The sequence below is a fragment of the Emydura macquarii genome, unplaced genomic scaffold (genome assembly GCF_026122565.2).
Source record: "Emydura macquarii macquarii isolate MOO-44397 ecotype Brisbane River unplaced genomic scaffold, CSIRO-AGI_Emac_v2 contig_3122, whole genome shotgun sequence".
Classification (NCBI taxonomy): Eukaryota; Metazoa; Chordata; order Testudines; family Chelidae; genus Emydura; species Emydura macquarii.
Window position 1 is genome coordinate 1,082,097 of NW_027133259.1, and position 227,488 is coordinate 1,309,584.

General features: G+C 39.7%; 2 long non-coding RNA genes across 5 annotated transcripts; both read left to right on the top strand.

Annotated features, from left to right (window-relative positions):
- Positions 1-53,212: 53,212 nt before the first annotated feature.
- Positions 53,213-181,442, top strand: LOC137141902 (uncharacterized). 3 transcript variants are annotated; one of them, XR_010916771.1, is made up of 9 exons: positions 53,213-54,485; positions 54,581-54,663; positions 107,422-107,526; positions 128,142-128,293; positions 136,821-136,892; positions 161,531-161,641; positions 175,620-175,826; positions 176,035-176,107; positions 180,860-181,442. It is a non-coding gene; the product is annotated as an uncharacterized lncRNA (long non-coding RNA). The 3 variants fall into 3 exon arrangements; XR_010916770.1 differs by lacking the exons at positions 175,620-175,826; positions 176,035-176,107; positions 180,860-181,442 and adding an exon at positions 162,048-163,657; XR_010916772.1 differs by lacking the exons at positions 136,821-136,892; positions 175,620-175,826; positions 176,035-176,107; positions 180,860-181,442 and adding an exon at positions 162,048-163,657.
- A 4,583-nt stretch (positions 181,443-186,025) lies between these two features.
- LOC137141879 (uncharacterized) lies at positions 186,026-215,542 on the top strand. Of its 2 annotated transcripts, XR_010916758.1 has the most exons (4): positions 186,026-186,393; positions 191,657-191,788; positions 204,802-204,965; positions 215,423-215,542. It is a non-coding gene; the product is annotated as an uncharacterized lncRNA (long non-coding RNA). The 2 variants fall into 2 exon arrangements; XR_010916757.1 differs by lacking the exon at positions 215,423-215,542 and having other exon boundaries at positions 204,802-205,154.
- Positions 215,543-227,488: the final 11,946 nt, after the last annotated feature.

The following is a 227,488-nucleotide window of genomic DNA, read 5'->3' on the forward strand; positions in this document are numbered from 1 at the left end:
TTACCATTCTAACAGTAATTCACATTGCTATGTCTGTGACATCAAATGCAAATGAGGATGCTTGTTTAAAATGATTTTAGGGTATAATATAACCAATTGCTTTATCTTGAGAAAACTGCTGGTGGGCAGATATATCCAGCCCAAATGTAATAAAATAGCTTCTCCCAAAATGCAGTGTTTGTTTTTGTTTGTTTTTTTCACAGTGCTAGTTTTAAAGGATGTTTAGTCTTTAACAGAAGTGACAGTCTTATTTTTTATTTTTAATAAATGTGTCTTTTACACCCTGTAATTTGATTCCTTAGAAGCTGTGCCTTGGAATTGAAATGTATCATCGAACACGTTTTGAAGGAAAGGTCTCTCAAAGAGGCTGGCATCTAATAGCCAGGAAAGCTTAGGCTAAGTTACTGTATTTCCATTAGTTTGATTTTTAGATAATACGCATGTTGAGCTTATTGATTTCAGTTACAAAGGTTGTTCATCTGATCGCTGTATCTGGAGTTTCAAGATTTTTCTTACAGATGTATTAAAATGTGCCAAACCTGCTCTAAATGCTCTCATTTAAATGCAAACTGTATTTCTCTGTCTGTTTGAAAGAGGCTTTCTGCAAGATATAGACTGTTTTGAGGAAGAGGCTTCATAGACAAGGAAGGATAAATCTGTAAACTAGTGAGACTGTGGCTAAATCTCATTTTGATGCCTCCATTTGAAACAGCCAGGAAGACCCGTTTCCATCTGAGTGCGTGAATTGCTGCCAGGTTGGCGCTGTCTTTCATGTTTATAGATTTAAATTCAGCACATGGCTTTAACTCTTCAGCTGCACTAGCTGCAAACAATTACCTTCAAGTAAACGTTGAGGTATAATCAGTTCATTTTCTTGCCTATGCCAAGATGTATGGTAACCAGTTAGAAATATGATTGAGAGTATTCATTTAAAATGCTACAGTTAATGGAACCCATGCAAATAACATAACCATGTTTAAGATGGAAATTTGTACAGTTGTGTAAAATTGTGTGTAATAATATCAAGAGCTTTGTGTTAAAATCACATAACCCATTTATATGTAGACAGCTATATATAAAATAAAGACACCTAATATATGGATCAGTAAGAGCAAGCCACAGTAAAAAAATGCAATGAGCATGCCATAAAAATCCCCTCCTATATACATCCTTTGCTAAAATACAACTAACACACAGCGAGTGACATCTGTGAAGTAAAAAAGAAAACAACTGTAAATAGTTAAAAAAAAACTTGTATGAATGCAATGCACTGCTAAATTTTTAGTTTTTACCTTATGAAATAATTTCAATTCTGTCATAATTACATGTTTGTCTCAGATAAAAAACACTGGTCAGTTTTGGGCTGTTTTCCCCTTGTTGTCACATACAGGAACTCATTTCTAGAACGTAACCATGATTTTATTTTTAGAATATTTTTAACTGTTTGTATTTAAATCCTGAAAGGTGCATATTGCTCTTTTTGACTTTAACATGTAGTAAGGGAACTTTTAAAAGTTTAAACTTAAATGTAGTGATGCTCCAAACTCAAATTTAAGTCCTAGCTTCATCACTGGACGAATAAACATTTAATCCAGATATGTGAGTGACTAGAATCCAGTCACTGAGGCCTCATAGAAAGTGTGGATTGAGTCTCATTGGCCTCAGCTACTATTAAGGTTAAAATATGGACAGAGAGGCCTATGCTTTTAAAAATATATATCTGCAGGCCTTTTTCCAAATACTGATTTTTTTCTTATATTCACTAAATATTCCCATATTCCTATTTGTATACTTCATCCTTGTAAGGATCTCTGTTATTACATACTGTGATATGTAGATATTATTATTGTACCTTTGCTTGCAGCTATATTCAATCCCACTATAGTTACCATGACTGTAATAGTGCCTCTTCTTGTTATTACACTTAAAATGCTTGTTTTCCCCAACAAGGTACAGGGAGTAGAGTATTTTGAATATGGTAAAACAGTCATTTTATTTATTAATAATTTCATTTAGCATTTGTTTTAGTCATGTAAGTGATGAACTATCTATAAAGTGTTCACTGTAATTAAGATACACTTTCTGATTTATCAAAACATATCTGCACAGCCATATATCCTTTCTGTGGTTTTAAATATTTCCATAATCACGAGTGCAATTCAGGATGACTCCTTATAACTAGCTTTGGAAATGGCATGAGATCAAAAAGAAAAGAAATTCAAACTTCTCGCCAAACATAGAAATAAACTTCTCTCTGCTCATGTTAAAAAATTGCCTCTTATTCTTTACTGTCTTTAGAACCATGAGAAGGGCATCAATTGCTTTGGAAAGACTCTACATAAGCATATCATGTAAAATGATTGTAAATTATATTTTTGTCTTATGTCATTTTGTCTCTACTGTGCAACTTGTACGTTAGAAGTAGCTTTCTTTGGCAATTCTTTTACTCTCAAAATTCAAAATAATTCCTACTTAGTGCATCATATTTGCCAAGTTAATTACTTAGTATTATTCCTGTTTGTTTTTCTTAAAAGACACGTATATAACATGTTTGTGTATAAACTCCAGTGTTCTTAGAATTTTAAGGAAGCATTAAGCACACACAGTGAATAGTTTTATACCATGTAATGGCTCACTCATACAAAACGTGTGTTTTTTTTTTTTTAAGTACACACCATTTTCTGGACTTGATCTGAAAAATACTTAATTTTTTAAAGTGTCTATATTAGAAAAACGGCTCTTGTGTTTCTACCTCTTCAATCAGACAGGTTCGGACAGTTACACAACCCCTGGATTACTGCTAAGTGAAAGCTAAAATTGTAGGCAGACGCTGTCTGGACGTCTGAGTTGCAGCTGTGTGCCCTGGAATTAGCATATCATTCAGGGGTTGCCACTGATGCCAACACAGATTTTTTTAATGGGTTCACCCGTGAGTGGAAGAGGGAAAGAACAAAAGCTACTCATTATATTTCTTGTGCAGTAGAAAAGAGGCAAGAACAAAACTCTTAAACGTTTTAATATGTTTAGTTGAAATTGTATACCTTTAATGAAGTGTGTGTTTTAGAAGCATCAGGAGAGACTCCATAGTTAATGCTGTGTCACTGTTGAGCTTTTCGCTTTTGCAGAGAACAAAATTAAAAATCAGTCTTTTCCACCCCAACCATCTCTTTCTTCCTTGTCTCCCTCTAGCTAAACGACCAGATTCATTGTTAACTCCAGATTTCACACAGACACGCATTGTCATCACTTCTCAGAGATAGGCAACTTTTGAAATTTTATTGTTAAACAGAACAAAAGTTATTCCCTTTATTCATCACAATGTTTTTTCATAGGCATTAAAGAAAACCAATAGATATATCAGTAGTTGCCATGTATTTACATGCTCTGATGCTGCCAGCCTGTCTACCCAGCTCCGCTTCTCCCATATACCGCACTATCCCTGACCCAAGAGAGGCCGTGGTCCTAGCCTGTATGCATCTTGGCTCTCCATCCTAGTGTTCTGGCTCTCCTCAGCTCTGTTATGGAGCTGGGTCAGCCTTTCTTTCTCTGCCAGACTGGCTATTATAATTGCAGGTTGCTCATATAGGTAGTGACAGACCCATGCCAACTCTGATCCTTGGTCTTTTTGTCCCTTTTCCTTTGTGCTTCCCCAGGCCACCTAGTCTCCTGCAGACAATACACATCACCGATGGGAGTCCAGGATTGTTGCAGCAGGGGCGCCCCTGTAATGAGCATAGAGAGCCTCACAAGATAGAGAATGTGCTTCTACTGTGGAGATTTGAGCTGCGTTTGACAGGCAAATTTGCATGTGAGCCTCACCCTCTCCATGCCTCCACTGCTTTTGCTGGGATACGGTGGGAGACTTTCAGGCAAATTTGGCTGACAGACATAGCTTGCATCTCCCCATTGGAGTCACATCCGTCATCTGACAAATCAGTGATTCACCAGAGAAGGCCCTGGATCTGATGAACAAGAGCACACCTTGTTATATTTCCTGCTAAAACAATCAACTCCAGTCATCTTAGTGGGAAAATGTTTCAGAAAAGCACAGGTGCACACCTGCAGCTGGTAAATGTCAATATTTTAATAATGATCCCTGTATTGAAAAGGTTATATTCTCATTTGCGTGCATTTGGGCCTTGAACACAAAATTGTGCTGTGCATTTTACATGAGACTTCACCCATAGGCGTTTTGTCTGAATACTACCATATTCAAACATTACAAAATAAGAAGTGTACCTGAATGGTTTTTTAAAATTTAATTTAGATAGTGGGCTGGAAAGACTATCCCAGGTTTGTCTTGTGCAATCTTAATTTTAAAAGTTGTACTATGATTATGAAACAAAAATGCTGTTAAGAGAGAACCTTGTCTCAATTCTTTAGAGATCTAAAACCTGATTTTTCTTCATTTTTAAAGCATTTTCTACTTATTGACATGCAAAGAAATTCACAATTCAAGTCAAATGGTGAAATGCAGCTATGAAGCACATACTTCAAACAAAACAACATACATATATTTCACATCAAATCTGCATGAATATTCACAATTTGGTTATAAAAACTTGGTCCAGTATATATTCTGTACATTGGTATTGAATCAAAGCAAAAAGTTAAACATTGGGCCACTTTTTCAGAATCTGTTGTGGGGAACAGTTCTCTTCTGATTTGTTCTCTGTGTGAGACTGGATGGGCCAGCATTTTTTTTTTTTAAACCAATTTGATCCAGTCAAAGGATGATGTAGAATGATCTAGAAAAGGATATCTTAGGTCATTGTATTTATCTTCTACTAATGAAGAAAATACAGTAATAAGGAACAATGGATGGACTGGGTTGGTACCATTTTTCCCCAGGTATTCAACTTTTCCACTTAAGAAGTTCTACTGGAACTGTACTAACTGACGGAAGTTATTGTCTGCAATAAATTGCACCGTAATGCCTTCTGTGAAGTATTGGGTAATTAAGAACTATTTATCCAGAATAATGAACTTGGGATATGAGGGTGAGCCTAGTCCCTTAATTATATTGTATTGTGTAACACAGACACTCTGGGTTCAAAGCTTCAGTGATTTGGATGGAAGGCATTATTTTGTTAAAGAGCTTTGGTTGCTTCTTTTGAGTTGGAAACCACTTCTGGGGAATGAGTTTCATGCTTGCAGAGGGTCTAGGATTCTTCACTGTGGTGTAGAATGACTAGTTCTGTGACTTGGTTAGATATTGTTTATCATTATGGAAAGAATTGAAGGTAGGTGTGGAAAGATAGGGTAATGTGGCTTGTCAATGAATCATTGTTGAAAGCCTGTGACCCTCCTTCTTCCTTTTATTGCTGCTGATCCCCAGATCCTTGTTCACAACAAAAGTTTGCTGAAGTATCTGCGAAAGGACCCCATTTGTGGAAAGGTAAAAGCACAGAGGGAATCCGAACAGTAGATGTGTACGATAAGCGGGTGTAGTAGTAAGTGAGGGCACCATCAACCTCTAAGTTTAATGTTTTTAAATTTAGAAAGTAGCATTGCACTGATATTCCACTTGTTCTATCTTCGAGTGATTGCTCATATCCATTCCCATTTAGGTGTGTGCACGCTCCGTGCACAGTTTCCCGGAACTTTTTTGCCCTTAGCAGTCCCGGTAGAGTCGGCTCAGGTGCCCCCTGGAGTCCTGCGCCCATGCCGTGGTACAAAGGGCACTGCTGACCCCACCGGCCCCCAGTTCCTTCTTTCCGCCCGTTGACGGTTGTTGGAACTTTGCTTCTTGCTTGCAAGTCGCAAACCCTTAGCTCTTTTGTTATTCACATCGTTATACCAGTTAGTAGATAGTTTGGAAAACCCTCAGGGATTCTTTCTCTCCGTTGGACCATGCCTGGCTCAACAGGTTTCAAACAGTGCAATGTGCTAAGCCGGTCCCTGTGAGTGACCCTCACTCACGCTGCCTCGGGGAGCAGCACCGCAGGGACAGATGTAAAATCTGCAGGGCCTTCAAGCTGCGGATCCAGAAGGAGAGAGAGGCGCGGCTGAAGGCGATATTGATGGAGTCCGCTCTACGTCCGGACCCCCCAGCGTGGTCATCTGCGGCACCGAGCGTCTCCTCCCGATACTCCCGATACTTCTTGATCCCCAAGGCCAAAGGGGGCCTGAGACCCATTCTGGACCTCCGCCGTCTGAACAAGTTTATCAGACGCCAAAAATTCCGGATGGTCTCCCTGGCCTTTATCATTCCTACTCTAGATCCAGGGGATTGGTATGTGGCCCTCGATCTCAAGGACGCATATTTTCACATTTCTATCCTCCCAGGACACAGAAGGTTCCTAAGATTTATGGTAGCGGGTTCCCACTACCAATTTACAGCCCTGCCATTTGGTCTTTCGTCTGCCCCCAGAGTTTTTACGAAGAGTATGGCGGTAGTGGCAGCGCACCTGCGCCGCAGAGGGGTTCAAATACTCCCCTACCTGGACGACTGGCTGATCCGGGGCAAGTCCAGGGCTCATGTCAGGCACAGCCTGGAACTCACATGCACAGCTTGCACCGAGCTGGGTCTGCTCATCAACGAGCAGAAGTCCATTCTTACCCCGGTGCAACGCATAGAGTTCATTGGGGCCACGCTAGACGCCACTCAGGCCAGAGCCTTCCTTCCAAGACCCCGCTTCGAGGCGATGGCGGCCTTGATAGACGACCTTCACAGGTCCCCCACGACGACAGCCAGGCGGTGCCTGCAGCTGTTGGGACACATGGCAGCTTGCACGTACATGGTGCGGTTAGCTCGCCTCAGACTCAGACCCCTTCAAAGGTGGCTAGCCTCTGTGTACGCCCCAATCAGACATCCTCTCAACAGGATAGTCACCTTACCCACCCCGCTACTGACTTCCCTACTCTGGTGGAAGGACCCGAGGGAAGTGTTGAAGGGAGTTCCCTTCAGGGAGATGGTTCCGTCGGTAACTCTAATCACCGATGCCTCCGATGTGGGGTGGGGAGCGCACATCACGGGCAACCTCAGTACCCAAGGGCGCTGGTCCCCAAACGAGATATCCCTGCACATCAATGTCAGGGTACTCAGGGCAGTCCGCCTTGCTTGCAAGGTGTTCCTCCGGTTCCTACGGGGCAGGATAGTACAGGTCCTAACGGACAACACGGCAGCCATGTTCTATATGAACAGGCAGGGGGGAGCACACTCCTCGGCCCTGTGCCAGGAAGCCGAGTTGCTCTGGGAATTGGTGATAAGACACGACTTCCACATAGCTGCCTCTCACCTCCCGGGGGTCAGGAACGACGAGGCGGACCGCCTCAGCAGGTCGTTTCTTCCCCGACACGATTGGTCGTTACACCAGGAGGTGGTGGATTCTATCTTCCACAGGTGGGGAGTTCCCCATCTGGACCTCTTCACATCGGCCTGGAACAGGAAATGCCCACGGTTCTGCTCGCTCCGAGGGTGCGAACCAGGCTCCATTTCCGATGCGTTCCTGATAGAATGGACGGGGACCCTCATGTATGCCTTTCCCCCCATCCCCTTGCTATCCAGAGTCCTCTTGAAAATCAAGAGAGACAGGGCAGACATCATACTGATCGCCCCAGCCTGGCCGAGACAGCACTGGTTCAGCATATTGCTGGACCTGTCCATAGCCACGTCCTTACCGCTCCCGAGGCGGCACGACCTACTCTCCCAGGACCAGGGTCGCCTGCTCCACCCGGACCTGGACTCCCTCCACCTGACAGCATGGAGACTGTGGCTGACAGAGGGAGAGAGATCCTGCTCCATACAAGTGCAGCAGGTTTTACTTAACAGCAGGAAACCTTCCACACAGTTAGTATACAGGGCCAAGTGGAAGCGTTTTACAGTTTGGGCTCAGTCCTGGGGCATCTTACCGAGCTCCTCGCCAATTCAGGCGATTTTGGAGTACCTCCTTCACCTGAAATTACAGGGCTTAGCCCTGGCCTCTCTCAGGGTACACCTGGCGGCCATCTCGGCCTTCCACCAACCAATGGAGGGCAGATCCCTGTTCTCACACATGCCATCTAGGTTCCTCAAAGGTGTGGAGAGGCTATATCCCCAGGTCCGTGACCCGGTGCCCCCCTGGGATTTGAACCTGGTCCTCGCCATGTTGACAGGACCCCCCTTCGAGCCCTTGGCTACATGACCGCTGCTCGTTCTCTCATGGAAGGTGTCCTTCCTTGTGGCCATTACATCGGCCAGAAGGGTCTCTGAGATAAGGGCCTTGACCTCAGAACCTCCCTATACGGTTTTTTACAAAGATAAGGTCCGATTGAGACCCCACCCGGCCTTCCTGCCGAAGGTGGTGTCCCAGTTTCATTATAACCAGGATATCTTCCTCCCTGTGTTCTTTCCTAAACCATACGCTTCGGAGGAGGAGCGGAGATGGCACTCCCTGGATGTCAGACGAGCCTTGGCCTTTTACCTCGAGAGGACCAAGCCCTTCCGGAAGTCAACGCAGCTGTTCGTGGCAGTGGCGGACCGGATGAAAGGCTCACCTGTCTCCACCCAGTGCATCTCCACCTGGATCACCGCCTGCATCAGGACCTGTTACGAGCAGGCAAAGGTACCGCTTCCAGGGGCTGTAACGGCACACTCGACCAGGGCCCAGGCCTCATCTGCGGCCTTCCTGGGGAGAGTGCCCCTGCAGGATATCTGCAGAGCAGCGACCTGGTCGACGGTGCATACCTTCACATCCCACTACGCCATCGTCCAACAGGCGAGAGAGGACGCGGGGTTTGGCAGAGCCGTCCTTGCCAGGGCGGCGCAACGCTAACTCCTACCCACCTCCAGGTATGGCTATGTAGTCACCTAAATGGGAATGGATATGAGCAATCACTCGAAGATAGAAAACAAGGTTACTTACCAGTAACTGTTGTTCTTCGAGATGTGTTGCTCATATCCATTCCGCACCCACCCTCTGTCCCCACTGTCGGAGTCGGCAGAAAGAAGGGACTGGGGGCCGGTGGGGTCGGCAGTGCCCTATGTACCGCGGCATGGGCGCGGGACTCCAGGGGGCGCCTGAGCCGACCCTACCGGGACTGCTAAGGGCAAAAAAGTTCCAGGAAACTGTGCACGGAGCGCGCACACACCTATAACGGAATGGACATGAGCAACACATCTCGAAGAACAACAGTTACTGGTAAGTAACCTTGTTTTATTAGCAGAAGTGTGTATGCCAGATGCAGAATTGAATTAGATATTTTATGTGGTACCCTTGGGATTTTGTTTGACATATCCAAAGGATTTTCACTTCACAGGGAGATCTGGTCCGGCACATGGCCAGTTCTGATTTCTTTATGTAAATGTTGGGTGTTTGTGAGAGGGAAGACTTGATGCTTGGTGAAGGCTACCTCTGACACATACTGGAATGAGTATTTTTTATTCCATATGTTGGGTTAGGATGCTATTCCCGGAGGGAAATATCAATTTATCTGTTATCTGCTTAATCCTTTTAGCTGGAAGGCGATATTAGGTTAGGTTAATAATTACCACTAATGAATGATATTGGATTTTTAGTTACCTTGATAGCTATAGGTCTAAATTTTGCAGCCATTTCCTGTGTGTGTGCATGTGTATGTAATTTTAAATTGCACAAGAGAAGTGAGGTGAACTGATCCTTTAGCAGTGATTGTGAGGCTTCACTTCAAAATTATTCACTTTCAAGCCAAAAGACTAAAAATAAATTAATATGTTTTTTCAAAAAGGACATAAGTGTTTATATTAAATTTATATATAAATAATGTATGCTTATAGATATATAGATCTGTGTTATGTATATTTATATGGTATGAATTTATTATACACATACCTTCCTTGTCTAACAATATACATCATATATCTAGTTGAGATAGCCATGTGCTAAACTGAATTTATCATGCACCTTTGATCATCTTAATCTTTTCCTGTAGGACTATACTAATGCTCCAAACCTCTAACAGGGATTGAAGGTCTGATACCATTTTAGAGATAGAAATGGGAGGTTTTGTACCCTTGGAGGGGCAGCTTACCAGAAAGACACACAACATACTTGCTTCTAGCCTTTAAAAGTCCTAAAATATCAGATTATAAAATGGACATCTTGATGTATAAGAAGTGTTTTAGGTATTTTAGAAGGTTTTTAAAGTTATTTCTTGCTCTGATTCCTTGATGGTTTGAATTATGGTAACTAATGCACTGTATTTTACCAATGCAGAGACATAAGCATGCCAATAAAATGTTTATATGTAACACATTCCTAACATGTTTTTGGTAATATATTTGGCATATGCAGAATAGATGATGTTACGTTCCTTTTACCAGCTCTAATTTGGAGTGGCTTGCATAACTCTGTGTGTGTGTGTGCGTGTGCGCGCGCGCACTTATTTATGGAGAGCTTTTCAAAGACACAAGAAGGGATGAGGCTCCCATCCCCACTGTAGGTTAATTGTAGTATCGTAGCTATGTTGGTCTCTGGGTATTGAGAGAAAAGGTGAGTGAGGTAAGATCTTTTATTGTTCCACCTTCTGCTGGTGAAAGAGACAAGCGTTCGAGCTTACACATCATTCTTCTTTAGATCTTGAAGATTAACAAAAGTTAGTTGTTTCATGTCCTAATTGTGCCTTTGAAGCTCTTCCCTTTTAATGCATATGTGTATTATTTTTGGCTGGAGGAATAACTGTTAGCGATTGTGTGTGTGTTTGTGTCTGCAAAAAACTTCATCTGCATTTACAGCATGGGGTGTGATCTGATGCAGTGACTGATTGCAGCGGAGTTCCATATGATCGCATAGCATCAGCTGATGGTAGATGCTATTACATTTCATTGTGGCATGTCAGATGTCCAAACATTAGCCTAAGTAATATTGTTATCTTACTTTATTCATTTTTCAAAAGGATTTTAAAACAGAAAAAATGGTGTCATGTTGAATTGCTGTGGCCTCCTACTGTGTGTGCATGTGTTGTAGTCACTGGACCTTGGGAAGGATCACCAAAGACCCATCTGAGTGTGTTTAAACTATAACTCTTTATTAAAAGAAGTCAACAGTATGAGTGTACTGAGCCTGTGTTGGGTCTGAGTGCCTCCTTACTGTGTCCCTGCCTGGAGAGGGCTCTGTAGGCATGAGATACCTTAGTATTCTTGCATGTGTAATTTTAAAGATACAGCCCACAATAAACTAGATGTGGTGCTTGAAAATTAATACATTACGCTGCAAAATTAAAACAGTCTGACATATACTGTGCACAGAACCAATTCTCTGATAGCCTTCAAGAGAAAAATATATGTATATTCTTAAAATCCATTTTCTTCATTTCCACCCTTCTCCTAGTACGAGGTAGAGTGTTCATCAGAGAGACTCCACAATACCTATTCATAACACTATTTACTGGGAGAACTTGGTGGTTACTTCTCAAATAGCTAGCTCTTTAAAAGATGCACATTAATCGGAAATCTGGGCCTTGATGCTTGAATGTGGCCACTTTCTGCTGGACCAAGGACAAGCTGGGGAGATGATTGTATATCACCTTTGAATCTCAGAGCAGCCAGGGCTAGTTCAGCCCTTGTCATAAGTTAGAGAAGATTGAGTTATGAACAGCTCTTTTAAGCAAACATGAAAAAGAAATCTCTGTCAATGTCAATGTCTATATAGTTATTTTTTGTATTGCAGTAGAGCCTAGAGGCTAACAAAGAGTAACCCCCTTTGTGCTAGGCACTGCACAAATAGACAGTCCCTGAGGAGCTTACAGTCCGGTTAGAAAAGACAAACGTGGTAAGGAAAAAACATATTAAATACAGACAGAGTGAACAGATCGAACATGAAATTAAATGATCATTCCATCATGGATTTTCTGTTCATTGGAGGGTAAGTGGAATGAGGCTGAGGTGAAGAGATTGTAAAGGAGGTAGCAGGAGAGGAGTGGCGTGAACCAATCAGCACAGAGCAGAGAATATCCAGGGTAAAGATGTAGAGAAGAGTCTGATGACAGCATCAGCATCAGTAACAGTTTCAGTATCTGCTTCCGCTGGCTGGAGAGTTTCTTTGCCTCTGGGATTAGCTTCTCCCTGAGATTTCCTTCACTCACATACCCCCCCCCCCCCCCCGGCTGCCTTAGATGGCAGACACTACCAAAAGGGTCTAGTGACCCTGATGCGGAGAAAAGGGGTTGCCCTGGAGTGGTCTGGTATCTAGTGTATTTGTAGATCTGAGATTGGAATCTGCAAAACCTGAATCTTAGCATTGTTTTTCTCTGTGAAATGAGATGTTTAAAGAGCATTGCTGTGCCTAACTGACTTAGGAGGCTCTGTCTCGTTTTAAAAAATGACTTACTCATGTAAGCACTTTCAGGGACACTTAAGCTCCTAAGTCACTTTTGAAAATGAGAGAGACTCCAAGATCAGTTAGGCATGGTAACGCTGAGCAGAGCAACACCTCACATGGTAAGTTGAGCAGAGCAACGCCTCAGTACCTTTGAAATTCCGGGATGTTGTTCTTATACATTTGAGAGGTGCTGCTGGTGCATCATGAGTTTGTCTTCAAGGGGATTATTTAACATGGAGGACATTAAAATAGCTTTTGGAGGGTCATCTGCTCAAGGATTCCTGCTCCATCCATCAGGGTCTGCGCTGAGTCTCTGATATGTTTGCTTGCATCTAGAAGTAAAAATACTGCTTTCTAATGGCATGTGAATGAGTTCCTACCTCCTTTTACCTTCCAGAAAATCCTAATGAAAGGCAAGTTGTACAAGTACAGTGGTGACACAAGTTAAGTGGCCTGTTACTGCAAGCCATTGTTTCCATAGAAACTGAAGGTTACTGCCACACTGAGATGATGGTGTCACATGTGTCAGACGACAAAGATGTCGTGGGTGCATGTCACACACAGAGAGAAATGGTAAAAGTTCAGTACTTCGAAGTCAAGAAAACTGACTGAAGGAAACTGTGAAGGAAAAACACTGGGTTGCATTTATATTTTTACAAAGGCACTACTCAAAGAAGGGTGATAAGAAGACTTTCTTTCAAAGGAGGCATTTTTAGCTTCTCTTGGTCCCCCCCATACAAACCCAGTATAGAAGTATCCGTGATTAGAGATCTAGACATTTGCACAAGTCGACCTGACTCAATCAGGAAAGTAAAGGGGTTGGCTCCTGGGCAATGCTCAAAGTGCCATATGTCAAGCTTTCATGGCAAGTTTTGATATTAAATTATGAAGAAAACACTCTGTATTTTTTGGAAATGCTCTGGATTTGGGTATTTAGCAGAAATACATCTGCTTATCCCAGTTCCCCTCTTTTTTATTTTTTTTTAAATCCCAAGATCACAAACGGTTTATGGCCTGATTTTTATTTATACTATGACCCTGTTACACTGTTCTGGCAGTAAGCAGGAGCCTTAAAATAACTATAAATGTAATTTATCTCCATTGTGTGCTCGCTTTACACTAGTGGAGCAATGGGCTAGATTAAAAAGAATATTTTAATTTGTCGCCCTCTTCTTTCAGTTTCTCATTCTTTCTTATTTTGCCAGCTCAAAATCATTAAAACTGCAGAACCAAATAGCCCTTGTAAACCCTTTCTCCTTATTCAATTATTGCCACATTCCTATTTTGGGATGGTCATCATTAATCAAATAGGGGGCTCCCCTGATACCTACATTAAACATTGAAAAGATGACACTGCAAAACAGCTGCAGTAACATAGTGCAGGTAGATAATGAAAATACATTTAAAGCTATGTTCAAGGCTAATGCCAGCAGTACTAGCATTGCTGTGTCAATGCAAGGCAGCCAGTGGTCTTGCCCTTACCCCATGATCTGACCAGATTTGCACATAGGATATTCTGAGAGAGTTGACAAGAAAAACCATGACAACCTGTAAAGTGAGTTTGTTGCTAATGAAAGATGCTAAATTGATGGTACTGGATGATAGCCAAACTAATGATGTGCTTTACCCCACAGGAGCACTATCATATAGGCAGTTTGGCCACTGTAAGCTTTCCCAGATTGCCCCATACCAATGGGCCTGAATCCTGACCCTGAAGGACCATCCTTTGGGGTAAAGGCATAGTTCTTTCTCTGTACCAATTAATCTATGGGCTTCTGTACACTGAGGCTGCCAACACAGGGGCCAGTTGTGTTCGTTATTTTTGTGTGATGACTAAGAACTGTTCTGCGACTATCAGTGTCACAGCCTGGGAGGAGCAGCATGGTCTAGTGTAGAGGGCATTGCGCTGGGACTCAAGATACTTGGGTTCTGTTTCTGCCTTTGCCACTGACCTATTCTGTCATCTCGGCAAGTCATTTCACCTCTTTATGCCTCTGTTTCCCGTCCCCTCCTCTCTCTACATTATCATTCAGGGCAGGGCCTACCACAGTGATGCCCTAATATCAATCGGAGCCTTAAAGCATCACTGTACTGCTAATAATAATTAATAATAAACTACTGAATATTCAGCAGCGGGTAACAGTTAATTTACTGCCCACAAAATCCAGATTTGAACCAGTGACATAAAGGTGAAAAACACTATATACCAGCGGTGGCCAAACTTACTGACCTCCCGAGATTCCCTTCCCCGTTGGGCAGAATCCTCTATCCCCACCACCCTGCCATAGGGCAGAAGCTCTGAGCTCCCCACCTCAGTCTGACAGGTGGAGAATGGGGGAGGGGACGCATAGGGAGCGCCGCGAGCCGCACTTTAACTATAAAAGAGGTGCATGCAGCTATGAGCCACAGTGTCTTTAATAAGTGATGGATGTCTCTGAGTGGTACACATCCGAAAACCTGCCATTTTGTGTTGGATCCATCATTCAAAAAAAACACACACAGCAATTTTGCATTAAATATCAATGTTTCCTTTTTTTTAAATTTTGTTTAAGTATTTCATTTCTTCATTATTGCACTGTGCATCCACCTGCTGGGCAGGGAGCATTTATAAACATGTGTCAACTTGTATTCCTTAACCACAAACACTTGTTTTTGAACCAGATGGGTAACTGAACACATTTTGAATAGCAGTCTTAGCCCACATCCACAAAAAAGCACTAAAGTTGTCCGGGGCCAGGAGAAGTTTGTGGCACTAGGCAGAGGCAGCAGTGGGGTTATATAGGATATAGATATATAGTTGGCAGTTGCGTATATAAGACAAAGCCCCTAATATCTGGACATCTGGTCACCCTACTTGGGCACTGATTTCTGCATTCACACAAGCTCATATTTGGGTAGGTCTGAGTGCTACACCCCTGATTCTAACCAAAGCCTATCTCCAATGGACCTGCAGTGATTTTTGCCAGCTAAGGGTCTGACCCAGAGTACTGGAAAGGCATACTACAGAAAGCTGTTTTTTTATATACTTCTCTGATACTAATGGTGCTGCTTTCTCACTGCACTATCCATTGTCCTTTTCACATAAGTGCTCTAGTTTCATGGGGTGAAATCCTGGCCTCAGTGAAGTTAATGCATGTTTTGCCATTGATTTCAGTGTGGATCGGGATTTCAGCTGTGATCAGAGTTTATGAAGTTGTACATGGAGACATGTTACCTCAGTGTCAATTTTATATACCCCATCACATCCATAACCTCAGCCATCCTTAGAAGCCCTAGCAAATAGATAGTATTCGCAGTTAGCCCTAAGGTCAACAGATTCTGGATATTTCTGACCAAGTATTGAAGCAAGTTCCAGAGCCAGCAGCTCCCTCTCTTCTATACTGAGGGGACTCAAATTTTAGCATCCTCACTGAATACAGCTTTGGTAGAATGGCAGGTGGTGAGAAGCAGTGTCTCAGATAGACAGGTCTCAAACCATTTAGACCTACGATCAAAACCAATATTTAAACTCTACCCAGAAAACAGTAGGAAGCCAGTGCTTGTGAAGGTTCAGAGAAGAATTCTGCTGAAGTTTACAGTAGGAGGAAAATTACATGAGGCCCAGTGTGCATCATACAGAAATACAGACATCATTTACTCGAGGTTTTTCATATACTTTGCTGAGAAAGTAGGAGAGCGGAAAATGTTTTTTGAGTAATTTATTATTTTGTCTTTCATTTAATCTGCCTTTTCACCATATGTAACTTTCTCCTTTTTTGTAATAGAATACACTTGAAGAACAGATCAGATGAAAAAATGATTTCACCCTTTTGTAATGTTTAAACTATGCCTATTCCGTGAAACACATTTGAAATATTGGCAAAAAGCAGCCTGTTAAATTCAGGCTGCATGCATTCTTAAGGCCCCATTTTACTGAGATTTGAACCCACATTAGCACCTTTCTAGAGGCAGAGAAGATAGTTTTGCATCTGTTATATTCTTTGTCCGTAAGTGTGTTTAACTAAATACTGTTCCTTTGTGCTGAGTAACTGTCTGTTGTGAACTCCATTATGCAGAACTGTGTAAAAACCATTGCTGCTTCTATTATTTTGGCACTTCAGGAGAAAAACCTCCTTATATATTCAGCTTTAAGTCTTGATATTCCAAACATAACTTTAGTAATACCTTCCTAGGTTAAGTTGCCCCATGGTCAGTATGTTCCCTTGAAATAGGCAGTGGAAGCCCACAATTCTTGTTAATTCTCACTTACCGAGGTTTCATTATACAGCAATGTAACTAGACTTGGATAGGTATTTTTTGGATTTAAAAAAATGTATCTTAAAATAGTAAGAAAGGACATACAGAAGCGAAATTAGAAAAATCAATGAGACATTAATCATTCAGTAAAAATACAATCCAACAGAAGTGTATTATGGTAAAGATAAAGAAATCTTTAATGTATTGTTTTTCATTACCAGTTAGTTTTGCAAATATAAATTCAGCAAGTTATAGCTTTTGGAAACTGATTTTGATCTGCAAGATTTATATCTGCATGTGAGAGCGTTATTCAAAAGTATATTTAGATTGGGAGTAGACCAACACAGATTTATTTTACAACACACAGGATACCAGGGTCCCAGTGCAAGCTTGCCCATGAGGTCCTGACAGATATATCTGTATAAAAATAAGGCAGAATGTGTTTGACCACTTGTTTAAAGGTAAAAATAATGTTAAAAATGCTATTGAATTAACATTGATCTCATTACCTTCCCCTCCTTATCCATTATTTATTTTATTTTAAAATAATTTGGTAACAAATAACCACTCTGGTCTAAAACAAGTTTGAAAGAAAGCTTTGTACTGTCCCCACACATAACTATGTGTAAGAAACTAATGACATCTGACAAAATGCATAAACACTGCTTGTCAAGCAGTCCCATGTGAGAGGTAAATTTATAAACGTAAAGCCTTATTTCAATAACATTGAGATTGTGTTAAAAAGAAGCAAAAGTCAGGAAATACTACGTTAAAGCTGATGCTTCACCACACTGGTTTAGGCATTCTTTTTAAATAAAGGCGGGATCTTCCAGGGTCATGTGTTTTCTCCTTCTCCATTTCCACTAAGAGTCCCTTATTGGACCACCCTGTCTTCCCAACTAAGAATGGCTCAATGTCGCTTGCTCGAGAAGTGGTTTAAATGCTGCTGTTCGGTTGTTCAGATTAGAATAATCTGAGTTGTTTTCAGAGTCTATGTGCCATCTCTACAGTGCTCTGAGCCACTGTCCGATGGGAAGCAAGTGCAAGCCAGCTCATCACCATCTCCCCAAAACACACACGTGTTTGTTCATTTGCCTTCCCCGCACTTCCAAAAAAAAAAAAAAGTACGGTGTATATTGAGCACATAGTATCAGCTTTACCTGTGAGTTTCTCTTGCTTTCCTTGGTTGGTTCACTCATCAAATTTAATTTTCTTTTAATTACCAGGCTGCAGACTGATGAGCTGGTGTACCGTTTTCAAAAGAGCTGACTTTCAAAAATGAATAGTGCATCGTAAACATATTAAACTCCAGTAATTTAAAAAAAAGAGAAAGCGGGGGGGGGGGGGACGAGGAACGAGGGGGGAGCTGCTTTCACATGAAGATTTAAAAAAAGCTATTTTGTTCACTTGAAAGTTTTCAGAATCGCCAAATAGTCAACACTTCAGTTTAGTTTGGGTTCCTTGATTCTTTTGTCAGCTGAGTGTCGGAACCTAAAAATGTGATTCGAGTTTAGTTTTTCATGAGTGAATTTCCTTGGAGGTTTTACAGTCATTTTATAAAAAAAAATAAATAAATAAAATAAAATAAGGAAAAGAAAACTTGCAGGGAAGAGTGTAACCTGCTATTTGCCAAACAGCAGCACAGCTTCTTCACAGTTCCATTGTGGAGTTCTTCATATAGTTGAGTTAAATAATTTCTGGAGCTACTCTCCAGTAGACACATTTTTAGCATTGTGCAAATTTGCCTTTATCAAGGTTCATTCCAGGCGCTAGGACTGTACTGTTGAGGAACCTTGTTGAGGAAACATTGGTCAGCATTTTTAAAGCTAGCCCCTTAAAATTAGGCACCTAAATCCAGATTTAGACTCCTAAATAAAAGTGGCCTGATTTTCAGAGACGCTGAGTACCCTCAGCTGCAAAAGTTAGTGGGAGCTGCAGGTGCTTATCAGACCACTTTTTTTTTTAGGAACATAAATATGGATTTAGGTGCAAACTGTATGGAGCCATGTTTGAAAATTTGGGCCTGTGTCAGGACATCTCTAGTGCAGAATACTGGTTCTCAGATGGACATCTGCCACACCACTGAACCTGATTGAAAATTATTACCCAGCTCGCCACACCTTGATTTAAGATCCCTGCAGTATGCAACAGGATATTCTCATCTAATTTCTTACTCTCCCAAAGTCCCCAAACTATCCTTTGGGATTGAGGAGTCCCTTATGCAGGTGCCTCTGCCTGATTCCCTCTGCAGCTAGTTGTTGCAAAATCATTCTTCTGAAAATTCTTTTTCGGTTTTGGATTCGTCCACTTCCCTTCCTTCAGTTGTCCTGACATTTTGGATTCACTCCCTTATTAAATTTATTTTTGGGAGTAGATTAAAGCATTGTTATAATTTGAAACTCTCAAAGGTTACTGCAAAAAAGGACACTTTGGCATGGATGTCTGTTCTGACTTCTTTCAAGTATTGATCCCCAAGAGCTAGAGCTACTTTTCTAAACATAAAAAAAAATACCAAACAAACTACATCCCAACTAGAATATTATTTCTCTGAAATAATAACAAATCCTTAAACTGAAGCACCTCTGTTCCCTTCTTTAGGTCCCCTGCTCAAGAAAAGCTCAAGAAAACAGAGGAATTTTGCAGTATGCTCTGACAGTGCAATTCACTCCACTTGCCCAAAGTCCAAGTTCTGGGGCTCTTTGCAGGTACAGTGCGAGGAGTCTGGAAAGATGACATTCATCCTTCAGTCCAAGGTCAGAATGCAGGGCTGCTCCTCTAGGGATGCAGGAGCAATGCCTCCATGCTGTTGAGTGGGTCACTGGGGAGCTTTCCAGATTTGCTGTTGGGCCACCTCCAACTGAACCAGTCCCATTCATCCAACCCAAAGCATGGACAGCACATGTAGCAGCAGTACAAGCTTCTCCATGGTACCCTGCCAATGTACTTTAGTTCAGAAGCACCACCTGTAGGGTAGAAAGGAAGTTAGTGCATTCTCCCTGTTCTTTCCCTCTTTTCTCTCTGCTGAGATTGCCAGTAAAGTTGATAACAATTTGCCATAATAGTGTTATGGCACCACTATGTTGGGTTTCCTCCGAGACCTCTTCCACTCAGTTCCCCAAGAACTCAGTTCAACTCCAGTCTTGTCACTCAGGTTCCTTTATTTAGCACATGCTGAGTTAATCGGACTCAAGTGTAGGGGTGGGTATAGCAGGTACTGCACAGCCCAAGTTACAAGCAAATGTCCTTCTGTACATACATTTACACATTGCTTTGCATAACTGTACATTGCATCACACATTTTGGGATTGGTTTAGTTACTTTGTAGCAACCAATCGCTATACAGCCGGCTCTGTCCATGCATGACTTACTCTTTACCTCATCTTTATGTTTCCAACTTATCCTATCCATTGCTGTCTTGTTCTTTGTAAATGGTTCCTGGGGTGTTCCCCCTCTTCTCTTAGCTAGCTCAGACATTCTGCCTTTTGGCTTACTGACTTATTGACTTACCTTAGCACAAACATTCTTCTTTGAGTGCTTGCTCATGTCGTGTGTGTGCGCTGTGTGCACCATTGCCTGAAGGTTTTTCCCCTAGTGGTATCCATTGGGTTGGCTCTGGTGCCCCATGGCACTGTATTTAAGGCCCTGCTGACGCCCCACTTCTTCATTTCCTTCTTACCACCCATGATGGTTGCTGGAACACTGGTTCTCTCTTGCTTCTGCAAGTGCTTCACTAGTGGACTTCTTGTTTCTACCTGTAAATAGTTAAGAGTATTAGCATTAGTGTATATATATTAATATAGTAAATTGGAATAGTTAGGACCCCACTTATCAGGGTCACTCCCCTGTTTTCCCCGGAACCGGGGCATGCCTTGGTCTCCAGGGTTTAAACTGTGTGGGGTTGCCACAAACCTGTGCTTAGGAGCGACCCCCACACAACTTGCCTAAAGTGTCTGGGAGAATCCCATCAAAAGGATCGCTGCAAAATGTGCAGGGGTTCCATTTCAGGACAAAAAAAGAAGAGGAATCAAAAGCCGAAGTTCCTCCTGATGGAGGTAGCTCTTCACTCACATTCAGACCCAAGTCCAACTCACCCAGCATGTTGGCTTCAATGAGGGAGATCACGGCACCGAGAGAGGATTCTGTGGCCAGAGACTCCGGCACTGAAGGGCTCCTCTCACGCGGAGACATGATACTGCTCCCAATCACCGGTGCCCCACAAAAAATAAAGATAAATAGATAGGGGGCACTCGCCTATGCCGAGACCAGGAAGACGTAAGGCTCGAGTGGAGTGCAACCTGCGCCGGGCCACTCAAGCTCCATGCTACCCAGCGTGGTACCATTGACTCTGGCCCCACTGAGGGTTCCATCAAGTCCAGTACCACTGGACTCCGCTCCCAGGGAGAGCCACTGAGAGACACTAGAGTTTCCCTTCATGCTGGAGACATTTGAGATGGCTCGGGAGCTGATAGCCCTCATGGCACTACTGTTTCCCATGAGGCAGGAGCGGGCACCAGACTCCAGACCACCGGCAATGCAAGACACCCAGTGCCATCCAGAGGAAAGCTGGCCATGATACTGCACAGGTCGCCTTCTCTCCAGCACCATCCGGCATCATGCCGCCTTGGTCACGGCGGAGTGAGTCCTGGCCCCTTCATTTAGTTAAAACAAACTGTCAGATTAAAAGAGGATGAATTTAGGGAGGGAAAAGAATTATTTCAAATAAGTCCCTCCTGTCCCAAAGAACTTTCTAATATAGGACTAGCTTGTACAAATAGCCTGTAATAAGAGGTGCTTTGGAGGAGCATTTCCCCCAGAGAGATCACACAGAGCTATCTGTTGTGCTTAGGGAGTAAACATTGCTGCACTCCTTCCTGGGGTGTTGGATACTGTTTCCCGCTGCAGAGCTGGCCAGCTCTCCCTGCCCTCTATTGAAGCATTATGTGCTCCCAGCTGGTAGGAAGGGAGCAGTCCTGGTGCTCTTGGACTGACATTCAGTTCGGTTCTTATGTGGGTAGAACTGAGGGAGCCATGGAATCTGGCCCTTAGGCTTATTATTGCTCAATAATATCTCTGCTCCCAGGCCTCCCCTGTATTTAATGCTTTGCACTACTCCAACTCAGATCATGATTGTCTGGCAAGAGGGACATCCGTGAACACTCTGAACACCCATCCAGATGATGCAGGAGAGGTGTTGAAAGACCTCAGTGGCCCCGGAGCCTGATCCAGCCTAGCTCGACATAATGAAGGTTGACAGATAGAGTGGTGAGGAAATGAGAGAGGAAGATTCCCTCAACAGAGATTCCCTCCTTCCCACTCTTCACTCACGCAAAAAAGCAACCAAAGCACACTCCTGCTGCCACACATGTCAACACACATTTCTAAAGAAGGACCAGGCATGTTTTAAGTAAGTGGTATAAAAAAGGCTGTATGCTCTTTGACTGTCATGACAAACAGTACGTAATGCATTCTCCTGGCCTACCCAGTTGCAGTCTCTATTGCTTAGTCATCTCATCCCAGTCCTAGTCTTCTTGCCAGTTACAATTTGTCTCTACCACCGATCTCAGTCTCATCAAGCTCCTTGTCCCAATCTACTCCTCTCCCTCCCCACCAAGTTCAACTTTTGTTCTCTCTGAATTTGAAGCAGCCAGCTTCCTCCTCCACATTGCTTGGGCACCAGGCTCCCTCCTCCCAGTTTTGGTGCCAGCTCAAGAGAAGCTGGGATCAACCATTGCAAGGAAAATCCTGGAACCGTGGGCGAGTGCATGCTCAGTCACTCGGGAGATGGTATATACCTAATGCAAGCACACGTAGGAGCTGTGAGGGGATGCAACTATTCTGTCTGAAGTGGTGTCCTCGCTGTGTTGGTCTCAGGATATGAGTGAGACAGGGTAGGTGAGATAATATCTTTTATTGTTGGTGAGAGAGACAAGCTGAAGAAAATCTCTGTGTGAGCAGGAAAGCTTGTCTCTTTCACCAGCAGAAGTTGTCCAATAAAAGATACGACCTCGCCCACCTTGTCTGTCATGGAACATGCTGAAATTTTAGCCGGGCAGCTCTAGCAGTCTCTGAGTATCTGTGAACTAGTTTTTCAAAGGCTTATAGCTTGTCCAGATTTGGGCAGACGTTCACAGTGAAGTGAAAGGCCAGTTAGTGTAGGCTGGATACAACACAGAAAAGTTTGAAATTCCTTACACCATATATAAGGAATGGAAGAGAGAAATCGTAAAATGTGTAGTGGTTGATTTGTGCATTCTTAACACTGTCAAGGTATTTTTCATTATTTTAAAAGTATGTTATCACACAGTTTATTAAAAATAAAATTACAAACTTCAAATTAAAACCTCTTTCCTTACTGAATATGTTTTCTCTGTTTGCACTGGCGGGTTGATTATTATAGCTTGCTTGTGAGTGTAAGGTAGCTTGAGGGTTTGCAGAAGAGGCATTTACAATGAAACTTCACAATAAGGAACGCTCAGGAGGTGGTTGCAGTTTGTCATACATAAAGAAGTGTTTGTTCTAGCAACTACCCTTAGTACATTTCATGAGTGATAAAGGCAAGCTTTCTGTTAATTTGAACAAAGCATTTAGTTTATCACTATTCATTATTCATTCATTATTGCAATATTATAGTATATAAAATCACATGAATTCTGCAAACAAATATATATTGAAAAAGTAGATTACGTTTTGAGTCTGCCAGTCTTCATAAACCTTTTTGGGTGTGGGTCTGTATATTTTATTTATTTATTCAGATATCAAGGACAAATACAAAGTAGTTGGATGCAGCAAGTGGCACTTTGTATTGTATCATCACTTCTAATAAGTACAGATGTTGAATACTTACTTGATGTTTGTGAAGGCATGAATTGACGTCACCAATTTGCCCCAGGTAGCTGTATGTAAAAATACAACCAAAGCATGCATGACAAGATTGCCCCAAGCAGCAACTATTATATAATAGTAATACTTTGCATGTAAACATAGGAATTGCTGTGTCGGGTCAGGCCACAACTGCCTATTTATCCCATTTCATATTTCTGTCATTGGTCAGTTATCAAATGCTTCAGAGTATGGCTATGTCTACAGTACGAGGTAGAGCTGTGATTCCCATTCCTGTGTCCACATACTTGCGCTAAGATCCAAGTTGAGAACTGACCACATAAGGGAGATAGGCACCATAGGCCAAATTCAGACCTGATGGAAATGGGTATGTCAACATACACCAGGTCTGACTTGGACATTGCCTGTTTACTGCACAGATATTGCTTTTATTTATTGATTTAGAGTTTGTGTAACGGCTCTGTGTTCTATGGTATTTATCATCTTTATCTGTATGTTCAGTGGTCCATACATATCATCTGCCTAGCCAGTTATGACCAGAGTCCAGTCTCTGCAAATGGGTATTGCAATATTTTCTTCGCCCTGAAAAGAAGATGATTGGTATATGATATATAGTTTGGTATATATCCTGCCCGCTTTATATATTCCTCACTCTAAAGAAGGTGAGAACTAGTGTGATGTTTAGTGTAGAGCCAGAGACCCAAGAACTCTCCTTTCCCCTTGGAGCACCAGAACATACATATTTCCACTTGTTCTCCCAGAGCATATGGTAAAATGAATCCATAATGCAACCACATTTAGGACAAGTTGGGGGCCTATCCAGAAATATTTTGGCATATTTAGTTGGCGCTTCAGATGTCCTGTGCAAAAGGAATGCTTGTGATTCTGAATCTGACTGGAAAAGATACCTGCCTGTTGCCAGCTATGGCCAGTAACAATCACATTCAATGAAGGCATAGTTTGTGGGATGATGATGATGATTCAGTTGTTTTCACTTTCTATAGCTCTTTCCATCCTGGGATCTCAAAGCTCTTTACAAACTTTAACACCACACATGTGAAGTACTGTCATCATTGAGAGAGAGAGTTCAAGCTGTTTGCTCAAAGTGTCACAGTACGTTTGTGGTAGAGCTGACTGCCCTATTCTAGTACTCTAACTATTATGGTTTATTTTGTTTTCTCATTTTGGTCATAGTAAGTTCATTGATTGTAAACATCTGTTGTACTCCTAAAATGGATTCCTTCCTCCTGCCTGAAATAGAAATTGAGGGGAAAAAATAGAGGTGAACCCAAAGAACATTTCAATACAACACAACTCAGTGTAATGCATTTTCTACAGGGAGAGAGGGATAAATTAAGAGGGGTATAGACAAAAGAGAGAATGTGTTTTCAGATGAGATTTGAAAAGAGGTGGAAAGAGAGAGGCAGATTATTCCAGATGGCAGAAGTTGCAGAGGAGAAGACCCTCATGACAGCACTGATGGTGTGCTGGGTTAGAGGGGAAGCAAGTTCGGAATCAGTAAAGGGAGAAGTTCTAATTGCAAAATGGTTCCAGGATTTATAAACCCCATGGCTTCTGTGATATAATGATATATCTGCAGTAAAGAGACCAAGTCTCTCTGGAATCCTATGTAAAGTACCTGTTGGTATAGTTTATTCCAGCACAATCAAGGAGTGAGCTATATGGGGAACATCAGGCCTTTGGGCCTTCATACAGACAATTGAGGATACCATGTTAAAGTATGAATTCCAGATGGCTGTCAAATTTTACTCAGTGCCATAGCAGTTCACTAAGGCCTTGTCTACAATCTGATTTGCAATCATGTTTGAACAGATACAATTGTAAATTGTAGTGTAGACAAGGAACGGGTATTTGTTGCTAGTTGTTTTTAACTATAGGTTAATACGTGATTAAAAAATTGTAATGTTGATGAGGCTTAAGTGTATTCCTTAAGCCTGATCTAAAAGCTGTTTTAATCAATGGAACTCTTTTCCCATTGACCTCAGTAGATCTCAGATCAGGCCGTTTATAAGTATTCTTAATCTGTAACTATACCTGCTGTGTGACTTTCTAGGGAATTACTAAAATTTGGGATTTAGCTCTCCTCCCAAAAGCTATAATGGTTGATAAATTTACGTTGGTTATGAAATGTTGCTTCACACTGAAACATCTTATTTGGATCAGTTCTGATTTAGTGCACGGCATTCTATATCAATGCTGCCCAGTTATGGTATAGGATTTCATATATATATATATATATATATATATATATATATATATATATACAGATCTGCATTTTGTAGTAAATCCTGTAAGTAATGGGCATAGAAGGACTTGATCTTGGCAGACTTTGTCTAAAATAAATGATTTTTTGTCTCTTTATCCCTTTTCTCTTTCTAAACAAAGACAACGAGAGTTCTGTGGCACTTTAAAGACTAACAGATTTAATATTTGGAGACATAAGCTTTCGAGAGGCTAGCTCTCTTCTTCAGATGCAGTAATACAAAAATAGGTAATGTATTACTGCATGTGAAGAAGAGAGCTATTTTGTATTACTGCATCTGAAGAAGAGAGCTAGCCTCTCGAAAGCTTATGTCTCCAAATATTAAATCTGTTAGTCTTTAAAGTGCCACAGAACTCTCGTTGTCTTTGCTGTATACAGACTAACACGACTACCCCTCTGAATCTTTCTAAACAGTGCACAGTCACCGTGGTTTATATGTTTCCTTGTGCTCCGTCGTCATCTTACGAGTACTGTTCCTTTCTAAGGCCCTGATTTGGTTAAGCACATGTTTAAGTGCCAGTGAAGTCAATGGAACTAAAGCACATACTTAAGAGCTTGCCTGAAAAAGGATGGATTTAAGCATATGCTTAAGTGCTTTTCTGAGTGGGGCCAAAATCAGTCCTGGAGTAATTAAAGTTTTCACTTTTGCTGTACAGTACCATATATTGGTGAACAGTACTTCAATTGCATTAAGATGGAATGAATACACAAAAGCTCAGACTTGGATGAAATTCAGGAATATCTGGAAAAAATGTACTGTAGAAATAAAAGGGTTAAAATAGGAGCTTGTGATGGGCAGCTTGTGAAATTAATGCGGTAACAACAGTGAGCAGGCAGTGAGGAGAACTGAGGTTTTTTTTTCTTTCAATATGACTGCAAAATGCTGAATCACACATGTCATGTGACGAGTCTAAATCCAGCCACTGATGAGCTGTAATAGCCACGTGAGACATCTCATAAGATTCAACCATACCCTTCCCTTCTGTCTCCCCCGTTTTAATGGATGTGTTCCCAAATACTCTGATCTGAATGTGTTCTGATTACTATTCAGAAATGTTCAACTTCCTGTAGGGACGATATTCAAGAAATTGTATTCTGGAGGCATATACCCAGCTTTACCTCCAGGCACTGTGTCTGTAGAACCTTCTGAGAGACGGAGCTCATAACCTCTGGAACTCATTTGCCTCCCCTGTCCCAGCCTCGGCAAGCTGACCAGGGCTCCCTGGATTTCTCTCTCGGTAGTATTACAAAGTGCTGAATCAATCCAGTGCTTGAATGTTTTTGAATGAAATGTTACTTATAATTTCAGTGGTTGACTGGTACTGAGAAATATAGCCTTTCCCCCTAAACGTCTGTAGCAATTAAATCTAGAAATTGCATGCTTTTGGAGAAACAGAATAATCTGAAATCTACACTCTAATAAATTATTGTTAAATATTTTCACTACTGTATACGGTGTGTTTATTACATGCCTTAGCTTATATTTAACAAGACTCTGTAATGCACAAGTTAGTCACAGTGTTCCAGTATTAAATATTTTCATCATTTTAGAGCACTCAGATGAGTTTAAATTATGCATTTTACTGGATTTTAATAGCAGTATCTCTTTGTATAAAATAGTAAATATTCTTTTAACAACACTGTCTGAAAATACTATAATTTACAGTTTTGCTAAAATTTGTAATAATTTGTTTTTTCAAATAAAAAGATAATGAGAAGTGGACTGCAGTAAAGTCTTCACTAGTACATGGCTATTTAAAAACTTTGCAAAAGGACTTACACGTCTGCTTAACTGCTGAAAATAACATAATTAATATTCATTGAGTTTCCCATAAGCCAACCAGGGCAAAGGGTTCTGGCAAACTCTCTTGACATCCATGAATTTAGCAAACAAAGAGTTAAAGCAGGCAGTTGACTGGCAAGTCAGATTGGACAGAAAGCACAGGCCTCTCCTTTTTGCTTTTTTCTTCTTAATTAATCATACGCTGCTTCACAATTTAAATATGGAAATGGAAAGCCATCCGCAATTATTAATGAGCCTCCAGGCTGTCCTGTGGCGTTTCAAGACAAGCTGTGTCAGCCTGCAAAAAGCAGCATGGCATCTCCTTTCTGATGTGTGTGAAATTTATGTGCACAAAGGCTCCTCCTTATCTATGCGTGAACTAAATAAATAAATAAAGCTTTTGTTTGCCAGGCTACTTGCACATGACTGTTTTGACTAAACCACTCCATGTTATTTGTACTTTACAGTGCTTAGAGACAAGAAGAAGAATTTAAAAATCCCTAAACCCAGCTACCTGATTACGCTGCAATTAGTGGGAATCTGTACATCATTCTGATTGTTGCTGATGTTTTTGGAGACTTTCTTTTAAAAAACAAAAAACTTTGCCCTTCACTGACACCAGCCTTGCAACGGTAGGATTGGCATACCGCCAATTTCTCACCCGATAAGACAGGGCAGGAGGGTAGAAAAAAGCACTGACAACATGGCCGTTGTTTAGTCTACACTCCTAAGACCTTAACAGGAAGGAGCAATTCTCCAGTGTCGGAAGGGTTTGCCAGTTTGCATCTGCTGCAGTGGGAAAATTAAGGTGATGGCTCTCAGGATTAAAATTGCAGTGTCCCCTTTTTTGTTTTTATTTTGGTATGTGATCTACCCATTTAATACAGTGTGACTATATACAATAATATTAGTCAAGTAGTTTATATACATATGTTTTCAAGAACCTATTTTATCTGGAGATCTGAGGATTGGGGATGTGGGGGGTTAGGAAGGAAGGAAGACATGATCAATGGATGATAGAAAAAGGATAATAAAGAGTCAGGTGCAGTACTGTGTGTTCATAGTCAGTATTGTTTAGATTCTTTAAGGCTTCCGATGGAGGTTAAATTAAAAAAGAGGAAAAGATGCAAGCAACAGCCAGATTTCTTACTGCAGCTACAGGTTTTGAAAGACATGTATGTATTGTTCCCAAACCAGACTGTTTCTGTAGTGTGGATAAGAACAAACCATCCCATATATTAGGAGAGTAAAACATTTAAAGATATGCCTGACAATTTTTTCTTCCAGGTTAGTTTTCAGTTTCATTGTGTGAAGGTAAAATCCTTACAACACAGTTACAAGTTTGCCATGTTAGATAAAAGCATGACTTTGTCGTCTTGTAGTTTCAAAGTGAAACAGACTGGAGCAGGGGCAATGATTTAAGCTACAGTTCAGAAGAAAGGACAGGAAGATTGGAATATGATAAACAACATTGAAAAATGACAGGAGAATAATGTTTACGTTTGAATATGAGGCCTGCTGCCAGGTTGGTGCTGTTTTTTAGGTTAGCAGAGGTTGGAGGAAGGGCCAGTGTGAGGAGTGGCTAAATGCTGTCAAGGAAAAAAAAAGGTCTGCAAATTGCTGTTCTCAGCCTTCCCCCCCTCCCCCCCCCCCCCTTGAAAAAAAAGGCAGTGCTTCCTCTTAAGGCTATTAAAATTATGCAGAATTTTAACCATTTAGTGTACTGGATACTCTTGCCTGATATTGAGAATTCTAATTTTACAAGGGGAAAATGAAATGTTTTAAATGATAAAATGATTTTAAAGGTGTTTTAAAATGTAATAAGAACAATGGTTTTACATTTCATAAGAAGTTGTACAGTTTACTTTTGATGTGTTTGCATGTGGACTGAAGTTTAACAAAGTCAACTGAAAAATATATGTATTGTATTTCAAGCAGATAACTCTTCCACAAAAAATCAATGGGTTTTGCTGATTGAAAAAGAGAGGATGCAGGATAGTTCTAATAAAGCGGAATGTGATTCAGGCAAGATACAGTAATGAAGGCTGATAATAATTTTCATATTTTAATCCAGACATTTTTAGGAATTTGTATCTAACTTTAAGAATATAATGCATCCAGGACATAGCTGAAGCAGATCGTGAGGGAAAGTCATTTCATGCACTTGGGCTAGAATTGCTAGCAAGTTCTGTAGTGTCAGTAATAAAGGACACTGCCTGAGAAACCCTTTTGTTAACATGGCATCATTCGCTGCATTTATATCTTCCAGTTTATAGAGAAGAAAATATTTCTAAACAAAGCTGAAATCTGAAATGTGGTAGTCTTACATCCCACAAATTCTGTTAACCATTGAAGTTCTGCTAAATGCGAATAAAGGATAAAAATATCAGTAAGTCCAATAAGATTTGTAAATCTATATTTAGAGGAAGATAAGAAAATCAAAGGCAAAGTTAAAACGTCATATTAATTATTATTATTCTACTAAATATTTAATAACACTTTAATGGGTTCTTATACTTAAAATTATAAAGAAGCTCAGACTGTTATTACACTTTTGAGACATAGATATTTTGGAAACCCTTTAATAATTGTTTTCATGTTTTATCTGAAGATCTGTAAATAGTGTTTTTGAGATATTAATTGGTGATTTGTGTTTTGTTTTGTTTTGTTCCTGAGAACTCTCTATTTTCTTTACACAAGGAATCTACAATTTATAAATAAATATTAAGAAATACATTTTCTACATAAAACTAATTTAGGGACTCAGTCTGGCACTCCTCTTTTGTAAAACTTATATTGACTTCAAGCCTTGTAGGATTGTTCCTATAGGTGTTTCATTCAGTAGCTTAGGTTTCTTATGGCCCCAACTCATGCTTTAAAAATATTTTCTCATTTGTTGTCCATCACAGATGGGGAAAAATGCTACTTTTGGTCATGCAGAATTTGACATATATGTTAGATTGATAAAAAGTTGTTTATTGGACCACTGTTGTGTAGGGAAAATAGCCCTTTCCCCCCTTGCTTTTAAGTGCCATGTAGAACTGTACAATAAGTTTGCTTCAGAAAGTTCCAGGAGAAGCATAATGAGGCATTTAGTCACAGTTTGAATGTGTGTTAAGAGAAAACAGTACAGGAACAGTGGGCTTGATTTTTCAAGGGATAGTCCTTGTAACCCAAGGCTGCCTACATCCTTAACTGGTACCCAGGCAATACTTGGACACTAAATTCTGGGTTTTCTTTTTGTCAGGTTGTTTTCTTTTTCTTACAAGGTCTCCTGTCCTGTTTTTTCATTAACCCTTGGATTTCTTTGTCGGTTTCTTGCAGACCAATTTTGTCTATCTGAATGTAAACAGTATGTAGCAACAGTCCCATTATGACAGGGAATTTGAAAGCTAGGAAGTGGGGGTCAGGTAGGGGGTGAATGTAAACGTCATTGGTTAGGCAAAATACACAAAATACTGTCATTTCTCTCCTAATGTGTACCGTATTTATGTGTATCTGTAGTTTACATCTAGTCTCTCTCTCTCTCTCTCTCTCTCTCTCTCTCCATATATATGTAAATTATTTAAATTCTATAATAAGTAGAAGAGGGGGTCAGAGCAGAGCACTCTGGTATGCTGAAACCTATATGATATTTTTGAGTTTTAAACGAGAATGACTTTGACATTAAAGAAAAATATATATGTAAAAGAGTACAATATATGTAATGTTTGTAACGCAATTGTATTGTACAGTACGTGCCACATGAAATGTAGCTTATATAACCTATGTGGGTGCATGCTTCAAGATTGCAAATTTGTATGTCAGTAACCTTTCAGTATATAAAAATAGATAAAACCATGCACTCCACTATAAATACTGAAAGTGGGTATATAATAATTACTGTAGTTTTCTGTGGGGTATAGAAATATATAGGAGTAGCTAAATAATATGCAATAGGTGTTAAAATTATAGGACTCTTTAAATTTGCCATGTTTATACATATAATTATATTTAGTATATATCTGTGGACCATTTCTTCATAATATATATGATGATATATTCTTAACGTTTCTGTTGTATTGTCGAAGTGCATGCTCTTTTTTCAGCAATTAAACTAACACTGCAGGAAGCTGTATGTTTATATGTTTATATATGTTGTTCTAAATCCAAACAAACAAAAAGCAGGTTTTTTAATGTATTAATGTTCACTGGGGTAATGATAGTTGAATATTTGTAAATGTTTTTTTAAAGACAGTATGGATTTATCATTAAGTAACAGGAACTAAGATGGGTTAATTAACCCTAAGAATTGTAGGTTTGGTTTGTTATTGAAGATTTGAAGCTGGTCTTCAAAATATCTAGTTTACCTGAGAAATTTAATTATATTTATTTAATATTGATTAATATAATTAAATAAACATTAGATACAGTATAATTTAAAGAAGATAAGTTGTAGGGTAGACAGTATTTTATTTATTATAATATTTTAAAAATATATTGCATAATTTCTAATCTTCCAATTATATTTAATACATTATATTTAAATATGTAAAATATACACAGTGGGCCAAATCCTGTGCTAACTTGTACCAGAGGCATTATATGAGATGTTAGGTAGGGGAAGATTTGGCGCAATAACTTTGCTTGTATCAAGTATGAATTAAACAAATTCTGCCCTTATTTACATCTACACAATCCCATTGACTAAATGGATGAGTTATCATGTACCCTTATTAGTTATCTCTATTTGGTGTCTGGGCTTCGCAGATGTTCTCCTTGAAAGGTCTCTGGATTTATGAATTCTTTCAGTATCTATGGAATAGTGATAATTTTAAAATTAAATTATAAAAAATGAGAAAGGGCCTCATTCTTCTCTCACCACAGTGCAATTCCATTGCTTTCATGAAGTTACTCCTGATTTAAACACACACAAAAAGCAGTTTTGGAATGTATTAATGTTCACTGAGGTAATGATAGATGAATATTTCTGAATGTTGTTTTAAAGACAGTATGAATTCACCTTGTAGTTAAATCATTGACCCAAAATCTACGTACATTTTATGGCCTGGTTTTTAAAAGTGTTTATCATTCGTTGGGGGAAAGAACGGGATGCTGCTGCTGTTGCGGCTCTTGCCATTCATGTAGGTACCTACACGGTGTCTGAGCTCCTTTGACAATCTGACCCATGATCGTTACAAAATGAAAACCTGCTGTTCTTTCTGCTATAGATGAAGCAAAAACGCTTTTTTCCTAGAAACAAAGCAATATATGCAAATTCCTAATATTTCTTGGTGTAAATTTCTTAAAGATTGTCAATTGTTCTCCCTTGAGAGCGGCAGCTTCATTTGCATTTTGTTTTGCCTCTGATTTCTTAACTGTTTCACTAATTACAGATAAAAAAAATCAAAATAAGAATATTGCCAAGTTTTTTACACTGGTAAGGAAGTCGTTGTTTGTTGTATTTTTATCAATTAAGGGACCAATCCTGCAAACAATGACACACATAACTATCTTTACAAACATGCTTATTCTCATTTATTCCAGAACTGTTGCAGGATCGGGCCCTTTCATTAGCAAGTAACCAAAAAAACAAAAGAAAACACCCCATAAACAACCAAAACCTCCAATCACAATTAAAACCTTTAGCTCAGTATCTTCCTGAAATCAACTGCAGGAACATAAAAGTTGATGGACTGGACTGAAAGAGAATTACATTTAAAAAGAAGTATTTTTTTTTTTTGTTTAAAAAAAACAACAGATTTTTTTTCTCTTCATAATGGTTATTTTTTCAAGTTAGGGGATACATTTTAAAGCTATCTATCTGCAGTGGCATGACTTTTGCCCCCCTCACTTTCTTCTTCAGTACTACAAATGTTCAGGTAAAGCACTAATCCTGCAAACGTGTGCATGAGTAACTTTACTCAGACAAGTAGGCAAACTGAAGCTGATGAGACTCCTTCATTTGTATAGGTACTGACGTGTTTGTGGGTTCTGCCTCCCATTTCCCTTTTTATATTTGAAAACATCATCTGTTAGTTCTGTGTAGTTTTGTTCTGAGGAGAGCAACTGTATGTGTGTTGTGATCAGGTATTATCACAGCTCAGGTGAATTGTTAGACATAAGACTGAAAGCTAAATGCTGCACATCATCCTGGATGTGGCAATATTCCAGTATGTCACACACACCTAGAATCTCTTACTGTTGTTGTAAAATGTACCAGTGCAAATATTGTTGGGGGGAAATTAACAACAACAAAATGACAACAACAATAATAATAAATTAATGTATTGTTCAATTAGAAACCACGTCATCATAGTTTAAATTAATTCTGTTTTTTCCTGTTTTATTTAAATGCAAAATAAATTAAGAAAACATTTGATTTTTGTTAAATTCAAGTATAGAATCAATAGAGCATTGTCTGAAGAATCATCTGCCAGGGATGTATAAACTTCAATTACAGAAAAGGGATTCAGTGACTTAAAGGATCTTTCACTTTTCTTTAATTACCATGTGCCGTATAAAACATTAAAATATAGGAATTACTGCACTGGATGAGGTCAGTGGTCCATCTAGTCCCATACCCTCTCTCTCTGACAATGCTACCACCAAATGCATCAGAAGAAGGAGCAAGAAACCTCAAGATGGACAGCTTTTGGAATAACTTATCCATATGGGAAATTTCTTCCTACCCCCTGTTAGTCAATGGTTGTATTATGCCCCGATGCAAAAATAAGTATACTGTCTAACTTAACTGTGGATAATCTCATGATTCATTTAAATGTCTAATGCTTTTTTAATCCGGCTGAACTTCCCAATGACATACTGGGGAAATGAATTGCACAGGTTAATTATGTGCTTTGTTAAAAAAAAAAACACTGTATAAGTTTTTTTTTAGTTTATTTCCTTAATTTAATTGAATGTCCCATTGTTCTTGGAGAAGAATATAGGAACAATGTATTTACCTTTTCTATCCCAGTGGAATAATTTGTACATCTCTATTATGTTCCTTTTTATCCATCTCCTTTTTAAACTAACAGTTTCAGTTTTTCTCCTCTCTCATATGGATATCTGTTGATGCCTCTAAATCATTTTTGTTGCCTGTCTCTACACTGCTGTTATGCTTTTTTTGAGACTGGGGACAAGAACTAAAAACCTGTTTTTGATCAAGGTACACCATTGATTATATATAATGGAATTCAAACATTTTCAGTATTACTTGCTATCCTATTCCTATTGCCTAAAGCTCTGAGTTTGAACCATTTCTGCACGCTGAAAGAGGTTTTCATTGAGCTGCCCAGGTCTTTTTCTTGAATGGTCTTGCTTAGTTTAGATCCCAGCAATGGGAATTACTTTGCATTTGTCTACACTGAAATTCATTATGCCATCGTGCCGCATATTCATTTAGCTTTGAAGATCCTCAAAGTCCTGAGTAACCTAAATAAATCCAAGTCATTTGAAAATTTTACTACTTCTTTTACCCACTTTTGCAGACTACCAGTTAATATTTTATAGCCTGAGCTGAGTACAGATTCTTACAGTGGACACCCTTAAACGTTTGCCCTATTGAAAATTGACCTTTTATTCTTACTGTTTGCTTATGGTGTGTTAGCCAGTTTCTAATTCATGACAGTACTTTAACTTTCAGCCATGACCATTCTTTTTCCTTTGCAGCCTGTTATGAAGCACCTTGTCAACATCTTTTTGAAAGTCCATAAATAATGTCGTATTCTTTGGTTGACCTGGTAAAAGAAATCTAGTAGATAAGAGGCACGTTTTTCCTTTTTCTAAGCCAGGCTGCTTTCCCCTGACAATATAATCTTCATTTACATTTAAAAGTTATAATACTTTATAAAATAACCTTTACCTGGGAGTAGAGTAAAGGTCACTGGCATGTAATTCTCCAGATCATCCCTAGTCATTTTGAAGGATAGGTGCAACATCTGCTACACTTTGATATAGTCAGTGATATAAGAGACTATATATTTACGTCAGAAACTCACTCTTTATTCTTGAGCATCTTCAGAACTCTTCTATATATAGCATCTAGTCCTGGTGGCTTCTTACTCTTTAACTTTTCAGTTTTCTTCTTCTAGCACTACCTCTTTTGGCACCTTCTGCCAGAATCTCCCTTTATTACCTGAAAAAAATAGGCTAATCGTGTTTAAGGCCAGAAGGACCAAAAGATCATCTAGTCTGACTTCCTGTATATCACAGGCCAGTTATATCTGTATTGAATCTGGTAACTTGTGTTTGGTTGAAGCATACTTTCCAGAAAGGTATTCAGGTCTCACCCCATTATCTTCTGTGATGGGGAATGAGTCAAAGAATTTTTTACAGCAAGATTAAACCATTAGGCTCAGCCCAGAGTAAGAGGTGGTGTGGAAACCTCTCCATCTCAAGAACAGCTTGAGCAAGAATTATGTCTCATATACAGTCCTATTTCTTTCCCGGGTTTTTCTTGATCTGGCGAAGGAGGAGTAGTTTCCTTCACTGTTCTTTGGGATGCAGCTTAACTCCCCTTCCCCATCTTACATCTAGCCAGCTCTGCTGGCCAGTGTGAAGATGGGGAAGGACTGAAAGCCAGAACTCCACCCACTCCACTCACACTTGCCTGCAAGAAGGAGCATCAGGAGAGCAGCTCCTGGAGCGTGGGTAAGAAGCCAAGCTAATATGGTCATGGAGGAGTGTGAGAGGGGGTGTGCTTACTCCTCTGTGTGATCAAATGGTTCAAGGTCATAATCAGTATTTTGTGCAATGCTTTTTATCCTCCTTATTCACTCCCTTTGTTTCCTAGTAGACCCACCAATTCCTGCTTCTTGTATTCATCAATATTTTTTTTTGTCTTTGGTTTTTTAATCCTCATATTCCCTCTTTATGCTCATAATTTTCATCTGAAATTTTACCCATTTGGGTTCATATGCCTTTCTAACTGTTTCACTGGACTGCACTTTAGTTTTTGGAAGAGGATACCTTGTTGCTTCAAATAATCTCGTGTATCATGCTTTTTCACCATCTGTATTTTCTCTTTGCCTTCCTGCTTCTCTTTTAAGGTCTGAGTACTTTGGATTTACTTATAAGCAGAATTCTTCTTTTAATTGAGGGAGTTCTGATTAATAATCAATAGCTCAGTATGGCACTGTGATTCTGCGTCAGTTATTGTAAACTATTTGATGCATATGTACCTTTCTGCTTTTTCCCTAGCTGACTGTTCTGCTCTAGCTAGCAACATCAGAACCTCTTCCTACAAGCCTGTAGCCTATAAAGGGTTTCCACCTCCACTCCTTTCTTCCTGCCTCCCTCCATAATAAAAAGCTCATTATTTTTATATCGGATTTGAAAAACTGAATCACTGGGAGCTGTGGGCCTCGAGATTCAGTTGTGCCGGGGGAAGGTGCTAGTCTTTCATCCACCCAGAGTGGGAAGTAAAAACACATGGCTTGGAGGTTTCTCCTTCTACACTACCACTCTGGAGCCTGCTTAGAGCCATCTGGAGGCTGAAGTCTGTGCCTCTTAGTTCCCAATAGCCAAGTGAACTGAGGGTGCTCTTCTCATTAAATTTTCCTGATGGCAATGCATCTTATTGCTCTAACAGGAAGAGAGAGAAGAGACTACAGGTGGAGATGGAGGGCCTTAAGGCAGGGGCTGTAGATGAAAGAGGGAACAGCTGTCATTATCTAGAACGATATATATGAGAAACGTAAATGTGATTTCATTTTAAATAGGTCCTCTATTTTTATTTATGTATTTTAATATTATTTTGGAGTATCATGAAATGCATGGGAACCTCCTGTGGAAAACTTTGTGAAAGGGAAAAACTTATTTGTGAAGCATCTGGAGGTAAAGTGCAAGGCCTCTTCCTAACATCCTCCCGCTATTGCATGGGGAGAGTAGTCTTATGGAAAAAGCAGGGGCAGGCCTTGTAATGTGCAGGTTCGGGTTACACCAGAAACTCTGGCCCCAACTTTGAGTTGGTACCAAACAGATGTATGGAGCAGGTACTGTGAATTTTGGGCTTTTTTCACATCTAGCAGTGTGACTAGCTCCTGTATTGGTCCTGCCAGTAGCTCACTCTCTCTGGAGCTGGACGCTCCAAACCCCCTTCATGGGCACCTTGCATAACTAATGCTAACAGTAGCCAAAATTAACTCTGGGGTTTTTGCTGTTGTTTTACTCACTGTTCTAGGCTCTTTATTAGTACAGGTCCACTGCCTGGCTTTGAAACCTGTATTACTCAGTAATACAGATTACTTAGAAGTGCTTCTGCGCAGTCGTGGAGAGGTAGGAGTATATTGTGTAGGCACTGCTCCCCTCCATAAAGTGTTCTCACTTTTTCCTTCATACGTTGGCTCCTCTCTGTGCTGTGTAATTAATTGATGGGAGCATCTGGATCATGATGAACAATATCACTATAAAATGCATTTTAGTGCAAGACAGGATGGCCCCAGGTTTCTTAATGAACAATGTTAAGACATTCACAATATATTTAATTGTAAAAATTCAGTGCCAGTATAGGGCCCGAGTCTGCTGGCTTTATTTACCCTGCATAGTATCTTACTGCACAAGTAATCCATTGATTTCAGTGAAACTACTTGCAAAGCAAGGTCCTATATAACTTGAGGGCAGAAATAGGCCCACTGAAATTTAAATATGGAGTAGTAAGTAATAATAATAATACTTAGCGTTTTTCACCTATAGATGTCAGAACAAAAGCTCTATAAAGGAGGTATTGTTATCCTCATTTTGCAGATTGAGAAACTGAGCACAAAGGAAGGAATTGACTTGCCGAAGGCTACCTTGTAAGTCAGTGGTAGAACCAGGCATGGAACCTAGGCCACCCTAGCTCTTGATCCAGTGCTTTTTCCACTAGTCCACACCACCGCCCATAAACAATAAATACAATACAGTCAGTCACTGACACCATGGTGTAATAAGACATCATCAATAATGGCATTTACAAGTAATGTTATAAATCAACATTCACTTTTTGTGAAGTTTAATACTAAAAATTACAGTAATTAATGTAGTCTGCTTAAGCCATACTAGCCAGATGTATATAGTTGTATTTGTCCTTTAAAAATGGAACATTTTATATTAAATGTCTAGGTACCAAAGTGATGGGCACTTTAAACAGACATAAGATGTATACATTTATATGATACCAAGCCAAAAAGTTTTCAATTACTTCAATTATTTTCTAATATATGTTCACAATTTTACAAATCAACTCAGAACCTATCAAAAAATAATGGAGGAAAATTATATTTTTATTTAAAATACTTTTGGCATCTTTTAAAATAAAAAATTGGATCTCCTAACAGTGCATATTTAAAAGGAGATTCTTTTTTAGATTTTTTTTTTAATTATTTGTTTAAAAAATTATATCTCATTGAATCTTAAGTGAATAAGGTATTCTTGTATTGAAAAAAAAAATGTTAAATGATTTGGTGATTAAAGAGAGTTGCCACTTGCCTGAGCTACATCCCTAGGGATATGACCTTTTTAATCCTCTTCAGTTAATGTATTGGTGATCTTTACTTAGGCAAAGTAAATAGTGCTGTTCTGAACAAAGAGGAGGTCATGCTTCCTGCATTACACTCTGACCCAGGGGTCATGGCCTTTGTTCACTTCTCAATAGGAATTGCTCTCAAAGGGCCACCACAAAATGGAGAACTAATTTAGGCACGTGCTGGCATGGAATGGCAGAGTATCACATTTACTTCATGTAAAACTCTTGAATATTTATGCTTATACAAAACAATAAAATAAAATTTAAAAAAAATGTATTAATTCTTTACTTTACCAGAGTTTGCATGATTACTTGTGTTTCATTGTTGTTAGCTTTGTCCTGGCAAAAATACATTGTTAAATTAATCCCAGTGTAATATCTGCAAGTGCTTGATTTCTCTGATTTGAAAATCTTACAGTAGTTCACATGTTTAACTGACAGAAAAGAATTTGCAATTATTTTATCATTATTTTCCTAATCTGTTAGTCTTAATTTTCTAATCAGAACATTATTAATTAGTGAAAATTATTGAATTTGTCTAAAAAGTTAAACCTAACACATGGTAGTAGCTGAGATACTAAAGCTGGGCATTTTGGGGCAAAGACATTATCTCAAAATATGCACTGTTTTTCAACTTGCAAAGAAATGTGACAGCACACTCCATCAGAAGATTTTATCACCTATACCCATGACATCCTTAACATGTTCGGGATATACCATGCAAACATAGTGTCCTTACTTTGTCAAAACACCCATTGAACTCCCTAAATAGTGAAGGATGATGTGAAATAAATTGATCGTGATATAAAATGTAAAGGTGTGTAAGTGGACTAGATTCTTCTCTCACTTGCATTGGCTTTACACCAACAGGACTCCGTTGACTTCAGAAGGTTACTCTTGATTTACTCCCAGCTTGACTGAAAACAGAACCTGATGCCTCATTTTTAGTTGCTTAATGTGATCGGTGATCATTGTGAAATTTATCTCAGCTACTTATTTATAGAACTAACACTTCCTTCAGAAACATTATTTCATACATTTGAAAGATGTATATTATGTTATCAGCATCCATCTGTTTTTTCTGTATGATAGTCTCCATTCATCAATGAGATCTATGAAATAAAACAATAAATGATCAAGTAACTACTCAAACAGTGAACACATATATCTTGAATAAAAATATGATCTTGCAAATTTTTCTTTCTTTCCAAAAAAAGCCATTAATCTCTGATGACTTAACCAAGTTGCCTAACACACAGCAGGATTAAAACTGAGCACAAAGGAATCCAACAAAAACGTATTATGTTTCATTAATAAAAATAAGTAACATCGCAATAATAACGTTTAATGACCTCTGATCCTGTGTGGAAGAGTAGCTCAGGGTTAAAATATTTATTCAAATAATTATTTACCCTCCAACTTTGATAGATCTAGTGTTACTAATTTGATTCTTCATCCCATTATGCCACTTTTTACACCAGTGTAACTCCCTTGAAGACAATGGAGTATGCTGGTATAACTGGTGTAATGGAGTGGAGAATTGTGTCCATTATGTTACTGTTGGCTAAAGGTCTGAGTCTGCCAACACTAGCTGCTGTAGTGTGTGCTACTTGTATTTCTACTGACTTCAATTGGACCGCTCCAGTAATAAGCACTACACCTTATACCGGGTGCTTGTATGCCTGTGCTATTGGCATGCTGTAGGCAAATCTTGCTTGCATCTGTTCATGCCACCGTGTGTGTGTGGGGGGGGGAGATTAGGACCTGGACCACAGTGGATCAGGTGCTGTACTGCTGCAGGAGTAGGGAGGAGGATATGGAGAACCTGTGCAGAAGATCTAGACCTCTGATGTACTGTAGAGCACAGTTATGCTGGGACTTCCAAAAAGCCACTGAATAAGTGAGGGCCTTATGGCAGGGGTTGACAGAGATGTTGGAGCATGCTAATGGATTTTCAACATAAATTTTCCAATTGTGCAGGACTCTTACCAGTTACAAGGGCTGGTTTCCTTCAGGAGCTGCAGACCTCACCAACATGCTCCATGTGACTGGGCTATAGTAAGTATTTGCCCTCTTTGAACAAAGGAAAATTCAGCCTTGAAAATATAACTCTTCTACAAGACTGCAAATAATTTATCATTTATTATTGGCTGTTCCTTTGTTCTCTCATTTTTAAATTTTCTTTTCTTGGATTCTATCAATCTCAAATAAAAAATTAAGTTTCTTGTCTTTCAAAGTAAAGAACATATTTTAGGAATTGTATGTATTTAAATAGAGACTATCAACTACTTTAACGTCCAAAATTTGGATTGAATAATAAAACAAAAGAAAATAAGGTGATTTAAACAAAGCCTACTGTAAATAGACGGTTTGGTTTTTTTTGTTTAATGTTAATGAAAACAGGTCAGCTATAGAACCAAGCAAGCACAGAATGGTACTGGTACATGAAAACCAGAAAGTAAAACTGACTATATGCAACACTGAAACTGGACAATATATTTTCTTTATCCAAGTGAAAAAAATAAAATATTTTTAAATCATGAAATGTAAACTAGATTTTAAAAATCTTTCAGTTTCACAACCTCAGGTTTTCATATAAATTAGAATTTTTTACAAATGTGGAGTACAGCCATTTTAAATTTTGCCTAACAGAGAGAACATGGTCAGGTCAGAAATCATACATATATTCCTTCCCTTTAACAAGTTACATTTAAAATATTGAATATTGAAATTACCTTTCACCATTTGCATATAGGCGATAATATTGTTTCTCTTTGTGCTGTATATTAGCTTGGAGAGTGAAAATAGATGTGTCCATTTAGTGATTTTTCTCTTTTTGGTTCTAATGCACTAGTATAGTGATGCAGTGTTTGGGTTGCAGACACTATAGGGGAATGTTTAAATCTGAACAAAACAACTTCTAGAATTGGAATTTTTAGAAAAATGAAGGAAATATTTCTGTCAATCTTAGGTTTTGTAAATGCGCCTTTCTCTTTAAAAACTAAATTGGGATCCTCAGTTGATCAGACAATGTCACTTTAAGATTAGGGACTGACTTTCTGTTAGAAAACAAGTTTTTCTTTTAGTAAGATCTGTTATGCAATTAACTTCAATTTCCCCAGTAAATAATCTATGCAGTATAATTTTGTATTAAGGTTTTTTTAGTATATACTGAAAGTTGCCACTTATTAAATCATAAAACGGAGTGGGGCATTTTGGAGGTTTTCTTACTGAGATGCCTTCTGTACTTTTAACATGCTCGCTTGGTAGTTGATTTAAAGGTTGTTTTCACTCCTTTAAAAAGAACATTATCTCTGGCATTGCATGAAATGAAGAGACAAAATGACAAACACGTCAACACAAGTGTTAAGTTGATTCTGTAGCATTAGCATCACTGTTAATGATTTAATTATCCCATATATATTGCAGGTCTCGGTAGTAAGGTTGGTTTTCCTTCAAAATAGTCTGACATTTAATTGCCACTACAGAGATAGATAGTGTTATACAAATTACAGAAATAAATATTCATAGCACTTTAGTAACATTATTGTGTCAGAATTATTTCCAAACCATGATCTATACAGTGAAACCTATGCAAGAGCCAGTCTTGTTAAGCAACCTCATCAGTTGAGACACCCTCCCCGAACAATCCCCAAATGTATTGAGTTCACTCTTGTTCCACCTTTATTTTGACGGCCAGTTCTATTATGCAACTGACCTTTGTTGGTCCCTGGAGTGGTTACTTTTACTGTAGTTGACGTGGAGAAAAAGGAGGGAAAAAATTACTATTAGCATGGGGTTTGGCAAGGTTTTGGATTTAATATGAAAACTGCTGAGTCTATTTTTCATTTTTCTGTTAGGGAGGTGAGGAATTTCCTTAACACTAAACTGCCTGGGATACATTTAGGTCTCTTATAACTGGGCACAAATCAGTTTAAATTAATGGAAATGTGTCCACTTACGCCAGGGTGGAATTTGATCCTTTGACTTTTTTCGTTTGAATTATTTGAATTAAAATGCTACATGTGTACATATAGCTCCATATGCTATGTTTGTGCCATTGCATCTCTGAAAATAAAATAGTATTCTGTACAAGTGCTGTCAATTCTGTTTCTTCTGCAGTAGAAGAATCACATTCTTGTATTTTCCACAGCAGAGATTCACCCTAAACAGGTCTATTTTGTTGAGAAAAATGGTGTATGCTACTCAAATGGCATTCTCTGCCAGGATAAGCCAAAAAACAATGTTACCACCAGGGCCTATATATTCAAAGGCCCAGCATAGTGATTTAAACACAGAATAATCTTTTTTGAGACACTGACCTAAATTCTTGCCCACTAATTGACTGCACTCAGAATGAGTACCGAGAGGGTCAAACTGACGTGGGTTAGGTTAATTTTCCTATAAAAATCTTTCTGTGTATAAATAATACACACACACACACCTTTGTGTGTGTCAGTGTCTGTAAAAGTACAATACGAATAAAATGTATGTTTTGAGGATCCACGCAATTAATCTCAAAGATGATATTCTGGTCTCTTTACACATGCAGAAAACGCCCAGTGTTGCCAGTGGAAGTTCTGTGCTCAAAAGGAGAACAGAACATTGTCGTTGAGCTTTGTTGTGTGGAACTGAGAATAAAATTTTGTTCTGAATGTGTAGGAGTGCACTGTGCAGTATTCCTTTAGACAAAAATGTCTGATTTTATTACAACTGCCTTAATTGTCTTAGTGATGCAGATTCTATGAGATCTGAAGTGCCATTAATTTAATAGCTAAGTGTACATATACTAAGGATCTAATAATGAATGGGTTAAACTAGTGTTCAGGGGTTAAAAGATTACTGATGTGTATAATCTGTTATTTTGTGATGACATTTGTTGTTAGCTTTTGAGAATAGTGCATGTATTAATTTAGGTGCCATGTTTATATAAAAAAAAATTACACTCTTTATTTGAAATTACCTATGCTTATTATAGGTTGAAAACATTCCTGAAAGCTACATGGTAATATTCAGGTTTTTTAAATTAAGTTTTTAGTGTAGTAAGAAAAAAAAAGTGAGGTATAATTAGGACTAAAAAAAGGGCACATTTGTATTTGTATTTTGACAACAAAATTGTAAATTGTTAGTAATTTTTGGCATATTAGTAAAATACTGTAATTTATATTAAGCAGGGTTATATACACTGGACATGATACTGCAGGCCTTACACTAGGAAATGGCTAAAAAATGTGTAGACATATATATATATATAAAAAATAGTGTGTTAATGTGCATATTTAATCGGTTAATTGCTGCATGTGTGTAAATATATATATATGAGTACACATATATAGGATATATAGTGTGTGTGTGCATGTGTGTAAACACACACACACGCATTATAGAAAAAAGTATCAGTGTGGTGCTTTGTTAAAGCAGTTTATGGTAAATTTCTTGAGGTTCCTCTGACAGAATTGATAGTGGTGTTAAAGGACAATTTTGATACTAGTATTAGCATAAAAAGCTCTCCAAAAAGCAGAGATGTTTATAAATGAGTCAGAGAGAATTCTACTTTTCTATGAGAAGTACTCACTGCCTTGTTGCCAAGAGACAAAAGGTGTTTTTGTAATTATGCAAGATTACTTTTTTACGTTGCTCATTTTCACTAGCTAACTGACAGTATAGTTAGTTGTCTTGAAACTTGTTTGGCGGACTAATAAAATAATTGGATACCATTGCTATAGGTAAAATAAATATGTTAAAAAGTGCAGTTCTGAATTTACCTTTTCTTCATTTAAAATCTATCTTATTGCAATTTAAGAGACGGATTATGTGTAGCAAAAAATGGTTAATTTTTAAACCTGAAAGTTTGCATTGCATTGGTCACTAATATCCATTGAGGGCTTTCAGTATGCTGAAAAGGAATTATTTTGAAACAACTGAAATAACTGTTGACTGAATAAATCACAGGTATTCATGACTTTTTTTATTGTTGATTCTACTTCATAATACATTTTATCAATTTATGCAGTGTAGCAAAAGTTTGTGGCAGATTTTCCTTATAATAGATATTCTGTTAGCTTTGTTTTGATTTTATGCTGGAGTAACCTTTATTAAAATATCAAATACATTTAAAATTACATAGATCCTGATTAATTTTCATTAAAACTAAAATAAGAATAAATAGGACACAAAATTCTTTGCAATGCAGTTAAGGTTTGCTGCAATATCACAGAAGAGTGAAAATTCTGTCTTCTGCTATTGTTGTTGTAGCACATTAAAAAACAAAACAAATTCATATACAACATTGATCTGTGTAATTGACACTTCTTCTTATAGGACCATACATGTTGCAGTTCCAAAGTATAATAAGTTGAGTTAGGCCTTTTGGCTAACTCTGCTCTCCGTCACACTGATGTAAATCCATCAGTAGAGTTAGTATCAACTGAGCTCCTCCAAATTTATGCCAGTGTAACTGAGATCAGAATTTGATCAATTATTCACATTTCTTTTCTTTTCTGGGTTTTTTTTTTTGGGGGGGATAATTTGTTACCAGTTCTTACTGCTCTTTATATATTTTCTACCATATCTGCTGTATATGAAATGTGTGTGTACATTTATTAGAGATGGTATACATTTTTCTGTGTGGATACACCTTTAAAAAAAATCTGATCGTGTATGTGTACAGTATCTTACTTATTGAGCCTTATCTCATACAGTATGAAGTCGATAAACTTTAATTGATATATCCCTTACTAAGTGTAAGGGTTATGATGATGGCTGAAATGGCTAATGTGCAATAACGTTGATATGTATAACATGACTAAGGAGAAAAATAAATTCCCACTGTGATAACGTAATAGAAGACAAATTATAAAAATGTTTTAATTAATATGGTGATCTTTGATCAACATCTATCTTTCATAATTGCTGTCTGTCTTGGAAACTAAACACAGCCTTTTAAAATTTGAAAAGGTTCATGGTTATTTTAAAGCATTATTTAAGCAGGTAAAATGTTTAATGGGATTATCTTTTCTCTTGGGATGAGGCTTTACTGTTTTGACAATATTGTGTCAACATAGTACTTCTTAGGAGATTCTCTTTTGAGAACAAGTATTTGATTCCACCACTACTAAATATCTTTTTCTTCACAATTTCAAATTCAAGTTGCAACATTTTATACACCAAAGCTAGCTAGATAAAGTTAAAATGCATCTTGTGTATCATTTACTATAGTATAAATTGGCTAAAGAGAAATATATGTTTAACTGAGCTTGGGAAACTAAAGTTGGACATATACTATATAAAAATAGAAATAATCAATTTGCAACTGGATAACATGTTAAATCATGTTTATAGAATCTTGCATAAATATACATATCTGTAAATAAATGAAGTTGTTATTGTTTAATGTATGTTTTATTGTAATGCACATCCTTTTTTGTTTCCCAGTACTATATGCTGAAAAGCAAATCTCATGTTACTGAAGTTTTCATGTTAAAAGCCATTTATAGTAATTGATACTGTATCTTATCTTCTCATTTATCATTACAATTACCTTTGTTGAAAATTTTACTACTCTCCTTATAATTTAAAGATGTGAACTCTAGCATGTTGCCACTTTATTCTTAGAGAATTTGCTACCTTATTTGAAAATGTACAGTAGTTTGTAGTATAAAACTATTTTAATCCTGTTTTTGTTGACTTCTTTATTAAAAATTAAAGCATATATATTTGCTAACCTGTTGCAGCTTGTTATGCATTCTTTAAATGACCTTTTTTTCTTCAGAATTTGTTTCTGTAGGCTAGCTAAAACGCCATAACATTTTAAGCAGAACTCCCTGTTTAAATCAGAGGAGAGTTCTGCTTAAAAATCAATCACTTACTGTGGCCCTATGCTCACCAATGAACATTTCAGTAGAAATATTGCCATAGACGTTAGAATAGAACCAAAGATACATAGCACAAAACCTAGGTAATATCATTCAGCAGTGTAGGTGTAAAAGTATTATTGTACAGTATAATAGTGATCTCTTCACATTTGTAGGATATTAAACTTGGTGCATAAAATATGACATTCAGTAGTTGTCAAGATTTTTTTTACAGGTGGTCTTTGCAGCATTTATTTAATCTCCTTTACATTTGTGTTGATTGCAGGGGGGCTACTCTCAGTAAGGTGCTACTGAACCAGAATGAGGGTGCAGAATTTGGCCCTTTGATATTGTTTTAGAAAAACGCAAACTGTCTGCTCTATTTCTTATATTTAAAAATCATGACAAAAAACCTATATAAAACAAGCAATGCCCCTTCAACAGTCACATGCTTTGAAAGGAGAAAAAGTGACTACTACAAGAGTCACCTGCAAAATACATTTTAACAACTAGTAATGTCATATTTTATGCATGAAGTATAGTATCCTGGAACTTGTAATAGATCTCTATTGTTCTGTATAATAATACAGAGATGCCTTTACTGGTGATAGAAGTTGCTAATTTACTGTTAATCCAAATATCAATGATAATTTTTATTGTTTAGCTAAACCAATTGCAACTAAAATCTCAAAAATAAGTAAACAGATTTTCTTGTGTAGATTGACTTTTAATATTTTTTAAATGTTCATTGTTTCAAAGGGACACCTTGCACTACTCAAACCAGTGTGAGGGTGGTGGAATTGGACTTTTAGCAAACTTAAGAGCAGACATGTATGTTTTATATATATTAGATAGAAATTAACATACATTTTATAATAAGATGCTTTCTATTAAAAGATATTTAAGGGGATGACTTAGACTATCAAAAAGCCAATGATGATAATCCATACTGTAAAAATATATACACTAATTTCTGCATTAAAAATAAATTATAGCCCATCAGACCATGAATTTATTCTAATGTAATTATGAAAAGCCATAATAAGTTTCAAATATGTACTGTGCAGTTAATGATTTAAATTTTAGAAAAATAAAACGTGTCATATGCTGTAAGTTTGAGGTGTTCCCTCGTCCTCTGAAAATAAAAAATACACTACTTTATATAGTTTCTCAGTATAAAGATTAGCCCTCCATCACAAATATACAGTGCAATGAAATTAGCAAATGAAAACTTTGCAGCATATTTATGGCAACTAAATAGAAGCCAATAGGCAACATTTAATCTTGTGTTTTGATTCTATGCTTGTGGTGTGAGAATTCATCAATACGGTACACAGGACAAAAGGCTGATACTATCAGTTTTAAGCACACGGCTGTGTACATTTAAAAATAGTTACAACAGAACCAAAAATGTGTTGGTTAGCACACTTTTTAAAATTGCTAATGCACTGTTTAATGCTTTCTTTCTGGAAAAAAAATTGTCCTCTTGCCAGTTTCATTTCTGTTGATACCATTTTAATGCCAAGTTTTCTATAAAACATTCCTGTTAAAATACAGTGTAATGAATGAAATGTTTTTGCAAAATACTTTATTATGTTTTGAAGGAAAAGATCTTTTTATTCAAGCCACCTTTACACATTCAGAAACACTTACTTAAAAATTGTCTTTATTTAGTGTATAGATATTTAGGGGTCTTTTCTCCCCAGGACTAATGTGCCACTCTTCCATTGACATTAAAGGGAATTATACAACACTAGGTCAGAATCTTATTAAAACAGGACAGTGCAATATGTAAACACTGTGCAGATTGTAAAACATACAGTAATTTTGATTTTGTATGTCACCTTAGGTCCCAAAAGGACAATTGGCAAGACTGCTTTTCTTTTTTTTTTATTCATTTTTAACTTTTGGGAAGAATCTTTAAAAAGAAAAACTTTCTGTTACATAGAAAGCATTTTCAGCGTTGTCAGTTTTGACAAAAATGAATATTTTTGGACATTATTATAATGTGTTTGTAAGATATGCAATTAAACCTTTCCACAGAGACTTCTGTAGAAAAATAAGTTGCTTGATTACGTCAGTTTTCTTCAATTTATATGCATACTCATTTTAATTTAATATATATCAGAGGTAATTAGACGCTACCAAATACTAAAAGTCAATTTTTGTGTTCAAGAAAAGAAAAAATTGTACTGTTTCTTTAAATCTGAATTTAGTTTTGGTACCTGTAGTACACTGAACCAAGGTCAAATCTTTGTTTTAGGTAAGCAGAGATCCTGTGAATGAAAAATATAAGCATATATAAACAGACGGGGAAAAAAGAGGAGGTTTGATTTTCCTGTAGAGTGGTCTTGTGATAAATGGGAAGAAAAGGTTATAAAAATACATAATAATGTGAACAGTCTTTCATATCAAAATATGACTTTCATGTTACTATTTACATTTTTTTAAACTAATTAATAGATAATGGATCTTAAAATAATGTTTTCCCTTTTTGGAATCCTTGCTCCATTAAGAACAGTGTACAGAAATAAATTGTGTTTGTTCTTATCTCTTCTAAAGCTTTATTTTTCTGCTCAGTGATCTAAAATTTGGTTACTTTCACTCTTATTTTAGAGTTATGGTAACAGATGTAAGTGCCGAGATCATTCAAAAGAATGTTAAGCTATTCATTTGTATTTCTTACTGAATGAATTTGCAGCCATAATTGCATAATGTAGATTCATTTTAGTCTCCCTCTCCTCCGTCCCCCAAAAGTTCTCCCAGTTCAGATATAGAAAAAAGATGTGTTTAATTGTCTTCAGTTTCATACTTCACCAAAAATTGGAAGATAGAGAAGAGGGTGATCTTTATCGTGACATTGAATGGATAGCCACTAATAAGGAATTAATAAGAAGATGTTGAGAAACAAAAACAAAGATGCATTTAGAAAATCGGCTCAAATGAACGTAAGTGAATGCAAATATCTTAAGATAATTTAGTCCAACCATTAAAAAAAATCTGAAATCATATTGTGTTTGTGTCCAACAATACAAAAGTTGTTGGATACACAGTGGAATATAATTTGCTTTCTTTTGAGTACGGTTTATAATTTTTGCCTGTATGTGCTGACAAATGCGTGCCACAATAAATGTCATGATATCTTCCACTGTTTAACATTAGCAGTAAGAAATTGGACAAAAATAGTTCTAATGTCCAAATAGGCCTAGTGTCCTAAGTTTATTTTTCTTTCAGTTTTTAACTGTCAGGAAGTTGTCTGAATTGATGGCACATATGTCTGCATGTATGTACTCTGTATGCAATAGACATATCATATATATATATATACACACACTACAGGCTTGGCTCATGATTCTTTATCATGATCTTCAGCAAAAAGAGGGATAGAAGAGAGTATTTGGATGTTTCGTCATCCTGTGTTGTGATAGTCACACAAATATTTTTGTATTGTGATGGCCGAAAAACAAATATTAAAAACATTTTGTGGTTTCACACTGTTAAAAAAAATTGGTGAGGGTAGACCATAAAGCATATATTTGGCTTAATGAAAGAAATATTTATGCTGTTTAAAATGTTAGTGGTTGAGATCTTTCTCAAGATTTTGAGGTTGTATGAAAAAGTTGGATATAATCGAGTCTTTAAATATTTCAGAAATCATTGAGGATGCAGCACAGCTCATTTTGTAGAAAAAGACGTACTGCACTATACTTTCTGGAGTTGGCTGATGCATTTCTTAAATATGTGAAATGCGATGAAAGTTATGTTTGAAAAAAAGAAGATGATTTTCAGTATACTGTGTTATATGTAGCAGGAAAGTATGCACTGTCAAATACAGTATAAGCTGTGGCTTTAATTAGTGAAATATGGGTTCTGAGCAGGATGGCTTTTGCTAGCCAGCAGCCAGGCAGAGTACGTACTAGGAGTTTGAATGGTAGTATCAGAAGCTAAGCTGCTTTTAAACAGTGTTAAGTGTAAAATATCTTGAACTATCTTTGTAAGTGACAGTAGGTCAGACCATTGAAATACTGAATGTTTGAATTCTTGAGTTTATGAAAAATGAAAATGGGGTTGCTGTTTGGAAAAGCTATGGCTTGAAATACCTTTACTCCATTTTGCAGGACCGTGAGTTTTTCAAAGAAGGCTGGAGAGAAGCTCTTGGGAGGGAATTTGAATGTTGCAATGAAATAAAATGTTGCATCTCTGCTTTCTTTCTTTCTTTCTTTTTTTCCCCCATCATATTTCTTTTCCTGCCACTATTTCCTAATCCATATTTTAAGGAACAAAACTTCATTAAATATTTTTATCAGGAGTATTTCATCAGGCCATTGAAACATATTGTATAGACTTCAAATTACACGAAACCATATAGCTGGTTAAGGGTACAGTAATGAAAGATGATGGCATAAGCAGAATAAATATTAAATCAGAGAGACAACTATGACTTTCCTTAACTAATCACCTAATCACTTTTTTGTAATGGTAAAATACTTTCCAGAGGAGACCCTCAGATTGAATAGTGTCAGATCCCCTTTTTTTCATGGTAGGGCATATTGAACATTTGACAGCATTTTTGTAAGGAAAGCATGTAAAACAATTTTTGAATATACCAATAACAGAAAAAGTATGTATATATATATAATATATATATATAAAAAACTACAACAGGGAGATTTCATTGGTTGACTGATATGGCGAGATGTGACGCAAAAGGACACTTGGATGGGTAGAAATGCTGATGTATGCCAAAGCAGGCGTACCAAGAAATGCTGTTGCTATGAGAGAAACAGAGAGAGAGATCATGAGAGAACAAGTTGTGGAGGCCTTAGTTTTTACCTTTTGGTTACACCAGAGAGACTGCAAACATCTCTAGTTTTTAGCAGGAAGAGAGAGGCTTTGGATGGGTATTTTAATTAGGATAAATTGAGGGGTGGGGAGAGAGACGTGACAGATACAGATTAGTTTAGAGTATAAAAGCAGATGAAAAGTAGAGGGGGGGGGTGCATATACTAAGCCAGGGATCTGTGTTAAGATACATATACACATTAAATATAGCAGATGAAGCAGCTTAGTATATTCTGATGTTGTTAACTTACAATTTAAAATAAAATTGTTAAAAATATATATAACCCCACCTTTTAAATTTATGAATTATCCAGCTGGTTACGGATGTCTCTTTTGTAACATTCTTAAGGGAGCTGCAATCTTACGAATCCATTAGCAAAAAAGAGTGAAAAATAATTAGCAAGGATTTTTTTGTCTTGCTTCTTCGGCAAGAGGGAAAAAAGTTTGTGCTCTGAACTTAGCCTAGCAGCTTCTGGAACTTGAGCCAAAAGGGGCAGGAAGTTGTTTTACAATAGAGTTACAGTGATCTGCCACAAATGGAAAAAGCCAAATGTTGGGCTCTGGGAAGAAGAAAAAATAGTCTCCCCCTTCCCACTCCCTAACCCCTTCTTTTGTCTCTCCCCCTCTCCCCCCAATAAAAAGGAAAGTTCAGCTGAAAGTTTTTTAATTGCTTTCTCTAAGTAATGGAAAGATTATCTCACTTGCATAGTCCACAGCAAGCATGAGGGAAAGAAGTATCAAAGGGACGTTTAAAAAAATGCACTTGGTAACTAGCAACGGGACTTTTGGCATGATTCCTCGAGTTTGCTTGAGGTTATGGAGGGGGATGGGAAGAAGAAAAGCAAATCTATGTAGCACGTTTACTTAAAAAAAAAAAAAGGAAAAACCTCATAATACTTATAACGTTTTAAAGGAAATGTGTGTTGATCCTCTAAAGCTGGATCCTCAGGCATTGGTAGCTCGTCTTTGCCGTCCGATGTGGTTTTGTGTGTGTGTGTGTGTGTGTGTGTGTGTGTGTAAGCGCTCTCAATCAAACAGCAATCATGGCAGCTGTTTTTCTTCCAGCACAGCAGTTGAGCTGTCTCGCCCAAATGCTTATCAGCTTTTGACTCTGTGCCAAGATAGTTATAAGGGCCAAGCAGCCTCAGCTCGGCTGTGCAGCTGGTTTGGAGTCAGGGCATGAGAAAACAACACCACGAAGGTTTTGTCACATCCACTATTTACTTTTCCAATCCCCACTTGCTGCACTGCTGTGTCTGCTGCGGTGGGTTCGTGGCTGCGCCTCATGTCACCGCACTGACCTGCACTCTGCATTGGGCATCCCTGCAGATACCTTCTGCTGGGGAAGGTGAACTGGAAAGTCTGATTTGCTGAACTGCCTCTTTAAACGTATTGTCATGTCGTGCATGCACTGAAATGCCTTCACCGTGTCTCCCCGCCTCTCCCCCCCCCCGAAATACAAGCCTGCATTGTGTGACAGGGAAACAGCTTTGCTGGAGTCGGAGGCAAATGCAGGAGAGCTGAAGCAAGTGTTACTGTGTGGAGGGGGCGCTTGATTCATTGTTGTGTGCCCGCTTGCAGTGTGTGTGTGTGTGTGTGTGTGTGTACGTGCGTGCGTGTGTCTGCGCATGATGAAAACGAGCTCGCTCGCGCAGGGCCATGCCTCCGTTTCATCATCAGCTGCAGTCCGCTCCGCTTTGCCGCTCCGGCACTCCTCTCCCGGAGCCGGATTGCGCGAGTCGCTCAGCAGGGGGAGATCGGACTGTGGGCAGGCTGGGGCTGCCGCTGCCGCCTGCCTTCCTGCTGCAAGGGCCTCCTCTGCCAGAGCAGAACTTTTCAAATGCTACAGCCAGGAGCTGCTTTCCCTGCTTCAGCGACCCTTCTCCGCTCTTAAAGCCGGATGCCTTTTCTTGCTGGCTGGGCTGGGCTGTGCAGCATCTCGCAGGGTTGAGGTTAAAGCTTCAAGTCATTCTACCAGTCCCCCCGCTGATCCATTTTTTTCCCCATCTTGCTTAAAGAAATTGATGTCTTGATTGAGCGATGAACCAGGATTTGCTACTTGGTGTGCTGTGCGAATGATGGCTTTCATTTGGGGTTTTTCCTGAGTGCCCATGCCCAGTGCTGCTCCTGGAACCAGCTCCTCTCTCTATGTATTTTTAAAAATTGCTGTACATATCTGCCACATGAGAAAGGATGGATGCTGGCCCTCCAACCCTTCTGTAATCTGACCATGGCTGAAATGGATATACTGCGGGCTTTTTTTGTCTTTGCAAGGTCCCTCCCCTCCCTTTCTTTCACAGTTTAGGAGGGAAAAGGGGTGTGCAGTAAAATGCTGTCTCTGGGACAGGTGCCAGCTCCAAGACAAAAGGAATAAAATAGGCGGCAAACGGGGAAAATTAATAGCTAACAAAAATAGGAATTGGAAATGTCTAAGAGGCAACCTTAGTGAAAGTATCGTCAGCTACCTGGCCTTTCTGTTGACTTGTATCTAGAGATATAGGCTAAAAGGAGAAAGTTAGGCATACTTTTTATTCCTCCTCTCTGTAGGCATTTGAAAGGATCAGGCTGCCTTTTTTTTTTTTTTTTTTTTTTTTTGTTTTTTGGTCTACTGTATTATTCATAGTGTCAGTGGTGAAGCCAGGACCATTAGCATGCATCAGACATGCTGTTTGTCTGTTTGCTAACATTCTTCATTCAAGACTTGTTAACTACCAGACAAGCTTAACACGCTTCTCTTTTCCCCCTCCACTTCTCTCTCTCTCTCTCTCCCCTTCCTTTCATGCCACCCCTTTAGTCTCCTATTGTTGTTGCTGGGAGCTGGCAGCCGGGGTAGTTGTGGCAGGGAAAGCATATGGACTGAGAAGCTGGAACCCGTTGCTAGGTAAGGACCGCCTTCCCTTCTTCCAGGCCTGCATGCACTTGCACAATCAAGAAATACCATGGAGCTCACTCAGTGTCTTCCATCTGCTTTCACAGGAGACTGCAGAACTGCAAGGTGAACACCTTGGCATCCTCTCTCGGTATCTCGTCCCTGAGGCTTGTTTCCCACCCTTCACAGGGTAAGATTCTTTCCCATCACTTAGATGCATCTGATTGACATGAGGTAACATTTCACATTTGTTTTCCTCCACAATGGAATGAGCAGCTGGAGTAATAACCAAGTAGGAAAATTAAGTTTCAGAAACTCTTAGTGGCTATCAGGAGATTGACTTTTAACTATGTATTTATTTTTATTAATTTATTTTTAACCTGCAATACATCTTGGTCCATCAAGGTTTAGATGAATGTAAAATGGTCACTTGCAGATTATTAAGGATGCAGTACTGTTGTTAATTTTTGCGGGTTCATTCTCCCTCCCTCTCAGGTCTACTCCTTCCTTTGCCAGTCTGTTTAAGACCAGACAAAGGTCGATCACAGCATTTATTTCTGAATGCAAATGTTCTAGGACTTGTGCCAGTCTTGCCTTCATTGATTACACTGTAGCTTCTTTGTTGAATGGCACTTTTTAATTTTCCCCCTTAGGTAATTCTTTTTTTAACAGAAGGAAGCTCAAACCTGAAAAGAAACAAAACAAAGTTGTGTGGTGCAAATTCAGATTTTTAGTTTAATTACTAAACATTTAAGTTTGGAGCAATTATAAAAACAGCTAATCTTTAGTTACATTAGTCTTTGTCATTTCTGTGTGTGTGTGTGTGTGTGTGTGTGTGTGTGTGTGTTTGCGGGTGTGCTTATGTGCATTTATTAACTGATAATTTTGAATGTTACTTGATGACCATTGTTAATTGCATCCCACTACAATTCAGTTTTCCTGATTGTTTTAGCAATGTGCATTTTGGCATACTTTTTTCCTGCTCCCATATGTATTGTTTCTGAATGCTCAGAATTATCCTACTTATAATTAGCAATTTTTATAACAAAGTTTCAAAATCACTTTAGTAATCTCTTAAAGCACCATAAATCAGTCTTTCTCTCTCTTTCTCACTCTCACACACACACACACACACACACACACACACACACACACACACACACACAATTAATGAAGGAATTTATGTAAGTATAATACTTGTATAATGTAATGCCATTTATAGATCAAAACAGCATGTGGATGTAGATGTTCTTGTCATAACCCTGAAGCTCTCAGTCAATTTGGCAAACTCTACACACTTAAGATATATTAGTACTATGAAAAGGCTGATATCATATTTAGTTTGCATTCATGCAGCCAAGTAAAATGTACATGTGCAAATACAGGAGAATAGATCATTGTTCTGCTGGAAAGAAATATACCTTAAAAGACATTTTGTGTGAAGCTTATTCCTTCTGTATGTTTGTAACAGAAAATGCTTTCCTTTACACTGCAAAATATGGAGGCTTAGTCAAATATTTTAAAGTTACTCATTTTTATTTTATTTGTGTCAGTATATTTAAAATTAAAAAACAACTCTAAACCTAAACTGATTTATTTTTCAAACAAAAATAATTAGAACATACTGCCTAACTTGTGCAAAGCTATTTTAAAATTTAGGCCACTGACAGTACTGGATCAAAATAATCTACATAATAGCATTGTATTTGGGCTCTTTTATGGCAACATAAAACAAAACAACAACTAATAACTTTTAGTAGTAAAGCTGATTAAACTCAGAACCAGGCAGAGTATGTACTGGTGAGCTGCAGAGATCAAGACAGGAGTTCAGGAATGTATGACACGGTAGCAAAACTAAAATTAAATTCTTCCAAGTATTATTTTAGAGCCTGTGTAAAGTCCATAGAACAATACACATAAAATAAGAGTTGGGAAATTTTAAGCTATAATATTTGTAGTAGTTATGAAATCAGAAAATTATAGTTAATTTTATTTTAACACCAAGGGAAATTCAGACTGCTTCATGATACAGACCCTAATAGTTCTATAGCTGTAGGCAGTTTTTTTTCTCACTAGCTTGTAATACTGTTGTCGTTCTATTGTTGATTAGTATTTTTAAAAGAAACATAAAATGATTTACAGTAAATTAGCTTGCATTGTTATTTTCTAGATGATTCACTATAAATTGTATATATGAAAAAGGTAATAAAAGCAGAACTGATACATTATTGGTTTATTTCATCGTGAAAATATTCTTGAGCATACTACAAATTGACTTAGTAAGGCATAAAAATCGTGCATTTTGTACATTAATTGAAGGAAGGAGATGAAAATTAATTCATTAGGTGGATTGATTTCATCCAAGTTTTTAAGTTTAAAATTATTTTGGACTAATAGTTGGAATAAAACCAGTGATAAAGAAATCAGTAAAACCCTCAGATTAGTGCCATATTAGGAATTATGACAATGAACTAAAATTTTTAATTTATTAAAGAATTTTATACTGGACTGCGAAGTATTATTCTGCAGTTTGTGACATATGGATGTAAAATGCAAGTATGGGTAATACCCTCCATAATTAAAATATATCTTTATTGATAACAGTCAAGTGCATTTTTATATAATAGTGTCAGTTAAACTTTTTTGTTATTAAAAAAAAAAGGGGGGGGGGGTAATGCTGCTGTCTGTAACAGGTTACAAAATCACACACATCCCGTTGCAAAGTATTTTTTTTACCAAATACTGTTGATATATGCCGCGCAGGAAATGCAACAGCTGAAGGTAAATCTGTTTTAGGATTGTGAGTAATGTGAAGTGCTGAACTGAAAGCAGATATTATGTAAAAGATCACGGGTAGACTGCAATACAACAAAATGAACAAAGTACACAATACTTTATCCAAATGAATGGATTATGATGGGGTAATTATTTTAAAAGGTAATACATTGGACTTGAATTATTGAGAGCCAAACCGTGGTGACCTTGCTCAGGCAAAACTCCCTTTGAAATTATTGGAATTTTGCGAGGGTGAGTCCTGAAGGATTCGGGCTACTATGAATTTAGGAGGGGTGGGTTTGTTTGTTGTTTGTTGGTTTATTTAGAAGCATCTCTCCCAATGATCTTTTTGTTTGTTTGTTTTGAGGCATCTCTCTGAACGATATTTATAGTTCCTTGTTCTTGTCCATATTACATAAATGATGTGATACAAACCATGGTTTATTTCATATGGACATGGACATAGACAGAGACATAGAGCCCTGGCCTCTTCTAACACATGCCAAATATTATTAAATATTCTTTAGAGACTAAAAGATATTATTTCTGGGCTCCTTTTTCATTTTTTATTTCATCCAGATTTCTTTTGAAGAGATTTGCATATAAAAATAGTGGTGTGCTTTCAGTGAGTTCCTCACAAATAGAATGACTTAACTGTAATCAGCCTTCATTCCATGTGACACTTGCTCTTGTGACATAATAAAGCTGTGGTGTCTAGAAGGCTGAACAGCAAGGTTCAAGGTCCCTTGTGCACATGGTTGCTTAAGGTGTGGGCATGTCTGTGATTGTGACACCTTCTCTTCAGAAATGTGAAATGTGTTCTAATGAAGCATTTTGCTTCTTAACTGCATTGCTTGCTGTCAGCTCAAAACAGGTGCAGATAATCATCCTTCTTTGCTAATCTGGCTGTTCTGATGGAGGTATAACAATGCAATACCATGTCACAATTTTAATTTTGATTTGTATAGTTTGTTGGCAAAAAACACATTTTAATGAGAAACACAGTTACATGTTTAATTCGTCAAACAGTGCATGCTGTACTACTAAAGATGAAGAAATATGTTCCGTGTGTGTTGATTCGGTATATGTTGTATTTGATTTGTGCAAAGGTATGCATTCAATTATTCTGTATGCATGCAGCTCGATAAACTATTGATTGCAGCATGAACATCTAGACAGTGGTAGTAGTACTTCTACACAGAACCGCTGTGTCAGGCACCCTCAGCGTGCATAGGTAGGTAGGTGCTGGTAAATAGGTAGATCTAAAAGAGCAGGGCTAGATTTTTTTAAGTTGTACGTGCACTTTTGCAAGCTTGCATTAGCACAAATTCTAATGCATGTGTAAACCTCTGTTCTCACATGCCTGTAATTATGGGCCTGATCTAAAGTCTACTGACATCAATAGGGTCCTTCCATTGGCTTTAATGGGATTTGGATCAGGCCCTATGTGCACAAACATCAGGATTTAGTGCATTGGCGTGTGCATGCCTGCAAGTCAGTAGGCACAATAAAACACTTTGGGGGCACTTTTGTAAATCTCACCTATATATCGGCATTGGTGAATAAATCCATTTATGATTTTCTAAAGAAAGAAACCCATGTAAACTCCACAGCTACTCCTTCCTCCATGTAAGTCAGTAACAAAACTACCAGTGACTTCAGTGGGATCAGGATCTTGATAAAGTAAGACAGAACAAAACTCTGAGTTTGATCTCCTCTTCTGATGGCCTTTCTCATGAGACTGCAGACTTGAATAAGAGCTGCAGAATCGGGCCTTTTCACAGTTTAATCTCTTTTAAAGTATGTGGGTTAAATCTAAATCCTCATTATTTTGGGTAGTCCTTATAAGAACCATTATTTCCTGAAGCTTAGTGTTACTAATTATTTAATACTTCTACATTATTGTCTGTTCAATAAATTTGAAACGTGTTATGTTCGACCTCTGGAAACAAAGGGTCTGATCCAAAGCTCATAGGAATCAGTGGAAGTTTTTCCATTAACTTCAGTGGGTTTTGGATCAAGCCTGTATACGTAGCAGTTTTAAATTCTGGTGCAACAATTAGAGTGACTTTCTCTTCCCTCTCACGGTTCTCAGGAGTCTGATGGAAATTATTCAGGAAAGTCATTCCCAAATATTTCTTAAAAGACATTATGTGTGTGGGTGGGGAGGGTTCCAAAGATGATACAGGATGATCCAAGCAGCTTCATGAGCCTGGTGCAGTAAACGAGAGTTTTTGGAAGAAGCGGGAGAGGCATTAGGTTCTCATTAGGAACATAATTAAAGCTGTGGCTTCCTAAAAAGAAATACTTCTTATAAATTAGAGGAGTTTTTTTGGAATTATCCTAAATATTAATGACACCTTTGAATTACTGTTTATTGAATTTTGGCTCGGTATAAGACTACAATGACCTCAACCTTCATGTCTGGTTATCTGCCGGGAGAAACATTCAGCTTCTGCATGCTCTTTTTGAAATATTCAAATGACATGTGTTTTTCAGACTTGTGTTTAAAAAAAAAAATAGAAAAATAAATTGCCTCACACACTGATTATAATTTTTGTAAAAGAAAATATTAAATATTTATTATTTAATATCTGACTATATTATATATAATAATTCATTATTAATAGGCCTTTATTAAATATTAATTTAGAAAGTCTTCATTTTCTATAGCTCTTGATTGATTATATATACATTGCTGCAGCATTGTTTTAGCTCTCTAAAGTCTTGTGTGTATTTAGCATGTTGTACATGCATATTTTCTTGCACATGTGTGGTCAACATGGTATCTTTTCATATAGTGCAAAAAGACATGAATTTCTCACCATATTTCTTGGAAAAATCAAGAAGAGGAAATACCTCCTTATTTTTAGTGATCAAAAATCTCATATGCTTTCTGTTTACATTTTTGAGAGAAAATGCGAGCTACAGTGCATAACTACTACTACAACTCTGCTTAGGTGCTAGGATTAGAAAAATACTTGTCATATGTGGCCTTGTTTTCTTTATAGTTCCTTATTTTATTTTTTCCTTATTTCTGCTAATTTAAACAAAAAGAAAAAAATACTGGAAACAACTGGATGAAAAGTTAAAAAGAAACTTCAAACAGTTTGATTTTGTGTCATTTTATTTACTTATTGGGGCAGGGAGCTGAGTAGGTTAGAAAAATATTTGGTAGTATTTTCGTGTTTTGCGATCATGGTAGGCCATGTCACTTTGCGTTCATAAGTCAAATCAGTATATGTCCTGAGTTAGGATGTTGTTGGGTTTTGTTTTTGTTTGGTTTTTGTTTAAGACTATACAGCTGTTAAAGTTTTTCAACACAAAGTATATTAGGTTTCTGCTTAAAACTTAAGTTTTCACCTACCTGGTATAATCAACATGAAAAATTACAAATATTTGTAGTATTTTGAATTGATAATTAATTACTAATTTCAGTCCAGTAGGTGCTTTCTCGATACACAACAGCCTGAATGCATTGGAAGTCCTTTGGTATTTTGTCTTGTTTTTAATTGTAACTCGGTTAATGTGCAAAAGGGTAGGGAACACTATTTGATTGTGTTCAAGAACTCTTGGTCAGTATCTTTGTTTCTACATTCATACACAAAGGATTCTTATTTTAGAATTGCTATATTCTTCCTACTGTATATCGCATCTCATTTTTAAAAGTCTTGTTTTAATAATATAGCTCATGTTCTCTGTTGGTTGTAATTTACCATCTTTTTTTAATTCTGATCAGAGTTTTTCTGTCGACATTTGTCGCACGCAACAGTTTATATTTATTGTCTTGTTCGTTTGTAGAAAAATTGTTTCCAGTCTTTTAGGGCCTGATCCGAAGCCCATTGAAGTCAGTGGAAAATCTCCATGAATGTCAATGAGTTTGGATCAGGACCTTGAAGTAGAGTAATACTTATTTAAATTTAAATGAATGATACAGGAAACCTAAACTTAAATATAGAGAGAGAGAGCATTAAAGTGATTCTAACTAATACTAAGTGCTGTCTAGACTTACGCAGTGCATATTGTGTTTGTATGATTTGGACTGATTTAAACAAAGGAGTGCCAGAATGCAGCTCTCTTGTTTTAGAGGACATGGCATCCATATTCCTTTGATGGTCATCTCTGTGTTGCCAGGTTCATCCATGGGATATTTATGCACCAAAAGTGGATGAAAACTACTTTAAAAGGCCAGAGGAAGACCTAAGGCTCCAAAGACCCAAGGGTCATATATTCTCATTATAAACTTCGTTGCAACTTTTTTTAATGCTGTGTGAAAGTTAAAACTTTTCCATCTCTCAGTTACATAAACAGCGTGTTTAGATTTTTTTAAATGTAATTTTAGATGTCAAAGTATATTTTTAAATATATAATTTGAGTTTATATAATCAAATGTTAAAAAGTTAATGACTGATTTTTTCCCCCCAAAAGGATACAAATTTCTTATTTTAATAAATTCTATATTCAAATTATATAGAAGGAGGAATTAAGCTGAAATGGTCACCTGTAAATTTTGTTTCTTAAATTGAGATTTACGATGACAGATTTAAGATCTTGATTTACCTTTTAAATTATAAATAAAATGATTACTTATACTGAAATTTCAATTCCATTTGAATGTCTTACATTTTATTTGAATTAATACTAAGTTACCCCACTAGACTGTGTCCTCTACCTGTTTGTGTGTGTGGGCATCTTTGCAGTCACATACACACGTATTTATCTACATAGATCCACATGTATATGGACACACACACTTTAATTCGGTGTAAATTGAATTGAATTTGAATGTTCTATATATATAAAATAGGTGTGCACACATACACATGTAAAATCATATTGAATATGTAAAATATTTATTTAAAATGGTAAGTCTTTGATTTACCTCTGGATACCTCATAAACATTCTGTTTTTTCCAGTTTAACAAGTTAAAAATATCAAGTGTCATATATTTGTAGTTTTGGCCCCCAAAATAGGTTTTATAAGTCATAACTTACAATGTTGGTTAAGCTAAAAGGCAAGGAATAGTTTACTGAACCACAGCCTGGTAGAGTGACCTCAACCAACATGGTTTATACATCCCTTCCTTGAATCTACAAAAAGAGGACTAGTTTGGTGACAGCTGGTAAGCAGGAAGTTGTATCTGGTGTGGGAGAACAGGCCATGCTGGAAGCAGGGTAGCACATCCAGTCGAGGTTTTGCTACTTGCTTTGCTTTACTTAACTGTGAAAAAGGGATTACTCTACTATGACTTCTGTAACATATGAAGGATGTCCTCACACTTGCTGATGACATTGTACATCTCAATATTCCATAATTAATGAGTCAGCAGTATTTCATACCACATTCCATATACCAGTATATGCAGCTCTGGCGTGTGAAAAAGAACTTCAAGAATTAAATAGAAATACATTCTCTTCCCAAAGTAGGTATTCTCTTCTTGTAAGATAGGGCCAGATTGCATACATTTAAAGCCTATGACCATTTACAAAATTCCTTGTTAGATACATGACATCAAAATTCCATCCTATGTTGTTGGCATAGCCTTTGTGTTTCTGTCATCTGCCTAACAGAATACAGTGAAGAGTACACACTTGGAAAAAGAGGATACGTGATTAAGTGTTAAATTCCAAAATAGAGTAAGAAATGTGTAGTTTTCTGTGGTCATATGGATATTCCTCAGCAGAAGTAATCAAATCCAAAATAAAACCTTCAATAAAGAGCAGCTAACACGCTTCTCTGGAGAGGAATTCATGAAAAATTCAACATTTTCTAATTCTGAACACTACTTTAAAATTGCTTATAAAGAACAGACAAAAACTCTTAAAATCATCCTTACATTTAGAGATGAACTTTGAAAGCTAGTTGGACAGTGAATTGTACAGTTGGTTGCAGTTCCTCACTAGTTCATGTAATGCATTTTCATCAACACAAAAATCTTCTGGTGACTTTTGGAAGATGTTTTTCTTAGATACATTTCACAGCATTTTCTAATGTTACAAATTCTGAGCACTAGTATAAACAATGAAAGGCCATTAGTTATTGTGCTACTGTTACTCTAGTAGAGGGAAATTCACCCATTTTGCAGAGGGCCAGCTCCAGATCTGTACATCTTTTAAGTCTCACTAAAGCCAAGTTATGTAGTGCATAGGCCATACTCTGGCCCTCTGCACAGGGGAGAATTTCTTCTTTAGGACCCAAACATGTAAATACTTATTACTGGGTGAAGTGCTTTCTACTGTGAGTAATCTCTCTGTCCCATTGGCTTCAGTGGGGCTGGCTACTCGCAGTAGTAGTATACCCAGTAATAAGGGGTTGTCTGATAGGGCCAATAAACAGATTGTGGTGCTACTTTGAAAAACAATGAGATTTATTCTTCTCTATTCCAACTTTCATAAACCAAGTGGGGCGCACTAGTTAGGACCTGGCCATAATTTTAACATATATGGGTGTGTTTTGGTGCCCGTGGTCTGGAGGCATGAGCAAAGGGTTGGGAGTTGGGAAATCCTAAATTCTAAACCCAGCTCTAGTACTGATTGTAGCCGTGATCAAGTCATTGCACCTCTCTGCCTCAGTTTCCCCACCTGTAAAGCGGGGATAATAATCTTTACTTTTTGCATAGGAGTGTTGTGTTGTAGTTATTGGTTGAACATTCAGAGCATGATATAAATGCTAAGTTTTATATCTTAGAGTGTGTGGATTTTATTTGTTTATTTAGTTGGGGGGTAAGATGTTTTGAAATGTGTGAGGGCAAATAATGCTTATGAAACTGAGGGACTAACAACATCACTTTGCACAAATCTGCTAATGTATGTCAACCTCCACCTCTACTGCACCTGCTATTCTACTTCTTGGTTTATTTTGGGTAGGCACTTCCAATCATATCACACTATGTGATGGTTGTGTGATAGGGTCTAAAAGAACATTCCTCCTCCCAAAATTCAGCGTTAGTCATGGTCTAAAGTGGAATATGAAACCAAACTTTCATAGGCAGAAGATTAGTTGGTGCCCTTCCTAACCTACCATGTTTCCACTCCCCACCACCATCTTGTAAAGTTACTCTGTTTTGTCCATACATAAGCAAGTAAATGTGCTTACCAGGAAGTTGGCATTCTTCACACAAGTACCTGAAATAAAAAATCTAAACCTAAATCAGAAAAGCTGGAGATAGAAGAGATCTGTTAAATCACCAAATCCATTCCCATTTCAGTGTAGGATATTTCCTTACAAACCATTAAAATACAGTATGTGGTTAACATTCTATTAAAGCATATGGAAATGAATAGATAATTGATTACTAAAATTTCCTTTGCAGAATGCATTTCAAATGTTTCCTCTAGTATAGCCATCTGGGAAAAAACTTGTTTAAAAAAAAAAAAAAAAGTGATGTCCTCTGACATATTTAAGTGGTTTGTTTGCTGAATTTTTTCCTGATAACTCCATTCTCTTCTGCCTAGTATTTTCTGTCTCAGGTGTAGTTTGTTTTTTTCCTTTTGTGACCCATCCTATGTTTCCTGTTAGAAACTGAACTCCTTAGTACTAGTAGAACTAGTGAGAGTGCCTGGTCATTACATTATTGACATCCTGTAGCAAATTACAGTCAGCTGAAATGAACAGGCTTCCTCTATCACCCTGTCTCCAGCTTTTTTTTTTTTTCTCTCTCTCTCATCAGGGGCACAGCTACACTGAAGAACACCCCCTGACACACATGTGATGCATATAATTAAGAAACAGATTTATCCTGCTTAAAATTTTACCAAGTGAAGGGAGCACCACTTATTCCTCAGTGTGTTCAGCTTCAAGTCATCAAAATCTATAACATTTTTAAGTTATTGCATAAGGCTAACTGTATTTTTAATAACTGTTTTAAAAACTAATTAATTTTTCTACCTTTTTATTGAGTACATTACTTACATCCAAATGCTGCAGACACTTATGCATGTGATGCGGCTTTGCACACGTCAGCAGTCCCATCAAATCCAAAAAAAAAAAAATCCCGTGACGTCTACAGGATTAGCCCTTTACTTCAATAACTGGGGTGTTTTCAGTGAATAGATAGAGATCTGTGTGGAGAATAGTGCTTCTTGTATTTATAATCAACAATATGGAAAGCCTATAGCCAGAATTTTCAGAAGTGTTCACTTATTTGTGGGTACTGCACTTGAGATATCTAGTGCCTGATTACCAGAGATCTTTAAAATCTTCATCTGGGAGTTTTGGGTTCTTAGCACCTCTGAGCCTCAGCACCTATGTGTCTCAGATTGGACACACAAAATTCTGAAAATTTGACTGAAGATTATAATTATTTGTCTGCATTGTTGTACCAGCTACAGTCCCCATTATATTAAGAATTGTATAATGCTCAAGTAGACACAGTCCCTGCCCCTTAGAGCTTAAAGTCTAATTTGAGACCAGATGGAATAATTGAGTGTGATAAACCTAAGGAAGGAAAGAAGAGGGAGGATAAAACTATAGTTTGGACTATTCCTTTGGACAGATTTTCTGACTATCTCAAGGCAACATGCTTTGCCTTTTTTTTTTTTTTTTTTTTTTGGTCCTGTTTGCACATTTGTCCTAAACTCTTGTATTTTTTTTAAATTGGTTTTGTACCACTTTTTCTTTCTTTACTCCTCATCTCAGAACACCCACAGGTATATTTCCAGAATTATTGCCAGGCAAGACTATGGTTTTAGCTCATGCACCTCCTATATAATCAGTGCTTGTCTGTGACTGCTGCTCAAATCAAAAAAGAAGACAAAGCTGTATTTCCCCCCTCCTTCAGTTAGATGGGTGGTCATTCAAAATTATCAGCTTGCTCCACCATGCTTTGAACTGGAGACCTGGAAACTCACTGCAATAGTATACTGCTTCAGAGGCTGATTGGCAGATTTGGAATTCGAACGTTATACTCTCAAAAAACAGAGATACTGAGCACACCAGGAGTTCAGTCCAGTGATGAATAGATATTTCAGTTCAAGTCTGTCACTGAATTAGAAATCCAATCAAAAGAACCAGTAGATAAGAAATCTATAGATCTATAGCCATGGTGACTAGTTTACCTATTTTACTTCAATCTAATCAGCAAAGCAAAACGCTACTGTATGCTGCTACTGACACACATAGTATGGGAATGGTAATTCAGTAACTTTCAAGATCAATATCAATATGAGATGAGGCAAAAACATAAAATAACCCCCCCACCCCCCTTTTAATCCTTTTATTCTGTTTTAACAGTGCATATTCTATTTTCTGTTATGTCCAGTATGGGCTTTTTATTAAAAAACAAAAGTCAATAGTTTTTTGTGGATGAGGTATTTAGATACATATTTATCCTAACTACATACATCCAGTGCATTGTTGTCACTACTTTTTTAGTGTTGTTGTTTAAATAATATGTCTTTTTGTGATTCTCTTTAAATGAGAAATCCATTGGACACTAATTTTCATGTTCATATCAAATGTTATTTTTAAGTTACACTTAAAAAAAGAAAACACACAGCAACTCAGTTCAGATGCATTCAGTGAAAAGCCTTGATCCTTCATCCATTCCTGTTAAGGGCAAAACTCACTACATTCAATGGGTGTAGGATCAGGCCCTAAATAACTGTCCAGTGGTATTGTGTCAGCTCAAGCGTTGTCACATCTGTACTTTTCAACAAGCAACTGTTGATTTTAGAGGAGAAAATAAGTCCATAAATAACTTTGATAGATTACATAGTTAGTCAGAATTTTATTTTTGGAGTCATGTACAGACTATTGTAGTACAATGCTATTGTGTTATACTAAATTGTTTGCAATACTATGCTGTTATAGTATAACTTATTTAATTTGCCTCATCTGCGATACAGTCTATATTAAAGAGTTGAAGTTTTAGATTAAAATGTAGTTTTCAGGCAGAAAGAAACTGCAGTAAAAGTACTTGGACTACTAGTTCTTCTAATGATTAATAGCAAGACTTGCTTGGAACTTAGTCTTTGATTTCCTCTGTTTAATTGTAGCCCTAAGTGAAATAGGGTTTTGATTTACAGAAAATGTAGAATTGGGTACAGAAAGTTTTAAATTTCAGTAACAATAAAATTTCCCACAATAATCATCTCATATTGTTTCAATTCAAAAGAGCTAAGGGTTGATTTGTGTGGGGGGAAAAACTAGAGCAGCCAAGTTTAAAACTTCTTTTGACTAGTATAAAAATTGATTTTCTTCTTGTAATAAATGTAGCAAACACATACACACAAGTATACGCCATCTACCTTAAATTTAGGAATAATGTGCATACTGATTAATTTTAAACCATTTACAAGTTTCACAAAACTACTTACTTACTCAGACAATCAGTATGTTAAATTAACTAGAAAATTGTAACGACATAAATTAGAACAATGGTGGAAAAAATAGTAGGAGCTACAGGAAAAACAGCATCCTGTAAGTATGGCTTGAAAATTTATTTCAACAGCTTTTCATATGATATTTACATAGGTATACAGAGAATGGTATATACAATATGTTACTGAGGATTTAATAGTAATTCGGGCCTGTTCTTTAATTCATTTTGGGGAGTTTTGCATGACTGGACCCTGGAGAACAAATTCTTGCTTCAGTCTGCTTTTGTTTTTTTTCTCATTATACTGTAATCAAGAACAATGGATAAAGTACTCATCCTAAGCTTTAGAATTCTAGATAGTTTAAATATATAGACAAATGTTCAACCTATTAAGGGAAAATTAAATTAACCTTAAGAACCCCACGCAAATTCTGCTCTATTTATTTGGATAAATTCAGAAGAATGCCACTGACTTAAGTGCAGCTATTTCAGATTCATGCTACTATAACTGAGAACTGAACTGGGCCTTTCTGTTTAATTATATATCTGACAAAATTCAGTTAAAAAGGTTTATAAAAGAATAACTGTAATTGTTTGTGCCCATCGCTTGGGTTTTAAAGTGCTGCAGCACAATCTTTCCATGTAGACATTTTTGTTTGACTTTTACAATTTGAATAGTATCTTCTGTAAAATGACTTGCTGTGTCTATGCCATTTGAATAGTACCATTTGCATAACCAAAATTTAAAATAAAAACATAAAATACAGAATCAGAAGACTTAAAAAATATGGTGTACCATATTTCTTGGATAATTTAATGTAATGACTTTTTAAAATCAGGTAAGCTCTGCATTTGTGCCACAGTCTGACAGTTTAATCAAGATACAAATTCAGAAACAAATCAGCACTGTCTTTTATATAGTGCTTCTAAATCCAACATAATTGGTACCAGACCTTAGTAGAGGAAAAGATTGCCATTTTCATCCTACTGGTACCAGTGGGTGTTGCTCCACAGCTGCACCACATAAAAAGAGAAGATACAAGAGAAATTGAAGGTCCAGAATACGCATTCCTTTACAACATGCGTTTTCATCAGTATATGAGGTTGATGAAAAAATCCATTTAACTCAGTATGACAGTGTATTGTAAATAATGCAGTTTACTTTGCATTCTTTATCCTTCCTTTCTGGTGATGATAGAGAATTTTAGACAAGCTCCCCTTACTTTTAAGGATTAAATATACAATCAGAAATAGATAGCACCATTATTGTATTCTTCTCTATGGTGATAAGAACATTGTAATTAGCAAAAATATTTTTAATTGATGCTTTTGTTATGTTAAAACATATACCTCATTTCCAGCTACAATATAGGTTGTACAGTGTATGTTTCCAACTGCATATTTTTAAAAGAAAGTATAAAAGCATGTATTTATATTTATAGGAACATATATAAGCTATAGACTGAAATTGTACATTCTAACAGCACAGATGGAGTATTCCGTCATTAGAACTGTTTGTTGCTTGTTGGAACACGGAGCATATTTCTATCATGGCATCAACAATTTCTAAGAAATGAGGTCAAAATAAACAGGTTGCACTTGGATACAAGAACAATCTGGAAAATAACCTCAGATCCCTGCTTCAGCATAAATATATATTTAGACAGACACATTTTTTATAACAAGGTATTGCCTTTTCTGTTATTTGGTAGAGAATATGTGCAGTGCATTTTAGATGTACAGGTGTATATGTACACTACCTGGTCTTTAAGAGCTAAACTAAATTTATATGCGACACCCTTGCAATCTTTCTCTAAGCATGTGTTTTATAAGTACAGCTGTGGTGATGTCATGGTAGATGCAAAGCATTTTTAAATAATCATGTTGAAAATGATTCCTTTGGTGGAGGTCTGATCTTGCAAACCGGCACATCAGTAACGTCACTTACACACGTGATCACGTCACAGTCAAGAGGACCTCTTTCATGGGTAAAGTTGATTACAGGCGTGTTTGCAGGATCAGGCTATGCATAAACTCCTATTCTGAGTGAGATCCTGGCCCCTTTGTGTTCTGTTGTTGACCTCGGTGATGCCAAAATTTCATCCCTCGTGCTTAAAAAAGCCAACCCAGTTACATACAATGGGACAAATACTCTAAAAATTTTGGCTTGAGTAGGGACAAAAGTTTCTATAACCACATTCATCCGTAGCTAGCTACTAATATTTGCTTAGTCATGGTACAGTCGTGTTTCTTTTGTTGGCTTTTAAAAAAATCATAAGTATCTCTTTTGATTATTATTCTGTGACTCTACACATTGTTTTAGCATGCATGAGCGTACACACACTCTCTCTCTCTCTCTCTCTCTGTCCTTTACAACAGAATTGGTTTTCCCTGTCTCCTCCACAGAATAATCTGATTTATATGCACTTAAACAGCTATTACTGCAGGTTAACTCTCTCTCTCTCTCCCTCCATTTCTGTGCAGTACAAATGCTGTGAGAGCGTTGAGAATTTATAAAACTAATATAGCAGACTAGCTTTATTTATTTAAAAGAAAAAACACCTTTCTGAATTCTCCATTGTTATCAGCTTCTTGTGTTTGCCTCTAAGGTAACTTTTGGTGCAGGCAAGATTTCCTGTGGACCATCTGGTGCCAGAATGGCTTTATCACCTCTCCTTACCTTCCACGTCCCTCTTTCTACTTTAGCCACCTTAGGGTTAGTAGATCTTCTGGACAGCTTTTTCATAAGTTCTTATTTCATCTTTGATCCCGACGCTGTTGGGTGGTTTTTTTTTGGTTTTTTTTTTTAAAGAACTTTTCCCCTGTGCAATGACAGTTCTTGTATACCCCCCTTTCAATTTCACCCACAGTCTCTTTCTCTCTCTACCAGTTCCAGGGTCTCAGGCTCCTCAGTGACTCTGAATGCATCCGCGGACCTTCCTCCTTCTCTTTATTTTTTCCTTTTAATTGTCTCTCTCAGCCCACTGCAGATGGTTTGGACCTCCTACATAATAAGGATTTTTGTTTTTCTTTTGAGTCAGGTCTCAGTGATCCTGACAGACAGGCAGGCAGGCAGAGTTGAACCTGGATTATTTTTTAAAAAGAGACTGGGGGACTTGTTTGCCAGAGTCTGGAACTCCCTAATAGCTTGTTGCAGCTTTGTAATAACTTGGTAACAAAAGTAGGAACACATTTGATCCACCTGATCCTTTCTTGGGAAAAAAGACATGCATTAGCAGAACGAAGTTTAGGGACTGCTGGAGGAGAAAAAGCAATGAAGAAAAACCATGCTAGGAATTGATGAAAATCAGTTGATTAAAGAGAGTGCTCTTAATAAAAGTGTAGTAGAGTGTGCTAAATGTGCTCAGGATTTCTTTGAGGCTGCCTGTTATGGCTGTATGTTTCCTAATGAGCGTGATTCCTTCTATGAGTTTAGCTCTACATTTTTATAATTGTGTGTGCTAATACAATATTTACTAAAATACACCTAAAGCATTTGAATTTCAAGGTTGTGTGCAGGAGCCAAAGAAAGGAGAAATGAGGCCTTAATAAACCACATCCAGTGTCTCTTGTCCTCCTTCCAGTAGAGCCAGACAATGTCAAACGATAGAAGGCTTAAGTCCCTAAAGACCTGTAGCGAATCCATCTTAGGTGAGTTGACGTGCCACCTTCTTGACATCTTTAATGTCTGGGTATAACACCACCAAATTTGCTGGATCTGTTGTCTTCTTCAGTGAGTGTGTATGTATGGAGGAGACCTATCTCATAGGCAGTCATTGAAATGTCTTGGCATAATGGCAGCTCTGGCTTTATGTTGTCCATTGAAGCACCAGACCACTAGACACAGCCCTTCTGATCTCAACTGTGCTTTTTAGGAGAGGAAAATATGAGAGATGCAGAAGAAACCAACTAAAAAGCATTCTATCCATGGGCAGTTTTTGGTCAAATCAGCTGCTCAATCTGAGAAATATGTGTCAGTGTTAGAAACAAGGCAGTGTTCCTCGAATAGACCAAAGCTTATGAATTATCAGGACAAAACTAGATTTTGCTAATAATAGAAAAATGTTGTAAGACAATTTTATTCCTTCCCTGCTGTGTGTGTTAATACGCTATAGGGCCAGGCATTGGATAGTGACAGTTACATTTCAGAACTGGCTCTTTTACTCCATAATGTTAGTTAAAATACTTTGGGCTCAATTGTTCAGCACCATATATGTCTCAAGAGCGGCAATTGATGGAATTAGGAAGGCATCTTTGGTGACTAATTGGGCAATGGAGGGGTCTCAAAGAGAATGAGCCATACAAGAATGAACAGAGGCAATGAAGGCTCATGAGAGGTGAGATGAAGATGTGATAGTAGAGATCAGCTCACACTTGCATGTAGATGATCCGGTGATGGTCATTAAGCACCCAATTTAAATGAAAGCAATCAGCATTGCACTAGCACACAATTAGCTGATATTTCATGTGGCAAAACTAGTTATCTGTTGATCACTGTTATGTCACTCGTATGGAAGTGCATGTGCTGGTGACCATCTGCAACTGGGTCTTCCTTGTCTGTGTGTGCCCATTGTTGACAGCTTTGTAGGAGATGCACTTCATCCACCCATCGGTTTTTTCCTGTCTTGTCTGCTCTATGAAGTCCCTTCTGCTGGCCATCAGGTTTGAGCATTGCCAATAGCTCTGGCACTGCCAATAGTTGTTGCTCTGACTGGCCTTGTTCTTTGCTAATAATATACAAATTTGCCTGAGCAGGGAGTATGATTTCCACCTGTTTAAAGGAAGATAAAGAAGCACGTCATCTGAGGGCCCCTACAACACAAACAAATAAAAGAAAAACCTAGGTAGGCCATTTACACATCATGACCCTCTTTTATATATTTATTTTTTAAAGTGAAGGTCAGTAAAACACATTTATTATTCATCCAGATGCACTTCTAGGCCCCAGTCCTCCTATTTTGTGTACACCTGTGGTGGGCCCCATTGATTTCCCTGAGGTTCCATGCAAGCCCAGCAATCTGACCATGTGGATCACTTTGCTGATCACATTGTGGGACTGTGGCCATAATGACCTACTACTGCTTTAGGATTTACTGAATTTTTATTTTGAAATTAATAAATTAGGCTCTAGGTTAGTACACAAGACTCCTACTTTTAGAGGCTGGGTCCAAAATGAAAATGGATTTCAAGGTCTGAACCTGCCATGGCAGATGTCAATCTGGATCACAAAATCATCACTGTCAATTTGGCACAATTGGTGATCAAGGCTCAAGAGAGTTCCTGGAATGGAATACAGGATTAAGGTCACAGATATTGTCACCCTCCAACATTAATTCAAAAATCATGAGACTGGTTTAAGTACCATAAAATGTTAATAATAATTTTGGGGTTCTTTTTTATTTTCCATTTAGTTTTTGAGCCTTTAATATTCACAGTTTGAAACTTTTCTCCACAACCACAATGAATAGAGACTTTAAAAGAAAATAAAAGGCAACTGAGAATGAAAGCCATCAATTCATATGAGTGCAGGAGCTGAGACTTTAAAACCAACATCAATTATTCTGAGAGTTGGTAACATGATGATCAGGCTTTAATCTACTCTTTTAGTTCCATATTTTTATGCGAGACATATTCACGTAATTATTTTTATAAAATCAGGCAATGATCAATGTTTGTATATTTCTAAAATGATATTTAGGTCAGCTTTTGTTATCTGCTTAGTGAATTAGTTAAGGTATAAGTTGCTGTTTTAAGGTGTTTAGAACTAGCTTGTTTGCGTTAAGGTGAAATTAGACAAACTGGTACTATATAATTTGTCAGACCAGTGTAATGGTATTTAAAAAAAAATCTGAGGTGGCCAAAAGAGGTATGTGATGTGGTTTTGTATATTTGTTTTGATATGTTCTGACTGAACCTGTTTGTTTTTAAACCTCAGATTGTATAGGCACTAAAGACTAAATTCTGCAAACAGGGAAATCAATTTGTGGATCTCCCAGTTGTCTGTGAATATCTGTGCAAGGTGAATTCTTCTCTGCTTGTGACATTTGTGTTTGGCTGAGGGAGGGTTTCCACATATGCACTAAAAGCAAGAATACCAGACCTGAGCCCACGCTCTCTTGAGTTTTGGGAAAGTTTGGATTAAAACCTAGATCTGAGTTTTGTGACAAGGTCCTATGTCTAGTTTAAAAATGTGATCATTCTACAACCAGTAGTTAGCTTTTTATCTGAGTGTTGCATAAGCTTGCGGTGTTGATTCCAGGTTCCTTATTCTGGCTTCTGGAACCGGTTTCTAGTAAATCTCTAACCTGAATTTACAGACTATAGAGGTATAACAGGGAGAAACTATCATTATGTGAAGCCCAGTAGTTGGAAAACAAGATGCACAATAGATAATCCACAAGATAGTCACAAAAAAGTTATGCTGGACTGTGCAGCAGAGGATTCACCGGTCAGGTTTACTGTGTTACTTCACAACATACTTGACACGGAAGTAAAAAAAGCAGATGTAATATCCCTTTCACATTGCTGGAATGCATGCAGCATATAGTACCAAACAGTACTGCTGTTCTGCTTTACAGTGCAGGTCATTTCTACTCTCTTACGTTTTCTCTCTCACTGGTGTAGCTAGCTGTTTGAAATGTATATGCAGACTGGCTGATCTGATGCTCTCCACTCTATGGTATAACTACAGTCTCCTGTGGCAGACATATCATTACACACTGTATGATCACAAAGAGAGTGGGTGCAGTTAGAGAAAGATCGAGCAGTGTATTAATAAAAGGCCTAAGGAAGAATAAAAATTCCCTACCAAGAATACTTTAAGAATTGTTGCTTGTGGGAAGTTAAACTTGTGCAGTAAAGAATACATTGTACATTCCTCCCTAGAACCAAGCTTTCAAATATAGGGGACGAAGTTTAAAGGTAGGTGCCTGTATAGGATATTGGAATGAAAAGATTTGCACTTATTCATGTAAAGCAGACAAGTATGTGCCGAAGTGTATATGTGGGCATATAAATGCAGCATTTGTGCAACCTGTATTAGCACCCAGTTAGAAAATTCATCCTATGATGATGAAAATGGTTTAAAAAAAAAAACAGGTGTGTAGCATTTTCACTTTTCCCGGAATCTGGCTTTTCTGGTGATGATGAATGAATACATATTTCTGAGTTTATTCATGCTGAGGAGGTGCTTTTTTTCTTTTGAAATTTCAGCATATTAGTCGGAAGATATGGGCACAATCTGCCTAGAAAGAATGTGAAATTTATGGCACCATAATTATTCCTGTTTTAAACTAACAAAAACCACATCTCAATCTTCATCTAACACACAAACTGAAACCTCAAGTAAGGGAAGATTTTTCATTGACACTATCTGCAGGCGTTCTAGGAAAGCTCCTTTGTAATTTCAAAGGTAAGACAAAAGAACCTAGTCTTAAAGCAGAGGTAGATCTCTCATTTGGATGTGTAATTCGAGAGTAGAGAAGGGATGCTTTGTGCATGCACATATATGCCAAAGTGTCCCCCACAGCAATTCGATTTAAGACAATGATTGTAATATTTTTCCACAAATGTAAAAGGACACAACAGTAACTGCAAAATTATTTCCAGGATATCCTCATGTAGAGATATTCAGAGAGAGACAGAGAGAGAGGTAATTGTAGAAATAATTGGTTGTGCAATTTAAAACAAAAAATACATAAATTCCCACTACCTTTATTTTGAAGTATTTTATACCAAAAAAAAAAATGTTTAATGCTCACCGAAAAGTTTTAATGCAAGGCTTGTTATCATCACAAAACAATACAATATATCATATTTTGCTTATTTCACAAAAAGTAGTCAAAATATTTGCACTGCAGAAGAGAAGTAACCCCGCTTTGCTCATAGCATGTTTGTTTTAATTTTATTTATTTTTTCATGGATCAAGTTTAATGTCAAAATATACATAACTCGAACAATAATAAGTAGCCATACCTATTTTTTCTATTCTTAACAGGTAAAATTCAGCCCTTCTCCTCGCCCACCATTTAATGGTCTGTATATCAGTTAAGTACGGTTAGTTGTGTCTGTCAACATGACACCTTGGCCCAGTGGTATTTAAGTGAGGCTGGGCTCAGCATTGCAATACCTAACTAATTTAGGATCCTAAGTCTCATTATCCAAAGGGATTTAGGCATTTGGGAGCCAAAATCCCATTGGCAGTCAATGGGATTTAGGCTCATCTGTATCTAATTCCTTTTGGAAAATGAGGTTAAATTTTCTAAATCAGTTTAGCACTCAGCAGTGGAATGCCTCAGTGTCTAAATACTTTTAAATCTTGGCTTTTGTCTATCACTGCCTCTTAGGGCCTGGTTTAAAGAGATAGATAGTATAGTTTCATAACGATACCCAGATTTCTCCATGTTCTTGAATCTATTTCTCCTGCTAACTCCTCAGTTCATACCTTAAGGAAAAACAAACCAAGGACCTGATTTTGTAAATACTTACTATTGGGCATGGTGTATACTACAGCCAGTACTTCCATTTACGCCAAAGTTAAAATGTTTCTAATTATACTTCATTGTTCATTTTGTGTCTGCCATATTTTGGTGTTGGCGGACAAAGTAGCAAGGTCAATCGATTTATGTCCAACAGACGTATTTATAGACTATAAATAAGAGACATATGGCCTGAAGCATACCCTCAGTGTTTGCACACCCCCAGTTCTCATTAACATCAACGAGATTATCCATCGTATAAAGCATCACACTTGGCAGTGTTTGCAGGATTGAGAACCAAGATTACCTAATCATTTCATAATATCATTCAGATCTGTATCTTTTGTCTGACTATACCCTCCTTTGTATCTCAGTAAGAAAAGGAGATCTATCCTTATTGCCTGATAATCATTCTGAATGCTGTTGGTAAAAATGGTAATGGTACCACTTAGGGAACCAGAGCTAGATTTCTTGTATATACAAGCCCCACATTGATGTAAATGAAAATGTGCAAAGACTTGCAGAATCAGTTTGTAAATCTCATATCCACAGGAATCTCTGTAAATAAATAAATACATCTGTCTGTAAATCCATTAAAACTATTACTCTGGCTTCCATGGCCCAAATATAGATTAAGATGAACACAATAAAACTAGTGGTGCATAGGAAGCTTGGCTTATGGTAGCATTAATTTCTTTAACATAAGCAACATTATACGTGACTCATTTTATTGATTCAATGTGTATTGACACCAAAGCCCTAAGTTCTGTTGAGCCTCCTTACGTAACAGGTCACTTCTTTCCTTAGGCAGTACTGCAACAGTTGAGATCAGCAGAGAGCCTGATGCTGAGGCTCCCTGGATATATAAGAAAGAGAACAGTTCTGAAAGAGGTCTCTGTTAGGGTGCTTTGGCTCTGTAGTTTAATTCTCTCCCTCCACTTCATTCAAAAAAGCCTTAAGATGTTGACTGTTAGGTCACACTGCTAAGTCGTATATTGGTGTCGGCATTGTGTGGGACTTTGGATTTTTATTTAATATGAATTTGGGTTTTGTGGGATTTTAGGCATGGAAATTTTACTTTTGTGGACTGGCTTCTTTTGGGTGATGAAAGGTTATTAGTTTGCTGTTTTTTTGTCTTATTTGGATTATATTTTTAATTTTCTGGTAGAGGTGTGTCTAGAGCCTGAGATTTATCTCTGTTTATACACTGAAACCAATTTAAGAAAATAAATAGTTCACAATAAAAATCATGTTATAACTAGAACTGTTTGGGCCTGAGGTAAATTTAGGCCCAAAGTAGGAATATCATTCTTATTAAGAGAGTTGCCTATTGGTATATGTTAATCCAAAAATACACATCATTTTAAGGCAAGACCAGAGAATAAATTGTGGTGTTTTTAAACATGTCTTTATTAGGTTTATTACAAAGTACAATAGAGTGATCTATTTTGTGAACTTCAAAGGTGCATAGACCTTGGGTTGGATAGCAACAAAAAAAAAAAAATGAATTTCAACCCGACGGGGAAAAAGCTCTGGTAAGTAATAAAACCAAATAAAATGCCCAGCAATGTTCCTAGAAATAATTAAAATAAATACTTGAAGGCAATACGTCTCCAAAACATATACTGCAAGTATTGACCCATTGAATAGCAGAATAGCACTCTTTCTTTGTTAATACTTGAGCTTTCCTAGTAATAATCTGATTGTTCAAAAAACTAGCTAGTGTTTCTGGGGTTAAATGTATTGCATTCAATATTCTCCTAGTTGTACATGTAATTTCTTCTCCAAATGGTTCCTTTAGCACATTTCTCTTGTGTATTCATAAGAGACTTTTGCAGAACGCCTGAAATGTCATAAGTGTTCAATAAATTTTCCCTAAAATATGCTTACCCTGGATACTCTTGTGCAAAAAATGTTCTTCCATGCTGCAAGTTCTCTGCATAGGTGAGGTCTAATTTCCCAATAACCACAAATTGAAACTGCATGATTACCGATCTAAATAAAAGAGGAAATCTCAAACTTGTCTCACCTGCTGTAAAGTAAGAAATGAGGCATTTTGAAAATAGCTGCCTACTTAAAATCATATTAACTTTGATCACTGCATCTCGGCCCTTGGTTGGGAGGAGGTGATATTCTTAACTCTCTAAACCAAGAATGAAAGGGTAGAGTGCGTGCAGTGAATACTATATTTCTTGCAAAAGAGGCAAGGGAGGGTGTGAGGGAGTATCTTTACTGGACCAACTTGTGTTGGTGAGGGAGACAAGCTTTCGAGCTTACATAGGACTCTTCTTCATGTGACCTGAAGAAGCACTTTCTGTAAATTCAAAAGCTTGTCTCTCTCGCCAACAGAAGTTGGTTGAATAGAAAATCTTACCTCACTCACCTCGTCTCTTTAATATTCTGGGACCAACACATCTATAACAACACTGCGTATTTCTTTAAGTTACTTTAAACGTGTCTACAGCAGGAGAGATGTTTGGTTGCATTGCTATTTCTCTCAGATGCAATTTTCTTTATAATTCCATAATAAATTATATTATTTCAACTATTCATACCAAGAGCTTTGGAGCCCTCTGTGAAAAAGTAGATTATCTTGTACACAAAGGATCTAAACTTGGCTGATGAGAAATAATTGTGGAAAATGGAAAGTGCAAGTGATCCAATACTAAACACCTCTTGCAATCCTATCATTTTAGTCTAGGCTCATTTGCAGTTCACAGGAAATGACTGATAATCCTCTTTTGTTCAGAGAAGGAGTATACTGGAATATAAATACTGTAGGTAACATAAAGAATAAGTAGTGTCCTCAAGTTATCTATTTTATTTTAAAGTTCATGTCCTCCTACCTATCCAACTTAAAGGTGGAGATAGTAAACCAAAGTAAAAATAGGCTGGTAACATTACCTATTATTAAGGTTGTATGACACTTCCCATTACAAGATTCTGTTTTCAGTTGCTTATGACTTTATCAAATTTCAAGGTTTTGGCTGAAATTTTCCATGCTTGGGTGTCTGCCACAAGCTGAATTGTTTTGGAAAACTTCAGCCAAAACAGTTCAGCTGTTTCCAAGAACAAAGCCATGGAAAAGTAGGCTAGGTTTTGTCTTTTGCTAACTTTTGAGTGCATGACAGTGCAACCTTAATGTTTTTAGCATTGTTTTTTGTGTGTACATTTAAAAAAAGTCCTCTAAACATAGTTATATTTCTATTCAGTTGTCTAATATTTTGTCTCCTACAAATAAGGGGAAAATTCTTTCTTTAAAAAATAGTCCTTTATCATGTTTTCCAAAAAATTGCACAGAGATAAAAAAGGAAGACAAAATATTACAACACCCTTTTATACGTAGTAGTTTTCTATACATTATATCCCTGCACAAGAAGATATGGTTCTGTGTGGGTTGAAGAAATCCCAGCTACTTCCAAAACTAGAGAAACAGAGACTTTTGGGGGTGGTGTTGGAAGGTTAAAAGTAGGAAGGGAACTACATTTCCCAAGAACAAAAATGAAGTGGCATATTCCCTTAAAGTATCTTGATATTAATATTATTTGCTTACAATATTATACCTGTATAAATTATCAGTATGGATACTAAGTATATCCACACTCTTCCAGTCTCTTCACTCTCTGTAATGTCTTGTCTTTATCAATAATTAATGGAAGATGACTGTAAAAAAAGCAAAGCAGTTATATTTTTCATGTGAGTGTGTCATTATAGTAGAGATCAAAATTGAGTGCTATGAATTAATACGTCCTATGGCCACATTCCCAGCAGCAAACATATCAAATTGGGGCAGTTTATTATTTTTAATAATAGTCCAAGTATTCATTTTCCAGAAATATAGTTTTCCAGCACATAGCCTGCTCCAGTGCCTATTAAAGTCAATAGAAAGGCTCCCATCCATTGATTTTGATAGGAGAAGGACTGGTTCTCAGAATGCTCAGGTGTTGAAGACGAGTCAGCTTGACTTTTGTAAAGGCCTCATGCCTCACTGATCTATTGGAATTCTTTCGGCGAGCATGTGGGAAAGGGTGATTCAGTGCGTGTGGTGCACTTGGATTTCCAGAAAGCCTTTGACAGGGTCCCTCACCAAAGGCTCTTAAGCAAAGTAAGGAGTCATGGGATAAGAGAGAAAGAACTCTCATGGATCAGTAACTGGTTAAAAGATAACAAAGAAAGGGTAGGAATAAACAGTCTTCTTTTTCAATGGAGGAAGATCCTCCAAGGATCTGTTCCATGTATTCATAAATAATTTGGTAAATTCGGTAAATGGTGAGGTGGTGAAGTTTTCAGATGATACAAAATTACTCAAGATAGTTAAGTCCAAAGCAGATTGTGAAAAGTTATGAAGGGATCTCCTAAAACTAGATGATTAGGCAAGAAAATAGCAAATGAAATTCGCTGGTGAGAAATGCAAAGTAATAAACACTGGAAAACATAACCCCGACTAGCTATACAAAATGATGGGATCTAAATTAGCTGTTACCACTCAAGAAAGAGATCTTGGTGTTATCATAGATAGTTCTCTGAAAACATCTGCTCAGTATGCAGTGGCAGGGGGAAAAAAAAAAAAAAGCTAACAGCATGTTAGAAATCATTAAGGAAAATAGATATTAAGGCAGAAAATATCTTAATGCCACTATATAAATCCATGGTACGCCCACACCTTGAATAATGCATGCAGTTCTGGTCACCTCATCTCAAAAAAGATATAATATAATTGGAAAAAGTACAGGGAAGGACAACAAAAATTATTAGGGGTATGGAACAGCTTTCCTGTGACGAGAGATTAAAAAGACTAGACCTGTTCAACTTGGAAAAGAGACAACTAAAGGAAGATATAATAGAGATCTATAAAAGCATGAATGGTGTGGAGAAAGTGAATAAGGAAGTGTTATTTACCCTTTCACATTACACAAGAACCAGGGGTCACCCAATGAAATTAATAGGTAGCAAGTTTAAAACAAACAAAATGAAGTACTTCTTCACACAATATACAGTCACCTTGGAACTTGTTGCCAGGGGATGTTGTGGAGGCCAGAAATATAACTGGGTTCAAAAAAGATAGTGCGGTCCATCAATGACTATTAGCCAAGATGGTCAGGTATGTAACCCCATGCTCTGGGTGTCCCTAAACCTATGACAGCTAGAAGCTGGGGATGGATCACTCAACAAATTGCCTAGTTCTGTTCACTCTTCCTGAAGCATCGGGCACCAGCTACTGTCAGAAGACAAGTTACTTGGCTAGATTAACGATTGGTCTGACCTGGCGTTGCCACTCTTTTGTTATGTTTTTGAGCACGACCAACAAGTGTGTAAATATCAGCTGTCTGTTAACTTGGGTAATATGAATCATGTATGGGGATGAATCTCTTATTAAAACAAAACTAAAACAAACAAAGGAACATTGTTACTTTAATTCACTGGATGATACAATAGTGAGGGTGTGGATATTTAAGATGATTAATTTTTTTTCTGTCACAAAATGAAAACCTTTCATTCTATGAGATTATATGCAGAGTGTCAAGGCTAAAAGGATCCAAATGAATACAAGAATGCTGTCAACATATAATCGTAGTGTGTTATCCAGCCCTGATGTTTAAAGTGCCTAGACATTGAAGCTTTGTATTTTATTTGTACCAGCAACTTGATCGTTAAAGCAAGAAGAAAAGTGACAGTGGTTAGGTATGCCTGACAAACATAATGCTGAAGATCAAATGACTGTTAAGTTACTGCTCCCAATCCACTTAGCTGCAGTGTCCAATATTCATTATGACACCTTCTCTCCCCACCTGCCCTCCATGGTAAGTGAAAGCTATGACCAGAAGGGTAGAGGAATAGTAGGTGGTTTCCTGGAAAACAAAAGGAGGAGGAGAAATCTGTGAAGTAGCCCCATCTGGGCTACAAAAAAAGTGATACCCTCCTTTACTGAGGGCTCAATTTATTGTCTTCACATGCTCCAAGCAGCTCAGTTCTGTTCCAATGCCACATCTTGTGCAGTACCAAGCTGCTAGTCCTGTACAAGATGTGGCACTGGAACAGCAGCAATAAACATTATTCCAGCACATCAGCCTAGTACTGGCAGGGTGGACACCAGGTATCCAGGAGGCCTTGTGGTCGAAGATTCTGCAGCATTTTCTGAACTGGCTCTGCCAAAACCACAAATAAAAACTCTCAGTTGATCTGGTTAAATTTTGTTTCTAGAAAGAGTAGCATACGCTATTGATGGTGCACTTCAGTTTATCAGCAAAATGATATCTAAGGGTAACATTTGGATCTGTTATACTAGGCACTGAACTCTTTGGTCATGAGGTCTCTGTTATAGCCAGTAGCTTGACGCTTTTCTTTAGGTATTTTTGGAAGACATACTTTTTTGGTAAATTACCTTCCCAAAGAATTCTGTATTGGAATGGAATTGCTTTGCGTCTTTGTAGGTTCCTGCTCTCTAGAGCCTGTTGGGTTGCTGTAATTTTACAAAGAATCATTTGGGAGTCAGTTCTGTAAGGAAAGCTCAGAGTCTCACCGTCTTGTAGGATAAGGCCCTCAGTTTGGATCTGACTTCCACACTGCCTCAGAATATCGTGACAGAACGTATTTCATTATCACTGAGCTGGCGCTCTGGCTAATCTGCAGTCAAAGAGATTCCACAACTTCACTTAGCAGTTTATTCCATTATCCTGGTATTCTTCTGATTCCAGGGTTTTTCCCAATAGTTAACAGAAAAGTTCCCTGCAGTTGTTAAACTCTTACTATTTGTGATGTTACTGAGGGTAGCGATCAGGTAATATTAGGAACTTTGTGGGGGAAAAAACAGATATAATGCCAGATCCTGGCACATATACAATCTGTGTAGAACACAGGTCAGGTGGATTTTGCAAAGGTGATTTGGAGCTCTCTTTTGAACTCCCCCCATCCACATGCTGCCCTGTGTTGATTCCCACATCAGGCAGCTCTAAAGTAATCCTGGCTGCAACATCCCCAAAGAAGGTAAAATGCAGACAGGTAAGTGTGGTAAGAGCCCTATGTTGACTTTATTTAAGGCCATAATACACCAGCTATGTAGTGCACAGCAGTGGCATGTACATCAGCGAATCTGGTTCATAAATATTACCTGTCAGCTAGTATGTATGTATGCTAGTATTAATAAAGAGGGCTATCTCCTCTCAGCCTGCCTTAGAAAAGGGACATTTTAGATATGTTTTTAAAAGGGTAGGTTCAGATACTTTTTAGTGTTCTAGAACCCTGCCTGTATTGCTAATCTTACTGCTCTCATGGGGCTTGTAAAATCTTTGAACACTTTCTTCCTGAGGTGTCCTATCAGGAACTGTAACAAATGTCATGACTGATAATACACATAACAAGAAGAGCAGGGGAGAAAGGTATCTTGTAGATATAGACACCTCATGGACGCTGGATCTCTGATGTGCTTGGATCAAATTCATAGATATGGAATACTCAGGACATATTATAGACTGTTCGTGAGTAAATTGTTCAAATGGTGGGAAGGGTCCTAAAGAATCCATGCTTTTGTTGAAGTGTGAATGCAGAAGGTTTTCTTTCTTACACGAATGTGAAATTGGCACAATCATACAGACCAATCCCCTTCCATAGGCAACCACACAACATCACTGTGACACTGCTTGAACGAAAACGTGGAAAATGCATAGTGCACTTTTAGCTTTTTTTAGATGCTGAAAATGTTGTTTAGCATCTGGAAATGAGGAGGTAGTCACTGTGTGACCAGCCAGCCTTTTTTGGATGGTCAGGAAGGGCTGCACCAGTCAGCAGTGCATCTAGCTCCAGTAGCTGACAGAAGGGTTGACATAATTTGAAAGTGCACCTGCAACATGCATTGACCTGTTCTGTACAATCCAGGGGTGAGCAAATGTCTCGCCTTCTTGGTTTTTCATATTCAGGAAAGCTGAGAGGTAATTGGCAGATGAGTTACCAGTATCCCTTGAATTGAGATTATTGGGGAGATTGTCTACAGAACTGCATAAAAAAACTAGATAAAAAGAGAGCATTTGTATTAGATTTCATTGTAATAACTGCCATCCATTGTTCTGAGGCCATAGGGCTGACAGAGGTAACACTGAGTATTTCTCAAAGTTCTCACTCTAGATCTGAAATTGTAGTTATACTCATCCTGTTACAAGGTATCTGAGCACCAGTTGTAAGGACTGTAGGGGGTCGGGTTGGGGAGGGAATCACATAATAGTAGCATCTCTGAAATTTTCCAGAATATTGACTGGAATGCTAGGCAGTCGTTAAACCTCACTTACACAGTTCCATCGACTTCAGTGGGACAACTTACTTGTGTGGGGATTGCGAGATTGGGCACAAGATTTCCATATTGTTGGGTTTTAAAATAAATCTCTGTTTTATCTTTTATGAGTTCTCTCTGAACACTGTGCCTTATCCACTAAGTAATGGACTCCACTCCGCCTTGAAGTCTTTTTGTGATAAAACACCTTGGTACAGGATCTCTCACTTCTGAACTGCAAGACACTTGTTGATTCTAACTTGTTCACTAGGGACTGGTCAACCAAGTTTAACCCTATTAAAAAATTCCATTTCCAAGAGAAGTGGCTTGCTTTTTAGCTAAGTTTCAGTCCACTGTCATTGCTTGGATGTAATTTTGCACCCTCAAATAATTGTGGCTACAGTTCACTACGAATGCAACTGGAAACCTTCTAATTACCTGATTTGTGAACATAATTATTTGCAGACTCAGAACTGCACTTGTAAAATTAAAGAGCATTGCTGGAAATCAGGTCCCATATCTCAAACATTATAAATGGTATATCTGTGCCACTTATCCCACAGTACAATGAATAAGGGATCTGAGTGCCTTTCTGATAATTATACTATCCTGTTTATTAAGAAAAACTTAAAACAGCATTCATTATGGGGACGGGCTAATTTCTCTATAGTTAAGGTTGAACCTAGCTTCCTGTTACAAGCCCACATTTTAGCCTTGTACCTTAATTTCAATTGCCAGATGTTTTTTCAGGGGAGTTTTTGTTTTTTTTAAGTTTTAGGCAGATTGGATGAACATGTTTGCACTTTTTGAAAAAATGTCTGTTTTTTGTTACATTGTATTTTCACAGTGGTTTGACCTAAGAACTTAGTTTGTTTTATTCCAGTGGTCTTTGTGATGAGTAACACTTTGGAAGAGTTTTGTATCCATTTGTTCATGTAGTAACTGAAGTTTTCACATGGATGACCCAAGAATACACTGACACCCCAACTTAAGCAGGTACATACTTTGTAGTGATTCAGCAGAACTTCTAAACAAGGAAGAAGTTCACAGCTCAGCACCTGGAAAGCAGCTAAGCTCAGTAGGAGGGAATGAAGGGGAACTCTGTTTCTATTGAGAATAGTACCTTTCCAGGAGCAAAGCCTCAGTCTGTTTTGCAGAGATTAGATCCTCCATTAGAGCACAATTTTCCCTCCGTGTAATTTTCCCTCAGATCTCTCACTTGTAGAGTTCAGGTGCTCCTCAGGGGCATGAGTATTAAGAAGACAGATTGTCTCCTGCAGAGCTGAGGAGCCCTTCAGGAGAAGGAGAAAGTACATTGGTAGATGATTTGACAGATTTAAACACAGCCTCTGGAAATTCCCAGGCAAAAAACATTTATCTGCAGTCAAGATTGAGAAACTTTGTCACTTTTACTTGCGCAAACTCTCCTTCAAAGAACATTGCAGTTTTTCTTAAACATAATTTTCAGAAAGCCTAGGGATTCAAACTTAAGGTTCCACTTTAAAAAAAAAAAAAAAAAAAAAGAATATTTCAAAAGTTTAAAAAGTCTTTGTTTAGCTCATCAAAACAATCTGAAGTTTGACCCACAGTGCCACCGAGACAACAGTCAGACACTGAGCCGTGGTCTACACTTACCGAGCAATTCGGCGGCAGTCAACGGGAGTTACGCAAGCTACAGAGAGTATCTTGCATAACTCCCGTCGACTGCTGTGCTTCCCTTCTATGCGGTGTCTTCACTGCATTGCGCCGACGGGAACCAGGTTCCCGTTGATGCAGTGCTATGCTTTTGGGGTGGTTTTACTATGTTGTCTTCTGGATCGACTGAGCGGGTCTTCACTGACCACTCAGTCGATCCAGATAAGTCGATCTGACGGCAGCGACTTTGATGCTGTCAGTGTAGACTTACCCTCAGAGATATCCTAATCCATCCGTCACACACGTTCATCTCTTCAGTGGCCGATGACTACTTAAAGGTGTAAGCGAAAGCTGTTGGATCCAAAACCAACAAAACCTCTGTGGTTGGTACAAGGAACAGAAAAGCGATGAGGAATGGATGGTAGCCTAAATGCATGTAGTTAAAGTGGTTTGGGTAATCCTAACTCTGTATTTGCACATTTACACGTGGGTTTGGGGAGTCTGTGAACTGGAACCTCAACTTTGAATTTCCAGGCTTTCCAATGTCTGTATATTTCTTGATCAAATTACTGTACTGCAATACATTTTATTTGGGTTTTTTTTGCTGAAGTACATGATGGATTCTTTTAGTCTTAACTGCAAGTTAGTGAAGGGTTTTTTTCCCTGGTACTATGAAGAATTGGTTTGGGTCTCCATTATCATTTTCAGTCTCCTTAATTATTTTAGTTTCTTCTTTAAGTGCTTGCTCACATCCATTCCAATGTAGAGCATGCACCATTGACGGAAGATTTTTCCTAGTGTTATCTGCCGGATCAGCTCTGGTGCTCCCTGGAGTGGTGCTCTCATGGTGCGGTGTATGAACCATCCTGCTGTCCCCTCAGTTCCTTCTTTCCATCGAATCTCCTGAAATGTCTGGGAGAGGGATACGTCCAGACGAAGTGCCAGATCTGTAAGAACTTCAGGCACAGGCTAAAATTCCTCTTAATGGAGACTGCACTTTGCCCCATGTTGGAGCAACAACTGAATTTGGCACCAAGCATCTCCTCAGTTAGGAGCGCCCCGGCCTCAGTCAGAGAACCTCAGTGGGGCTGGGAATCCTCAGCGCCATTGGTGCGGCACCGCTCCCCTTTGCTGATGCTGAAGGAGAAGACAGAGAAATGTTTTATATACACAAACAGGGTGGAGCTCGCTCCTCCTCCTTATGCCAGGAGATGTTGAGTTTGTGTAGTTACTGCATTGCCCAATCTATTCACCTGGAGGCTTGCAGAACAAGCTGGCGGACCCCTTGAGCAGATCCTTTGTCAGTCATCACAAGTGGTCCATTCGCCTGGATGTCTTGAATGTCATTTTCCAGAAGTGGGGGTTTCCCCAACAAGATTTGTTTTAACCAGGCTCAGCAGAAAATGTCCCTAGTTCTGCTTATACCTGGGGCACAACCTGGGCTCCTCAGATGCTTTTCTCTTTCCCTGGGGAGGGAATCTGCTTTATGCCTTCCCTTCCATGGTCCTAATCCACAAGGTACTGCTCATGGTCAGGAGGGACAAAGCGAGGATGATCCTTGTAGCCCTGGCATGGCGTGACAACATTTGTTGTCAACCCTCCTGCACCTGTCAGCAGACAAGCGTGTCAGCCTCCCGATGCTCCCAGACCTGATCTCGCGGGAATCTGATGGCATGGAAGCTTCATGGTTGAGTGAGGTAGAATGAGGCTGCTTGGCACTTGTGCAGACCGTCCTTATGAATAGCAGGAAGTTGTCAAACAGGTCAGCACATCTGGCAAAATGGAAGAGGTTCTTGTTGTGGGCATCTCGGAAAGGGGTCCTGCCAAATGAGACCCCCTGCCTCAGCCTGGACTATTTGCTCCACCTGAAGAAGGCAGGCCTTGTAGTATCATCCTTACAAGTTCACTTGGCCGCGATCTTGGCTTTCTATCCACCAGTAAATGGCCAGTCAGTGTTTTCTAACCAAATTTACTCTCGTTTCTTGAAGGGACTGGAGCGTTTAAAATCCCAGATGCGTCAATCCCGGCCTCCCTGCGACCTCAATATGGTACTGTCAAGACTCATGGGGCCCCTGTTCGAGCCTATTGCGACATGTTCCTTGTTCCATCTTTCTTGGAAAGTAGTTTTCTTAGTGGCAATTACTTCAGGTAGGAGGTTTCAGAGATCAGGGCCCTTACCTCCGAACCGCCATATATTGTCTTCTTTAAGGTGTGACTTTGCCCACATCCATCCTTCCTCCCTAAGGTGGTCTCACACTTTCACAATAGCCGAGACATTTTTCTCCTGGTATTTTATCCTAAGCCTCATGCTACCAGGGAAGAGCAAAGGCTCCATTCTCTAAATGTCAGGCGTGCCCTGGCTTTCTACATAGAGAGAACCAAACCATTTCAAAAGGCCTCTCAACTCTTTGTAGCAATTGCAGACAGAATGAAAGGAGACCCTGTTTTTGCTCAGAGAATCTCCTCATGGATTACATCATGTATAGACACATGCTATGATCTAGTAAAGATATAGCCTTCTCACCTAACAGCGCACTCCACAAAGTCTCAAGTTTCGACAGTGGCTTTTGTGGCACAGGTCCTGGTTCCGGACATCTACAAAGCAGCAACCTGTTCATCTACCCACATGTTCACTGCACACTATGCCATCACACACCAGGCTAGGAATGATGCAGCCTTTGGACAAGCAGTCCTCCAGTCTGTACCAAAATAAAACTCCTATCCCATCTCATAACTAGGGACTCATCAACATTGCAGTGGACATGAGCAAGCACTCAAAGAAGAAAAAATGGTGACTAACCCATCTGAAATTGCTGTTCTGCAAGATGTGTTGCTCATTTCTATTCCAAAACCCGTCCACCTTCCCCTCTGTCGGAGTAGCCAGCAAGACGGAACTGAGGGGGTGGTGGGGTGGCAGCGGCATATATGCCAAGCCATGAGCCTCCACTCCAGGAGGCACCAGAGCCAACCCAACAGATACCACTAGGAAAAAGCTTCTGGTGACGGTGCATGTTGCGTGCGCACACACCTTCATTGGAATGGACAGAAGCAACTCATCTTGAAGAACAACAGTTACGGAAGGGTTAGTAACCATTTTTATGCCTTTACGTTACTGGCACAGCAGCTAAAACGAACATGCCCTGGTTCTTTTCTCAAAATACGTGGTTTGGCTACTATGGCTAGGTATTATGGTTTTTAGTCGTTTTGTTTTCCCTTTAATGAGGGATTGAATTGTCATCTTACATGAACCAACATAAGTTATTTAATTTCCCAGAAGAATCATCTAACGTTTTCAGGTCCCTAGCTTTCTCCTCGAAGAGAGTCTTTCTTTCATCAAACCTAAGGCAAAATCTGCCACTTCACCAGCTCTACTGAAGTCACTTAGCTGGGCCTGTAAAAAATACATGTTATTTTGAGCTAATAGACACCTGTCTGCCACGGTTTTGAAGGACACCACGCTGTTTTTGACTCTGTATCTATACTGACATTTAAAATGTGTTAGCCTGTATTATATTTAGGGTCGGAACAGAGTTGCACAAGACTTCCTAGTCATGGATGATCTTTCTTATAAACTGATTTACAAAACCCACTCTCTGAAAATCAGGCTTCCTTACGATGTCTCAATCAGGCACCCAAAATTTCCAATCACCAAGATCATCAGATCTTGAAATCTATTCAGGCTAAAACAAAAAATGAATTAAAAATTATTTCATTCAGTACACTGGACACTGAGTTCTTCTGCCAAATGTTATTTTAAAGTCATATTTTTCTAACTTTTAAATGTTTCAGTGTGTAGGAATCATACAGACTGACTATAGGGGAAGCAATGAAGCTGATTTTATGCAAAGTGCAGTCAAATGCACAAAGTTAATAACTGAACAAATAGCAAAATATTTGTCTATTCCCTTTCTTATGTAGTATACCTGCATATTAGTTCTAATAATAGTAGATAAGAAAAATTCTGAGAGAAGTGTGATTTTTTTTTTAAAGAGTTAATGGTGTCCCTTTGAACATGGTTGCCTAGATCTAGCTTTTAAAAGGTCACTTACTGTAGAAAAGTTATTACATATAATAGTTATTATATAACAACGATTACAGATAATTAGAACAGTTATTACATATAATTATAGCAGTGGAAGTATTGAAAGCTAAGAAAATGCACTTTGTATTCAATTAGCAAATAGATTTGAGAAATCTTGATACTTTCTATCACATAGCACTACTGTTTGAGTTTTGGTAGTGCTTTAAAGATTACTTAAAACCTAAAAGTATGTGAGAGAAGCAAATAAACCACAGCAAAATAAGCATATGGTGCTAAACTATCCATCTTGGTTGTATATTATGACTGAAATGCAGCTGGCCTAATGAGGCAAATATTATTTGTGAAAAAATTATGCAGTAATTCATGGGTGGGAAATCATTAGATTATTTGGTGAGTACCTTTTGGGTATAAAGAGCTGGCCAGATATGAAAAATGTATTTACAAATAAACTATTTGCAACACTTATTTCAGCCAGCTCTAATCTGAGAATTTGCTCTCTTTAAGACCTGATCTAATTCCTGCTGAAGGAAGTGGAAGGACTCCCACTGACTTCACTGGGAGCTGGATCAGGCTTCTGGGTTGTATGTGTATACACGTCATTTCCTATCACTTTTATTTGGAAAGGAATCTGATGCTTATTTTGAAACTTGAAAAAAACAAAACTGATAAATATGTTTTTGTTAAGGAAGTCCCCCGTCCCGTCTCCCCCCCGCTCTCCCCTCAGCCTTTTTTTTTCCTTAATAATTCTGGCTGTCATGACTATAGCATTGCTTATAACCCTTCTAAGTGTTGTAAAATTTACCCAAATGTGTGTGAACCTGATTTTTTGGAAAAGTTCTTCCTGTTTAGTCAGACTTCAACATATTCCCCAGTTGCAGTGTGATGCAGGATGCTGTGTGCTGTTCTGTATCATTAGGCCAATTTAGATCGCTTCAGTTTTGTTTTAAGATAGATGTACTATCAGAGGCTGCATATGGCTGTGGAATGTGGTGCCTCATGTAAAAAAATCTTTATAGAAAGAAGTAGGAACTTTTCTTCTGTGATCAGCAGATGTGAGAGGCAGCTATTTCCCGAGAAGCTGCACGTTACTGAAGGAGTTAAAAGTACCCTCTCTATTCTGTATTTGTCGTAATAAACAGTCACATTCATAATCAGTAAGTTTTATTTAAAACAGAATATTTTAATTAATTGAAGTAATATTTCCTATTTTAAATAAATTATTCCATTGAAGCTAAATACATATACAGATATGCAGTGAGGCATTGTTGTGCATAGAAATATTAAAACACTGGTATTATGTTATAGTAGGATATTAAACGTGGGGGGTGGGGGAAAGAATCTGATATGGCCTGATTTTCCCTGGCAGTAAGTAGGGGGTAAAGGAGCAAAGGTTGCTGCTATGTGAATGAAAAAGGGGCATGTCAACTGCAGGAGTAGAGGGAACCAGGGACCACTAAGTCTGATAAGATGCTCCTTCAAGTCCCCCATGGATGTCGCAGGCCATTAACTTCCACAGCATCCATCTCTTCTGGAACTTTTATTTCCATTTTATTATATAAAGATGTGGGTCATTTGCTGTTGCTGTTGAAATGTTGCCACCCAAATAAAACCAAGCAAACGGGATTTCTGGAAAATTAAGTATAGTATTTGTCTTGGTAACCTGCTGGTGGATGAAGTGTTTCAACTCAGAACATCCATTAATAAATTTGAAAATTTAGCTGGAATAAATCATGGGTTATACAATTTTTCACTTGTAGATTACAGGGAGACTTCAATTAATGATGTACATTGAAAGCGAACTCTAAAAGAAGTCTTTCAATGCACTAGTTAACATTATGAAGTAATGCAGTTGCCAATAAAACCTTTACAATTTGCCTTGACAAGTATTTAATGTTACCCCAGTATTCATGGTATTTATTGTAGCAACATTAAGTACTAGCAAAGATAAAATGGTAAAGAATGTAATTGACAACTGTACATTTAGCACTGTGCAGAAGTTTAAAGTTTGTGTCTGAGGAAGTACAATGAGGAATTATTTGCTGGCTTTTGGGAAGAGCAATAATTCTAACGCTGAAAATGCTGATAGAGCTGCCATTTGAAAGCCCAATTAAAATTAGTTTAATTTTCCGCAAAAAATTCAAAGCTTAAGTTCAGATACTAGTATTATTTAATGAACTAACTGTGCTGTGACACTGAACTAGACTTATCCAGCCATCACTTGCCCTACTTTTCCAGAAATTGACATTTTCTGCCTTATGCTTTCCTTGAATTTTTTGTTTTCAAAGTATTGAAGTTATTATTAAAGGAAAATATTACGGTTAGGGTATTTAATGGAAACATGAAAAAAAATAAAACTGATGTCAAAACTGTGTACTATATGCCAGAGATGGCACAATATGAAATAGAAAAAATACTGCATGTGGGAAAACACAGCCCATGGTGCATTCTCCTCCCTGAACCTGCTTCAGAATGAATATATGTTTCTTTATTTTCGTTCTTGGAGAGTGGAAAAAATCTTCTTAGAATCTCAGAGTGGCCTTTTGGCTCAAATGTGGTACATCAATAATTTATAGGCTGAGATTCTGGCTCCACTGAAATTAATGGGACTATGGGTTCACCCATAGATTTTAAGGGACTGCTATGATCATCTACTTTCTACTCTGAGCTTCTCCATAACACAGGGCATAGTATTTCACCAGATGATTCCTGATATCTGATATGTCCCCTGTCTTGGAGCTGTCTCTTGGGAATAAGTTCTATCTGTAACTATGATAAAGCTAGAATAGACGACCCAAGATGCCCTTTTCCTCTCCCTTCCAATGGTAACTACAAAAGTAATACTGCTGTAGATAGGTTGGCATTAAATGCACTAGTCTGTCCATTTAAATCTGTTTCTCTTGTTTTAAGGAGTGTGAGTAACTGTGGCACATTAAAAACAAAGAACTAATAATACTGGTAGAAGCAGTACATCATGAGGACAGGTACTGGGCAAATTTCCACATAGAGCTCTCTTGATACATCCCAGTCCACATATGGAACACCTCTTCTCAAGCAAACTACTTATAGTGCCAGTGTGAGCTGTGGTGGTTTTGTAGACAGGACAGAAAGACCACTGCAGGTTTACACTTATGACCTAAACCAGGATTTAATAATAATTAAATAATTTAATTCCAGGTTTCCAGATAGGAATGTGTATTGTGCTACCCCCTCCTTGGTACCACCCATGTGCTGCAGTAAATAAAAGCTAGATATTACAACAAAAGCTTAGATGTTACTCAGAAGACTCCTGTAGATCACTGTGATAAGGTACAAAACCTTGTTCTATGCTTCCCTTCTTTTTAAGGAGAAACACTCTTAACAATGAAAAGGTGATAACTAACCAGAGAAGAAAACTCAAATACCCTATTTAAATCACAAGTACGATCCCGAATCAAGCTCAGCCTTCCCAAAAGCCCCATATGGGTGTTACTATGGGGTAAGATTCCACCAGATTCAGGCTCCTTGACACAGTTCTGGGCAGCTCACAAACAGCATCCTTCTGGCATTTCCTTCTCTTTTGTACTAAGAGGCTCTGATACCGAGAGAGGTGCTCTCTCAGGTAAGCTGGTCCCAAGACATTTAAGTCTTTATGGTTCAGATTCAATGCCTGTAACTCCACCCTCAAACTGATAAATATTCAGTAGAAAATTGGCATCCTGTTCTCATAGCAACATATACAAATTAATAAGTGGGGCCAGGCATGCTGTACACAGTTCAATTTCTGGGTTGATTTCAATATGCAGAGCAGATTACATGGTCTAATCTTGAGGCAAAAAAGGCACAGATCACAGTAACAACATCCAACTTGAAAGAACTAAACACAGTCCTGAGGCCAGATGGATGGAAAAAGTATGGTCACTGCAGCTGTATAATTTTCGAATGGTAACTGAAACCCTACCATACACTGATAATGCAAACAAATGGAAAGCACACATGTGCAATCCAGAGGGCAGTTACAATCTTTTTTCTGTGACAGCTGGTTGCTTCCTGCATCCTATCACCATCCTCTCAATTGTATCCAAATTGGGCTTCAGCCAGCTAGCCCTGCTCTCTGTGAAACACTGTAAAGACATTAAAGAGCCATTTCTCACTTGGAAGAGACTGAGGTATAGACTTGGGTGTCATCAGCACAATGGAAACGTGACATATCATGCCTCCTTATTACCGACACGCCAAACAGGAAGGGGAGCAAAATGGAACCCTGCAGAGCCCCACATGAGAGATCCCTCAGTTGCCCAATCTACCCTATGAGATCTCTCTGAGAGAAAAGAAGAAAGCCAACAGTTCTAGGATTTGTAGGCAAGTCTGCAATACCTCAGGATTATCTGCACTGAAGGCAGTGGATAGAACTAACAGTATCACCACGGCTACCTGGTCTTCACTCGCTGTCAGGAGGGGATCAACACAACCAGTGCAGTCTCTGTGGCATATCCAAGTCTGTTCCTAGATTAACCAGGGTCAAGGGAACCTGAAGAACCCAGATACCCTGAGACTTTACTTGTCACAACCTTTTCAATAATCTTGACGAAAAGTAGAAGTTGAGATAGTGGGCAGTAATTGGCCAGATTGTCAACATCTCTATCAGTAGCGGACACAGGTCTTCACTGATGACCTTTACTGCTTCAGAACCACTTTAACAAACAATAGAGACAATATTTATGTATTAAATCCAAAAGAGCCACGTGATGGCTTATGTTGGTAACTAAATCAATTTTAATTGGAATCATTTTCAAAATAGCACCTCAAAATGCAAAAAAAAAAAAAAAAAAAAAAAATTCTGACCTCAACTTTACAAAAACAAACAAACAAGTCAAATTGGTGCAATAACAGTGGACTACTTTGAAAAAGACCTACCAGAATATGCCTATTTTTAGTCTGAACTTGAAAATACTCTATTCATCAGGCATTTTGGTAAGTGGGTGTAATTGAAAATGGACCCTTCACTGTGTTGGCAAGGTCAGGTGCTGTAGTTTTGTAATATTCATATTAGGAGTTTATTTCTGGCTTTCTTAATCCTTGATCCTGCCATCAGATCTGTGGGGTTGCAAAGATCCATCCACACAGATCCGATTGCCAAATTATGGCCTTATTTATGGTCCAGTCTGGAAAAATTACTATTCTCTGTGCAATAAACATAGTTCTTACCAGAAATATGAAATTATATAAAATACTTGTATGTGTGTTTAAAGATGATGTTCCTACTAAAATATTTTTGAGGCCGAACTGAAACTCTGATTTCCTTGCATGGTTTTGAGCTGCTTTTCACCTGACCACATGAGCCTGCAGAAGTAGCTATTGATTCGCAGAACTAACTAAAACATTTTTTTTACCTTTAAGGAGTAGAACCAGAGATGAACATCCAGTTTCACACATCTTGTAAACTACTATAAAACCATAGTGTTTTGCCAACCTCCAAAATCACTATAGTATTGTTCAGTAGAAGAACAGCCATACTGGGTCAGACCAATGGTTCATCTAGCCCAGTATTCTGTCTTCTGACAGCGGCCAGTGCCAGATACTTCAGAGGGAATGAACAGAACTAGGGAATTATCAAGTGACCCATCCCATGTCATTCAGGCACAGCTTCTGGCAGTTGGAGGTTTTATGGACACCTGGAGCATGAGGTTACATCTTGGCTAATTAGCCATTTACAGACCAATCCTCCAGGAACTTATCTAATTCTTTTTTTAACCCAGTTATGCTTTTGGCCTTCACATCCACCGGTTGACTGTGTTAAGTGAAGAAATGCTTCCTTTTGTCCTTCCTGCTGCCTATTACTTTCACAACTCAATTAATATTACAATTTATATCCCTCAATGGGCCCTACCCATAAAATATAATTTGTAGTTTGATCATATTAATTTACACAATATTTTGCACATAAATTGCACCTAAATTGGGGCAAATGTATGTAGTTCATTTTAAAATGGCACTTTAATGAAGAATGCAAGTACCATAAATAAAATTTCAGTAAGACCAGAATTTGATACTACAATCAAACATGGACATTGCCAAAGTCTCTCTTGCTCAGATGTAAATGGGTGACATGGTCAGCATCTGCGGATTTGGTCAGAGTTTTATTCATCTGCGTGCTAATGTGAGGCCTCCCCTGGTATTTATTGACTTGTATTGTTTGTAATACGGTAGTGCCCAGAGGTCCAGTAGGGTCCCAGCCAGGTTAGGGGCCTCATTGCTGTACAAACATACAGTACAATACAGTTCCTGCCCTTGAAGAGTTTATAGTGAATTAGCTTCATTTGCTGCTGTTCTTTTAATTTTCCCAAGTAGAAGTTAGCCAAGCTCAACAGATTCTGTTCACGAGGGTTTTCACTGAACCTGTTTTTCTTTTTCTTAATCAAAATCAGTTTGCTATTAAGATTAGTAAACATTTAAATCATGGTAATCCCTGAAATTGTCAGTTCAGCAGCATCTGAGTTGTGGTTTAAATTTGGGTTCAATTGATCCTAAACTCTCAAACTTATTAGCTAAAACCCATCAAATGTTGACTTGTTTCAGGTCAGAATGATGCAGAGCTAAGTTTTGGCTGGTTTATGCTCAGAACTATAAATTCCAAACCCCATTTTTATGAAATGTAACCCAGATACATCAAAATTTTCAGAAGCCTGAGCAAATGTGTCCATTTTAGATCAGTAACAAAACCTGAAACAATGTGAATGTGTTTTTGGCTTTTCTTATTAAAAGTTCATTCAGCTGTGCTCCTCAAAGGTAGCAGAAGACAAATTGCTGTCACACATCCTACACACTTTTCCAGACAGGCACAGGACTAGGAGTCAGGTGATGTCTATTCTGTTTGCAGCTGTGCCACATGCTTCCTTTGTGACCTTTGATGAGTCATTTGATCTCTCTGTCTCTGTTTCACCAAATGCAATATTAGGATAGTAATACCTTAGAGGAGTGTTACTGTTTGGAGGATTCATTTATTTATGTTTGTAAAGCACTTGGAGATTCTCAGGTGGAAGGCTGTATAGAAAGGCAAAATATTTCCAGATGTTCTTTGCAGTCTGGAGCCCTTCCCAACAGCTAAAAAATTAAGTTTTATCTAGAGATGGACTTAAGTTACATAGTCTGATTTTCATAAAAGTTCAGCTGTGTTTGGATCTGGGATTTTGGTCCAGCTCCTTAATGAGACTGGGTGCAAACTGTAATGTTTTATGCATTCCATGAAATTTGGAATTGTTAGTGACCAGTATTTTGGCTTTCTTATATTATGATGGAAGGAGAAGAAGTGGCAATGAAAAATGTGCTGGTTTGAAACAAAATGTTTTATTAAAAGCTATCTTAAAAACTGAAGATCAATATGAAGAGTACAAAACCTCATGTAATGGCACATTTGATTCTTATAGAAGATAATATTGCAGTTTGTTTTTCATAGATGTCATATTATAAATACTGGTGTATACAATATGGCATTTGCATGTTCTTATATTACCAAAAATGCAGAGTAAAGCTTTGTGGTTTGCTGCGGTTAACACACATTTTCCTAGGCATGTTGATTACTTAGGTAGATGTTTAGCTAGTTTTCTTTTGAGTGATTCACTGCCTTTTGGAGTTGTGTAATTCTAATGAAACCAATGTTGGAAGTAACCGAGGACTGAGCCCTCAGTAGCTCATGAAGGGGCCCCTGAACCTCTCATAATGAGTGGTCAAACTAAACGAAAGCAGAGCTCCTACTTCAGGCAGCTTATACTCAAGGAAACCACATAATAGAGCCAGTATTTCACCCTTTATGTGCATAATTCGACATGTCTTGTTTTTTGTTATGTAAGTATCTCAAACTATTCAGGGGCCATAACAGATAATGGAGAACGTTTCCTTAAAGCTTGGGGATCAAGATTTTCAAAACTGACCAGTTGTGGTGCCTCAGTTTTTTGGTTACCCTACTTGAGATACCATAAAGGTACCTGCAAAAATTGGGTGCTCCGGCCTCTCCTTAAGATGTCTTAAATTGGGCAGCCAAAAATTGAGAGACCCATAATCACTAGTCACTTTTGAGAAGTTGACCTAATTTCATTTTTTTATTTTAAACAATGCTTTATATGAACAATTGTCTGTTGACTCAGAAAAATATCTCACCTTAAATGTTTAAACCTTTTTAATCATTTTTCAAATGTGCAGAGGAAATATACAAAAAAGAAACAAATTTCACTGCCCACACTACACAAACCAGTTTGACTGTTCAAAATATGTATATTTCCCCCTGTAAATTAATCTTACTTTATCTTCATTAATATCCTATTAGCTCTATCAGTTTTCAGCCTACAAACATCTAGAGGGTTAGTGATAAAACATCAGAACTTTACCCTTTTAAAAAAACACAAGGAGGCACACATCTGTAATAACACTAAAAAGAAACCAAATCTATTTATGTATGGTTTATTATTATTTACCTAACCGCTTGTTCATTGGCATGTAGATAATTTCTTCAATACTTTATCTTTCTATTATGCTTTCTAACACCAATCTGGCATCTTTAGATACTCACCCACAAGCATTTTAAAGATTTTTCCACAGAGCCATAAAACTACACCTTCCTCATTGAATATAAAATCAAGTACACCTGTAATAACAAGGCAGTGGAATACCATGCATCTCTTCTTAAATATTTAACTGCACTGCAGTGGAGCTGGGATGGTTTGCCTTCACAGGCTCAATGAAATTAAAGGTCATGTTCTAGTGTTATGTCTTCCTGTTTAAAATGAATAGAGTGTAAATGTTTATCTCAAGTAGAAGTGAGAGCACAGTCTACATTTGTGACCTTCTTCTCAGTTCCCATTTTGAGAAATTGTGCAGCAAAACAGCTGCATGTCCTTTCATACCCTTCTTTTGCTATTAAAAATTTATATTTTTTATTTTAGTTCTGTGCCAGTTTTCTTCAGCCTTCTGGTCAGATTTTTAGTTAAACTTTTAGTTGGCGCTTTGTAGATTTATAGTGGACTGCATTGTTTTCAGGAAAAAAAGAAATCCACCAGTGAGGTATTGAGAATTCATGTACAGAGTTGTACAATATATGGTTTCTCTGCGTTCTGCCAGGACATATTCCAGAGTTTCGAATGTCCTGAGGCTGAGGAGTGCTAGTTGTGCAGAGGGAGGACCAAAGCATACAGTATATTGGCCTCCATCTTGCTGTTTTTGGACAACCAGGGCTGCTTTCCATTTCCTACGATGTTCCAGTATAACTAAATCACATCTATTCTGTAATGGAGGTTTCTGAGATCCTGGATTTATGTTAAACATAAAAGAGCAAAATAATATTTATGCAGTGTAGTATTTTCATTGGCTAATGAGCTGTGAGGTGGGTATTATCACTAACTACTGTGCAGCAACAAGGATTCCTAAAACATGCATCAATTTACTTCTTTTCTGAATCATTTGGTTAATTAGAATCTATGTTGTACTAATACTTACAGATAGTGCAAATGACTGACATTCTGCACTCTAGTGAGGAGTGTCTCAGCCAGAGCAGGTGACTTAAACTCCATAGTAAAGCTACTGTAAAGACTGATGAGAAAAGTAGCAAGCTATGTTGGAGAGCCAGACTTGCAGTAGTAATATATTTTGACTGATGAGGTTTTGTTCTGAGGATTATAGGGGACTGAGGAGTCTAGCCTTGAATAGTTTATTAAAATAGTGATGTCACAGTTCTAAGGGGAGTAAGAGAAAAATATTTCACTAAAAAAGTCTTACTCATGTCATGTGGCTTTTTTCTTCCGCAGCCCTTTTGTACTGTGTATTCTTTAGGGTGGGAAAAAAGGGGGAAAGTTATGCATTTGCAAAACATTGCTCAGGTTTCTTGTAATAGCAAAACCAAGATGGTTTGATCTAAGCCCTGTTTTATCTGAATCTTTGAATAATGAATTTAACCTTCAGGACAATGCCCTGACTCATCTTGTGAGCTATGTTTTGATGGAAAGTGCCTGAATAAAGTGGGGGTTTGAGTTGCTATAATCTTTTGTTGCTGTTGATTTGCGCTAGTTTGTTGTTGTTTCTTTTGTGGCTGTATTCAAGCCAATAATTTTTATAATGCAATTCTTCTCTGAAAAGTCACTTAGTAAAAATTACATGGTGGACTCCACATTTATTGTGTCTTACTGATTCTGTGTTAAATTTGCTGAGTATATAGGTAAAAAAGATGTTTTCTCTAACTGGCAGTCCTGCAAACTCAGCCTGGCATCTGAACGTGAAGCTGTTTTTTTTCTGATTCATGCAGAACATAATAATAATTGGGTTCACGAGTAACAAAGATTGTATCAGTGGCATTTATATCGCCCCATTATCATAGTATCTGAGTGCTTCACAATCTTGAATGTGTTTACGCTCATGACACCGCTGTAAAGTAGTACTGTTATCCCCATTTACAGACGGGAGTAAGGTACAGAGAGACTAAGGGACTTGGCCAGAGTGACACAGGACGTATGTGGCAAAGCTTAGGTCTTCCAAATTCTAGGTTAGCATGTTAACCACTGTACCATCCTTTCTCTGGAGTCCTAATACTTCCCTCATTTACCCCTATGCGTTCATTGGGGTCCCACAGGTATGTTTTATGGCATAATTTAAAGACAGTGGGGGGGTTGTTCAGGTGGCCCTGTAATTAGGTCAATTCTGTTGATGCAGGTCAAGTCAGAGAAGAATCCAGTTCATTCTTCCAGAGTGGTATTGGTGCTGCAAGTCTATCAATAGTACAAACAGATGGTCTGGTTTTCAAGGATGCTGAGCACATTCTACTCCTATTGGCTTCAGTGGGTGTTGTGGGTACTCAGAATTTATGAAAATTACTATGTTCATTTAATGTATAGTTTTGAATATCCACTGATGAGAGCAGATCAGCTGAGTAAGAAGGTGCCATTTTTACATAGCCATTTTTCACAGTAGAACTACTGTTTAAATATAACTCCTTGTTGATTTCATTGTGGTGCCCAGTTTAAAAATCAATGGCACAATATGGCCCCTGGAACTTTTTAATAGTTTAGCATTCATCCAGAGACCACTATGGGGGCATTTTTACAAATTATGAAATAAATAAAATGTTTCTGTTTTGGTCCACATGCCTTTCCGAGCCAGTAATAATTTCTTTTGCAGGATATGCAAAAAGAGCCTTGTTTCTGTTTGGCCAACTCATGTTTAGGGTGATTAGGTTTGCTATATTAGTAACAAGTTACACCGGGAAGGCAGCTGTAACAATACCCTCACTAATAAGACTTATCATGTAAACCTGATAAAACACATCATCTACTAGTGAAATGGGAGCATAAAGCACTCCAAATCCCCTATTTCCATTCTCTCCAACCTTGTTTACTTCTTTACAAAAATTATAGCAAGAACTGTTACTTCCCTCCCAGACATAGAAATACAAAGCATACATGAAATCAGGGTTGAGAGTGCTATATCTTCAGGCAGTGACAATCTCAGAACAGTAGTGGGAATTTTCCGTGGTTCTCTGAAGTGTATATATAGTTTTGTAGAATCCCACAAGAAATCCATCAGGCTTACTAACACTTTCATGAACTGTACAGCTAACACTTGTTAGCCAGTTGTACTATTCACAGAGGTTGCATTTCTGCAGGGATGATAGGAGTCCAGCATTTCAATGCATTGGGGATATAAATAGTGACAGTAATTAGATTTCAGAGCTCATATTTAGGGACATTCTTTAAATTCTGACATATTGTAACCAAATGACTGCAAAGCATAGAGCCTGAGATATTGAATCTTTATATCTACCTGAAGCACTTTTATTTCACAACTTTATACTGCACTGAAGCTTTAGGAAATTTGAAAACCATGCCATTGCATATGATCTCTTATCTGACCCAAGTATATTTGACATGTCTTACACTTGTGACATTACAAACCAGTGATGCTTTGCTTCAGACAGATAGGACCTTTCAGTGAAGATGAAACTTCCATTGGCATGAGCGGGAGCAGAATCAGGTCTGTGGTGGACGTTTTTTTTGTAGATTGTCACTTTCTTATATTCCCGTTACAGTGGCAGTTTTTGCTTTTGTTTTAATTAATACAACAACTGGCAGTTTGAGGACAGTAGCAGTGTAAGGGATGGGGACATTAAAACAAGTGCTTTTGATGTTATTTCACAATCAAGGTAATTTTTTGTATCCTGAGTATAATATTTTATGCAGTGGTTACCCAAGGAAACAACCGCTGAAGTCCTGTTTTGCTCCCACTGAAGTCAATGGCAAAATTCCTATTGGTTTCAATGGGAGCAGACACTGTGTAAATACATGTGCATGTAATCTGAGTTAGGTATGATCTTCCCTTCTGTGTTTAGTGTAATGTCGTCCTTGATTATTTGCCTTTGGGAACCTGGAAATGGCTGGTCACTGAAAACAGCTGTAACAAGCATCTACTGAACGTCTCAGTTCTCAAGGGAATTAGTATTTCTCCAGACAGTTGTAAGAGATGTCCTATAAAACAAGATTTTGCAGTTTGTGTAAAGCTAGCCTGGCTCACTGCTACGTAGGACATTTACAGTCAGGGCTTGGTAGTGAGCAATTTGTCCTTCCAGCTCAGCAAATTAGCTTGGAGAAAAAAGAAAAAAAGTGAGCCTTGGAAAGAATCAATCCTACCTATCATGTTAACTTCTAGTAAGAAATGCTCATGACCACAAGCTCTTAAGGTAGAATAATCATGTCAGGAAAATGAAACTTAGATTCCTACAACAGAGGTGTAAGTTACACAACAAAAGAGCTTGTAGTCCCTTTCTTAAACTAGAAATTGCTGTGGAAAGAGTAAACGAGCCTTCTATAGCATGATTCATTTAAAAAAGGGAACATGCTCTCGGAGTCTGAGCAAGGGAGTTGGGAGCCAGGAACGCCAATGATCTTAATCTCTCCTCTGCCACTGATTCACTTGGTGTGAGCCACATGCTCTCATTGTGTCTCTTTTCCTATCTGGTAATAATAAGTACTTCACTGTCTCACAGGGGCATATGACAATAAATTAGTTAATGTTTATATGGTGCTTTGAAGATGTAAGGTACCATGTAAGTAATGTTACAATGGACAAAATCCACAGTTGTTTTACTTTTGCTACACCATACTATCTTTTGCTAAATTCCCATTACCTTAGTACCTGTGTGGGCCTGGTCAGCTGCTCTCTCATTCACAGGTGAAATGTTTCATTGACATCAGGTCAGGGGAAAGAGGGCAGAGTAAAACCTATTCAAAATATATATCTCCAGCAGAACCGAGAGCATGCTTATAGACAGAAAGAGGAACTTTTTGATTCACACACTACATTTCGGGGCTTCTTGTACATGGTATCTGGGCACCTCTCATAATTATAAAGTTTGCTCTGTTTTTGAATATAGTAGTGTTTTTATAGCATAGGGTTGGATAAACAAGGTTGCACTGTATTATAGCAAAATGTAATAAAGCTAGTACTTGGCTATTTAAACTGTATGCAGAGAGATACATAAAGAGTGCTATGATCATGTACTATGGTTATATTTTTGCCTTCTAATACTGTGTGTCTATGTTATGGAACTTGGGGAGGAAGGAATTTTTGAGAGGTTACAATTTGGAATTTGTGGGTAGATTCCTGAAGTGTAAAGCAGAAGAAATTGTTAGCAACAATGTGGATTTGTAATGGTTCCTAGTTCTATATCCTTGCCAATAAATTAATTTGCCTTGCATGAGGCGTGCCAAAGCAAATCGTAGGTTGCCTCATATAAATTTGAGGGAAGTGGCATCAGTGTTCCCAGTAAACTAGCAAGCACCATACACATCCTCATGCCCCACATCGAGGCTATATAGGGCTGCATGGGCAAACTGCCCTCAGGTCCTTCTCAACCACCTTGGCCTGAGAAGAAGATCTAGCATGTTCAACTTCATCTATTACAATTTTAGTGTTACTTTAGCTTAGCGTAATTGTTTAGTTTAGTTTTACTAGTGAGAGGACTACATTTTTTTCCTCTTTCCTCTTGAGGAGGAGGCTCATCTTCCTTGGGAGGGCATGTCTGGCTCTCCAGGTTTCAAACACTGCCTCACTTGCTGAGACACCACCTCAACTAGTGGTGGACAGTCCAAGTGCATTTGCTGCCTGGGAGTGTCGCACATTCCGCAGAAGTGTAGCCTCTGTTCAGCCCTTAAATCCAGGGTGAGGAAGAACTGGGATCAAGCTGAGGCTTCTTATGATGCAATGTTCCCTTCACCCTGTTCAGAGCCAAGTCAGGAGAATCCCCCTGTACATAAGTTTCCAGCAGATCCAGCACCCTGTCAACCTCATCTTAGCATTCCCGAGACAAGGGAAGGTTTCAGAGACCTCCAAAGGTCTCAGGAAGAGGAGTGCTGACTCACCTCACAAGGCATTTGCTCTTAAAAGATCTCAATCTCTCACTATGTCCGTGGTCTTAGAATTGTTGACTTCTTTGCCCAGTACCATTCAGGCTACAGGTTCTTCTAGTACTGGCAGAGTCAGGAAACCCCATAGCTCTTCTAAGAGCAAACAAGGCTCTGAACAATCCTCGGTACCATCTGGGCATGTCAGAGATGGCAAAGACCAGTACCACTGGACACAACCCTACCTTCAGTACCCACCTTGATGGGTCCCTCGGTACCATGTAAATCAAAGCATCCACCTCTGTCGTTGCTCTTGTTGCAGCAGTCTAAACTGTAGGTACCATTCATTTTGAGAGTGACCATGACTCCATTTGGTACCTCAAGAATTTAGGAACTCAAAGGACTTAACTGCAGCATAGGAATCAGAGTCCCCAGTGATCATGGGTACCGAATGCCTCTTGGTACTGAGACCCACTCAGTCAGTGGACATTAATCTATCACCAGTACTTCCAACTTACCATCATTTTCAGTTTGGCCTCCTTTCAATCCATTCAGACTCTTCTATTCCAATGCAGGGCTCCCCACCCCTTCTATGTTGATTGCAAAAACCAGGAGAAAGCCCAGGGAAGTCACCACAAATGGTGGGAAACATCTTGGATGCCACTTCCTCTCCCGTATGGAACCCCACAATGGCTATGCTAGGATCCCTGGTATGCTTACAGACAGCAGTTTTTGAGGGCTCAGAGCTTTGCTTACCAGGACAATAGGGAGACACAATCTCTACCACTTCAGACCATTCCCTGGCAGGAGTAGACGTTTGAGGAACATGATGCTAGATGACATATTTCAAATGTGAGGATACCTGGAAGTGGACATCTTTGCCAGCACCATAAACAGGAAGTTCTGTTCCTTTCCTGTGCAAGAGAGTGTCTTGGTCTCCATTCCCTTGGGGACTCCTTCCTTCTTTCTTGGATGAAGGGCCTATATTATACATTTCCTCCAATACCTCTAATTCTAAGGGTGATGAACAAAATATCCCTATAGTCCCTAATGTGGCCGAGACAAGCATAGTACCCTTACCTGTTTCAACCATCTCCTGGTTCAGCAAGCAATCTTATGTGCACTCCTTGTCTCCACTCAAAAGATGCTGGTTGAGTGCTTCAGACCAACCTGGAATTTCCCTACTTCAAGGCATGGCTCCTTGATGGTTCATGGGGATAGAATTTATCTGTTCTAAAAAGGTACTGCAGGAAAGAATCTACCCATAATCCTTACCTACAGAAGTGGAAATGATTTAGCTATTGGTGTGAACATCAGAGGTTCACACCTGAATCTCCACTTTCTCTTATCCCGGATTACCTGCTATAACTGAAGAAAATGGGTTTATCAAGTAGTTCGATCAGGTCCATTTGCCTGCAATAACTGACTTTGTTTTCCAGTTGAAGGGTTCTCAGTATTTTCTCACTCTATGATAGTGAACTTCATTAAAGGACTGGGGAACCTCTTTAATCAAGTTAAGACCAACCCTTGAGTTTGAGACCTTAATCTAGTTCTCCGAGGTCTCACAAGACCCCCATTTGAACCATGCCTCTAGATCTGACACAGCAGTTTGCAGTGCAGTTCTGTCTTTAGTAATAGACTGTTTCGAAGTTCCCTCCTTTTGGGGGTACTGCTCAGAAGTCATCTCAAGTGGAGCATCCATAGGGACACTATGCAAAGAAGAAGAGGTTATTCACCCTGTGCAGTAACTAATTTTTCCACAGGGTGAATAACTGTTTCTTCTTCTTCAGCTCCCTTAAAGAGGCTTAGGAAGGCTCCCTGCTGACAAGACATAGTGCACAGTGGCAGAATCCTAGCAGCAGCAGCATGGCAATAAATAGAAATATCTCATGTCTGCTAGATAGAAGGTCATCTTTAATAATCTTTAGAAACGCTGGAACTTCTGAGCTACTGTGGGTCACTCTAGGGCCTTGTCAAGTGTTCCTGTGTCCCATGGCTTGCTCCTTCCTCTCCTCTTGATAGACAAGCTGGCAATCATAAGAATTTTCACTTGAGGCATCCTCTAGCTATCCAGGCCACACCCTCTCCTTTATCTCCCCAGTTCTTCTACTGTCTTGCTGAAGACAATACTGCTTAGTTCAATGACGTTTATAGTTGTTGTTAAGCGCAGAATTTGGCCCTACATAACTAAAATTCTCTGGGAGCTCATGAGATGTTAAGATGCAAAGCTGTTTAGTGTACTGCATGCCGTAATCACTTCAGAGTCATATTGTGACTTACATTTTGCAAAGAAATGAGTGGTATTGGGTGTCCAATTTGAGACGCCTTTAAAAGGAGTCTTTAGAAGCACACTCAGAAGATTGGGTTCCTTTAAAGCGTCTCAAGTTCATGGATGAGAGAAAAGTTGGGGGAGCGGGGTTACACCTGAAGACACTTCTGCACTTCCACTCTTCTCCAAATCTGAGTGTGACTACAATACAGGGATGTGGGTGACTAATCTTTGTCCAAATACATTGGTAAATTAATATTTTAAGAAAAATAGAGCAGACAATTCTTACACAGCTTATAGAGAGAACACGAGACTCTTCTACAGTAATAGTAAACCTAATAATTTCTTCATGGCGCTTACTTTCAACTGATTAAAGAAATCCTGCACAGATTGTTACACACATAGGAACCAAATTCTCTGCTGATTTAAACTGGTGCAGCTTTATTCTAGTCAGTGCAGCCGTAACAATTGACATCTATGTTTGGCCTCTATCTACAAGTAACCCAGAGGAAGACTTCTGTCTGAAAAGGTGAATCTACAATGGAAAAGTTTTCATTAGGTTTGGAGTGCATTTGCTAGAATCCAGATGCTTTAAAGAAAATATTTCCTATCATTATGAAATGACACAATTTGCTCGGTGTTTCTTGTTTATCTGCTCCACATGAAATGTCAGGTTTGTCAGTGAAACAGACTGTAGGGAGGACGAAAGAGTATTTTAAAAATATTTATTTTATGGTATTTCAGCTTTTGCTTTATGTCTTCTTTAGATTCCTACCAAATTCACATTCACTAAGATTGCTTTTTCCCTTCCCCATAGTATATCTGTCTCCGACTGCACCCAAAAAGATACAGTAGTTATCTGGCAAGATGAAATCAAGCACAGAGAGAAAAGGCTTCTGAGAATACATTGAGAGGCTTTCAGGTATTTATGAGCTCATTATACACACCAATAGTCTCTGCATGGTTTTAGGCACTGTACGTACAAGCACATACACTAATGAGCTTGATGGAAACTGCTTCCGTTAACTCATGAAAGGTGCTGATGAAATATCATGCAAATGAATGAAATACCCAGAAAAGGAGGAAAAACTAGGGCTATTTAGTCTAAATCCCACTGTGTAGTTTAAGGTTGTTATGGTGGTGGTTTTACTGGGTAAAAGTGGTGCCTCAAAACTCAACAGATTAGAAGCCCTGTGGATATTCAGTGATATCTATGTATATTTACTAGCCGAATACATTTGTACCACCTTTCACTCCTATGAGCAGAGCAGGGCCAATGCAGGAATGGGTGGGTCAGCTAGACACTTTTCTGACTCTCACTTAACCAGAATTCACTAGTTCCCCCATTACTAACTAATGGGCCAAGTCAGTGCACATTGAACACAGTGGAGAGACTCCCACTGACATCAGCAGCCATTAGATCAGGTCTTTAAGGATAACCAGGCTATGGAGCAGTCCAAGTTAACCCAGTGAATCAAGGTGAAACGCATTTCGATACAGAGGGCAGCCCAATGACCTGGGTACAACATAAGACCCAGTTTAAAGCTGCACATTAAGGTCTTCTGTGGGCTTTACGTGGTGCAACTGATGTGAATTTCACCCCTCAGAGCACACACAACGGAATGGAAGTCAGGCGTTGCAGGCCCTAGCGCAGAAGTTTATCATTAGGATATGATGGTTGAGCCGAGAGTAAGCTGCAAAGAAGTAGCATTGGTTGTTACCCACTTGATTATACCAAACTAGAATTTTGTTTTACTATTAATAGGGAAAAGTAGTGTGCTCAATTTAAAACAGCAATCTCTTTAATCTGCGCGTTTATCACCTGTAAATTGAGACTAGTAATAGTGATGCCTTTTCAAAGCTCTTGGAGATCCTGAGATGAAAGGGGTGCTATATAAGTGCAAACTCTGATTTATTATTATTTATTGATATTCTAAATATAGAAGTAATAGTTTTTAATAAGGTTATTTACTAGAAAATTAGGCCTAGATCCTGCAAACATTTTCACCCGTGATTAATTTAGCTCAAGTGACTAAACAGCCTCATTAAAGGAAATGGGACTGCTCACATGATTAAAATTAAGCCCATACGTAAGTATTTTCAGGATCACAGATTTAGATAAAATATGCAGTCAATCAGTACAGGCTCAGGTTGGGGACAAGAAACAAAAGAAATGGACAGTCGATTCTGTAGTATTCTTAAGCCTCATCAAGATGCAAAAGGAATTAAATGTGTGTGTAGCACTTAGTGAAGTTTGGTGATTGATACTGAACAATTTACTTCTTGACCGTCTCTTCAGTGCAATACACAGTCAACTGTTGTATAGAAAAGTAGCATAAAATGATTTCAGGAACTTTAAGTCAATAAATGAGTGTGTGGAAGGTAAATATTTTACTAAAAATTTCAATCTTGTTTCTAAGTACCATTGTGATGGGGTATCAAACCCCACACTAGGACGGAAAGGGTTAAAGGACTATATGGGGCCCAGCTAGCCCCATCCCTCCAGTCCTGCGGAGCATGCTCCAGATGGAGACAGGTTTAAAAGGGAACTACACAGCTCAGAAGGGGTGGGGGAAGCTGGAGAGGAGTGAAGGCCAAAAGGAGCTGGAAAAGCCTCCAAGAGGGGTTTTTGTTTCCTTATTTCTTTCTCCCCACTCGCCTCCCCATCTCAGACCAGAAGCAGTGATAGGAAGCAACCCAGGGAAGGTAGCTTAGAGGCACTCCTCTGTTCTCACCCCTCCCCCGGATGCCAAACGCTGCTTACTTTCCTTGGGCCCTCTGTTGGAGCCTGGTCGAGCAGTTAGGCCTGGGCTCCCCTACCAGTGCCCCTGCAATGAGCAGACGCTAACCATTAGGCTCCTCTGTCCCCAGAGGACCCCATTACAACAGTGTTTTTGGTTATTAGGTATTTTAAACAAAACAGCACAAATAACTTATAATGAAGTGCAGTTAAGATACATTGCTAGTACATAAAACTCACTGTCATTAATAAATTGTACCACATATTGCCATCTAAAAGCCTGAAGTCAGACACACCTTGTACTCATTTCCTACCTCCCACCTCTCCAGTGTCGCTGGTGGCGGCAGCTGCAAACGAGCGAGACAGAAAGGGCAGTCAAGTGTTACCCGCAAAAATAAAGAGTCTAAGAGACTGGACCTGTTCGGGCACAAGGTTTATTTGATGGGCAGCCTCATTACGTATCTCTAACCAGTACGCTGTGCTGGCAAGGTACAATGTTAACCAGTGGGACCCAATGCCAAATTTAAAGTGTCCCTGCTGCAATAGTTGAGGCAGGGGTTTACGGCCATCCTAGAGGAAGTCAAGACGGTGGCCAGGACTTCCCTCCAGGCATCTCTGTATGTGACCAACTCAGCAGGACTGTGGCATCAGCGGTCATCATGAGGAGCTGTTCATGGCTTCAGTCACCGGGCCTCTCTCAAGAAGTCAAGCAGTCCATCAGGACCTCGCCTTCGAAGGGACTTCCCTGTTCTCTGAATAGATGGACTCCAAGCTTCACAGCCTCAAAGACTCGAGAGCTACAGTGCGCTTCCTGGGCCTTTACACACTCGCAGCCTCCAGGAAGCATTTTAGGCCTCAGCAATCTTCCAGATTCCCAGTGCCTCCCAGACAGGAGCTCTATAAAAGAAAGGGAAAGAGCTATAAATGACACCAGTCCCTACCTTCTGCCTCAGCCTCCCAGTCAGGATCACATACATACCCCCAGCAGGGCCAGACAGGCCTTTTGAAGATATGCCCGAGGACGGAATACCAGTCCCAACTCCGGATCCATCCCCCCTTTTTGTTTTTGGACTACCTGTCACCCTTCATCCCAATGAGGTCATTTATAACTTGGGACCATTGGGTACTCAGCACTATAACAGTCGGTTACACCCTCCAGTTTTCATCAACCCCTTCCGCCTCCCACTGCATCCCTCTTCAGGGACCCTTCTCATGAGCAGCTTCTCATACAAGAGGAGCAAGCCCTCCTACATTTGGGGCCATAGAGGAGGTTCTTCAAGACTTGAGAGGGAAAGGGTTTTATTCCTGATATATCCTAATCCCAAAGGCAAAAGGGAGTCTACAGCCCATCCTGCACCTTCATCACCGCAACAAATATATCAAGAAACAGGTTCTGCATGGTCTCCCTTGCTTCCATCAATCTCTCTCTGGATCCAGGAGACTGATACACCACCCTCGATTTAAAGGACGTCTATTTCCACATCTCCATCTTCTGTGGTCACAGGAGATTCCTCATTTTTGTAGTGGGTCAGCACCACTAACAATTCACCATGTTTCCCTTTGCCCTGTTGGCAGCCAGTGGATCTTCACGAAGTGTTTGGTGGTGGTAGTTGCCTTTCTCAGACATCAAGGCATGAAACTTTACCCGTACTTCCATGACTCGCTGATCAAAGGCCACTCTCAGGATCAGGTCCAGTACAACATCAGTACATTATGAATCGCCTTCTGAGCCCTGGGTCTGTTGATAAACGAGAAAAGTCAACTGGTCCCAGTTCAGAGAATAGAGTTCATTGGGGCAGTGCTTGACTCAACCCAGACCAAGGCCTACTTACTGAAGGCCAGATTCTGAGTTATGTCGGACCTAATCTCAAAGGTTACAACCCACCTGCTAAAGTCCACTCGGGTTTGCCTCAAGCTGTTGGGTCACATGGCAGCATGTGGCTATGTGGTGCAGTACATAAGGCGACACTTCAGACCCCTATAGATGTGGCTAGCATCAGACTACTCCCTGAATAGACACCAATTGGATTCCACCGCTGGTCCTCACTTTGCTGACTTGGTGGAGAGACCTAGGTTCTGTAATGAAAGGGGTACCCTTTGCCACCCAATATCTGTCAGTAAACTTAGTTTTGGATGTATCAGACCTGGGATGGGGAGCCCACCTCGACAGTCTCAAGACTTCTGCTTCTGGGAAGAGCTCTCCTTGCATATAAATGTCAGGGAACTCAGGGCGGTAAGATTGGCTTGCCAGGCCTTCCTTCCCCAGCTCTCAGGCAAGGTGGTTCAGGTCCTGATGGACAACACTGCATCATTGTTTTAAATCAACCAGCAGGGAGGGGTGTTCAATCTTCAGCCCTGTGCCAGGAGGCCCTCCATCTGTAGAACTTCTGTGTGAAGCACCCCATCCACCTCAAGGCATCACATCTCCCTGGAGCCCGAAATGTACTGGCAGATTACCTCAGCAGAGCCTTTTCCTCTCATCACGAGTGGTCTCTTCCCCTGGAGTTCGTCAATGTCATCTTTCAGAAGTAGGGGCCTCCCCAGGTGGACCTGTTCGCCACCAGACAGAACAGGAAACGCCATCAGTTCTGTTCACTGCGTGGGCACAGCAGGAGCTTCCTCTCTGATGCCTTCCTGCTCTTACGGGCAGACCACCTATTATATGCCTTCCCACCAATCCTCTTGGTTCACAAGGTCCTCCTACAGGTCAAATGGGACAAGGCGAAGGTTATCCTGGTAGCTCTGGTGTGGCCACACCAGCATTGGTTCGGTATGCTTCTGGACCTCTCAGTAACAGCTCCAATCACGCTCCCACCCCACCCAAACTTGATTTCACAAGACCACAGCTAGTTGCTTCCTCCTCACCTCACCTCCCTGTATCTGACGGCATGGTTGCTGTGTGACTGAACCCTGAAGAGCAGGCCTGCTTGGAACAGGTCTGGCAAATCTTGCTTGGTTCTTGCGTGTCCAAATGGAAACGTTTCACTTGTTGGGCCTCCGGATGCAATTTCTTTCCATCCGGTCTTCTCTGCAGTCTATCCTGGACTATCTGCTCCACCTGAAACATCAAAGTTTGGCTCTCCCATCTATTAAGGTTCACTTGGCAGCCATCTAAGCCTTCCAACCCGTGTGCAGGGCAGATCAGTGTTCTCCCACAAGATGACGGTGTGGTTTCTCAAGGGCCTGGAAAGACTCTACCCTGAGGTTCATGACCTGATTCTCTCATGGGACTTAAACCTGGTCTTGTTGAGGTTTACGGGGGCCCCCCTTCAATCCATTAGCATCTTGTCCCATACTGAATTTCTTGGAAGGTCACCTTCCTGCTGGCGATTACCTCAGCCAGAAGCACTATCTACAGGTGGTAAAATTGGTTGTCAGTTCAAGCATCAAGTAATCATATAGGTTAATTACCAACCTTACTTAATGTGCTATCAGCTGATGGTTACAGAACCAGGAGATTTGTTGTTTGAATTTTAACTGGTGATCAGACCAGCACAGTTAAATTATGAGTAACAATCTACTTTTTTTCTTTTAGCAAAAAAATTAGTTAACAATAATTGTCATCATGAACAGTTGTTATTTCTTAACTGTATTTCAGTATCCACTTCTGTAAATTAAATAAAATACAATTACAATACAACAAAACTATTTGCATGCCCTTCTGTGATTAAATAAACAGAAAGTTTTTACTCCACTTTCATTTTCACAGAAATATTTCTGATTCACAACAATTTACTTCAGTAATTTAGGGATTTTAATAATTTACAATGAGTAAATTTTCACCCCATCAGTGCATTTTATTTAAATTATTTAGTATTCCTAAAAAGATGATTGATCTTCTTATCTGTTGACCTTAGTAACTGTTCCTAATTCATTGAAAAACCCTTCTAGTCCTAAATTATCTAACCCTTGCTCAATGTCTTTCCAAAATAATCTGCACTAACTTTATCAGTAGTTGGCTAGTCTCAACATTTCATATGTTGCAGAACTCTTCCGATTGTATTAACAGTAAGATCCTCTTTCACTTCTCTTCATTGCAGCCCCTTACAAAGTCCAGAGTTTAAAATAGTGTAGGGGTGTTGATTTACACGTTAAACAGTGATCTTGCTTTGGAGAGTCCTCTGATGAAATTGTTTGGACGGCATTAACATTTAGTGTACAGTTTCCTCCTGCATGTTCTCCAGCATGGGGTGGGGCTAAAGTATGAGGAGACTGGACTAGGAGTAGCTAGATCATGGAGCTCCAGCAATTCTGGGTTTTGGAGCAGCTCATAGGAAGCTGAATAAAACTACTATAAATGGAAGGCTCTAATTTTCATTGGGGGTCATGCTGGTACCCCCAACAGCCTCATAAGCCACCTTTGCCTCCTGAGAGATGCAGCACCGAATCTGTCCCCAGATTTGTACCATTGCTGCTGACTTTCCCTGACTTCTCATAACAAACCTCTCTTTTTCATCTGTCTCCACATGGTTGCTTACAATACAGTACTTACAAACCTTTTCTAAAGCATTTCCAATAAGAACATCTTAGCAGCTGCATTTTGCATGGCTATTTTGGCGGGGTGGGAATGTGGGTGTTAGGGAGGCCAGTGAAAAGGAGGGTACAGTAATCAGGACTTGAGACTGTGTAAGTCTAGAGTGTTAGTAGTAGGGACTGAAAGAGGAAATGCTAAAAATGCTGAGGCAGAAAAAACCTAGAGCATGCATGGGGTAAGGAATGATTAAGACAGTGCCTTCATTAAAACTTCATATACAAATGTATATGATTTTCAATGAAAAAGGAACTGGAAAATGTTCTGTGAAAAGTTTTCTTAAAAATAAACCCCAACACTCTGTTTTTATAAACCAGCTATAGAACATTGTTTGACCATCAGTAACACAAAGGAAAGATGGTGGGATGTTCAGCAGTAACTGAAAATGTGGGTAGGGAATAGAGTTTCAGAGATGAATTAAGCTTGAGCTGTAAGGAGTTTGAATGGACACCAAACCATCCAGGAAGAGATGTCAGACGGACAGGATGAAATGGAGTGAGACTGGTCAGGAGTGAAGAGAGAGATTTGTGTCAGCAGCATAGAGATGGAAGTTAAAGCTATATGAGAGCATGAGATCACCAAGTAAAAGTATGTTACGGGTAAAAGAAGAGGGGTCAGGACAGTTTCCAATAGGACCTCCATGAAAAGCGGGAAATTTGGCTTAAGCCTTCGGAGAGCTAGAATAAAAAAGAAATAAGAGTGGGGGAACACCAAATTTTAAAAAGTTAGATTTCCTCCTGTAAATTTCTGAAAACAAAGACACAGCAACTAGTATTACTTTCAACTTCAAATGAAATAAAGCACTGAAATACCTGACTCCTTGGTGATAACCCTACCTCGCTAAACCTCAGAAAATGTTTTCAATTTAGATAATGGAAGGTAATTTTTAACATTTTAAAGGAACTGTTACATTGTTTAGACCAAAGACAAAGCAAAATTCTCATCTTCAGTCTAAACAATGCAGTCGTTTCCTTAAAATGTTAAAAATTACCTCCAATGAGTGAAACGGAATGTGTCTAAGTAATTGAGAACTCCTCTGTGCTGCTCTGCAACCAAAGCATTTATTATGGACTGTAAATGGACGATTGATTGCCAAGTCCACTTAAAGGCAATTTCAGTGGCACAATTATAATCCATTATAAAATCCAGCATTTTAAAATTTCTACCTAAAAATATAAACACAAACACTTCAATGTCTCTAAGTTTATTCAATGGCCCGTACTGATTTGTGATATCACTGTGTCCTACTCCCCCCACTTCTCACATTTTCAATCCAACCTTATTGCCCTTTCTTCATGGTTCATATGGTCTGTTCAAATAAGTATGCAAAAGTGTGGCTATTTAGCTCAATCTGTTGAGTTTGCAAAATTAGATTGGTAGTCTTCTGAGAACAAGCTCTCTGATGAGATTTCTGGTACTACCTGCTTTTGGTGGTGATGGGAATACTGTAAGAGAGTCAGAATTGCCTTTCTCATGGTATTCTGTCAGTTCTGCTTCCTGTCCTCGCTAGAACCAAGAAGTGAATTGCGGGTGAAATGTGTGGCCAGTGATGAATATAATGACCCTTTCTGGTCTTAAAAATCAATAAAAGTACAGTGTCATGAAAACAAGACAAAATGGAAATGAAACACTTGAGTAATGAATAAAGCTAGTTGAAATTTCCTAAGTTTTCTAATCTTTTGCATGAAAAAATATATTTTAAATGAAAAGGAGCACCTGAAATTTTTCAATGAAAAGTTTTGTTTACATTTTTTTTTTTAAACAAAACATTTAATTGGAAAGTTTCCGGTGTTCCTTTACATTCAAAATACTTTTTTTTTTCCCAATCAGCTATGAAGCTATTTTTGACCAAATTTTTAAAAAGACGGTAAAAAATTTTTTTTAAATGCACTTAATTTCTTACTGATTTTTTGAATAGCTGTACTTAACATTTATTCAATCCCAAATGTCAGGCTGAGATTGAGTTTGAGGTGATGTTTCTGTTATTTTATTATGGCCAGTTGAACCATTTCTAGTCACACACTACCTCACTGCACAAAAGAGTATTGCGCACCATTTTGTAGAAAGGATATTGGTGTGGTAGAAAGGGTATATTATGGATGCCAGCAACAAGGATAATAAAGGCTTTCAAAGATTTTAATTATGAAGGGAAGTTAAGAAATTAAGTTTCTTCTGTGCATTCCCCCTAATAGGATTCAGTCCTCTGGCATTGAGTTGTGGAACTGTATAGAAAAGCCAGGTTCATGTGCAGTAGCACACTTGTGCTAGGATGACATCATCAATTCTGACTACAAAAGGGAGTGCACTTCTTGGCCCACCTCTTCTACCCACTAGGCTCAATATCAGTCCTTAATCCACCACTCCAAGGCAAAATATCTATAGCAGCTGAGCTTCCCGCCCGGCATGGTCCAGTGTTTCAAGCTCCATCTAGACCGTCTGTGGTAACACTGCAGTCTGTATCAGCATTGGCACTGCAACCTGCTTTGGCACTTTTAAAGTAGATACCATAACCAAAAGGCAGTTTCTAGATCTCTGCCTGGTGCTGCTCTGGGGCAAAAGAAGAGGAAGCGTTCCAGAGAGTAGGAGAGGAAGAAGAAGCATCACTCTGCATTTCTGCCCCTGACATATGTTTCCTTTGCGGACCCCTTACTGGTTTCAGTGTCGCCTTTGGCACATAATGCTGAAGTCAGTCTCTGTTGCAGAGTTATATAGATACCTCACCAGTGCCAATACCTCAGACACAGTCGACTTCTCCTCCTCTCAAGGAACTCCCGCATTGAAGCTATTAGCTATGCCTCTGCTGCTCGACTCTGTGCAGCGATACAGACCTCTGGCTTCAAACCAGAATATCCTGGAGGAACACTGGATCTCCTCAGAACTAGCTGTGAAAGTTCCACCAGCCCAATCTGGAGAGCATATTTGGCTTCCTAAACCAAAGACACCAGTGGCACTGGAAAGATATTATACAAGGACTTCTTCAGTTATTTATGTGGCTCTGAATTCGGAAGTCTACAATCTCTCTTACATACTGCCAAACCTGATACAGGGCTGTCTTTGGCACCGGCATTAACATATGACATCTCAGATTCAACAGCCAGAGTGATGGTCACTTGTCTGGCTTCAAACATCAGGCCTGGTTTCAGACTGAGTCAGAAGCTAACTAAGGACCTAACTTTTGCAGGCTCTGACCTCATTAGTGATAAGATAGATGGCACTGGAAAAGATCAAGATTAAGGTCTTGTCTACATAGGACCGAACTGTGTGGCAGGCCAGGGTGTGAACCTGTAGTGCACTAACTTGCTGTGAAGTAACATCCTGTGTGGATACCACTACAGAGTAGTGAAAGTTCCAGACTGCACTCTGAGGTATTGCTGTTTGAAATGGCAGTTTATCAACGCGCACTATGGAACTTTTAGTGCCCTGTAGCTGTGTCCCTATGGGATGTTACTGCGCGGCATACCAATGTGCTGCAGATTCATACCCTGGCATGTCACATAGTAACATCCCGAATAGACAAGCCCATAGAGAGTCATAGCCTTTTCTTTGGAACTGTACCAATTTGCATCTGCTACGAATAGAAAGCCATATTACACAGCTTTCTTGTTTCAGAGGCAGTCTCCCACTGCTCAGCAACAGCAGAGTATCCAACCTCAGAGGCAATATGAACCTTCATCCTCTTCTAAAACAGCTCCTATAAAAAATACACAATATAGAAGCAGGATCCCTCGCCGTATGTTGTCCTTGCCACTAGCTCCCAAACATCACTTTTGGCAGGATGCTTCAGAGGCTGTGTACTTCTCTCTCTTCATTTCAGTTGTGGTCTATCTTTCCTCTTCAACAACTGGTGTGATATAACTTTTGGTCATTAGGTGCTAGATAACCTCTGAGATTGTTACTCGATCCAATTTCACAGAAGACCCCCTCACTTTCACAGTTTGTCTAATTAGAAACTTCTGTTGGAGGTGATACGCTCCCTTCTTTTAAAGGGTGCTGTCAAGGAGATTCCGCAGAAACACCAGCAAATATGTTTTACACCAGATATTTCCTAATGTCCAAGAAGTAGTCTGAGACCTATCTTGGACCTCAGAAACATCAAGAAGAGAGAGAGAAATTTTCAAGTTTAAGGTGTTGACACCAAGGGGGATTGGTATGCAGTTCTCAACTTAAAGGATGCTTACTTCCGTGTAGGAATAAAACCTGGCCACAACAACAGCCTTCAGTTCTGTGTGGGAGCAAATCAATTCTAATTCTGGCTTCTCCTGTTTGGTCTGTCCACAGTGCCGAGGGTATTCACAGAATGCCTCTAGATAGTTGCAGTGCATCTCAGACACAGAGACATATTCATATACTTCTCGCTGGATGATAGTATCCTAAAGATTCTGCTTTCAGGAGTTCAATACATGTACAGCCTTCTGCAGTCTCTAAGGTTCCTCATGAATTGGAAGTCCTTCCTTCAATTTACACACTCAGTCACCTTTATCGAGGTGAACCTGGACTCCACTCAAGCCAGGGCCTTCTTCCTAAGTGATAGACTTCTGAAAATAAACAACTTCCTGAAAACTCTCAGGGAACAACTTGTGCAGAGAGCACAATATCCTTTAGGCTTCAGCGTCTCATAGTCTCATCAGCTTATATGACATCCTTTGCCTGTTTAAGAATGAGGTATCTTTGGCTTTGGGTAGCTTCTCATTACAGACCCAACATGCACAGCCTGAAAAAGAGGCTAACCATATCCTCCAGAGTGCGTTAACAGCTCTCCTAGTGAGAGATAATGTGCTCCAGGAAGTGTCGTTCAACCCTATCTGCTCTACTATTACAGTTGCCACAGACCCCTCCAATCTTGGGTTGTCAGGACCTCTATTTATATGGCCACTGGAACTCTGAGTCCAAACTCCACAGCAGTGCTCCAGAACTCAGAGCAGTGAGGTGGGCCTTAAAGCCTTTAACCCTCCAAACGACGTCATGTGGTACAAGTGCTCACAGACAATGCTTCGTCCATATATTATATCATTAAGCAAGGAGGAGCGTGCCCTCAGACCCTGGCTGCGGAGCAAGGAAACTGAGTTTATGGTGTATCCACCATCACATTTCTCCCATAGCAGAACACCTAGCAAGGGAAGAGAATATTCAGGAAGATACCTTAAGCAGGTAGTCATATGAGCCACACAAATGGTCCCTGAACCAGTCAGCGAAATCCTCACTTTTCATCAGGTAGGGATAATCATTGATTGACCTATTGGCATCCAGACAGAATGTCAAGTGCCAGCAGTACTGCACCAGGGCTCACAGGAACAGAAAATCACTGTGAGACACTTTGCTTCTGGATTGGAGCAGTCACCTTCTGTACCTTTCCCCTGCCCCCATTTCCTTGATCCCCAGAGTCATAAAGGAAATCAGATAAGACAGAGCCAATGTCAACCTGATAACATCAATATGGCCCTGACAGCAGTGGTACATAAGGTTGCCAATTTTGGTTGGACGTATTCCTAGAGGTTCCATCACATGACATAATCTTTAATTAAATATTATTTTTTAATTCCTGAAGACACCAGGGCAATCCTGCAGGGTTGGCAACCCTACTGGTACACAAATCTCCAGCTGTTAAGTCAGTCCACCTCCCGTTGCTCCCAGACCACCTCTACCAGTAACACGGGAGGATTTTTCATCCCAACCCAGACACACTTCATCTGCCCCCAAGCTCTTCTGAAAATATGTCCTCTCTTGTCTTGCCCAAGGTCACACAGGAAGTCTGGTGCAGAGGCATGGAATGAATGTAGATCCTGGGTCCTAGTGCTGTAACACAAAGCCAGTCATCTCTTTTTTGTTTTGTTTTGTTTTGTTTTTAAAGAAGCAAGACATTTGAGAGGGAAGAAACACCTCAGAGAGGATTAGGAAGTTTTCATAGTTGAGGAGGAGACCAAGGAGAGCAGTAGAGAGGTTGAAAGAAGACTGGAAAATGCAACTAGTGGTTGATAGTGAAAGATGGGAGCCACCAAAGGGGATATCAGAAATATCAGAGAGCTGCCAAGGGGTGAAATTACTATATAACAGTGAACGACTCTTGGGCAAAGTGCAAAAGGAAGTGAATTATCAGGGTCATAGCTATCAGAAAACGTCAAGAAAAAGATAAGAACCAGAGGGACACTGGAGTTGGCCAGAAATTACCATGTTCAATATCTGAGGAAGGGCATTGGAGACTGTTTATCAACCAAAATAGATATGAATTAATAGAAATATGAGTTTCATAAAACATTGTTTTTATCAATATAAATGTAATTACAAAATAGTAATCATCAAAACCTAAGCTTTTAAAATCGTTGACTTTATGGACATTCATGGGAATGCCCAATATCATAGTTAGAACTGATACAATATTAGAAATACTTTAACATAGAAAACAGTAATTCTATCTATTATGTTTCTTTCTTGCACACTCTTGCTGTGTTTCAGACAGGTTAAAGCTGAGTGTTTTTCTCATTCTTTGAACTGACACACAGCTTTCCTATTATGTCTCATTAAATGCTCTGTCAAGTTTGAAAATCTGCAAAGCTAAAATAAAAGTAATGTCAAGAGAAAGAGTCATTAATACACTTTAATTTTCCAGTTTGTTCATATGATGAGAGCTTGGGGGGAGGGGGAGGAAACCGAAGTTCAACATAATAAATAATGCTGCTTTGGTACTTTATGTGATTGAAAGCAAAAAAAAGTCAAATTTATAGAAAAATCCTATGCTTTTGTTATGTACTCAAAACAAAGATTGATTTGCTGATACTATTGACACAGTTTGTATATATTTGAAAAAGTTCAGCCTAAAAAAACTCATATGATGCAATCTTTTTCCATCTTCATTACAAAACAAAGTTTAATAGTAATTCTGTAGTGTCTTCTGAGTGTAACTTCACCACACAACACGGTCCTAAGAAAGGTGAGCATTATTCAGTTTTACAGACAAGAATGCTGAGGCACAGAAAGAATGACTTGATAAAAATACAAATCTGTGGCAGAACTGGGATGAGAACCCAACAGTCCTGACACTCAACTACTCTTCTAATGATAAATAACATATTTTACAACAGGGAAGAGTGCACGTCATATTGTTTATACATACCATATCAGGCATTTCATTCAGTGTACTTGGAAGATGCAGAAGAGAAATTCTATTATTTTATGCATCTAGTTAGCCCAAGTCAGATCGGGGTGCAGTTGTGCTAGGCACTGTACAAACACATTATAAAAGACAGTCCTCACAGCAAACACCTTTCAGTCTAAATAGACAAGAGAAACAAAGGGTGGTGTAAAGATGTTCTTTTAAACTAATGTATACATTTCTACGGGAGTACCAATGATGTAAATACCAGTCAATGGGACTTAAACACATGATCAAAGTTGAGCACATGCTTAGGTGCTATCTTGAATAAGGATAGACTTAAACATGTGCTTTAGTTCTTTCCTGCCCTATTAACTGGGAAGGACACGTTTTTACTTTGGTCTTATGCATCTGTGCCCCTTTTACCAAAAATGTAATGTACAGTACCATATTTCAAACCTACTAAAATCTCAGACGATTTAAACAGTGCCCATCTTCTCTATAAATAAACAATATCTGACCTATGTACTCTGGACAACCATCAAAGACCCTGGCGGGACATCACACAGTCACTTAATATAACTTTCTAGCTATTTGTGGAACTCTGCCTCAGTGTCACTGAGAAACAACGTTGGAAATGATAGTTTGGATTTTCATTCTCCTTCCGGAAGCCATTTCAGTTATGTAGTATGTTATGTATCTTACTGTGCATTTATAGTTTAAGGAATTATTTGCAGATGAAAATAGCCCTGGATAAAGCAGAGATGGATGTAGAATAAAGAAGTTACAGCTCTAATATTGCTTTAAGATTTTGAAATTAAATTAACATTCAGTAGCCTTCATTTTCACTGAAAATGGTTGAAATAATAAATATAAATAGCTTAGTAAAGATGCAATGTAGAATGCATAATAAAATATTTACATGAATTCTCAAATACCTATTTACTATGTTACTAACACCCTCTTAAATTATTAAAACTGAAAGTATTTTTATTTAAAATTAGATTTATTTTTCATTATGTACTGTGTGTTTTATTTTTGCATTTCTTTCAGCTTGAATGATTAAAATAGAATGGAATAAGCTGGGACAGTACTAAATTACTATAAATTTCCTGTTTGTTTATAGTTTCACTAGGCTACTGATGCATATTAAAATTCTACGTCTGCAAACATTGTAGGAATATGTTGCTGTTTTTTAAATCCCGTTTTTTTGTGTGAGATTTGGGTCTCAATTACATGGGAGTAAATTGAAAGCAATGTTACTGAAGTCAGTGAGCCTGACTGTCGGTGAGCCTGAAATGTTTTTAATTTTTTCCTTCTGCTAGTTTTACACCATATTAACTCTTTGGCTTTGAGGAAGCTACATCTGATTTACAGTCAGCCAAACAGGGTTAAGTGGGTATAAGCCTCAGTTAAGAGGCGAATCTATACCCACTGTTTGTTTTTTAATCATGGAAATATTTCTTATTGGTTCTTAATTTTGTCTAAGTCTGCCTAGCCCTTTAAGCTGGGCCTTGCTTGCATGGGCCAGTTAAGAGAGAAAGAGGGAGAGAAGGGAATGCAATTTGATTGAATTTCAGGATGCAGACCAGCATGCAAGCCAACATGGCTGGTTGCTGTTAGTGGTAGGATTGGAAGCTGTTTTAGAGGTGGTGGTGCATGGTCATGGCAGTGACTTCTTTTGATTGCTGACCCCTTCTTAGAGAAGTATCATGGTGACTAGCTGGGGAGGGCCACTAGGACAATAGTGGGGTTATTCACATACATAACTTCACCCATTTGCCTAAGTACATTCAGGACCAAGCTCTTAGTGTTATTGGTGAAGATAAAGTAAAAGCATTTAACTATGAATGAAACGTGGGCCTCATCCTTTCAAGACTGGAATTCAGCACAAACACGGGCATGGGCAAAGTCAGGAATAGAATTTAGAAGTCATTGACTCCCAGTTGCATGTGCAGTCCGCTAGTCCACATTGACACATCCTCTGCAAATACATTGCATATAATAAAATGTCTGCTAAATTCAATTGAATGTCCTAGCAATCATGGCAGAGTTTCAAGTACAAGCAACGGGCAGCACAAAATAATAAAGATGCTGATTTTATTGCTGATAGAATCTTATTTGTCATTTTGAAAGTCACTGTCCTTTGGATACTTTTATTTTGCTAAATTTACTGTACATACACAGCTCAATATATTAGTTGAGTCATCTTATTAAAAAGACTCGTACTCCCTTCCTCCCTACCAATGTGTTTCTCTTCTGGCTTTCTTCATTTGTACACATGTTGTGGGATACCAGGATTGGGTAACGGAAATCAAAAATTGAAAACTGACTTAAAATTTTGTCTTAAGCTTTTGAGGTTATTGCAATGTGTTGCTGTTGAATTAATTCATGGTTAGTGGGAAACAGAACTGCATCTGTACTGTGTGAAGTGGAAGGTTATTTTATAGAAGGTGACTTGGCCTGTATTTTTCTGAGAGTCTCTGAGCAGTGTGTTGCTGGCCAGCTTGATGGTAAGTTCTGGAAAGAGTAATTCTTCTACAGAACCAGCACAGATTTTATATGTTGCTTTGGTGGGTGGTTTTCTTGCAAATTGAATTCTCTTTTTTTCTTGGAGTGCTGGAGTAGCTGCAGCTACCGAGAACCCTGTGTAGGGCTACAATTATATGGATATATTTTATGAGTACTAATATTGCCAGTGGAATTTCAATTCAATAAATGCTACCATTATTTTACTATTATATAGTGACACATTACGCGTTATGCTCCCAGGATAGTACACTGTACTTCCTGTGAAGAAGCACTTACGTGTCCTGTAGAAAATAATGAGAACATATATAAATGGGAGGCTCCCTTATAAACTAGTATTGCCTGCAAAGAGATTAAAGTGGTCAAGAACTTCACTTCTTTTGTAGATGTGTGCTTTGGCACAAAATTAACAGCATGTGAGAACTAAAAGTTTTATTCCCCCCCCCCCCCCACCCCAATGGACTAATTAAAAAATCAGATTTTTAATGTAGTACCCTTTAAATAGCATGGCCTGTTTTGTTTTTCCTATCACGGAGTAACTTGATAGGAAAAAGTGCTGTCAGATGTACATCGTAAAACTAACTGAAACAATAGAGAAGTTTCCCTCTTCACAACCACCAATAACTTTTTTCTATGACGGTAATCTCAGGGATAGTAACCATCAGAGGTACAATTTTTTGAGACAGAAAGGCGATTTTTGAGTCAACAATATCCCTCTAGGTTAACAGAAAGCACATCTTTGTTTGCTAGGAGAGGAAAATGAGTAAAACATTTTTCATTCACTGACGATTTGTTTCTTCAGTACTTAGTTGAAATCTATTTACCATTGTTGCTGTATTACTAGTAATGTACAGTGGTGAAGGTAGGCTGTCACCTTAACAAAGACAATTCCATGATTCATATTACAGAAGATTAATACAACATATTACACATCTTGCTTTGTATTTATGTGCATAGATAGATAAATATACATTAGGATCTGTTTACAGTGAATTGTGAAACTCTGTATAGTGAAGTGGAAAGACATGCCTAATGTGTTTTATTGCATTGCACTACACACAGATTGCAATTTCAATTATACTGAAATTCTGCTTAGGGTGAAGATATTCTGTGAAATAAAAATTTGCTCTCTGTAGGTGTGGATGTGGGCATACTGTATGTATACTGACACGCTTTAGAGGGAGCAAGAAGATGATTACAATTCATCTTTGGAAGACAAGTTTTCTGTGTGTGAATGAGAGTAGGGATATATTTTATTTTGGGGTGTTTTTGTACACTGTGGTCATACTTTTTCTCAATATTAGAAGCTTGACATTTTTATTCCACCGTCGCATAAGCTCCCTGGGTTGTTGCTATTGGCTTGCTTGGGGAAATTGAATATTTGTTTATTTACAGTATTTTTATTTAGAATAAAAGAGCATAGAGGGATTTGGCTTTTGTGGTACAGCATCATACAAATAATTACAAATACTTTGTTAACCAAAATATGAGGGAAAGAAAGCAGAGTAGACTTTGGCCTGCTTAACTAGACAGCGTAATAGTTTATTCACAGGTGACTAAGTTGTGCTGGACCCTCTATGTATTCCATTATGGGTATGCATGTGCTCCATGTGCCGGATACTGGAGAATTCTAGCAAGTAGTGTCCGTTGGTCCACACCTACGCACTTGTTCTTCTTGTGCTTTGTGCTAAAAGTAAAAGAGATAGTACGCACCAACGCCTCTCCAGTTCCTTCTTACCGCTGCATGGCCTGAATTGGAATCTCCGGTGTCCGGAACTGATCCTCCTTCTATATTTGAGTACTGCTTGTCAGACACCCACAGTGAAATACACATAGGGAGCGGCACTCAAAGAAAAAAACGAAGCTACTGACCCTTTGTAACTGGAGTTCTTTGAGATATGTTGTTCCTGTCTTGTATTCCACTACCCACCCTCCTTCCCCTCTGATTTGGACCTCTGTGATTCGTGGTGAGAGGAGGAACTAGAGAGGCATCAGTCCACACCACCCCTTATACTCTCGGCTCGGAGCACAAAGAGAGCAAAGATTCAGGCATGGACCAACAGATGCTAGAGTTCTCTGATGTCAGGCACATGGAGTGAATGCATACCCACAGTGCCAGACAGATAGGGACCATGCATTTTGAAGTACTCCAGTTATGATGGGTAAGTAACTTCCCTTTTTGGAGAGGGATTGAATGTGGCTGAAACAGTATTTGGAATATGTATTTCATTTTGAAGGGTAAATACTATTTCTCTCTCTTAAAACAAGTACTGTAGAGCACTCTGCAAGATATTTTAGTATTTCTAGCCGTACCATACTGTACCTGCCCACAGGCCACTGACAGCCTGTTCTGACGTATGTCCCACGTTCTTTGTGAAAGAGAGTAGCTTAGTGACACCCCACTCGTGATCATCTGACTCATAACTATGCTGGGGTGTGTTTTCAGTGCAATGCTTGGAGAAATAGCCAAAGTTTTACACATTCGGTTCCTGCTGCAGCAGCTGTTCAGGGACATCTATAGTGTTTATGTAGTAGTACCACATGAGTTAGGACCCAGTTTCACACTCAGTTACAGGATCATAACTCCCATTGATTTTGAGGGCAGAATTGGGCCAACTGTATGTAATTTTAATGGTGGAGAATATCTACTAAAATTTGTGGGGCTTTTTTGCAGATTTTGCTAATGCTGCATTAAACAATTACAGCAAATACTATTTAATGTATTTAGCACTCTCCCAAGTCTTGGTTTTAAAAATAAGTACACATATACCGAGAAAGAAATAACAATGTGTCGCTACAGGGTTATTTACATATGCAAAATGACAAACGTCCTGAAAATTCTCTTTCATAACTCACACCTGAGGGAGGACACAAATATGTGGAATACTTATTGATGATGTAGTAGAGAGCTCTATTTTCTCTGCCAAAAAAAACTCTACATATCATTATTAGGAATTGGATGTCACAAAGTTTCCAAGCAATAAAATGCATATCAAACACCATCTGATAACTGTATTTTTCTTTTAATTAAAACGTATGTTTAAACATGTTTGGCTAATTTTGCCGCTGATGTACGCAGGCCAGGCACATCTCCATTCTAGGCGTGCAACTTGTTTGTGTCAGCAGTAAATTTGGCACATTTTCTAAAGTTCTGAAGGAATGTCACTCTTGCACAAAACTGTCATGTGTGAAAGAATCAGAAAATGTGTTTCTGCAGCACTTTCTGAAGGTATACAAAGTGAGATTTTAATCACTGAAGGGTAAAAGTGTTACTTCTTGGATATATTTACACACAAGACAATCAGAGACTTCCATTAAAGGTTTTTGGCACCAACTCTTACCTTCCAGCAGGTATTTTTAAAGGTAGTTTGCCATACTTAAGTTGTTTATGATATAAAGAACCATTATTATAACAGAAGTGTGAACATGTCCTTATTTAACATGTGTAGTTCTATTTTCCTGTGACTAAAGCAACCTTAGCAACAATTTTGTAACAGGAGAAGAGGGAGGCTGATATTTTCTCACTTCTGTTACAATGATACATAGTGATCAGCATGGTTATAATTACACTATCATGGCTAGAATCAGATTTTGCAAACCAGTGGTGGAATATTGAATATATTTGGACCATAACAGCTGGGTTTTAAACACTAGTAGGAAGGAATTTGATATGTGATCATTTCCAGAGCATGATGTATAGTATATAATCTATTGCTTAAGTTTTGAAAGTTATATGATTGTCTTTTCCCAGCAGTTCATTGCCCATGACATATGAATGCTTTATTTTAAATACTTTTGATATATCACTTGAAAACCTAGAAACTAATTGATCATTTAAAAAAAAAAAAAAAAAAAAGAATGTGAAAGTAAGATCATTATATTAGACAGTGTACGTTACCCTTTCTGTAGAATCTTCAGTTCCTGGGCACTGGACAGAGGAATTTTTTTATCATAATTCCACTGTCAAATCAATTAACTCTTCATGGAGTATATGCAATAATAATGGACCTGACTTTTTAAAAGTGATGGGGGCAGAATTAGTCCATTTTGTGAAGCATATATTGTAGAAGATGATCCGACATTTTGGGCTGTTATCCCATCTGATCTTACAACATCAGCACATTTGGGCCAGGTTGGTACTTGCATCAGTGAATTACATTTGGATTGGAATCTTCCAAACAACACTTAGGTGTGGTAAAAAATGCTGTAGATCATTCTGGCTGTGACATTCTTCCTTCTGGGGAGAGTTTTGTGAATTATTAACAATGAAATTCAGAAACTACAGAATTTTGCCTTTTGTTTCAAATTCATGAAAGTGGTCCAATACTGACAGCTTTTCATTTGAAAATAGTATAGAAATCAAAATGTGGAAGGGATGTAAAGTCTGATGCTTAGGTCATACACTGCCTCTAAGTGGGGGATAGACATTTTTTTTTTTTTTTTTTTTTTTTTTTTTTTTGCAATGGGCAAGTTATTCTGAACTGCTTATACTTACTTGCGCCTTCCACGGAGTCATCTGGTACTGACTGCTGTCAGAGACAGGATATATATAAGGGGGATGACTGGTGTGATCAACTGCATCAATTCTTATGTTCCTAAAGACATAGAAGATAAAAATAACTGAGCAAAATTATTTTTTTTTAATTTTAGGCTCCCTGAAGTCGTATCAACCAGAATCCACTCTCAGCTACCTCGGGCATGTCCCAGCTAACAAGAAAGGGACCAGGTGACTGCAACATAGATCTGGAGGATAGTGGGAAACTGATTTTTCATTAAAAACAGACTTTTCTATTTTATTACAGGTAAGGTAAAAATGATTTTTTTTTAAAATAGTTAATTTTTCACATTTTGGTCAATGTTCATACTTTCTATAGAATAGAGAACTAAACAGAGTACATTTCTGCAGAGTACAGTTAGCTACAATATGCTGGTGTGGTCTAAACATCCGTAAAGCTTTGAAGTCTATTACCGTTGCATTCCCTTTTTAATTTTGTACTGTACACCACTCTTTTCGGGCTACTTGCTTTCAGATCTACAAAGCATCTACATTCTTTCAGAATGAACTATTTCCATTTTTCAGTTACACCATCCTCCTTGTTAAACCTACATTCTTCTTCGAGTGCTGTTCCCTGTGTGGATTCCAAATGTGACTGTGCATGTGTGCCATGCGCTGGAGCTGGAACAGTTCATAGCAGTATTTGTCAATCTGTGCACATCATGCATCAGCCATGTGGTGTGTCCGAGGTCTTATGAGGCTGCGTGGATTGACGCCCCTCCTGTTCCCTCTTACTGCCACATGGCCAGAGTTGGAACCCTCTTTCTCTCTCTGTATTGGTAGCCTTTTAGCTTTGTTGTTTACAGTTTTTTACACCGCTAAATGTAGTTTTAGTAGTTAGAAATTGGCAGTTATTAAATTAGGAATTTAATAGTAGTTATCCCTTTACCCCACGCTGGGTATCCCACCCACTGAGGGGGACTGCCCTCGCAAGCCAGCTTTAAAAGCTGCGCCTCATGTCCACGCACTTTCTCCGTGAGCAATGAACATCAGCATTGTTTGGGTGAAGCCCATGTCGTCGCCCGCTGCTCCATCTGTCGCTCCTTCCCACTGTGGACTCACGAGGCTCGAGAGTTCTGACTCCAAAAAAACCTCATGGAGGAAACAATGTGCCCGTGTGTGCACTCAGCTGGCATGTCAGCAGATCCACTGGAGCATTTGGCCTCACCACCGGTGAGTGCTTCACTGGCCCCATCCAGAGCGACATCCAGCGGTACTGGCGGCACCGTCGAAGTAAGTCCAGATCATGTTTGAGGGACCTTCCCTTTGATGACCAAAAGCTTTTTAGTGATAAAACTGACAAGAATCTACACTTGCTTAAGGACTCTTGCACCACTTTATGGTCCTTGGGCCTGTACACACCAACCTTGACTTGCTCGCCTGTATTGGTCCTCTTTCTGTCCCCAGTACCCGGCCCGCCCTGCCTACCAACCTGACCCTCCATGCCAGCAGGATCAACTGAGTGCCGTCAATGCTCACAACAGTCTCAATACTCTGCTGAAACTGCCTCGTCTTCTTTTTCGCAGTGCCCATCTAAACGCTCATTTTGACTCCTCCCTCAGGACCTGTGAACCACTCTCCCCTTCTCATGCAGTCTTTCCAGTCATCTTTGCCTGCAATTGGAGCAAGATTGCCACCGATTGCTGGGTGCTGAATATCATACACCGGGGAGGGGGACCTCATAGAGTTTCTTTCCTTCCCCCCTTATCACATCCTCCCTCCCGCCCCTCTGCCAGGGAACAGGAAACCCATTACAACACAATCTCCTCCGAAAGGAAGAAAACACCCTCCTCTGGAAGGGTGTAATAGAATGCATTCCATGTCAATATCATGGCCCATGGATTTTACTCCCCCTTATTTCCTCATGCCAAAGAAAGAGGGAAGCCTTCACACTATTTTAGATCTTTGGGCTCTAAACCAATTCATCCACAAGTTCTTATTCCGCATGGTCATCCTTCTCCAGATTGTCCTCTGCCTTCCCCCTGGAGCCTGGTTCACAGCTCTTGATATGAAAGATACCTATTTTCATGTGGACATACATCCTGTCTATTGCAAATTCCTTTGCTTCATGGTAGGCCATTCATCGTATCAGTTTCGAGTTCTTCCATTTGGAATAGTCACCACTCCATGCATCTTCACGAAGGCAGTGGTGGCAACCTATATGAGATGTCTCAGTCACTCGATCCTGTATCTGGATGACTGGCTCCTAGTTGCGTCGTGCCAGGAACGTCTCCTGACCATCATCCGCACACTATGAAACCTCTTTGCGGGCCTGGGGATCTGCATCAATGAGGAGAAATCAATCCTTGTACCCACTTTTATAGGAGCTCGTCTAGACTCCCCTGCAGCATAGGCCTTTCTGCCACCACAACTTCACCACCGCCTCGCACACATCTCCAACAGAGCCACTCCCTCCTAGGCCATATGATGGCCTGCGCCTCTGTCACCCTGCATGCATGCCTGCACATTCGGTGTCTCCAACTGTGGCTGTATACCGTCTATGATTCGCAAGTGGACCACCTCCACAAAAGGGTATTTCTCCCCCCTCCTCGGTCTTGACTTCCCTCACATGGTGGTGCGACCCGGTCAAGGTCATGGCCGGTACCCCCTTCAATCCTCCCCCATCCAGTACCACCCTCACTATGGACTATTCACTTGTAGGCTGAGGCGCTCAGCTGGAAGGCCACACTGCAAAAGGTCTATGGTCCCCCAGAGAGACTAGGATGAATATCAACATCCAGGAGTTACGAGCAGTCTGCCTCGCTTGTCAGGTGTTCCTACCCTTCCTCCGATCCCATTATGTGCAACTTCTCCTGGACAACAGGACAGCCATCATCTATATAAACAAACAAGGCGGAGCCCAGTCTCCAACCTTTTGCGTGGAAGCCATTCATCTGTGGAACTGATGCCTGAGGCACGACATAACACTCCATGAAGTCTGTCTTCTGGGCACCAACAATACCCTTGTAGACGTGCTCAGTTGTTCCTTCCCCAACAACCACAAGTGTCCCAAGATTCACTCTCCAATCCATCCTCTGCCAGTGAGGCATGCCATTCTGGGACCTCTTTGCATCTCCTGACAACAGCAAACTCCCTCTTTTCTGCTTCAGATGCGCTCTCAGACAAGGCTCTCAAGGGAACATGCTTTTCCTCCTTTCGTCACCTGACCTCTGGTACGCCTTCCCACCCATATCTCTAATTCCACAGATCCTCCACAAAATATGACGAGACCTTGCAGTCCTCATCCAAGTTGCTCCCTTCTGGCCTCGCCAGTATTACATAAGAACATAAGAATGGCCATACTGGGTCAGAACAGTAAGAGGGAATTGGGGGTGCGTCGACCCACACAGCCTCATAAGACCTCGGACGCACAACATGGCCGACGCACAATGTGCACATGGGTTGACTGCTTTGAACAGTTCCAGCTCCAGCGCGTGGCGCGCATGCGTATCCACCTTTAGAATCCAGATAGGACCACATATCTCGCAGAGCCTTCAGTTACATTAAGTAACCTCCATTTACACAGTTTGTCAGGAAGAAGCTTCTCATATTAAAGCTCAATTGAATAATGTCTACTGTTTGAGGGGGTCTCTCGTTGCTTTGTCTATAACCTTAACAATCGTACATTGCTTGATTGGAACAGTATGTATACAAGTAACACAAGTCCCAAGGCATGCTTAGTCCTTGCATAGTCACAATTTAAATATGGGTTGCAGGCTTTGAATCTGTTTCAAATCCTTGGCTTTTTAACACAGTATCTATTTGTCATACAATTCTCTGAGTACTAAAATCTGTTATCGTTTTGCTTCTGATGCTAGTTTGCATCTGCTTATTTCACTCATAACTCAAATGTTGATTAGTTTGTGTTGAAGGAAAATTATCAGCATAATATATTTAAGGTGGAGACCTGAGGCCAAACATTTCATGTAACCAATGGTGAGCTTGGATCCCTAGTCTGAACTTTTCAGAGAGATTGTACTTTTCAGAGAGACTGTATAAATGTCTATACAAATAATTTGGTCTTGTATTTAGAAAACAATTTCTAAAGAGAAAAAGGTGCTTGTACTATGGAGCATGGGTTCTCATCATATTTTTGTTATTTCCAGTATTCTGAAGAGTATAATGAGGCAAACACATTTCTCATAGTTTAGTGGCTAGAGTAGGGTGCTTGGAATCAGAACTCCTGATTACATGACCTTGTCTGAGTCATTTGAACAAGTCTCTGAACCTCATTTCCCATTCTGTGGAATTGGTATAACAGTGCCTATCTCACAGGGATGCAGTGAAACATAGTTAGTGTTTGCAAAAGCTTTGTGATCCACACATGAAAGATGCAGTGCATGGAGTGATGTGGTACTAACGAGGCTGGGCTGATATAACATGGAGTACTATGGTACTTACAGGCCTGGGAGCAAAGTTTGGCTTTCATGGTTTATAGACTTGACTAATCCTTGAGGCCAGAAAAATCTCTTTAGTTCTTCCTTTATCGTTCTCCTTGTGTGGCCACTCTCCATGAAGTCCCACGGGGCCCTGCCCTTGGCCCACTCTACAGCCTCTCTCTAGGTGACAGTGTGTACTCACATTGCTTCAGTTATCACCTTACACCAATGACTAGCAATCTACCTCTCCGCTGCTGACCTGTTCCCCTCTATTCAATCCATTCTTCTTACATTTCCTTCTGGAGGTCTCACTCTCAACTAAAATTTGACATGGCTTAAACTGAGCCTCTCTCCCTTCATCTCAAACCCTCCCTGCTTCCCCATTATGTCTCTCAGTATTGACAGCATCACCATCCTCCCTGACAAAAAGCACCATAGCCTGTGGCTCCTCTTTCACGCTTACCTTCTTGTAGACCTTCTTCTACAAACCTATTGTGTAGAAATATTGCCACTCCTTCCTCCATGACATTTCTCAGATCCAGTCGTTGCTCTCTTTCCCCATCTAAAACTCTCATCATCTCTATCTTGAGCACTGAGACTCCTCCTCATTGTCCTCAACCCGGATTGGGCCATTTGGGCTCTACTGCAGCACTACAAATAATATGGGAAGAATTCATATTGACCATCTCGTCTGACCACTACCATTTGTAGACAAACCCTAAGGGGCAGATTATGTCTGGTGTTGTGGAAAGGGGAGGAGAGAGGACCCAAGGACTGCCCCTTTCTCACCTGATCTGTGCCCCAGGGCTGGGGCCAGACTCAATTCTAGTCCGTAGACTCGCAGTGTGTTAAGGTTGCTCGGAGCTAGTACTGACTGTTGCAAGAGCCTTCTCGAAGGAGGTTTTCCACCACCCCAGCACAAGAGAGCAGGCCACACTTGAGAGGACACATTCTTTGTGCTGGTGCAAAGGTGTCCACATGTATCTTTTCCCTTAGAGCCTCTGAATGCATTATGCCTACCTTAGCACAATACTTCCTGGGGCTCCCAAAGGGTGCAAGGCATCTCGGCACCCACCCTGCTATGGGATGTGCCAAAAAAAGCATTGTCTACCCTGGCTAAAACCAAGCGCATAGTGGCACTTTTAAAATGAAAGGGCTACGTCATCAAAGAAGGAGAGACTACCTCAGTGTGGCTAGGCTGGTGGCACGCTGTCTGTAACATCAGATTCCACAACAACTTGAACTTGGTGACCCTTTGCTGTTGTGTGTGAGTCATTTGTGATGTCAAGTGGCATCCTGGCATCTCTGCTGGCTGCCCACATAGACGCTAAAAGACATTTCTCATCAGAGTAGGAGATAATACTAATGTCCTGTCCAGCAATTCTCTCAGTGTATGGTTGACAGTAAAAAAATGTAGCTAATGTATTAATGTTTAACCATTGTCGTTTTCTCTTTACTCCTGTCTATGAACATTAAAGAATCAATAAACTCTTAAAAGGTCATAGTTTCTTAAATAATGTTCTTACTTACAAACAAGAAAATAAGTTATGAAACCCCCAGCCCTCACACATACACATATGTGCTGGTCTCTGGCGTGAATTTACTTTGTCACTTGTACTGTACATCCTTCCTGACCTCCTCAAACATATGCAACCGGAGAGTGATTTCAGACCAGTATTAATAATGGGCTCAACTCTTACTCTCCATGAACTTGCTTCAGGTATCTTGTCTTTCTTCATTCCCTTCCTTTCTTTCACCATGCCTATACTACTGGTCTCTTCTTTGTGTCCTGCTGCAGAATCTCACCACTGTTGGTGCAAGAGGCATGTCCTCTGCAACAGCTCCCCTGCACTTCACTGCTTCATTGACTCTTCCTTTCTGTTCAAGTCTCTGAAAACATGTTTTCTTCCTTGCCCTTAATTTCTCTAGCCCTCTGGGTAAAATTCACCCTTGTGCAGAGTCAGCCCTACATATTTCCCATTTTGTTGCTAAAGGTATTGGAGAATCTGATAACTAAATGTGACCTCTAATAATAGTGTCCCTTTCGCAGTATCAAAAGGCGCTTCAGCAGAAAAGAGGTTAAAAGAGAATTCCTGTGAAATTCAATATTACATTCATTTTTTTAAAAACATGAGTTAATGTTTACACTGAAGGTTCTTTTCTGACTACAGGCTGAACAAGGAAGGAAACAAAACAGTTGAGTTCCCTGTTTAAGACAGCTACTTTCTCTATGGCTTTTTCTTTCCTCTGTTTAATTCCTGATACCCTAGAGATATGGTTTCCTCCCTCAGCAGAGACTTTGACCTCAAAAATAGCAGGTTCCAAAATAAACACAGCAAAAAAAATAAAAAATGAAAAAAATCAATTGTTTCTCACACATGTTAAGTAACCAAAACCATTTCCATGCTAAAGCTGGGACTCGTAATCCCTTTTGGAGCTGGACATTGGGCTTTTGCTTCTCTGAGATGTAACAACATTTTGTGTTCATACTAAAGGTCACTCTTTCTCAACAGATTGGTTAGCACACAGGGCTGTATCCGTCGCTCATTCGGCTCTCTTCTTACCACCTTTCCAAGGTCTCTACAAGCCTGTTTGGTGCTTGGGAATGATCCTGGGTTGGCTACATAGAGACTATTGCAGGAGACCCCCTCGCATGTTCTCATTGAAGGTGTTCTCTCTTTCTGCTGATAGACAGAATTACAGCTTAGAGCCAGCTTGGAAGAGCAACAGTTGACCAAGTTGAGACTCCCAGTAAAGATGTAATATATACACTTCCTGCTTAATTCCTTCCCAGTGCTTTTTTTTCTTTTAATTTTAAAACTCTGATTCAGTGACAGAAAGGAAAGAAAGAAGGAAGCAGCCCAGCATGGACTGCCCTTTTGGATTGGGTCCATGATGGTGATCCAATCCAAATGGAACGCCAGACTGTCTCATTGCCCCCACCACTGCCTTCACTTCCATCCCCAGTTGGATCAGAATTCACAGTTTTTATTAAATCCATTGCCAGGAAAAAAAGTATATCAAATGGTTTGAAAAGAAGAAAAATTGTACATTATCTGAAGGCTTTTAGCTCCTCCCAGCTGACTTTAGTTAGCAGCTATACTGTACCTTTCAGTCAGGAGCCCACTAAAGTTAAATATAACCCAAATAGGCCAAAAATACTGGGGAAAGAACATTCAAGGATCTGAAATCTACAAGTTAAATCCCCACTGACAAGTACTGTAAGGGAGTATTTTGGGAATTTGGCCACTGAGCTGTTGCCTTTATGCAGCTGCATGGAAAATTTAATCTGCCTTGTTTATGAATGTTGTTCAGTGGGCAAAAGTTTCTTCTGACCTTGCCTAACAGATTGTTTTATAACTGAAACAGGTTCAAGAATAGCAGGCTATGGGGTCTTCAAGCACACCTCAAACTCCCTTCCCTCTCTAACACACAAAGCACAAAGTTAAACTCACGCTGTCTCTCACATACACACACACTCAGTGTGTCCATACCCTGGAAGTACTGAGTTCATGTTTTGGAGGTGAATACTCTGCCTCCCCACATGTGTATGCCAGCTAAATTTGTGCAGCATAGAAAATACTTGAGTCCTGGAATATATAACTACAAATATAGCCTATAAAATCTTTCATTTTTATTGAAATGTATGTTTTTTAAAGTATTTTGACGTCTCAGAAATTAACTCTAAATTCAAGAGGGAACAGTGCTTTTAGCTTATGGGGAAAGAGGGACAGATCGAAAACAGGGGAGGAAGAAAGTAGCAAAGACCAGTTGTGTACTTTTCCATCTAAAATACAGCAGAGGTATTTTTTTATTTCATCGTATTAGAGGAGTCCACTGGGAATTCATTTTAAAATGAAATATGTGAACGCATTTATGATTTACAAAGGGGAGGGGAAAATAAAAGCCTCAAAAAATATCTTGTGTTTGATCTGTTTGTCGCTATAAAAATATTGACAAAAGGCAAAAGAATGGCCTTCATTTATCTTTATTATTGTTGGCTTGCTCTAGTGCTTTCTTATTACAGGCAAACTCCTATTTAGATGTGAGATTAACCCTTTTACTGCTGTGTAGAAATGAAAAGCTAAATCTCTGCCCACAAACCCACCCTATAAATAGGATTTTTTAAAACTCTAGTCCAAATAATCTGTATAGGATTCCTATTCAGAAAGATGTTATGTGTCATAAGAAACTTTTTAGGAACATAAAAATATATATGGTAAAGTTTGTTTCAAAATATCTTTAATAAGCAACCTTCCATGTAAAATCAGAAGCATAATGTTGATTATGTATTTACAAAAGTAGCTCTGAAAATAAAATACTTTATGGGAAAGGGGAACATTTAAAAGCTCATGAATCGTGTGTGTGTATTATAAGGGCTTGTCTTCATTGCAGTTTTAGCTTGAAGTGCAGCTCAGGTGTTGCCCCGACTCGATTCCTGTCTACACACAAGTATCTCCAAGTGAGGTAGGTGGTGTTTTAAACTCAAGCCAACTGGCCCATCGGGGGGGGGGGGGGGGGGGTGTGTGTGTGTGTGTGTGTGTGTGTGTGTGTGTGTGTGTGTGTGTGTGTGTGTGTGTGTGTGTGTGTGTGTGTGTGTGTGTGTGTGTGTGTGTGTGTGTGTGTGTACAGGTTGAAACTCAAATGCTGCTGATGCTCAAGCTAGAAATGCAGTGGAGATGCAGCTACAGACTATAGGCTCAAGTTTGTTTGAGGCACAATTCATCAGCTGCAAATCCAGACATACTCTGTCGTGGGTCTACACTGGAGCTGGGAGACGTGACTGCCTGCGCGAGTCGGCATTCCAACTCTAGCTCTGTGCCCTAAAAATAGAAGTGTAGTCACAGCAGCACTAGCGTCAGCAGGGGCGAGTCACCCCAGTGCACCTACAGTCTCGGGTGGGATTGTACTTGGGGCGGCTAGCCCCCTGTGCCGCTCTGGCTACAGTTCTATCTGTAGTGTGCTGGCTTGATCAGCGCTTGTGTGGTTGTTTACTGGAAATACACCCTCCAGCTCCAGTGCAGACGTACCCTGTGTAGATCCAGTGTTGTTTGGCAGTGTGGTGCTATAGCTAGAGTAGGAGCGGCACTTGAGCTGCACAGAGTGATTTGAGGAGTGCTGTTTAAGCCCGAAGCTTGTCTCTCTCACCAACAGAAGTTGGTCCAATAAAAGGTATCACCTCACTCACCTTGGCTCGCTAATATCCTGGGATCAAAACAGCTACAACAGCACTGCGTGAGATCCTCCTTAACATTTATGAATTTGTTATCTGAACATCCATATAATGTACTGCAGGAAACATCACTCATTTTACAGATTAAGAAATAGAGACAAAGAGTATAAGTGATTTGCCAAAGGATACAAAAAGGAATCAGTGTCACAGCAGAGATTGGCAATAGGGATTGCTCAGATCCCTAGACTGTACCATTTCATATAAAATTCATCTCTGTGAGAGGCCCAGCACAAGGCCTTTGCTGCACTTAAGACCCAGTTACATCCGAAATAAGCCCTCAAAATAGGACTTGATTGGAACATAGGCCTTCTGGGATCTTCTGCAAGGGGGAGAATTTCACCTACAGAGAGAAACACCTGTCCACACCTGTATCTTATTTTATTTGAAATTTTTCTCCCTTCACACTCTAAATTCAGGGCTAGATTGCACTCCATGCAGCCTTACAGAGAAGGAGACATTTGGCTGATCTGGGGCGGGTAGCACAGAGGGAAGACGTGTGAAATATACACATTATACATAAATATATATTTTATTTAAAGCTTTTACACTTCTCTTCTCTATTCTGTCTACCCCAGATCAGCCAGATATCTCCCCTCAACATGCAGTAGGACAGAATACAATCTGGCCCTACATTTAGAGTGCAAAGGACGAAAGATGTCAAATAAAATAAGAGATTGGTGTTACTCTCTACAGGTGAAATTCACCCCTCTGAAGAGAAGATATATAATGCAGCTGGGGGGGCGAAGGTGTTTATATATTTCAAAATCATGGGCAGCATTTTGTTATTTGTGGCACCTTACGTACCCACTGGGTTAAAGCCCCAGTTAGAACTGGTTAAAGCCCCAAATACACCTTGTCTCTCCTATTCTTCCTTTTCCTAGAAGTCGGGGTAGAGGCTGCTGACAAAGAAATGGTCACACATTAATGCAGTTTTTTCAGTATAGAGTTGGCACCATTGAAAACTCAGCATTCAGTACCCCAGATACTCATGGTAGATTCCCATCCTCAGGTAATAGCTGTGCACAGTCAATATGGAGTTGCATGTACTGAGTATTTAGTAACATCCCCTGTACAGTATACATATGACTAACGGGCATGCAGTTGCACATTGTTTTAGATTTTGATCACCTATTCTGTGAAAGGCATTTTATTGTGGGGGAATTCTTCTGTTCCATTGTTGAGTGTCTTGGGGAGTAGAGAGGATTGAGATGATCCTTCTCTCAGTGAAATCTAACAGGAACATGCAGTTTAAAAAAAAGGTCTTGCTTTATTAAAACAATTCTTTTAGTTGTCAAGGCAACTGTGCTTACATAAATGATGAGAGAAAAGGAATTTATATAAAAAGATACATTAGGTTGTTATGGTAACTCTAGTACTTTTAAAATAACTAAGAAACACTTTGAGGTGGCAGTGTTGTCCTTTTTATTCCAGACAGTGTTTACAAGCCTAATTTCATCCCAGTCCATGCATCCCAAGTCACCACTGAAACCACAGCAATTCTGTATTCCCAATAGTAGCATCTGAATTTCTGGGCATATGTGCGGCCATTTCTTTCACTAGCAAATAGCATCCTGGCTCAAAGAACCTTAATTCTGCTGAGGTTGGGTACAGAAATAAGCAGTAACAAAGCTGTCCTTAATATTTTGAGGTGGACTTGCAAGACATTTTTCACTCCTCTTTCCCCAAACTTGGTCAAATCCGGTATGCAATGGTTGCAGCGTTAGGCACACAACTGGCCTCAGAATTCTGGGAAGGGTCAGTGAGCTGATTCTTCAGACTCCACTGCTAGACTTAAGGCTCTTTTATATTAATTGGGTGATTGTTCAGGATGTCTCCTGGACTGCCTGACAGTTGGAGGCCAGTTCTCTGTGCTGGGAGCTGGATATAACTGCCAGCATTTCCAAATATTTAGGGACAACGCTCTGGAAAAGTGGAAGTCCAGTGGCTATAAGCATGCTAGCAAAATGCAGCTTATTTTCACTTTTCTTCCAGTGATTTCACAATAGAATCCATCAGTGCTCAAAATAGTGCTCCCTTCCCATTCTACCACACATAGGGCTTGTCTACACTTACCTCCGAGATTCGGCGGCAGTCGACCGGAGTTACGCAAGCTACACAAAAAACTTGCGTAACTCCCGTCAACTTCTGTGCTTCTGTTCTGCGTGCCGTCTTCACTGCACTGCACTGCACTGCCGGGAACCGCGTTCCTGTCAACGCAGCGCCACGCCACTTGAGAAGGTGGTCTTAATACGTCGATTTCTGGATCGACTGAGCAGGTCTTCACTGACCGTGAATTTGCTGCCATCAGTGAAGACGTAGCCTTTAACGTACAGACTGTTTGCCAGAGAAGTTTAGTAAACTAAAATTAACATATAATTTGTCTTTTCTTGCTTATTTATCCATTTTTGTCCCCATTTTCTGATCTTCCAAGTTCATCTTCAAACCATTTTCTCTCTTCTCTGATCTTTTCTGTTCTTTATTCTCTTGTTTCTCTCAGCATCTCTGTTTCCTTTCATATTTACATTGTCCTGTTATTTGTCTTCTCCCATGTTGTTTTTGCCATTCTTAATCCTTTTCTTCTCTCCCTGTACTCTTCATTTTCCCCACTCCTCCCCCCTTCCTCCCACCCATGTTCCATGCTCATCCAAGGTCCCCCCCTTCTCTAATATTAATAGTACTTGAACATCCCTTTTCTCAAATATTAAGTAATTAATTGTTCTAAACCCTTTATAAGACAGAATATTATTATACCCATTTTAAAGTGGGGGAAAGCAAAGCAGACATGTTAAATAACTTGACCCAACTACAGAAGAAGAGTGTCAGATTACCATGCAACCATAAAAATGCTTAGTCTTTTACATTCTAAACCACTCTCCCTCTCATGCTTATAAACTGCCCCTTTTTATGACCAGAAGACTTACCTGGGCAGCAGAGTGGCTGGCAGTGACAAGAAGGAAACAGCTCAGGTAGCCTCCTCAAGCCTCCCTCACACACACAGTTGTGAACTGACGATGTATCCTCCTCACAAAAACACTGAAGAAACCCTGGCTTGGTGTCATGAATGGGCCTCGAAAGCCAGCTCTGGGCAGCTGCTGTAGAGACTGAATAACATGCAGTTTTAAGAAAAATACAGTAACAAGCTTTAATTTGTGTTTTATTTCTAATGCTAACGCCACATTTTAAAGAGCTAGAGACTGACTTTTTAAACAAAATAAAGGTTGAGATTGCCTCTGACAATTACAGAGCCCAAAAAATTGGGAAAGGTGGGCCTGTGAGCTGGCTTTGCCTCTGAGGGCAACATTGTGCAATTCTTACTAATATAGATAAGCGCTCAGACAAGGAGTGAGGAAGTGTTCACCAACATGAGTGAGGGCTGCTCAATCTAGCTCTGAGTATCTAAGTCAAAAGGGTAAATAAACTGTGCCACCTACATATTCCATCATTGTCTTAGATTTAAAACAAATTTGAGAGGTAGGGTATTTAGATTTATGTTTTTTAAAAGGTCAACGGGTGAAACGCAATGGATTCAGTTCTCGGGAGCTTGTACAAACTTTTTCCCTCTGTTTTTGTTCTATGTGAGCTTGCAGCTGCTGAATTTTGCTTGAGTTCCAAATTCAAAGCACCTAACAATTCTTTGTAAGAAACCATTGAACGTCATCAGGCTTTACAAGGAAATCATGTGAAATCACGAGTTTCCCACACTTTCAGTGTGAAACCGTAAGTATACTCAGAGTCCTCTCTCCCCCAGTCAAATTAGGGCTCGCTTCACTCAAAAAGGTCATGGTCCTTAGTGAACTTGTTCACGAACTTTGGTCCGGTTTCAGGTTTTTAACAAAACTCTGAACCAGCCAGCTTTCCCGAATTTGTGATGTTTGTAGCAAAAGCAAAGCACAGCTGAAATTAACATAATGTTTAAATCGGTGGTTTTAGAGATGGTTCAATACATTCAAAGGTACAGTATGTGTATTAAGCTTGGCAGGCATCCTGATCTTGGCAGCACTGTTCAAGTTCTGAAAGAGTCGTCCCACCTGTTGTCATAGCATTCTTACAGATTGCTAGCACCACTGGAGAGAGAAACGGAACATTGCAAAAGAAATGTCTTAGGGAAAAACACAGAGGGCTATATTGTATTTTAAGCCACAGGCTGTGGTGGAGTGGTTAGGGGTTGCAAAGCAGCTGGACTCTTCAGAAGCATTCCTCCAGGGGCTCTAGGGGAGCACAGTCTGGAGTGGGAACTCTTCCACACATTAACAAGGTGCAACATATGCTCATGCTTGATAAGCCTGTCTCCACGAGTAGTTTGGACTGTGATAGCACTTCCCTTCTTCTCGCTTTGTGCACCAGCACGGAGCTGGCTGCAGTCTGGCTCATTGAAATCTCTTCTACCTCCTATATCTCCTGAACCTAGTAGGAAAGTTTCAATATGCAACCTAGAAGTTTTTTACATGTAAATGTACGGGCCCATGCCATATTATTGGTAGATGTATCCGTGCTGTATGCGAGCAAACTAACCTCTCAGAATCCAAATGTCTCTTCCTTCCCTCGTTCTGTGGTTATGGTCCCAGAGTTGGGTTTTTTCTGCTCAGCCAGCCACATAATTGATCAGACTTCTCCTTCCACTTACCATCTTTGGGGACATGGTCTCAAACTTTGCTCTGCTGGCCACTCTTTTTAAATAGCTGCCCCTTTCCCTGACACCTGTGTTCCAGGGCTAGGGTATCCAATTTTGGTTCTTTTGGACCAGCCACTTCCCCGTGTAGCTAGTTCTCTCTGCCTGTCCATGTTTTGGGCATGGGCTCCTTGGAGTTCAGTCTCCTGTCTGCTGAACCCCTGCTCACCTCACCAGATTTGAGTGTGCCTTGTTCAAGTTTGCAGAGGGGAGGGGAACGAGAGCAAAACTCTGTTGCGTAGGCCCAGTCACCTGTGATATCGATACCTCTACACTCACTGTGAGTCACTCCTTAACTATTCAATACGTATGAAATTGTAAAGCATTAGCAAATAGAAGCTCCAAGAGGTCTTTTCCGCACAGTGTATGGTGTTACTGTTTTTTAAATATTAAAGTACACTTTTTGAAATAACATTAACCCAGTCACGTTGTTCATCCTGTATAGTTAACTGGATCTGAGTAAAATCCCTTTAGCCTTTTGCGATTTATAGAAGAGTGACAAAAGCAGTTTTCTTCGTTTAAAAAAAATGTGCACTTTTTTTCCTGAGGGAATGATGCAAAAATGAGTGAAGCTTTAAACCTGAAATTTGGCAGGTACATAAATCTTTAATAAGTAGCATGTGCTTTCCTAGGTTTCCTAAAGATTAGCATATTTGCTCTTTTGGATTCATCAATGGTTGTACATATTAACTCTAGTAAAAATCTGGTAGTTACATAATTCCAGACAATGAAAGTGTTCCCTGGCTTGTAGATTTTATGCTTTAAGGAGCTAAGATATTAGTTTGGTCAGTGTTTTTGTTGTGCAGGCTCATTATCTATTAGATAGTTTCGTTCAGATTAAAAGGTACCTGCATGCACTGAGATGGGTTCCATTGTTTAAAAATTCATTGCTGGTTTTAGTGAAAGTGCTTTAAAATCTGTGCTGAAAAACATAAAGTTCCTTGAGGTGTAATAGAAAACATTAGTCTGGACTTGCAAGGGAAGAATGTGGTTAAGATTATAGTGACTGAGTCACTGTCAATGGGTGGTCCAGAAGCCATATGGAACACACTAGGTTTGGGGCTGGACCACGCTAAGATAGGTAGAGAATTGAACTCATAACAAAAACGTGTAAGGAGGAGAACCCAGACTGTTCTGTACCTGGGGGATGGGGCGGGAAGGTGTTTTGATGAGGGTAGGAAGGGGATAGTTGTTTTGGTTTCTTTACTTAAGTTTTGTTTTAAATTTACCACACAACAACATAAAGAACTTTTTTCAAAGTCTTAATCTTCCCTGTTGTCGTCTCTGTTTGGCTTCTCAGATTGGTTGTTTTCTTTCCATGCACTTCGGTTGTTCTGTTTACCTTTTAATGAGACAGTTACAAAATGTCTGCCTCGCTCTCACCGCCATTTTGTAGCTGGTTGGTGGATAATGAAGACTGTGAGAAATAGAAAATAAACAGCCTGGCAGGAGGAGATGTCAATAGGAATACAAAATCTGCATGTTTTATTTAGATGCTGCATTGTTGCCGACTGGCTGCATTTAAACAAGCGACTTTACAGTATCTGGACGAAGACCAGCTCCCGAACTCGAGGAGCTGACCTTGGGTCCACGCCATTAACTGTTCTTTTCTGTTGGCACAGATGTGCTGCTGGCAGAGTCTCCCGGAGCTGGAGTCTCTAACCCAGCTCTGAATCAGAACCTGCTTACTTTGCAGGAGGCCACCGAACTATGTCATTCATTCTGAATCTGATTCACAGCTTCTTTAATATCCAGGATTTAAGCTACAGAATGTCAGATTTTTCTTTTAAAAATCTGAATCCCCAAAATAGCTGTAATTAAGCTTCTTTCATAGAGCAACAGCCAGGAAGGTCTGTGTAATATTTATGGGATTCTATAAATAATGTTCACAAAAATTAGTGCAGTTTGAATTTGCTGCAAGCATTTGTCTTTTTAAGTCATGCTCTAAAAACGCACAATAGACACTAAAAGGGATTGTAAGAAATCATTACAATTATCTTATAGACATGTCATTTAGTGTGTGTGGGGACCAGTGAGAAAGCAGTTTAATGGCATTTATTTGTTTCCTTTATAAACTTATAAAAAGCTCTTTTTGTGTGTACGTGGATAAGGGGGTGGTGATGAGGGGTGCTTTATATACACAGTAGGATGCAGATACGAAGCTTTTTAAAATTCTGCCATACCTTAATAATAGTAGTCAGTTACTCCCAGTATCAGCACAGTATGTCTGTTTTTAAAGTGGAGTCAGTCAATGTGCCAAACACCTCAGAACATTGTGTGTACAGTAATAAAATAAAGCACAGTAGACGAGTTCTTCGGGGATCACTCTTTTCCTTTCTCTTTCTCGCTCGCTCACATACACACAATAAAGACTTAGAGCTACAAGTAAGGTTAGGAATTATGTAATATGGAGTAAATTCACCAACTGAGGCAAATTGCCCTGTGAAGAAGGCCAGTAGTTTCCTGAGTGAGAGGCAGAAAAATTGCAACTTTGTCATTTTAAGGTTTCCCTGGAAATAAAGTATGTGCAGGTTTTTTCCTTACAAATACCAAGCTTTCATTTAAAACAAGAACTAATTAAATGGAATATTATACATAGCTATTCCCATTGAAAAGACAACGGCTGCCAAGTCAGCAACCATACCCTTTCAGAAAATTCTTCAGACAGATAAGAACCAGGAATTAAAGGGATCCAGATTCAGTTCCTGGCTCTCCCCCAAATTTTAAGTGATTTGCCCAAGGCCACACGGAATCACAGAATGCCTCAATTCCCCATCTGTCAAATGAGGAATACTATTTGCCTATCAGAATTTATAAATTACTTTGAGATCCTCAACAGAAGATGCTACAACAGTGCAAATCATTATGACTAAAGCTGTGATCTACAGCTCCCATTTGTTTTAATGAAGTGTTGACATCAAAGGCTGGTTAGAATCACATTTAAATGCCAAGCATCTCAAGTAGCACCGAAGAACAACCAACTATCATTAAATAGCATTTCTTTAAATATTACCTTTATTGTCACTTCCACACTCATTTTATCAAAGATGAGCTTTCACTTTGGCAACCCTATTCACAAATTTACTCTGCCACACTAGGTAAATTAAAAAGAGATGTGGATGACAATTAAGAAGAGACAGTGACAGGTTGCTAGTAACCACCCTGAGTTACTGTAGGACCATCCTTCATCTTTTCATTGTCTGTTTAGGTACTGACCATCCAAAGAGTTCCACATGAGCAGACCTCTGTATCTGCACAGAGTTCCGTTGAAGAGATGCACCCACACAGAGCTCCTTGCAGGCATGGAGCTTTAGACTGTAAACTCTTCAGGACAAATACCATACCCCACTTTGTATTACATGTCTGTTAAGTGTCTAGCATGCTGCTGATGCTATACCGAAAAGTTTGTGATTTGTAGCCAAAACTAAACTCTTATTTCTGCCACTTATTTTGGCTAAGACTAAATATATTACCTGTACAATGTCTGTTGCATCTATCCAGGGGAGGGGATGGACAGAGTACAATACCTGTACAATGTCTGTTGCATCTATCCAGGGGAGGGGATGGACACTCTGTCCTAACTAGGGATGGGCAAACCTTTCAAATGATTTTTTTGTGTTTGAAAAATTAGCTCTAGGAGGTGAATTTTAATATTCTGTAACTTTAAAAACATTTTTCCCCAAAGGATTCTTCAGTAAAAAAAAAAAGGTTTTGTAGTAAAAGGGAAAAATGGTTGATGTGTTATGAACAGAAGTACCCATAAAAGCTAGGTTGGTACAAGGAGATTCCAAATGTAAACTGTATGTGCCCCCTGAACGAATCCATAAATGCATTACTTTCTTCTTCTTCTTCAAACCCCTCCTCAAGAACCACTTCTCCTCTGTTGTCTACAAGAAATCAGCCTGCCAGTGATGTCTGTGTTGAGGAACAGTCAGCCATCTTTATAAAAGGAAAAAGAACTTTCCAATTATTTAGACCCCGCAAGTTATGCAATAATGTATGTTTGTATCTGTGAGATCTTCTCTCTGCCTCATTCTCCCTTCCCCGTTTTTCTTTACGTTTGTTATGCGTACTGTTCACTTACACCTCTGCTTGACTTTACTAACACAGGTTGTCCTCTTGATTTCAGTGTAATGCACATAGAGGTAAAATTACCCGTGTACGTTGCCATTTGCAGGACTGGGGCTTTGGCACATTTTATCTCAAATTAGATTGAGAGATCTTCACATCAGGGACCCATGTCTTTCTGTGCCTTTGTACAGTGCATATCACAAAAGTGGCCAATCCTGATAGGGGCTATACAAATAAATAAAAACACACACAGTTCAGATGTGGTAATCTTTAAAATCTTTACACTTCTCTCATTTGTCTACTTAACATTGCCAATGTACTATTTCCTGACACTCAGCATAGGGATTACAGTCTATTCCCTACATCAGGTATGGGGATTTCATGAATACTGTGGTAAGTTAATTACATGCAAAGAAACTGTAAATATTTTTATAGTAACAATAATATGTATTTTTTTCATTCAGATTTTTCTCACTCACTTCACCCAGATCCTGTTTCACAGTGTCTGCACATTTGTTTTTCAGCTACATCTTCCATAGTTGTCTACTGTGCAGAACATGAACCCAGTAGCACTTGAGTCAAATTTACAAAACCAATCATGTCTGAAAGCTTTCCAAATCAGACAAGCTAGTTGTTCCATCACCAGATCTAAGAAATGCCTGTCTATCCTATCTGCCCAATAATTCTAAGATGAGAATCTGGATCAATGTTCTGCCCAGAGTGAGGGAAAGGCCTGTAAATTTTCCATACTGGAGGGCAGGGGAGAAATCTGTAAAACTGTCATCTAGTTTCCCTGCAAGTTTTTACTGACACTATCTCTGAAAGAAAGTTTCATTCTCAGATATGTGTGTGTGCAGGTTTTCAGAAACTTTTCAGAGATTTTGATGCTTGTAATTCATTTGCATTTCACTGCAGAGTCATTGCCACCAGTGTATCTTTATAGTTCATCAGACCCACATGTCTGTGTTAGAAGAGAACCTGCCCGGCTCTTCATGAGGTGTGTTTTAGTATGTGTTTTGGAATTAGTCAGACAAGTTCCATGAGTTGCATGCATCAGTGGCAGTGGACAGTCAATTAGTGTGCAGGACTCCAAATATCCAGCCTGCCTGTCTGAGGCTTCTCTGAAAGGATGGTGCTGGGGGTACTAGGGCTATGGCACACAGTAGGTTACGTTACCCTTGAAATGTTCAGAGGTGCTATTTTTATAATGTTGTTCTTTTTAAGTATGGTATATTTCTAAAGCTACATTGCAACCCCAGTTATTCAAAGGTCTCAGAGCACACGCAAAACCTTTAGATAATTCATGTAGAGAAAAATGTAGTCCTGTGTGTTTATTTTCTTCATTGAAAATGCTCAGTTTTATTTTATCCTGACTTTTTAGGACTTGTCAGTAAACATGTTCTACTCTGGATGAAGACGCAAGCAGTTTGGCTTGCAGCACCCTCTTTTGCTTTTATTTGTACAGTATTTAGAAACTCAACCAGCTTCTGTTGATCAATAATGTGCAGGAATGTAAGCTTAGGCCAAGTGAATAGCCATCTTTCATTCCTTTCTCATACTTAACATCAAGTGTCAGAAATAATCAAATCAGTTTTTGAAACAAATTAGAAGCCTATAGTACCTGAAATAAGTCTTCATAACATTTAGGAGCATCATCTGTGTTAGATTTTGTGTGTTGATAACCTTTTATATTGCATGGGGGTGAGGTGTTTCTGATTATTCCTGTCTTGGCATCAATGTGACCCAAGGCATGAATTTAAAATATTTTGAGTGATGTGAAACCCAAGATAAACATCAACTTTAGAGGTCTTGCCACTGTCTCATAGCTAATGTCAAATATATATAACCATTCAACAAAAAGTATTTGATATTTTTGGTGCTAGTTGCCTCCCCTACCTCCATAGGTCCCAAATATGCAAACCCATGTAACATTTTAATAGATTATTAAAATGCTGTCTTCGTATCCAGATACAGTTATGAGGCTGATGAATTGTCAGCAATCTACACAGTATACTGATACATGTTGAGATGCATTACATATTGAAAAGATGTTATACTGTAAGCCTCTATTTTATTAGAGAAGATAATAAAAACTAACTAGTTGTACTTCCATTAGTACAATATGCCCCTTGTTTGTTTGTTTCCATCTCACTACAAATAAAATGTAATTTATAGTTTACTTACTGCACCCTTCCTCTCCAGTGCAACTAGTTGTAGTCATGACGGTCTATTGAGTCTCTTTCCTTTAACTCTCACTAATGGTTGCATTTGCATTAGTCCTAGGAATGAACAGACAGGTGAGTTTTGTAACAGAGAGCACTTATGAGCTACTCACAGTTTTTTGATGGATAGACAATAATTTAACTCAAGCTACGTGTTTCCCTCTTATCGTTTATTAGTTTGAGAACTCTCAACTTTTCACCTTTCTTTCCAGATATTATTTTTTCTTTTCACTAATTAGGAGCTCTGTCCAGCAAAAATTATCAAGGGCCACGGCTGAGCCATGCAAGTCCCAGGTTTTGCACTAGTCCAACCTGTTGCATATAGAAGAAAATGTCAGCCAGCTGTGGAAGACTTATATTAGCCTGTTGTAAAAAAATGCAAAATAGAAAAGTAATGGATCTTTCTGCTGAATCCTGGTGCCTGCAAATTCACATTGCATATGATATTTCTAAAGAGAACAGTGCTTTGTGGGTTGCCATACTCCAATCTATATGAAAATTAATTTGGAAATGTAATCAAACAGTTGTACATTCAAATGTCTCCTCCTTGTGACAAGCTAACTATACTTTAGCATTAACAAGTTGACTGATTCTTCCATCTGGCATATTTGCAGTTAAGGCTTTTCAAAACCATTTATAGCAACTGCATTTTGGATTTTTGTAAACACCCTGATTAGGATTGGGATTGTATCTTCAGCAGAACAAACGCCACCACCACTGCTCTAGCAACATCATGGGTTCCCATCCCCACTTTACTTGAGTGGATGTTGATTTTTTTTTAAAATTATTTGTTTGTTTTATAAATCCCCAAAGAAATGTTGGAGCAACGTTAAGGTTGGGTACTGCAACACATAAAAGTCAGGAAATTAAAATATTAAGGTTCCCGCAGCACCATAAAGTCAGAGTATGGTATAAAAAGTATTAAATATATTTTAATGAACACAAATAGCATGTGAAAATAAGTATTAAAATATACGTCTATCAACAAAAACAGAATGTGAAAATATTACACATGCAGCGTATGGCTGAGTTAATATTGCTCCAAGGATATTGACTTCCATATTTCCTGGCTTTTGTGCGTTTAAATGTTCAACTTCAACATTGTATTGATTCTGGATTTTTTTGGCTATTTTTCCTTTGGTTTAGGATTGTGGGTTTTTAGTATTTTTTTCCCCAATGTATTTTACAGGCTCTCATTTTCTGGCCATAGTAGAGCAGAAAGAATTGTTTGATGTTGAGAACCTTGTTAATGTTATGGCCCATTTTCACAAGGAGATCAGCTTTTATCCCCCCCTCCCCCACCCTTTATTCTAGACTCAATTGTCAGTAAGGTTTACTGAGCAAAAACACTGGAAGTATTATGGGAAGAAATATAATCAATGCAGCAATAAGGGACAGTCCTTCAGAATCCTCCCTAGTGGCTGTGAGCCAGACTAGAGGTTACTGTGAGGTTACTGTGTCTGACTTTCACCAAAATACCCATCTACTTCTGAAAAGACTGACGGCAGTCTAGTACATGTGTAACAGAAGCCTTATTAATATACGCTCCCAATATATAGACACCTGTTATGTTAGCCCCCAGTACAGAGCCTGTGTTTCCTATTTTAAACACTTGACATGTCCGGCTACATTCCCGTCCGTCTGCAGTTGCTCTCGTGTGGTACTGCAGAGCAGCTTGTATGTGATACCTCCAGGGAATGAAGAAGGGGGCTAAATAAAGTTGCGGCAAACAGATGTCAGTGGACCTTGCCAAATGCTAATTTTCAAGTCAGATAGTTTGAAAGCTTCATTGACGAACCCAGACTTTGTGATACAAAAGAAACCTCATAAATGCATTGCCTTATGAAGTATGGATTTCTCAAACATGCCTGCTTCTTTGTCAGGAAATGGCACTGATGTAAACTGATGTATTTATTTTATTAACAATTCATTAATCTAATAGGCAAAATAATAATACTCATTTTCCTGTTTCTGCATATGATAGAGTTTAATTCCTCCAATGGTTAGAATCCTTTGTAAAATATAGCCCTCCTTTAAGGTTGTTCCATCATTTAGCTATGACCGGTACAAATCATTCAACAGTAACATTACTTTAAAGGAAACTTTTTTCCTTTTTGTAAAATATTTGTTCAATACATTCCAGGGACTGGATTTAACTCAAAAAGATCCCTATATCTCCCCCTTTAAAAAAAAAAAAAGAGAAGGGGGGGTGGGTTAACCAAATATTATACTAGAACAGTATTGTGGGGTACAACTGCTGACACAACACAATGGGAACAAACTCTGAGATGAACCCACTGGCTTGTACTGCCGATCTGTCTTTCTAGTATCCAGCTCAGTTCCCCTGACTAGCATGGCTGGATAATTTGTGTATGTACTGGTAGAACCGGGAATATAGTACCATGTTATAGATTGCATGCAAGAGTTAGCACAGCTCCCAGGAAAAATTAATTGTTCCCACTGGTCACAGAAACAATGCTCATTCCCTGTTCAAAACCAGGCCCGAACATGCTTGGAACTAGCATGGTTTTGATCCCAGTCTGGAGAGAGCCTTCTGGAACGCTCATATGTTGCAAATAGTAATCAGCAGGTGTTGCTTTCCGTGGGATTGTGCAGGTACTGTGACATCTGCATAGAATTAAAATTCTAAAAGGACACATGTCTGCAATTCTACGAGCAGTTTTAAAAATTGTTCTCGCAACCCACGCTCGATACTGTTACGTTCTGTTTTTGTTTCCAAAGCCTTTTTCATGGAACTGTCTAATGATGTGGGTATCCTACTACTAGATGTTGATGAGTAACAATTGCCAGCGTTTGTAAAAATTGTAAGTCAGAAAGAGATTGCAAATACCTGGTTAGCTGCACTGTTATCATTGGTGCCACATTATTTATAATTGCTGTGTTTTGCATGCACTTGCACTGCTGCAGCATGCCCTTCTGATCTGTGATGTGTACGGTACTTTTGGCAATTAAGAGATTCTTATATTGGTTCAATTCCCCATTGACCTGCTGGATGACTTTGGGCAAGTCTCTTCCTCCCAGAGTCTCAGTTTTCCCATCTGTAGAAATAGGCATAATGATAGTGATCTCCATTGTAAAAGCCCTTTGAGATCGAAAGATGAAAAGCACCGTGTAAGAGCTAGGAGGTGGTGGTGTTATTATATTTATAATACTAAACACTTAGGCCAGATTCTCAGCTGCTTTCAGTAAGTGTTGCGGTATATGGAGCTATGCTGATTTACACCAGCTAAGGATCTGGCTCATAGAGGATGGCTACAACTTGCTAATTTATTACATAACTCTAACTATGTAGCTATAAAAAGCCATGCAGCTTTGGAGATACAATTACAAGAAAGTAAACCATTAGCTCAATGAGTAGTGTATGAAATTGGTACAATTATTACACTACCATGTAAATTTTCATAGCATTATGTGAGGATACTATCCAAGTTACTTCTTAATGTCATGGGAAGTCATGTAGTTAAATCCACACACTCCACTTTGAAAATGTACCTCCACCCAGATCCCTCTTTTATATCTGTAGAGAACAACTGCACCATTCTGAGTATATTTGAAAGAGATTATGTGTTTTGTCCCAGGTGGGAGTTGTTTCCTCCTTTATGGAATGATCTGTGTGGGATGATCTTGGGACAATCTTCAGTAGGCGAGGGCCATCATGTGGCCATATGCCTCTACAGTTCTCTAGTGCTCATCCCCCCCCAACCCTGGCAGCATGACTCAAGAGTCTCAATGGTTCCATCTTCTTCTGGGGTTGGGTGGGTGGGGAAAAATGCGTTCACAGAAAAAACAATCAAGCTCCAGGTTGTCTTATCGATTTCTGAGAATCTCTATGGCTCCAGGAGAAGCAATGTACAGTCTTCCAGTCCACACAGTTTCTGCCATCTTCCCCAGCATACTTGCCTGACCCCACAAAGCATGTTCTGTGGGGTGTGAAGCAGAGGAGGGTGGTGCTCCCCTATCCATATGACCTGCTGCGTGTGGATCTGAGAGGCAGTCCCACTCAATCGAGTTACCATTGTTTTCATGGGGTTAGCTTGTAGTCATAGCACTGTTACAGAGAAATAATTCCTGTTGGGCATTTTTTGAGTAGCTATGGCCATATGCTGCTGTTTATAGTGAAAATGTGCAGAAAATGTTAATATCCTCCAAAAAGTATTCTAAAACTGAGCTGAGCAAGGTTAGGCTTACCATGAGAAAGAAAGAGTCTGTGGTAATCGGCTGTGAGCTGGCTAGGAATTAATTCTAACTGAAAAGATAAAACCAATTCAGAACAAAAAATCCCTGTCAATACGCTGGTGGAGGGGGGAGATGTGAAGCCCTGCAGCACAATTGGTAGAGCAGAAATTGTAATAAGATACTTTAGAATACAGAAATGTACAGCACATTTTGCCAAGTACCTCGCAGCCTGAGATGAAGCCCACACATCCCAACCCTTTGCAAATGATCACTTTCTGCTTACACATTTATAGTTTGCCACCCCGGGAGTGGGTGTTTACTGAGAGCAAGTTTAATATTGCTCAGAGCTGTATTCATTTTTCTCAGTTTTCTGTAGTAACTTACTGCATTTTGCCATGGTGGCATACATATGACTTTGACTTTGCTTCATCGTCTCTCACATTACTTCAGACCAAACCCAACTTTTTCAGAGTTTGCATTTATTTTGAGGATCTTCTGTGTGGAACCATTTTTGTGTTGGAAATTGAGATGACAGCATACAAGAGAGGAGATTTACGGGTTTGTACAGAATTTCAAGGAATGTTTTTGATAAGTTTTTACACTTTTCAGCATGCATGTCACTGGACCATATGGGCCTGTGTTATTAGCCCTGGTCACCAGTCTGCAGGAAATACCACAGATCAGGCCCATTCCTAATTTCTGTTCAAGCAGATTCTGGAAGAGAAGGGATCCTCTTTGTTTAAAGTCTAAGGGTAAACATTTCAAATTCACTTAAGTAACTTAAGAGCCCAAGTCTCATTTTCAAAAATGACTTGTGGCTAAGTTTTATTGACTTCCAGTGAGATTTAGGCTCAGAAGTGTCTAAGTCAATTCTGAAATTAGATATAATGTCCAAAGTCATGTAAGTGCTTTTGCCAATTTTACCTTAGAACTGGAAGTCATATTAAATGCATTCTCTTCCCATTGCTTTCATAGAATTAGTGTCTGGGCTTGGGCAAGTAAATCTTAACTTCTCCATGCCTCATTTCCTCACTGAAAGTTATGGAAAAGAATATCTAACTAAGACTGCAGTCCTGCAAAGATGTATGCACGTGCTTAACTTTACACACGGTGAGTAGTGCTGGTCTAGTCCGTGGGGCTACTATTGTGCATATAAGTAAGCACGTGTAAACCTCTGCAGAACCGGAGCCCTAGCTGGTTGTCATTTAAAAGTGACTGTTTCCGGTAGTTACAACCCATAGTATCTGAGGGGCCACAGTTACACTTGGAGTAGGAGGTACTTATGGTCACTTGGCAATGTAGATTTTTTACTAGCTCCTGGTGTGCCTCCCAGGGATGTTTGATGGCTATTTGTAACATGCTTGAGATCATCAGATAGCAAGTGCTATACAATCAGGAAGTAGTATGCTTTATTATTCTTGTGGTTCTGCAAAATCTTTCTGGCACCAGAGCTAAATTTTGGGCACTAATATTTTGAATCCTTTTAAACAGAACGTTGCATATCTCTACACACAGCGTCTCTGCATCCTTTCCTCACTTCCGTAGTCTCTTCCATTTGTTTATGACAAAGAGTATAGATACTGGATGGAATTTTCAAAAGCACCCAGTCCTGAGCAGCAGCCTCACTCTGTGGGGAGTATTCCCATTGGCTTCAACAGGAGGAGAGTTAAAACTTCTGAAAATCCCACCCAGTATAATTAACTTTATATAGAGAAAATGGTAAATCTTCTTTTGGTATCAGTGGTGGCTTTCCTTTTGCTTTGTTTCCATGGAATGAATAGGACTGAATCAAAATACACATGAATTACATCATTTCCTTTTGTTGTTGTTGTTGTTACATTAATGAAACCTAGCATGTAGTGTGTGTGTTACTTGTTATTCTCTTGGAACACATGCATTGCGTCTCCTTTTTGGTGGTCATTATTTTCTTTATTATTAAGCCATCATCTAGCACTATAACAAATCATAAATTGCCTTGGCTCGTGCCATCCGATCGTATGCAAATGAGAGAAGAAGTGCTGTGCTCCTTCATGTGGATGCTGTTACAGTTTACAAGTAGCTATGTAAATGGGGGAAATGATTTGAATATCTCTAATAACAGTAGATATATACGGAACTTGTCCTTTTCTGTGATTCTGTGACTGTTCACAAGAATCTGATCATATTTGAAATATTCCTTTGATATATTGGACTTAAAAGCAGGTTAGCATAAGCCAGGTTATTCTGAATAAATTTCCAGAAGGAAACATTTCCTGGCAGTGAACCACTAAGACCAAGTACTTTTAATTCTTTATAAGTATTTGCTGGTGGTTATAGATCTCAAGATTTTCCAATAAAGGAGACGGCTAAGAAGATATTCTTTGGGCTATCATCCCAAAGTTTAAATCAGCACATCCGGGGGCATGGATAGAATATGTGGAATGTTGGAGAACAAAAATATCAAAAATTCTCAAGAAAAAAAAATCCCACCAACCTAGCAGATGTGTGTGTGTGTGTGTGTGTGTGTGTGTGTGTGTGTGTGTGGAGGGGGGAATGTGTTAAACCTGTGAAAATTAGCACTGCGGTGCATTTACGGTTCACTTTAAACATCAACATTCTGCATGGGAGAGGAAAAATAACTAACATAAAAGTGGGACAGAAGAGTTCCGCCTTTTCAGGGTCAGTTGAGGAATACTGTCGAAGTTGAAAAATACTGGTGTTAATGGGAATCCCTTATAAATCAAAAACAACAAGAGTCCTGGAGCACTTTAAAGACTAACAAATTTAATTTCTGCAGGCATAAGCTTTCGTGGGCTGCAACCCACTTCGTCAGATGCAATAAATAGAAATCAGATGGGGGTATATATATACATCCAAGGGTAAGGAACAACAATGGGAAGGTTTAGGTGTTAGCAAAGTCCATTCAGTTAGGGTAGATGAGGCCTATTCACAACCATTGGTTAGAAGGTGAGAATGTGTGAACAGTGACAATTACGTCTCGTAATGAGAGAACCATTCCAAGTCCCTGTTCAGACCCAGTTTGATTGTATCAAGTTTGCAGATGAGTTCCAGCTCTGCAGTTTCTCACTGAAGTCTGTTTTTGAAGTTTTTTTTGTAGAAGTACGGCAACTTTCAAGTCAGCTACAGAGTTTCCTGGGAGATTAAAGTACTCTCCCACTGGTTTATGGGTGTTACCATTTTTTATGTCAGTTACATGCTGCTTTTCAAGGAACCAAATGGAAACAGCAGTGGGGGGTTTGTTGTTTTTGAATCAAATAGAAAATCATAGTTTCTCTTTTCAGACTCTTTTGTCTTTGCACAGTGAATGTTCTGTGGTCACAAAACAATGAAGTGTTGGTACACTGGGGTCCCTGGTGGAGCACATGGTTTCCCTGCTGCAGTCAGGGGGTCGGGAGATCCTCCTCACTGAACCCTTTCTCTCTGGCTGCATTGGGTGGAATTGGGAAGCTGGTGGAGACTTGGTGGCTCTTCAGGATTGTAAAAATTGTATTTGTGGCCCTTAAGCCAAAAAGGTTGGGACCCACTGCTTTAGCACATTCCCATTCTGGGAACCTGCTTTCAGGTCCAGTTTGCTTTGTAAAGGCTGGTCATTTTTTATTTTTATAACAATCTTTACCATGCTGGCTATGGAAATAAAAATTGGCTACTCTCAGGCCTGCAATGTGCAATTTAAGGTGATACCTATTTAGCATGTGTTATATTTTCCCTCTCCTCTTCTCCATACGTTCCAGCCACAGGGAAGCCATTTCAAATCTTTGCCCATTACAAAATGTAAATGCATATTCATTTGGGTTGTGTTTTTTGGGTTTGGGAGGGAGAGGGGTTGTTTCAAAAATTAAGAGATAATCCTGTAAACAACCTGTAAAGAACAGTAAAAAAATATTTATGCTATATGTTGTATGAATGAGTTTATTTTAAAGTCAAAAGTAGATCACTAACTAAATCTTCTGAGGAAAAGTCTATATCTGATGTATAAAATTCCCACGGGGGAGAGAATTGTGAGCATCCATGGGATAGCAAAGTTTGTTCCTACATGATTAGAATGCTAAGTCTACTTAGTGTTAGTAGTGGCATAATTCTTCTCTGAATTAATTATTCTGTCACTTTTCTTCATCCCTTTGCTTGAGTTTCTTGCACTACTTAGTGCAGAAGCTGATGTAAGAGACTAAGAAATTAAATATTCTCCATCCTATCGTCAGCTTGCCCCAGGAAAGGGGTGGGTGGATATGAAGAGAATAAAATCTTGATGCCCTCGCCTTTTGTGTTTTCTTTTTACAAATGAAAGGGAGCTTCATTCCTGTTTTATTTTCTTTCCTGGTTCATCCCTTGATAAACAAAACAAAAAACAAAAATAAACCTCCTCCGCCTCTCATTTCCCTCCCACGGTCCCCAGCGCATTCCTTCTTTTTCCTGGTAAAACTAGCAAGACAAATGGGCAAACTCAGCTCTCTTGCACATGCCCTTAATACATGGAAAATAATCAAGAAATAGCTCTGGCCTGAATGTGATCTGTAGCACTTGGTAAGTATCACTAAAATCTGCATTTTCTGCCTGGATCTCTGTTTACGCAGTCATCAGTTTATCCCCAAATGGCTTTTTACAAATACTGATTTTAAAAAACACTGGGGAAATGTTAAAATACTTTGAAAATTGTCTGTGATCTACCTTAGAGAAACTTTTGGGTTAAGGGTGGAATTTAACAGATTTAGGCCCCGATTGTCTAAATGTTAAAATTTACAGACAGTAAGAGAGAGAACATTTATTCTTCTTCGAGTGCTTGCTCATGTCCATTCCACCATAGGTGTGTGCATGCCTCCATGCATGGCTATCGGAACTTTTTTCCCCTTAGCAGATCCCATAGGGCCGGCTCCGGTGCCCCCTGGAGTCCTACATACATGCTGTGGTATATGAGGTGCTGCCGGTCCTACGCCCCCTCGGTTCCTTCTTTCCGCCCATGATGATTACTGGAACTGCCTGCGCTTGCATTGCAAGTGCTTAATTCCCCGTGTTTTACACTTTATTCAGTAGCACTACCAGCAAGTGGAAGTTGAGCCCCTCGGAGGACTCAGTGAGCCACTTTGCTGAGGCTCTGACCGGCAGCAGACACTGAACCTGTATGCATAGAGGCAAAGCTCCGTGGTCTCAGGGACTCCTAGACCACGCTCTGTTCCCTGGGCCGCTATGCGCCACAGACCTTTAGGTGTCAGGCAGGTCCCCAGGGACAGCAACAGCAAAGGTGCCAGCCACGGCCATCTCGCGACCTATGGGCAAGGGGACAGAGTCAGGGGGTCTAAGAGACACCATCTGCCCTGACTGGCTCCTTAGGCCCTCAGTAAGGGTCCTCTTGGCATAGGGCAATCGGAAAAGGCCCTTCTGCTGGTGAAAGCAGGGCAGTGCCCTAGCCTATACCCTTCTTCAGGCTTGGGTGAGCCAGAAGGCCTTCAGACCACTGGGCCCTTGAGATAGTCCAGTGAGCTAGGGCCCCGGTTGTCCCCGGCCGTCCCCGGCCCCTTCCTCCCTCTCAGTGGCAACTCCACATCCAAGAGGTTGAGGCTGCCTCAGCCAGGAGCAGCGGGAGAGGTCCCGCAGGCAATGGCGGAAGTGGTCCTACTCGAGGTACTTCCTCGTCCCCCGGGGGAAAAAAAAAATAAGGGGGATTTGGGGACGGTGACAGACCTATGTCTTCTCACAAATACCGAAATGCCTCTGTCCAAGGCGCGGGAAGGAGTGGGCTTCAGCAGAGCTGGGCTGCTGGCAGCTCCCTGCAAACTTCGGCCCACCTCCAAGGTACTGCTTGTCAGTCACCTATAGTGGAATGGACACAAGCAATCACTCGAAGAAGAAAACAAGGTTACTTACCAGTAACTGATGTTCTTCGAGATGTGTTGCTCATGTCCATTCCACAATCCACCCCCTGTCCCCGCTGTCGGAGTTGGCAGAAAGAAGGGACTGAGAGGGCGTAGGGCCAGCAGCACCTCATATACCACGTCATGTGCGTGGGACTCCAGAGGGCACTGGAGCCGGCCCTATGGGATCTGCTAAGGGGAAAAAAGTTCCAGTAGCCATGCTATAGTGGAATGGACATGAGCAACACATCTAAAAGAAGATCAGTTACTGGTAAGTATTTGAAGTAAGCGGAAGGTGTGTATAGTTATGTCATGTTAGGTGGGGCTAATTACGCTAATAAAGAGTTATTAGTTTCTCATGTCGCAAAAGGGTGACGATTCAATATGGACAGCATCCAGTATATCACTACAGACATACCTGGCTCAATCCTGTTTTGCACAACAACCTGCTTGGAAAACAGGCTAGAATGACATGGGGCACCAAGGGCCAAACATTACGCACTAGTCCTGGAAGTCTGTTATTGAGCAGCAGAGTACCGCGGTCCAGTACGGGCTCACTCGTCTGACGCAAAGATGATGGATGAACAACTGAATTTCACCATGTGTATTATTTCAGGCAATACTTACTTCAGTCTACTCCTTTACCATGGTTACTGGTTCTCTGCAAGACTGCTCTGTCCAGTGTTCACAGAGAGGAAAGTGTAGCAAAGCTCGTGACAGAACTGCGTGATGTGCCACGTCTACCGTTAATTAAAGACTTCTTTAATCCACCACATTGTCATCTGCCCTCACAGTGACCGTTGTGCATAAATTTACCAGGTGAGGGATTTACAGTAGAGGACGTGTGGTAAGCTTCATGGTCCACAGAGAAAGTGACTAATAAAATTATCATGTCTTGGACCCCACTCAACATCAACCTGGGTTTGATTCACCACGAAGGCAATGGAGCACTCTGAACCATTTTCGTATCGGACATGGAATCTGTGCTGCAGTGGATTTTCGGTGGCATTTTAGAGAAAGTTCACTATGTTGACGTGGACAGCCACAAACTATGACACATATTGCTGAGGACTGCAAAATGACTCAACTTCCTGGAAGTCTTCATGCCTGGAACATTGTTGATGAGCGCTGTGGCTTGGCTTGACTGGATTGCATATGCCAAAAAAATAAAAATCGTTTCTTAGTTTGACAGGGATGAAAATAATAAATCAGTTTACAAATCTGTAGATTCCTGTAGGTCTCTCTAGTTTAAATGTAATGTTGCTATAGTGTAGCCAGGGCTTTAGAAAATTGACATCAATAAAGAGCAATTAGAGGCCCATACGGTAGACACCTGCTTGGAGGTGTCTAATGGATAGGGGACTGAGGTGGGATTTGAGTGACTTGGGTTCAGTTCCTGCTGTCATGCTATGGCGATGAGGGCCATACAAGTGTCTAGATCAGCGGTTCTCAACCTTTTTTTCCCCGAGTACCACTCGGGTCAGGTACAGTCAGGTCAAGGACCACTTGACCTGGCTGTACCTGACCTGAGTACCACTCGGGGAAAAAAAAAGGGGGGGGGGCTTTCGCAGCGGCGGCGGGGTTCCGCGGCGGCGGCAGGCTGGGACTTGCGGCGTGGTTTCGCAGCAGGCTCCATGGCGGGAACAATGCCCTCTGCTGGAACCCTACCACCATTCCCCTTTTCAGCGGCACAGTTTCGCAAGGGTGGGTGGGAGGGCCCTTCTGGTGGCGGCGGATTCGGCGGGGCAGTACGGCTCGTGTACCATCCAGCCTTCTTAGGCGTACCACTGGTGGTAACCGCTGGTCTAGATGATAGAGAGAAAGAGATGTCTCCCATCTGCAGGAACTATATATTCAATGTTCCAAAGAGAGTTGGACATGTAATCGTGGAAGCATTCACTAGCCTTATTGATGCAAAGGGGGAAGCTGAAAAAAATGATCTTCAAAAAAGGAAACAGCAGAGTTAACTGAATTAAACATTGGAACATATTACCTATGGCTATATACTGAATACAACATGATTAAAAGAGGAAGACTGGAATAGTACATTCTCTTCTTTAGGATGATCCAGCATAATGTACTCAGAGCTTTATTTCACATTACTATTGAAAAGTTGTGTGGTCACCCCAAATGCAGGAGAACAAAACATTTCACTTTTCAACATGCAGTGTGTGTGTATTTATGTATATAATTAGTGATTGATACAGGTAGATATAATTAAAGCCTATTCAGAAGTGTCATCCACAAATAACAACATCACAAGCTACTAAGAATCTAATGACATGTTGCTGAACAGTAGCTGTAATGAATCATTTAGACAGGCTGTATTGAATTCTCATGCTTGGCTGATTAACCTGACTCTGCAGTTCAGTTTATTTATTGTTTTGTGTATTCCAGTGTATACTGAAATTTTGTTCTTTAGGGATTAAAAACAAGTCATCCAAGCTGATAATGGGGTGGGCAGGTTGGGACATTTTAGTCTGAGCTTTTAAAAAACTTCTTAGCTGCAAAAGTACAGGAGACTTGAGGGGGAGGGTTTTTTGTTTTTTTGTTTATTTGTTTTTTAGGCTTTCAAGATTTATAGCAGCTACACTGAATAGTTTTAGAAAATTCAAATCACAGTGCTTCATTGAGGGTAAAATACTGGCCTTATTGGAGGGTCAGCCCAAGTCCTATGCACCATATATGTCCCACTAAAGCCTTTAAAATGGGATTTAAGTGATGTTTTCATCTTGTGCTGGAAAAAATTTCACACATACGGAAAACATTACTGAAAGGTCTGCATTTAACAATTCTCTTCATGTTTTTGAGCCTTTTTCATCCCAGTGATATTCAAATGTTGTTTTTTTCTTTTCTTCTTTAAACAGGTAGTGTGACGTCCTGCAAAACTGTGTCTAGCTATCTATGGAAGACTCACTAATAGAAATTTAAAAAATGAAAGATGTTAGACTGGTCATCTACACAGAGCAATTGACAAGGTATGCATGACAATCACACTAGAGATGAATTTCTTTCAATTGCATAGACATTCATAATGGATTATTTCCAGCAATCAAGTGCAAAAACGATTTTGCAAAAACCTTGAAATGATGCTTTTGAACTTTTGCTTCAGCTTTATTCATCAAGGCATGATGTCATGTTTTGGCTGATTGACAAAGCAAGCATCCATATGTATCTTTAAATTAATGATCATTTTAAAGTGTTAATTTTCTGTTTTTATAGATAATAATGGGAGTTGTGTAAGCCAAAAAACCAACACCTCATCATGATCACTACTGAGGCTGCAAAATAATCATATTGTGGGTTCATTTAAATCAGTGTGGTCATGTTGTGTTTTGACAGACTCCCTCCAGTGAATGCCATTTCTTTCTCTATTTATATTAGATGTGCTACTTGGACCTCTTGCTGTACGCTGTTTTGCACTGTTTAATAAGGAGTTCTGTGATCCTGCAAATTCCCCGTCTTAGGAACATACAACAGTATTTCTAACCAGATGTCTCCTGAAATTAATAACAATTATATGAATAAAAAGCATTTACGTAGTGGCTTCTGAAGCTCTCACAGGATTTTACAAACATTAGAGTGAAAAGAGACCTTGTGCAAAGAAGAGCTAACACAATGCTATACACCACTTAAGTTTTACTTAAGCTCTCTACTTAAGTGGGACTTCAGTGCTGCATAGGCCTTGTATTGGCCATCTGCACAGGAGTGAATTTTAACACATTACTGAATTAAGCCTCACAACACCCCTGTGATATAGGGAAGTAGCTATTCCCATTTCACAGATGGTAAAAGTGAGTAACTAGCTCTAAGTATGCAGAAAGTACATAGCAGAGCCAGGAAGGGGACCCATATTTCCTGAGCCATCATCCAGTCCTTTAAACATAAGACCATTCATACCATCCTGCATCAATGACTGTTTCACTGCATTTAGTGGATTCTCCATATGCATATTATCAGCTCTCCGTTCTCCTGTACATAGCATTAACAACAAAAAAGACATAATACTCTCAACTAGTGTGAAGCATGGATCACACTTCTCCAATAAGAAAAACTTGAGATATACGATGTATAAAGACCACCATAAATAGCAGCAGATGGCCTTGATAAATTGAGCAATTTAACCCTAACATGTTGGTAAGGATATCATTTAGTATGACTCCTCTGTATGTTGTTGCATAATGTTGATGTGGAAACTATACGAATCTTTTCCCAATGTATCATTCTGTAAATACCAGGATTGCTGATAATGAATTATTGTAGACTTTGCTTTTTTATACCTGTTGTATCTTTCTTTTGATTCTCTTTGTAAAAGTGAAGCAATATGTTAACTGTTTTCATTCTAAAAACAGCATAGAAGATATCTTCTCAAATGGAAGAAAATATTATAACGTTTCTATTGAAAAATATTTTTCTAGTCGATATTATGTAACAACTGCTATTTTTTTAAAAAACCCCACTCATTTGACACCCAAACAGACTGCAGTATAGAGCAATAAACTGAAATAGATCATTCCTCTTCCCTCTGCTCAGGTCTGTTTCCTTTTCCATGGATAGTGTAAATAGTTTTCCTAAAAGTTTTGGAGTCATGCTACAAGAGGATATTTTATTTTCAATATAGAGAGATGGAACTTCATTTTAAGCCAAAGCTAATGATAAATAGTAATGGATGAAACCAAGTGTTGATGCAGTACAGCCAAGGAATGAATGTGTGTATTAAATTCCAATGCAACACTACCATTAATACTTCAATAAATGTTGATTTAGTGACTTCATGGAGTGGGAATAACAAGCTGAATATCATGATTTGTTTATAGAAATAGCTGTTTTTGTTGATCAAAAAATATTTGGAGATATTATGCTGAACCTCAAACATTCATGAGGGATGAATCTGCACTGAGAGAATACTTTGAGTATAGACTTGCAATGGCAGTATTAACTCCTCAAACCAGGATCTGGATTTTCTCAGTAAGCGTTCCTATGGCTATCCGTGAACAGCCAATGAATTTCAATGAGGGTATGAAACTGCTTTTCTGTCTAAAAGTCTTGCCTTATATTTCTCTATTGAGTTTGTTACTTACATACCTAAACGTGAAACAAACACATTGGGGCAGATGCCTGGCAAAGGACTACTAAGCATAGTTGAGGAAGGGAGCGCAAAGGTGCTCTTTGCACTCCCCCAATCCTAAAGCCAACACCCCCCCACACCCCCCCCCGCACAGTCTAGAGCAAACTGACATTGCAGACTTCCTGTGGGACTCCTATTCCTATGAATCTCTGTGGGCCCTCAGGGGTATAGAACTGCAGCTCCCAGTTTGTCAAATTGAGGAGTGGGGCAAAATGTGGATGGCCTGAGTCTTGGGGTAGGGCTGGCTGCTCCTCCTCAGATGCATGCAGTGGGTCATGAGGAGCAAAGAATTGGTACCCCCGCTGTTCCTGAAACTTCATGCAGGAATGAAGAACTTCTTCCTCATTCCCCATGCTGCATCTCTGGTTCCGTGTTAGAGTTTCTTAGGGTAAGTCGACTCTGCTGCTGGGAGCATGTCTCCTAGCCCATGTAGACAGACTCGCACTAGCTCTCAGTAAAAATAGCAGAGTTATGAGAAGTGTGTGTATAGTTTATGTTTGGATTGTGTGTGTGTGTGTGTGTGTAATTTAATAAAAAGTTAATTGGAAAAAAAAGCACTGCGGATATGGTAGCTTGGGCAGCAGTATGGGCTCCGAAGCCCAACTGGCCCCTGAGTCCAAGCTCTCCGGTGCCACAACATACACACTAGCTTGCGCCAAGCAAGCACAAGTCTGTCGACCTGGGCTGGGAGGCATGCTTCCAGCTGCAGTGTAGATGTGCTCCAGGAGTGAAGAGTCCATGTCTGTCCAGCCAGGTAGTTACTTACATGGCCTCATCAGTGTCGATCCTGTGAGCACCTTGCAAGCATTAATCGGTTTACTTTGCTCAACCCTGTGCAGTAGGGGAGTACTATACTCCCATTTTACAGATTGGGAACTGAAGCACAAATGCCAGATTTTCATTCAGCACCTACAATTGGGGCCAGATGTTCAGAAGTACTCAGTATGGAGCAGCTCTCACTGTGACATATATGGCCAGATTTTCGGAAGAGATTAACACCAATCTGCTGAGCATTTTTTTAAATTCTTCACACTTATTTTGGTGCCTAGTGGGAGCTGGATTGTTCTGAAAAACTGGCCTTAAGACTTATACATGGTCATGAAGGAAATCTGTGGCAGAGCTGGAAATTAAACCCAGGTCACCTGACCCCAGATGTCTGCATTAACCATAAGAACCGTCCTTTCTTCTCTTCCCTACTTTCCGTTATTTCTCATCTTCATGAGCCTTAGGCAGCTTACAGGTGCCCACCTGTTGCTCCCTTCTCCTGCCACGAGCTTCAGTGAATGGGAACTCTCTACGTAGGCTTAGAAGGCTCATCAGCACTCTGGTAAAACTCAGACAGGATTGTCTCTGATCAAACAAACCCGCTATGGCTTGCGAGGGGCTGGGATGGTCTTGGTGATCCTCCTAAAGCTTAAAGAGCGGGAGAGCAGGGCTCCATGAGCCAAAGGCTTGTGATGGGTAGGTGATGAGGCTTCTAAGCCTCATTGAAGATTCTCCCCTTCTGCTGATCTCAATAGGTCCTCAGGAAGAGGGTCAATGCCCCTCTGGCCTCCCTGCCACGAGCTTCCTGCTCTCTCAAGCTACACACCCATACCCCATGCAGATTTCATAAGGTCTGCAGGAGTCAGAACCCCTTCCTATATTCCTCAGCAGGTCTGCAGAGAATGGGGACTACATAAGCGCAGATGGCTTGAGGGAGAGGAAATCAGGAGGACATTTCCCATCAGCCTTGGAATCTTTGTGAGTCTTTTGAAGTAAAAATATGTATCTTTAATTGATAAGCCTCCCTAGCAGTTGGATTTCACTTTGAGATCTATGTCTGCAAGGAAAAGAACTGGAGAGACATCTTTTTATGTTTCATATGAAAGCTTAGGTCTCTCACCGTCCTCTGCCATGCTGTATTGAGATCATTGGAGCTGATGTTCCCTGCTGACATTACTAAACCAAATTTTAGTAATTCCTGAACACAACCTCAAATAAACTAAATGTTGGTGCTGAGTTCTGGATCTTATATAGGTGAGTCCAGCAGAATTGGTTTGATCTCTCTTCTCACATCAATGGTTTTTGGTGGTGTGGTGTTTTTTGGTACAGAGGCAAAATAAAACCTATCATGAGCTCTTTTGTGTTCAGATCAACACTTTTATTTTTAGGGCATCAGTAATTCAGGAATCCCTTGTCTGAGTCACTTCAGATGGACCATAACATTTCCCCCTCAATCTCAGATATAAACTACCAGTTTTGAGAAACAATATAACTTCCATTGTGGATTGTAGAGAGGAGCCACAGTTAATTTTATAATGAAAACTCAGCTGCAACTTCAGCTGTGTAGTAGCGACTGTCATTCTGTAATAGAAGGGGAAGGCAAGCTGAAATGGAGCACCCAGATGAGCTGATTCTCTACCACATATCCTACCACAATCCTTAGTCAGGCAAAATGCCTATTAAAGTCAGTGGGCATTCTGCTTGAATAAGGAATTCAGAATTTGGTCCTGATTGAATTACATGGGTAGGTTCAGAAATACTCTCAACTTGCCTGAGCATAGGCATGAATCCTCTGGGGTAGGGTCTATTTTTGGGCCAAAAAAGCCAGTAGGTCACTTTTTTTTAATAACGAGGTTGTACAAGGGGGTCCTGTGTTATTAACTGTACTATACAGAGCTGAAGCTGGTGACTTATGGACCCTAGTTTGCCTGAGGTAAAGGAAGATTGGAATGGAAAACTGAAAACACAAAAGGTGCTAAGATTTCACTGTGGCTTTGTGTTTTGACTGCATGTTACGGAAAAGGCCACAGATGGTAGCATAGATAGGGCCTCCAGATTACTGAGCTCCATGTGGAAGGTGACCTTGTGGTTTGATGGGTCGGCTTTCCATGAGTAATTTGCTATTAGGCAAACCACTAATGCTTATCCACAGTGCTACTGCATCACCTTTATTGGGAATGTTAAATGATGTGGTATGCACCACAGAGACCACTGTCCAGAGGAAAGTGCTAGGAGAGCGTGAGTTAACCACAAAATACTTAGCATTCTAGTGTGTGCTGAAGAAAAATGTCGCAGAAAACAGGATTTTCCTTTATCACTCTTTGTGCACTGTGGTTTTTACACAAGCTGCAGAAGAAGTTTTTTTTTTTAAGTGCTGCTTCTCCAGAGCAGATGGCAAACAATGATTAACCAATTGCTTCCCAGTGCTCACTGAATAGAGGCCAAGTCTAGCCTGCCATTCAAAGTCAGTGTAGCTTAGTAATAATTAGATATAGGTCTGAGCAACAGAATTCTGATCTGAATCCAAACTTCCCAAAGTTTTGGAATGTTCAGATCTGGTGTCTTTGCTCAAACCCATTTCTGATATCAGTGTTAATCTAGATGGATGAAAGGAGACTGCATAATGCTAATATTTGGTGCTATTCATAACGCCATTTACAATTCCTGTATTGTAAGTGAAATATTTATGATTATGACAGCTAAACCCTCGCTCTTGGGCTTTTATAAGCCCTTCTTATACAAATCTGGGATCCTTGTAGACTACTGCCTAGAATTAATCTCATCCCTGAACATTCAGGCGTTCTTGACATGAGGTTTGAATAAATGCCTTGCTTTAGTATTAGCGATTTTAGACGTATAGCATCAAGGGCAAAGGTAAAGCAAAACACATTTGCTATGCATTCACATTCCCAAGGCTCTTTGTATGTTGTTTGAGTACTTAAAGGCAGTGATGTTTACTATGGCCCAACTTTCAAAGTAAAAAGTAAATAAATAGCTTTCATGGCTAACTAATAATCTGGAGAAAATATCAACCATCAACACAATTATAATAATTGGGAATAAAGTTTTTGGACTTTATGGGCCAATGAAAGACCAGGAGAGGAAAGCCGGCTAAAAAGCACATTAGAATGAATAATACTGCACATCAGGAGATGTTAATTCCCTCAGCAATCAGAAGAGCCAGAAATGTATACAGGAAATATTTACCTCAGAGGTATTCCTTGTGAATTGTATCTGCGTGGATATACACTGAGTGAAATCGTGGCTCCATTGAAGTGGCAAAATTCCCATTGACTTCAATAGGGTCAGGATTTCACTTTATAAGTTTAAACAGAGACCACTTAAGGGTTCTCAAAACCAAAATAATATCACTGACATTAAAAAAGTTGTAGGTTTTTTAAAGTTTTCTGAAGCAGTGTTGCAGGACCACGTACTTGTTTTTAATACATCCAAACAAAGCCATCTTAGTGATCAAAAGATATTGGAAAATACCACATTTATACTTCCTCTATTTTGTCCTGTCTATGTGTACGGATGTGCGTTGGTGGCGGGGGGTGGGGGGTGTTATTTAATTGAGCTGATCAAGAAAGGGAAGGAAATGGAGGGGGGAGGGGGCTGGAAATCAACATTTTAAAATTTCGAAATGTTGGCCTGCTCTAATATTTGCTATGCACTTCTTCTATAGGCATGTACACTTAATATACTATGTATGATTAAGTATATAGCAAAACTTTTTAACCGATTGTAATAAAACATGTAAAACGTAGACTATAATGTTAAGGCATTTGTTCATTCAATTTCTGAGTGAAGGTGAGGGATTTTTTTAAATGATTTGTAGTTAACTTTTTAAAATCTCATTTAAGAGGTAGCAATGCTGTCTGCATATTTATATCGCAAAAAAACTTTGGGGGTAAGGGAAGTTTTAGCTTATCTGCCTTTCATCTGTCCTGTCCGTCTTAATTTAACGTATGGCATGAACCTACCATATAATTCAGTGGTTCTCAGTCTGTGGCCTGGGGGCCAGAAGTGGTGCCTCACTCCCCTCCCGCTGGCTGCAGTAGGGAGCCGGTGCCTAAGGACCCAGGCGGAGCGTTGCCGTGGGGCTGCAAGACGGGTGCAGGCTGCTGGCTGCAGCCAAGGGGACGGGAGATCAGCGCTCCCCTCTCCTGGCTGTAGCAGGGAGCATAGCAAAGCGCTCTGCCTGGGTCCCTAGGCGCTGGGGTCCCTGCTGGAGCCAGAGGGAGGGGAGCACTGATCTCCTGTCCCCTCGCTGCAGAAGGGAGCCACTGCCTAGGGACTCAGGTGGAGTGCACAGGGCTACAGGACGCATGCGGTTTCCCTGCTGCAGCCAGGGGGACGGGAGATCAGCGAAGAGGCAGTCTTGCAGAGCAGCCAGGAACCAGGACCCACCATGCTTGAGGAGAGGGGCAGGACTCCAAAAATCAGCACCTAGTGGGATTTAAGCCACGCCAGGCCATGTGCTTCAGTGTGTAGTGACAGTCACTCATCTACACTAGTGCTTTGTCTGTGCGTGTGACAGACTGTGAGTAATCCGTAGGTGTAAAATAGTGGATGTAAAAATGAGCACAGTCGCATCAAAATGTTTACTTGAAAGATGTAGTGATGTGCAGTCCTTACTGGTGTGTATATGTCAATACAGCTTTTATGAGTTGAGAGACTGGTGGCCCTTCAGGGTTGTAAAAATGATATTTGTGGCCCTTCAGCCAAAACATTTGGGAACCACTGATATAATTATATATATAAAAGGGCAAACTTATTTGTGTGCATAGCTATGTGCACAGAGTTGACACTGGAGTGAGGGTGGGTCCTTAAAGTTTAATGTGTCTCTCATGAAACCATATTCTTACCAAGGATATCATTTTAGAAACAAAAGTCCCTGTTCTTACAACACAATGCCTTGCTCTTTCAGTGCAGTCAGCGGCACTCTGTGTAGGTGCAAGCGTTCACCTGCACAGATCTGATTGAAGAATAGGGGCCTAGGGGCCTGATTTCAATGGGACGACTCACAAGTATGAGTTTAGGATTGGACCCCAGCCCCTTATCTGACCATTACTCAGGTATCATTTACCTTTTCTATAGAATTTTTGACAGTTCCCCCACTCCCAGCTTTTATGCATGCATGCACACACCAATTTTGATGCATGCATATTTGCACAGTATTGTGAATCCCAAGGGTTCAAAATTCAACATGATTTTTTTTTAAATTAGGTTCTTTTTATTTGTCTCAGGTTTTGAGCCTTTCGTGTCTGTGTTTTCAAGCTTTTTTCTGCAACCATGAAGGTTAGAAACTTGGTTTTTTAGGAGGTAGGGGAGCATGAAAAGGAGACTCAGATTAATCTCATGACTCCCAGAGCTGGGCATTAAGATGAACGAATATTGTGAGACTTGTAACGATATCATGAGAATTGCCAACATTGCATGTATGATTCAGAAAGACTATTTTTAGTGGAACATTTACATTCTTGCGTGCAAATCCATTATATGGCATGCAGTCTGGTTCACAGCAGCTTTTGTGTGTCATGGCACAGGTTCCCATACACTCCTGACAGTATGTATATTCATGTGATTCATGTCATTTTCCCACATCTGCTCTTAAAACAGATTTCATATCAAAGCAGCATTTCATCTATGTAGAACACTGCTGTGTTTTATGTAGAATTGCTTCTCATCTGCTTGTATGATTATTGTGTGACACCTAGTGGACAATTTGGTGATAGTGCTGGCTGCTTTGTCTCAGTTGTTGGAGACTGTTGGATAATTGTTCTTTTCTGGAAACTCAGTTCATACAAACTTATCTATCTTTATTTGCTCACCTAGTACAGCTCTACTGTACCTGGTAGTTACCATGTGGATAAATAAATGCCTGATTCCACATTTGAAAAAACTCAGTCTATCCCAGAATAGTTTATAGCAGTGTTTTAAATGTTGATAGCTGTACAGTGTGCAAACTACTGTCTTCTCCAGAGGTCAGATTGATCTTTAATGGCTATTAGGTTACAGATTTGCTTTCTGTAATTCAGAATCAACTAAACTACATTATTACATATTGGCAATCTTTTCAGCCATTCAGGATGTATGTCAGTTGTATTATTCATGGAATTACGTTTTTATCTAGTTCTTTAAGCATGGAATGGAATAAGAAGAAAAGTTGCCCAAAACAATTGAATACACTCTCCATAAAAATATAGATGGCTGTTACCTGAGTACTTAGAATAGAAAAAAGATATTTATAATTGTGGTTCTACAAAGTCATTAAGGGGAAGGGGAATATTTGTTCATTTATCATTCTTATAGGTTGAAATTTGGTGAATAATTAAAATGTTTTCCTAGAAATCATCTGATTAGATGAGACTAGAAAGAAAATATTTCAATTTATTTACATCAAGGGAAAAAAAAGTTGGGAAATGCCTCACCAAATGCATGACCTACTTTCATATTATACAGGAGAAAGAACATTTCACATTGTATGGGAGAAAGTATGTTTTAATTTACATCTATCATGGATTTTTTGCCTGAAGCCTATTTCAAAATCATTTTCCTACAGGAAAATGTCCAAATACTTCCAGTATATTAGCCAGAAGTACTGTGCTACTGTATTGTCTCACTTTTATGAGGCTATATCATTTGTTTTATGTTGATTGGGGGAAAATTACTTTACTTAGCATATAGTGCTTAAAGTTAATTCTATCGGTGATTCAGATTGTGTAGGTGAAGTGCCATAAGCATGAATAATGATATACAGGAGCTAAACAGCACCAAATTACTAATAGGGCTCCTGCCCAAAAGTTCTTACTTTCTGAAGGCAAAAGTAGGTATATACAATATATTGTAGAACAAATACAAATTGATATGGTACTTGATAGCTGGCTAGATGAGTTTCCAGTAGTTTTTTGAATGATATGGGGACTTGTGGTACATAACTGGGTGGTTTGAGATTCCATGAAAGCAGAGTTATCTAAACTGAAATAAAAAATGAGCAGCTATGCTTTATAGAATGATAGGGTGTTTGGCAAATATTATGGGAATGTAAAGATTTTTCACATTTAGGGTTTTTGTACAGAAATGCTCATTTGGCATGAAGAAACTGTCTTAGAGACCATTTAATGTTTCTTTAAGCAAATAGATGTTTGTTTTCCATTCATCATTCTTCAGAGAAACTCTGTTTCTGAAAAAGATTTTATATATCCACTGTGAGACTCCAAAACACAAAATCACAATAGCTAACTGTGTCTTTAATACAGACTGACAGTGTTCCTTTTCGTGCTCTTCTTAGCTGAGCATCATAACAGGTCCCTTGTGACTTTCACTTATGTAAAATTAGAGCCTTCAGCAACAGCATCATGAATAATTGACACAGTGAATCTAACACACCATTGAACACTGGCACAGATCTGCTTACTCTCTATCACCTGAAGCTGTGGCTTAACTCTGTTAATGAATGTTTAACTACTAAAAGCATTATTCTCAAAGTAAAAAGACTTACACTTGAATAAGTCCATTTAGAGCCCTAGTCACCTGAGAAAACAAAAAGTTACCGAAAGAGAGTTGAAAACAGACACAGTTGTGTGACTGAGGACCTGAACACTTTATTTCTAATTCACAAAGAGTGCTCATTGTGCAAATGAGCTCAATGCCAGTATCACTGGACAGAGAGATCATCCAGAAGTGTTCGAAGAGCCTGATGTAGTAAACACCTTCTCCTCACGAGCCAAAGAAGGCCCATCTTTGGTGCATCTGGCTTCATCCAGCTGTGAGAACTGCCACATTGATATTAGGCCTGCCTCCTTTACTGATTCTTGACACTTTCCTGCAGATTTAGGACACAATTCTGCTTATGTTGTGTAGTCCCGTAGGACACAAGTTGTCCCATTGGTTTCATGAGACTATGTGGGAAATAAAGTACTACCGCGGGTGAAATGGAGTTAACAATGAGTTCTTTATAGTGTACAGTACATTACTGTGTTGTCTCCCCTAATCTTTATCATCTTCTGTGTCTAGGTTTGCAGTGCATGTTGGTGTGGCTATATCAACAGGTTGTACAGAATATATACAAGTCATAGACTGCTGGTTCCTTTTTCTTTGTGTATTGAAAGTATGAAATGCACTAAATGTAAAATAACAGATTGCAGCAGAGATAAAATAATCATGACCAAAAACCAAACATCTTTTTTTAATCATAACACAATTTGAGCCATTATCTGAGCATAGCGCCATGGCTACAAAGCTGATAACCGAAGAAAAACAACAACTAATCACGTAAAAAGAAAAAAGGATCCAGTTTAACAGTAATGTTCCTGGTAAATTTGAACTGTCATCTTTGAACTATCCAAGAACAAGTGTGGGCCAAATTAAGGCTGCAACAGCACAGCTGAAGAGATCTCGGGAAAGGGACGGAGGAGGTGCCCTGGGCAAACAGATGTGCAGGATCGGGAATAATCCCTCTCGCTGCACTTGGGGAAGTACTCGGCAGAGGCCTTTGCTGCAACTTACACGAGTAGCCTATGTCCATGAAAACTATGAATACCTTCTGCATGGGAGTTCTTGGGCAGGATTCTGTTGCATTCTATTTCGGTTTTTATGTGGAGCCCATTACCAGCACCGCATTGTTTGACAGCAATAATTTGGCCCCTTGAAACAAAAGAAGTGCTGTCTTTGAACAATTGTAGTGACTATAAATAGTTTCTATTTCTGGATTTTGCAAGTACTATTAAAATTAAATATTATTTTAAATGATAGATACTTAGGGCCTGAAACAAAGCCCACTTAAGTCAGTGGAGACACTCCTGTTGTCTTTAAAGTTTTGGGTTTTTTTTTTCCAATCAGTCCCCTAATTAACAAAACAAATAACCAGAGCTGGGCAAAACTCAACAGTTTTGGTTTGATGGGGTTTGTATGAATGTTTTCTTCAGCACTGAGTTTTCACCCCTGAGTTATACTTTGGGTATCAGGTTTAAACAATCCCAGTAGCTCAAATCTAAATTCACGCAAGACCATAGAAGTTCTCCCAGTTTAACAGTGACATCAGACTGCTTTATGATGTGCTGTGAAATCACAAACACAGGTTCACCTGAACTGGGACTTTTGAGTTCATAACAGAATTCTGAAACAGACAAATCCCACATATTGTAGGTTTTTGTTGCCAGTGTATTTCACACACCTCTACAAATAACCCTCAACTTAGAACATGAGGGTTTCAGACAGTATTTCGAATTGGACAATTTGTGTAGGATGGCCTTCATTTCAACTGCTGTCAAACAAGCTATTCTCTGTAAGTGCATAAGTGAGCTCGTGCTATTTGTGTTAATGGCAGATATGCACATACATAGATCCCAAAGTTTTATGCTTAATAAATCTAATATTAGGAGTTAACCAGCAGCTACTTAGTCTAATCCTCTGTCCCTAAACTACTTGTTTTCTCATCCTTAGTTCTCCTTTGTTTGGGCCCTCTGAATAGGCAAGGCTTAAGGTGAAAACTATGAGGTAAAGGGTAGAGAATTTTTCTTCCACTAACTGGAAATATTAGTGCAGCTGCGTTGCTGGAAAATAATTGTAAGCTGCTTGTTGAGGCTTGGGATGCTCTTTATCTTGCATATCCCTTAGGTGCTTAACTTGAATTTGCATGTACTGGTTTATTCTACAATTTTTTTTTAACTTTTCAAAGTGTTGGTGCATAGGATATTTTCAGTATGAAAATTCATGTTTCCCAAAGAGAGATGTTGTTAGGGTTCCTACAAGTTGGCTGAGCTCAGGGGATGGATTTAGAGCAACATTTGATTTTACAAAGCTGGAACATAAAGACAATGCTGCAAAACATACAGTGCAACACAATATCAGGACATCACACCAATATTATTTTGAGGTTCTCTGTAACTCCATTTGATATAATCTCTCCACCCTATGCTATCCCACTTGCTGTGCAGGGAATGAAGGGGAAGAATGAGTTGTCTATAGCAATGGGAGTTTTGATGAAACTCAGTGCACTTAGACATTCCTAAAGAGGCATTTTAAAATATTTCCCAAAGCAGATCTTGAATAATTACATGGAAGAATGGTGATTCAGAAATGCAACTCAGTTTTACAATTCTGTTGTGGGAGTTGCAATCTAGAGGGCACAGATCCCATATACCAACAGAGGATGTGCCCCAGGTTGTGTTGTTTTGTTTATTGGAGGGAGGAGTGCAGAGGCTATGATTTTTGGGGCTATGGCTGACATCACATATCAGACCAAAGATTTGTCTGATTATGCTGGCATTGAATTTGGTACAGCATGTTCTATATGGGAACTAGTCAGGATTTCAACAGTTTTTATGTTGATGCAGAATAGAGGAGAGTGGGATATTTCTATTTGAGAGAAAAGTAATTTTGTTTGTCTACTGGCGAGGGGGTGAAAATCAGGGCTCCTGGGCTTCTCAGCTCTGCAACTCACTTGCTCTGTGCACTTAGGAAAGTCACTATGGCCAAAATTTTCACGCATGTCCATTGATTTTGGGTGCCCAGCATGACACCGAAAGTTTGATTTTCAGAGGTCTTGAGCACCTGCAGCTCTCAGTGACTGTAGCTGAACTTGTGGGTACTCCAGCTCCTGTGAAAATCAGGTCCTAAAAGTTTCCAGGATCTCCAGAATAACGGGACATTTTGGAAATTTAGATTTTAACCTTTCTGTCCCTCTGTTGCCTCATCTGCAAAATGAGGCTAATGATCCTTAGCTGCTTCAGTGCAATATTATGAGCATTTTTCATATTTGGGCAGCATTTATGAAAGGAAGGCTGCTGCACGAGGATCAAACACCACCTTATTAACTGGTATAGTGTGCCAAGTAGTTTTAACAAAAGACACATCATTGATTCGTTATCTTAACCTCTTTAGTATCCACAGCCCAAATTCATTCCTGATTGGCACAGTGTGCGCAGCCTCATTTCCATGTACTGCAGCACTTGCCTCCCAAACCATCCAGTCGTCTCTTTTTCTTTGTTCAGTACGTGTTGAAAATACCTTTTGAAATATTCTTTAATAAAACTATTCTCACCGTCATTTCTCTGCAGATTTCTCATCTCTTCCGAATTTTGGCCTTGTCCTGATTTCTGACAAGTACTGTCTGCTAATCGTCATTTTCTATCACTGAGACCACAGACCCACCCACGAGTACCAGCTCGTGCTGCTGCTGCTGCTATCAGCCCTACAGGTCATGCCTGGCAGCCATCTTAGATTTCGGCAGAAAGCCCCTCAGGATCAACGCAACAAACTGCCTGGTAAGTCAGGTGACCAAAAGATCATGCTAGGAAAACGTTGATGTTAAACCCAATACAACGAAAAGCCCATAATAAATTAAACAGTTTTACTTCAGAAAGCTTAAACCGTCCCCTTACATTTGTATTAGCTGAATAATAAAAAATCTAAGACGTCCAAAGGGGCCATTATTCAGTCCTGATTATTTAGTGGCTTTTCTTTTTGTGGCAGGTCTGAACGGTTCTGTCTCTCAGTGTGTTTTATTGTTGTGTTGAACATTGGTGTGTAACACCTGAAGCATTAGGTAAGTGCTACATACATTGAAATAAATAGAATAATTAAATAAAATGTAAGCGGGTGGAGCTACACCATTCTACATCAGCGGAGGATCTGGCCCAGTGTTTAAGACAAAGTATTATTTTGAAATATAATTGTATTTATTCTGTTTAATTCAGGCTTTGGAGCACCGAATGCTCTAGGCAAGGTCCACCAATAAAACTAACAGAGATTTTTGTATTAAATACTAACATGGCAATAGATTGAACTGCTTGGTGAAGCCATTAGAACTATTCCAGTTTACACCAGCTGAGGATCTGGCCCACTTCCCTTCAAATGTTGAACTGCTTTACGCTGGGTATTCAACAGTTGGAAAAGCACCTTACGAGCAAAGTTGTATTTTTGGATCCACCATGATTCTTTTGTGAAAACATAAATTAGGCCCCATTCCTACAAAGGAATTCCATTGACGTTGGTGTGACTGCACATGGGAGTAAGTGACCCTGTGCAGGTTCAGGCCATTAATCAAATTACAGTATGTGAGATCATCACAGATGGTGTTATTTAAGTTAACATATTTCCATATTTTGACACCTTGTTACCTTTATATTTAACACAGATAGCATGTACAGCCTTTTAGGACCAATAAAGCCTCTGTTCTTCCATATGTACATTATTAAAGAGTTCAGAGGCACATAGGAAATCAAAGTATTGGGTTTAACTTGTACATGTTTTCTAGATAATTTCATAGCTGCTCCCCTTTTCCACCTTCTTTCCACCAAATTGGTAACTGGCATTGATTTACTGTCTTGAAGTGCACACATAAAACAGGACCATGCTGCAGTACATATAATATCCTCTATAGTTATGAAAACAAATAAAACTGGCCTAATTGATATAGGGGAGGCATGTAATGACATACTTACCTTTAAAAAGAGGTGTCGGTATACGTGCTGTTTGGGCCAGATTCACGCCTATTAGCCAGAATGACACAGATGGTTTGGCCCCTTAAGTTTACTTGAAAAAAACAAAATTAAGTAACTGATTAATAATCCACTTTCTATCCCATATGAGGAGATAGGCTGCTTCTAAAACACTGTTCTGGCATAAACGCTTAGGGCCTGATCCAAAGTGCATTGACTTCACTGGTTTTGAATCAGGTTCTTAATGCTGGTCGTGGCTTGCCAGACCTAGTAGCTGGAGCCAGAGTCCACAGTCACGAGACGGGTCAAGAGTCAGCCGGGTCAGGATACTAGACGGGCAGAAGCAAGAAACAAACTAGAAATCAGAAGCATGAGTCAAGAGCTAGAGTCAGGCCAGGTCAGGATACCGGAGGGTCAGAGGCAGGAGCCAGACTGGTGGTCAGGAACCACAAGTCAGATGCCAGGAGATCAGGCTGCAGGAGCAGGAAGCAAAGGGTGCACAGTCCAGAGCAGGGTGGGGTTCAGTTGTTCAGGCAGCTTCCTTTTATTGCTTCTGGCTTAAGTAGGGCCAGCAGTCCAATCACAGTTCCGGGGCTCTGTCAGTTGGACCTCAGGTCCCCATGCAGTCCAGCAACCCAGGGATCATGGTTAGTGGGTAATGGTTCTGGATTGTTATCTGATTTAGGGCTTAGGAATCGACACAGAGGCAGAAGCTAACGTACTTTTTTACAAAAAGTACTGGGGCACTGGCTAATGAAACCGACTTACAGATGACCCCCTAAACCAGGTTTTCTTGGAGATCTTCTCGCAGCACAGCCAGTTTAGGCTCTGACGTTGTGTATATCCACCCTAACGGTATCTTTGCCCCTGATTGAACTTCTGTGGGACAGTTGTAGTCCCAGGGTGGGTAGAGGTTTACTGCATTCTTCTTCTCAAAGATGTTAGTGTAGTTGTGGTAATTGGGGAAGTTCCATAGCTTCCCCAGTAGATGTTTCAGTGTTGGTGTCTACACCTACTTGAGCCTTCTTGAGTCTGGGTGCAACATCTGCTGAACTCTAGCCATGCTGTCAGCAGAATTCTGATGGGAAAATGGTCTTCTGTTCTTGCCAATGAACAAGGCAATTATTAAGGGTCAGCCAGGAGATGCCAAGGATCAGGGGAAAGTTTGGGGAATGGATTACACCAAATTGTATTATTTCTGTGTGCTTTGGAATAACAGATTTCAGGGGGACGGTCTCCTCCACAACTGGACCTGAAGTCAGTGGGGAGCCATCAATAATTTGATATGTCAGGTCTGGCCCTGTGTAGCAGGAGAATCTATAGGGCTCAAGCGATAGCTGCATCCATGAAATTGTCTGCTGCTCCCGAATCAATAAGGGCCTGTTGAAGGGGTATCCGCTGAGGGGACCCCCGGGATGCACAGCTGGAGACGCACCTGCAAATGGGAAGCCCCTGGATGGGGCCAGGGTGCGTGTCAGTGAGGACTATGGTACAGGAAATTTCTCTTCTCTCGAGGCCCAGGCTAGTTCTCCCACCGTGCCTGGACTGGCTTGTTTCTCCAAGTTCCTCAGCATTCGTACTGGGCAGGCTGAGATGATATGGCCAGATTCACGACAGTAGAAGCACAGGTGTCACTGATGGTGCTGTTCCTTTCTTCAGCTGTGAGTTGCTGATGAACCAGATTGGCTTCCATGGGTAGAGCAGGTGATCTAGAAGGTGAGGTCAGGGTACATGGGTAAAGGTGCTGCAGGAAACCTCTTTTCTCCTCCCTGTGTTCGCAGCCAATTATCTATGCTAGTAGTAAGGTCCACAAAGGCATCTAGGCCCATAGGCGTCTCTGCATGGGCCATTTCATCTTGAATTTCTTCCTTCAGGTCCCACCAGAACTGGTACAGCTGCATTGCGTTGTTCCACGCTGTATCCACTGTGAGGCAGCAGAAGTGGGCTGCATGGGAGGCCATTATGCCTTGACTCTGCCGGAGTCCCCTCAGGGCAGCCTTGGCCATTCGAGCATGGTGCAGGTCACGGAAGTTGTTTGATATCAGTTGGAGAAAGGCATCCCAGTTCAAAAGCACTGGGCTATGGCCTTCTAGCAGGGGAAGGCCCAGTCTCACATGTCTCCTGTCAGCAGGCTGATTACCTGGGCCCCACCTTGGCCAGGTCAGAGGCATAAATTTGGGCATGCATCAGAAACAGAAGGTAGGGAAACTGAGTCATAAAGTAGTTTCTTCCCCCATAATGAATTCACACAGGAAAGGTCAGTGTTAGAGCAATATTCTATCTAACTATTACAAAGAGGAGAGGCTTTGCAGAGGTATGTTTAATTATTGTGTGCTGGACAATAAACTGAACATGAGTAAAGCCAGTCAAACCATTCAGAGTTTTGAAATTTTTCTACAAAAAAAAAAGCAGGGGGTGGGACTAATCAAATTTTTTTGAACCTTGTCATGAAAGGTTTTTGTTTGTTTTCCAACTGACTCAAGTTCAGTAGAGGAAAAAATTCATATGTGCAGTGCCATCGTAAAAAGGGCAGGATCTCTAAAAGTCTGTCTGGATCCAAACTTTCCCCAAATTTAGCAATGCTGAGATATGGGGTTTCCGTTCAGCCTATTATAGCCACGGGGATCAGCCTCAAAGGCATCTGAATCTGAAGATTTCCAGACCTGGGACTTTACTACACTACTTTGAAGTGAATACATCTTTTTTTATGCCAGATTGTTTGATCCACTGCACAGCTTTAAATAGGGCAGCCAGCTCAAAGGGTTGCCATGTCTAAAGGTTATGTTGTTTTTAACTTTCATTCTTGATGGTATAAGACAAATTCCTATATATCGCTTTAAAATAATTCATATAATCAGCTTTTCTCCATCTCTGTAATAGTATTTTATATTGATGTAAGTGTGGGATTTTGAATCTGGAAACACTTCACATGAGGTGGGTGAGCATAATACACATGCACGAAGCATCACTGTAGTGCAGCTACCTCTGGGTGGAAGGATGAAAGTCAAATTGATAGCCTGTGCAACACGCATAACCGTAGGGGGGTGGAGTTTTGGCCAAAGCCATTACTACAAACCCTAGGCTCTAAGGAAAAGTGCTGTGGGATCTTTGATTGCCACACAGATAAGAAAAGGCGGCTGTTTTCAACACATCACCTAAAAGACAGATGTACACTAAGATTGCATGGAGCACAACTTACCTTTAGAAGACTGAATGGTTGAGTTGACATTTCAAAATTTGAACTGGCAATTTCAAGGGATTTAGGTATTTAAAAAAATCATTGCTAAGCCATAACACTTTCAGTCTCAGAGTTTTCCCGTTACTTTTTTGCTGTTGATTTCAATACATCCTCTGCCACCAATGTGCACACATGGATGGTAATATAACACTGAAATATATAGAGCTACTGCATCTATATAGTGTACATGTCATGTTCTATTTCATTTCCTTTGTCTGGTCAGCTAGGGTATTAATATTACAACCATCTCTTTAATTATATAACAGAATGACAAAAATTAAATATTGGTATATTTAGTACTCGGATGTGAACGCTGTGGTTATAAAATATCTCATCCTGTCCAGTTGTCAGAATATAGAGAATTGCACCATCAATGCTTCATACAACAAATACACACAGTGTGCAACTCACAATAGTAAACGGTCTTTTTTCATATCTGGTGTCAGTCTCCTACAGGGAAATAGTCTTTAAAGTTGATGACATAACATTGGCTTTTACAGATCAACACGTTGTCTAATTTGTTTAGCAATCTCCATTTCGTTCCCTTTCTGTGGCTCTTTAGAAAGTGTGTTTGTCCCTTGAAGGTGAGGTGACTGATGTCTCTGGGTTGTCCCTGCAGGGCTGTATTACAGATCACCTATTTATTATTGAAGTGGATGGATCTAGAAGAAATACACCTTTTTTTGCACTGCAGTCTGCCATTTGTCTATCTCTTTCAAAGTGAGGCTGCCCCGTGAGCTATCATTGGCATAATATTAGGTGAGCGAGTGATTGCTATTCATGATTCTGCACAAGAAGATGTACATTTATTGCTAAGACAGCTCTCTGGCTTCCTGTGCACTCTTTCTCCTCCTACTCCTCTCAGTATGCAGTGACGTGAAGCTGATGTGGACGTGGATGTGTTTGGGGTTTTCTTAGGTCCCGGTATTGATTATGAGGGATGCAGAAGACCATCCTCAACAAAACCTAGTGTGGATTAGTACCTGTGGGGGGAGACCAGGTTTATATTGAAATACACCTTTGGGTTTCTCATGTGTAGTTTATTATGTGATCCTCTGTTGTTTTCTTTAGTTTATTGTTTAATAAAAATGAATTTAGAGACCTTAAAGGTAATTCAATGAGGATACATTTGTAAAGGTTTGCTTGTTTATTAAGGTAGTGTTTATACTAGAATTCAGACTATCACCGTAATTTCTACCACTCTCAGGTTCTGCTGAATGAGAGGTGTTGTGTTCAGTCGAGCCAGATGGTGGAGGGAATTAACAGCTGCCTCTAACTCTACCATAGGTTTGAGATTAGGAATAAATTATAGCACGGTGGCAATTATCCTAGGCAGAGGAACCAAAGCATATGTAATGCAGTGGGGAATGTTTAGTTTGGCCATTGATTCAGAGCGTGTTACTATCCTTTGGAGGGTAGCACATTTGTTTAAGTGAGCCATAAAATTACCTTATAGCCTTGACAAATTCTTGGTTCTGTCTTATGGATTTATCCATTCAGTACTTGTGAAAGTACATTAGGGAAACTCATCTGTTGCCTGTTAAGATTTGTCAAAGTGCATGCATTATGCAACAAGCTCACTGAACCGGCGTTGACATTCTAAGTATTAGTGATTCCTTTCTGAAAGTGGCAAAGTTGGTTTTGGTAAATGTACTTGTGTCGACCTGGAAATTACAAAAGTGCCATTTATTAAAATGAATGTTGTATCCTGTTTCCTTCTGCCTCTTGTCACTGACAGCACTTTCAGGGTTGCATGCCCATTGCATGTGTTTCAAACATCACACAGCAAAAAGTTGACTGATAGATACAAATACTATTTCAAATTCAAAACCATTAATATTTTTCTCTAGAATTTTTTTTTGTCTTCTAGATCATCACCATGCAGTTGAGCTATCTGGGAAGACTGCTTAAGTTTCAGCTGATCAGTCTGACTGTCCTTTGGGGTGAGGTAGTAGGTTGTATAGTTTTAGGGTTATACCCTGCCTGTCAGATAACTATACAATCTACTGTCTTTCCTGAAGTGGCTGTAATATCAACGCTGGATGTGTCTTCAAAATATAAAACAAAAATGTTGTAAGTGGGATGGTCCTTGGCTTCATCCACTTATTTGCAGCTGGATTCAAATGGAATACAAAAACTAGCTGTAGTTATTCTGAGCCTTAGCAGTTTGTCATGAGGCCGTTCGAGGTACTATAACAAGTACTGGAATTCTGTATTAGAATTTCTCTCATCAGTTTAAACGTATTAGAGATGATTAATGTCAGGCTCTTTTTACAGTTATGGTATGGATCGTATGGCATTCTATTTGTCTATTAGCAATAAATTTGTGGAATTAATCATATTAAGTTTTAACCTATGGAGACGGAAGTATTGAAACCCTGGATATAATCGGTCTCATATGGCTATGGTCAAAGCACATTGTCTGGGTGGTTATGGGAGTTTGAACTACCACTGCCTGTAAGATACCTATCTATAGATAAATAGATTGATTTCTTTGAATGTCGCTTCAGCACCTTTCACCACAATTGAACACACTTAAATTATTTTTAAAGTTCAAGTCAAGATTGCAAAATATGAAAATACGTTTACTTTAGCTAGTAGCGTTTGCTTACTAGGGTTTGATATTGCAATGAGCTCTGCGTGGGCAGATCCTGCACCTGCATGGAGCTCCCTGAAGGATGGAGGCCGAAGGTTGCAAACATCATGGTGTTAAAAGAGCAGTCGGCCATTTGGTCACAGTTATGGGTGCTTCCCAGAGTATCATATTATAAAGAATATTCTCTTCTGTGATCAAGTAAGCCAATTTACAATGAGGATTATGTTTTAGAAAGGACATGTTAATTGAATATGTTAAAATATTAGCCCCTTAATACTAAAAGTTGGGTTTCTTAGTATGCATCTCACAGGCATTTACTGGATTGTACTGCCATCACCAACATTAAAGAATTTAGTAAGAATCTGCAGTTGAACCCTTATTGCTCTTATCCCACAGTGCACCAAAGTCCATCATTCATATTAAAAACCAATTGCATTTTCACTATTTTCAGTAAGTCACTGAAAGTATGTATGACGGGGTGTAGAGGTAATATACAATCCCCAGTGAACAGCGGGTTAATTCCAGCTCCACATCCCCTCCCCTAGCATATGTGCTCAGGGAAGGCCCATAAGAGTAGCCACTTGGAAGAGAGAGGGCCTGATTTCCCACTGCCCTGCACTACGTCTAGTCATTTACATCCAGTGCAAAGAAGATGTGAAATGTTACCATTGCAGCTTAGCGGCAGTTTACACCCCAGTTTGCTCAAGTTTCAATGGCTGTTTAAGGTGGGGCAGAAATGGACCCATATCTGAGAGCATGCCTTTTGGGAAATGGAGTTCCACCGCAGAAGCGATGATGCTAGCATTCATTCCTATCTGCGGCGTTCTTCTGTTCGTCTTTTCATTGCTGATGTATCTTACTCCCTTGTTACAAATATTACACTGGGAGGAAGAGTCCTTGCTGACTGCAACTCTTATTTCTACTGAGTCATTCCACCGGTTTGCACTGTGAGTCCCGGGAAGAACTGAGGCAGAACGGATGGCAAAGTTCACTAGTCTGCTATTCTTTCTGCAGCTAACGAAGAAAAGAGACACGGGCTATGAGAGCACAAGAGATTTCTACTTGGGAATTGTTAACCTTCTTCAGAGGACTTGCCTGATGCTCTAGCAGGGTGAGGTAGTAGGTTGTGTGGTTTCAGGGTAGTGATTTTGCCCCAATCAGGAGATAACTATACAACCTACTGCCTTCCCTGATAAGCTACATTACAGCACTCTGTGAAAAGCCTTTCGAGTTCTCAGCAAAGCAAGGATTTAAATAACCCTCCATGACTGGCAAAGTGAGTCTAAACATAACTGCGGTATGATCCTGTCCATAGCAGCTTTTTACTTTTATTAGTCACATTATGCTAAATAACTGCCTGCAAAATTGCTTGTTTTTGAGAGTACTTTTAAAGTCCCATTAATAGCAAGAAATTAATAAAATGAAGTTTTTGATTGTTCAAAAGTTTGTCTGTTCTGGTCTCTTTAATTTCTGGTTCATTTCAGGTGAGCGAAATAATCATGGGAACTGATGTCAGAAGAACTGTAACCTCGCATGCTTGATTTGCATTATTTCCATGACTTTAATTTGAATGCCACAAACTTTACTAGCTGCATCATGTTTACCAATATCATTCTTTGCCTTCCCTCCAAGAATCTCTCAGTACTTTATAAACATTACTGAATTAAGTTACACAGCATCCTTGTCTTAGGTCAGTGTTATCTTCATTTTATAGTTAAAGAATTGTGGCAAAGGAGGTAAAGGGCCTGATTTTAAAATGCATTTACTGGTTTTGTGATGTTAACTACAGACTCATTTCACAGAATTTAAATGGCTGCCTAGTTAATTAGTCCAACAAAACAGCTAGCTGGATATCTAAATACATGCATTACACCTGAAAAATTGTGAGCAGAAAATAAGAGGCCTGTTGAGAGCATTTTAAGAATCAGGGCCAGAGCATCTTACACAGGAAATCTGTGAAAGAGAAGAAATTAGAACCCATGGTCTTTGAATCCTGGTCCTGTACTTTAAAATCACCCTTCTTGCCCTGTAAAACATTACATCAGGAAATTCAATGCAGCTGGAAGAGTAAGGTTAACATTAAAAAGCAAGTATATTATTATGCAATGTTCATGTACAACCAATGCCACAAACTTTGGTTATATAGAATTCCCTGACTGGAATGAAAATGAAGTTTATCACAAACTTTGGTACCTTTTACAGTCATATGCAACACAAAGGAAGACACAAGCATTGAGCAAATCAAAATTAGGTTCAGATTTTTGCCCAGACAAGCTCTGTGCCCATTCCGTCAGGAATAACGGACCTTGTCTGGCCAAAAATTGCACACACTGTGGTAGGAATATAGCTATCACAGTGAGTGCAATATAAACACCAACGTTAGATTAACAGGATCGCACACTTTGCCACTGATGTACGCCAAGCACATTGCACACACCCGGTGTTCCTCGCATCCCTCCATTCCCCACTATTAGCTCCATGGGTGTCCCCTCCCATCCCCTTCTATTTCAGGGATTCCCTGCCAATCTCTCACACACCCTCCCCCATGCCAGGGTTCTGTGCCCCCCTACCCGCCCTTTGTCTCCCTTCCCCCTACCCGCCCTTTGTCTCCTCTGTGTCCCCCCCCATTTCTTCCTCCACTACATGACAAGACCTCTGTGTCCCTCATCTCCCCCATTTCATTGCTCCCCCCATATTTCCCCAATGCCAGAAATTCTGTGTACCTCCCACTCCCCCCCCCCCCCAAACCCCTGCCAGGGGTTCCTTTGTGTGGCCCATACCCTCCTTCCCGATTCGTATTTCTTTTCTTTCTATCTGGGAGATAAGTCATTCAGAGTGTTAACACTTTACACTCTGTTGGAAGGAAGGGCAGCTCTGAGCTGGGGGTATTGTTATGCTGGGAAGCTACCGTCACACAATTCTTGATGTGTAGTCAATGTCTCAGCCAGAGACAGAAATGGCGTCAAGTTGAGTGTTAGATCTTGTTTCACGCAGCCAATTAGATTATCAAATGAGAACATTTTGAAAGAAATGGCAATATTATTATTTTGTTATTCTGCTTTGTTGGATGAATACAATCCACTTTCCATCACTAATGCTGATTATTAGTGTAAGAAAATAAAGGATGATCATTGGCAATGACAGCAGCTGTTAAAATGGGAGTCTCAGTGAAGGTAGGAGACCAATTACTTTTTAAGGCTCTCTGATGGGGTGTCCATCCCCCACAAGGCAGCTCAGTTTAGGTTAGGTTCATTAACCTGATAGGCTGCAGCTGGGGGAGAGCCAGGCCTTGAAAGGCTGATTGAGGATGGAGCCCAGCTGAGAAGAAACAGGTGGGGCTAGCATAAAGCCAGGAAGTTAGCAGTGCCAGGGGGTTCCAGAGAGGAAGTCTGTAGTTGCTGTCTCGATGTTAGAGAAGGTCAGCCAGCCTGCCAGCCAGCCACGGTGAGACTAGAAACTCCAGGGGATTCAGGCACTAAAGGAGGATTTTATCCGGAAGGATGATGGGGTGAAAACCTGAGAGAGATGGGGCACAAAAAGACTCCGGAAATGACAAGGTAGGACATTGCAGACTGGGTGCTGCTTAGAGGGTCCCTGAGCTGGAACCAGGCTTTAAAAAAATAAATAATAAAAAAAAACATCACAAAGAACTCCCCCTTCCCCCCCCCGCATATTGTCCATCATAGTGACACCCACATAGGTCAGCAGCAGCACTGGAAACGTTCGCGCCACTGCACCGGCCTCTGCCACGTGAGCCAATGCAGTCATTGACCGCAGTGCTGGGACATCAGCCCTTCTGAGGACCAGCACTGACGGGGGAAGAGACGCTTTGCCAGTGGGTTTCACGCACATTTGCCAACAGCAGAGGAAGGATGAAGCTCAGGAACCTTGGGTTCCAGTCCAGGCTCTGGAGTGGTGTGTGATCTGTTACTCGCCCTGAACCCAACAGGACCTGACTACAAGTGTCAGGCGTGGGTCAGGTCAGCTCAGCACGCCTGCCGGCTCCAGCAGGGTATGCCGTCCTTTCGCCGGCCATTGCCACTCTGCTGCGCTGTGTGTCTGCGGCCGAGCGAGTGTGCTGAGCTGAGGAACCGCTGCAACGCCTCTCTCTGCAGCTCCCAGGTGCAGGGCGGTGGATGGCAAGGGTGGGGCCATGCAGCTGTTGCCTCACCAGTCCCTAGGGCAGGAGATCCTTGGGGCAGCCCTGACCTAAGGCCATGTCAGGTCAGCTCTGAAAACGATGGTTTCCTCTCTGGGTTGGGTCAGGTTGTCTTGGGCCTGCAATAGGGTCAGACATTAAAATTAGGTAGGAGGGGACCTATTCCCTAGTGGTCACAGACCATTCCCCCAAGCATGACCCTTCCTGCCCTGTCCCCTCCAACCTGCCCCAATCCTGCCGCTTCCCCAGCCGGCTTTTCCTCCCACTGCCATGCCTCACTTTGCCAGTCCCAGTCTCTGCTGCTCATCCCAGTGTTGTTGTCCGGCAGTTGAGTCTCACTTCTCTGTTCCCTCACTCCGTCTCCTTGCCCAGCCAGCCCCAATTCTTCCTGGCTCCTTGTTCGTATCCAGGTGCCCTGCCCTACCCGCATTTCCCATCCCCACTGACTCCCATTCCCAGTTTCATTACTATGGGTCCTTGTCCAAGGTCAGCCTCTGCCACCCTGGCTTGTTGTCTTGGTCTTTTTGCCTAGCCAGACCCAGTTCTCCTCTTGCACTGTGACTCCTCATCAGATCTGTCTCCACTCCCACACACACTTTCTTCCAACCCCCTGTCGCCCCCCCGCCCCCATGCTGGTTTCCACACACTTTCACTAACCAGTTCATCTTCCCACCCAGCACATCATCCAATCTGTCTCCCAGTGGCTCCCAGTCCCTCCCTCATCTTCCTTCCTGTCTCTGTCCCAATCTCCCTTCCCAACCAATCTCAATGGCTCCCAGACTTCTGCAGCCAGCCCAGCTCCCACCCAACCTTCAGTCCTAGCTTCCTTCTCCTTCACCCTTGACAGGCTCCAGTTCCAGTCTCTCAGCTAAGCTTCTTGTCCCATTCCCCCCACCCCCCGATTCGGCTCTTGGCCTCTGTGCATTCAAATCAGGCCACCTCCTCTTCTATGCTGCCAGGTATCGAGAGCACAAGAGAGAGTCCCCCTGCTTGCAGTGCCTCTGTCCGCGACCAGCACAGCCTGCAGCAGCCCGGAGGTGTAATTACAGGGCTAGTTCCGCTTAGCCCTTGGCCCCTGGCTTGCAAGATGTACAGTGCAGGGAACCCTTGAAGAAATTAGCTGCTAAAAATCTAAGAAGCATGTGCAAACTGCTCTAGTCTACTCGACTGAGCATGTGCAAACTGATCTATTCAAAGGCTTATATTTGCGTGGGGACGTCTAAAGGCACATCTCTGACGTGAAGGCCACACCTTGCCAAACATGAAGTCCTTGTTCCAAAGCATGAGGGAACTAGAACTGTTGAAAGGAAAGGGCAACAAAACCTGCCTTTTATTTTCTTACATTCTAGGAAACAGCTAAGCCATTTTGGCTGAAATTTTCCAAAACCCCCCCTACACCTTCCCCCTCCCGCCCCGGTCATCCTGAGACAAACACCTGGCATGGCAAAGCTCAGCCCAAATGGTTAAAGTTGCCACAGTTTTATAAGTAACAGAAAGCAGGGGCTGATTAGGGGAAGTGTCAGGCCATCTCAGTAAGCAGCAGTGGCAGATCTGCCGATAGTTCTGTACCTTTGACACCCATAGGGTGTTATCAAATCAGGACTGGAGCCTCATTCTGTTTGGCACTGTATAAATGCATTGTAAAGTATCTTCCCTGTCCCAAAAACGTCACTAGAAATACCCTAGTCTTATTTGCCCGCCTAATTTGGGCAGAAGACCCTGTCACCTCCATCGACAGATCAGACTTAACTAGTCATTGGGCGCTGGGTTTCCCCAGGAGAGTGCACTAAACGCTAGACTATACAGGCATTCTCACTTGCTCTGTCTGACCAATAACTAAGTATTTTTAAACAAAGCGGAACAGCTTCCACAGGAAAGATTGAGCGAGCCCACCACAGAAAACCCTACAGCTCTGTGGTTGGGGCGGTCAGTAGGGGGTTGCAAGACCCCTGTTCAAAGCCTTGTTCCAGATAAGGCAGAATAGGGATTTGAACAAAAGTCTTCCACACCGAGTGAGTGCTCTAACCACTGGGCCTTGGGATATAAGAGGAGATCCCGCCTCCTGTGTTCTGTGTGAGATAGGTGGGGGAGTTCCTCTAAGGCGAAGGTGTAAGCTAGGCACTGGGTATCAGCACAAAGGCAGCTTGCACAGTGGCAGAAATGTAGGTGCCTAGGGGATTTTACCAGTGATGTAAAGGTGCCTGGGGAATTTAGGCACCTACAGGATTATGAGACAGCTGATCACAGATTTTCAGGATCAAAATTTTAAATGTAGGTGTCTAAAATTGCAGTTCAGGTTAGATTAACAAAGGGATTTAGGTGCCTACATCATTTTTGAAAAGGGGACTTAGCTGTCAAAATGACATAGGCCTTGACGTGCTGCATGCAGCAACATCTAACCACACTTCACAATCTGGGCCACAGTTCCCAGTGATTTTTCAACAGGACTTGTGCTCCTGAGTCACTTACACAGGTTGAAAAGTTGTCCCTGTCAGTAAACCAGATCACTGGAGGCCTTTGATCATGCCACGTTTGTGTAGTGATGGGCTACTGTTAATGTCCAGATGCCACTAAAAATTGGAACCATCCAGGTTAAGGGACAACCAAGTTGTAACTAGGTTCCCAGCCATGGCATGTTTTTGTGCTGTAGCCAGGGCCTGAGGCTTGCAGCAGAGATTTTTTGGCTGGCTGGCTGGCTGGCAAGGCTGGTATACTCACATGTCAACAACAAACCCGTCGCCTTGGCGGAGCCCAAGTGAAAGATTAAAATGCAAATAAATGCTTAGTGTGTGTTTAAAAAAAAAAGGTCTCTGAATCAGCTGGAAGTGTGCAGCAGTTTACATATTAGTGTGTGTTTGTAATTAACACGCGAAAGGGGGAGTAACACTCAGTGCATTTAGAATCAACACAAGTAAACAAAAATGCTTTTTTTGTATTTGCACTCTGTGTAAACATCTCACCTGGAAGTGAAATCGTTTCTGATCTCACACAAGGTAATTGTCGTGAACGCTAGTCTGGTGTGGAAAATGGCAGCTTACTCTACAAAATGACAAGATGGGTTTTTCAGAACATCTCACTTTTGGTGGGTGGTGGAACTGTTAAGTGTATAATATGGTTCACTGCACTCCAGGGGCCAAGGTGTTTCAGCCTAATTTCCATCTTCACACTCCTTCACAGAAGGGCTGTTCTCTTTCAAACCCACCCCCATCGCTTCCCCCTCCCCCCCCCCCTACACACACACACACACACACACACACACACACACATTCTGTCTTTCTGATGTAAGAGCGTTACAGTAGTGATGAGTCAAGAGTACATCTGTTCAAAAGATACTTCCTGAGCTTGCAAATGGTGTCTAGCCATGACTACTGGCTAATAAGATGTGGAATGCCTGCACCAGGGTATTGTTTTGGGTTCGGTTTGTTGTTTTATTACAATGACGTCTACTGAGATTGTGCATATGGTAGAACTGGTCAAAATATGGACACAATATTTTTATGTGCAAAATTTCACATTTTTATTTCTTTCCCTTTTCCACCCCGTTTTCACTTTTTGCCATTGAGTGCAATAACATGCAGGATATTGTGGATTTGTTTTTTACTGTTTCCTTTTTCCTCTTGCAACTTTATAACTCTTCCAAATTTCTCCAGGTTTTGAAAAAATGACTGAGTGGCAGAGTTATTCATTTTCATCCTTTTGCCACTTCATAACTTTTCCAAAGTTGAGGAAGTTTTGAAAGTTTATACAGTGGCAAAAATATTACAAAGACAAAATAAATCCCAACCCCTAGACATGCATCTATTGCATTCAGTGGAGAAAGAGGAAGAAGTAAACATTCAAAATTTCCAGTTTCAATAAAAAATTGGAAAACTTTTTTGGGGGGATAAAACATTGACTCAAAAGTTTTCATTTTTTTCCAATGAAAAATTATCTTCAAGTTTTGAATGAAAAAAATGTTGACATCGTCTAGTATGTGGTAATATATCTCCAATTCAGACTAGCTCTTTGTTTCTTAAAGGGCAGCTGTGGTATTTTGCACAGCCCCATGCAAGTTAAGAAACAGTTGTCACCAAGATTAAACTAAAAATATATTTGAGGGGAAAATTACAGTTCACTTGGTGTCGTGCAGTCATGAATGTGCAATGGTAATATATGGTGTCTCCACACTAGGAGAAAAGATATACCTATGTTCTTATCACATGTACATTAGTGCATAGTAACTAACACATGCTAAAACTCTAATGAAGATAACACAACTTGTAGCTTTCACGTGTGGTAACTGGTGGAGATAAACGCTTTGGGGAAACCTAGGATTTACCTTGACTGGCTGTGTTAAAACTACAAACTGACTTGTGGTCACTAGGATTTTACCACAGGGAAAAAAGGTTTGTTTTTACCTTTGTGATGACAAGATCATGCAGTATTTTACTGTCTATCCATTTGCCAATTAGCACTCCTCATAATGCAGCATGTCACAATGGACTGTTTTAACTGGAAATTTTTCCCATTGGGACTGGTGATGGTAAGAAGTGTTAGCTATCCAATTATATTTAAAGAATATTTTGTTCCTGCTAATGTAAAGTAACACTTAAGAAACTGGCCATTTTTTTCACAGAGAGATTTGCATATTTAGGGGGTTGATTGCAGGTCATGCTTTCTAGGTCTGGAAACTGGGGAATTTTCCAGCATCGGGAAGATGATCCCAAGGTAACTCGGACCTGGATATGCCTCAGTCAATCACTTCACATGGCCTACCCACCCCCATTTCCAGATGGTTCTGTCACAGCTGTGAGGTAAGTCAATCACGAATGCACATCTGTGGGAATCCTGGAGAGAAGCAGTGGGAAGTTGGATGAAGGAACTGGCAACGGGGAGGAGGTGAGAATGTTGATCTTAGTGAGATGGAGAAGATGGCATCCGTATATGGGAGAGGATTGGGAGATTCTTTCCTTTTGAGAGAGGAAGGGAGGAAAAGCTGAGGATGAGTCTAAATCAATGGTCCTCAGTGTAACTTACTCTTAAGGGTTAATGGGAGGGCAAGATTAGGCAGAAACTGAGCTCTACAAGGCCATGGAACCTGCAGGGTCATGGCCTAGAACAGCATGTATGAAACTATAAATATGCCACAGTCCTGATCCTAAACGTAACTGTAAACAGGATGTAAATGTAAGTAGAAAATCTTCAAAATTGTCACGTGGCGTCAGCGAAACAAACACTTTCCACAATTCTTTGGTGTAAAGAATATCATTTTGTCCTTCTTTTTTCTCAATTATATTTCTCTGGGTGTGGAGGTACTGGTTAAACGAGTAGCACAGAAGCTACCTCTCTCTCTATTAACGGAAAGAAACTGTTGTAGCAGCAAAGCGTGTCTAGGTGAGTGTACAGAGACATCTACTGGCTGAATGAGCAGTTATTTTCACAGCTCTTACATTTGAAGAGCTCTCTCTTGGTGCATGTGTTCTATCAACCTGAGGAGAGAGGTGTGTATGTATGCTTAAGGTAAATTTGCGAGGGCAGGGAGGATCCTGGATGTGGCACAGCAAAAGTTTATGGGGCTTTGATTCGCATCATGGTATACTAGAGATGAATTTGGCCCAATTTGGAATTGCATTGAAGATCCAGGCCCCTTCAGAATTATTTATGAAGCCATCAGTACCATGACATTCAGGTACTCCACAATTAAAACACAATCGCAATTCATGAAATATACAACATAGCTGTGAGAACACTAAAAAGCCAACTGTGAATTTACAAGCATTTTTAAATAGCTACCCCTTGCCTCTTTTCCTCCCTACAATCCCCTTTCTAAGCCTCAGATTTGTTGTAGTTGTAGAGATCCTTTATTATTGCCAACTTTTCCTTTGCTTCACATCCCTGCCCTGCAGAGTGTACTGTCAAATGGCAGAGTACACGGTCATTTAAAACAAGCTCTCCGGCTTGCTATTGGTTTCACTGCACAAATCCTCTCGCTCTCCCCCCCAGACATCTATCCACTCATTCACACCTTTTCTCTCTCACATACACCTTATTCCATTCATTTCAGGTTTTCTCCTTCTCAGCCACAACACACTCATTTACTTTGATCCCCTCCTTAAATTCACTTGTGCATCTGTTGATTCTCTAAGTGTCTTTTTTTGTTTTCTAGTAGCTAAGGAAATATTTAAGCTGGTGTGTTCATTTCAAACCGAAGGAGCTTAACATCTGACCGGTTGTGGAGGAGCTGTGTGGTTATGAGGCCTGTGAGGAGAATTTGCCATGAGCCAGAACACTGCTCTATCTCAATCCCCAACACTCTTGTTTTCTCATCTGAAGCTTTTCCTTAGCTGATTTATGATGCCTCCTGACCCCCTTCGATGGAATCGGAGTCCCTTGTATTACATGGTGCCTTCTCTGTTATTCTTAGTACATTCTGTAGATTTATGATGGCTTTTAAGGCAGTCAGTACATGAAGAAACATGATCTTGAAAAAATATAGCAAGGACCAAAAGAAATTGAAGTGGTGGAGCTGAATGTTATGTGGGAATCCAGGCTTTCCTGTTATTTACTGCGCACAGCATTTCAGCCTCAAATAGGCTTCAGCTGTTTTACCCTAACCAATGGGCAAAAGAGGAATTTGCATTCTTCTGCAAGGTCCACTTTGCCATGAGTGGATATTCTTTGTTATGATTTAACATTTGTATGTACCTCTTAGCCAGACAGACAGACAGTGCATTATGTCATCATCACTCACACAATGCCGGAAAGGTGCTTAGCACTCTGTAATGTAGACAACCACTGATTTGTAGACAACCACTGATTAGCACTCTGTAATGTAGACAACCACTGATTTGTAGACAACCACTGATTAGCACTCTGTAATGTAGACAACCACTGATTGGCCCCATCCAGAAATGTTTACAGTCTAAGGGCTAGATTATGACATTAAGGCACAGCCCTGAGGCAGGGGTCATGTATTGGGAAACAGACTCAGGGCACACAGTACCTTCCAGGCCTCTCTTGTTGCATGGGCTGGGAAAAAGGAATAATTTATTACCTCATTTTATGGGGCCCAGCAGAGAGCTCCAGTGGCCGATGCAAACAGCAATGGAGCTGTGACTCTGTCTCCTCTCCGCAGCCGTTTATTCCTTGTGGGAAAGAACTTTTTAGGCATTCCCCTGCGCTGCCATGTGTGCTGTGAATCCCAGTCTGGGTAGCAGCAGGTGGCTGTATCAATGGGGAATCCTTATTCTTCTGCGTGATGACATTAGCTCTAATCACAGTCTAGTCCCAAATTAAAATGAGAACAAAGAAGAGACCATACCAAAGGCAAGGGACAGAGGAGGGAGAAGACAATAATAGAAATGAGTTCAGGGGGAGGCTAGTGCGTACTGCACATGTCCTGAAAGCAACAAACCTTTACTATTTATATTTAGTTATTTTTAAATGTAAGTTTGAGGCTACAGCTCGTGAACCACCTTGAAGAGAGAATTAAAGGTGGGGTCCTTATTCCAAGGAGATACCAAGCAAGGTCCTGATCCAGTAACTGATTTCACAAGCACACGGGGGGTCCAGGTGAGCACAGGTGCACCTACATGGAGTCAATTGCAGGACCAGGGCCTGCATTAAAGACTATATGGCGAGGGGGAAGGGAGAAGTTTAATAGACAATAAGGTGAATACACACTGTGATTACCAGAGCCATAGGCACACTTCTAATGAAAAGTTCCTAAGTAGCTTTCGGTAACGAATGTTGGCCCCAATCCTGTGGACCACCAGTAAAGTTCAGCGTATGCATAAGTTTTCTGCAGAATCACTCTTGAAGTCTATGACAGATACCTTTGTAAAAACACTTGGTATTTACAGTTAATCTCCTTTCAAAATAGCCACACTGTGGTAGTTTGATTCCATAACACATGTATATGACCTGGTTAAACATGAAGCTTCTGTATGAAATGTGTACCTAATACTTAATGGGATATCACCCATTTAAAAATGACATTGCAAACAAATGTACCTATGGTATTAATGGTAACTTACATTAAGATAAAGGAAAGCGTTTTACATAACCAATTGATGTTCTGTGTTTATTAATAATACCTAACATTGATACAGAGCCTTGCACACTTCTGCTCCTTTACAATTGCTCTTTGTATTTGTTTACTTGGCAAATGAGAAATCCAGAGGTTTTTAGTGTGGTCTGCATCACTTTCAGGTTCCCAGGACCTTTGAAAATCTGGCATTTAGGCCCATACAGATGTCTATAGGTGCTTAATGGAATTTTTGTGAGGCTCCTAAACAAATTAAGCATCTAAGTCCCTTTTTGAATCGGTTCACTTAAGTGCTTTTGATGACCCCAGTAGGCACCATTCTGCATCTTTAGACACCTAGTAATAGCCTGAAAATCTTTGAGCTGCAGTGTACAGGTTTCACATGTTTGTTTAAACACAACTGTCCTTACACTCAAACGAATGAGCTCAATTTTATAAAGTTAGCGTTCATTAGTTTATAAAGTTGGAAGTGTCCCTTTAAGTTTTGAAAAGAATATCTTTAGAGACAGTTAATGCAAAGTATTTCTGAATTCTGATTTACCTCTGTTACTGAATCCTTGACCAGTTAGGCGCCATTCTTGCCGTGGTCACTACTCCTATGGAACTCCTTGCCAGATTGGAGGCTTGTTTTGAAAGGCAGCCTAACAGCTGCAGGCAGTGGTTTCTCACAGGATTAATGAGACTGTAGAGACTTATCTAACAGCAGCAGGCATAAAATGTTTCAATACGCGTTAGCTGGACAGTGAATAAACATAACATCCCATCAATTTACCGCTGTCTAGTTGAGCGTTCCTGGGGCAAGTAGACAACCTTGGGATTCTGTATTACTTCACATGACACACCGTTGTGTGAAGGAAGTGGTATGGTCTATAGCTTTTTTGTACCTGTTAAAGACTCAGTATTGGAGAGTAGATATTCAAGGCCTGTTCACCATTTGCAAGTGCTCCCCTGCTTGGAAGTACTGGAACTTTTTGAACTGGTGTGCCCAGCCCTAATATTGTATGCCAAGGCCTTTCCCAGAAGGTATTACTGTTCTACAGTGCAGTGATCATGAACCACCCTAACTATGGGTCTGAGTGATTAATTGTAAGGGGCTAGATATATCAAAATTAAAAGCAGGCTCTTGGGTTGGAGCTATGAGGAAGCTCTTCAATATTACAGATTGTAAAGTACAAGCCCTTCACAGACCTATGGTTTGGTGAGTTAATGACTCTCTCTAATTCAATCTTTGACCTTGAAGGGACTGATTGGCTTAGCACCTGCAATCAGTCAGGCATACTTCTTCTTGGGCCTCAGCGCACCAAGCAAAAGTATCACTCTTTAGAGTGAAAGGAAGATGAGAAATTAGGTGAGCACTCTCCGGTGGGTTGGAATTGCAAGTTACTCTGTTAATGAGTTGTTGTTGGGAGAAGGGGTGCCGAAGCATAATACTTATCAGGTAAAGCAATGTCCTCTTATTGAAGCTCTTTCACTGTGGATAAATACTTAAATAGTCATTGGGCCAGCGACAGTATGAGAGAAAGGGCACCCATCTAGGAGGGGGAAGACCCTGGGTCCAGTCCCCTTGCTCCATTCACTCTTTCATTATTTATCCATAGTAGAAGAGCTTCGACAGGAGAGACGGGTGGGGGCGTGGCATCAGAATACCCTGAGCTTAATGGTTAGCACATTAAGGTATTCAAATTCTTTCTTTCCCTCTGGCAGGGAAGGGGAATTGAACCTGGGTATCCCACATCCCAGGCCACTGCTCTAACCACAGGGCAAAACTTCTAAGGGGGTACTGGTACCACCCGCATCGCTTCATCCTCTGCTGGGTTCATTTTGAATGGGACCTCGATCTGGTAGATGTCCTCTGAGCACACCGATTGGATCAGGTGCCTCATGTGACGCAAGCAGCCAAATGCCTATCTTCCCCTGCTCTGTGAATCGCTGTGGGGCTTAGGCAGGAGATAAGATCCAGATACCTAGAGGGAGGCAGCAGTGCATGTGCCGGAGACTGAAATACAGCTGAGAGAACTTTTACCCTGAAAACTTAGGCACTGAGTAAGTTTAGGTGCCTGCCAGGTTCAGGAGAAGTTTTGTGGATTGCAATGAATCCAAAACTGGGACATAAGCATCTAAACTCAAGATTTAGGTGCCCAAGTCTGGAGTGTGGGCACCTAAGTACTTGTGTGGATCTGGGCCCACGTGACATGTTAAAGGTCAAAGAGGAAGTTAGTGGAAGAGGGTAGAACCAAAGTGTTCTTGCTACAAGTCTGATATGCAAATCAATGGACGTGCTTCATTCTGATCCAGAGTTGTTTGGTGGCCAACAAAGAAGTAATTTTGTAGTCTGTCTCTCAGCTTTATTTCCCATTCAGCCACCCACAGGACTAGTGTGTAAAGAGCTAATGATGTATGGGGTCATTGTAGGAAAGTCTTAACTTAGATTGGCATGAAAGGGTGATTGAAAACATCACAGAGCCTATTTGGACGAACTAACGTGGAGTGCTTTGATTTGGGGGATGTGCAGATTCTATTGGAATACAGTCAAAGGTATAACAATGGTTTTGTTGGGATGGGCAATCCATGCCCCCGCCCAACAATTCCCAGATATTGTTTCTGCTGCTTTCCTAGCTTTCCATTCACTACTGAACCTTTAGCCAACGGACAGTATCTATTCTTATTAATCTGCTTATATTCTCACAGGATGTGGTGTTTTGTGATAACACCACAGGATGTGTTTCAGTAAATGGTAAATACTACAGTGGATGTGAAAAGGTGCATTGCATCAACAATATGAATCATACAATTTGTATAAACTTAATCAAGAATATAATTTTATGTAAGCTGGTGTAAATCGGTGTAGCAGTTCCATGGCTTCCATACAACTATGCTGACTTACAGCCACTGAGGATCCTGTATGCTTTCTACATTATTTTTAGTCAATTAGCATCTGATATGTCTTGTTTTACAGGATGATATTCTGCACTTGCAGGGGGATGTTCTGTGTTCTAATTTCTCTAACCCTATATTTGTGACTCTCCTGATTCCTTCACCGGCTAGATGACGTACAATAAAAGATATAATTATGACTAAATCCATCCAGTGTCACCTATGACACATACTTGATTAAATAGAAAAGAAATATCTGGTAAATACAGTGCTGCTCTTTTCCATGCAGATGATTTTGCAGAGCATCTATGTTCTCATATACTATGCCCAGCACTGTGATATCAAAGCACCTGCTATGGCAGCTTTGTTCTGAGCTCAGAATGCAGTACAGACTTGCCCACAGTAGCTGGTCTCAGAACAAAAGCAGCAGGATTGGCTTGTGGAAAATCACAGCACACTTTGTACTTTTTCTGGCTTCAGGTCAGGTGGTGTGCTTGGAAGACTAGAATCGAATGTTAGACAGTTTCTTCCTCCATGAACAGCCTCTCAAACTCACTCAGGTTCTTATGGATGGTGGAACTGGTTTGAAAGAGCTACTTCAGGAAGTCACCACAATGCTAGAGATTTACTGTCATTTCCTAGTAATGACCTTGGCTTTAGCAGAGGGCAGAAGGGGGGGCTGAGGATGAAAAGAGAAGGAAGTGATAAATCCCACAATTGTTATGTTTGTGTTTCTTCCTTCAGTCATGAAGTAGACTTCAAACTGAATACTGTCTCTTCAATAGTGGATCTGAAAGGGAGGTTCCTTTTGCATTCTGTCTCAATGCCTTTTCAAAATAAAATACTTTTGTGAAGGGTATGAGTTACAAAGATTCTTTTGATCATATCGCTGCCTCTGTCAGGAATCTTCAGTGTTTTCACTTGATTTGTGGATGATTGTGCTTACAGTGAAATCTTCAAAGAGCTTCATCTGGGACACACAATTTGGCTTTTACAGCAGAATGAAAGTGAACGGCCATAGCTTACCTTTTATTTTAGTGGTACTTTTTTTTGCCTGTCCACATGTTATGTATTTATTAGAGAAGGGTCTAAAAGCAGCTGTAGGCACCTGCAATCTTCATCTGAAAACAGGGTGGACAGATTTAAATCAAGGCCATTTAGGTCACGAACTGGAAAGCCTCCATTTAAATCAACCATTTTAATAATTTTTTTCCAGTTGTACTTCAGTTATTTTTTTAAAGAAAGGTGCATTCTCACTGGTTGACATAACCATTAAAACCTGTTTACAACTAAATATAGAGACTTTACACTAGATTTGATACGTCTTTATGCTACCTAGGATGGTGGCCTATAACTATACACATTTTTAAGCAATTATATAGCTTACTATTTTCAGATTCTTATTAATTGTACATTTTAGCATGTTAGAAAATGGTGAATTAGATATTGCTTATTTACTAGATAATTAACTTTTTGCTTATGATTTGTGTCAAGCAGCATTGGGATGGTAACTGGAATGTAATTAAACACACAAAAATAAGTGTTATGCTGTTATTGCACAAAACAACCTTAATGTTTTGGATACATATACTTCTGTTAACAAAACATGTTTCACACTTACAGCTAAATGATTTAATCTCTCCGTTCCTTTAATAACTGTAGTCAGTGAATTAAACTGGTTATTTCAAGTCAGTCTGGGAAAATTTTCAAATATGCCTAAGTGAAAGTGACTGGAGTTTAAGTTCCTTTCTGCCTAAGTCTTTTGAAAATGAGATAAGTTTCCAAAGTTATTTAGGCTGTCCTTCAAACTTTTCAAACTAATAGATCTCATCTCCTCCCTCATTTTTATTTATAAATAGGAAGAGAATCAAGTATTTCTGCTTTTTCAACTCCCAATCAGTTTCTCGACTTTGAATGAATTAGTCCAAATGAAGAAAATATTCTTTGTGCCTGCAGAAGCGGCTACGGCTGTCAGAAGCTGGTATAGCCCTTAAACAAACTCTGGTTCAGGTACTTCGCTAGCAACTCTCTTTAAAACATTAGCAAACATGTACTGTTTGAATGGTTCACCTCCAGCCCTGAAATTTATTATCTGGCATGATAATTTTATTATGTCTTCAGCAATTAGGTATCTACTCCAGTACTTTGAGTTGAGAATACTGGAAAGAAAATGAACTGGAGTAAGTACTTGATCCATCCACTTTTTTACTGCCTGGAATTTAACTTTGTTGTTGAGTGTTTCTTTCTTCAATGTCTACTGAAGCTCTTTCCAAATTTCAACAGCATCAACAATACGGCAGCAATCTTTCTGCAGTCTGTCCAAGGATATTCATATTCACATTCACATCTTCTCCATTTCTCTTTAGTCCAACATTGACTACTTTGGTTGTTAGTTCCATCTATTTTATCACAATTTTCTTCACAAATTTTCATCTGAATAGGCCAGTTCTTAATAAATAGCTCAAAACAGTCAACCACTGAATTCCATCATACATGTCGGGGAAGAATTAGTTTGGATCCTTGTGCTCTCTGCAGTGAAGCTGAAGCAAAGTGGTTGTTGGAGTATTTTGCAATTTCTACAACCTTTTCCTTTATTCTTGGAGCTGTACTTGGGTCTCTAGCTAAAAGATGCATCAAATAATCACTGCCCCGATATATTATAAATGTTAGGGTCCCTTCATAAGCTTCTTCTAGATTTCTGCTCATCTTTGCTATATTTGCAGCATTGTCTGGGACAAAACTACACTCTTGACAACTGAATTTTTGTTCAGTTTGCTATAGCTTTTACTGCTACTTCTTTTAAGAATTCTGCTATAAGGGCATTCCTGATATATCAATTGTGTCTGTAAGATAGGGTTGTCTATCTTCTGTTGTCACTCAAGCACATATTACTGAATCATTGTGTGCATCGCTCCACCCATCAAGACTCAGATTAATGAATTTACCATTAATTTTTTGCACGCTGTTCAATTTCCTTCTCCTACACTGAGTCAGGTAAGCTTCCTGCCATGTCTACTCTGCTGGGTAGAGTGATTGAACTATATCAATGAAATGTTTCTTGTTGCATAAATGAACTAAGCGATCTTTTCATCTATGGAGTCTTGCTGGAATTTGCTAGTTCTCATTATAGACTCATCCATGGTTTTACTGGATGATTAAGAAAGTCTTAAATATACAGACAGTAAATTACTTGTGTATGTTTTTAGTTGCAGTACTAATGATGTATTGATGGTACCAGCAGGTGACTCTGAAGTTCTAGACATTGCAGATGATGGACTTTAATTTACTGAAGTGCCCAGAAACAAGGGCTGCTAGTTACTGGGCAGATCAGTGGTTTTTCCATAAGCTAGAGAGTGAGTGTCCCTGACAGGTGGAGTTATAAACAGTCATAATTTGAGAACTGAGCCAATCAGAGCTCATGTAGGGAGAAGCTATAAAATAGGAGTCAGACCACCCTGGTGGGCTCAGGGGATGATCCTGATGAGACATGATGATGTTGCTTGGGTCCCAGTGCCTGTGATGACTTTGCCAGTCTCTTGCACCCAATAGCACACAGGATCAAGCCTTTAATACAGGATGTGACCCATTGTGCCGTATTTATAAAGTTTGATCTCAAAAGTGAGATGTTTCCCCCCTGATTCTTTCTTTATATAGAAAAGCAGCTTTTTACTCAAAGCTTTTGATAGAGGCTTATGGATTCAGCATATTTATCTTTTATTTAAATGTTTTAAGAGATTATAAAAAATGTAAGCCTTAACACTGTTTGTATTAAACTCAGATTTCACTTTAAACAGGTTTATTTTTAAAAAGAAACTTATAACATAACAAAATGTTTAAACTAATTTAAATAAAATTAATCAATTTTATCCATCAAGTCTGTAAAAAGAGGATAATAACACTTCTTTACGTCATAGGGGTATAGTGAGGATAAAAACATTACAGATGTGGCTTGCTCAGATATTATGATGAGTGGCCGGGGGGGACATTGTTACATAAGACAGTAACAGCTATTGGATACTTCGGGTCTGACTTTTAGCTTTTTTTTTTTTTTATTAAAAGGTAAAAGGTTTGAACTATTCAGCCCTACTGCTTTTTGCACTTTATTTCAATTGAATTTGTAGTCGCCATTACTCCAAAAATGGAGACTTTCGACTAACAATGTACACTAATTGTATAATATGCTGGCATTACTGCAACAGAGGAGATAGATGGAAGTGGAAGAAATTATAGATCAGTTTGAAAATTTAGCAAAATACTGTGGTGTTTGGTTTTTGCTTGGTTGTTTTTGGTGTGTGTGAAATCTAGCTCTTATTTCCATATGTGAACTAAAACCCTAAACATGGTTTCCGGTTTCTTCTCTACAGTTATAAGCACAAAACAACAATAAGTCAGCAATGAAGATCTGTAGACACTCGTCTGTCTCTATAACATACTTAATTTCAACCTGGCGTTGTAGTAAATGACAATTCTCTAGCTGGAATAAACGTTGCAGACTCTTGAGCAGAACACAGAATTTAATTAAAAGCAACCTGATATGTATATATGAATCCACCCTCATCCTTGAAGCTGAATTACAGAGGCCTTTTCTTAGAGACGTTGGATAATTTAGATCAATTCCACTTGGGAAGTCTCAATGGCAAAATGTTATTTGCAAAACTGGACCTGCCACTTCAGGAATGCAGTTTTCACTGTGTTTTGATTCAGCACTGGACTCAGTGCACCTTAGTTCCCACATAGTGGTCAGCTTTTCAAATTGGCCATGTCTAGCATGGGCAGATGTCCTGTCCCTTTTGTGTCTCATTCCTTCTGCTCATGCTGTTAGTCTTCTATTCAAATTAGTGTTGAAGATGTGGTGAGGTAAAATATTGCTGAGGGAATATGGTAAACATGGAGCTGGTTTCCCACCAGGATAATTTATGTACTTTTAAATTAAAGGTAACAAAAATCTTCCTTACTTTAATGGGTCTAATTTTGCATCTGGAAACAGAACATATTCTTTTGCTGACACTCTCTCCCAATTTTTTGGTCCATGCAGTCCATAGTGGATAGGTTTAACACTCTGTAGTATATAGAGCCAAATGCTAAGGCAGCTTATGTGGGATGCAAATTACTTGGGTTTTTTCCCCCAAACCAGGATCACCAGTTCCTAATAGCTACTTTTTCTCACCTATGTAAACGCAGCCACTGATGTCAGTAAATACGACTCATGTCATGTGATTGGAGTATATTAAACTTTCATAATCCTAATCCATGTCAGATGACTGGGGCAAAGCAATAAAATTCACTCTCTTGATCAGCATTCCTGGGTGTCACAGCTTTATAACAAGATGCAGCCATCCAGCTCCAAGCATTAGTCGCTATAGCTTTCTCTACAGCTCTATTCAGCTTAGTAGGAAGCTAAAACTGGGAACCAGAAGTATATGATCGAGTCAAGTACACAGCAGTGAATGTTTGATCCCAGGAGATTCTGAGTCCCTTGTGCAAGGTACTGAGCACCTTCCTCTTTCATGTAAGCCCCTGGACATTGAGAACAATCAGCACTATCCAGGAGCTACTACCACCTCACTGACTCAGACCTGGAGTATGGTAGGAGCCCACTAAGCAGTCAGGAGAGGATTCTGCACTCTATGCAAGCACAAAGCGGTCAGTCAAAAGAGGAGCACAGACAATCAAGGGAGGAGCAGAGGAGATTTGGCAGAAAAAGAGGAGCAATGTTGTTTCCTGAGTGATTTTTTTTTTCCCAAAGCGGGTGTTATAGGGGGTTGGGTGAGGTTTTATGTGCACTCGGTGAGGCGGGAGTGATTTTTCTCTGCTTTTATTCCTTTCATTCTCACAGATGAGTAAGCTAAAATGAATCCGAATGCTCTCCGAACTCTCCATCAGCTGGGCACCCTTAGAGAACCTGCTTCCTATGAGAACTGCCCTGGCAAAATTTCACATTGCCAACTATATTTGGGGGAGAGAAAAAGGAAAGGGGAATTACGGGAGGAGGGGTAGGGGTAGGGAGAGAACTGCAAGAGAGGGAAAGGAGTGGAAAAGAAAAGGACTGAGACTAGGATAGAAAAAGTGAGTGGGGAACAATATACAAGAGACGGAGAGAAAAAAGTGGGGGAACTAGCAGAGAGAGAGAGAACTTGGAAGAAACTGGAAACTGAAAGAGAAGTTTGAGAGTGATGCTGAGAACTGGGGTCTTCAAATAAAGTGAGGGAATAAGGAGGGACAAGAATGAAAAATAGAATGCTGAATTTCAACAATAAATAGAAAATTAAAAAGAGAAGATAGGAAAAAGAGTTGGAGAGAGAATGTATAAAGAACAGGTGAGAGGCAGCAATGATGGCAGCAGGGACAGGGAGGCCCATGTGCAGATTCATCCCAAATATAAGGGAGGAATTCCAGTCCCTAAAAGTCAGGAAACTGGGTTACAGCTTCATGTGATGTCTCTTCAAGTCTTTCAAAGATGCAATGATGGTCCTTTGGTAAAAAATGGGAAGTGAGGACCTACTATTTCAAATGTTCAGAAACTAGAAATGTCATTGTTTTAAGAAAGTTTGAGATGTCTTTATATGTTAGAAAGACAGTAAAAACCATAACAAAAAGCATTGTGACTTTGGCTTTGTATTTCACATTTAATGAGACCAAAGTATGAGTCTGTCCTTTAACATCTCTTTCCCCATTTCCCATTCAATAATAAGTGTTGGGACCCTGCTCTCAAACCCAAAGTTTTTGAGGCGCACCCTTGATTTTTATGCTATGCCAATTCATGAGATTACCAGGGAATTCACAGACTCTAGGGAGCATCAGCTTCCAGGGTTTTGCAAACCACTTCCTGATAGGCCACATGGTCTTGACCCTGTATTGGCTGGTGGCTACATCTAAACTTCCTGTTTGCCTTCTGGCCTTGTGTAGGCAACAAGTCATTGCTGCTTATTGCTGCTTGGACTCCACCTGATGTGCCTCTACTGCACCCGCCCTTTGGACTGGATCTCCTGGCAATGTGACTGTGTGAACTCCCACCATTGAGTGGAACTGTCTTTTGACCTGCCTGATCTCTGGGCATTACAAAAAGAAGGGTATGTATTTATACAGCACTTTCTACCCAAGTTTCTCAACTCTTCTGCTGCAAGAGTTACTGACTTTAAAAAAAAAAAAAATCCAGTTACTTTCCCTTTTGGCTGTTGTAAATATTTCTGTTTTAACTTTGTGCTCCTTTCCCCCTAAGACTTGAGTTGCTAAGCTGTTCATTTTCATGTCAGTTCCTTCTGGAGGCCTATTTGTATCGGCTTTGATGTAAGCAGTAAACTTCTTGGTTTAATTTTAACTTTGCAAGGGAAGAGTTTGTTCATGAATGAATTACACAGCATGAAATCTTAAAAGCTTGGGTCAGATATGCAGAGGGGGAATGCATAATTGATTTTTTCCTCAGGAAAAAAGGCACAAAAGTGATATTCTAGATGAAAAACAAGATGTCCTCACAATCAGAATGAGGAGAGTGAGCAAGCAGGAAAAGAGGGAGAATTGGGAACCAGACAAGCTAGCTAATGCCCCATGGCACTTCCTTGTCCATGAAGTGAAATGGACTGCAGAAAGCTGAATGTGGAATAGAGAGTGAGAGCTAAAAGGTAGAACAAAGAATCTTGAGTTACAAATGTGAAGTACAGACATTATTCTGTTAGTTTAGCTACCTGGTTGTAATGTTTATGGGCAGCCCTGCATGACAGATAACCTAAGAAATCAGAGACCTTGGAAGTATAGAGTTAATATTTTTGCCGCAGCATTTAATTATTTCTGGTTATTTGTTTAGTGCCCAAACCTGTGCAAGATGCTTTAGACCAACAATATTGTTATGCTGAAGGTTAGATGGCTCCCAGGGAACATGTCTTTGATTTATAGGCAGTCATAAACCTCAATGAAGCTGGCTGGCAAAATGGCTACTTATCTTAAGGCTAAATGAGGGAGAAATTAAATGTCCCTTGGGTTAGTAATAGCTGGAATAATAGAAACCACTGTCCAAATCATGGAGAAGCATGGCTATCTGGGAATAAGAGCGGAGCCATGCGGTCTGAGGGGTGTTCCCTGGGATCTGAATGCAAATGGGCAGGGGCTGGGTGTTTTGTTTTGGTGGTGTTCTCTATGTCTGAAGCAGGAAAACAAGCAGAGGGCTAGAAGACAACAAAAGAATTACTGATAACATGTCCTAGAGAGAAAGCCGAGAGTGCTGGCTGGAAAGAGGCTTGGAATTGTGAGCAAGGAAACTGCTTGCTGCTGATTGCTCCTTACTGTGTTCAGGGAAACAGTATTTTGTGTATATTCTTTGTAAGTAACAAGGATTGCATTATAGGAATACCTGACTCCATTTATCAATTTCTCCTTCCAACAAACATCCCATGAGATCCCAAATATTAGCTAACTGCTCAGACTAAGAAAGGATAACTGAAGATATTCCTACTGTCCAAAAGAGTTTACATTCTTATAAGTCAATGAATGAAAACAACAAAAGATGGATGACCATGAGGGGAAGGAAGCTGAGGTCAGAACAATAAGATTACACGGGTTGGTCATGTGCATATCTGGATAGTTCACAATACATGTACACACTTGTATCTTTAAAAAAATCCCCATCTCCCTCACAGACAACGTTATATTTTACAGAGTTAGATTATGGAAGTGCTACTTGTGGTTTCATAGCTAACAGTGAGTTGACTCTTGCACATAAAGCCGAGATTCAACTACTTTTTTAATGTATGAAAAATAGCGAGAGCTGCTTCTTCAAAATGACAGCACTGCTGAAATGGGTACTGCTTCCTGTGTTCAGTAGGAGGAAAGCCAATGTGCCGTCCATCTACAAAATGACAGCACTGCTGAAATGGGTACTGCTTCCTGTGTTCAGTAGGAGGAAAGCCAATGTGCCGTCCACCTTCAAAATGACAGCACTGCTGAAATGGGTACTGCTTCCTGTGTTCAGTAGGAGGAAAGCCAATGTGCCGTCCACCTACAAAATGACAGCACTGCTGAAATGGGTACTGCTTCCTGTGTTCAGGAACACCTACAATGGGGGCCTATTGTTACCCTTGCCTTGGGTCAGCAGGTCAGATTCCCTCCCCTGCTTATCTTCAAATCGTGTTGCCCGTGGACTACTGCAACCATGAGGATCTGGCAGGAATTAATTATAGACGGGATGCCTCGCCTTGGCCTTGGTCTACATTTACCTGGAGATTCGGCGGCAGTCGACGGGAGTTCGGCAAACTACGCAGAGTAGCTTGTGTAACGCACGTCGACTGCTGTGCTTCCCTTCTGCGCACCGTCTTCACTGCACTGCGCCGAGGGGAACTGTGTTCCCATCGATGCAGCACTACGCTACTTGAGGGGGTGGTTTTACTCAGTCAACTTCCTGATCGATTGAGCGGGTCTACCCTGACCACTCAATCGATCCAGAAAGATCGATCTGGCGGCAGCAACTTTGCTGCCGTCAATATAAACATACCCTTGATCTTTCTACCTACCTCACTCAACACCAAACAGCCCTGCCTTAAAAACCAGTGAGTTTCCAGCTATTCTCCATCTGGAAATTGGCCAGCTACCTAAGTAATACTAAATAGATTAAAAGGAGAACGATTTTTAGGATGGATGATTATTTAAAAATAGTTCTGTGAAGTCGTCATAACTCAATTGTCAGTAGTACATCCTCCATTATTTTCATAGTTGCTGCGACCATGTGATATTTCAAGTATTGCACAATCAGAGTTTTAACACTTAAAAAGTATGGATGAAATTCATCCTTATTGCCACTGCATTGCAGTGCATGAAGTTACACCAGAAAGTAATAGAAATTGTAAGGTGTGATTAAAATACTGTACTGTATAGCTCAATGAACATCACATCCTCCCCTTTGACTTTATTTAAAGCTTTTGAAGTGAGTGCACAGGATGGGGAAGAGTCTTTTGGGCTGAGGATTGAGATGTAACAGAAAAAGATTTGATGAGATCTGCATCCATTTGCTTGCAAAGCTTTATTTGCATCACTAGATGGCACCAGTAGTAGCTGCACTGGTGTTTTACAAATTACTGACACTATGGCTCAAAGTTTTTCTCTTTCATAGTATTAAGTAACAGTGGGAGATGATATATTGGGTTTGATTAGAAGCATTTCTCTCTGTTCACCAACCTAATTCAAATTAACAAGATAACATTGTTATGATTAACATTATAGCAAATTTGCTGAAGGAAAAATAAGTGGTTAAAATAATAATCACATTAAGCCTGAAACTGCCGCCCTTACTCAAATTGAGAAGTCCCTTACTCCACAATCTTCCCCAGTTATTTCAGTGTGATTATTTATGGAGGAAGGTCTATTCAGAATGAACAACAGTGGCAGAATCTGGCCATCTTAATAAACTGCCAGCCAATGTTCTCAGGATCTTCCAAAGACAACTCGTATCCAATTACACTAAAAGTAAGTAAATCACAGTTCAAGCACTAACTGTGCACTAAAAACTGAACTAAGTGTTAAAAAGTTAGCAAACAGCGTAGTTATAAATAGCAAAGACACCAAGTAGGAGGAGGGAGGTCTCACAGTGATTCAAATAAAAAACTATCACTTCAGAACAAATGTTTTAAAGTGAAGAGCAATGCACAGAGTGGGATGTCCAGGAGTGATTAATCCCTCACTTCCACAAAGTCTCTCTTCTATCCTCCCACATTTCCTTGTGGCTGCTGGAGCAAGAAGAAGATATAATGCTCTTGTGGAATTCACATTTTGAAGATATGGCACAAGAACCACAGGTTGAGGATCACTAATCTGTGCAAATATATCTTATCAAAAGGACACTACACATCAGCTGTTAAAAGCCATTTATCAGATAGATTATATGTATCCCATCAGTACTAGAGACTGGACCTGACCAAGTCCCTGGTTCCAAACACACACCTTTGGGGAGCCTGAATCCAAATACTCCACTCTATAAGGTTCATAATCAAAATTTCAGAATGAGTTTTGGGCATTTCAAAAAGGTTAGATCAGGATCTGAACTCTAGCTATACATGAGTATTTTCAGCTCTTAGTATGCCTTTTGAGCAAAACTGGGAGCAATTCATTACTATTTTAAATGTTTTGCCTTATTTAATCAGTGTAGAGCATCTTTTTTATGTGGTATTGATTGAGAAGTGACATGAATTATAATGGCAATCCTTTCCAAAAGATTTCATTCTGACCATTAATTTGATATAAGACATAAACTTTCTCTCCTTTTCACTGTTACGATGGAAATGTCATACGTTTTTATTCGATATCTGGGAGACAGTTTGTAAATCCATATACAGAAGCTCATTGGCATCCCTCTGGATCATTACCATTATTAAAAAGAAAAACTAAATACTGCAGCAAAGTAGCAAAACGTTTATAGGGACCTAGAATTAATCATCCTTTCCAAAGAAACAGAACACAATATTAGAAGTACAGTACAGTTTGATTTTCCTTTTTTCCTACTCACCAAGGAAAATTAGAAAATGAACAGTGACGTTACCAACAGGACCAAACATATTGAGGAATCTGGGGGCATGGCCTTTATAATACCTCGCATTAAAACTGTATTATTTTGGTATGAAATTCACCTGGAATTCAGAGGGTCATCTTAAGGCAATATTTATGTATCTCCTAGGACCTATGTAGAGGAGCTGTGGATGAAGCAGCTGTGCAGAAAATAGTTGTGCCTCTTGTGATGCTGGCAGACCAGACACCAGCTCATTCCAAGGCCCCTAGCCTCAACTGAACACTGAAAAAAGAATAGCTGGAAACCAGTCAGGCTCACCTGCATGTTAGTAGTATTAAAATAGATATTAGCTTTATGAAAATATGTTTAGACTTTATGAAATGCTTATAAATTGCTGCGTGCATTAATTTTGCTTATAATGTGGGATATAGATACTATAAGGTCATATTTAATGTTTGTAACAGTAAAAGAATTTGAAACTGTAAACCCACCAGGAAAGAAGCATTACCAAGTGTGACATACCAGTTTACTATAGGAGGTATTATCTCCAGCCCAACGAAAGGAAGCCCATACACACCAGACAAACCATTGTGGAACATCAGAGGACAAAAGACTTTGTTGATTGCTCCTCCCTTACCCATGAAGAGGAGATGTGCATGAAGACTCATCCCAACAGCTTAAACTCTGGGGAAAGAGATTAAAAATCCCTGACAGGAAGAAACTGGGACTTTATGCGGCTGACTCTGAGGGGCAAGGATTACTAGGCATAAGCAAAAGATCCCCCATGCTTGGCTTGGCTTAGCCCTAAAGAACATGTAGAACTTGCTTATTACAGCAGTTTCTATCACTTTTTGGAACTAAGACTATATGTCGTTTGTGTTTACTTCTTTAACCTTGTAAATAACTCTCCATTTCTTTTTAGTTAATACATTTAGTTTATTATAGGATTGGCTACAAGTGTTGTCTTTTGGTGTAGGATCTAAGGTACAATTGACCTGGGATAAGTGACTGGTCCTTTAGAACTGGGAATAACCTGAATAATTATTGTGATTTTTGGTGTGAGGGGCCATCTATCACAAGGGAAGCTTACCGGGGTGGCAAGATAGATTGGCATACCCAAGGGGACTGTGTGACTCCATGTTAAGGTGATTATGGTGCCCGAGGAGTTCACACTTGATGCTTGGTTGGTGAAATCTAAGTTCAGAACTCCCAACCAGTCTGGGGTTTGTGCCCTGATTTGTAACAGTCTGCCCTGAGGTTGGTATGATGCGCTTGAGCCAGTCCAGACAGTTTAACACCCCCTCTATACGCTGTGAAGGTTTTCTCTGCAGCATCTCCCAGACTTCTGCAATAGGGCTGGGTTTAGAAAGGATGCCAAATCTGGGGTTGGATAGGACCTATGGGCTCACACCAACACTTTGTAGGACTAGGTCTAAAAGGTTTTAATTTTAAAAATTTCAATTTTGGTAGCAATAGCTACAAAGCGCTGACGTCTTTCTTTACAAATGCACCCTTTGCAAGAAATGACTGTCCTGCAGATTTCCTGCTTGTGGCTCACATTTCCCATCTCTTATAGCATTTTATAAGTGGGGTTGCATTCACCAGCCTAAACAAGATTTGGCCACTGAAAAATCTATATCTTAAAGATCAAAATATGAATCTTCAACTCAAACATTATTTCCGTTGTAACACAAGGGTGTGAAAGCCACCAAGGATACGTATAGACACATAAATGCCTTTGAAAGCAAATGTCTTAGAATTATATATTTATCATCAAATTATTATCAAATTATAACGAGATTTGTCAGAAGTTCAACAACCCCTTATATCTAAAGTTATCCAGAAAAGAAAATGGAAATATTTGAGCTGTTGAGAATGAAGCCAGGGCATCTGATGTGCAAAGAGCAGCCCAGGATATACAGGAATGAAAGACCCTTGTTCATGGCCTAAGTGATGGTATAGGAAGGATTCAGAATACCGCAGTCTAGGGTGTGCATTCATAGGTATGAACACATCTTGGGTGCATTCATAAAATGTCTAAAGGCATGTCGTAATTACACAAGCAGTATGGATATATTTGATCATGTACCTGTGGTGGGCAGTCCATTCCCCATAGTAATAGTTGGCATAACACCTTCAACACACAGCATATTAATGGATAAATTGTCCCAACATCCCTCCTCCCCCCATCAGATAGTATTATTCTTATCTTTTTAGATGGGGAAACCAAGGCAAAGAGATGTAAAATGACTTGAATAACACAAGAGCAATTAGAATACAGGGATTCCTGGCACCCAATGCTGTGTAGACTGCACAATCTCTCTACATACACAAGTGTTTAGTAAAACCTACAATATTGTAAAGAAGTTTAAAATCTTACTGAGTTGCCTTTGACTGACCCATTGTATTACTTAAGTATTAATTACTGTGCCTTAAAAACCAAGAAACAAGTTGTAGTTACCGTCACGTGTCTGTCACACTGTTTTTGTATAGCTATTAAATGAGGCATTGCTGTTTCTTTTGGGAGGTGAGCAGGGTATCTTGGAACAAGGCAGCTTGGAACTGTAAAGCTTTAATGTGCCAAATCCAACAGTATAAAAATATCCTTGTGTGTGATAATTGCAAGGCTTTCATAAGAGAAAACATAGGAATCTAACTATAAATAGGAACTTCACTAAAATTAGACGGAACTGGCAGACTCCACTATGTGAACAGAAGCAATGTTAATATGCTCATCATATAGTGGAAAGACTCCAAACTGGAGAAAAGAAAGCAGCAGTGCAACACTTTCTCTGCCTGGAAAAATGATCAGGAATGGCTGAGCGAATAAGTTCAGAGAAGTATTTGTTATCAGATAGTAGTGGCCAACTTAAGAGTGATTGTACATGTTGATTAAAACAAAATATAATATTGCAGATAAGTTTTTCCCTTAGTGCTTAATTATAAAGTAATAAGGTAATGGGTAGGTGGAATTTTGTATTAACATTAGATTCAACTGAATTCAGCAATAAAGAATGATAGCAGTGCATCGAAACCAAGTTAGAGTTGTGTTACCTACTCTGATTCAGCCCTTTGCCCTCAACCAAGAAGTGAATTAAGCTAAAGCAAATCCAGGCACTTTTATTTCTGAGTGAGAGCCTCCACACAGGGTTTTAATGCACTTTAAATTTACATGTTTGGTTAATTTGCCTTAAGTTGCTGTGTAGACAAGCTCTATGGTATGCTGGGCCAGGCCACTGAGCACTTTGAAGATAAGGATGGAGACTTTGAACTTGATTCAAGAGACAGAATAGAACTTGACTCTTTGGAAACCTTCTGATTGAAAACCACTACAGAAAATATTCTATTAAAACAAAATCCAAGTTATGAACAGAACAGTTCAACCATTTAAAGATGCTTAAAACAATACTCATTAGGCTAAGTTCACTGTTTAAATGGCTGTACCTAATGTGACCAAAACCAGAGCCACATTAGGAAATGCCATTTAAACTAAACAATATACAATTGGGGCTAACCTGATTTCTTCCTCCAGTTCAGAAGTCAGGTATGTGCTTATAAACCTTAGGAGAGAACTAATTTATCCCCTAATTGTGCCTTATTTAATGTGATCATTTAAATGGCTAAAGTTTTTCTACCATGGCTGTTTTTATAGAAATCACTTCTTTATGTGGCTAAACTGGCTTGTTTTTACATGGATTGTATGTGTGAAGTAGTTTGGATCAGATATATTTTCTTTTCCACCTGGCTTCAGGAATTCGTAAGAATAAATTATTTTAATTCACAAAATAAATTAAAGTTTTAAAAACTGATATTGTTGGAATGATGCCTCAGATTCCCCAGCATTGTCATCTTCTCACATACATAAAATTAAAGATGTGGCTGGTCTGAAGATTCCATAGTTCTATAATAATAATAAAAAAAAATTATTCATACCGAAACAAATAGAAAAATGTTTTGGCTTGAAACCTCAGAAAAATGTTTGCACATGGAAACTGATGGCTCAAAATGTGACCCTTCATTGCTGGAGATTTAATATTTGGATTAGCCAGCCAGTTAGTTTACTAATGAGCCGCCTTGTAGAACAGCTACTGTATTTTTATCTGAATAAGAAGTAAGTACCAGTGTACCAAGGGCTCAGTGTACTGTGAATATCCATTGGGAAAATGTTAAATGACAGAGTGGTATGGGATGGAGATGAAGCCTCACCAGGAACTGAGTGCGTTTTGATTACACTAAGCAAACTCTCTTCATAAGGATATGTAAAACCTTTAAAACATTCCTGGATAATGGACATATTTCTTAAACTGAATTATAGTCTCCCCAGACTCCCCAATAAAAGTCTCAGAGAAAATAATGGGATTCTGAATACAATAATCTTTGTATTTACTATCAACTAACAAAGCCATTAGCAAGGTAAGGTTTCTACTCAATTCTGCTCTGCCTTTCATTTTCCTTTCCAATATGCTCAATACTCTCTTGACTCTTCCCTGTTATTTAAAGTATGCATTATAGTTATTAGTGTTCCAGTTACCACTAGAGGTCAGATGTTTACCAGTGTCATCCATAGTTACCAATACCATATTATTTGAAAATAACATAGCCACAAGCTGGTTATTTATTGTCTTATGTAGGCAAAGGTTATGAACTGCACCTTTAAGAATTACAGTATATAACAAAAGACTTGAATTCAAGGAGTTTAGCAGAGAGATTTCTTATGGAGCCATGATTTCACTGACATTTCTCTCTATTTTCTCTATTCACAATATCTCACTCTCTCTCCCAAGGTAGCTATATTAAATAGAGGTCCAAGGAAGTCCTCTAAAACACTTTTTTAAATGCCACATGGTCTCTCTGTAAAGTTTTAAAAACAAGATAGAATATCTTAATTTTAAAAACCTATAGTAATCATTCAAACCACCATGCAAGTTACAATATTTAGCACTTCTATGATTATTTTAATCATAACTACTGTTATAAACTGCAGCATTTTGCACCATTACAGTAGAATATTGTAGTCCTGGGGGTTGATTGTCCATAGCCATGGACATTGTGTAGTGATTTACACTAGTGCAACGTTGGTGTAAAATGCTACCATTCTGATTTTGATAATGGAGAATCATGCCCCTTGTTTTTTAAAAGATAGAGCTGCTGTGACTGATAGACTAGTTTGATAAAGTGTTTAGAAATATTAGAAAAAACAAGACCTGAGTTTACTAAATTATTAATTAGGCCAATTAATTGAAGCAGCACAAGTAGGTAACAGATCATTCCAAATGTGTCTGGTTCTGCATGAATTCCACCCATGCTATACTTCTGCAAGACATCAAGCTACAAATACCATACATTCTTGAACAAATATTCATTGAATGGTCATATGCTGATGTCACATGGTGAGCAAACAGGTATTTATTAAGCACTCAAGTCAATTTAATAGAAACAAAGTGGGTATGGTAACATCTTTTATTGGACCAACTTCTGTGGGTGAGAGAGACAAACTTTCAATCTCATATACAGCTCCTCTTCAGGTGTAAATTTGAATGCTTGTGTCTCACCCACAGAGGTTGGTCCAATAACAGATATCACTGCACCCACCTTGTGTCTCTAATATCCTAGGATCAACACTGCATACAGTCAACTTAATAAAGGTACAAAAACAGCAACATACATCCAAATGAATAATGTTTTTTAAAAAAACCCTCTCCCATCAAAAAGAAAGAGCTTCTTCCCATAGATAACCCTATCAGGAGAAGTTTTGCAACATGACCTCCTCCCACAGGTCTAAGCAAGGTAATATTTGTTTTCTTTCTATGGAAAAGCTCATGGAAAGGAATGATGATCTTTGGTAGTCTTTAGTAATTAAGTAAACAGCTGAGCCAAATGGGTTTTTGGTTTTCCCAAAATGGTTTCTACTGCTGAAGTCAGAGGAAAAAATGCTCTAGGTTTTCTGGACAGAGGAGTTTTCATGCTTTATAGTGGACTCCCTCATTGTCCTTCATAACCAATTCCAAGGATTGCCACCTTCTTCTTCTTTGTTTCTTTCAGACTAACGGCTCCCTTCACTTACGTAGGATTTCTGGAAAAGAGACAAGGGAATCCTCACCCATCTTCTTTTAGAATCCAGCTTACCTTAAAATGGTTTGTGTGGGGGACCATCTGGTACATAAGGTAACTCACTTAAGCTTCATAAATGCAGTCCATGAGGACAATCTTTGAAACTTACTAATATTCTTCTCCCTGCACTAATTTTACTCAGAAGGTAGTAAGTTTCCATACAAGGGACAGCAATTATGGTACTTTCAGGAACTTTCATTGGTGTCAAATGCACCAGGAATACATTTTAAAGTTAACTTCCAGGTAGCTTTGAAATACAAAATTTGGACCTGCAATTCAACCCCACACTTGCAGCCAACATTCAGGGGTATTTGGATCTGAGCTTTTTTTAGTTCTGGTTTATGTCCATTTAAACATCAGGCAGCAAGAGATAAAGGACCTGATTCTTTTCCCATGCTCGTGTAACTCCACTGACTTCAATGGAATTCCTCCTGATTTATACTGGTTTCAGTGAGTGGAGAATTACTCCCAAAAAAAGTGAGTGAGAGAGACTGCAGGGTAGAGACATAGGCCAACATTTTCAAAAGTAACTAATCATTTTTGGTACCCAGCTAGAAATGCCTTAAAAGAGACTGAACTTTCACCTTCTAACAATCAGGCCCCTTTAATATCTTTCAATCTGGGGAGACAAAATCACTATCTAGTTAAACTCATCACTGATTTAAGCCTCTGAGGGAGATATAACGAAGCATCTTTCAATGGACCAATATTTGAAAGAGAGCTATTTGGTGAAAATAAGTATTTATTCCATTTAGCCCCTATGTCTTAAAGAAATATAGAGAAGGAGGCATCATTCCACTTCCTTGGCTGCCAAAGGTCTCTTTCAGTTGTCTGAGTCTTAAAACTTGCATTTCACATAATAGGAGCCTGCCTGTCATCCCACTAGAGTTTTCATATTAGTGCATGGATGAGTGAAAACTGTGCATGATCCTCAGACCTTCTGTGTTTACTTTAACAAATAATTATAAGAATCTGTTCTTTCATCTTTACACCACACTCATTTTTATTTAAAAATACAACATTTATGTGGGAGCTCTGATGTTCCCAGCTATCTCTGGGGCCTTAGCCATAGCTATAATAATCACAGTTGATGCTTGGCTATTTTGTTAGAGATTTTAAGCTTCTTTCACTAGGCAAATGAAGCATGTGGTTTGTGTCCACTTCATTCATTTCTTGGTCTTATAGTTTCCAATAGAGCATGGAAGAGGAAGGAAGAAGTGGCTGGGAGGATGGGGGTAAAACTGCAAAATGTATGTTGGATTTCAAAATCAAATTTATCCAAAATTCATGAGTTGAACTTTTTAAAAATATGGAGGCCACATCCAAATTTGAATTTTGTTGGTATTTGGACCTCTCTCTTAAAATAAAAAATATTGGAGAGAGAGAAACTTACATTTTTCTCCAAGGATTCTGATCCTGAGCACCGACAACACTCATAATCAATTGGAGTTATGGGTGCTCAGCACCTCTCAGAATCGGACCCTACATGAGGAGGAAGGGAGTGAAAATTTATAAGAGGTAAGTCACAGAACTATCTTTGGAGCTGGTAGAAATTTTTTGAACAAACTTGGAATGGGGGGAACAACTCCAACAAACAAAAATATCCCTCCTTTTTTTTCCAAAAATGAAAACTTCATCAAAAATTTCCATTTTTGGTTTTCCCTTTTCTTCCAGCATCATAATGAAAAAAGAAGAATTTAATGGTCTTGTCCAGTCTCTCAATTTTTTTTTAAACAAGGTAAATACACTCAGCATGGTCTGATGAAATGTAACTGATGTTGCATACGTTGTGAGTTACTCAGCCCTGGTCTACACTTACCTGGAGATTCAGCAGCAGTCGACGGGAGTTACGCAAACTACGCAGAGTAGCTTGCGTAACTCCCGTCAACTCCTGTGCTTCCCTTCTGCACACCAATGGGAACTGTGTTCCCGTCGACGCAGCGCTATGCTACTTGAGGGGGTGGTTTTACTCAGTCGACTTCCTGATCGATTGAGCGGGTCTACACTGACCGCTCAATCAATCCAGAAAGATTGATCTGGCGCTGGCGACTTTGCCGCCGTCGGTATAGACATACCCGCAGTGCTGCTCACTTAATGTAAATATTTCTGTTTACAATGATGGACTCGCTATTTCACAGAATGCCATGCTTAACACAATTGTCCTGCTACTATTCTGAGCTATCTATTGGTAATTCATAGTTAGTACAGGATATTTACTAGGTAGCATAGAACAACACTTTATAATTTGCAGAAACTGTTGTGCATTTTTAGTGATAGTTTTTTTTTGGCTGCCTTTGCTGCTTCCTGACATTCATGTCATAAAAATTGGCCTGCTTCTGAGGATGTCCCTGCTGGAGGGGCTACAAGAGAGTACACATTTCCCTAAATTATAGATGGGTGACTGTTTTTATTCTCAAACTGAATTGAAAAGGAACTGTGATAAGTGGGGATATAAGCATGATTAGCTGAGAGATTTTCTGTGTTGTTTTACCTAGTTAGGGTGCTTTGCTAACTTGTGACATCCAGTTTGTTTATAGTGTATTTTTTCCACACCAAGGTTTATTGGCTGTTTCTTGGCCTTACTTTTCTAAAGATAATTTTTGTTTATAATCAATGGCTCCTAAACAGCATAAATCACCAAAGAAATACTGCCAGCAAAAAACACATGAACAATTTATAAGAGTAGGAGTAAGTAGAATTAAGAAAATCTCAGATATAAATAAGTCCTCTGAAGTATCAGCTTCATATTTGCACCAGACAAGTGTACTTAATGAATTTGACTTTAAGAATCTGGAGGATGGGGGAAATACTTTAATTTGATTTATTTTTTTTTAAATGAAAAGTGAAATGTTTTTGTTCCAAAAGTTGCAAAGCTCTGTTTATCTAGCTAGGTTTTTATATTTTGTCCATAATCCTGGCATCAGAATACTAACAGTCACTTGAATCTTTGTAAATGAACATCAATGTTTTTTAAAGGAACATGATCACATGACAATTGAATGAAATAGTATCAACACTGTCAAGTACCCATCTTAAAAAAATGTTGCTATCCAATTTGAACCAATAATTTTATAAATAAATCTAGAACTCTTGATCTTTGAATGTAAGGATTGAAAGAGGGATTTTAAAAGGGTGATAACATAGCTATCCCTTTACTAAATCTTTTGGAGTAGATATTAGATATGAAGTTGGATCCAATAATACCTCTTGAGACTGCATATCATTTTCCAGCCTTCCAGGCTGTAGTAGTGAGTAATGTAACAGTACGAAAGAAACTTTGTATTGTTCATAGAGACAAAAGCTTACCTTCTATTGAGAAGGAAGAAATAATAGCCTTTCATAGGAAATGTCTATTCATGTTCCCCAATGTGGCAGGAGAAATGCAAGCATGTAAAAATAAATTCAGTTCTCTAAAAAATGAGTATCCAATTGGATGCTAAAGTCACAATTCTCTTTCCACTAAAGTTGCATATTAATTAAGTTATCAAGTGGATATGGCCAAGGTGATCAAACTGAAGATTTTAGGTTGACAAATAATGCTTATCTTTTGTAATTTTAATTGATAAATGTCTTTTCTCCTAAACACAGTTATTATGGTCTATAAATGGATTTACAACTGGAAATGTTTAGACTGAAATATCTTGTAGGATTTATTTATTTCAGTATGATTGATCAGTGTTATAATTTTTTTGGTTTTGGGGTAGCTATTTTTCTTCTTCGAGTGTTTGCTCATGTCCATTCCACTATAGGTAAGTGCACGCCACCATGCACAACCCCCAGAACTTCCCTCCCACTAGCAGACCCCATAGGGCCGGCTCCGGTGCCTCCTGGAGTCCCACACGCATGCTGCGATATATGAGGCGCTGCCAGCTCTATGCCCCCTCAGTTCCTTCTCTCTGCCAACTCCGGCAGCGGGGATGGGTTGTGGAATGGACATGAGCAACACATCTCGAAGAACATCAGTTACTGGTAACTAACCTTGTTTTCTTCTTCGAGTGATTGCTCATGTCCATTCCACTATAGGTGACTGACAAGCAATTCCTTTGGAGGTGAGTAGGAGTTACCGGTGAGCTGCCCTCAGCACCGCTCTGCCGCATCCTCTCTCGCCTGCTAGATGATGGCGTAGAGGGACGTGAAGGCATGCACCAACGACCAGGTGGCAGCTTTGCAGATGTCCTGCAGGGGCACTCTCTCCAGGAAGGCTGTAGATGAGGCTTGAGCTCTGGTTGAGTGCACTGTGATGGTTCCCGGAAGCGGCACTCTCGCCCGCTCGTAGCAGAACTTGATGCACGATGTAATCCACAAGGAGATGCGCTGGGTGGAGACAGGTGAGCCTTTCATCCTGTCAGGCACTGCAACAAAGAGCTGTGTCGATTTCCGGAATGGCTTTGTACGCTCGATGTAGAAGGCCAGGGCTTGTCTCACGTCCAGCGAGTGCCATCTCCTCTCCTCCTCTGAACCATGCGGTTTGGGAAAAAACACTGGGAGAAAAATATCTTGGTTGCAATGAAATTGGGAAACCACCTTGGGCAGGAAGGCTGGGTGTGGCCTCAACTGCACCTTATCCTTATAGAATACTGTATAAGGGGGCTCCGAGGTCAAGGCCCTAATTTCAGAGACCCTCCTAGCTGAGGTAATGGCCACCAGGAAGGCTACCTTCCATGAAAGCATGAGCAGAGGGCATGAAGCCGTGGGTTCAAAGGGGGGCCCCGTGAGTCTTGAGAGGACCAGATTGAGATCCTAGGGAGACTGCCTCGTCCGGGGAGGAGGAAGACGACTGCTGAGGCACGTCTTGCAGGTGCTCCCCTGCCTGCCGAAGGGATGCACCCATAGAGGGTCCTTCCATGGGGTCCGACTCCTCGTCCGAGGAGCTGTGTCTATGGGCCTTCTCCTGTGCCGGGGACACAGACTGCACCCCCGCTGACAGGGTGGATTGGGGTCCCGGTCCCATCTGGATGCCCCATGGGGCCCAATAAGGCCATTGTTGCAGCCATTGACCCTGGGACCAAACCGGGTCTGACTGTGTCACCGGCTGCAGAGGAAGGTGAAAAATTCCAAAGGTCTCTGCAAATCTGACCTGGAGGAAAATTCCTTCCCTACCCCAAATATGGTGATCAGTTAGACTCTGAACATGTGGGCAAGATCCACCAGCCAGACACCTGGGAAAGAATTCTCTGTAGTAACGGAGAGTCCTCCCTATCTCCTGTCCCATCACCAGCCATTGGAGGTATTTGCTGCTAGCAGTCACAGATCAGCTACATGCTGTTGTAGGCAGTCCCATCATAAACGTATCAACCTCAGCCTTGAAGCCATTCATGTGTTTTGCCCCCACTGCTCCCCTTGGAAGGCTGTTTGAGAATGTCACTCCTTTGATGGTTAGAAACTTTCATCTAATTTCAAGCCCAAACTTCTTGATGGCCAGTTTACATCCATTTATTCTTGTGTCCACATTGGTACTTAATTTAAATAACTCCTCTCTCTCCCTGGTATTTATCCCTCTGATGTATTTATAGAGAGCAATCATATCTCCCTTCAGTCTTCTTTTGATTAGGCTAAACAGGCCAAGTTCTCTGAGTCTCCTCTCATAAGGTAGATTTTTTCCATTCCTCGTATCATCCTAGCAGCCCTTCTCTGCACCTGTCCCAGTTTGAGTTCATCTTTCTTAAACATGGGAGACCAGAACTGCACACAGTATTCCAGATGAGGTCTCACCAGCACCTTGTATAATGCTACTAACACTTCCCTTTCTCTATTGGAAATACATCAGCTGATGCATCCTAGGACCACATTAGCTTTTTTCACAGCCGCATCCCATTGGCAGCTCATAGTCATCCTGTGATCAACCAGTACACCCAAGTCTTTCTCCTCCTCTGTCACTTCCAACTGATGCATCCCCAGCTTATAGAAAAAAATTCCTGTTATTAGTCCCTAAATGCATGACCTTGCACTTTGAACTATTAAATTTCATCTCATTTCTATTAGTCCAATTTACAAGGTCATCCAGATAACAAACCATTTGCTTATAGGAGTAAGAAATATGTCTCTTCATGACCATTATTTAATTAACTTCATTTAATAGTATCAACCTCTCAGTATGTAACTCAGGTAAATTACTGCACAAAAGCAATAAGGAAGAGAACATGAAACAGGAGTTTTATGACTCCAATAAGGGCGTTGCAAAAATACAAGTTATTTATGGTGCTGAGACGAGCAAGGAAGGGATAGGAAAGAGCTACAGTGATAAGACTACAGGTAAACGTAATTAGTATGATGAATGAGGACTATAAATTCATTTAGAAAGAAGCCAACCTAGAAGCTATGTGACCTATTGAGAAGGCTACTGAAGAGTAGCAGCATACGGGGCCACATGAATTCCATCAGGCTGAAAGAAACCAGTGCATTTCTCCTAATAACTTGCTGCTACTGGTAAATGGCAAGAGAGGCAACTGTTATCAGTTAAGCATTTCCCACAATTGCTAGATACCAGTGTGCGCGTTCTAATATAGTTTTGTACATGATGGGTGTAATTTACACTTCTGCAGAGGGACAGCAAAAGGTGTATTCACCAACTGTGAGGCTTAAGTGGTGCATAGACCTTGTGCAGGTGCTCTGCACAGCGGCAAATGTAAGTAATTATGAATAAAAAGCAGATGATTCATATTAAGTATATTTCTCATAGAAACTGCAGCAATTAACTGTGCTTTGACTAGTGGGAAGGAGTTGAACTGAGCCACTATTGATTAGAGGACATCATGTTGCCATTTTCTGATAGATTCAATTCTGCAGACAATTATGGGGCTTTCATTAAAAATATGTTTTTAGCTTTTCTGATAATGAATATCATGTTCTGGATAAGGATCTGTGCATTGCTTTTTGTACTTACAGATAGACAAACAGAAACAGGTCCATCAGCTCCAGAGGACTGAACCAATTCAAGTTAAATCATTGCCACTACATGGTTTTATTGCAATGGGTTGTTCCTGCTGTAGTTCAGTGTATCCGTAGTAGCCAGTCTGGATATAGTAAAATGGACCAGTGTCCCCACGTACACAACCAGCCTTTCTTCTCCCATAGTTCCGGGCACAGCTCCCTGGAGCAGGTATTGGTAACAGGTGATCCCCTGGGAGGCCTAGTAGTGAACTCCATGAGCTGAGCCAGGGAGAATTTAGTGACTCAATTGGGACTTAAGTCCATTTCTGATTCCATGGGAGAAGGCTATTGTGAGTTCAGCAAAAACAAATACATGCAAATTTATAATTACAGAAAAGTTATAAGATCACCCAGTTGCAAAAAAGAAATAAAAACATCTAGAGGAAAATAAAATCATGTTCTGGATTCTCGGGAGCATTGCCATCCAAAGGGCTCATCAGCTAGAGCCTGTGAGGCAGGTGATGTGCAGGAAGTGGAGTGTGTGGAGTGTAGCACGTACTGCACCCTGCTCAGTCTCATCCTAGACAGCTTGGGGGTGGGGGCTAATAACAAAGCAGTAGGCAGCGGAGCGTTTTGGAGGGGCTGCAGAGGGAGTCTGTCCTGCCGCTGCTCTTCCTGGATCTCTGCCAGATGCCTCAGCATGTCAGACTGATTCCTTATAATACGCAACATCTCCTATTGCGTATCACGCTCCTGCTCCTGTGCAGATCTTCTGTGTTCCGTGTCCATGTCTAGTTTTTCAGACAAGGACATCCTCCAGGCTCTGAGCTCTGTGTCATTTTCTGTGTACGTGGCTATGTTACAGCCAAGAGTGAATGTCCAGAGCAGGCACAACGGGGCATTATGGGATACCTCCTGGAGGCCAATGGTGTCGATTTACATTGTGCTCTGCCTGCACTGAAGCAAATTCTATGCGTGGAATTCAAATTCAGCGCTACAGCACTTGCAGAGGTGGTTTTATTAGGTCAACTTTTACTGTGCTTTAAATCGATGGAATTTAAGTGCCAATGGAGATGCATAGTTTGGGGGGTTGATGTAAGTGGTGTTACGTCATCCTCCATTGCCAGTGTAGACCAGGCCTTAGCCAAAAACTTCTGGGTTCAGTCACACACAACTTTTTGTTTTAGGTGTGGGCTTATGTTTACAGTTATGTTCATTGAAGGATGCGTTCACAGCTATCGATCTCAATGGGATTGTAACTTAGCCATAATAAGATTTCATCTGGCTCATAACAATGATTAATAAGGGAGTTGGGTTTTTTTCTTAATGTATCTAAATGTTTTTCTTAAAGTGAGTTTTACTGCTACTAAAACGGGAATGTTTCACAAGTGCACAGCATCAGTTCAGTTTGTCACATGGACATATTGATACCACGAACGAAAAGCAGTGTGATGCAGCAAACCATAGCACCAGATCCATTAATCCTTTGGCATCCATGGGCTTATCAGAAGCCTGTATCAGGTACAAGCTGCCCTAGGTAGTCCTTGTTTCTAATTAAAGTGGGTGTTCTGGTCAATGGTGTTTGTTTATAAAACTGCAAAGAGACAATTATACCACAACAAACATTCTGTGCAGTTGTTCAGGTATGTTTCTCAATCTTTTCTACACTCTAACTAGGTGAGTCTACAGTGAGCAATCACAATTTTCTACCTTCCCACCCCCCAACTTATATAATGTACTAAGTTTTTTGTAGCAGAAAAAGCTGTAGTACAAAACTAGCAAATTAACAAAACTCATTTCACCAACCCTATTTACCTTTCAATGCACAATATATAGCAGAGATAATCTAAATGTTTTGGTGGTTATGAACTAAAATAGATACATTGGTCACTAAAAAGACATGATGTGAACAGTAATTTAAACAAAGAGATTCAGACTTTACTAACCAAAGAGTGACTGCACTCCAGCAAACAAATGCAGAAATTGGGTCTCCAAGGCCAGTCAAATCTGACTAAAACAGTATAACATCTCTAGGCATGATTTTAAGATTAACCAAAACATTATCATTGTAAGATGGTACCTGATTTGTGAAGTTACCAGTGTCCTGGGGAGAGGGTTTCCATTTAGTATTTACAGTCAGATTCCGAAAAATATAAATGATATATTAAATAAAGTTAATATCACTGAATGAATAGTGTTATTGTAACCCTGTAAAAACCTATAATAAATTAAGCTTCGTGTCACTCTTTAATTTCTAGACAGAGATGGACTTTGTCAGGCTGTCTGGAGAAGCTTACAACTGTGAGTGCCAATCTCAGGTCAGATTGTCAGTAAATAGGGCAGATACCCCAAACTGGCAGTCTGTTCTATAATTAGATTTCATCAAGCCAGTAACAAATGTGCACTCCTGGATCACAGTACCAGTCTTACCATAGAGTCAGCCAGTCCCCTTAGATCCTCTAGCCCAGTGTTTCTCAACCTGGGGGTTTAGAGGGGTTGCAAGTGCAGAGCTGGTATTGGGGGTGGCAAGAAAGGCAATTGCCTGGAGCCACAGGGGCGCCATGAAACTAAGTTACATGCCACAGCCCCATGGGGGTGGGACTCAGGCTTCAGGGGTACAGTGTTTGGAAAGGTTAAGAACCACTGCTCTAGCCTGTCTTGCCACCCAGACAAACAGAACATAGCGATAAAAGGTTATTAAAACCAAAAAGCACACCACTCCAGGTTACTCCCAACCACAAAGGGTCAATCACTTATCCCAGGTCAATGGATAATCTTGATCTCACACCAAAGACAATGCTGGCAGCCAATTTCTCTAGTAAACTAACTAAAAGTTTATTAGCTAAGAAAAAGAAATTGAGAGTTATTGAGAGGTTAAAGCAGGTAAAATTGATTATCAGGTAAATCTAAATTTGTAAATTCAAGATAATAGCAGAGATGTAGTAATCTGCTAGTTTTCCGTATTCTCTCAGGGTTACCCAAAATAACTTTGGGGATTTCTGTCTTGCAGTTGGAACACTTCCCTGTGAGTATCCAAAAAGTTCAGAGATGTTGGATCCTTTTTTGAATCTGTATTTATAGCTTTTCCACACAGAAAGCAATCTGGTAACTGTTTTTACTCCTCCATAACCCCTTGCTTTGAAATTAGCATTTCTTGTTAACACCATTAAGCTCTTCATTAGTATTTCCAAGGTTCCATTCGTGTTTGATGAGTTTAGTGACAGGGATATACACAAGTAAAAGGTAATGTAAGAGCAAACAACAATCCTTCATTAGTTTTCATGAAGTTTACACATAAAGTACATTCTTATCTTAACTCACCTTTGATCTAGGGTTATTTAATTACGAGAGTATGCATAATGTAAACCTAATATCAGGGGTATATGCAATGCAAATGTAACATCATAACGGATAACCGTTACAGATAAGTGAATATAATATTAGCATCACTTTTGATCTCTATGAGCATATGAGTGAATTAATTTGAATGCATACTAACACTTAACACTTCTTTGATATTCATATACAAGTGAATTGGCCTAATGCTCTGACCTGAGCTGGCTTGTCAGTGTCATAGACCTAATCTGGATTTAAACATCCCCAACCTTTTACTATCCAAAAGTTTTAAGTTTGGCTCTACCAATAGATTTTCTTTAAAATTTGCAGTTTGCCTTTATTTATTCATCTGTAATTAATGCATAATGGGTTCATGTAAATGTGCATTGCTTTGGTGACTATGATAATACTTAAGATAACTCAGAGGATTCTTAGTGGGATAGAAAGTCTTTAATTGTTTGGTGACTGGTTTACATCCCTTCCAGTCTGAAAGCAAATTAAAGTTTTTATAACCACATAGTGCCATATAGAACACCATATGACATTGTGGTTATAACAACTTTCACTTTCTTCCAGATCAGGAAGGATGTGAACCAGTCACCAAAAAATTAAAGATTTCCTATCCCATTATCGATATATAGCACTATATATGTATACAGAGCACTTTCAATAATACATAAAGAGAAAAGGTCCCTGCCTTGAAGAGCATACCAGCTAACCCAGATAAACAGGAAACATTATTTTCAGTTTGAAGAGGTCCCAGTAAATCAGAGAAGTATTAGTAAGTGCAGGAAAGCTGTGCAAAAAGAAATAGGTCTTAAAGGAGAGATTTTAAAAAGAAGGGCACTTAGCCCCCTGCCCTTTTTTCCTATTGAAGATGTACCCTCATGGTATGTCTGGACAAGATGTGTTGCTCCTATTTTAATTCAAGTTAATTGATTTCCAATTAATTTGAGTTAGCCAACACATTTTAAAATGCTAATCTAGAAACTGCACCAATATTTATAGTTTACTGAACCCTAGAATGAACCACAAATATTTGTGTCCTTGAACAACCATCTGTGGAGTATCACACTTAGAAATGCATTAGCTAACTCCAGTTAACTGGCAATCAACTAACTTGAGTTAATATAGGAGCAACATCTATCATCTGTTCCCTTAGTTATATACTCTTATTCCTGATAAATAGATTTTTAATCTGTGTTTTCTGCAGTGTACTTTCTCAGTACCTTCCTGAAATAAATGTGCTGAGAGGTGAATACAGTAATCCAAATGTTTGTCTGGGATGCCTCTGAAATTACCTTGTTTGCTTCGCTTCTTGTTTGCTACTCACAGACTTTTGTTGAGTCATAATCCTTCTGTTCCACCCACTCCACCAGCTTTTATCACACTTCACCTCCTCACTATTAAACACAACTCCCATTTTTTTTCACCCAGACAGCTTCTTCTGTTTCCTTTTCCCAACCTTGCCGTTGTTCATATGAGAGCTGCTTTCTCTGCACTCTTGTCATCTGGAACAGCTTTCTTGTATCTCTTTGCCTCACTGACTCCATCTATTTTCAAATCTCAGCTGAAAACATATTACTTCTTTCTGGCCTATAGCTATTTCACTTTCCCTATGCTATTTTTGTCATAGCTGACATGCAGTTTGAAAACAGCTTTTATGAAAGACTGAATACAAAATAAAATTGTAGTTCATAGTTTTCTTCAAAATCCAGCTCAGGAGGTTTGATTTGTATAATACACAATTCAAACTGATTGGTTGTGGTGCTCTCCATATGCTTTATTCAG